The 260,289-nt window shown below is 37.0% G+C and overlaps 5 protein-coding genes and 3 long non-coding RNA genes across 44 annotated transcripts in view; 2 read left to right on the top strand and 6 right to left on the bottom strand.

Moving 5' to 3' along the window:
- Positions 1-1,705, bottom strand: part of GATAD1 (GATA zinc finger domain containing 1) — a 5,195-nt gene extending 3,490 nt beyond the window's left edge. The window contains exons 1-3 of one of the 2 annotated variants that reach the window (XR_015278108.1): positions 1,341-1,665; positions 1,110-1,235; positions 734-793 (exon numbers count right to left, since the gene is read on the bottom strand). Coding sequence is in view for 1 of the 2 variants with exons in the window: in XM_023920571.2 (XP_023776339.2) it covers positions 734-793; positions 1,110-1,235; positions 1,341-1,565 (411 nt within the window). In the remaining variant the exon portion in view is untranslated. Of the gene's footprint in view, positions 1-733; positions 794-1,109; positions 1,236-1,340 lie in introns of both variants that reach the window. The other variant, XM_023920571.2, reaches the window with a different exon arrangement.
- A 4,305-nt stretch (positions 1,706-6,010) lies between these two features.
- ANKIB1 (ankyrin repeat and IBR domain containing 1) lies at positions 6,011-94,534 on the bottom strand. Of its 19 annotated transcripts, none has more exons than XM_086857632.1 (21): positions 94,118-94,395; positions 77,510-77,691; positions 60,992-61,257; positions 48,842-49,142; positions 42,532-42,714; positions 35,978-36,095; positions 32,355-32,563; positions 30,057-30,145; positions 28,210-28,354; positions 26,750-26,916; positions 22,504-22,592; positions 21,366-21,496; positions 17,228-17,362; positions 16,587-16,673; positions 16,426-16,492; positions 15,917-16,062; positions 15,153-15,331; positions 14,548-14,599; positions 11,284-11,395; positions 9,626-9,669; positions 6,011-9,190 (listed from the first exon to the last, which is right to left on the bottom strand). In XM_086857632.1, exons 3-21 carry the CDS (start codon positions 61,177-61,179, stop codon positions 8,438-8,440), a joined length of 3,195 nt encoding a protein of 1,064 aa, XP_086713758.1. In that variant the 5' UTR covers positions 61,180-61,257; positions 77,510-77,691; positions 94,118-94,395; the 3' UTR covers positions 6,011-8,437. The 19 variants fall into 19 exon arrangements, with proteins under 19 accessions (XP_086713758.1, XP_086713809.1, XP_086713768.1 ...); XM_086857683.1 differs by having other exon boundaries at positions 11,284-11,377; positions 77,543-77,691; positions 94,118-94,387; XM_086857642.1 differs by having other exon boundaries at positions 77,543-77,691; positions 94,118-94,379.
- On the top strand, positions 93,898-115,813 carry KRIT1 (KRIT1 ankyrin repeat containing). 9 transcript variants are annotated; one of them, XM_086857712.1, is made up of 18 exons: positions 93,898-94,222; positions 95,750-96,074; positions 96,744-96,865; positions 97,144-97,303; positions 98,383-98,475; positions 99,414-99,543; positions 101,612-101,855; positions 102,143-102,258; positions 102,687-102,830; positions 103,921-104,077; positions 104,340-104,447; positions 106,107-106,263; positions 108,360-108,511; positions 109,145-109,311; positions 111,205-111,292; positions 112,970-113,176; positions 113,483-113,599; positions 114,070-115,813. In XM_086857712.1, the coding sequence occupies exons 3-18, from the start codon at positions 96,764-96,766 to the stop codon at positions 114,136-114,138; spliced, it is 2,211 nt and encodes a 736-aa protein (XP_086713838.1). In that variant the 5' UTR covers positions 93,898-94,222; positions 95,750-96,074; positions 96,744-96,763; the 3' UTR covers positions 114,139-115,813. The 9 variants fall into 9 exon arrangements, with proteins under 9 accessions (XP_086713838.1, XP_086713821.1, XP_086713841.1 ...); XM_086857695.1 differs by lacking the exon at positions 93,898-94,222 and adding an exon at positions 94,588-94,705; XM_086857715.1 differs by lacking the exon at positions 93,898-94,222 and adding an exon at positions 94,588-94,705 and having other exon boundaries at positions 95,750-95,822.
- LOC147655900 (uncharacterized) lies at positions 97,825-100,666 on the bottom strand. The gene is made up of 3 exons (XR_015278117.1): positions 100,489-100,666; positions 100,214-100,355; positions 97,825-97,968 (listed from the first exon to the last, which is right to left on the bottom strand). It is a non-coding gene; the product is annotated as an uncharacterized LOC147655900 (long non-coding RNA).
- On the bottom strand, positions 102,272-108,493 carry LOC147655901 (uncharacterized). The gene is made up of 2 exons (XR_015278114.1): positions 108,346-108,493; positions 102,272-105,455 (listed from the first exon to the last, which is right to left on the bottom strand). It is a non-coding gene; the product is annotated as an uncharacterized LOC147655901 (long non-coding RNA).
- LOC147655902 (uncharacterized) lies at positions 113,725-118,111 on the bottom strand. Its single transcript, XR_015278113.1, has 2 exons — positions 117,846-118,111; positions 113,725-116,675 (listed from the first exon to the last, which is right to left on the bottom strand). It is a non-coding gene; the product is annotated as an uncharacterized LOC147655902 (long non-coding RNA).
- Positions 118,053-129,487, top strand: CYP51A1 (cytochrome P450 family 51 subfamily A member 1). Its single transcript, XM_086857752.1, has 10 exons — positions 118,053-118,462; positions 119,328-119,426; positions 120,411-120,587; positions 123,981-124,107; positions 124,917-125,091; positions 125,269-125,388; positions 125,859-126,054; positions 126,646-126,741; positions 127,602-127,770; positions 128,426-129,487. Exons 1-10 carry the CDS (start codon positions 118,289-118,291, stop codon positions 128,602-128,604), a joined length of 1,512 nt encoding a protein of 503 aa, XP_086713878.1. The 5' UTR covers positions 118,053-118,288; the 3' UTR covers positions 128,605-129,487.
- A 390-nt stretch (positions 129,488-129,877) lies between these two features.
- AKAP9 (A-kinase anchoring protein 9) lies at positions 129,878-234,618 on the bottom strand. Of its 10 annotated transcripts, none has more exons than XM_086857457.1 (51): positions 234,327-234,585; positions 210,103-210,357; positions 201,925-201,969; positions 195,570-195,623; positions 194,981-195,151; positions 192,408-192,563; positions 191,294-191,491; positions 188,185-190,614; positions 186,751-186,964; positions 185,916-185,995; positions 184,127-184,262; positions 183,559-183,680; positions 182,934-183,039; positions 182,387-182,585; positions 181,753-181,849; positions 180,801-180,893; positions 179,060-179,428; positions 178,256-178,480; positions 176,550-176,690; positions 175,898-176,001; positions 174,971-175,176; positions 168,120-168,334; positions 163,616-163,778; positions 160,833-161,045; positions 159,585-159,623; positions 158,155-158,387; positions 157,422-157,541; positions 154,213-154,389; positions 153,999-154,103; positions 153,434-153,586; positions 152,994-153,173; positions 148,991-150,079; positions 147,865-148,005; positions 146,984-147,466; positions 146,502-146,565; positions 145,675-145,793; positions 144,714-144,905; positions 143,713-143,901; positions 142,925-143,069; positions 141,955-142,174; positions 140,825-140,975; positions 139,289-139,957; positions 137,371-137,570; positions 136,388-136,496; positions 135,325-135,510; positions 134,564-134,761; positions 133,938-134,170; positions 132,958-133,043; positions 132,193-132,268; positions 131,188-131,327; positions 129,878-130,501 (listed from the first exon to the last, which is right to left on the bottom strand). In XM_086857457.1, exons 1-51 carry the CDS (start codon positions 234,372-234,374, stop codon positions 130,458-130,460), a joined length of 11,781 nt encoding a protein of 3,926 aa, XP_086713583.1. In that variant the 5' UTR covers positions 234,375-234,585; the 3' UTR covers positions 129,878-130,457. The 10 variants fall into 10 exon arrangements, 8 of the variants coding, with proteins under 8 accessions (XP_086713583.1, XP_086713579.1, XP_086713591.1 ...); XM_086857453.1 differs by having other exon boundaries at positions 132,148-132,268; XM_086857465.1 differs by lacking the exon at positions 195,570-195,623 and having other exon boundaries at positions 132,148-132,268; positions 234,327-234,618.
- Positions 234,619-260,289: the final 25,671 nt, after the last annotated feature.

Raw genomic sequence — 260,289 nt, forward strand, 5'->3', positions numbered from 1 at the left:
ATCAAGAAATTCATCTGGAATGCCAGGCATGAAGCATCCCTGGAGCGTACATGGAATCTCAGGCCACCACTGGCTGTGCAGTCTCCCACTGCCTTATCCTGACTTTTCTGGGGAGGAAAAAGGGGAAAAAACATTCTCTTTGGCTTGTACTGCTGGGAAACAAAAGCTAATTCAGAACTTTAGAACACCAACACCTTGGCATGCTGGTAAAGCTGCTTTCAAGCATGAATGTGAGAAAGTTCCCTCCCGCTTCACTGCAGGTGCCAACAGATCTCCCAGGATGTTTGAGACTGCTTGCACCAGCTCTCAAATGGGAGCCAGCTGACATGCTGGGGCATTGCAACCCCCCCCCTTCTATGGGAAATATGTTCTACACCTAAGGTAGGAAATATCACACAAATCTAAACAATCATCTGCAGTCACTTGACCTCTGAACAGTGCAAGTTAAGTTTAAAAATGCTGACAGCAATAACTACAACAACAAAAAAAAAAGTATTTTTTCCTGGAAGAGAGAAACCTGGGACAATGATAACTATTTAAACTACTCAGGTAAACTACCTGGCAAGACTTAATAGCAATAACTATGGCAAACCAAAATCCTACACAATTGTTAGGCAAGGAAGAACAGTTTCTGTGACTATATCCCTACTGCTTTCACTGTCCATGATAATTATTGAAACTGGAAACAGAAACAGGATAATCATTTTTACAAATAGATTTGTATAAGCCATACCTTATAAAAGATTGATTCTGCTGTAATTATAGTGGATACGGACTCAGGAGCCTTGATGGGCTAAGAAAAGAGCACAGAAATAGAAAATCAAGAGCATTAAAACAAACCAACCATAAAGTTCCAGAAATTGTTTTTTTCATTTTAGACAACATAGAGATACATTATCTTCTAAGAAAACTAGCAAACATTATTACTTTAAAGCTCAAAGCTACACAGCTAACATTTTCATCTCCAGGATTTTATGTGGAGAAGCGAGTGCAGAACTCCCATGACCGGTTTCTCTTTCCACTCCTCCCGCGGGCTCCGTGCCCGCCCCAGCCCGGCACAGGCTCCGGACCCACCCGCGGCCCCGGCGCTCTGCCACGCACCGCCTTACGTTTTTGAGCTTGAAGATGTGCCTCCTGCCCTTGCCCTTCGTGGAAACCTTCTTCTCCGCGGCGGGTGCAGACTTGTACTTGGTGTTCCTGAGCCGCGCGGAGCGGCGGTGGATCTCCTGCTTGCTCTGTGGGGAACAGCGGGATGAATACAAGGGGGACGGACCGAACACCCCGACCCCAGCCCCGCCCGGTCCCGGCGGCTCCATCACCCTCGCCCTCGGCCTCCTCACCTGCTTCCCCCCTCCGCCGCCGCCGCCTCCGCCACCGCCGCCGCCGCTGCTGCCGCCGTTGCTGTGCTGGGCGGCGGCCGAGGTGGTGGCAAAGGCGGCGGGGGGCGGCGGCGCCGAGCGGGCCGTGCAGTTGTTGCACAGGATCTCGCCCTGCCCGCCCTTCTTCCACATGGAAGAGGACGTGCTGCGGCACACGCTGCATGTGGGCTTCAGCCCCAGCGGCATCGTGAGCGGGGCGCGGGGCCCGCGGGCCCGACAGCGAGCGGCGGGAGCGCGGCGCCCACAGCGGCCCCGCTGCAGGCCCCTTCCCGGCGGCGGCGGATATGGCTGCGGCGGGCCGGGAGCAGCGGAGCCGGGCCTGCCCTCTGCTGGCGGCGGCCGTGCCCCGGAGCCAAAGGGGCCCCGGAGCCAAAGGGGCCCCGGAGCCAAAGGGGCCCCGGAGCCAAAGGGGCCCCGGAGCCAAAGGGGCCCCGGAGCCAAAGGGGCCCCGGAGCCAAAGGGGCCCCGGCCCTCCCAGGGGCTGCTGTCGCCTCGGCCGGAGCCGTGGCGCAGAGAGCGGTGTCCCGTCAGTGCCGGCGAGGGACGGAACCGGGCAGGGGGAAGGCCCGGTGGGTGCAGTTATGGCTGGTCAGCCTGAAGAAGGTCGTGGGGAGACCTCGCAGCACCTTCCAGTTATCTGAAGGGGCCTACAGGGAACCCAGAGAGGGACTCTTCATCAGGAACTGCAGTGAGACAACTGGGGGGAATGGGTACAAATTGAAAGACGGAGTATTTAGATTAGATATTAGGAAGAAATTCTCTACTGTTAATGTGGTGAGATACTGAAACAGGTTGCCCAGGGAGGCCGTTGATGCCCCAGCCCTGGCAGTGTTCAAAACCGTGCTGGATAAGGCTTTGAGCAACCTGGTCTAGTGGGAGGTGTCCCTGCTCATGGCAGGGGGTTGGGACTAATGATCTTTAACCTTAACATTCTGTGATTCTGTGAAGCAGAAACCATCTCTGGTTCCGTTCCTGTTTGCAGGGTGTGCCAGATGCTGTCATTCAAGGGTTTATGGCTGTCATTCCTGCGGCTCAACAGAAAATCAGGGGACAGGAGATGGACTGCAATGATTGTCCTGATTCAGGATAAAGTGTTGGTGGATCTTAACATATGCCAGTTTTTGACTTCATTTAGATTAAATATTTGGAAAAAATCCTCTGCTTTGAAGGTGATGAGGCACTGGAACAGGCTGTCCAGAGAAACTGTGGATGCCCCATCCTTGGAAGTGTTCAAGGTCAGGTTGTGTGGCGCTCTGAACAATCTGGTCTAATGTAAGGTGATCCTGCTTGTGGCATGGGTGGTTAGAACTAGATGATCTTCAAGGTCCCCTACAAACACAAACCACTCTATGATTCTATGCCACTCTTGCATGGAACCTCAGTCACGTATCACGGCCAGGGAATGAACATGTGCCTTTGTGAAGCTTTGAGAGCCAAATGTAGGAGAACCAGCCTAACAGTGGTTCCTCACCTGCTGCCACTCACATGGCCCCTGGCCATCTCACGCAGATGTTTTTCTAGTCAGATGTTCCAAAAGAAATGCGCCGTCATGCATGAGGTTTTGTAGTCTCTTAGTTCTCATACTCAGTTTCCATCCTTAGGGTTTATTTAAAGCTTCTTTGGTGCGAATGAAATTGATTTTTGTCTTGTCCTCAGTGGACACAAATAGCCATAATTTGCAGGGATCTGTTAACAGATGCTCCCCTCATGCAGCGTGCAGTGGATGCAGGGTCTGCCTGGGTTGGTACCGGCTCATGGACAGTTATATTTAACCTCTTGCATGCCTCTTTCACACCAACTTTGACTTCCTTGTCTCAGGTGCCGAATTTATTTCTCAATTTTGATTTAAATCCTGATTTACCTTCTTTTCAAGGTGTTTATACTTATCAGGTGCAGATTTTTTGTTTTCTGTTTCTTTAATGCATCTCTCTGTAGTTGTATTTTGGAGATCAGTGATCTGTCAGAGCCCTTAAGCTCTTCCCACCAGTTTTTTTTTTTGTAGCTTCTGCCTGCTTTTGTTCCCAACCACCCACCTCAGCAATCCTCCACTGCTGGGCCCCTCTCACTGCCATCACATTGACATAGCTTCAGTAGTCTGTGTGACATGAATGACAATGTCCATTTCTGTCCAGATAAATATCTAATACTTTGTGAAGGTTTTTATCTAGTGAATTTTTATAAGATTTATTGCTAATGGATAGCAAATAAAAATGGCAGTAGTTGTTTTTTTTCAACTCCAGTTCTGCAATCTTCCTGGCTTCTAATCCCTTGGTCTTTCTGAAACCATGTGCAGGGTCTTTTTTGTCACAAATGCAGAATGTGTGTGGTTTACATATATATGTATACTCTTAATTAAATATTCTACTGCGTATGTTTAATGACTTCATTCACCGTGATTATTCTTTCTGTTTTTAAGTAATAACTTGAATTTAAAAAACCCCAAATCAATAAAGCTCAAGCTTTAAGAAACCTAATCTGAAGTGATAGTTTAAGATAATTCAAAAATGGTTTAAAGAACCGTTTCTTTGTTGTCAAAAAGTTTTAAATCAGTATTTCTTGAAAAATGTGGTTGTCATTTCAATGGAACCACAGTAAAACAACATTCTGAGATTTCAGTGTTCTTGGTAATATTACTCTGTTGGCCTTGTGTCAGACCAGAGAGGCAGGGATTGCTGTCAGTGGTGTCTGATCATCCCTACCTCACCTGGAAAGTGACACAAACAGTGGTTATGATGTTTTGTCAGAAATTATACCCAGCGTGTCTTTTATCTTAGGCAATAGCTGAAATGTTCTGAGAGTTGCTGACTAGCTGGTAGTTAGGGGTAGGAGAGGTGGGGCTCTGGACTTCCTAAAATACCCCTCTCTCCACAGGATCCCAAGCCTTAAAATGATCCCAAATTTTGAGCATCCTCTTCAGTTTCCTGATTGTCTTTAACTAGCTTCTCTTTGGGGCTAGAGTGGGTTGCCTCAGTCTGAGGCCTGGCTGGAAGTGGTTGATGCAGCTGAGGCATTTTGCGCTGTGTAAGCTCAGCTAAAGTTGCAGAGTAAATGTTTTCTTCCAATTAAAGTGTATTTTCAGTTTATTTTTACCGCAGTAAGAGAAAGGGCTGCCCTTTGAAGTCATCAGAGCCCATCCCTGCTCAGTGAAACTTCCAATGCAGTCTCCATAAAGAAGTGGAGGAAATAAAATGTTGGCTCCACCTGTGGAGGGGAACTATGTTAGAGACACACTGGCTGTCAGTACAGAACTGTTTCTTCTTGGGAGCTCTTGGTGAGAGTGGTTTTTATTAAAAGTGATGCACATCCCCACACACTGCTCATTTCCTGCTTCAGTAGATGAATTGTTCTGCAATGGATTTAATTGCATTGCTTCCTCCTAGCTTCTTGCTGCTATCCTACAGTCAGCTGGCTCACAGCTGAAGAATCCTTTATTCTTATTATGTGTGTGTCACTGTTCCACAGTCAGCTGCAGAGGATGCACAGAGTGCATCTCCAGAAATACTTGTATTGTAAATGCATGAAATTTGGTATAAAGCTCATGGACTGGTGCACTCTGCATTTCCATATGGTTCTCTTCTAAGGTTCTGTACCTAATAGCTCTCTTGTGAGAAAAGCAGCTTGTATTCCCTTAATTCCCAGAGCCACAACTGATGCTATTTTTGAGATGTGTTGCACAGTTATTACTTGCATAAGTAATACGCATCTGTCTTTGCAGCTTTTGGCTCTTACTCTTAATCATTCAAACTTGTAGTAGAGCCAAGAATTCACCCTGGTTTTTGTGAGGCCTTTGGGTTTTGGCCCTCTTGAGGGACATGGGTAGGTAAAGTAATGGCACAGATGACATAAACTGACCACGAGTACTTGGTTCTTTCAAGGCATGTTAAAGCTGTCTCTTGAGCCAGACAATTGCTTGTAAAGAAACTGACTATCATTGTGTCCATGTTTTGGTTTCCATTCTCACCAGCCTCCCTGAGGATTACAGTAGCATGCCTTCTGTGAGGGTGCCGAGGCACTGGAACAGATTGCCCAGAGAAGTTGGGAATGCTCCATCACTGGAAGTGTTCAAGGCTGGGTGGGATGGAGCTCTGAGCATCTTGGTCTAGTGAAAGGTGTCCCTGTGCATGGAAGGGGGATTGGAAGAACATGGTCGTTAGGTCCCTTCCAACCCAAACCAGTCTGTGATTCCATGATCTTGGCATGCTTGGTGGAGGAAGTTGATATTACTGTAACAATGAACAAAATAGTTTAATGCTATTAATGTAACAAAGACACTCTGGAATTTCCTGGTAACAATGAAGAGTGGATATTAAGTGGCACCTAAGTAACACTAATTAACAGAATCATTCTCAAAAATTAGTCCCTCCTCTTTAGCACCACTATTTGTAGTGATAAGGCATTACTCTACAAAGAACCCGTGCACAGTATGGCTGTAACAATTAAGACAAATTCTATTTTAGATTTTTTTCAAAGCTTAATGATGGTACCTTATATTTACAAATGAAAACATTCAGCTTACTACATGGTGTCCAACTAATCTGGCACAGTACCGAACATACCCTGAAAATGTCCATCAGCAGTCTCAAGGATCTGCTACAGAAACCCTAAGATGTAATGAGACAGAACGGAATTAGTTTAAGTAATAAATGTTTAATCAAAGAATTTTACATATTATTAACAGCATTCATTTGGCCAAACATCTACATGGTTGTAGTATCCTACTTGTATATAAAGTGGGAATGTATCAAGTATAGACTATGAAAGTGCAAATAACAATTCAAGGTTAGAGTAATTTTTTTTACATTATAAAATTAACAGGTTTACAAAATAGTCTTGCCAAACTTTTATTTTTGAATTGTAAAGTCAATGACTATGGTGTTAAAATAAGTACCAAGAAAATACAAATTTAATAGTCTAATTTCATGCTCATAAGAGTAACACGGAAACAATGGATATACTGCACAACCTAACCAAATTACATAAAACCAGAACCCACAAACTTCACTATCTTCACAGAGAGCACTCTTACATATCTTACTGCAACTTTGCAAGACATCTCAATGCAATACACAATCTTTTTGTGAGAATCTTTCTATTCAGAAATTACCATTCAAGGAAGCTATGTGAGTTAAACAACTTTCAGACCAGTTCATGATGACAGTTCATGAAGGACCGTTTTAGTTGAAGGACTTTATACCTATAGATATTTTTCAAAGGCTCAATATTTTGTCAGGAGTAGGGTGGCTAGAGGAAAAGTTGGAAAATTATTTAGACTATTCTAATTTAGTCTCTCTAAAGATGCTTGAAAACGGACAAGGTTTTTATGGGGTGAGGGTAAAATATTCTTATTTCATTTTTTACTAATATGAACCTTGTAACTGCAAGGTTCCAAAGCTGGATTTGCATGAATTAGTTACCAAAACATTCACTTAAACTCACAGTAATCAATACATAAACTTTGCTATCATGACACTTGCCTATACACACTCAGTAGTAATAAACTTTTATATCATATCAACAAATCTCTGGTAACAGTTAAGCAAAACTTAAAATGGAGTGTATGTAATTTGCTCATGTTATGAAAAGTTTTGATTATATGTAATTAAAACAGCCATTTGAACAACTTATTCTAGTTGTAATTACATACTGTACCATTGTATCTCACTAACTGTAGATCGATGCTTTTAAGCAAATCTAAAACCAGTATTTTTGTTTTTCACGGTACAACAACTAGGAAAAGGTTTTTTTGTGGTTTGTTTTTTTTTTCTTTTTAAATTTTTTTTCTTACACTAAACAGTAATCACACAGCAAATGAATATTGTGCAATTGAACAAATACCTAGTAGTGTTTTGTATATGCAAAAACACTGACTGAACGTTTAGTTATTTACTGTAAAGGCAAGGCCATGGGTGGTTTTATGGAGGTCTTTGCAATTAATAGCATAGTTACTCCAGAACAAACACTGAATTTGAATTACTTGTTTAACTGTGGCAACTATCCAGTTGGGTTAGGCAAAGGCACCGTAACATGTTGAGCAGGATGTGTTATCTGAACTTTTAAGTGTGGGACTGGCTAATATATGAAAATTCTGTATTCCTATATTTTTATAAAATGTTATCATTAAAAGTAATTGCACTATTAGTGCATAAAATGCTTCGTAGAATTATGAAAACAAAGAACTATGATTGCACTTCCATTAAAGTGTCTCAAAATACAGCATAGCTGTTGCTAACTCACTGTATTTTAATATTTAAAATAACTGTTTAACAGCAGCATTAGGTTTTATTAACTTAAGATACAGGCTACATTTAATTAAATGCAGTCACCATGGCAACATACGCCAGTTAAATTTAGAGAAGCAATGCTACCCAGTGGTTTCTTTCACTGCTAAGAATTGTGGGATTAGTTGGATAGAGTAACACTGCACTGTTTCATTAGGCTACTGCCAGTTAACTTTTCACAGTTTGGCACATTTGGACTGTAAATAGACATGAAAAAATCTTTGATTTTAAAGGGAAAGAATATCCCCTAAAACTTGTTCCTGGAGCAGTACTACAGAGAAGCATTAAATACCTCCGTTCACACTGCTAACAAAAATGAAACGAGTAAGGAAAAGTTGTGGAAAACAAAACCAAAATGCAAATGAGCTGCTAGATGTTATTTTGGTGAAATTATGAGTTCTAAAAAATGGAATAAACTATTTCTTAGGAAAACCAACCAAAATAATCAGTGTAAGCCTTTAATCCATACTTTCAAGTTAAGGATCATCAACCTAAGGCTAAACAGATGCTGCATTGTATTAGGAATGTGGAATACAACCTACTTATTCCTTTCTCTTGAGAGCAAAAAGGCAAATACTACCTAATCAAATGCAAAGGATATTCCTTGAAAGGTTCACATTATTATGAAGAACTACAATTCAAGAGAACTCCTAAATATCCGTTGGTATGTCAGTGGTTACAACTGAGTTGCAATTATGTGGATCAAAGCCTCCATAATGCTTACTCCACATACTGTACCATCTGTCACCACCATTCTTTTACTCCAGATTTACTTTGTATTCATACCAAATGCACATGTTCAGTCCATTCACTTGAGGTTTGAGGAGTCTGACTTGAACTATCTCCTGAAGCATCTAGGGTGCCTGTTACCTCCCTGTTATTATCACCAATTTGTGATACTGTTTCACTTGGAATAATGTTTTCTTCAGAAGTGCTTTCCTCTGTTTGGGTTCCTCTGCCTTCATTTTTGAGTGCATCCTCAAACAGTGCATGCTCTTCCTGAGGCTCCAGCCCTGTGTCTGTAAGATTTGGTTGCCCTGCTGACCCATCTTCAGTACTGGGATGCTGTGACTCCTCATCTGTTTCTGTACTTGTTGAGGGGATCAGAGCAATACTCTGTGGGTTCATGTCATGAAACCAGGCCATAATATTTCCAAGCAGATTTTCATTGGTATTGGGATCTTGACTGCTGGATTCAGCATCGCTTGATGTCGAGTATAATCCACTTCTTGTCTCGCTGCAGGGGTGGGAATGAAGACGATCAGCTGAGAAGGGATCATTGCCTGTACCCAGTCTCATCAGACTGTCACCAAGTTCTAGCAGCTCAGAGCTGCTCAAAGCACCCCTTGGGTTGTCTATACTTATGGGAGCAGAGTCCAGTCTTGTAGGCAAAGAGGTACCTATTGCTCCTAAAGATGCCTCATTACTTAGAAAGTCTCTAGTTTCTTCATCTATGGCCAAGCCAGATTCTTGTAATGAGAGCTGAATAGCTAGCAGGATGTTTGGGTCATCTTCATCCAGAGAACTCAGAGCCTGTAGAAATACATAAGGTTGCTCTCAGAATAAAACTTGCATCTTGTTACACATTTTGGATGAAAAGTTATTTTGGCTCAAATCTGAAATTCATTCATTATTCCTACATGTCCTTTGTCAGAATCACTTTTCACCAACAGAGCTAACAACATGATTGAAAAAGTAACTCTTGTAATGTCAGTGATTGTTTAGCAATTCTTACCATTGCGAATGTGTAATTTGTTGTCCTAGATTCTCCCTTTCTCCTTGAAGAATTAAGAAAATTTGCAGAGACAAAATGACACAGAAAGGCAGAGCAGAGAGCAAGCAAAGCAGAGAGAATGGAAAAGAGATTAGGGGAGATACCTGAAGAGAATCCTGGTTTTCAGAGCGACTGACAGGGGTATAGTCATGAAGCGAAGAGCTGTGCAGAATACCCATAGAAGCTGAACTCACCATGGAGGTGCCATGTCTTCTACTGCTGCCACCTTCCTGAGTGTCTGTTTGGGCAATCAAAACAAAAGCGGTTGAAGAACCAGCAAGAAAGCCTCCTCCATTGTGATTTACTGACAGAATCTCTTCCTTCCTTTTGGATTCTAGTTGTGTAATTTTACTCCTTTATTCACTCTGAATAAAAGAATCCAAACCACTCCTTCCACATCAGCTCTCACACAGTGGTGAAACATCAATCCCACTGTTTTAGGAATGACTGCCTGGCTCATTTGTCCGTCCTGCCCTCAATACCCTTCTCTGTGGAAACATGGCTATGCCATTGGGAGCACGGGCAGAAGGGGCAAAGTGATTCTAAGGCACATACATGATTTATGGAAAGCCCTGAAAATGACTGCATGTGGACAAAAATACAGGATGCATTTACAGGTGGATTACAAATCAAGTTTGCCCATTTCTCTGTTCTTTCAAAGACAAAAACTCTGCTGTAATGTTAACATTATAATAGCTTTTACTGTAACATTGCAGCACAATTAAGAGTAGAGTTGTTAGTGAATACTTCAGCAATTACTGACATTGCTGTTTTCTTAAAAACAACAAAAAAACAGAAGTAAGATGCGGTTTCCAGAAAAAACTGCTCTGCAATAAAAATAAATGTAAATCTTTTGACTTTGGAAAATGGAATTTTCCACTCCAAAACTCAAAATGTGAGACTGAAATAAAATAATGTTCACTTGCATGCTTTAACACTGTGCACTTGGCCATCGCTACTATATCCAAGCATTCAGTCAAAATCTAGTCCTTGAACTAACATTCAAGTTTTGCATTTTATTTAATTAAAATTAATTTTAAAATTAAAATTAATTAATGGGGAAGAACCAAAGTTCACCAAAATTTTGATTACTTTTTCTAAAATAAAAGATGCACATGATCCTTTCTCCTCAATAAAAGATCCCTCCTTTTGGTTTTAAAGAACAAGCTATATATTAAGTTCCTGAGACACAGGAGTGAGAGTTTGTGCAGCCTGGCTAAGAGACTGAGCACACAGACTGGCAGCTCTGCAGAAACAGTATCACAGCATGATTTGGATTCAAGCTATTTCTGTACCTTTGCTAAAGTTCTAGCAGAACTGAGCCAGCCCAGACAGCCAAGCCACAGAGAGACCTTCAGGGACTGTACTACCAGCCCTCAGAAGAGCAGCTGGAAGTCACAGCTCAGGCCAAATTCTTTCCTGGCTGCCTTTGCTAATACAGCTTCTGAGGAGAGTTTTGGAATACAGCCTTAGGATACTCTTCCACAGGCCTGTAGCCTCTACATTCTATGCACAACTGGTTCTTTTCATTGGTGTAAAAGACCTGGTGTATGCACGAGTGATCTTCAAAATTTCTTCAGAAAAGCAAACCTGTGCTGGACAACTGAGGAGTTTTTAGTGGGATGATCAATGCATTTCTCTTTCAGAGCAGCAGCAGCCACAGTGAAGTCAACAACACTTCCAAAATCACATTAAAAAACCTGCAGAGACAAGCCTTTATTTGTATCCTGGAAAATACAGCCATGTATCTGAAACTTCCTTAAAGTGTATGCACAGAAGAACAAACACTGTGGTCTCTACAAGCGACTCCTGAAGCAGGAAGAGAAAGAACCAGCCCCAGAGAGCTCCGTACCTAATGTACTCTCACTGGGGTCATCAGGGTCTGGAGTATTACTCAGCAGACTGTGCATGTCTCCACGTCGACGCTGTCTGTGCCTCCTCCGATACTGAAATTCAGCATATTCCTGCATAAACCAAAGGTTACAAAACACAGGGCAGCATGCAATACTATTTTTCTGAGTAACAAGCACCACATTTTTATAAAAAATGTGTGATTTTATATGTTTATTATAAAATCATCTGCTTTCAGAAAAATGAATTGCAAATTGTATCATGCGATGCTTAACATAAATAACAAAAAAATCCAAGGTAATCCTAAATCTATAAAACAATGAATTAGCAAAAAAAAATAATTAACTAGATGTACTACCAACATTTTAATACTTGCAATCTCCTTTTTTAACAATTCCAAGAACACATTCCTTGTTTAAAATCTTTGACGCCAAACTTTATGTATGCACACATCGACACACTTTTTAATAAATGCATACCCATTGATTTTAGAACATAAAAATAATTGATGTGAATTAAACCAATAGATTATCTCAGAATCTCTGGTGCCAGCAATTGGCAGTAGAAAATAACCTCAAAAAGACTACAGAAAGCTGGTAGACATACAGTGGGACTTGATGCACTTTTCCCAGACTCCAGGACACTATGGCTCCAGAACTTCTTAAGCTGTATCTGAGACTCTTCTACTGGACAGTCTATGACAGATTTGTATTCCATGAATTACAAATCTCCTCTACTTTTGCTGAATTTGAGCTGCTAGTGAGCCATACCATATTGATTTGAACTCCTGCAGCCTGTATTTTCTCATATTGTGTGTGCTTGGATAGTTTATATACATAAGGAAAAGACTCTTGACCACATCAAGCTAATATCCCAATGGTTAATTATCTTTATACTTGGATCGATTTGGATATCTTTCCTAACATGAAGAAACTAGTTTTATGCTTGAAGGGAAGTTTCCAGGTATCCTTTCTGGTACGTCCAGCTGACACTGAACCTCTCTAGGTAGCACCTTGTGTAATTTCAGTTATTCATACACAATAAAACTATGCACAGTGGTGCTCGCTCTTCTCTTCAGAAAAGAATACTGTTTTTATTTCTGTGAGCTCCAAGTTGGAAATCTGTAATCCAAAGGATTCATTTGGCCAAATGAATTGGGAAAGGTACACAGTACCATTAGTTTTCCTTTCCTATATTAACTCTTCATCATCAACATCTAAAGGACCTAAAACTGAAATCCAGAAGTGTTATTTCACTTACACGATGACCTTATTAATGTAGATGGTATTATGAGAGTATTTTCCATGAACTTTCTCAGACCAAGTTCTTACTCATAATGACATATGCAAGACAAAAGGAATAGTCACAAAACCATCTGTGTGGGCAGTTTTTTCCCCATGGAAATGGTAAGAATATCAAAAAGTAGCTTTATTGGACCAGACAAAAGGTCCATTTAGCCAAATATTCTGTCTTCAACAGCAGTTAGTAGCATATGCTTGTTAGTCTCTGGAACACCATAAAGAAACAAGGCAAACATGAAGTGATTCTTCTCTAAAATATTCTTCCAGCTTTTAGGGATCTCAGGGATTTTCTAAATGCAAGGTGGAGCCTTAAACAACATAAAATTAAACCTTGATATAGAACAATATAGCTGAATTATTTAAAAAATATATAATTATATCACTGAATCAGAAAAGGAATCATGGGAAATGGCCACTGAACACTAAGATTTATTCATCATACCAGATCTTAGCTCTCATTTGTTTTCAATAAAATAATAGATTTTACTAACAGACACTTAATTTTTGGTTGGTTATTAACCTTTAGAAAAAGATCTTAATTACTACTTATGAAACCTTATTTCTTACTACATAGAACAGTTTTCTACATGTGAGCAAAAGAAATTCTAATTTTGTTGGGCAGAAACATCTTGGCTTCACACAGTGTTCTACAACAACCAGCATTCCTTGCCAAAACCAGTAAGATTTTGTTTTCTATAATAATCTGCTATACACAGTCATTCTACTACCTGTCAGTAAAAGTACAGCTCTACGTAAAATACTTTGCAGTGAAATTCACTGAAATAAACAAAGATGACCATTACTAATTCTATAAAATTCCTTTAGCATAGGTGGTTGCAAGTATTCGTGATAGCTACATAGCAAAGAAACCAACTTGCATCACACAGTGCTACATTTAGGCAAATCATAAAAACTCATAAGCAGATCATCTAAGCACAGCTGCAATTGCACCTCCTGCTAAACAGCTTTTCAACACATTTCTTATCAGCTTCTTCTCATAGCCACTTCCACTGATAATATAGTAATATCACAATGAGTTTGATGTTGGCAGATGTGGGATTATTTCACAAAAGGACTAAAGGAACTGGACAGGAGAAGCAGCTGATTTTTCGTAGAGAAGCGAGCCATGTTCTCACCAGCATGATGCTCACCAACAATAGCAAAGGAAATATATGGAAAAAGTACATGGAGTTTTCTAGGATGTTTAAAAATGACTAGCTAGAAAGAAAACAGCAAACAAGGAAATGTTGAAATGAAGTTTCCTTCCTGACTGAATGCTTTAATCTAATGTTCTTAAAACATTAAATAAAAATTAAGATGATAAAGAAAAGCTTTAGAGGAAGCTTCTCATTTTTCAGAGCAGAGTCTCAAAAACTACTTCACTCTTTCCCATATACAGATCATAAAAGATTTATTTAACAATGATGATTTTTGTTCTTGGTAAAGTAGCAAAAATTATTGTCATTTGAGTTTGCAGTTTCCATCCTGCTTCAGTACATAACAATAAAAATAAATATTTGAAATATTTAACAATATTTAGGAGTATGCTTGCATGTTTTTGTTGGGATGGGAATTTTTTAGACTTTTTTGAAATTCTGCTGAACTGATATTGCATTCAAAAGTAATCTACAGAATTTCATACATTTATTACTTTAAGTTCTCCAGCACACAGACAACAGTTTCTATTAAATTTTAAAACTGGTTATGTACTTGGAAAATGAATGTGCAATAGCTTGTCTAATGCCACCTTACATAACTTCATCCATGTTAGAGGCATTGTTTAGTCATTGCATAATTACCCATGAATATATTTCCTTCTATTGTGAAATAAATGAAATGGAAAGCTTAACCAACTTGAAATGCTTCGACTCAAGATAAGGAAGCTCTTCATGCAGATTGTGATCATACCTGTGTTTCTAGCATATGCAGAACTAAGTTAAAAAAATTAAAAAGAAATAGTTTACCTCAGGGGACGCAAATCCTAAATATTCCCAATCCCATGTTCCACCAGCAAAGCTATAAAATGGAAAGATACACCATCAAATTTAGAAGTAGGACAAATATGAACAACCTCTAGAGCTTCAAAACTTATTGAAATCTGAAAAGTAGTGCAAAAATTGTAGCTCTTAACAAGCCTTCCCCTTTAATTCTTGACTCAAAATTTATTTTGAAAACCCTACAGTTAAATTGTTGACTATTCCAGAGATGGCTCATATGTTTAGCAAATACATAAGGGGTTTTTGAAGTGTTTTTGAAGGTATTTAGTGACAATCTTGATGGAAAAAAGTGAAATGGAAGCCATGACATTCAATCATTAATATACTACAAATGGGGAAGCAATTTAGGTTACAACACACAGAGCAGTGATCCTCCTAAAGAAAAATATGTTTTTCCCCAAAGGCTGTAATTCCACAAGGATGAAATGTTCAGGAAAATGTAACTTTCACAGTGATTTACAACCACCACACTTAGCATCCTCCTCATAGTCAGAGAACAGCAATGGACTCACCCACTTGGGCAGCTGTCAAAAGAACAATTTCTGACTTGTGCAGTGTTTTGGGTGGATTACCTGCGCCTGGGTGCTTCTGGAGAGTCTGCAGGAGCAACTCCACGGGCCACAGAGGCCAGGAACTCCTGTCGCTTCTGCTGCACAAGACAAGCTGCTCGGATGATTTTATGGCGAGGTGTCCGAAGGTAAGGCCTGTTCACTTTCTGTGCAAGGTCTTCAGTGACCATTTCTAGGTCTGTCTGCAAGAGTTAATAATACAGAAAAAACAGTTTTACAGGGAAATGCAAATCAGGAAGAGTTCTCCATAAATACTGAGTGGAATGATATCAATTTTCCTGAAAATACCTTTGAAATACCAAAATACCCCAAAATATCTGCCCCATAGCCTACTCTTTTACTGACCTACATTCTGTCCTCCAGCTTGGAGCAGGATTTCCCTTCACTCTGAAATACTGAACATTTTCAGGGTACCTAAGAGACAGGAAAGGAGGCAGCAGTCCCAAGTACTCCCCCAGTTTTGCCTCCTCCCAGTTGTCAAACACATCGGAAGGGAAAGAAAGGAAAGAGAAGCTAGAGAAGGAGATGAAGACTGAAGCTAAAATGTTACCCTCAGAAAGCAGATTAACAGGAAATTTTCTTACTTTCCCCCTCCATCTGTCCTTATCCTTTTCCTTTGCAAAGTGATATAAAAAATGTGCTACTTTTTCAAACTTGGTTACAAATACAAAACAGGTTTTATACTACAAAACTGTCAGAAAGACACTGATAATGAATATAAAAAATATAAAGTGCCATTAGGAAAGTAAAATATATCCATTTATTACCTGCATAAGTTCAAATATTTCTTTCTTTGTGCTTTTAGGCTCCAAAAAGAATCCATATGGATAAGAACACTTAAGAATGCGGCGAGTTTTTAGAAGCTCTTGCACTGCATCTTCAATGAATGTGGTATCAGGACAGCCTCCCTCAGCTGCAATACAAAACAAACATTGGGAAAGTACTTTCCTGCTGATGTCAGCATTACGTCTGTGCATATCAGTTAAATATTTTGCAAGTAAAGAGCAGCAAGTTCTCAATGACTGCACAGTGTTCTTACTAAAAGATAAGCACAGAACATTAGCTTCTACCATACTAATGCTACTTCCTCCTTGAAGCTTTGGAATAGGTAAGATTTACTGTACATTTAACTTTCATCCAATATTTACAAATTCTAGTACTGGAGGGATGACATCACACAGCAGGCTTGATGTGAGCACTGTTCAAAAAAGAACAGTTTAGCCACAACTGTGTTGATCTGATTTCAAATCAAAGGCAGATCACAGCAAATACTTACTTCCACTTAGAGCTCTACTCAACTGCTCCATCTTTTCTTTGGCTGTTTTTAGAAGGCGTTGTTCTAACTAGAAAAAGAAAGTAAGTAAAATACAATAATATAATTATTTTTGGATTAATAAAACAGAAACAAACATCAGTAAAAAATGGCTTGACCCACACCTGGTAGCTAAGTTCATGGTTCTTAAATCTTGTATAATAGTGCATAAACCTATCAAGCTCTTGGAATCTTCTATGCTTCTTTTCAGCCTGGAAAATAATGGAGAAGCAAAAGAAACCAAAATAAGTCTTATCATTTGATACAACAATCACCATTAGATATAATTAAATAATGAACTGTTTCTATTCAGACTATATTTAAAGTATTGTACACAGTGCTGAGTGCCACGTAAGTAAAGAGACAAAATTAATTTTTGAAATTCACAAAGCTGCAAATATTGCAGCCAAAGAATTGCTACACTGTCATGCCTGCTATATAAAGGAGCTTTCCAAAAGCCAAAATTAAGGCATGTCTTCTGTAGTGCACAGCAGCTAATTACAGGACCAGCATGCTCATTTCACAAAAGGAAACCATGTCACAGAGCAGTAAAATGACTTAAGTCACCAGTGGTTGTTAGCAAAGTCAAAAGCAGAAATCTTATGCATCCACAAGTAAGTAATACTTTCTTTCTTTTTCTCTGATACATTTAAGGTTGTATTTTTCCGTTTGGAACTGTGGTTTGGAAGAATTTTGATTAAACTTTTCCTGAATGGAGAATTGCAACCTTGCTGCTATTTTTCAAATACACACATTCATTTGTTACCTCTACTGTCATCTCCTTGGACTGTTCCTCTACATGCTGAATAACTTCATAGCGAGTGCATCTGTAGTAGCCTCCAGTGGAAGAGCTGTGCTTCTTCCACTCTTCTAAGCATATCCAGCAAAAGTCATATTTGCACTTCAGAAAAAAACAGGAAAAAAAAATAAAAATTGAAATGTCTTAGGTTTGGCATCATTATTCCTTTATGGACAACTTAATTAACAGCATTCTGAGTGTAAAAATTTTTTGAGGATCCTCCTTCCTAGTTTACTTACTCAGGAGATCTGTTTATGAAACTATATCAAACCATGTCAGTCATCATTTTTGTGCCTTGGATCATTAGACTGTGTTGGATCTACCTGTTAAGTTGTAAGTGAAGGAAATAAACCAAATGGTAAATACAGCTGATCAGGCCTGGTTTTTTTGTTATTGTTAAAAAAAAGTCCCATTTCTTTAAATAACAAACTATTTATTAATAAATATTTATTAACAAAATAAGAAACTATTCATGAGAAAGACTGAATTTTTTTTTCCTAATATTACTTAAAAAACCATGATTATTGGTGCTTTTGTCATGTGGTGTTCCTGATACAAAATATTGATAACAACTTCTAAAGCAAGAGAGAAGTCTGAACATAAACTCTGATGAGTGACTACTTCCAGGTGAGCCTTTTCTGCACTGAGTAAAGTGCTTTCAAAATGGGTAAAACCTTACAAGGAGGTGTAAGGTGACTTATTCAGGCTTCTCTGCATCAGAGAAGATCAAACTGTGTTAAATATTCTCAATTCAGCAGTGAGTTCTCAGCTAGTTAATTTCAAAATAACTGGAAGCTATTTATAGACAGATAGGCAAAAGACTTCACAATTTGGTGAATCATGTTTATCTGTCTTATAGAGGAGCAAAGAAAATTTACATTAATCAATATTAAGCCTGGTGTATTATGAGTGGCATTTGACAAATTAAATTTCATTTCTTCTCTCTTTGATAAGTTTAACCTTTCCAGGAATACCTACTCCATACCAGATGTGTTTGTCTGTAGTTACTTTATACTATCACTTAGATGTATTACAGGAAGGAATGAAATCTAATTCTTGCATTGTACATTTGCTAATTTTGTCTCAAAAGTCTGTAGTGCTGATTTTCTTCTAAAAAAACAATGAAGACTAAAATATTTCTTCTTCTTGTGCTGTTCCTTCTTGTTTTCAAACATTTTTTAAAGCTGCTGGTTTATAAAAAAGGATGACAAGTGCTGAGAATAAAGTACAAGAACAACTGTGTAAGTGTTGAGTATCATTGCATCATTTGCCTACCATTCAAACCCATTCATATTCATTATAAGAGAAAGAAATCATTACAAAATATTCAAAAGAACAATATATGAAACAATATATGAAACAATATATGAAACAAGGTGTTTCACAGGTAACTGAACTAATAAAGCTCGACTTCCTATTAATTTATGCATATATGCTCCTACTGCAACAATCTCAACTCTCCCAAATTATCTGCCATCTGACCACTTCATTATATTTATCTTTCAATCTCTCATACCTCCAAAAGCCTCCTCAAATCCAAGATTCACATAGTGTTCCCAGACCCTCCTCCCAGTATCTCAGTCTCATTAGACATTCAAAACCACATCAGCTGTTTCTACACACTTTCAAAACCCGAAATCATTTTCAAGAAGGGCAAGAAGGACAGCCCTGGAAACTACAGCCTGTCAGGCTCACTTCAGTGCATGGTAAAATCATGGAAAAGATTACTCTGGGAGGTACTGAAAAATACCTGGAGGACAATGCAGTCATTGGTCACAGCCAGCACAGCTTTATGAGAGGTGGTCTCGCCTATCAAACCCAATTCCCTTCTGTGACAGGGTAGCCCACCCAGCTGATCAAGAGAAGCCAGGTGATGTAACCTTTTTGGACTTCAGCAGAGCTTATGATGATCTCTCACAGCCTCCTTCTGGACAAAACATCCAGCACAGTGCTGGAGAACCGTGTTACGAATGGCTTCACTTGGACACAGGACTTGAAAGAATACTGGGTTTGCCAATTACACTAAATGGGGAGGAGTGGTCCACTCTCTTGAAGGCAGGAAAAGGCTCTTCACCAGAGGGTGGCTGGGCACTGAAACAGGGAAGTGTTCACAGCACCAAGCCTGACAGAGTTTAAGAAGTGTCTGGACAAGCTCTCAGGCACATGGTGTGACTCCTGGGGTGTCCTGCACAGGGCCAGGAGCTGGACTTCTAATCCTGGTAGATCCTCTCCAACTCAGCATATTCTATGATTAACTCCTGAGCTCTGTTTTATGTGTCTTTATGATCACTGAGCCTTGTATCATCGCCACCTGAGCTTAACAAATCCCATCTGCTGCCTTGCCATGGTCTGAGCCAAGCATGATAGGTAATTGCTGAGCCCATAACAACTGGGTAGGTATTTCAGCCTCTCCCTTGGTGGCAGTACACATGAAGTCTCTGCATCATACAGCTACCAAGTTTCATGAAACTTGCAGCAATTTATTATCTATGAACAACCTCTTCTTCCTTGAAATCAAAGTACTCATAAGGCTAAAAAAACAAATATAGATGGTGGAGTGAGAAAACAGGACTGAGTAAGCCTTGCTTTGTTAGAAGCTGCACTCATGAAACAGCGAGAAAATGCCTGCTTAAGTACAGAAAACAGGGTTTTATGAGTAAGGAGTATCCCCCTCTACACCAAGGTACATACTAGATGCTAAGAAGCAGCCACAGCCCATCATGTAGTAGGCCTGAGCAGACCTCCCTGCAAAAAAAGGCAGAACCTCCATCAGGGATTGTTACTTCAGCAGAGGAAGAGACAAGGGAGATGACCACTATTCCTTGTGTCTGAACTCTGCAATTACCTTCCTCACCAGGCTGAGGGGAGGCAGCTTCTGCCTGCTGAGATTTCTCCGTGACAAAAAGAATCTGAATGTTTTAAGGACACTTCAAGCTGCCTATAAGCATCAAAAAAAGAGAAGAGACCTCTGATTGTCAGCTATTGCCTTAGAAAGGTAAATTATCTACATTCATCAGTGTTTAATGACCAAAGTCTTCTCCAGCCTGAAGCTGCTTTGTTCAACTGAGCTCCCTAGCAGCAGCTGCAACAAACATACGTTAATAGAGTTTTAGAAGTACGGAACTTAAGAGCTCTTTTTAAAATCATTTAAGACAAAAAACTCCAAACCAGCAAACTTGGCATAAATCAAAGTGTAGGAGAATGTTCTCTGCTGCCAATGATACCAAAAAAAGCCCTGATCTTCAATTCATATCACAGAGAGAATATGTAACAATATAAAGAAAATGGGATCTGCATAGCAATAGAGACCTTCACATTTTCAGAAAAATAAAGAGAATTACTTTCTAAATCTGTTAGCCTTTTATTGTAGGCCAACTATGTCAAGTGTTCACTACGTTCCTATTTTTAATGATGCTCCTCAAAGAGGTAATAGTTGTAGTTATGTCAGATATTTCTGACATAATGAAACAGTTTTCTAAATATGCTGCTTTTAACTAACTTGAGCGAAAAAGCATTTTCAAATCATACTGAACTCATGGCAAAAATATTCCTTCTATTTTGGTAGCACAGTGCAAACTTGTGACTAATTTTCTGGCTGCTGTCATCAATAAATTTCCTTTGGAATCACTCTTTGCTGTCTTTTCATTCCTACTGATTAATTCCTGTTTACAGTTTTCCACCTAAATTTCTCTTGCTTTGTTGCTATATTAGAGAAATAATGAGAAAGAAAAATATGGTAAGGCAAGACTTTTATTAGAGCTAAGCCTTCCTTAAAATCTTACATCTGCCAATTAAAACTGTTCTTCTACATTATTAATGACTATTAAACCATCAATTATTTCTGCTTCATACTATATTGGTAATTATTCTTAGGTGTTTATGAAATTTCAATCATTATAATGTGCACTTGTCAACCAAACAGATTTCAGTCAATATTGAACATTTTCTAAATACATGTAACCTGCTAATTATCTAATTCTTTCAACAGGTTCCACTGGCTATCAGGCATGACCCTTCAGAGCTTTTGGACCTCTGTGATCCTAAAATAGATACAGGACATACAAAGCTGAATTCCTCAAGGAATCCCATGATGGGTCCTTCTTACCTTAGCACACTGCATATGGTTGCAGCCCTCATTCTTCTGGATTGGAGACTTGCAGTTGGCGCAAGGTTTGGAGTTGGTCAGTAACCACAGGCAGTTGGCAGCGTCCTCATAGGCCTCACTCACTCCCACAACTTTTTGAGGGTGACAGGAGGATGTGGAGCATGCAAAAATAGAGAGGTTGAAATTGTGCTTGTGTAATCTTGTGTGAGAATCAGATTAAGAATGATGCAAGTTTCCCTATTTCTTGACAAAATATTCAAGTTTTTTGTTATATATTTCTCACATATATTTTATTATTACATTTTCTAATTTATACATATATAATATTAATACACTTATTATTTCAATGTATTTCCACACATCTATTTTAATATAAATTTATATACAGTATATGTGACAATTACAATATATTAAAGGGACAAATACATGTATGAAAAAAGCAGGTAGTTATTTTGCCTCTTTGTAAAATTTTCTATGCTTTCCAAAATATTTATAACATATTATGGAAAGGCTCTGAACTGTGGTAACCAAGTTAGTATATATTCAAATTTCTGTCATCTTTTCTTTTTTTGTTAACATCAACTAAGAAAATATCTGTCCTGTATAAACCCAACCTTTATTATTTTTATTTTTTTTTCAGTAAATATTACATATCATTAAGCCATTTCCTACAACTCCCTTGCAGTTCGCCCTCAACTTTACCATTATTGTCACCTATTGGCTTGAATTAGTTTTAAAGCAATAAAAATCTTCATGGAACACTACTCAATCATGGGAGTAGACTGAGCTAAAAATCAAAATTGGGCAGGGTAAATGAAGTTATATGCAGGAATGAATTGACTAATTAATGAAACAAAGCTTTAAAAGGAAGGAGTTTTGCATACCCTGACTGAACAACACGTGCATTTTATGGGGAGGAATGTTCTACCAAGAACAGTTTACCATAGTGCTGCAGTTAAAGTGTAAGCAGCCCCTCATTCAGGAGTATCATTTTCTTCCCCTTTTACCCTATTTTTCAATCAATGTTGAAACCAGTTTTTACTTAATGCAACTAAAAAAAAAAATCTGTCTAAAACCAAAAGATCAAAATGGCAGCAAAACACCCGTGCCCTCCCTGTCAGCCCTGCATGGCTCTTACGTTCTTCTGGTTTCATTTCAGATATTTTCTGTAGCCAATCCTTCCAGGTCTGGCAGTCACAGGGTTCGTGTGCTTCACCAAGACATTCCCTGAAAAAGAAGGTGTATACACAATTACTTACAACTCAGAGATTTAGAACTAAAGTTGAAACTGGTTCAAGGAAAAAAAAAACCCAAAAACAAAAAACGACATGCTCAGAATTTAATTGTCAGGAAAAAAAAAAGCCAGCTAAATAACATTGTTTTAAAATACACTTAGACTACGTGCTCAAAAGCATGGATGACCATTATTAATAAAGAATTTAAATGAGACAGGAAAGGAAAGAAGCTTCTTAAAGTTACAATCTGAAATAAATCAGTTGGCTTGCAATTTGTTCTTATACCTGGGTATTATTTTAGTGCCAAAAAAGTGCTCATATAGTTTCTGTGATAAAAGTAAACCAGACTAGAGAGTTTATCCAAAAGCAGGTAGTTTGCTATAGCAGAAATGTATTTTTGTAGAATTACTTGCATCTGTTCAGTTGCAATAATAAACCTTTAACTAGATTCAAGCTTTTAATCTAGAACAAGATTGAAGCCCTTCAGCACCAGCACCAAGTATTTATGGATATTTACTCCTACCACCAGAGTGTCTTAAATGCGGGCTTGAACTTATTTACATGGACACAGTGGAGTAATGAGTCTCTTGAGCTTCTCCTGAAGTTCCTACTAGGATTAAGGATGGCAATCACTACTACACAGTGGCAGCAGATATATGGCTTCCAGATGGTGCTTCAGTGTGGATGTGTCAATATGCACTCCGGATTTGTAATAGCTCCTTTTTTTATACTAGGATGGCAGCAAATAGCCTCAGACATCTGCCATATCAAAGTAAATAATTTCAGATGGGCAGCAGCTGAATCAGAGCATACACAAGTTTGCTGCAGGTCCAGTGGTGGATGAACTGCTCTCTTGCAGCGCGGGTTCAGAAGCTACATCAATACTCTTCTGATTGCCTCTGTCCACATTTTAAACAGGAATTCAGAAACAAAGAAAAGGTTATGGGAACAGTTTTGAACTTTTTTCCCCTTTGGTAGTCTGCTAACAAAAAAGCTTAAATTCAGTACATATGCATCTCTGGTTTAGACTTAAGATCTTAGCTGGGAAAGATTGTACTAGAATGAATAACTGGTCTGTAATAAGGTGATTTCAGCCTTGGTTGAAAGTTAACACCTTTCACATCTGTGGGACAGTAGGACACTTAAATCATTGACTTCAAGAGTGCCAACTCACAGTATTTTTTGCCAAAAAGGACTGAAACTAGCAAAGATTTAACACTGACCAGCTCAGTTTTAAGTTAAAAGCTGATTGATTAGCCAATCTTTTATGGGGGAGTGGGAGGAGGGTCACATGTCTTTGATACTTTCAAATTTGTAAATCTGTGGATTTTTAATGAAGTTCAGTCATATCTATTTCTAAACCTTTATATCTATAGCTATCTATATATGACAGTTACAACGGTTGTTCAAAAACAACTTCTCATGGAAGAAGCTCTTTCCTCAGCCCACCCCAAAACAAGCATTTTTTATGCTGGGATGTCATTTTACTAGAGTAAGAGCATTGAGCCTCCTGTTTGTGAAAGTTTTCATGAAAGTTGTATTTTGGATAGACTTCCTGACAGCAGTGAATGAAAGGAACTGAGCAGCTGTGCCAATTAACAGCATGAGCCTCCCCAGACGCCTTGCTCAATACTCAGCAGGATGATTTATTTGAAGGCGCAGCACATACTTATTAAAATTGTAGCAAGTTTCAACACATCAAGTTAAAATTCATGGAAGGCCTAAAAACATCACCAAAGAAGAATGTAGTTCTCATTTTTTTTCCCTCTCATGATAATATATTTTGAACCAAAACAGGAAAACACTGTTGCAACTTAAAACTGGCGTCCCAAGTGCACCTGAGGAGTTGTCGCTCCTGCAGAATGAGACTCTGCCCCTTGCCCATATCTAGGATGAAAGGAGTGAGGACTGATGGTACAAAACTAAGTTTGCACTGCCTGCTAAGACTGTTTTCCACAAGTGTCTGCTTGTTACAATTTCTTGTGCTTCTGAAACTGGTTGAAAGGGGTTCCAACATGTTGAATGGTTCTGAAAATAAACTGATGTAGGATTTGTGCACAGTTTTAATGTATACTGCATTTAAATAATTCACAATGCTTTTTCTGAAAGGGAATAGGATTTTGTATTTGCCACAACTGATTACATTTTGTTGAAGATGCTGTTAGTGGTGTGTAATAAAAACTCAGTAAATTCTAGGGAACTCTCCATTGAAGAGGAACATTCCTACTCTGACATTAAAAAGAAAAAAAAAAGAAATTGCTCAATGGACTCAGAGAATTTTCCTGCTTTTATGAGCATGAAGACAATAGATATAAAAAAACGTAAATTATTATCTAGGGGTTGGTTTTTTAATACATAAATTCTAAAGAATCTCTTACTAAATGCAGCATCAATTGCTATTACAGTGTCTAAGCTGTAGATTACTGGGATAAAACCTGCAGAACTGAAAGAAATATGGGATTTTGGGATGTGCTGGTGAAAACTTAAAGAGACAAAGCAAGCTCCCTTTAAACACACAGTGATGATGAAACTCTTGAACTGAGAATGGACTTTTTCTTCAGAGGAATTTATTCATACATAGAGTTTTTGTACAGTAAGACTAGTGGGGTGTCCTTAGCAAATGGTTCTAATTTGAGGTACTGCAGGATGCTTTCATTGCTAACAGAACTTTCTTGCCATTGCTGAAACTCTCCATTCACTTTTGTGGGAATGAAAAAAGAGGCTTTGGAAAGGTCTTCTTGGACATTTTCTTGCTAACATGAGATATTTTTCAAGACCTTAACTGTGCAGTATTTCAAAGCATTAATTAAAAGCAAAATATACAGAAATATTATCAGGAAACATAAAACCCCCATTTCTCTTAAAAATTAGTCACTCAGAGAACATTTTCAGCCTCAGAGAACATTCTGGGGAACTCTCTCCTTCATTTAATGTAAAGGAAGCACAAGCTATCATTGTCTGAAGGTTCATGTCAATATGACACTGAAGTGATCTCAGGCTCCTTCAGGTTAATGTAAAAATTGTTTGTCATCAGAAGCAAGGATGAGAGGATGGGACCTTCTGGTGGAATAGTACTAAGTTTTATTGTATGTTCATTGGTAAAAAACATTTTCTGGTTTGTTTCCATGGGATTTGTTTCTTTTTGAGTTCTCCATCCATAGTAAATAACCTCTTTCGAAGTTCTGTTACCTGGCTTCTGTCGTTATTTCATTAGGTCTTTTTTTTTTTTCTCCTCTTTCTCCTTTCATATGGGGAAAGAACTAAAATCAGAAGCATCTTTCATTAAAAATTATGATATTTGGAATCAAGCAGATGATTTAGGATGTCCTTGTATCATGGTTTCAACTGAAGAATTGCTGAACCTGTCTAAATGTCTGTACTTTGGTTGACCCTTTTTCATTTCCCAAGAACATAAAGAAGTCCTGCTAAAATAGTCATAAATTGTCAGTCTGATAATGTCAAGGAAAAATATGTCAATTCTTTTTTACTTTTGTTGATGCTGTTATGTCCTTTTCTAGGAAGTGCTGAAGATTGGCAGTCTGAGAATTGTTTTACAAAATATCTGGCTTTTTACTCCTTCTTGAGCTTGTACTCATCTTAAAACTCAGTAGAAGATAACAGAAAGAAAAAGTGCTGAACCTGAAGTGAAACAAAGATTGGAGTGATCCAGCAAACAGAATAGCTATGTGTGAAGGAAATGGCTCTTCATGGCCCCATTTAAACTCCAGCTTCTTTGATGTGATTCTAGCAAAATTCAGAAAAATCTAAACATTGCTGGTTCTTTTACACTACAATTGAGAATGTGCCGTGTTTCGATTATACAACTATCCAGACACAAAAATCCCTGTTCCAATATCCCATTTCTCCTCTGTCCCCTCAGAACAGAACATCACAACACTCCATGCTGTTGTTTTGCACCTAACAGAGCCAATAATGACTGTTGGATTATAAATTTTTGCAGTGCCCCAAAACGCTACACTATTTGTGCACATGAGGTTATTTAGTGCATGGATAGAGGACAGTACTGTCATACAACATTCCATACCAATTTCTGTCACACTCTTGGTGCCACGTGGGACTCTTGAATTAGTCCCTGGAATAGCAGTGTCTGTGAGGTTATGTAGATGCAGGTAAGTTTCCAGTACTAACCAGCAGAAAAGATGTCCTTTTCCACAATCTACTGCAGGGGCTTTTAGCATAGGGAAGCTAAGTGTATCTGATCCTGTTGAATTTGACCCTTGTCTTGTTAACCTTACTGCTCTTTCACAGCCAGGTATAGGACACCATTTAATAGCAGGATTATTTTCAACAAAGGCCTGTGGGGAAAAAAAGAAAAAAAGCAAAAGATTGTACCACGTAAGATCAGATTTCATTCTTGATTTAAAACAATCTGTATTCATAATCTTCCTTTGAAGGAACAAAGCCAAAAACTGTAACATCAGTCTTGTATCTACAAGGACAGACATTTAAATGTAGTTCTAGAAAGGAAATAATTGAATTTCCACCTTTTTTTTGTAACAACAGTACTTCAAACTTTCACTAAGAATGAAATTATTTACATTCCAAACAAAATGTTCAACCACTGTGAGTTAAATCCTTTATGATGTGGCTTACAGTAAACTTCTGCTATATACACACTGGCAATACCTTTATTCACAGAACTGATTCTTTCAGTTGAAAGAATGAAAACTTACTGATTAAACAAAAATACCACAATAAACCAGAAATCAGAACTAGACTAACTCAATAATTTATTTCCCATATTTTTTGGCTAATGTATCAGGCCTTCTTTTGTAAAAAGAGTATATAATAAATGAGGAGAAAAAAGAAACTTCCACTTCTTTGCTTCAAACCTATTCTGATAATCAGTCACTTGAAATAAAATATGCAAAAGATGAGTCAGATCTGGTAATTTAATTTGCATCTTACTGTGTATTAAAGAGACTTGTTGCAGAGAAAGTACTGTACTGTAAATGAAAAAATATTTCTGTACCTCTGCCCTGCCACTAGCGAAAAAGCAGCACATTTCTCCATTTATGTTCATTACTACACTAGTATAAAAGAAGAAAGTTAATTAAAATATTACTTTTAAAAACAAATTGCAATGATGAAAACAGATACATTAAAAAACCCAGGAAAACCAAATCAAGCTTTTCCTACTCTACCCACATACAGCAAGCATGTCAAGTATTGTACTAGGAAGTTTTTTAAAAGGAAACAGGTACTATTTCTGAATGCAGTAAAAATAATCTGAAAGCTTTTAAAATTCCAGATTGCAAACACAAACAGCTCTGACTATTTAAAACCTTCATATCACCTGTTAAAAAAATGAGTTTGATCAAATTATTTTATTAATACTGCATTAGGCAACATACTATGGAAATGGCATTTCTACTTAAGGAATATATGAAGTGTTTCTTTTTTTCTCCATGGTACAGCAAATATTGATATTATGCTACATAAGAGCCAATACATATTTGTACATATTTGTTTACGAATTTCTACTTGGAAAGTTACAGATACATTGGAGCATTTCATACAGAAGCTTTAAGTCACTTTTTATAAAATGGAATAGAGCTCAAGAGTACAAGAACAGTTTGATAATTTACCTTAATGTCAAATTGAAGGTATCTCTTGTCCATCTCCTTGGAAACCACACTTTCTATGATGTCTACAGGCACAAGCTGGAAACAATCATATGCTGGGCAAAAAATGTTGTGAGCTTCACCTTCCTGAATTTTCAGATTCAGAAATCTGCCAGAATTTTTCCAGTCATTATTTGTGAATAAAAGTAAAAGGCTGTTGAGTACTTTACACTATGTTCACATGTATTTACAATGATTACTTTTTAAACAGAGAATAAGAACTGTCCCTTTCTGCTCAAAAGAGCTACAAATTTGATGAACAACATAATTAAAAAAAAATAACACTGTCGTGGTTCAAATATGAGCATCATCAGCAATATTTAGCCCTATGTTTGTGGTTTCCATCTTTGCATTTATCCGACAGCTCTGCAATGTTTAATTAAACTGAGCATTACTTCTACTTTAAATCAGAAACAGAATATCTAAGTGTAATTAATCTAGGAAATAATTAATTGAATATGCAATTAATTCCTACAACTCTGCTAATAAAACTTGGTCTGTTTTTGGACATGAATGTCTAAATGGTGACCTTATTAGTCCCTGACCACCAGAACACAAGCCAGAACAAGCTCAAAAATCTGCTGAATGCTGGACTTTAACAGTTGTTTAGTTTCAAAGCTGTAACAGGCTTATTAATCTGACATCAAGGATGATACCATTCTAACTTTAATCATTTAAAGGACAGGCAGTTATTCTAAGGTAGTCACCTGAGATCCTTTAATAGTTAAGGTAAAGATACATCTTTACCTTCAATTCATCCCATCTTAGATCTGTATCTTAGAATTGGGTAACTCAGTCCTGGCTATGCTCCAAGTGACTTAGGAATGACTGCCTCAGAAAGATGAATTCCACCCTTGATGTGCCACCACAAACACTTGCCATTGAGCTGTGGCTCTGAGCCTGTGGCTCTGAGCTGGACCCTGCATCCTGTACAAAGGACACACAGTTCAGTAGCCAAATTAGAAGCTCCACATCAAACCAGTGATCTCTTGGTAACTCCTACATCCTGCCCAGGGATTTGCTAGGCAAGAGAAGCACAACTAACAATTTTCTTGCCACTGAAAAGAACTGCCTTTGGAAAGCTCATATGGAAAAGAAAGTGCTCTTCCTTAGCACCAGGCCAACGGGTTCATAGAAATGGAGCTGATCTGCAGTAGGAGTAGCTGTGCTGAAGTGGTGCTGTAACAAGACACTACAGGGGTAGAGATCAAGTAGTACAATCTCCTGAATGGGGACACAGATGAATACAAAGCACTGCATAGAGATATAATTATTCCTGGGAATATGATTAATATTTATACTACCATCTGAGTTTTTCACTAGCATGACTACTCTGACCTATGCAGTAACAAGAGCATTAGATTAATAGAATTTCTAAGTAAAAGCTACCCCTCAGTTATTAACCTCAACATAAAGAAAGAATTTTAATAGCTTTTCTGATTGGAAATGGATTCACAATGCCTACGTTTAGTGTTCTAAACTCAGAGATGGAATTAAGCATGCGCTTAATTTAGAAACTGTAAACCCCAATGCTGCACACACACACTGAACAAATCAAGAGTAGGCTTATCTATTTACACACAAGATTAAAACATTTGATTAAGAATTTTGCTTAGTCAGTACCAAAACAAGCATTACATAAGCCTAAAACAGTTGGTAACAGATGTTTGAGCGACAACTAAAATATTTGTTAGGTTCAAACCAGCAACTCTTTGAAACCCAAACAGTACTTTAACATTAGCTGTTTATGGTCTCTGTTCTTTCCTGCAGTATGAAAGTTTCCCAAATGATAGAGAAGTACATATACTCACGCCTCCCAGCAAGCTCTGCAGAAGTCATGTCCACAAGGCATATCCACTGGGTCTTCAAACACAGAAATATTACACATGCAAATGTCACACTGTAAATGACAAAAATGCTTCTGATTAAGAAATACCCTAAAGCTTTTTGTATTGTTAGCAGAATGAATTATGTTGGAAAATCTCAGCAAAAATTTAAAGAAGTGCTCAGTAGGGGAAATAAATCTAACTATTCAGACAAAAAAAAAGGTTATTTAAACTATAGGAATGTGAAAGATTTAGTATCTCTGTTTCCATAACTCCCTATCCAGAGAACATATTTTGGGCTGCTTTTTGAGCTCAGGAAGTGCTTCACCCTGGAGAGTGCTGGAATCTCAGAGTTAGAGTTCTAGGTGCAAAAGAGAGCTGTGTTTTTCATCAGCTTCCCAAACAGCCAGAAATGAGTTTGGAGATGATAGAAGTCACAGGAAATGTTTAGTATCTCACACAGTCAGGTCTAAATCAAAGTTTAATCAAGGAGCAGTTTGAGTGTGCAGCAGCAGCAAATACTTTAAGTAATAACTTAAAGTATTACTTTAAGTAAATTTATTACTTTAAGAAATAACATACATATATATTCTTTTTTTTTAAAAAGAGTTTGAGGTTTTTGATCAAAATGAAGAGTAAGTTACACTACAAATACTCCAACAGAAGAAATAATTGCTAAATTTTACAGAAGTAGCTAGTAAATTAAAAATAACACTGAATAAATAACACTGAGACCCTTACTCTGAAATAGTTAAAGAGTAAGGATGAAAATACTCAATGCTTATGGTTATATGTAGAAATAAATATTAATGTTCTTAAAGAAATACAAAAGGATTTTTCTTTTCATTGAAAGAAAGACACCATGAAATGTATTTCAACTTTCAATGCATAAGGTATTATATACACATAGAACATTTTCAGAAAGTTAGCCTGTGGTATGCTACTTTAAAAGCACTTACATTACAGCCAAAACAAAATCAAACAAAAAAAAATGGCCTTTAGAGTGTAAAATTCAGTGAATTATATGTATTGTTCCTTCAGTCATTTAGCCTTATTGTCTTGTCAAAATTAAGTATTTTAAAAGTTGACAATGCATTACAAATAATTTTGTTTTAAATGTATCTTTAAAGTAAGGAATTTAATGAAGTCCTGAGCTCAAAACATCAAAAAAACCCCATTCACTATAACTGTTTATAAAATAGGATGCAAAGGAGCTTTACACCTTGTGGCTTTATTTAATCCCTTCCTTTCAGTTTTCATTTTGCTGGCAAAATGGGATTTGATGGTTCAGAAAAGATTCTTAAACAACCATGAACACTAAATGTGTATCTCTGGACTTGGATTGAGACACACTAGATCTATAATGGCAATCATTGTCCAAACCTGCATTCCTGGCTTATGGACCATCAATGAAAAACAGAACATAAAATGTAAAACTGAAGACATATAATCTGTTCAACATTTTAATTGGGAATTATTCACAGACAATATTTAACTGCCAATAAATAAAGAAATAAATGTACAATAACAATATACATTCTATATAGCTTCTTTTACAGTATTTTACAATTAAATATTTCTCTGCAGGAATGCAAGATCTTAATTTTAATATGAGATTTAGGGATGATCCATTTGAAAGACTGAATGTAATATTCTAAAAAAAATGCTTAGATCATGGAGCAATAGTTTTATAATGCTGCAGCTGTGGACTATTAAAAAGAGAACTCTGTCTTCCAAAAGAGCCACACAGATTTTAATGAAAGGCGCTTTCATATTTCAAATTTGCAATAGCTTTGTAAACTGCTTGAAGCAGCCCACACATAGTAAAAGTAATTATAAGCTTACAGTACACTAGTGGGCTGACATTTCAAAATGCAGACAAAGACAATTTTGTTTTCTAAAGAAAAAATTTTCAAAAGGCAGGGTTCACAGAACTGCATACATTCAGGGAAATGGATACAATGGAAGTGAACATCTTGATAGGGATGAGATGAGAAGTTCAAAAGAGCCAAACGCACTGATGCGACTCGAGCTGTCTAAAATGAGAGTTTGTGAGTGACAGCCAAGGTAAAAACACAATGGTTTGTATTTGCCAGATGCTCAACTGCTTTATCATATAGAATGTTTAAGGTGTCAACTTCTCCGATCACCACTTTTGGAAAGAGAAACACTTTATACTTTCACAAAAGTATTTCTGTATAAGCTCCCCTGTCTACACAGGTACATTGTGTTTAGAAGTCAGCTGTTTTGCCCTGCTGGTTTGAGACGTATCTATAAATTTACCACAGCTGTGTCCATGTCTCCTGGTGAGGGGCTGTTTTCATCAGGGGAAGTGACAGAGGAGCGAGTAGTGCGTGGAGTTCGCGGGGAAGGGAGCGTGTCCCACGCGTTGTATCCGCTCGGAGGGGGAGTTGGCATCTGAACCCCTGAACGCTGGCAGCAATTCTCTGGGTTACACATCCAGGCTTCAAGCAACTTCTCCCTGTCCCAGTCTTCCAGAAATATAGAGATACAGGAAATTATGCACCTGACAAAGTTCAAAACATATTTTGCACCCTCAAAAGAATATATAAATATTAAACAAAAACAAAATAAAATTAACTATAAAAAAGTGTGATAGAATGGAACTTCAGACATTATATTTCAGAGAACACATTCCAAGATAATATGTAATGCATTACATTTTTGTAAATAACTGCATCACAAGCATCTCCTTTCCCTGTAATATGTCTTAACATTATTTTTGTTATTTATTTACAGCAACTGTAGTAGCTAGAAGACTCAATTTAAAACCAGAACTGTACTGATTTTCACAGACAGATGAAAACATACCAGCCCTCACACTACTGAATTTTCATTTTTTTTCTTTTTATGAAAAAAAGTAATTGTTTAATATGGATTCAACTTTATCTGTTGTGTGTTTGTTTTTTTTTAATGAAGCAGGAAATACAGGAAGAAGACTAACATCTAACTGGATTACAAGAAGGTTTGTGACTTAATGAGTTTCCAGTCTTTATATATATGCACATAAATTATGTGTTTCTGGGGGGGGGGGAGGAATCTACCTGAGTGTAAAGAAAATTTTATATATTCTCACTACATTTTATTCTAAGTGTTAGTGAATGTTTTACTTTTATTCATAATTAACACTGCCCATTATATACAAAGAACAACTAGTGAAACAAAATATCTTAACACTAAATCAGATCTTTCTTCACAATTGTTTGAAATGTATTCTGTTTCTGATTCCTATGATTAACACTAAAGGTATCTTCAGAACAGCAGGTTTTTCTACCAAAAATACTTAGAAGTTCTCATTTAAATATTAATCTATCAAATTCCTATGCAGATTTGAATCTAAATTCATCAATACTACATGCAGAACAGACAAACTTGAATTTCATAAATTATAAGAAATTTCCCAGTTTTTCCTACCACTTTAAATAAATATGTTAAAGTTTGGGGATTTTTTTAAGTGCTGGGTACTCCCAAAGAAACACCAATGTTATGAACTAAAAAATGTTTTCTTTTTATAAGGAAAAGATAGTTTTCCCATACTGTATTAGTGCTGGGAAAAAAAGATACGTGTTCTAAGCACTGAACTTAGTAAAGGTAGTGCCCCTGTTAAAAAAAATTCTTTGAGCTGCAGATGATTTATTGATAAGGTCCTTACTTATCTATGCTAAAACATATCACAGGTTAAATGTTTAAAGATATGGATCCTGAACACATTTACACTTCAAAATTTATAAATTTTATCAGCATTTTTCATGCTACCCTGAATTTATAACCTTTCAGAGAGAGGCTGACTGATGTTAAGGTACAGATAAAATTTGCTAGAAATTTTCTTGAGCTTCTTTGTTGCACTGTATCTTTAAAATTAGCAAGGGTTAAGACACTAAATGGATCCACTGTGCTCTCTTTACTAACTTATGAATTTTAGTAAAACACAAGGTAGTTATATTTGTTGAACTGCATATTTTTTATCCTGAAATCCATTGCTGTATAATGAACTAGAAGAGAAATAATGTTGAAAAAACACTTCCAGAAAAACTGTAAAGTTATCTACTTTTGTGACTGCCACAAAAACATTTTTTTTCATCTTGGCTTTAATTCTACATGCTGCTGTCTCTCGATTAAAAGGAAAAAAAGGAAAACACACTCTTAATGTCTGTGTTGATAAATTAATATATTTGTACAATAAAAAAAGCAAAGGCTGGTGGATTAAATATTATATGCCTGTAAACTATTAAACTTAGTATATAAGCATGATCTCTCCAAGAATTTAAAACATGCTTTTCATACCTTGTGTGAATTAAACCAAGATTTCATATAATCTTTTTGTGAATTTCAAGATTTAATGCCAAAAATTACGATTTGTCGTTTGATGTCGATTCTCTAAACTTCTGCAAATACCTGAGTTATTTCCTAAGCTGAATCAATACAGCTACAGGCAAAACAGTTGACTTTCTCATGACTTGCTAATTGTCCGTGCTTCTTTCTGTGCACTGGCCAATTGCATTAAGTTACCAGAACATCACTAAGGCAACATCAGTAGAATGACCTTTCCAACACAGACTGATTTCTTCTCAATTTTCAGTTCCTGTTTGCTAGATGCTGGCAGACATTTCTCCACAATTTACATCAACCTCACTGATTTTAAACTAATTGCAGACTGAGCTGAGAGTTTTAACAGTATCGCCACAATTTTCCTCTTCAAAATATCTGCACAAGTTGTGGAGGCTACTCAGTCAAGTATTTATAATTTTTAGCCTTACTGAGAATTTTCTGAGAATACAATACACCATTCAAATATTGCATATATTATAAGCACAATATAAGAATTAAAGAATCAACATAAAAATATATATGTAAGGACTGTCCCTTAAATATCATACTACTGGCACAAGTTCATGTTTACTTAATTCAATGTTAAAAGGAACACAAATACCAGCTATGGAAAAGAATGTAAAAGAGATCAGTTTCAGGTACCACAACTCCTCATGAAAGTGTACCAAAAGCCGTGGGTTTAAAATAATGTCTTTCTATTTCACTTTTCCCTCTCCTGCTGACTTTAACAAGGAGCTCACAAAAATAAAAGGGTATGAAAGCTTAATCCAGCAACACAGTGATGAGCACGCAAACCATTAACTGCCTGAGTAGTTCCTTTGGCATAAAGTAACAATGCAGATGCTTCAGTAAGCGTAAGTTTTGAATCATTGAATCAAAGTTTCAGAGATACAGAGATACTTTTGTCTGGAGAAAACACACTGAACTCAGTATATCCCCTTTCTGACAACCCCAGTTTAACTTGAACAAGAGTACAGACTTACTTTGGTGAAAATAAACTGGTTAGATATGCACGTGGAAAAGCATACCCTGGATTAAAAGTCTAACTACAAAAAATCCTCCAAAGGACATACACTCATATAATTTAAACCCCAAGGCAATTTCCAACCACTTATTACAGTGGTCAGACTGCTTTTATTGCAAGGAAAAGAAATTTAAAAAATGTTGATCCAGTTTTATACACAAATACATAGTGGCAGAAAACCAATGGTCTGACAAAACCAGGTTTGATGAATTTGACTTTTTTGACATATAAGACCACGTAAGTTTTACTCCCATGTCTCTCACCAAAATAGGGCAGTTCTGTTTTTCCACACTGCTTAAGGTAAACTGTCTTCCATTATAATTCCTAGTTTGAATCACTTTTCTGTTGGCTTCCCTGTCTGCCTCAATGTTTTTTGACATACTGCAGCTGTACTTCTTTCTGAAGCACTGTGTGGTCTGTTTCCTGCTATTAACCATTACTTCTCTTTTACTTGGAAATAAAGTGCAAACATAAAACTGTGGTTTTGAGTTTGCTGAAAGCAGTTTCTTTAGACTTAAAGGTTTGGGATTACCATGTGCCCGAAGTAGAGCTTCTGCAGTAAAGAGAGGGGCTTGAAGCATGTCAGCAGATTCCACAATCAGCATATCCTTAAGCCTTCGCAGATCTTGAAGTCGTAGCCCCTCATATGGCTTTAAGAAGAAGAAGAAAGATAATTTATGTATAATATTTTCAAGTTGGTCTCTAATATAATATTAGAAAGAAAGCATTCAAAGCTCTGTTACTGATCACCATCTCAACTGTGAGGCAGTACGGGACAAAATTTATCCATTGTGCACACCAATGACCATGCAAAGCTATATGGAAACACTCCATATGGAAGAACTCTCTAAAGTTCATGATGATAACAGGAAGCCATCAATGATAAGCTAGCCTAACACTGGCTCTCTCTCCCCAAAAAAGATTTTGTGAAAATCTAGTTTTTAATCTAGATGAACTTTGATTCATTGATTAGGCCTCAGGTATTGCTGAATAGGTATGAGAATGCATGACAAGATTTGAACTAAGGATTTAGAGAAGAGCCAGATAAGGGACAGGTTGTCATATACTGCATATAGATTCTCTGACACTATACATTAATAGGGACCCCATTAACTCTGAATTGATCTGGAGGAGGATACACTGAAACATTAGACAGTGAGAAGTTTGTGAGCAGAATCCAGTATTGGATCTTCTGAGGCAATATCACCCTTTCAGGAGCAAATTCAGTCCTGCATAGGACAGATGAGACATGCAAATTAGATGTTCACAGAAACACTATGAGGGTTGAGGTTGGAAGGGACCTTCAAATGTCATTTGTTTCAACCTTCTTCCTCAATCAGGGTCACTTAGAGCCAGCTGCCCAAGACCATGTTCAGATGGCTTTTGGGTATCTCCAAGGCTGGGGATATATTGTACGTGGAGATACCAAAACTCTTTTTGAGAAACAATGGCCAACTGTCATAGCCCTACAGAGAGCAGATCATCCAGCTGCCTTCCCGGTTTGGAGATCCATTCCCTTATAACAGCATTGAAAAAGGTCAAATCAGAAAGACAAAAAGAAATAATTTTAGGATTCTGAATTTAGCTCCAACCAGGTGAGCAGAGATACACACATATGTTTGCAGACTGCTTTTTAAAACTAAGAAAGGAAGACTATGACACAAATAATGTATTTGTTAGGGCTGCACTAGTGTTGCCCTATAGGTAGGAAAAGAAAAAAAAAGTGGGAGGGTCTATAAAGGGAATGGATACTGAAAGGATGTGTAAAAACCACTATTCTTACATGCACTGATTTTATTTATTTATTTATTTAAAGGGTAAGCTAACAGTAAGTTAACAATATATTTAAAGCATTTGATATAAAGTGTTACATGCTCAGAACTAATCAGGAACACGGCCACCAAATGACAGTTGTCTCCAGCAATTTGGAGATGGAAGGACACAGCAGCAGTGGTGACAGATAATGACAGTCAAGGCTATGTGTCATTATTTACTATCTATATTTTGGTTTTATGTAGACCACAGTCCAGGACTCTCCTGTGCTAGATTACAAGGACACAAATGTATGCATAAATGCGTAGACAGAAAGCAAAAGACTGGTTGTATCCTTGAGAGGTTACAATCTAAATAAAAGTCTGCTCTCTAAGGATAACAAGCAAAAGGCAGAAGTGATGGGGAGAATGGATACCCTGGATTTCTAAATGATTTTGTTCTTTTGAGATACCTACTCTAAAAATGTAACTTGCTTCCTGTATTCCAGACATCATAATTAACTCCACAATACATCTAAAACCATAGCTGACTCACACAAGGACATCTCCTGTTAGCTAATCAGTGAAATAAACAGGTGTTTCTCCATACGAGAAACTTGTCATTAGCAAGAGTAATGCTCCACAGATCTGCACTGGGTCTTTGTTCTTTTTGAGAAAGCAAGCAAAGCAGAAGAGAAGTGACCTGTGAGTGTCCTGACCTGTATTGTGATTGCTCAAGTTCAGGCAGTTTCTTTATGTCCTTCCAGTGCTGATCATGCATGACTCAAAAAAGGACAATCTGAACGTTAATGGCTTGCACTGAAATAAATCTGGGCCACTTGGATTAATAGCAGTCTGGAATTTAACTGACCTTCTTAACTTATTTTAGAAGAGATAATTTTTAAAAAACATTTCAGAGAGAGAGGGATAGAAACAACTGTGTGCCAGAATGGTTATCATTGTGCTGTATATACAGCAAAAAAATAGAAGCAAAATGGTCATGACTGAATCTGAACTCCATTTTGAATTGCAATTGTAAAGCAATCAGCTGTGTCAGCATAACATTACTCAATTCTTTAAGACCATACACATCATAAGAAAAAATACCTTTTCTGTTAAACTTGCAACATATAAGCATATTTTAGGACCTGGTATTTTATCCTGAAGTGCAGATATGTTCAGAATTATATTTAACTGATTGGTTCTAGGTCAAACGCTGGCAACTATCTCCCCTTGAGTAACAGACTATTATATTATCTCAGCTGGAGCACGCCACACGACCCAGCAGGGAGTTTTGGATCATCAGTTTTTAAGAATCCTAATTTTATCTTTTTAAGTAATGAGGGAAATGTTCCCTAAGAATGTGTTTGAAACATCAGACATTTGTTTCATAAAATAACATATGAGCCCAATAAGAAGCTGAAAGAAAAGAAATTTTAGACTGGCACTATTAAGGAGGCTAATCTGGAAATTCCAGAGTGAAGACTTTATACAATGGGAACCTTAAAAATGTTAATGTCTACAAGGCAATCTTGTAGAGATTTGTCAAGATACAGTCTTTAGCTATGAGGATGTAACATACATCTAGTATGTAATATCAAAGAGGTTTGTTTTTAACTACCTCAAACACTGATGACTTATCTGCAATGTCACGTGCTGTAAAGGATTTTGATTACAGTTTACGATGCTTGAAGACCTCCTTTAATGGTCATTTATGGAGGAACTCTTTATTGATATTTGCTGTGAAAAATACATTGTTCAATATTGGCATCATTTAACTATATAATGATTTCGAAATAGAGTTACTACTTTAATGCATTGCTGAGCTTCTTACTACAGATTCCAACACTTCTGTATTCTCAAGAGCCCCTCTTTGAAACTATTTTCTTCTCCATTTTTTACTACTAACATTTAGATATAATAAATTATACTATTTTTTTTCTCCTGAAAGTATTTTAGTTAGGTAAGTTCATTACTTTAACCGTTAATTTCAAACTATTATTACTTTCTTCTATTTTAAAGCACCATTAAAATAGACAGGGAAAAGTAACTCTTTGCTAAAGTGATGATTATATAATTAAATGGTGCCAAAACACTTCATGTAAACATCCTTCTTTATGGGTGGATGGAGTTCTACAGTTAATGGAATAATATATTAAAAAATTATTTATACTCCATTTAACTCATTCAAATAAAATTATATGCACTATATATATATATTGAGACTACATATATCTTAAGTAAATGTAGTCCCCCTCTCTCACCTCATAAACCATCCTCTACCTGTAGAAATAAAATAAATTTGAATAATTTAAGATAACTCTTTGCACTTATGGTATTTATATTACTTATATATTTATATGACATTAATTCAGGAACTGAAAAAAATCACTCCAGTTATTATACACTCAGTAAATCTGATACAAATCTGTGATACACTCACTAGCAGCATATTTCTACAGTATTCCATGGCACATATGTAAAAGGAATAAAGAAATTATATATTTTGCTATTGCATAAGGTATTTCACTGTGTCTGGCTGACAACCAAAATGGTTCTGGACGATCTGCTCTGAGGTACTGCTCATTCCCAGGTGTTATGTAAATTTAAAATATTACATGATTTGATTGAAAGGAAGGACCCTTTCAGTCTGAGGACTCCCAGGGATACATTACCAAGACAAATATGCTCTCATGCTACAACAAACAGCAATGTAAAAGACTGTGCAAAAGAACAACCAAAATCTGTAAAAGCAGCTTAAGAACAGTCACTTACTGTCATATTATTTAGCGTATCTTCAATTAGATTTAAAAGATAGATTTAATGTAACAAAGGTTTTTCTTTTTGAGATTATTCATCAAAGTAAGAGCAAAGCATCAAGAAAAAAAGGATTGTGTCCTCCTGTAAACATAGCAGGCTTGGAAGGGGAAGTATTGGGTACTATCATCCCAGATATTACTGTGCAGATCTTAAACACTGGAGCTAAGCCCATTTAGCTGTTTTGTCTGGGAAGAAACTCTATTTGTGGTTTTCAAATGTTTTATCTTTTCCTGTAACCTTCATTCAAAAGATGCAGTTCCTTTGAAAATGCATTTCTTAGTGTTCAAAGTTTTTTAATTATTCATGAATGAATATTTTCTGTTTTGGAAGAATGTTGAATGGCAACAATTACAAGCTGAATACTGTGCTAAACAAGCATTTTGTACGCTCCGTCCCTCAGTGTTTAATAATATATAAAAATGAAACTGAGAGAAAAAAAGCAGAGGATCATCCTTGAGAGGCATTTCTGGTGAAGCATCTGTGCTCTGGGGTTTTTGACAGAGGCGTCACCACAGCCAGTGAGTGGTAAGTGCAGCTGTCACTGCCCATCCCAGACATTTGTATACCAACCTGGAGGATGAGGACATGCAGTCATTTGGAGCACAGCTCAGTGCAACTCTTTCTAAGGCTGTTTTTTCAACTGCTTTTGGCACTCTGGGGGCTAGAATTGAAAGATTAACTTCTCCTGGCTACATGCTCTTGGCATCTCCCTTGTGCCAGCATTTGTTCTCTTAGAGATAAACAAGATGTTCGAGAAATTATCCCACTGGAAAGTCATAAAGAAAGGGGGGAAAAACCAGCAGGGAGCACATGAAGACAGAATTGTTCTGTGTAAATCCCCAAGGTCATCAATTGATGTACCAAATTCCAAGCTGACATTTTTTGGCTTGTGAACACTTAGAACACACGGGAAAGCTGCCCTGGTATGTGAGATGGACAACTGTACAGTCCCTTGTAACTATCAAGTCTTTAAGCTGGTTTTGCTCAGCATCTACCTTAAACAGGCATGAGACAACATCTTCTCTTGCAGAAAAGCCTATTCAAGTGGCTCTTGATTTGTTCCCCCCATATCTGTAAGTTCCTTGTCTTCTCACCTGTGCTGGTGCATATGCCAGCAAACCCCTGGTTTATGATGATAACAACTATTCAACTTAAATAATACAGTTACATATTACCACTCTTTAAAACTTTTTCTTCTTTTAAGCCAGAACATTGCTATGATCCAGCTGAAAACATAACCTTCTGAATAGCTCTACTTGCATAACCAAAGGAGTGGTAAACTGCAACTGCAGCTAGAAATGGCTGCAGCCTTTTAAAGTGTTTCTGCCAAGAGAGAAAATACAATTTCAAACTATCTTCCTACAATTTGGATGCCTCTACATGGAAATATTCAGAGAAATTAAAGTGAGTTAATTTGCTATTTCAACATACTAAATATATTAAACCTCATCTCTGAATGTCTTATCTAGGAATAAACTATCTAATTAAGGCTGTTTATATTTGAATTTATCCGAGAAAAATGGTCAAAAAATTAAATGGACTTTCTCACTTGCAAATAAAAGTGATCATGAGTTGCATTTTTGAGGGGAACAGTTAATGTGATCTAAGCCTACAAACGTATTTTCTTTTAAATATCATTAGGTCATAAATGGGCCCAGCTAGTAAAAGGCTAAGCCATGCTATTTCTGAAGGGAGTAACCATACAGAAATCTATTGTCCTTTAATTTAAACAGAATTAATCTGTAATATTTACTGAATCATATAATTTATCTATGTGTTCTTATTTAGAATTTTAGTTAACTAAAATCTGATCATGAAAGGGGAGGGAACTTGTATTCAGATCTTTTTGGTCAAATTATCTTTATGGAATCACAGTAAGGCATAACAGAATTCAAGACAATTTTTGGTCAGTGAACTGTCCCTCTCTTTCAAAAATTTACTTGGAAGTAACACCACTTGTTAATATCTGTTTTTCATACAAATTCTGGTATGCAGTAGCTTCAGGCATCAGCATAAAACAAGAAAGTAAATCACTATGTTGAAGTCCTGCACTAGTCAGTGTTGAGTGTTTTTTATAACATTCAACCCAGTCTCAGTCCAGGAAGGTCCACTGGAAATGTTTCCCTGCTCTATTCCACAGATTTTCTCATTTTCAGAATTTCTTTTCTCCTAATTTTTGAGACAAAAAGGCATCTAAAGAAATAAAAAAAATTAAATAAATAATGTTTGGTTTAAAGAAACTGTTTCTGAGCTTACTGGCCTTACTGTATCTCCTCCAGCCTCACAGCCTGCAAGACAGTCCACTTAATTAAAATATGAATAAAATTTCTGTTTACTTTTGACAATGTATTTGCTATGTTCTCAGAGCTTAACTTGAAAATTACAAAGAGCTTCGCTAAAATTGTTTACAAATACAAAGTACAATACCTACTGAAATACTTGCAGACTTGTGTCACAATGTAACTGCTACTAATATAAATGTGTAAAATACTTCAGATTTAAAGTATCCTCTGACCTCTTTTTTGTCTAAAGCAGCATACTCAGCTTCAATGCTTTCAGCTTCAGGATCACGTGAAAATACCATTCGAGATTCCAGGTTAAGAGCCAGCTCTTTGTGGTGCTGTTTCTCTGCACAGTCACATGGGGTATCTTTATTTTCATTTTCTGCAAACAAATCTCCACCATGTTTTACTAGAAGCTGAAAAGTAAAATGGCAAAGTAAGCAGTTATTAATTAGCAATTCTAATAATACCCTAAAAAAAAGGCATGTGAGCTAAGAAGAAAAAAAAATATCAAGAAAAACAGAACAATTATTACAATAATATTAATAATAATAATAATAATAATGGTTTTTAGAAACAAGGATTATTATTGTTATTAAATAAATTACTGCTTGTTTTCATGCATAATTATACCTATATCCACAGTAATTCCACAGAACCACAAAATCTAAGAAATACATTACAAGGTAATGCTGCACAATATGTTAGTTAGGTTTAAAAGACTAAAATTCTGCTTTACACATATGGTCAGTGCCCCATAGAAAAGGAGGAATCTGAAGCCCTCAAGCATGTGTCAAGATGGAGCTAAAAACACCTTTAAATATCCTTTCTACGCAGGTACAACTTCACCATTTGTTCACTTGTGCTGACAGAAAATAGGAGATTCCTTGGGTAGGAGAGACAAGAAGATACTGATTCACAGGGAGCACAAAATACTGCTGGCAGCTCTACTTTGTTTTTGAGGACGTGAAAAAAGTGAAATGAAATAATGCAAATTCTAGCAATTCCAATATGGTCCAGTATTGTGCCATTTCACCAACCTTGTCTCTTGCCAGTAACCCTCCCAAAATGCAGTCTCTAATTATTAAAACCCTTGTGCTGCTCTCCTTAACTTGCTAACTTGGTCTCCTGCTATAAACTGACCCGATATAAGCAAGGACAGCATATGCCACAGATTTTAAAGGCCCAGATGAACCATTCTGCTGATTTATCATGACACCTTTATAGCATTACTAAAATGATTCATCTTGTTTCTAAATAAAGTTGATAAACATTATCTTGCCTTCAGATCATGATGTCTGTAACAACACTATCAAGAGTATTTCAAAACTCAGGTTCTAATTTTTATACTTCTAAAAAACTCCAAATTTCCCTAAAATTATCTGTTCTTCATATAAGCCTTTTAGATCATGATCAATCACTCCTTAATTTTTTCTTCAGTAGAAAATTTCCCTTGTCACTGCAGAATACAGAATGTCTTTTACCAACATGGATTCATTCTTGTAGATTGGGAAACTTTTCCCACATTCTCCAAAACAAAAAAAAAAAAAAAAGCAAACCCAAAAATACCACAAACCAGTACAATGCCAAGATTTGGTTGAGACAATACTGATGTCATTGAGTATTTGATCTTCATAGCAGAGTATCAGGCAGAAATACAGATGAAACTGGGACAAATACCAAGATACATAGCCAACCTTAGTTCTGTCTAAACTTCTTAACATTCCCAAAACTTTCTTAACCTGAATATCATATTCTGTCTGTTCATTTTAACCTCTAAGAGAAAAGTAACTGAGGCAACTAAGACACTTTCTGAGGAAAAGGAATAATAAATATATTTGAAAGAACATTCCATAGACTTATGCAGCTCAAAATCTAATCTGCATGATGAGGAATATGCAAAGCAACAAGTTTTTAATAATGATACCATATTTCTCTAGAAGCACTGTTAAAAACCCTCATGTTGCTTGATTAATTGAGATTAATAATCTAAACAACCATATTAGCAATTTAAACAATTGTAAAAGTACCATTTAATATGCCAAATATACTGTGATAGTGTGGAATGTACCTGCATAAAATCAAATCTTTTCAGCATGAAAGCTATTATTGTCTATCCAGTAGTTTGAGGTAAGCACATAATTTTACCCAGACTACCTTTAGCAATGGGCTCCACACAGCTTTTCTGCCGGGAGGAAAAATCTAACAGATATGAATGGAGCAGTATCAAGACTGCACATTTGACTACCAACTCTGAACAAGTCAGCTAGTAGGTACTTCACCCAAAAGGATCTATATTTGGGGTTTCCTTTTCTTACTTGGGTGTGGTGGGGATCAGCAAAGGTACAGAACTGGGGTTTCCTGAAACGTGGTGGAAAGTGAAGGAGACAATAAAGAGGAATGTCACTCTGAAGTGAGAGTAAAAAAAGGACAAAAAAGGCACTCCCGGGATTCTAAGAGACCTTCAGTTTTCTGGAGAGAGGGAGGACAATTTGAGGATTAAGATCAGGTTTTTTTATCTCCTTTTTGTTAAAAATTTTAATCCTCAAATACTTCTAGGACCAAAGAGATAATTGTTAAATTCCTTCACCAATCTCTCAGTTTCAAGCTTGGTGAAGGCACATAGTGCTCCTGTTCATAAACCTGCTCCTGTTGAAGTAGTTAGAAGGACTACAGAACACAGACTGGAGGATTTAGGATATCTCATATCCAAGGTCCTGGGTCCCATGGTAGGGCACATAAAGAAGTTTCAACTTGGGTGTACACTATGTTTCTAATGCAGAAACCATGACTAATTAGGACTACATAACTCTGGCAAATTGCAATCCATGTGAATCAGACTAAATTCTTCTTCAAAGGCAAACTGAAAGCAAATGAGAGTCAGAAATGGTTTCCACAATTACAGTATCTATTGGCAAGATAATATAACCCAGTTTATATAATTAAATGGGGAACTAGCAGTCTAGTAACTGGATTTATCTAATGAATCACATTACAGACACTGAGAAATAGAACAATCATTTGTAAAAAAGTACAAACCGTGATCTTTTATGATGAGCTTAAAACAAATTGACTTTAGTCTGCAGTTAAAAGCTGCAGCCCAGGTCCAGAACCACAATTCACTCTGCAGCAGCTGTGATTCTTTCTGACATTACAGCCTGCTTGGATCCTACTGCATGAGCCCATTTGCTTCATGCTCTTGCTACTTTTTAAACTGTTGTGTCTGTCTCTAATACCACTGTATAGCCCCATGTAGGGACATGAAGGTAGAAACAGGCAGAAGACTCCTTGCTCAAATTCCTTGTAAATCTGAAGTCTAAGTTTGTAAATACCAGACACTGAAATATGTTGGAAACTTGTTACTGAGTTTTCTTCTGTTTACTATTTCTCTACCAGAAACAACCTTTTTTACATCAAATCATTTTATGTGCATGGTTTTCACCAACTTTTTTCAGAGGTCATTCATTGTGAATTGCTATCTCCCATTTTCTCATATGACATGCACATTTGTCCTCTGTTTTATAATAAGGTAAATAAAAAAATGTTTAAAAGCAGATGTCTCATCTTGAAGAAGGATAGATAGAACACCTGCGACTGAAATGCCTGTAGGCCGAATTTATCAGGAAACGTTGGATCAAATAAGTGGCACTAAAGTGAGAGAACAAGAGCAACCTTTTTATAGTTCTTTGCAACTAGTTTCTTTATCAAATTCGAAAGAATAAAAACTTGACAATCAAAATAAAAGCAGTAGTAACACAGACTAGGAGACAGCCTGATACTTATTTACAAATAAATCACATCACAAGAGGCTCTAACTCAATCTTATAACCATGAGTTATTTTGGATGAAAGAAAGAGCCAGACAACACCTATATGTCATTCAGTAACCAGGTACATAGTTAGCTGGGTCTGAGTATACTTCAGCTAGCAAAGACTGCATGGTCACTTGCCTCCCTGGTGAAAATCATTAAGTATGTAAGTAATTTCTAAGCCCATGGTGCAGACAAACTGCCGGTATGCAGCTTGAGAAGCTGCAACAATATGGGGGAGAGGGAAGAAAAGGTGAGATTCAGGCTGTGTTACTGGAGGTGAAGTACCAGCAACATTTTCTTAACTCCTCTCACTACTGAGCAGGGAACCAGAGAGGCAGAAACTTAAATAATAGCATAGAAAATGGCATCAGGAAGATGAGTTTTTATTCATTAGAAGCTCAAAAAAACTAAGGATGATATGTATAACTACCAGAATGAAAGAAGGGTTGGATATTGGAAATAAAAAGACACTGTCTCAACTTTTATAAAAAGGACTAATGAAAAACCACACGGTAAAGAAGAATATTCAGTTCAAGAGGCTGCATAGCTGAGGCTGGGAAATTCAAATTACAAACTTCACATGAGAATTCTCAGACAATATCTGGAAACTTGGTGGAACACAACCAGCAAACATAACGTGATAATCATAGAGAAGGTGATACTATATACCTTTTTAAAAATAAACCCAAAAAACCCCTGATAAATAAATAAACAAACTAACTCTATCAAGAAATACCAGTGGAATATAATTCTGTAATTTAGTCAAAAAAAAAAAGCTTTGGTGAATGACCTGACTGAAACTATAACAATAAATGGAACATGGCTACTAAGAATAAAAGTGCTGCAAGGAAGAAAACACAAAAATAAAGGAAACTTTTGTCACTGCATCTCCCAAGTATATTTAGAAAATATATAAGCTAATAAATGACTCTTAAATTAAAATTTCAGACTACATAGGTGGGTGACTGGATAACAGACAAAACAGTCAGCAAACACATGAGAGGAGAAGCAACTCCTGACATTGTCCAGAGTAGTCTGCAAGACCTAATTCAAAATGTTACTATCAAAGAACCACTCATTAACAATTCTCATAGATTCATTAAACTTGCAGAAGCAGTAAAAAGACAAGAAATCCACTGCCCACTTTCAAAAAGCGGTACTAAGTAAGTGTGGAAAAAAACTCCTGGAACATCAGAAGAATCTGTGAAGAGAGACAAACAGGACAGAACTGTATGTAAAAAAGAAGCTGAAGTTGTCTCCAGATGAAGCATATGAAAAGAACAAAGTCTGGGAAAGGTAAATGCAAAATGACAATAAAGAAGACTGACAAATTTTGGAGCTGTATACCATGAGCATAAAACTCAGAATAAATAATTTTAAAACATTACACAGTTAATCTTTCAACGTTTTTGTTAAGTTGGTTGCTGGACAAAGTGCAGAAGCAATCTTATATAACATATAGCAGAAAAGTGGTATGAACTGTTGGATTATCTGTGTATGTGTAAAGTACCACACATACTTTATGAAGAACACAAAAGAAAGTCTTTCAAATTGAGATCTCAGCACAAGAGGTTCTAGAAAAATCAATAAAACAAATACTAATATAAATACCCAGAATCATATAGTATTTATATTCATGAGTCCTAATGAAACTCAAATATGAAACTTTGGCATTATTTATTATAATATGCAGCTTACTGCATCTGTCACAGTACAAAATTTACAAGATAGTAAAAGTAACACCAATACTAAAAACAGCTCCAGAGAACATCAGGAAAAGATCATCATGTTGTTACTGCAGAGGGAGATCACCAGTGAAGTCCCAGAGAGTCTGGGACCCGACTGTTTAAGATATGAAGTTGTTATCTAGAAGAGAAGGTGAAAAAGGAGGTGATAAACTTTGTGGATGACTAACTAAGTAACCGAGCATAGTTTGAATAAACATGAAATTATGAACAGAAGGAAAAGAAAAGTAAATTTCACATACAAATGCTGAACTGTGAAGTAATTGTTGCCATTGAAAATACAAGTCTTGGTGTTAAAATAGACAGACTTATGACGATGTTAGCTGTTTTTGAAAATGTGAGATGCCTGCTCATGTTCTTTATATTAAATTACCAGCACAATTAACTACTACTTCTCATTACTAGAGCTGTTTTGAAAATAAATCTGAGGCAAGAATTTCAAAAGTCATTCTGAATTACTCATTACTATCCACTACTTTCACAAACATTAAAAAAGCTAGACACTGTAAATTAAAGACATCAAATCTGTTCTTGAAACATGGACACCATTTCCAGTCTCAGCTGCACTGCAAAATAAAAAGAGCTTTAATTTTCTCTCAGGTTGTTATTTAATGTCTCTTTACACATATAGGATGTCTTTCCATACCTTTACAGCTTTTTCTCTACTGTTACAGTCTTGTAATTAATTCCTATTTTTATATGTCTACATGAGTCTTCTTCATGGATAACTTCAAATAACTTGAGGAGTTATTTTCATGAAGTTAATGTATATGCAATCCATTTCTTTCATTTTTCTCTACAGTGTATGTTTTGGGCTGTTTATCTTTCCAATTTTTCCAATTAATGAGAAATAGAATTAAAAAGTCAATTTAATATAACATATCAGATTCCCTCACCAATGAAAAAAAGCTTTGTGAAACACTGTGCATGTCAGTTACTCATAACATATATATATATATAAGCTTATAATTGCATATGAACTTTTACCTCAACACAGGTTTTCATCCCTGAGGCAGCAGCATAGTGCAAAGGTGTATTTTTTTTGTTATCAACAGCATCAATGGCTGCTCTTTCATATTGTCCTTCATCCAGCTTTGCTCCCTTCCACTTCAGGATCATTTGCAGACAATCAGCTCTTCTGCAGTCGTCTTCTGAGGGTCGTGTCAGGCGGGGATGAAGAGCTCCCTCTGAGATCATGATCTGAGGTCCCATACACAGTAAGTGCATAGATGTCTCATTGTGCACATTCCTTTTATTTGGGTTCCCATCTCGAACAAAAAGGAAAGTCCTGCAACAGGGGAAAAAAACAGAAGAAAGCTAATTAGCCCACAATTCCATTCATTTCCTTGAAGTGGGAATGGTGGGTTATGACACCTCTCCTTCTTGCAAAGATTTTGATTACCCATGATAATGAGAAATGCTCTTTAACAGAGAATTACTACTGGACAGCTCTCCTCTATTTCTCTTAGGAGTCGAGAGGAGAGCTGAGATCTGGATGAATTATTGAAATATCACTAAATACCATACACAATTACTTTGTCAGTGTATGAGAAAGTTTATTCTACAATTCTGTATTGCATTGTGATAAATGTTATTAAGGCACAAGATAGATGAAACAGGTACTTTATTTCTTCTGCTCTATCCTGAATAGTAGTGCACTTGGTAGTTTGCAAATAGATAATGACAGAGCAATTTGTTAAAAATTCATTCTCCTTTGCCATATCTTTAGTCAGATGTAGATGCAGCACTTACTACTTCTTAAAATATTATAAATACTATTCCTGCCAGCACTGCACGCATTGAGGAATGACTATTGACATTTTCAGTATGGAAGTGTAACATAATGCAAACCCTCCCCTATCTAGGAGACAGAAGCTGGCAAGAATTTAAGTGTTGAATGCTTTAGAGGCAGCTCAAAATGGACAATATTACCAGCAAGAAGAATCACCTTAGGAATGAAAGGGGAACAACAGGCTGATTCTTAGAATCACAGCTCTGAATCCTAACAATGCCTGAGACAACACAGCTCCCTTGCTGCTTCTTGCCAGCAAGGATTATAGAAGTTACAATCCAGATGTGAAATGGAAGAACCAGGACAAATCATACAAGCCCCACGCATCTGAACATGCTTTAGCCTTTTGAGGTATACTAAAACATCTTTTTCTTAGGGGAGTCTAAATGGTAGGCAATGGCAGAGAAGAAAGATTACCTCTTTGAAGGACTGGGGTCAGAGAGACAGCAATGATAAAAGAACTCCATGTGAAAGGAGGATGAGCAGGTATTGTTCCCTCAGGTTCCCAAAAAGGCTAAATCTGAAGCATGGCACATGTGTTCCAGAAGTCACTGCAAAATGCCTGCACTGCTCCCATAAACCCTCTCACACATAAAGCCTGCACAAGCCACTGTCTCCTCTCCAGACTGTTCCCTGACTCCAAACAGTTTGCAAATATGAAAAAAATCCCAGTTATTCTGGAACCCCATTAGGTTAGTGCAGGGGACCCGACCCTTAAGAATAATGAGAAACAGTTTCAATCACTTTGAGGTAGCTCAGTCACCTGAAAGCAGGTGCTGCCTGTGTACAGAACCAGACAATATTGCTCTTGGTGAACAGTGGCGAGAATTATTTACTTCAGTTATTGCCTTATGCTGTAGTTCCAAGTCTAGATGCCATCTCCTCTTTCTGTTGTCCCTGAATACATACCACCTTTCTCTCTCTCAGAGTTCACTCATGCTTTGTTCAGGGCAAAGGATAATCCTGAAACTATTTTATTAATAAAGGAAGAGGCTGTACAGGGTAGATGGGAATTTCCTTTCAGATATTATTGAAAATAGTCTGGACAAGTATTTCAGTAAAAAATAACGAGGCACAGATGATCTGGTCCTGCAATGGAAGAATGCCTTGACAGCTGTTGAATTTTTGTCCTTTTGTCCTCCTGAAAATCTCTGAGTGGTTTGGATTTAAAATAAAATTTATTATTAAAATACCACTCTTTTAAATATGTGGAAACAAAGTATTCAGAGGAAACACAAAACAATCTCCTCTATGTTGCCCTATATTCCTTAGAGAAATCTCTCCTTCATTCCATGATAGCTGACATGATAGATGCTTTTGTTAGGAAATAGGAATATGCCAAACTTGAGATTAAAGATCTTGTCAAAAAAAGTAACAGCAGATTTTGTTTGCTCAAGGTATTTTGTTTGTTTTCAGAGGGAAGGGATTTAGCTACACAGGCAAAATGCTTCAGAGCCAATTACATGAAATGGTAAGACTAACCAGCATGCAACACTATTCAAAGTGAATTTGCTTGTTTGAATTAGCTTTATTTAGTACAAAAGTAGAGACAGAAAGAAAGGTGGGGAAGGAAGGTGGAAAGTCAGAGACAGAAAGAGAAAAATGGGCAGGAGACAGAGAAGATGGTGACAAGAAGATAGATTCTATAAAGGCACTTGGATATGATCAGCTCTTCAGCATAAATCAAGCCAATCCTGAAAAGTCCAGCCAAACCCATGACTTAAACTTCAGACATGACAAGCATTCAAAAATGGGAAAATTAATACATTTTACATCCAGAAATTCATTACTCAACGAGGCTCCGTTTTTAACAGTGGTATTTGGTGCATAAGACTTTCACAGAGCAGTGCTGTAGATCCCTGCAATTTGGATCACAACTTCATAAGAAGCTAAATTTTGCCTGGAAATGTACTGATAGAGTGAAAATATGCATTGCCTATGGGAAATATCACTTAACCACAAGGCAGACAGACTTTACTCTAGTTGCAGTTTCCAGATTTTGCTTCAATCTGTAGCACTGTGCAGAATCCAAACTTGAGGTGACAAAAGCATCATAAAAGTGTGAAAAAGTGACAAAAAGGAAAGGGTGTAACATTCACACCTACTACTAACTGTATTTGCAAGAAAGCAGCAAGAAACTCAAGATCACAAGGCTGGGTGACTTGAATAATAAACAACTGGGACATGTCCTTACTTTGGAAAACTAACACCACAGCTATATCTTGAGGTTTTAATAAAATCTTTAATGTTTGGGGCATGAAAACCACCATATTTACAGTTTCTTTCTCTCTCTAAATAAATGCTATATATAGACACACATTGCTGGAACTAGATGATCTTTAAGGTCTCTTCCAGTCCAGCCATTCTGTGATTCTGTGCTCTATTTGTATGCATTAAAAAAAACCCGAAAAAAAACCATACAAAAATGTACCCATGTGTGGAAAAATAAAACAAAAATTTAAAACTGGCGTGAAGTAAAATGATAAAACTAGTTTTGACAGCTGGAGGCTAGAGCATGTCTGAATATGCTCAAAGAGAGTGAAAACAACAATTTTTGAAAGCAAATCCATTACGTATACTGTATAAAGTGCACACAAAATTGCACTGTTGCTTTAAACAAGACAAATAAGGCACTAGAAAAAGATGAGCTGCAGCAACAGGGGAAACTGCATAGGATTCCCTTTCACAACATCCCATCTACTCTTGGCTTAGACAGCCCTTGTAAGTACAGCTTGCTAAAGAAAGTTACACTGCAAACTCCAGTGCAGGCATGAACCTAAAGCTCAGAGCTTTATGAGAAGTATGAGTATTAATAGAAGAATTTTGAGAGCATTCAGAGAAGTATGGGTAAGCCATGAGTTACAACAACATACAGAGAAGCCAAGTCATGTTACCCAGTAATTTAAAACTCATTTCAATGAATTAATTCATACAATTACTGAATCATTCAGCTTGCAACACAGTAGGCCAGTACTGATGCATTCAACCTTGAATAACAATGAAAAGTACTTCTCACTGAAAGTACTTTTCTCCCAAATATACTACAAGAAAACAACCACAGCATTAATAGTAACCACTTGAAGAAATCTTTTTAGTTGTTACTGCTTTAAATAATTTTGTGAAGACTATTGTTTATTGCCTGATGTTGAAAGCCACATCTAGTAAATATTATTGGTATATTTATTCATAATACAGTGCTAGAAAGCTATTTATTAGTACTTGAAAGTTTCTTCTCTGTTTCACTAAGATTCTTAAGCATTTATTTTTATATTACATTAATTTTCCTACATTAGTTACATTAAATATTAAAAGTATTAATTAATCCTTACATTTGTTATACCATGGGACAAAGAAAAATTATGTTTTATTTATGGTTCCTACGAATGTTAGGAGGAATAGCAGCACCAAAACAGAGATGAAACAATTCCTAATACAAAAATGTATCAATCACATCTATAAGTTTCTTGTAACCAGAACACTATTGCTTTTATTTATGATTTTCTTAAGTCTGGCATTCCATTGGACAGTCAGGAATACTGTTTCCAAGATCCCATGCCTCTTCTGGCTTTTATTTCAATATTCTGAGTGGGATTTCAAAAGAAATAGAGCTGAATGCCAAATCAGAAGTGGCTCCCACTGAAGCTGGCTGCTTGCCAGCAGCTTTTGTGAGTCTTCTGTAAAGCAAAATCTGTGTGATTTGCATCTCTGTCTCTGGCCCTTTCTTATATACATCTTTTGATGGTTAGAACCAATTCTCAAACATAGATGCCACCCTTCCAGCCTTGTCCCAAATCCTTCCTTTGAACACAGATTTTTTCTGAGACCATTCATGCTGAATTCTCTTCTCACATAACTGTTGACTATTATTTCTAGATTGGTCTCAAACAAATGTGAGATGAAATAATAAACATGAAACTACCAACAAGTGTGTTCATTGTCACCTTTCAAACACATAGATTTGTATTTCTGCATCTTTATATCACTTTGTAAATGACCTGGCAATGTATGATATCTAGTGTTGATATTATTTATATAGCAATAATGACAAAATTACACAGTGAATACTATCAAGCTTTGCATAATTTCTATTTCTTAAAAACCATAAATGTATTACAGAAACTGCCTCATCTTTATCTCTCCTTCCATAAAAATGTTTTCAATTTGTATGTTGCTTTATCTTTAATGATTTTTAATCATAAAAGTGTTCAATGATGTAACTTTTGAAAGTTACATTGAATTGGAAAAAAAAAAGTGTGACTTTAAAAAAAATCAGACCATTCACCCCTTGGCCAAAAGGAGAACTAGGTGTATATACAATGTCACAGAATATTTTGCTTGGATTTCGCATTTAGATATAAAAATTAATGAGTTATTTCTGAAAAATTCCAGTGAACAGATTTCTCTGGTAAGGAAGCCACCTGTGTCTCTAACCCCAGGGTGAAGTGAGGCCATTTGACACAATGATTCAGTATTTACCAATCAACTCCACAGAGTTACAAACTCTACCTGGCAACAAAATTAGTTGAAATAAAGATATGGTCATTCTGGCTGGCAAGGACCAAAGCTGTACTCCTCTATAACTTAAATAAAATTTTACTTTCCCTGTGGTAAAATGTTCACGGCGGCTCTACTAAGGAGAACAGACAACACAGAATAAGAAACCTTTCATAGTGTACTGCATTAATAGATCTCGTTTCACCAATCACTAACAAAGCAGTCTTACTCTGCAATGTGTGATTTCCACCAAGGAAAGTAAAATTAGAACAATTTCCTCTGGGTGCAAAAAAACCTAGTAGCAAGAAGAAGCAATAACACACTCAAGGATGGCAGCTGTAACTGGAGAGCAAAGGCTGTGCTGTGAGCAACAAACTCATAATCATCATGTATCTTTAACCCACTGAGGTTAAAAAAATCAGAAGTCAGATAGAAAAAAAGTCAGCTTTAAGACCTGAAAACACAACAGCTGACTGGCTTTTGATCTTTGCTTGTAGGCCAGACTGTAATTAGGATAAAAGTCTACCTCTTGTTTTGCATTTTGTGAGGAAATCATGAGGAGCACCAGGGAAGATACCTTGGGAGGCCACACATACTCTGTTCAGTGAGAACTGCTTTTAAATGAGATTTTGAGCTTTAGGGAAAGAAATACAAGGAAATCAGCCAGATAAAGTTTTTCAGTGCCCAACTGGGTGGCAGCCTTTGAGGAACACAGCAAATGCTACTGCTGCAACTTGACTGTCTCCTAAGTGTCTCCTCTGTTTTCTTCTGTCTTTGGCAGTTTTCTCCAGGATTTAGTCACAGTAAAAACTTGATCACTTTTAAAGGCTTCCTATTTTCACTGTTTGTCCATCATCTTGACTGCTTTTTAGACTGACTATAACAAAAATGACCTTATAAATTACTAGTTTCTACCACCCAGTCAGATGCTCTGCTACTGAAATCAGGGGCACTTCAATTCACTCAGTCCTCTTGCGTCTTTATAAACATGGCAACAAAGCCCTGTGAGATCATATTCCTCATTTATTATTCTCCTTCATCTAATCAAGAGCTCCCTTCAGTATTTCATATTCCAAGGAATTTGAAAGGTGACCAAGACTCACAACCACACAAAATAACTAATCTAAAAAGGACCTTACAGAACCAATTCATCAGCTGAGTGCAATGACAACAAAGCATTTGGATAAACACCAATGCTCCCACTTGGACGTATCCAATCACTGCACAGTTCATTCACAACACACCATGAAAGGCAAACATTTAACACTATACCACAAGCAGTGTTTCCCACAAGTAGCATTCATGTCTCATATTGTAAAACTGTTGAAGTGTTCCATTTACAAGTTTGCAGGTGCTTACTATTCAATTTTACATATTTAGTATAATGTAGGATGAGATTCATCTTCTCAGCTCTGGTGACCTACAGTGAAGACAACTACAGCTGATCCAGTTCTCTTAGATTCCCTTTAAATCAATGGGAAGGAACAGGCACTTCTGGCAGATACTTAATTTAAAATACTTTATGGTCACCTTCATAATACATGACTTGTGCTTTTTCCTTCACTAATTATTCTGACTAGATTTGAATAGATGTTCAGAAATTTAATAAAGAAAAAATATGATTTTTAGCACCTTTCTGAAGATTTCAGCATGAATCATTTAGGTCTACTTGGATCTCAAATTTTAAGTATTTAAAGAACTTCTGTCTGACAAAACTGTGAAGTAGCCTCTTTTTGATTTTCATCTCCAGAAAAAACAATATCAAAAACTCAGAGCCTCTTCAACCTTACCAGAAAACAACCAACTACAGCACTTCTCTAAATCCAGATGACCTGCAAAGAACAGGGTTTTTGTCAATACTTTTCCTTAACATATATTTTGGTATAAAACCAAAGTAACCCAAAAATCCTCTAATCTTGTTCTGAAAAGCAGTCTACACACGTGTCCCTCAAAATAATCCAAAACTAATTTTCAACATGACTGCAAGTGGATGAAAAGCCAACAAAACCTGGCATGGGAAGAGACATTCCTGAATGTGCTGTGATGAATGCGACATTCCCTCTGGGGTCAACAAGTTTTCTGGCAAATTCACCCTCTGTAACATACTGGTAATGTCAACATACTTTTTTTTGATTGCATTACAATTGCTTGGACCAGTCCTTATTGAAGCCTCTTAAACAGCCAGAAGAGAAGGGGACTATAGCTGAAATTCCAAGAGATGCATATTTAGGAACGGAATGGTGCGTATTTAGGTTGGAGGAAATCACCACTGTTTTGATGTTCTGTCATTCTTCTGAAGTGAAATATACTTCCCAAATTACAGCAATGAAACAAGAGATATTTCCTATGAATAAATCCCAGGCACCAGTGTTTCTCTCTGACAGGCTTAGCTATGCCTTCATTGCCAGAGCTGCTTTACCACTATCACTGAATGGCAGACATCAAGAATGTTAAAAGAAGTGGGTTTGGGTTTGATTTTCTTTTTCTGTAGTTTCGGCAATCACCTCAACTTCCAGAATCTCTGTAACAAGAAAGTCTTGTTTTTCTTGTTCTAGGAAAAAATCAGCTTCATAAACTCTTCCTGTCTCCCCACAGTTCCATGTTTCTGTCATCTCCTCCTCCCCTCTCTTCAGGCCAGGACCAGCAGCAACTGCTACAACAATCCACTTTTGGCTTGAATACTCACAAAGTGCTCAGATATAGCAGTATGAAACACACAATGAGGAAAATCTGTCACTGATCCAAAAAGCTTCCCAGCAAAGCTGCAAAACTGAAAGTCACACCACATATATTGCAAAATGACAGTTTATCTAAGGGTTTTTTTCCTTTCAACGTCAAGCAAGTCCTCGTGATTTCCAGTCACTCCATCTCAACCAGCCTCTGGAAAGTCTGTTCTCTTGTCATAGCTCAGGAGTGGTTCACCAACAGCCAGACTCTAGTGAGTAACTTTCCACATTGATAGCAATTCTTTCACACTAGGCAGTCAGATGGTCTAAAATGTACCTTAGGCAAAAAAAAAAAAAAAAAAAGAAAAAGCCTGAGGGCATTGGATATGCTTGATCATCTGAAGGCTGCATTTTCTAAAGAAAACATGTTTCCAGCGTGCTTTGTCTGTAATATTTTTATACACATTTAGGGAGTGAAATTCAAACTATCTTCTTGAATATGAATCTTCCATCAAGATCTTAATTCATAGGGAAACATGAGAAATGTCTGTAATGCATGTAATGCAATGAAACCAGTGTGGATGTTGTATCAAGCTCTCAAAATCCTTATGTGGGGTGCTTCATGAACTGCTCCAGTTCATCCTGAGGGTACAGTCCTCCAGAAACACACAGCTGCAGTGTGGGTCCCCCATGGGGTCACAGCTCCTGCCAGAAATCCTGCTTCTGTGCGGGCTCCTCTCCACAGGCTGTGCAGCTCCTGCCAGGAGCCTGATCTGGCATGGCTCTCCATGGGCTGCAGGCTCCTTCAGGGCACTTCCACCTGCTCCACTCTGGGGTCCTCCAGGGGCTGTGGGTGGATTTGTGCTCCATGTGGCTGTCCAGGGGCCGTGGGAGGACATCCTGCCTCACCACAGCCTGCACCACAGGCTGCAGGGGAATTTCAGCTCCAGCACCTGGAGCACCTCTTCCCCCTCCTTCTCTGGCCTGGTGTCTCTGCAGGGCTGTTTCCCTCACACATTTTTTTCACTCCCTTCTCACAGATGCGTGCAGCATTTTTCATCCTTTCCTACGTATGTAATCACAGAGCTGCCACGAGCATCACCGGTAGTCTCAGGCCAGTGGTTGGGCTGGTTTGGAGCTGACAGAAGCCAGTTGTGCCTGGTGTGGGACACACTGATCTCTTCTCACATATGCCACCCCTGCTACCAAAACCTTGTCCCACGAACCCAGTACAATGCCCTTCTGTCAGCTCCTGCTGACAGGTGTCACAGCTGGGGGCTGAGGGTTATCCTGTGACAGCCTTGGAGCAGGGGCTCCTCTCTCCTGATGAGCTTACTGGCCTGAGATCAAGTTCGAAAATTAGCTCATTCTTGCTTGAGCTAATTAGCTGTGGTCAGCAACTTTTGGTTTTTAAACATTAAATGCCACGTTAAAACAAACTGGTGTGTCAGGTAAACATTATTCAGGGCTGCAGACCAAGTTATACATTAATGGAATGTCAGCTATGTTCTGTTTTTTATTTCAACATTCCTAGTATACTAAAGTTTCCTATGATACTCATTAAAATGATCAAGAAACAATCCTAGCATTTTAACAAATTCTTGCTGAATCTTGTGAAAAGAAATTAACATCAAATTTTCAAATTTTTACATCTTGATCCTGTTTCTGGGCTTTAAATGTTGGGTGAAAAGTGCAGCAGCCAGATGACTCAGATACTTGCTGCATAATAACTGTGCAGCTCAAAATCATTGAGAAATTTTTGTTGGCTTAAGTTTCTGCCAGTAGACTTCATACAGGATTAAACCAAGTTCATCCAGGTTGGGAGTTCTGCTTTGTGACCCTTTCACCTCTTCTCCAGTTTTGTTTCTTTCCTTTTGAGATCACTGCAGCAGGATGTCCACAACTCCCTCTCACTGCAAACTCGGTGCCTGTGCTTTCACCGTGCCTTTGGCCACTCACACCACCCATACATGTGCCAACAGGGAACTGGTCCCTTTGCCTCAGCATTGCCAGATAGGATATTTCTAAACATCCCAGAATATCTCTCTCAATGCATTCTGAAACGCAAAAAGTGTACCAATAACAGCATCACACTATTTTGAGAAAATCTCACACAGTAAACAGTAAACACGTCAGTTCATATCCACCTACAATACAAATCTCAGCTTATAAAGAAAAACTGAATTATATGGTATGCATGGAAGTAAATGCCAGAGCTTGTACTTAGTGTTGCTACAGATTCCCCAATAGTTAAAATGTTCTATGAAGAGATAAACATAAAATCTTATACTACTAGGGACATCTCATAATTGTAAATTTCTCTCAAAATACAAAGAGATTAAAATTAATTGAATTTTAGGTATTGTACTTTATCAGTAAATCAAAGCATTCCTTTTAATAATCAGCTCATTTAACCCCTGCTATATCCAGGACTTTCTGCATCGAAAAGAAGCGGCTTAACCCCAAAGTACTTGAGCCCTTTCTGCTATCAACTTAGAACACAGACACTCTGTAAGCCTTGTATTTATTCACTTTTACTACTTTGTTTAGATACAAAAGCTACATTTATGTGCAGCACATCCTAAAAAGAAGCCCTTAGAAAGACATCAGAAAAGTTAATAGTAAAAAAACTTCAGTAGATTACTCCTCACAAGTGCTACAATTCTAACAGTCTGGGTTTTCAGAACCAGACCCCAGCAGATACAGGCACTTACCCTATGTTTAGGGATAAAAAATATTTTACAAACCCTTGCCTCAAACAAAGAATGATTCTTCTGATCATTAGTTTGCAATGTGTTGAAAAAAAAAGTTGTCCCGTTAGACTTAGATGTTGAAGGTCCTATGTAGCTAGTAGCAAAATAGCATATCTAAATGACTTTTGTTTAAAAAATACAAAGCAGTTATTTGAAATCCCATCATAATGATGCAATATGAATAAACTAGAACACTGCTTAAGAGTTAGTAATTATGACTATTTCTTTTCATATGTGCAATTTCATGTGTCCTTGTTGTCTCAATGAGGTTATAATTTCTGAAAAGCAAGAGAAATAACCTGAAAATCTCAGAGGAAAAAAAAATTACATGAAAAGTGCAAGTAAAAACTAGACGCTATTTTAAATTCATTTTAATTAACTCTTCTCTATAATTCTAGAATAAGAAATGGAGGGAAAATAAACAAAAAGTGTCAGTGATGAAATGAAAACATGAAATTAGAAATACAGAATACATAGGGAAGAAGAGAAAAATATTTAGTCAAAATTGAGGTAAATGAAAAGCTATAAAGTAAAAAAACAGTTAAATGAATCTAAAACACTGAGAAAAAATTTACGGTGAGAGTCCAAAAGCTAGTAAAGTTACAGCATATGAGTTACAAAACAAACCTTATGAATACTACAGGCCCATTTAAACATAAACACAAAGATGAAAATAATATTAGAAATAACACAGTTTAGTGTTTATTTCTGCTCTGTTTCCTAATATGAAAAAGAGGATATTTATGAAATTCTCTCTAACAGTGCTTACTGAAGAAGAGGTTTAGCAATGTCTGCCGAGTACTACCTTCACAAAATACTAGATGAGAACAGCTTTTGTCTGCAATGTCTGGACATGGATGAGATGTTAATCTTTAACTGATCTTAGAGCACTGACAAAAATACAAAAGAATGTAAATAGCTAATATTAGAGATTGCTGTTCATGTTGACTGCAGCAATAATAAACTTACTTATTATCAAAATATTAATGTTCACTGTTATTATCCAATAGAAAAAAACAAAAGCTGCCTGAATAACACAAGAATAAATACATATTGTACTATCTAGAAGTAGTTACAATCAGTGTAGTATCCACACAGCTTTGCAAACAGATTATTTAAAGACAGGAAAACACATCAAGAATGGTGAAAGCCACTATTTTCAAAGAACCATAGTAGAGGAGTCTTCAGGAAGCAAGCTAAAACTGCCCAAGATTAAAGTTACAAGAAAAGAACAGATACTGAAATAAAATTAAAGGCTGTTATATCAGCCCGTGATTACAGACTAATTTGTATGTTTTCTATTACTACTTGAACTTGTTACAAATTCTGTCTGTGCAACATACACGTGCAAATGTATGTGTACATCTGTGCACACACACATCCAGCTGACACTCTTGCATTTGCTAGATGCCGAATTTCAAATGCTGCTTACCCCAGGATACGATTCATTCCATGCCTAGCAGCATAATGGAGCGGAGTATTGTGCTGGTACGTTTCTCCATAAGAAGTATTTGGGTCAAGAGTTTCTTTTAGTTGAGGGTTGCTCTCATAGATTTGGCAGGCCAAGTTTTCATCTCCATTTATAAGAGCTTTGCGGAATTTGGTGGTTGTATTTCCCATGTTGCTATCCTAGCTATCAATGGCACTTCTTCCTTTCCCCTTCATCCACTTGTATGGTTCTGTAACATGCTTCACAGCCTAAAAAAGACAAACAATATTCCAGTTATTCTGTAAAATACTTTTTCCTAGATGAAAAGAAAAAATGCAGAGCTACAGCACTGTAAATAGACAGGTGAAGAAGAAGTACATAGGGCCTATAAACTCCCCTCATGAATTGCTGAAATCTTGCTAGATAAATGCACACAAATTCCCAATGATATTCAAAAACCATTTCCCTGACAAATTATGGATCTCCCTCCTTCTGCAAATATCTTCACTACCTTTACTCTTTAAACATATGGAAAATAAATGGCTAATATTGACCTGTATTAGAAGATTGCCATGAACACTGAATTTTCATGAATGAGAAATTAATTTAAAATTAGATGTTACCTCAAGAACAGAATAGACCTATAGCAAAATTCTTACACAAGGAAGAAAAATTCTTCAAAAATATGCAATAAATCAGACATAATTTTAACTTTTAATTAAAGAAAATCATATTAAAATAAGTGCCTGACCTTGTGCAGGTGGGTGTACACAGCACCCTTCTGTGCCAGTAAGATGAATGCCCATGAACACAGGAATTACCATGGCCCCATCTTAACAGCTCTGCTAAGCAGACTCTTTTAAATTACACTCAGGTCTACAGTGAATGGGTCCATACAACTCCTGGTATTTGTACTGGCACAAACCAACAGCACTTTAGAGTACTTCAAAGTACTTTCCAGCTGCTGTGCTCCCCAGCATCTCACCTTTACCTGATGGAAGCAACCAGCAGATTGAGCTGCACTGTGACAGGGCAGACAGAGCATCTCTGCTCATGACACGGGACAGCAGGAGTTATCCAGATGTGCAGATGGAAAGAGCACATGTTGGTTTGTGTCAGGGGACAGGCAGGGGAGTCAGCACCGGCTGTGCCTGGTAGCACAGTGAACCTTCTAGGTGATCTCTTTTGAGCATGAGTCATCCCATCCACACTGCTCCATGCCAGACCTTTCACCCCACAAAGCACACACAGGGATCCAAATATGCCAGGCACAGCATATTGATTGAGACTATGTTGTGCACATAAAATCAGACAGGGCAGGAGCTGCCCAGTACATTATATTCAACTTGTTGGGACTATCTCAAAGCTATTTCTACATTGGCTTTCCAACACAGTTACTGATGCCCCTCCAGCCTTGCAGACAGATGAAACAAAGGAATCCAAGGGGTCTAGAGCTGTAGAGAATCCAAGGGAATCAGGGTGTGAATAAAATTCACACTAAAAGCAGTTGGGGAAACCCGCTGAACAGCTGCAGTGACACACTTTTGTTTCCCCAGAGCTGTTGTCACCAGTTGTCTCACCAGCTAATCTCATCAGTGTGGTCAGTCTGCTCAAGAAGGAGGGAGGTGGCTTTGGTGGCCTTAATTTTAATCCTTTTTCCTACAAAAGTGTGGTAAGACAACTCTTATTTTGAGCTTTTGTGAGGTGACAATGACAGTGCTGAATCAGCTGCCTTCATGTACTAAACATGTTGTCTGAGACCAGTTACCTAAAGAAGAACGAAGCAGGCACTCATCCAAAATGAAATGGACATCCCTCATATATCTAGTTATATACACAAACCAAAACTTAGATTATTCAATCACACTACAGATCCTGCAGCATTTTGTATCTTTCAGTCATTGATATATTTTAAAATATAAACATGCAGATATAATATTTATATTCTTCAAGAAAGTCACTACATGTTCACATTACTACCTCTCAGCTCTCAGTGCCATAAATGAACGTGTTTTCAGATGCAAAACTAGTTGCATTACTCTAAACGCTGGGTGGTTTCAGGCTTTAGTCTACGAACCCTTTAGTGTACAAAGAAAAGTTCTACACTCTTTTCAGTCAATCAGCAGCTCATATTATGTTCAGCAGACAGGATCTCAAAAATAACTTGAAAAAATGATTTTCACTTAAGTTTAACAAGATTAGTTTGTGGTATTGTATTATCTGTCAATCCCTATCTACCACCAGTAGCTCTCAAGACTATAAAATAAATTAAATGAGAACAAATGCCTAAAAGATATCAGAATCATCATGGAAATCAATAATGAAGATCTCACTAAAGCCTATAACACTAAGAAAAGCACAAATCATTTGAAATTAGAACATAACAGCACCAATTTCCATGCATTTATTTCTGGAAATTAGCACACAGATAACTTGTATCAGCTGCAGAACATGCTGCTTCTTACCCGAACTGGAACATTAAACAAACCTGGGTAGGGATGAATGAGAACACTGAGAGTGGAAGGAGATAATATGGTGCCCCCAGGCACCTGAGAGAAATCTGGGACGGGGCGGTTCTGTTGAGATGTTGAAGATGAGATCTGAATGGATGTAGGGAGGGGTATGGAAATGCATGGGAGAAGTGAGGGTCTCTGTGGGGTGAGCTAAAAAACTCAATTTTTGTGCAGAAAAGGCAAAAATCATTAATTCTTTTGTATAACAAATAACCTTTATTTACTTTTGATGCAGTATGGATATACTAGAATGTTGTACTGTCATCAGCAATTACTAATGTAAAAGATTTAGGCACATTGCTTGAACTATTATGTACATTATCATATAAACTGGAATATTTAGGGATATGCAGACTGCACCATGTAAGTCACTGAAAAAAGCACTGACATCTGCTTTCTTTAAAAAAGCTTACAGCCTATGTCCAATAAAGTGCTAAATACGACACAGACATGATACAAGGTGAATGAAATAAAAAGAGTAAAAAACTTGTTTGTAAAAGGATAAGACTCCAAAGGAAATGAATCTCAGTCAAAGGAAAGGGAGAATTTTAAGAAGGATTATGAGACAGCTATGATATGGCTTTGAAAAGACACAACTGAACTCCACACAAAACCATGAATGAATGCAGAGGTATTGAAAATTTAGTAAAGGCTAATGTAAATATAGCCATCACATTATCAAAATAAAATGAAAGATGATAGAATGGGGATAGTCAGTGAAGGCCCTTCAGGTGACGGCAAACAGCTTATATTTGATGTGATAGCAAGAAACTGATCTCTGGAAGAATGCAGGGAGAGAAGTGACAGGGTCAAAATTAACCCAGAAAACAATTCTCTACTTAAAACACATGCCATGATAAAATATATTAATGTCTGTCACTTTCATGCAGTAGCCACAAGGTCTTTCATCTTTAGCACTAGAACAGCCTTTTGTGCTTTGGAAATTTGGTGGGCCACACGGTTGTATTTTTTGTTTTCTGAATTTCAATTAAACAGATCAGCAGAAACACAGAGAGACAGGGGAGAAGCTGTCTCTGTACTCTGGCTCTAACAGTTGGTTCTCAGCATGTTTGGAAGTCCAGAAGAAACAAAGATGTGACAGCTGCTCCCTCTCTCAAGCTGCTGTAGTTGATGAGTGCCCTTCTGAAAAATATTCAAGATCTGCCCATTTGCAGTCATCAGTTCATGTTTCAGCAAACAGCCCCACTGCATCTGCCACCAAAGCAGCCTCTACCTCAACTGATGGAGGAAAAGGACAAAATATCAGCTGATGCAACTGAATTCTGACCTGAGAACAGCTGAAAGGGGCCCAGTCTGATGTCTTTTAGTGTAGTTATCTTTCCATGAAGAGCTTTCAACCTGTTACATTCTCAGAGAACAGAAAGTTAACGAGCAAAGCTGGAATCAGGCATTCAGGGAAAGGAAACTTAGTTCACTCCTTCATCCTGCCATTTTGTGTTTTTAGAGGTGAACGGCATGTAATACATACACTTCCTCTGACACAGGTGGCAGGGAAGTGGTCTGGAAGGTTATCAGCCAGTCAGCCTCAGAGACCTGGACAGCTCCTGGGAGCTGAACTCAGGTGTTGCTAAAGCAGTTTCAGCAGCTCTTGGGCTCTCATGGGTAGTGCGAGGTGTCAGTGTCACTGCTCTTGATTCCCTCTTTCTATAAACCCAGCATATAAAATCCTTAGGCTATTTTTTAATGCTCACATCACAATGGGGAAAAAAAATTGACCACACAAACATGATAATATTCAAGTATTTTATCTAAATAAAATGAGATGTGAATAGAATTTTACAGGACTTTTTTTTTTTTTTTTGGTAGGCATACCTATTCACTGAATCTTCAAGCTCTGTGCTAACAAAAAGACTGTATTATAGCCTTTAGCATAACCTTATAACATTTATCATAACCACAAATATCATTTTACACCAAAGAACACAGGAAAAACTAAATGTAATGTTTGCCCAATATGTCTCATATTATTTCTGAATTCCAAACATCAACCATCTAATTCAAATTTTGAGAGTATATTTATTACTGTACTGCCAAATAAAAGTTACAGCCTAACAAAACCCAAAACCACCCTACAGTTTAAGGAAAGACTCTTATAAACTCCATCAGGGCCATCACACTTCTCTGCTTTAGCAACAAACATTAATTTCTATGGTTTATTAGCAATACTTTGGTATCACAGCTCTACAAAAAATTAACAAAGAGACAGCCACTCTCATGGAGCTTGAAGATTGAGTACAAGAAGAAAAAAGAATGGATAAAGAAAGACATGGGTAGAGCAAGGAAGCGAGGAGATTCTGAGAGCAGTTGCACCAGCTGCCCAATTACTGCTGATTTTTCCATGGCCATCATCATAGAAGTGAGTCTGAAGAAAAACAGCAATGACTTCTTAGGATTTTAGGAGTTCCTCCTTTCTAGGTGCTTGCTATAAATTTGTAAAAAATGGTAAAATACTGTACAATGGGGAAACATCATACGTCACTCACTCATTTAGGAACCACATATTGAGCACACAAGCCTTTCAGGAGACTGCATACCTTTCTCAATTTACATTTTATTGTTTTAATACTGAAGCAGAATTTTTTACTGAATGTAAGACTAGTATGTGTTGATACAGCATCTGTTATAAACCTTGGGGAATGAAAAAAAGAGAGGCAGACTGTACTACATCACATTGCTTAGAAAATCTATCAAAATCAGCAACAAAATACTCAGGTTTAACTATGAGAAGAAAATGCTATATATTTCTTGCACAAAAAACTGCTACTACTTATATAACGAGCAAAGATCAGGATTGAGCAAATTACAATTTGCAACCTTTTATTTACAATATGACATTTAGTAATTAAGTAATTTACTTAAACTTAAAAAGTTTAAGTAAAATTGCAGTTTAAAAACCTTAAAAACTATTTTCTTAAGTAGCTTGTCATGTAAACTATAAAAACATTCTTGTGGAAAAGCAAGTGAGCCAAGATCAAAGAAATACATAGCTCCTCATACTTAAATCTTAATATTATTAAAATAAAATACATTAAATAAAATTAGTGTACATTACATGGCTTCTAAACCCTTCAAAAGACAAGTGATAAAAAACTAGTCACACAGAAAGGATAAAAAGATATCAAAAATACTTGTTTTTCAAAATCTTCTGGCTTTTGATGAATGTATGAAATACTTGGAAATTGCATTCTGAAAGCATCTTCTGTTTCAAGCACAGTTAGCTCAAAAGGTAGCTATTTTGTTTGCTTTGGATACTGCAGTTAAACAGCTCATTTTTAAAAGCTGAGTTTCTAAAATGTTTACTGCAGAGTCTGTCCTACATTATAAATCTTACTTTTTGCAGAAGGGAAACACGAACAACTTCATGGTTTAGGGAGAAAGCTCTCGTGACCTGTATGCTTAGGATGAGCGTCATATTGTGATGTTGGCAATTTCAATTTTCACTTCTAAGACAGACTAACAAAATGAAACAAGTCAAAATATGTTCAAGAACTCTCATAATACCAGGCTGTCTCCCAGAAACAGCAGAAGAAGTCCTGGTTAGTGCTCTTCTTTCTCCCTTTCCCCTCCCCTCTACACAAAGTATAAAAAAAAGCTCACTTTACCAAGAGGACAAAATTAAGAATGAAGCATGTACATGCCTATTTTATGTATGGATGGCACAGATGTCTGTAATTAAGATGCAGCAGAAAAAGTTAGGCCAAATCTAATTTTTACATGTTTATAGTAAATATTTAAGATTTGTCAAATTTTAATTAATTGAAACTTGTTCCCTTCTGGATTCATATATCTGAGAGAACATTTCTGCAAAGTTTCAAGTAACAAATGCACTTGTAAAGCTTGAGAATTAGTTATAGAAAAGAGTGGTGGTATTTAGGGCTTTTTTCACACACTGAAATATGCTAAGGTTTGTGCCAAAAGTTCTAAGTCATCAACAGGAAATAATGAAAGTGTCTCTGCCACTTTAAAACTCTGTGAATAGGACTTAACATTATCAAACTCTTGTTACATTTTACACATCAAAATACAGAACAACAAAAAAAAATTGCTATGCCAACATCTTATCCTTCATACAATGATCACCAAAATAACATTCTCTGTGCTTTAAATACCAAGGTTGAAAAGTGGCAATAATGTTGAGAGTTGACTTGAATAAAACATAGCGTGGGCTAGTGAGAGAATTAATTATTTCCTCATTTATATGCTTGTGGGATAGAGAGTCTAGCAACTTAGGTTACAATCTTTTTATGCTGGCATATGTACCCACAAGTTGAAGGTTAAAGTTATTGCTCAATTTAGTAATTCGAGACTTTGGCTTACTGACTTAGCCATAAAGACTTTTATCCAGGTGGAATATTTTCTTTTAGACACATTTCTTTGACAATTGTAGTTTGTGGAAAAAAAAGGATTTTAAGAATGGCTTTGGCTTTCTTTGCACTGTTGCATTTAAAGGGATGCAACTGGGGCAGCTGCAGCATAGTCTAGAAGCAGTTTAAGAAAAAAATTCTGCACAGATGTAGCTACAGTAATTACTACATTAATTTTAATTGTGCTGTCTACAATACTTGCATTCATCATTTAAATGAAATGTGGTAAATCCACTGTGAGGTAAATACAAACACACAAGGCAGGAGAGACAAGATACTGTGCAGCCAAATCAAAGGTAAATTGTGATACCTGGACAAAGACTGCATTCCTGCAGGTAGTCAGGGGGAAAAATATCCAGCAGCACAAGTTAAAAGGAGCAATCTGTTGTGGTGTATCCTTTTATTTTTTTTTTTTTCCCCCCTTTAGTGAACAGGAATTTAGTAGGCTGGAACAAAAGAATCATCATTCTATAATTATGCTCTGGAATATCCATTAGTCTCAACTGTAATTGCAAATTCATTTCAAAATTCATTCCAGGGCCTCATGTCTGTAGAAAATTTTTTTTAAAATAACAACAAAACCCTCAAAGTTCTGCGAAATTCAGATAACACTTTGGAATTGTTCCCAATGCAACTGTCTGTCAAGGCCTAAATAATCTTAGGAATGTAATTTGCTGTACTTTAGTCAGTGATACAAGAGAAATCACAGAATCATAGAATATCTTGAGTTGGAAAGGACCCACAAGGATCATCAAAGTCCAACTCCCAGCCCTGCACAGGACAACCTCAAGAATCATACCATGTACCTGAGAGTGTTGTCCAAAAGTTTCTTAAACTCTGTCAGGCTATGTGACAATTCCCTAGGGAGTCTGTTCCAGTGCCCAAGTACCCTCCAGGTGAAGATACTCTTCTTAATGGTATTTTTAGGTTCCTAGCATAAAATACAGCAGAACATTTTAGGGCTAGCTCTTCAATCTGCAGGTTATGTAGTCTACTCAGATCTAAAATCTAAAAGATTTGTACCTAGTCTACCAACACTAGCACCCTAAGACCTTCTCTATCTAGGTCAGAAGGGGAAGAAGCACAAAAATAAATCTTTGACGTTTTATTAGGTTAAGCCAAGCTACAGACAGACGTAGTTCTGGCATTTTAATCCCAAGCACACTGTTTTAGTATGAAAAGCTCACTATAGGCTGTTCACTGACTAAAGTAACAGTACACTTTAGGTACAGTGCATAAATCATTGTCAGTTTATTAAAGATCTATAAGAGTGACTTCTGTCTCACAGGCCAAAGCTGAGGGCACCACCTTTTTCATCATGAAGAAGTGAACAAGTGTCACCCAGCACCTGTATAAAAAGAGGTAGCAGCAGCCGATGACTCACAGGATGCTAAGCATCAGTGACAAACTAGAGAATATGAACCACAGATTGGTAATGTTCTTAACTAGTGCAACACCTCCCATGTTGGCAATGTGAACACAGTTCAGTCACTGTGTTGCTCCTCTGGTTTCTCCCTACCCTCACCACACATTGTGCCCAGAGGATGGGAGTCTCTCTGCAAAAAGCATCCAAACACACTTTGCTTAGCTGTGAGATTAACTGGACTGAGCTGGGTTGTTGCTTAAGACAAATGAGTGTCCTCTCTGAAATAAGATTCAATAAACAAAAAACTACAGAGAAACCACCACCAAGAGTTACAAGGCAACAGTTCAGAGAGTAAGGGACAGACGGGACTCACAGACTGATGATGTATGGGGCAGAAAGTCTGAAGAAATTTGTGTATTTCTGTCAACTGACCTGCCTAGAAAAAGTAAGAGTAAAGACAACCAGTACTGGTACAGAGCACTGCTAGAACATGAAAAGAGGAATGAAGATGGCAACGTAAAGAGCCATAGAAAACCTCATGAGGACCTTGTCTTACCAATCTCTATAGGGTGTAATGTGCCTGGACCCTGACCTTGACTGAATCCAGGATGTATTTTTCAAGTATGTTTGCTCAGCTCAACACAGGTAAACAAGTTTGAAACTGCATGAGTGCCCAAAGCCAACCTGCTGGAGAACCACCGGTAGAATCTGGCTAGCCAAAAGCTTTAACGCCAACTTCATTTTCAGTAGTATTAAACAGACAGAATAGGAAATAAAACTTACTGTCTGCTAAGGGACATCCACAGAAGGTGAAACAACAGGATGGCAACATAGGGATGTTCACAAGGACACTCCACAGTAAAATCTGAAAAACCCTTATATATTTAGAAACCTTAGTATCTTCCTGAAGCAGAAGTTTCTCATTTTGAGGAAGCTTTTTCATATGCAAGAGTATCAGTTCATAGGGTCTCTTACTAGATCTTGTAAATGTGAAAGAGGCCTATAAAGTAAATCTTCAAATGTAAGGATAGCTACACAAGGTCAGGCACCTGCAATAAGATGGCACACAATAAGCATTGTTCCTTTCTAAAAGCATAGTCTCATTTGGAAATAACAAATATCTAAAGCCAGTACATTTCAACATAGAACATACTGGTTTTATAATAAGCAATGTATTTCAACTAAAGTAAAAAGGTGAGGAAAACAAATCTAGATTTTTCAATGTCCAATCTTACAAAATATGCTGTATCTGAGAATGTCAGAGGAAAGCAACAATCACAGTATACCACCCCGACTCTTGGCTCATAACAACACTACTGAGAGGGACCAGTGCTCTATCTGGTGATAGTTCCGCAGGTTGCATGTTCTGAATAAAATAACCAACACCTACTGCAATTTCTCTTTTATTACCCAAATAACTTAAAGTGCTGAAAAGAACACCGCACACCATTTCAAGGAATATGCAATTTTTTGAGAGTTCCCTACTTACACTTAAGCAAGCTACACTTTGAAGACTAGACTGAACCCCTACTTTGTGCAGTATATCAATAGCATAAATATCTATGGATTAAATTTCGTAAAATATACCTTGATTACATGAAAGGACTATCTGTTTCCATGTTTTCAAGTGGGAGGTGAAGAAAGCACATTCAGCTGTCTGAGACAGTTGACGAGCATTGTTCACAAATGTAACGGACCAGAAAGAAACACGCACATACTTTTATTGTTTCCTGGAGGCATTCTTACGTGCTGGTTTTGTTCCGTGTAAAGCTAAAAGACAATGTGACCCTGCTGATCTTTCAAAGAGATCTTGATTTTTTTCAGATGAATGAACAAATCAATTTCCTTTTAACAAAGAGGTAATTTAACTAGTCAGCATTCCTTCAAAGCAACACATTCATTTAAGGTCTAAACAGAGAATCTGGGAGATCATTGTGTACCTAAAATGAGATGGATTCTTGTAACAAAGTATGTTTTTTTTCTCCATAGTATTTAAGAAGCATTTTACAACATTTCTGAGAGATATCTTCAGAAACTTATAACTCTTTTCAATCCAAGCACCCTGCTTATCATGGTGCTGACTCCCCACAATCTCAAGAGTTATCATTGCTAACTAAGAATGAGCCATTCAGGTAACTACAGTGACAAGGATCATCACCTGCATCTTATGTACACCAGAAAACTAGGAGAACTGCAACTGCTGAACTTCTGATAAAACGTTTAATATACCCACCAGCAAAATTCTGATTTTGGCAGGGAAATGGTGAAAGATATAATGGATCTAATCTAAAATGAATTTAAATAAACATAAAACTTGAAGAAGTATTTTTAACTTTTGCCAGAACACCTCTGCTGAAATATTTGGCTGTTTTTTTCACTGCATACAAACAGTTTAACAATTTACATAAAGGCCATGGATAACAAAATTTAATTATAGTATGTCATATACAGTCTGTAGTTAGGAAGACTATTCTTGACACCGGTGTAATTACAACGAAACACAACCTTGTTGTATAACGATTTTTGGCTTCAAGATGAGTATCAAGCCAAATAAACCAGAAAGAGAATAAAGATTTTAAAGAAATACAGTATAACCTGAGCTTGAATCACAGAAGGGTTTGTACTGGAAAGGATCTTTAAAGATCAAAATAACCTTTCTGTCATACACAGGGACATCTTTCAGTAGAGCAGGCTGCTCAAAGTCCTGTCCAGCCTGAGTTTGAACACTTCCAATCACGGGGCATCCTCAACTTTGGAGAACCTGTTTCAGTGCCTTGCCACCCTCATCATAAAATATTTCTTCCTTATAGCCAATCCACAACTATTTCTTTCTGTTTAAAGTCAATGCCTCTTGCCTTACCAAAACTGGCCTTGGTAAAAAGCCTCTAGCTTTTTCACAGAACCCCCTTTAATGATTGAAATGCTGCAACAAGGTGTCCCCAAGTTTCCCCAGAGCCTTCTCTACTCTGGGCTGAACAATTCCCACCCTTTTAACATAAGAGAAGTATTTCAGTCCTCTGACCATTTTTGTGAAAGTCCTCTGGACTCACTCCAACATGGTAATTTTTGTACTGGGGACCTCAGAGTGGGACACAGTGCTCCAAGTGACAACTCACAAGAGCAGAGTTGAGAAGAATGACCTGCTGGTCATGCAGTTCTATTACTTCTTTTATCAGTTCTCCTACTAACATAACCAGCATACCTAGGGACTGATGCAGACACTATTACAATACAAATGACTGCTGTTCTTTGTAAAACTGACTGTTACTGACCTTTCCCATGTAAGGCAAGGAAAGGAAGAAGGAGAAATGCAAGGTACCAGAGACACATATTCTGCAAAATCTGACCCATTTGGCATCAGAATTACATGAAACAGAACATTACACAGGCTTAATATTAGAAAAATTTTCAAGAACCAGTTTGAAAAAAAAAATATCTAGTTTTACCCAAGTAGTAAAATCTTTATCATTTTAATACAGTTGTTCAACTATTTCCATAAAGCTTTCACCAGAAGTAACAGTGCAAATGCTGGGATCATAAGTAACTGTACAGACACGGTGTCTGATGGTGAGCAGAACTTCCCCTGTGATCATATCCAGGGGTCATGTTGAAGCCAGACAGAGAAGACAGCAACAGCACTCATGCCATTTCTCCTATGCTCTCACTAATCCTGCTGGCAACCAGATAAGACAGTAGAAAAAGAGCAGCAGAAGTAGAAAGCATGGCTGAACTGCCAGGAGCAAGAAAAATGCAGGAAACAAGGGAAAACAGTTAGCAGTAGGTTGAAAGCAGAAAGGACTCTACACAGCCTTCCCCATCCATGGGACATTATCATGAGAGACAAATAAGGCAAAACTGGTAGGTTTTTATTTTAACTAAAGGACATATTAATAATGGGCCTACACAAGCAGGTGAATTGTGATTATCCTGGCCAAACATTCCTTATTCTGGCATTTTTTTATTTCTAGGAAATGGCTGAGGCTGCATAAGTCCCTTATGATTATTTTTTTCCTGCTGAATCTTTCTAAATCAGTATGTACCTAAGCAGCTTATCAATAAAATGCTCCCTCTAGTCAGGACAATGAAGTTTCCTTCAGAAACAAAGAGAAATATAAACTAACAATTAATATTACTACCCATCCTGACATCCGTGCTTAAGGAAATACAAATGTTATAATGTGCTTTAAAATAAGTACTTTTTTTAAAAAATCTAAGCCATAAGTGAAGAAAGCATATGTTCTATGACAGAAATAAAAGAATTTTAAATTTTACTTTTTCTCTGTTCTTTTCACATGTAATATTGTTGTGAAGTTTGGGAGCATCAGCTGGGGAGTTTTCTGCTCACTTCTGCCTGGCATAAACTTCAGCTCACATGCCCAAAGAATACTGCAAAATCACAGACATATATATATATATTTTTAATCATTCTTTTAGACATCTTGTTACATTTGTCTCTTACAGTCTTTCTTAAATAGCAAAACTTTGATATAAACCCCATTCTTTATATTCTGAACCATGACATCCAGGTCACCAGATTCTTAGATCTTGTGTCTGCTGGAACATTTCACTATTGCATCCACTGTTTCAATTTCTGATTATGCCTGAAAACAAAAAACTCTCTGTTCATGCAGAAATGTGTCATAACAATAAAAGAGCATCTGTGCTCTAACAAATCCAGTGGCATTTGTACTGACTAAGACTAACCAGTTTGCATCTTAAATTATTGCAATACAGTTGTAGAAACCTAGGAATAGTTTTGTTTGCTGGTTTAGCACACAAACTACATCATGCCTCACCTGATCAGCCTATATAATCAAATTATTTATCTTTCAAAGTATTTTAGCAATTTTCAACTTTAACAGCAATTTTCATAAGAGTGGATTAATCTCTTTGGACACTGTCCTGTGGTTATGCTAAAAGCCAAAGGCAGGCAGACCAAAAGGCTGTTCAAAGGTATCTGAGGCAAGATATAATCTCTGCCAAACCTGATGATCCAAAACTATTATGTCAAAGCCAATGTTTGACCTAGGTAAATGGCTACTTGATACAGCAAAAGACGTTATCCAGCACATTCTAGATAAAAACTAGTGCCCAGATTTGTGAAATGGTCTATGATTTTCCAGAGAAGAAACTGAGCAACTTTTTAGGTACAGAGAAATAAAGAATCCTTAGTGGCAGTAAGGGCTCCTATCCCTGCACTTAAGAAAATGAAGATTTAATTGATTTGAAAGGATCAGGATGGTGCTGAATTTCTGGCAGAATCTCAGATATCCTCTTCAGAGAAATTCTGTGGAAACAATAAAATGAGTTTACAATATGTTAAAAGACCTGCAGGAGTTGCATTTGTGTTTTATTTAGCTTCTTCTGCATGTCACAAAATGTTTTCCTCGACTGCAAACTTAGAAGTTGATAGAATCCATTATTTTCCCAACAGCAGACAGTCCTACTTACTACAAAAAGAGCTGTAAAAAGCTTAACCATACAATGAATAATCTGCTAAGGGAAGAAATTTCTTTAGTCCAGCAACTTAGTGATTGATCTTGTCCTGAAATCAGAATTCTTCATTCAACACTTATATTTACTCATGAGTCTTCTTGTTTGCACCCACATGTCCAATACTTAAAAAGTTGTAATAGATTCTTGGAGCCAATGTGTTCTTGAGATTCTGGTTTCAATTGATTTTCAGTCTGGGAATATGAAAAATTACCTGGCTTCTAAAACAGCCTACGAAAGAAAAACTTTTAACCTTTTATAGCTCCATCACACAACTTAAAAGAGAGAAATTACAAAAATATGGAACAAACCTTTACAAAATGAAAAAAGCAAAACCTACGGGTTTTTTTCAGCTCTGTAGATTTGGAAGGGTTGTAGCATAAATTAAAAATTAGGTCTGACAAAGACTGGTAAGAATCCTCTGCTATTTCGGAAGTTATTTCAGACTGACTTGTAAAAAAAAAGTGTTAATCCTCAAAAATAAATCTGAATTTTGCTTAGGAATAAATATCTAAGACTCCAAATTGGGAAAAAACTAGTTTATTCCTACTTTGAAAGAATTTGATCCCTAACAGCAATTCTGTTTCAAGACATTAGCTAAGGCAAGCTGAAAATTATTTTCATTATATATATACTTAAATGTATCAATGATCATCAGATAATCTAATTATGTCATTTACCACTTCTACTGTTTATATGTCAACATTGCAGGCTTTCATGGAACAATTTCATATCTGGTTTGCAGACAAATTTATATTTGTTTTAGACTTCACAAATAAAAAATCAGACAATATATAACTCCAGTTCTTTTAAAAGTTCATTGCTACCAATATATGCATTTTTATTTCCCATTTTGTTTTATAAACATAATAATGTGTAATGTAAGTATTATAAACATAATAATGGCTATACTGGATCAGATAATTCTTTGTCTTCTCATCTCATACCTTGTCAAGAGTTAATAGCAAAGTGTACCAATGAAAAGTACAAAAACTGGGCAAGAAGAGATGGATACTTCTACACAACACTCTCCCAGTCTCCAGCCATTTGCCACTTGATGAATTTTTGAGGTAGATATGCTAATTTTATATTAATAAACTGTACTGCATTTTTCTTCCACTATGTTGTTCAAAACCTCCCCAAATCTATGGGAAGTTTTAACAGACAGAGAATCCTGAAATCTCACAGCTTAATTATTCATTGTGAAGAAATATCTGGTTTTAACTGGCAATTTGTTAAATTTCATTTTAACTGTCTACAAGAACTGAGAGGCAGACAGCAAAGAAACTTTTCATATTTGCTCTCTCCATTCCACTTGTGATTTCAGAGATTTCTATCACATCACCTTCTATAAGTGATCACCCTTATGTCATACCAATCTTCTGCTCTTTTACAGATAGCCCTAATTCTGAAGAAGTGCTGTTTTTAGGATTATTTCTGCTTTTTCTGATCTATTTCCAATGCCACTAACACCTTTTTAATTTAGAACATGCAAAATGAACGGATCCACGTCATGGCCTCTATTTTGACACTTCATTTACTTTTTGGAGTGGTGCTAAGGACTAAGCTAATTTTCTTTAGAGTTTTTAATGTAACTTTGAGATCTTGTTTATTAACTGCAATAATTAAGAGAATAATATTCTATATAAATATAGGACACTTTTTTCCCTCCAAGCATGTCAATCTTTCAGCTTTAGCTATATTGAATTTTATATCCACCACTGTGTCTCGTAAAATCCTTTTGCAGTGGGCACTGTTTGTGATATCACTAATTACCATCTTTTCTGTATTATTTATCCTCACATTCAAGAGCAGAAGTCCTAGCACTCATCTATCTGACTCTATCAGTAACCTTCAACCACTGTGGAAACTGTCTCTATTTCCATCCATATCCATAACCATCTTTAAACCAGTGACTTCTGCATGCAATGGACCCTCGCTCTTTCCCAAAGCTGTTTGGATTCTTTAGGACTTCTAAGTAAGGGACCATGGGATACGCCATTTGAAAATTCAACCAGATTATAACAAATGTATTTTGCCAACTTCTGCAAGGAATTTAAGTAAGTTTGTGAGATCAGACTTTTCATTATGGTATTCCATTGACTGATCCTCAGGACATCACTAATTATTACATCGTATTACATAATTTATACTAATATTCCAGGAACAGCATCTTGCTTAAGGCATCTACTCTTCAACAACTCTGTCTTGGAATGTTTTAAAAATTGTGTCATCTTAACTCACCTCCAGTAATCAGTCAAAAAGTTAGTTCTTAAGAGAGAGGTTAAATCTGACAAAATACAGGGAGGTTGCACAGTTTTAATTAACAGAGTTCTAAAGAAAATCATATTTGCACTGAAAAAATAACCCGAAACAGAATTTTCACAGCTTCTCCACAAGATTGAACACAGATTGTCAGTTCTGAGATTAGACCTACAAAATCAGACCCTGGCTTTCATCACCAGTACTTTGGCAAACGATACTTCATAAAGGGATGGTGCCTGCTAATCTCCTTTTAAAATGGTAGATTCAGCCAGAATGCAGGAAACCTGTAAAGGACATCCAAAATATTTTGTACATTGAGATAGAATAGTGATATTCCGTCATTTAAGAATGTTGAACAATTTTAGACTTCCCTCCCCATTTTCTTATGAAAGACCTCTTTCTCTGAGAAATGCTGAATTAATTATCAAGGAAAGACTACAGATAGATGCTATGAAGGAGAGAGGAGAGCATAAGCAGTCTTATGAGCCTTTTCTCTTACTCTGGCAATGTTCAAAGTATCACATATGCAGACCTTGCTTCTTTTTACTCCTCTACTTCGTTGCAACAACAAATAAAAGGAAACTTCCTCCCAGAATTGCCTCTCTTCCACCAATTTTCTTGTTCCCATGTTCTCCTGTAGTCTGTAAAGCTTGTCACTCTCTTTACTGCTCTTCGTGTTTCCTGGGAAAGAACAAGGAGATACCTCACAGAAAACCCTTGCATAGTTGAAGCATACCTGAAAAATTTTACCAGCCTTCCCAATATGAAGAAAATTTCTCTATTCAGAAACAGATTTAAGCATTCAACACTATTTATACAGTCAGAAAATATTTTACTTTTTATACTTTGAACCAGAACACTGCAGTCTAAAAAAAGGGAATCATTATAAAAAGATTTAGATTGTAATTGACAGTTGTGCTGGACTGTAACAGAACCAGATCACCTGTGGTACCAGATTGAAGCCTGTTCAATCTCAGATTGCTAATAATCATATGGTAATGCTCCCCTCCTGAGCACAAGCCTTTGGCTTGGTACCCAGTACACAAGATCCTCTGATGCCTTGTTCATGCACTGACCCTTGTATATTGCTCAGATTTCAGTAGGATGTTTCTGTTGAGGTTTTTTTTATGGAAAACTGCTGCCTTCCCTTTTTCTACAGATGGTTACTGTGCCAGCAAGCAAGCATCTGAAAAGCAGCATTTATTGGACTTACATTCCTTTTGTTTCTAATGCTGCTTGCTCACACCACCATCTACTATCAACATACATAATGTTGAGTCCACACGGTTTATGCTCATTACTGCCTCTGTTCCTTCCACATCTGCTTCATTGTTCCCAGTTGTAAGAAAAGAATGACTGACAGGTCATTCAGGTAGCTGAAGCACAGCTACCTCACCCGTCAGTCTGGTACTTCTGGTTAGGTAAGGTGACTTTTAGGACCTCTGTGTCCCTTATTTGCTGCTACATGAGACAGGGAGGTCCTGCAGAACAGAAAGATCCAGGTCACCCTCCTGGCGCGGGAGGTGTCAATGACACTGCACAGGAGGTTCTCAGCCAGTGCTATTTCCGAATGCCGCTCACAAAGTCACAGAGGACATCTGCACATGGGCTTCCCCTGCTATGGTGGTGCTGCTGGGACTGGGACATGTGTTCACTTCCTGCTGCCTCCACAGCTAGGCATGCCTCCTCACATAAGGAAAGACTTTGAAGTTTAACAAACCTCACTAACCTCACTAACAAAACCACTGCAAGGCAGTGACAGCAGATATCCAGCCCAAGATGGTGCATGGCCACTTGAGACTATGGAATCCAGCCTGCTGATGTAGAAGAGCGGGTTTACTGCTGTCTGTCACCATGTCTCTCTTTCAGCTTGACAAGTCCATTCAGTCTCCTCTACCGTGACTCATAAAGCAGTTCTTGTGCAGCCTGTCCTATGCCTAGGAAAAGTTCAATCATCAATCCAGCATTTACTAGGTACTAACAAACTTATATTTGGCTGTCTCAAAATGAGACAGAAATACACTGGGGTAAGGTCCAAGGATACAGAGTTTGTTAAAAGAAAAATCCCACTGCCAGTTGCAGAGATTTGCGGGAGCAAAGACAAGCAGTGCCAGACGAGATGAAAGCTGGGGGAACCAGCTGTATTAGCCTCAGCAGCTTGCACAGTTGTGATGCTCAGGAATCCCTTGGTGACCACCTTATGAAAAACCTGCTCCAGTGCCAATGTAACACGCAGGCACTTATTTAAGAATAGTTCTTCCTGCTTGTAAAGTAAAAGGCACAAGAGAACATTCCCTACCCCCATTCTCTGCCAGAAAAAAAACACAAAAAAGTGCATTTCTTTTCCCGCTACACTTCTTATTCTTTTCTTGGGTTGTTCTCCTCCCTAGGGCCCACTTCCCTGAGCAGATGAGTGTGAGATCTCTATCAGACTTCCCTGAAAGCTTCAGAATTTATAAAGTAATTTTTATAGTTACTATGAAGCATGAACTTCGCAAGCTGGAAATCTGCCTCCAGTACCCTTTTATGACACTAATGTTGCCTGAGAAACTTACACTGTAGTTTCTAAAGTGGTTTAAATTGCCACCAGAGCTGATACGGCCCTTTTTGCTTCTGATACACCCCTTCTGTTTATCCATATTTCCACAATTTCCCTTCTTGGCTTATTTTGGTGACTGTACAGAGAAGCAGAATAGATCTAACTCAGATCAATTCCCTCTTCTGGGTTTTCTTCCTGGATGCTGATGATCCAAACATCCAGAGCATGGCAGCAGTGATAGGGGGGCAGGAGTATCTGTACCAGAGCATACTGTATGGAGTGGAAATACTTACAAAACAGTGTTTATTCACACTGAAGTGCAGACAGACACAGAAACATCACTAATGTGCAAACTGTGCAAAGCTCACGGTTGCGTGCTAGACACAAGGCAGTACCACTGTTATTAGCTAAAGTCAAAAGAGTTTTCATGAATTTTCTTTTGTAGTCCAGCATTATTTTAGCAGCCATTACTCTGACAGTGGCCATATACTCAGAAAGGGACAGTGGATGGAGCATGGACTAGAAGATGTTACTGGGTGGAGTGGGAGACTGCAGACACAGAGCAGTTACCACGGTATCAAAGGTAGCACTGGCTGCTGCAAACTGCATCTAAGCTTGAAATAACCCACACTGCACAGTGTAAAAAGGAGTATCAAACCTTATCAGGATGCAAACTCACAACAAATAACTGATATAGCGGCTTCACCTCAACCCTTTACAAAAATATCAACAAAACAGGTACCCCTGTCTGAGTCCAGTTTTAATTTCACTAAGTAACACCCTACATGATTGTTAATAGCAGCAGCTGATGCTATTCAGGTGTCTGACACTAGGCAAGTAAGATCTGTGTGGAAACACAAAATCCCTCTCAAATGAGCAGTGAAAGGACAAAGGTGAGCTTGCATTTACTAGAGGGTAAAATCCAAGCTCTCATACCCTGACAGTCAAAAAGCAAGTATTGGTGAAAAAGATTTAGTGTAGCTGCAGGGGCACAGCAGGACTCCAGTGAGAACACCTACTAAACTGGCACAAAGCTTTTTGAACAAACACAGTCTTGAAGTGGGTGAGAAATATATCTAACGTAGTCCTCTCCACCTGCACTTTGAATATCTAAATGGAGATGTTTAACAATAACATGTTCCTTTCCCTCTATAACACTAAATCTGCTGCACCATACTTCATAATAGACTTAAAACTTAATGGAGAACAATCTGTGGACCTGATTTTCAATTGATATGAAGAAACAATACTTTATCAGTAGGGTTGAGATACTCATTAGAGGATTTAAGTTTTAAGGTCTTCTGAAAATTTCAACAGGGATGAACAGCTTTAAAAATCTACTCTGGTAATACTCTGTACTCATACAACATCCTGCACAGCAAGAAGTATGTTCCAATTGCACTAAACTACTCTCTAGAAAATATAGAAGGCAAAAAAGCAACTGACAAGAAGTGAGAGAAATGGAAGAGTATTTGTTATAAAGTAAGAAGTATCTCTGAAGCAAACATCTAATAGCTTAAAAACCAGCCATAACTAACAATATAGAGTAATCAAAATATACCTCTATAAAGAGAGAAAATAAATACAAGAGACTCCCTTTTCAAACCGTGGTGTGTGTGAAAACCTATTGTGTTGCAACAGAAAGGCATGAGGCTGGAATGTTCCAGGAAACAGGGATGATAGAACCACCTACTCTAAAAGGCATATAATCCACCTATGCAAAAGCTTGCTCATTTTTGCAGGATGTAATCAAGTGTCTGAGTGACATGGAAATCTTATTTCTTAATCAATTAGAATGGCAAACTGTATTTTAAAAAGCCCAAAACTTTGCATTTTGCAGCCTCATATTTCATTGAATTCATTTTGAAAACTGAATACTGCTCTCATATCTTCAACTCTGCATGGATAGATTTTAAAGCCACTTTCATTTCATAGAATGTAGCACATTTAAATAAAAATGATTTGTTATCCCTCAGCTGTAGGGAATTTGGGCCACAACATACAATTATTGCATCAGAACATTTCTTGTGTGCCCTCAGCTGTTTGGATACAGCAGCTGGGTGGGCAGTTTAGAAAGAGAACAGGAATCATCAGTTACAGTAATCAGGCTCAGGCAGTACTGGGGAAAATAAAGTATACAATAACTAAAGGCATGATTAGGATGGACTGTCTGACTTTAAGGAATGTGAAAGGATTTAGTTTCACAGTAAGCCACGGGTAGACTGTTTCAAGAATATTTTTCTGTTCAAAGTTCATACTGAGGTTTTATGTTTCAAAAACACTTTTTTGAACACCTCCATTTAGCACTAACCCAGTCTGCTTTGATCTGAATGTCATCATTCCTTTGAAGAAGATACAACATGCTGAAGACTCTCAGAAAATACTGTTTGGTTTTCTTAGAAATTGTATTATTCATACAGAAGTTATTCCCAAAAAACACGTGATTTTGGGTTTAGGATTTCTTCCCTTGCGCTCATGAGTAGATTCTAAATGTGAGAACCTTTCTATATTTCCAAAATAACAAGGGACATAATTATCAGTAGCTCTTCATGGCTACCTTAATACCACAACCTAACAAAACTGAAATTAATTCAGTATACCTTTCAGGCTTGTGACTAATTAAAGAGAAATGTGACTCATTATCTTCACCATCTATTCGTATAGTAGAAAACTATACTAACAGCTAAAAGAAAAGGGGTAGGGATAAAAAAAATTACCAATCATCTTCTTGAGGACTTATTTTAAAACTCTGGTTCTCAATACTGATTTCCTATTCCTATATACATGAAGCAAAATACATACAGCAAAAAATCAACAAGGTTTCTGAATGAACTTAAGAAGTATTTCCATGAAATAAAGACCAAATGAGGCAACTTACATCACATTTACAGTAAAATTATGTGACTGTTTTATTAGGTTTGCACACTTTACATTGCAAATACATCCAGAGTAACAAAGACTAAATCCTCCAAATTATCTTTTTAATTAAAGATTACAACAAAGTATTTTATACTAGAACATACTGCCTAACTCCTATTCCAAACAAGTGAAATTAACTTTTTATTCCTTTATTAAGTAAGTAATTATAAACTTCAGGCAGCTTGCTTATTGAGAAAGTCTGAATTTATGAATTGTGGGGTGAAAAAATCCCAAACAAACCAACCACACAAAAAATACCCAACCTCAAAAACAAATAAAAACTAGAATAAGCCAGTATTCAAATTACAATTATTAATTTATTTCATTGCCTGAAAGAATGCACAAGCAATTGGTCTACTTCTTCTAACAGTAAGCCATATTACAGAAAAAAAAACCTTAACATGCAACATTCTGGAAAAAAAACTCATTAAAGATTAGTCTATTTCATGACAGATGTGAAAATTCAAAGCATTAAACTGATCACTTCTAAACTTTGACTATGCAGAAGTCATTAAAAACCAGGATTTGAGCCATATAATACAGTTTATTTAAGATATTTTTCTGTTCTACAGAACTCCAGAGCCCTCTGAGCCAAACACATCAGCTGGGTCAGAACCAGTTTTATGCAGAGGAGAGAGAAAACAGTTGTGCAACCATATCATGAGCTATGGAGCAAGCACTTATTCACATTAGAAGGAAGCTCTGGAGGTCAACAGCTTCTATCCTTTACTCAAGGCAGTCTTCAAAGCTTTAAAGACTGCTCAGTGCCATTCTCAACTAAGATCAGAGTATCTCCAAGTATGGAGATCCCACAGCCTCTTCAGACTACTTATCCCAATATCTGACCATCCTAATGATGATAATTATTCCTAATGTCTAATTGAAATATCCCTTGCTTGAACTTTTTCTGTTGTCTCTAGCCCTGTCACTCAGCTCCTCCAAGAAGAGTCTGGTTCTGTCTTTTCTGTACGCTCCTATTAACTGCAAACAAGATCCACCACCCTAGTCTTCTTTGTACAGAGGACACCCAGCTCTTCCAGTTCCCCTTTTACATTATGTGCTTCTGTACCCTAATTATCCTGACAGTCTTCCTCTAGGCCTGCTTCAGAACATCAGCTCCTCTCCTACACTAAGAAGCACAAAACTAGACACTGTTCTAGATGCCATCACACAAACATCAAGCTGACAGAAATACTCACTTCTCTCAGCGACTGGCTTCAGTTTTGCTCAAAGGTACCTCGCTGACTCACATTCAACTCAGTGTCCACCAGTGAAGTGACATTGTTTGCTGTGGTGTTGCTCTCCAGCCTACACTACTGTGCAGTTATTCTGTTACTACGTTCAGATTCTGCTGAACACCAACCATGAGGTTCTCGTCAGCCAATTTCTCCAGCCTGTCGAGGTCTCTCAGAGGAGCAGCCCTGCCCTCCAGCCCACACAACCTGGTGTCATCAACAAGCTTGCTGACGGTGCATTCCATCACCTCATCAGGTACTTAATTAAGATTATAAATGCAAAGCTGCACCATTTAATTTTACTGAATACTAATTATCATGCCCTGAAAAGGATAAAGGACTTCCATGCAGTTTAATTTTAACTAATTAACAGGTTGGTAAATGGGATGTTACAAAGAACTTGTACTTCAACACACAAGTAAGTCACCAAATAAAGCCTCTTCGGTATTTTTTTTAATGGGCAGTTTGCACTTGGTGACTCACTGAAATAGCTCCAATGAAAGATTTCTCTCCAACACATCCCTCTAAATACGGAGAACTAAATACACAAAGTATCTGTGTCAGTGACTCCCAAGAAGTCTGGAAAAAGGGCCTAAATTAAGAGCCATTGTATACTTACATTGCAATAAGCTACAGAGCTATTAGTAATGTCTCAGTACTGCAGGCTGAGTACTTGCATATACAAACCTTCAGAGAATGCGAGTACCAGGAATTCTTTCATAGAGAACAAATACTTTGTCTTAGAATATTTAACTCACAATGCTTCATAGACCTGGGTCTCTAGACTATTTGCTAGTACAATTTTGCATTATATCTATTTCAACAGAATAAATGTGCCAAATCATTGCTGAAGAATTGTGTCCCGCTATCATGAAGTTTGCCATACAGCTGCGTTTCAAGATTTGAGGTTTAAAATATCAAAATCTCCAACCTATGGGTATATAGATAACTTTATCAGTCAATGAAGCTCTTACAATGCTAAAAAGTATAACCTGCATTATTAATACAGCTGAAACTTTGGTCTTCATAGTTTAGAAGGTACACATTTCTGCAGTTTCTTCACATTGATGAAATTCACCATTTTTCATTCAAGAAATTAACAGGAGATTTTCTGGGATCTACTCTGCCACATTTCTACATGTCTATCTGTAGACTTACAACATAGCAGAGATAAACGGAGATGAATGTATTTGCTTGTCCCTCAGCTGCTTAAGAGATCTAAAACACAACAGAGCCACCTGGATTAAAAAATAAAAAATGTTAAAAAAATGACAATTCTGCAAGTAATTTACAGAGGCAAGAAATAAAAAAATAATGTTATGGGGAAAATTCTATTGCAACAGCATTTCAGAATGCTATTGTCAAAAATTAGTCCTGATGTGTGCATCCAGCCTTGCACATCTTGCACACATAGTAATTGATAGAAATAGAAAGAAAAACACCCAACTGCATATCACAGCAGAACCATAACAGTCAAACCCTTAGTAGAGAGATGAGTTCATTAATAAACTACAACTGTCCTGAAATTCCTATTCTTAAGCCCACAATAAATTTTAATAGAACCAGTATTTGATGTATTTTATTTGCAAAAATATTGACGAGTATGTATCGTGACCTTTTCTCATAATTTGTCAGATATTTCTCCAAAGGCTGTTTCATAATAGGAAATATTGCAGTTATCATCATCAGGGCTTTATCTGAGAATCCTAAAGAATTGGTTTTTTAATACAGTCAGTTTTGAGTTTCTACACAACATTTTTGATACAAATATATAATTTGTAACTTTGTCATCAAAAATTCCTCTTAGAAATCCATTTAAAATAAAAAGGCAGGGGACATTGTTTATTGCAACTAACATCTATGGAACTTCCCTGAAGCAGAAATCTTAAGTGGACTCAAACTAATAAATATATCAAATAGAATTTCCTCCTCTAAGTTATTTCATTTGTAGCAATTTAGAGTCAGGGTCAAAACCAGGACACAAACAGGACACAATGTTCCTACCATCTCTTAAAATACCTGCTGTAAGAACAAGCAGGGCTTGTTTAAAAAGCAGAATTATAAACTAGAAAAATCTAATTATTTTCTATGATAAATTCCAAGAAAAGTGATCATCAGGTGAAGTACTTGAGGCAGAGAATCAGTTTCCAACTTATTTAATCACAATTGATCAGAGACTCTATAAACAAGTCAACAAGTATGCCATTAGGACATACATAATTAACATTATACATGTTACATTTGTTTTCCCTGAAAAAGCTTTGAAACCACCAGAACGATATCTTTCCTCAAGGAAGGTGGGGATGGGAGAGGGGAAGTGAGAGATTACTAAAATCCCTATAGGACATTTTACAAAAGTAATTATTTTAATTAAGACAATTACCACAAAATTAAACTGTAAGAATTTTCACAATTAGGCACAACCATTTTTATCACTTTTCCACTAAGTTATATCACAGGCTACCCCTAGCTGACATCACGTTGACCAAAACGCCAGGTTCTTTTCCAGCAGGCAGCTTTCCAGCCACTCACCCCAAGCCTGTAGTGCTCCATAGGGCTCTGGTAACCCAAGGGCAGGATCCAGCCCTTGGCCTTGTTGCATCTCATACCACTGGCCTCAGCCCATCAATCCAGCCTGTCCAGATCCTGCTGCAGAGCCTTCTGACCCTCCAGCAGATCAACACTCCCACACAGCTTGGTGTCATCAGAGGGTGCACTGGATCCCCCCTTCCAGACCATCAATGAACATATTCAGTAGGACAGAGTGCAATACTGAGCCTTAGGGAAGTGGCCAGCCACCAACCGCCTGTAACTCTATTCACCATCGCTCTATGAGCCCGGACATCCAACACTTTTTTTTTGCCCAAGAGTATGCCAGTGGAAATAGTTTCTCCAAGAGAATGCTGTGGGAAATGGTGTCAAAGGCTGACATCTTTTACCTTTACTGACGTCTAGGTAGGGAACTTCTGCAACCTTTTAGTCATTCACTAAGCAGGTCACTCTGTCCTAGAAGATCAGCTTGGTCTTGCAGGACCTGGCTTTCACAAACCCATGCTGGCTGGGTCAAATCCTCTGGCTGTCATGTATGTGCCATGTGATAGCTCTCAAGACGATCTGCTCCATGACACTACCTGGCCCTGAGGTCAGACTGACAGGTGTGTAGTTCCTCAGATCCTCCTTCCAACCCTTCATGTACATGAGTGTCACATTTGCTAACCTCTAGTCACCTGGGACTGCCACCATTAACCAGGATTGCTGGAAAATGACAGAAAGTGGTTCAGTGAGCACTTCTGCTAGTGCCATCAGTACCCTCGGGTGGATCCCACCCAGCCTCATAGACTTATAAGTGTGTCAGTGGTGTAGAAGGTTTCTGACCCTCTCCCTTTAGATTACAGGGTTGTCTATTCCAGCTCAGGGGGCTGGGTCCCCAAAGAACAGCTGGTCATATTATTAAAAACTGAGGAAAAGAAGGCATTAAGTATCTCAGCCTTTTTCCTCATCTTTTGTCACTTTGTTTGCCCTCTCATCCAATAAAGGATAAGGATACTTCTAGGCCTTATTTTTGTTACTGGTATATTAATAGAAACACTTTTTATCAACTTTTACAGCAGTAGCCAGATTAAGTTCTAATTGGCTCTTCTAATTTTCTCCCTGGATAATCTCACAATATCCTTGCAGTGCTCCTGAGTTACTGGCCCCTTCTTCCAGAGGCCACAGACTCTGGTATTTTTCCTGATTTCAAATCAAAGCACTGTTCAGTGAGGCTGCTCTTCTTCCCCAACATCTCTTCTCTAGGCACATGGGGACAGCCCGCTTCTGCACTTGCAGGATTTCCTTCTTCAAAAATGTCTATCCTTCCTGAACTTCTCCCCTTTTTAGGAATGCCTCCCAAAAGTTTTTCAACCAGTCTTCTCAATATGCTGGTCTGGCCTTCAGAAGTTCAAGGTAACAGCTCTGCTGACTCCCTCCTTACTTCTCCAAGAACTGAAAACTCTCTAATTTCTCAATTACTGTGCCCAAGACAGCCTCCAGACATCGCATCACCCACAAGTGCTTCTCTGTTTGTGAATGCTAAGTCCACCAAGGCACCTTTTCTAGCTGTGCCAGGAAGCTCTCTTCCAGACACTCCGGGAACTGTTTCCTCTAGATGTTTCCCCTCCGCTGCATCGTATTTCCAGCAGACATCTGGTGAGCTGAAGCTCCACAGGAGAACAAAAGGCTAGTGATTGTAAAACTTCTCACAGGTGCTCAGAGAATATTTTGTCTGCCTCTGCAAGCTGGCTAGATGTAAGAGACCCACAACCAGGATATCTGCACTGTTGGCCTTTACCCCTGACTCTCACCCATAAACAACCCTATTGGCCATAATTAAGCTCTAGACAATCCAAGCACTCCCTAAAACACAGTGCTACTCCACTGCCTCTCCTTCCTTGCCTATCCCTTCTGGAGAGTTTACAGCCATCCGCTGCAGCCCTCCAGTTGTGAGTCATCACACAATGACCATGTTCCCGTAATGGCAATTATATCATAATTTTCCTGCTGCACAATGGCTTCCAGCTCCTCCTGCTGCCTGTGCTGCATGCACTGGAGCAGAAGCACTTCAGTCAGGCTATTTATACCTCCACCTCTTTTGGGGAAGAAGTCCTAATTCCTGTATGCCCAATCTCAGATGCTTCTGTTGTTTCTAACACATGGATGACCACCTGTCTTTGCTTCCACATGGATCTTCATCCCCTATCTTCACTGAAATGGAAGATCAAAGGACATCACTAGCACACCATCCCTCACACAGGGTGTGCTGCCCCCAGGCTTATCTCTAGCGAGCCTGGTTTTATCAGTTTCCCTCTTCAAGTTTAAAGCTTTTCTAATGAGCTCTTCTAACTCCTGTGCAAAGATCTTTCTCTCCCTTTGAGATAGGTGTACACTGTCTGTCGCCAGAAGGCTGGTGCCATGTAAACCAAACCATTATTTTACCCCCCAAAATTCTGCCAGTCACACTAGGCTTGGAGCCAGGAATTGATTATTCCCTCATCATTCCCTGAAACTGGAAGGATAGTGAAGCAAACTACTTATGCTCCTGATTCTTAACCAAAGCCCTAAAATTTCTTTTCATTGCCCTCATACTTCTTGTTGCAACTTCACTGCTGCCTACCTGAAAACAAAAAAAAGAAATCAATAATGGATATTAATCTGAGGGCTATACCAGGATAGGAAACTTTCCACATCTTTAACCCAGGCCTAGGGGAAGCAAGAATTTCCCCAAGAAGATCCTTCTCTTTGAGCCTTCTGTTCCCTTCAGAAGGGAGTCTCCTGCGACAATGGTCCATCCTTTTTGCTTTATGGGAACAGATTTGATGCAGGGTATAGGTCAACTTAACCTTGGCAGCACCAAGCTAGATGAACCATCATCCTTGTTACTATTTGGTTTCATGTGCAGAGGCTCCTAAGTATTATGTAAGGGCATTTGGGAAGGTAAGGCAGCCACAGAAGAGATACACCTCTGCTGCATTGGTCAGGGACTTATCATCATCCCTTATCTCTTAAAGTCACTGCATTCAGCCAGGCAGAGAGAGCATAGAGAGTCCTCCATATCATGTCTACTGCAAGTTCTTCAGGTGTGTCAAAATGGTAATCACAAGCCACTGGGTAACTCCTTTAAGTAGGAAAATTTCCCAAGAAATTTAAATTTTTCACCAACACAGAAGCCTGCACAGAAAAACTACTTTATACAGAATTAATAGTATAGTGCCTCAGTTGTCACTATGTAATATACACTAAACTACACTAAGTTATTGTCAAAGAATAATGCTACTATACTGAAGGTTGTTCACAAACACTGATTTCCAGATGTAAGTTTACGCACAATTATAAACCTTGCTTTTAGAGAATTAATTTTGTCCCTTTGTCTCCCTTGTCAGTACGGAATAGAAAAGTTACAAGAGTAACTTTTCTTTGCAACACTGTAACACAACTGCTCCATTAAAGCCACCTGGGCTAGGAAGGATCCCAAACATTCAGCAAAGAGACCCTCCTATTTCTCTCCAGTAATCCATTTACAGTGTCTTCCCATATTTTAGCTGCAATTATCCTACAACAGAGTTCAGAATTTACCTAGTTTAAAATACAAATCTAAGGAAACCACTAAATGAAAATCTCTCTTGAGGAACTTCAACAAAACTCCTTAAATTAAATTCAAGAATATTAGCAGTACCACAAATAAGCTTTAGCTCAAAAGAAGTATTTGCCTTATCTGAAACAGTTACAAACTCTTGTTCCTTATGCTATAAAAACAGGTCCAGTAAAAAGTCTTTCTTGTGGGCTCCCTTTATATACCAACATGTTGCAACAGCATCTCCTTGGAGCCTTCTCTTCTCCAGATGGAGCAACCCCAACTCTTTTGGCCTTTTTCCTGTTTTAGGACAAATTTGGGAAGAAATCTCTGAATGCAGTCCCTCTAGAAAGCAGATTCAAGTGGCCCCTCCCCAAGCTGGTTTGGGAAAAGATTTCCAGGGAGAAAAGTGGGAAAAACTGCTTATTTAACAAGCAAAGCATTCACAAGAATAAAAAAAATAAGTAATATCAAACAATTAAACCTCTCGCAGTTCTGAAGAGACGGCAAATTCAGAAAGTCCTTGTTGTAGGGTGTAGCTTGGCTCACTCAGTCTCTTATCAGTCCCTCCAGCTTAAAAACGCAGCATCCCAGGCCCTCATGGGCTACAGGTGAGAGCTCCCAGTGTTTTTCTGGGTCTTCAGTCCACAACAGTTCGAAGAAAAACAACAACCACACGGGAGGTTACAGGGAACTTCTCTGCTTCAGCTAGCTAACAACTAACTAAAAAACAAAGGAAAGCTCTCTCCCACTGTCTGTCCGTGCTGCAGACAACATAGTCCAGGAGAAGGATGCAGGGGAGCAAGTGCAGTTTCTGGTAACAAACTCTGTGCTTCTTTTCTCCCCCTTCACTCTTGGAACCAGTCTTAAGCTGCAAAACTCAATATCCAGCATAAACAGAACAGATGATTTGGGATACAAGCATCACAAAGTCACCTCAGGACACCTTTCTTCACAGGACAGCTGCTCCATTGTGTCTCTCCTCCAGACCCTGTCCAACAGGTTCATGTTTTGCTGTTTGAGGGGTCCCAGAGCTGGATGCATCATCCCAGGTGGGGTCTCTCTCACCAGGGCAGGGCAGAGGGGCAGAATCCTCTCCCTCACCCTGCTGGCCATGCTGCTTTTGATACAGCCCAGGAAATAATTTGCTTTCTGGGCTGCAAATGCAGACTGCCAGCTTATGTCCAGTTTTTAATCCAAAAGTACTCTCAAGTCCTCCTCAGCAGGGCTGCTCTCAATCCCTTCACCCCCCAGCCTGGCATCAGTACCAGGAGTTGCCCTGACCCAGGTGGGGACCTTGCACTTGGCCTTCTACTGTCACAAAGACTAACTTGTCAGCTTCCAATAACACTGGAAGACATTTAGCAGTTATGAAGGAAAACAGCAGTTGTTAAACGTTAGGTAGACATCTCTGGCTTGAACTTTCAATGTAAAATGTAATATAATCTTGCATGAAATAATCTTTCCCCCTAAAATTTACACCTAAGCATGATTTCTATAATGCTCCATGGAAAACTATGTGGTATGTATTTTGGGAGGAGGAAGCAAAAGCAGTAAAAGTCTTGCCTGATGATAATGATGTTGAAAACAATTTTCCATGCCATTTTGAACATTTCAGAATTTCCACAGGGCTGCTCCTCAAGCAAAACAGATCTCTCTTTGCTATGTGTCATTAGCAATTATGCAAACACAGTAATATGATTAGAAACGTAACTGGTTCAGCACACGTATCGGTAACCTCCAGCTTCTCAATTTTCCTTCTTACTGGCATGAGTCACCTTAGCAAAGCTGACAAAACTTCAACAGTGACAACTGCAGACAGCAAAGTCTAGTTATCAGATTCCAAGGAGAAGTTGCTGAACTGCTCAGGTAACGGTACCTACATAACATCTGAACAGCAAAAATAAATCCAACAAACAAAACCCCTCAAAAACAAACAACCACCCCAAAGAAACAAAAAAAAATCCCACAACAAAAAAAAATCCCTCCAATACACAAAACAAAACAAGAAAAAATCTTAAAAAAACCAAAACAAACAAAAATCCGAAACATCACAAAACTTGCTGGCCAAACTAGTTAATGATTAATAAACAAAGCTCTACTACTGCAACAAAAAGAAACACAGTGATAAGCAATCACAGCAGAGATATCACAGACCAGAAGTGATGAACTGCTCAGGACAGAAAAAAATCAACCGTAGCATTAACAAGGTTTTATATAGTGAACAAAGACATAATGACATTTTCTAAAACTATTTTTATAGTTGTTCCATTAAATAAAAGCTGTCAGCTTTAGAAAGCAATCCTTTTCATATTTACATAGTTTTCTTTAATTTTCTGAAATTTGTAGGCCAGGTAGGAATACATAAGAGATACATGTAAACTCACATGCAATATGTAACTACATCCAGGAAACTCCATGGTTTGTGCAATAAGCCTAATCATGTACTTAGATATGTACATACCTAGTACTATCTAGATGTGAATGGTACAAGTGAAAATAAAAGAGACTGCATGAAACTTACTTACCTAACTTTTGGGTTTTGGCTATTGATATTATTATTATAGTGCTACCATTGCAATTTTTTGTCTTTCTTTTAAAATTAATTTTCATTCATAATACTCTGCTGATGCATATACACATAAACACAGGACACACCAACATTGTTCAGCTTTTTAGTAGACTCATAGTAATACTGTAATTCAGGAATAATAGATTACATTATTAAAATATATTATTCTTTTGATTAAGGACTGAAGTAAAGTTTTGTTGAAGAAGGAATTGACTGAGTACAGGAACACAGAAAAGCCTGGAAGTTTGCAGAAGCCTCTTCTGCAATTTGTAAATACAACCATATACTCTTTCCACATCCACAAAAAAGAAAAAGAAGTTGCTATAAATTCTACCAATTTACTTCTGTGTAGACATCTTAATGAGACAAGTCACATGTTCTAAGTAGTTGAAAAATGCTGTTGCTTTCCTTATGACTAAAGCCTTTTTTCCCCCACCAAGGAAGAAAAGTAATACTCCTCTGTATGCAGAAAGAGATTAAAGATTAATTTATCTACCACACTTCATATTGAAAAATCAAAAAGATGAAAGTAAGGATAAAACAGCCATATATGTCAGGAAGACACAGTCTCTCCTCATTGTGAACCTCTACAGTCAAAATCCTCTTGAAAGCCCTCTCTCTCTTTAATGAATGTACTTAAATCACAGCACATTATTGATGTTATGTCTACAACTAAAATTCCATTTCTGGAACTGGTAAGTACAAAAATGCACTCAAAGAAGGTACAGTCAAGGACGGTTAGTCATAATGGACTGATCCATGCAAACAATTTAGTCTGTAGTATTAGTGCTTTACTCTGCCGAGAATGTTTTCGTGACTCTGTATATCCTCCGCATACTATTTGAACTGTAAATAAGAGGTAGACTGACTAGTCATGAATTATTAACATTAACTTTTAAAAGTTGCCCAATTTCCAGTATGTGCTTAGACATGCCTGGGAGAGGGTTACTGCTACTTACATAAAACTGCTACGGTAACAAGACTAATTTTTTTCCATTGAGGTAAAAAAAAAAAAAAAAAGAAAAAAGAAAAAAACCCCTGGAAAATAAAAAGGAATAAAAAAAAAATACCCACACCCCCGAGATCGCGAGCGTTTAAATTCATTCAAAGGCTGCTCTGACGGCGTTACCGAGCCAGGAAGCCAGGTCACTCTGTCACAGCTCGCCCCGCAGCACATGCTCCGGCCGCTCACACTTTTTCCCTTCTGCCTCCCAGGCAGGATTTCCCGGCTACGAACAAGACGAACATGAGCCCGGCGGCGGGACCTGGCTGAAGCCAGGCCATCGGGCAGCTCCAAACTTTACGACGGTCCCGGCCGCCCCGGGGCAGCTGCCACCGATCCCCTCACACCCGGCCAGTTCCCGGGCGAGCCCCCCGTCCTCCGAGAGCCCGGGCCGGAGGCGGCCTCTTTCCCCCCTTATCCTCCGGCCCGGCGGCCCCCGGCTCCCGCCATCCCCTTTCCCCACAGCCCCCTGCCGCACTAACCTCCGTAACCTGCCGCTTGTTCACCTCCGCACTCCGGCTGCTCCCGCCTCCCCCTCTCCGCTCCCCTCGCCTGCCGACGGCACCGAGGCGCCCCCGGAGCCGCCTCCCGGCCCGGCCCCCCCCGCGATGCGCGGCGCTGCCGACGCCCCGATGTGCGGAGCCTGCAGGCTTCACCCGCGGCCGAGCTCCGCTCGTCGTGCCCTCCCGCAGCCCCCGCTCGGACCTCGCCCAGCGCCCCGGGCACTCACCGGCTCCTCACAGGAGCTCTCCCCGGCCCTTCCCGGAGCCTCCGCGCCCGCCACTGAGAGCTTCCATGTGCCCAGCGGCCGCTCCTCTCTCCCGCTCCACTCCGGGTACGGCGCCCTCTGGAGTGCCCGCTCTAGTGGGAGCCTCGCGGGCAGCCGGGGCTGTCACTCAGCCCGCCGAGGCCCCCGGCGCGGGCACGGCGCTGCGGCTGCCGCCGGCTCGCTCCCCCTTTGTTCGGCGGCGGCGCTGACAGCTGCTGCCGGCGGCGCTCCGCGGGCCCGGGCGGCCGCTCCGCCTCGGCGCCTCCCCACCCACCAGCCGCGCCTCCTGTTCCCGGCCCGCAAGCCCCGGCTCACTCCCTCCTTCTCCGCCCGCGGTCAACAACCGGCGGTAGCAGCACAAGTTCAGGCCGCCGACCCGGAAACTCATCGGCAGCCGAGGCCCGCGGGGCTCCGACGGGAAGCGGATCCACCGCGCCGGGGGAGGGAGCGGGGCGGGGACGGGGCGGAGCAGGCCGGGACGCGGGGCCTGGGCGGCAGGCGCGGCGGGAGGATGCGGCGGGCAGGCGGCGGCAGGCGCCACCGAGGAAGGCAAGGCACGGGGGGAGGGAGCGGGGCCAGGGCGACCTCCCTCAGCCCGGCTCCGGGCGCGGTCCTGAGGGCGGGGGAGCCGCTCCCGCCCCGCGGGGATCAGCGGGAGCACCCCTCGGCGATCGGTACCCGGCGGCTCCTGGGCGCGGCCGGGGAAGTTCGGGGCGTTTCCCGGCCGGGCGGGCGGTGAGGGGCGGGAGGTGCTGGGGTGCGGGGCCGCCCGTCGCTCTCCGGCCGTGCCGAGGCGAGGCAGCGCCGCGGGGCTCGCGATGCCCCCGGCCTCCCGCCTCCCAGGCGGGGGTGGTGCGGCCGGGAGTCCCGGCAGGAGCCGCCCTCCGCCTCGTCCCGGCGTGTCCTGCGGGAGGCGGGAAGGGTTGGCGGCGCTGGGAGAAGCCTGGGCGAGGCGTGTGCCTTAGACCGGCAGCCTTTGGAATGGGGCCGCGTTGTTAGCACCTGGGTTTGGTCAGAATCAGTTCGTGGTGATATCTTCTGAAGCTGGTTGTGTTTATTGTCACATCCTTCAGCTTTAGCCGTCTTCATTCTCACTTTTTGTTTTCTGGAGTTACTTTGCAAGTCTCAGCGCTGTCAGTTTCCCAGATATGCTCGTTCTGCACTGGATTTAGTGCAGAGCAGTGATAGGGGGAGTTCACCCGCTGCTTATTCACCTGGCCCACCACCTGTCATCCAGGTGACCCGGCCGTACCAGTGCAGGCTCCCTCCACACAAGCCTACCACCCAAACCTTGCGTATCCAAGCACGTGTAAAACCCAAGGACTAGGTGTTTCCTAGCTGTGCATAAGGGATGGTTGTTTCTTTTTACTTTTCAAATTCTTAAGACCCTTAAGTATGAGTTCTTGTGAGTCAGCATGTTGCTTATTTAATGTTTTTAGATGTTACTGTAATGCAAATCATTAGCTGTTTCTCTTCGGATATTATACTGTTCATGTACCATGATTAAATCCTCTAACTAATGTATTTATCTTAACTGATGGTGAAAACATCCATGTTGTTATTTATGTTGAGGTTTTTTCAATATCTTTTCAGGTAGTCTTGCTCCCAGGAAACATACTGGACTAAGGCCATAGGAATCTGAAGACCTCTGTTTCTCCTAGAAGAGGTGGAGAAGCTAGAAACACTAACATTTAAAATATGTAGAGGAGTTAATTTGCAAAAAGCATGCGCGTACTGATGCTATGGAATGAAAGCGTGTTCATTTGCAGATGAAGAAAATGATCAGCTGGAAGGTGGAAATGGTCAGACATAACCTTCTTTCTGGAAGCTGATATGTGATTTAGCTTTAGGACGTTTTCCATATAATTTCCATACAATTTTGTGATTTTAGGAATTGTCACCTTGGTTTAACAGAAGGGTAAGCAAAGCTTTTTCTTAAATCTAGATGCTTCTATTCACTTTTTTCAGAAACTAAAAATATATTCTTTTCAGAAGCTCTATTTGAATGAATTGTGCACCACTTTGAAGCTCCACTGAAATAAAACTAAGTAAATTAATCCATATTATAGTTTATTTTTATCAGCTTTGTTACTTGACTGTAGGCAAGACTGTGTTCTACTTTGTGGGGGGGAGATGAAAACCAGGTATTTTCTTGAAATCCATGTGGAACTCAGAGAAGTGGAGTACTTGTTACACCACAATTTATAAATTACAGTGCTTGTCACTTAAAAATGGCTTTCTTCTTAAAATTCATATCTTTTCCAGAGCTCAAAATTTCTTTGGCCTTTTGTCTGGTTTGCAAAATAAGGAAGATAGTTACAAAGTGGGGAAAAGAAATACATTGCTTTTATTTTAAAGATGGTTTAGAGAACAAGCTTATTTGTATCAAATCTACATGACATCCTATTTTCCCCTTTCATGAAAAGGAAGCAGAATTCTATCAGCCACTGGCATTTCTCCAGCTAAAGAACAATAAATGAATAACGCAAAGCATCAGTGGATATGAGCACTGCATCCTGAAGTTTAGTGTGCTGTTGGATGTTTTTTTCAGCTGAACCTTTTCTTCCTGTTTATTCATTATTTCCAGTGATAAAGTAAGAAGGAGAGATGGGAAACCCAGAAAACATTGGAGATGCATATGTTGCTGTGATTCGTCCAAAAAATACTGCTAGCCTCAATTCTCGGGAGTATCGAGCTAAATCCTATGAAGTAAAATTATTTATTTTCTTTATGTATTAATTGTTTGGCTTTTTAAATAGTATAGTAAATATCTAATAATAGAAGAGAATGTAGTCTTTTACTCAGTAGTCTGATGCAGAGGTCATTCTGACTTCACCATTCTGCTCCTCAACATTTTGTACTTGAATTTTGTTGCTACTTTTACTGTGGCATAATAAATAATAATAATAATAATAATAATATATTTTAAAGTTCTGTGCTTCCTTCAGCTGTGCTTAAACTTCTTTGGTTTCATTATTGTTTGAAAGATTTTGCTACTTGAAGTTCCCATTGAAGGCCAAAAGAAAAAAAGAAAGAAAGTTTTGCTGGAAACTAAACTTCAAGGAGGCACTGAGATAACCCAGAGCATCTTGGATTATGTATTAGAAGCCACCAAACCAATTTCACCAGCCAATCAGGGTATTAAAGGTAAAGCCATTTTAATCTACTATACTATTGATAACACCATAAAAATGTTTTTTAAATTGTCATGGCAAGGTTGTACAAAAGCATGAAATTAGTATAAAGAAGGAAGATACGTTTTGAGGTTCATCAAAAAAAACTAAGCCAACAGTACAGCTAAAACCTTTTGTTTAGCTTTGTTTCTCTTTACCTTCCCATTCTATAAAATGCTTACTAAAAGATTTTTAATAAATTAATCTTTCTCTATGTTGCTTCTTCACCTCAAGTTTAGATTTATAGCTAAACTTCCAGTAAACCAGATCAAAGTGGCTTTTTTATCCATAACTTCAGCTAAAACTTTACTTGGACTAGGGAACTGATAGATTATAAAGTCAGTTGTTCAGAAGACAGTATCTATATGAAAATATTTCTAGCATAACTGTATCGCTCACAGATGGAATTTGATGAGTACATTTTTTTTTTCCTTGTTGTTACATAGCTGACCTAGCAAAGAACCTCACACTTGTGCTGACAAATTTGTTTCTAACCAGCTTATTGCATTTCCAGGTTGGTATCAAGTATAATGACTAAAAGACTTCTGGTCTTTGCTGTGGACTTCATCTTTGTTGTTTACATGGTAAAAAGTTGCAGGTGGCAATAACTGCAGCTAAGTGGATGTAACAGAGCTCGTTCTGCAGCAAACACAGAATAACAGAATTAATACACATAGAGAAATGTCCTCTAAAAGCAAAATCTCCATTCCTTGTCTAGTTTGGAGAGTTTTAATTTGACTCACTTAGATGGCCCAAGCATTAATTATGCCCTGCTAAAATATGCAGCTGAGGTTGGAAAAGTTGAAAAGGGCTACAGTCATATAATTTTTTCATGTTAATGGGTATATACATATTTATGTTCTTTAGTTTTTCATATGTATTTAGATTTTCTTTGCTTTCTTTAGATTATAGCTCATAGTCATAATTTTTTCTTCCTAGAAAGTAGGATGATTGAGTCTGGTAAGCTTTCAGATAGCAAACTCTAGATTTTTCAGTTTGTTTTGATGATTGTTTTGTGTATTGTCTGTCTTCTGTTTTTAAATAATGTGCTAGGAAAGCGTGTGGTGTTAATGAAGAAGTTTCCTCTAGATGGAGAGAAAGCAGGCCAGGAGGCATCTCTCTACATTGTTCCAACTGTTGTGAAAGGTAACACTGAGCATGATTTGTGAAGCTGCACCCATTTTAGCAGAAATTCACTTGAGAGTTTATTTTTTGATATTATATATTCAAGTTGTATATATCTATATCATTGATATATGATTGTATGTATAATTATATATATAATATATGGCATATTGATATAATATATTTTAATATGATATATGGCTTTTTCTGTATTTAAACATTAAAAGCTGCAGGCAGGTGCAAAACTCCCTGAATGTTTTGAACTTTGAAGAAATTACTTAAAATCAAGGAAGAAACCTTTGGTTTAATGTACTGCCTTTGTTTTTGTAACAATTGTTACTGTTACAAAAAGTGCAGTATTTGTGCACTTGGTTATGTTTCAAAACACAGGCCTTAACTTGTGTAGAATTTGCTGAATGCAACTCTAAGACATCCTACTCAGTTCAGTGTCCTCTAGTCAGAGAAGAATGCTTAGTAAGTCTAAACAGTAAATAAATTCTATAGAAAGCCAAGTAAATTACTTGTCAGGAAAGTACTTTTAGAAACATTGAAGTAAAATGTCTGTGTGCTTTTGGGCAAACTTCTTCATTTTTGCCATACTTATAAGACTTGATAAAACCTATCAAATAGGTACCATTATGGTGTTACCAGTACCAGTACTCTCCTAGTCCTGAGTCATCTTCCTTTTTTTTTTTCTGGTAACAGGATGCATTTAACATTTATTCCTCAAACAAACCTAATCACAGTGATGGAATAGTGACAGAATATGTAGGGGTTTTAAGGGTAAGCTGTTGGGTTCTGAATTGCTGTATGTAATTGCTATCAATTATTATTTGGAGAAAATGAAGTCACTCTAGTCTAAAGTTAGGATATAGTCTTACTTTGGGATGTGTGACTACAAAAGATGCAGAAGGGAAAATAAGATTGTTCTCACTGATCAGAGTCTGTTTCTTTTTTAGATAATACAAAATATACATACAGTCCTGGATGCCCTGTGTTCTACTGTTTACAAGACATCATGAGAGTCTGCAGTGAATCCAGCACACACTTTGCTACACTAACTGCAAAAATGTTAATTGCCTTGGATAAGTAAGAGACACAATCAGTAAAAATACATTAAAATGAAAAGTTTGATATTTTATATCAAAATATAAATATATATGAAAAAGATAATTTGTCAATGTAACACATAGTTTTTATAGCATATATAGGTGAAGAAGGAAATCATCGTATTTTCTTCATGTTTATCAGAAATGGAAACTTTGACAAGATATTTCTAAAAGTCTTTTTGCAAACTCAAAATGGTGTGTTTATCTAAATCAAGCAGCTTTTTGGAAGTTCATGCTCACAGTGAATGTTTTCTAAAATCATAATGTTTAATCTTCTGTAAATGCTATAATTGTCATATGAGTAAGAGCACTTGCCAGATTGTAGTAAAAATATCCTGTAATTGTATACCATTAAGATTTGCATTTAAATTAAATCTCCCTGTAGAAAGGGAGTGCATCTAACCCAGACACACTCATTTATTTGCAGTAGGGAATTGACTTTCAGAAAGGTGATTAGTTGCTTAGCTAGATTTGTAGTAGTTTGAAATTTGAGTACATGAACAGGTTTGGGTTTTTTTGTTTTTTTGTTTGTTTTTTAATGTACCCTTAACCAAGAAATACCAGACACACTTGCATATGAACTTACTTGCAGTAGTAAAGTTAGCTAAAAGCTCTGGCTAATGTAAAAAAATCATGCTACAGGCTATTACCTAAAAGGTTCTGTGTAGGGTTTTCACAATTTACTAGTAGAGTTGTAGCATTTCCATGTATACCATCGTACCAGTTAAATTTATTTGCTGCTTGCTGAATGCCTTCAGGCTCTAAGTTCTGCTTAGAAGCCTCACAAGAAGCCTTGGAAATACAATAGAAAATAGTTTAAATTTTTTATTCTCTATGTACATAACCTGAAACAATACTTCTCAAAGATTCAAACTGCCATAACTAATTTATCTACCAAATATTTAGAAAAAATGTCTGAAAATACCTTAGAGGGTGTTTGTAGCACAATGACTACAATTTTAATGTTCTTTCTGCCAGGACCATGAGTAAGTGAAGGGAATGCTGCTTTTGCAGGACATTATAGCTTGGATCTAGGACTTAAACATAGGCCTGAGCATATGCACTGAACTGCAGGTTACCTTCTGCCATCCTTACATATGATTCTGGGACAGACAAGATCTAAGTGGTCAGTCAGTGGATGTCCAAAGCATGTACTTCTATTTCTTCTATATTTCCAGGCTCAATCACTAAACAGAATTTATTGTACTCCAGCAAGGCACATTTTTATCTCAAGCTTGTGAGAAGGCATGTGCAGAAGCCTAAATACAAACCTGGCTTTAGACCTTTAATGCACTACTTAGTATAACAATTTAACAATTTTAACAATTTAAGAGTTCTGTAGAAAGTATATTTATCCAAAACTTGAGATGAATAACTTGTCCTGAGCCCTGTGTTGTACTGCATATGTGGCAGGAAAAATGCAGCAGGTCTACAGTAGCACAGAATAAGAGAGCTCTAAAGGTCTTCAATGCTGTCAGTAGGAGTGCACTCACAGCACAGCTTTAGAGAAAGGCAGGTGGTAGCCTGTGTGAAAGAGACTTGGCAATTTGGAAACTGACCCTTTTGGTTTATTGCCTTTTCCTGTCTTTTCCTAATTTCCTGCTGTTTCTTCTTTCCCTAATTAAACACATGAGTTGAAAAGCTTAAGTCAGTACAGATATTGAAACTCACCCTTTAAAAAACTCAACAAAATTTGTTCAGAGTAGTAATATTACTAAACTGAAAGTAAATGAAATGGTGAAATGTTGATGTGGTTAAGTTTTGCAGTTCTAACCAGTGTTAGTGCATAATTTCCTTCTCTTTGAGAGTTTGCATCCACACAAAATTGAGCAAATACAACCGTTTAACTGAGTGTAGTTAACAAATTTCACATTCAGGGAGTAATTTAGCCTTAGAAAATCGGCTGTGCACATTATAATTATTTTTTTTTAAATTCAAATGTGTGATTATCATATATGCAGTCCTTAATCAAACAGAATAATGGACAGCATGACCAAAATTATCCTTTTCTACCTGAAAATTAATTACTTGCCCATTCTCTCCTGCAGGTGGTTGGATGAACGGCACACCCAGTCTCACTCCATCCCAGCTTTATTCCGACCATCTCCTCTTGAGAGAATTAAAACAAATGTAATAAATCCTGCCTATGCTATAGAACCTGGTCAAACAGAGAGCTCATTGCACATGGGTTATACTGCCCTGGAAATAAAGAGTAAAATGCTGGCATTGGAGAAAGCAGATATGTGTATCTATAATCCTTTGTTTGGATCTGACCTTCAGTATACCAATAGGGTAAGAACTATATTATCATTTTGTATTTGTGAAACATACATTTTCATTTTAGAGTTCATTCATTTATTTGACATGAGTGTATGCTCACATCAGAGTTGTTTATTTAGCAGTAAGTGTGCACTAGTTTTTCAAATCCTTATATTTGATCATAATTCTCTTTCATTATAAAATGTTACTGTCATAACTTCATAACATAAATTCAAGAGAATACCTGACCGGAATGGGGGATTGTGTAGCCAAATCTCAGTAAGTTTTTTTTCAGTTGTGTTTAAATTATGTCTTCACAGGTTGACAAGGTGGTAATAAATCCATACTTCGGCCTTGGAGCCCCAGACTATTCAAAGATTCAGATTCCTAAAAGAGAAAAGTGGCAACGTAGCATGAGCAGTGTCACAGAGGACAAGTATTATGTTACATTTCTTTTTGATTAATGGATAATTTTGGGTTTTTTATTACAGTAGCACTTGGTAGACTTAGAATGAGATTCCTATTACTTTAAGTTCACTGTATAAATACATATTTTAAATGAAATTCTATTTGAAATCTCTAAGTATTGAAACACAACAGTTGAGGGATGAATGAAGACAGGTGTAAATTATAAACTTTAGAGAAGCATTTCTTACTTCAAAAAATACAACTGTGGCTTGATTTCTGCATGACAAAAAACCTGTTTGCATGAATACTGGCACATTTTAGTTGCATGAACTTCTCTTTTATTCTTCAGGTGGATCTGTGGTTAGTGCTATGCTAGTGATTTTGAAAAAGTTGATGTTCTCAACAATTGTAGTATTTCTGAACTGTCTTTTTCCTGTTTCCCCTCTTAATTCATAGGGAACACCAGTGGGTAGATGATTTCCCTCTTCACCGCAGTGCTTGTGAAGGTGACTCTGATTTACTAAGCCACCTTCTGGATAAAAAGTTTTCTGTTAATCAGCTGGACAGTGACCACTGGGCACCAATCCATTATGCATGCTGGTGAGTCAAGGATAGTTTTACCATTCAAGTGCATTCTAGCTGTCATGATTCTTTAGTGCTATCATTTATGTAATTTATCAGCCTCCATATGAAGAAATAAAAAGAACCTCTAGACTTTTTATGCTTTGATTTTAATATATGTTAGTGTTAACCTTCTGAAGAAAAGCATTGCTTCAGGTTTTGAGATCATTTTCATTTGAATGATTTTTCGGGAGACCAGTTGTGGAGATCATGTCATCACTTACTTGCCTCTAGTGTCTCTCCTGACTATTCTAATTCCTGCTGGAGGTACTGGGTCTATTTTAGCATGGTAACTTTCACAGTCTGTGTTGGCTTAAGCTTATGAGCAGTTTTACAGCACAGCAGTAGCTGAGCTGAACATGTTTTGGTGCTGGTCATGCTTTGAGTGGGAAGCTGGACTAGGTGATTTACAGAGGTCAGCGTGTCTGACTGTAACTCTGTGATTTAATCTGTAAGTGCTTGAAAGCTTTCCTCAGTCATAAAAATGTTTTTGTTTTATCTTTATGGAAGGTAGTCATTCGTTTATAATGTGGTCAGTATGTCTGATGATAGGAATAATGTGAAAATCAAACTTGGTTATAAAAAGCCCACAATTTTAGTTGCTTTTTAGAGTTTGTCAGGAAGTTTGTAAATACTTTGTACATCAAGTACACATTAGAGTTACTTATAACGTTACGTTATAAGCATGGGGGTTAAGAATCCTCAGGATCCATCTGCATGACCATCAGAAGCTGAACTCTTATTCTCACACTGATTATTTTTTTCCAGACAAACCTGAACTCTGTTCTGCCATGACTGAATTGCTGAAATTACCCAAACGTAGCTGGCTTAAAGCAAGGTTCAGTTTGTCTGTAATGAATCCAATCAATGGTTACTAGACCAGTGATTACCAAAGAAGTGTAGAACTGATATTAATTTCTACAAACTTAATTATGTTCCATTTTATCTGGCATAATTTGAAAGCTAAAAACTCTTCAGTGTGGAAAAAAACACTTTTTCATCATTAGGACAATTTGAAAAAAATTATTATATGTTTGCTCTATCTGTTCTGATTTAAACATGTCTACAGGTATGGAAAAGTTGAAGCCACTCGAATGCTGTTGGAGAAAGGGAAATGCAATCCAAATCTTTTGAATGGTCAACTTAGCTCTCCTCTTCATTTTGCTGCTGGAGGTGGGCATGCTGAAATAGTACAAATTCTGCTAAATCATCCAGAAATTGACAGAGTAAGTTCTGTTTGTGTATAGAAATAGCAGTTTTAGCAACAGTTTCTAGATTGTGTATGAGAAATATTTTAGTGTCCAGATCACAGTGTATAAACACAATGATCTTGTTAAGTGATTACTAAAAAATGGTTAAATATTTTTCATTACCTCTACTTTTCTCATTATGTGTCAATAAAATGTTTGAACTCTGGTATCAAGGTTTTAATTATCTCGAAACGTGTAAATGTAGAAATCAATGTAGAATCTGTGTTTCTGTTTGTAGCACATTACTGATCAACAAGGAAGATCTCCGCTGAATGTCTGTGAAGAGAACAAACAAAATGAGTGGGAAGAAGCTGCAAAACTACTGAAGGAAGCCGTGAATAAACCTGTATGAGTTTATTTCCTAAATAGCTTAAAGTTTATATTTAATTTACATTTTTAGAAGAGCTAGAATCACTTCTGGCTGTTACTGGAAATGTGCAGCACATTGAAATTGTTAGTGTAAATACCGGCAAACTGACATTCTGTCTCTTTAAATATTTGTTTGTTTCATGGCTCAAGAAATACAGGTAGAACATGTGAACATGATGCTCCAATTTATTTGTAGGAGCATCACATCAGCTACTGATTTTATGTCTATTTTTGATCATGCAACCATCAGCTTTCTTTATGCATTCTTATATGTTGATAAACAGGACCATTCAGCTGGCTAAATGTAGGCTTCTATGATATAGGCTTTTTGTCAGTTAGTTTAGGCTTCCTTGGGAGCCAGTGGGGATTTAGCCTTTAGGATGGGAAACAAAATTTACAATGCAATTCCTCTTATCCTGAAGTAGATTTAAAATTAGCCAAATTATATAAACCCACTTGTTTCTTTTCTTTGACTTGAGATGCAACCTATATCCCTGTAAGTAGGTGGTACTAAACCTGTCAGTTTTTCAAGATGTTTTAAATTATCTTCATTTCACTCTGCATGAATGATCTTCCGAAACAGTTGAGGAAGGAACTGACCTTTATTTTACTTTGACCTTTACTATTAGGCAGTAGATCATGTGAATGTGTGTGTGTCTAATGACTCTAAAAGCTAATGGACACATTTTAAGTAGACTTCAGAGTATAATCCAAGATGTTATGTTGTTACTTATTACTATTTAATTAATACAATATATAAACTCCCCTTATAAACTACTACTGTAGGAATGACAGTGACTACTGCAGCAAAAACAGACTGGTGCTTTCCATTCCAACCTTGTTTTCAGTAAGTTGTCATTTTCCAAGCCATCCATCTTTTTTTTTCCAGAAGTTCTAAGGAATTCAGTTCTTGATGACTTAGATTTGAGGAAGGGAAATAACAAGTTCCTGAAAAGATTTTATTCAAGCAGCTGAAACATCTAACCTGTTACAGAAATGAAAACAAGACATTTCATTGATTTATGACTTTTGTATATATGCTTTAAGCACCTGATTTATGTTTATGTATGTCTTTCAGGAGACATGATATGGGCTCACATGCAATTCAGTGAAAACTATGGGAGCTCTGAAGGGGAAAATTATTTCTTTTTTATTAGATTTATTTAGATTATATTATAGGAGCACTATAAGATTTACTGAGATTGTGTTCTTGTAGCAGGTTCTGAGAAAGGGTGGTGCTTCCCTCTAAAAATAAGTCTTTATAGTGTAGGGGGGTAAAATTCATAACATGCCAGTAATAGCAAAGTGAACGTTTTAGGATATGCATAGGCAGTTGAGCCTAGATCCCTGAGGGAACTTTTAAATACCTACTTGCCTTTGAATTCAACAGAAGTCTTCAAAATACCAGCAAGATCTTTCTTGGAGTTACTGTTTTAAAAAGCACAGTATAAGAACTTGCCCAGGACATGAAACAAGCAATTTGGGTAAATAGTAAATGTGTAGGAGTTGTGCAGTGTTCTTAATCCCAACATTATAGATATTGTTGATATATGGTAAAACTACTTTCCTCTCCAGAAACACCAACAGAAAGGATTTTAACAAATTGTCTGTTGAATGTGTTGCCATTTTTATGCAGTATGAAAAGGCTCGAATTTATCGTATGGATGGGTCGTATCGCTCTGTCGAGCTGAAACATGGAAACAACACAACTGTCCAGCAAATAATGGAGGGCATGCGCCTGTCTCAAGAAACTCAGCAGTACTTCACTATCTGGATCTGTTCTGAGAACCTCAGTAAGTAAAAAAGGCAATGGTTATACTTGAGGATTTATCATTGTTTATTTCTGCTAGCCTTTAGGAAAAACTCGTACTGTCTTAGGAGAGTAGGAAACATGCTCTCTGACAGGCTTTACAGCCTGATGTCTCCAAACTGCTTTCACAGCTTTGGAGAGCTTCTCTATGTTAGCTTTTACTTTGGGTACCCTCAATAGGTCTGACTGTATCACTCTGGCACCTATCATGTATTTCATCCAGGAAGATGAGGCTGTTCCAGGCTGCATTTCTGTTACAGGGCACCTTGGCTGTCATAGGCTTTACTCATAGCTTACCCTGTTTTTACCTGTATTTTTCTTCCCAGAGTATCTGAATTTGAATGCATGTAGTTGTTTTTGCCAATGTTTAGTCTTTTTAAAACCACTAGTTAAAGTAAGATGATTAATGTTTTTTCATTAGTTCCTTTAATCATATGAATTTTCCTGTGTTTTGCACCAAAATAATTTTTGATAAACAAGCTTTCAAATATATTTGATGGGATAGAATTCTGATGTAAAATGCCATGTTTATAGTTGCGGTATTTTTTGGTATTTCTGATTTAAATAAAAAAGATATTATAGTTTTTGAGATATATGTAACAAAAGATAAACAGAAGCCCAAGAGAGTCAATGAGTGTGATTGGGTATTTTCAGATAATGTGGTCAACAGTACTGCTGCAACATGATAGCTGTGGGACACCTTGTGGATTACAAAGCTCAGTTCAGGTCTGGTAGGATGCTGTGTTGACAGTGCCATTAACACAGAAGCCTTGCATTTAAAATTTTATTTGCTGTTGCAAATTCTCCACTATAGTGGTATTGTTACTTTTTTTTTTTTTAAAAGTAGTTCTCATTATTGCAGAAAATATTTTCTTTATTTTTTTTTTAGTCTTTTTCTTCCAGTATCATTCCATTGGCCTTTTTACTTTGCTGTATGCCACATGACCACTGTAACCCTCAGCTAAACATAGATGTTAATGTGAAGAAAAGGAAGTGTTTGACAGTTAAAGTGTTGCTGCTTTTACCTTTTCTAAATATCTATGTAACGTTTTCATAGAATCATTGAGGTGTTACCCTTGTGCTGGGGCGGGAGAGCTCACTGATACATTGTGTAAAAGCAAGTAATTCTCTAGATATTTAGCCTAGATTTGAAAATGAGCTCCTGATTTATGGTTTTAAACAACTAATGGATAAGCTCCATTATAAAGCATGTTACAGTTTGTGTACAAGTGCAAAACACTGTAGGTTTCTTGCTTGTAGGACAGATGATGCTTTTCTGTGTTTGAATGTAAGATGGATAAATTAAATGAACAGATTGATCTAAGTGAAAGATGTTGTGCTTTAAGTTTTCTATAGAATGTGAAATGCCACAATTTGAAAGCCATTGCAGTGAGGATAAGGCAGATACAGCCTCCTAGAACCTCACTCCTAGAAAAAGCCAAGGGATATTCCAAGGACAGGCAGGGTGATAAAGCCAAAGGTACAGACTCTACTACATAGTAGGCTGTAGTTAAAAGCTCTGTATTAATTTCTCAGCTTTCATATACACAGGAGAACATGAAACATTGATTGTCTTTAGCCTGTTAAGAATCAATACATCTTACAGATTAAAAAGAAGAATGTCTGTTCTGAAAAGTTTATGATTTTTATATATATACAAAAAGGGCAAATACATTTATAAGATAAATTATATCTGTATTTTTCTGTCAGAAATAAGATTACTGGACTTTGTATTTCTACCATAATAATAGAGACAATAGTCTCTCATGTTTTATTATTGTGTTTTTAAGGTCAGTCTTGGTACTCCATTAAATTTTTAAATAGCCCTTCACTGCTGAGAAACTGAAAATAATGAAGTTTCAACACCATTGCATTTAGCAAATTGATGCCAAGAGTTTCATCAATAAATCCATATTTTCTAAACCTTTTCTATATAGCAGATTCGAAAACATAGGTAAAATGTTTGTTAATGTGTCATCAATTTCAGATACTCTGGGTTTGGTGCAACATTTAATCATATGTGTGTATGTGCTGGGTTACTCTGTTTGTTTATTTAGAAACAAACCTGTTATTTTTCAGGTCTCCAGCTGAAGCCATATCACAAGCCTTTGCAACATATTCGAGACTGGCCTGAAATATTCACTGAACTGACAAACTTGGATCCTCAAAGGGAAACCTCACAGCTTTTCCTGAGAAGGGATGTGAGACTTCCACTGGAAATAGAAAAAAAGGTCAGCACTTGGAAGTGAATGAAGTTATGGTCAGACTCAGAACACTTTGACAGTCAACACTCAGTGTGTATAGTGACTAGTAATTTCTAAACTTACTTAAACCTGACATATCCTTTTCTGTAATGGTTTGAGTCTTCGCATTCTTCCCTCCCTCTCTCTTGCCTTCCTGCCATCTCTTTGTTCTCTTACTTTTTCTCACCCTCTCACTTGAGTTAATCCAGTGTCTCCATGTGTCAGTCTCTGTCTGTCATACAGCTAAAAACAACCTGCCTAATTTTCTTCCTTGTGCTCTTGTTTTTCAGTTATTTAATTGGTCTATTTCAATGGGATTATTCAATCATATTACCAAAAATGAATTAATGGGGGAAAAAATCCACAGATACCAGTATTTCTGTGAATTTTTTGATTGGGCATGGTGTGCTAGTTGTCTTTATTGGTGTGTTAGATGAGTGAAGTGTTGAAGTAAGTCAATGAAAAGCAATGCTTCTATTACAAAGCAGCACTAAAATGTACACTTCAGTCAGGATCACACCTTTGTCTTCTGTCTCTGAGTCACTGAGAAACGGTATTTATAGTTTCTAAGCTTATTTTCCTTTTAACAAAGAAATCATATTATTTAAATCTTTTTAACAGATTGAGGATCCATTGGCTATTCTTATACTTTTTGATGAGGCCAGATATAATTTACTGAAAGGTTTTTATACATCACCCGATGCAAAGCTGATTACACTGGCAAGTCTTCTTCTACAAATAGTCTATGGAAATTATGAGAGCAAGAAACATAAACAGGGCTTTCTAAAGTAAGTATGTGTTTAAAACTTCAAATTATGTGTCAGATTAAGTATTTTTAGATAGCATTTACTATGGAACCCTCAAACTTTAGGTATGATACATTTGTTGGTTTTCTTCATCACTGTGCTATAGTTCAGAGTTATCACATAACCCTTGTAGCATTAATAGAAGTTGGACATTGTGTGTGAAAATGTATTAATCTTAATTATTGCAGTCCTAGACAGAGGGGTGGAGGTTCTATAGTGTGTAAAATCTGTCCTGAGATACAGTAATATCAAAATAAACAACAATATTCATTTGAAGGGTTCTGACAGGACTGAGGCTTTGAGAGCAATGTTGAAGAAACATCTTACTATGGCAGTTAGACCAATATCTGGGATTGACTTTCCTCTTTAGACAGACCATGCAGTGATATTGTTTCTCTTCCGACATTTGTAGGAGAAATGCAGTACTAAATTCTTCAAACACATAGCACCAGTAGGGCTCAGCCAGATGGTATTTTTCTCTCCCCTTCCCTCTGCATGCCAGCACAACAGTAGCTGAGCTATTTTGGGATGGCTTGTTCTTCCCACATACATTTCTATAGGAGTATCTGAGTCCGTGAAGATTCCAGTTCTCTACTGTGTGCACCTTTACCCCTGCCATCTCCACCTCACTTCATTCATGGAACAGCAGCTGTGCTGCTCTGGAATGCTGCTATGCTTATCTTCTCTTATTCACAGCATCAGCTGAGCTGCCTTGGCCTGGTGGGTTTTTGCATGTGTTGTTCTGCAGTTGCACAGCCGGTCGATGGAATGTAAGGAGAATGGTGTTTAAGTGGGACTGCCCTCCTGTATGAGTGTGCAGTTCAGTGCAGCTGAGTTTTGTATGAAATTACTCCCTACTGACTCTCAGCAGCTGCAGGGATATATATATATATACTTCTCTTCACAGAAGTGTATCAGTATTGTGGTTCCAAGTTCATCCTGCCCAGTGGAAATGTTGGGCTCTACAGACAGAACTACCTGCAAAGATAGTTTGGGGTAGATAAAAAGCCATTTGGACATGCTTTCCATCCATATTCACCTGGCTCTTCTGCGTATAGAAGAGGAGTTTCATAATCTGTTTTTCTTTTTGTAGTTGTCATAGATATTCATTAAAAGACATGGTAATTCCAAAAATATATCCAGGCTGTTGTTTGTATGACAGTGTCCTTGACCTTAAAGATCTGATTGCACTGTCCTGTGCAGGGTTTTTGCTTGGCAGATCATATATACTGCCAAATACAGTTTAAATAGGTTACATCTAAATAGATTACATCACTAGGTCTTGATACTGTCTTAATTGTACATAAAAGCAAACTAGTAAAGACTTTCATTCTTTTACTGTTTTTTGTTTCCTGCATTTTGGGTTTTTTAAAAAAGGCAGTTGATCTAAGTAGCTTCACTTTCATGTCATGTAATATATAACTTTAATATGGAAATTAACTGGGCTGAGTCCTTGGTAGTCCTGACTACAGGAGTGGAAGGAAGAATATCTACAGTCTGTCATATTTTCTGAGTATGTGATATGCTGTTGTAAATGGCATTTTGTATATAATTTTGGATTCCAACCTGGAATTCACCAAACAGCTCCCTAACCTAACCAAGTATGAGTCCTGTGTTCTGCTGGCATTTCCTCTCCATGCCACGTCCATGATGTGTGACATAGAGTGTATATATATACACTCTATATAATGCTGGATCTTCATTAACTAAGAATTGCACTGTATCTTAGGAAACAATCCCATCTGATGAGACAAGATAGAGTAGGATCTGACTGTCTAGCTCAGTATGTGACTTGAAGGTACATTGTGGCAGATGTTCTTTTTTCTTGCTTTGTTTAGTGAAGAAAAACTTTGTTCCTCTTTGTTTCTCTCCTAGTGAAGAAAATCTTAAATCTATCGTACCAATAACTAAACTGAAAAGCAAAGCTCCTCATTGGACAAACAGGATACTTCATGAATACAAGGTAAAATAAATAAGCAGGTAGTAGAAAATTCTGTTCTTAAACATTTGTGACAGTTTGGTTGGCTATTAATGAACTGAAATACTCGTATAAAAAGCTAAAAATGTTCTGAATTTTTGGGATGGGTTGTTGGAGTATATTTCTTGTACAGTTACAGATCTCTTTGTTAAAAGTAAATATGTTTGTTATCTGTTCATTTTCCTTGTTCATACTCCTTGTGTATTGGGCACACTTCCAATTTAGGCATAGGTGTGAAAAAATCTACTCTGAATTAAATTTCTATGTCTTCTTGTAGCAACAGATCCCCAAAGTCCTTTTTGTCAGTGTAGCTTGTATCTTAGGGATCTGGTAGTGCTGCTGACGTGCATGTGCACGCACACAAACACACATAAACACCTTTGATTAGAGCACTTAATTGAGCAAAAATTTAGAATTTTTTGGACTTGGGCTGCTTATGTAAAAATGCATCTAACTGAGGACTGTGGTTCCCAAATGAGGTCACATTAAATTTTTGGTCTTCACAAGTAATTATGGATAAAGTGAGGTGTGTCAGAAAAAGAACTGTACCACCTGATGCACATCACTAAAGGTAGCTGCCAGGAAATGCTGCAGAGACACTTAGGGAATGTTTTCAAACCTTGCCCCTCTTTATGAATGAGATTACTTAGTCATAAAATTTCTTTTGGTGCCCACACCCTTTTTGTCAGAAATTAGCAGATCATTCCTATTCTTTCTAGTAGAGATGAAGGAGGGAGTGATGGTGGTCTGAGACTATAGTGTAGCAAAGTCGTCTCTACTCTGTCATCAAATTATATGTAAGAACGAGCACAGCTTTCTTGACTTCTGCTTTTGGGACATTATTTTGGGGTGTGGGGCATGGAGGGAAATGGAAAACAGTTGTAATCTTCTGTTCTGAAGATTTTACATTTTAGAAATAGCTGTGTAGAATTCAGGTAAGCTGTAAGGCAGGGTGTGGATCCAGAGAGACTGATCCTGTCTACCACACCCACAGTCAAGGCCCCCTAACTGTTGAAGATTTGTGTTCTCCCTCATGTCTGTGCCTTCTGATCTTGTCCACGGCCCAACCAATTTTTTATTTGTTAGAGTGGTTGTTATCATTCTGGTTTGAGGAGCACTCCAGCGATAGTTTGTTCTGACTGCTGCACTCTACTGAAGAGGAAGGAACAGAAGCCTGTCTCATTCTGAATGAAGGCTCCACTAAAGAAAAGAGATCTGCACCTCTCTTTTGCTTAGAAAAGAAAAAAACAGTCCATGTTTTTGGAAGGAGGTACTTGCTCATCTTGATTGGACCCCTTAAAGGAGGAAGAATACTTAGTTTAAGGATTGTGATGCATTTTGTATCAGATGGGTGCATAGCTGCTGATCCCAAGTTCCAGTTATTGCTGAGAGAGGCAAAGCTGTGGGGCCCTTCAGAGGCTGCGTCTGTGCCCAGATTTCCAAGGCTCATATCGATATTGGGGTTTTGCCTCAGTCTCTTCCAGCACTTGAGCCTTTCCATGGCTCTAAAGTTTAATTTAGCTTAGATTTAGGAAGATGGTTGATGGGAAGGCACTTTGGAAATACACATTTAGTAGGGATTGCACTGAACAGCGAATTTTCTTCAAACAATCACAACTGTTTGGAAGGACTTGTTGATTGCTATTGTTTCTTTATTTTTAGAATCTCAGCACCAGTGAAGGTGTCAGTAAGGAGATGCATCACCTTCAGCGCATGTTCTTGCAGAATTGCTGGGAAATCCCTACTTATGGAGCAGCTTTTTTCACAGGACAGATATTCACCAAAGCAAGTTCAAGTAGCCATAAAGTCATCAAAGTGTATGTAGGAGTAAATGTAAAAGGGCTGCACCTCCTCAACATGGAAACAAAGGTCAGCTTAAGTGAACTGCCAGTGATAACTATAAAACTTAATTATCTTCTCTTAAAATCTTTGTACTGGAAATAATTTTACATCCAACTGTTTAGTTAAACTTGACTGAAAATTTCCAAGATTTTAAGGTCTTTATAAGTCACTAACAAAGCCTTGTATTTTTTTACTGTACTACGTTATGAACTACAACTGCATTGTGGAATGTAGTGGTTTAAGTCTGAATCCTGTCTTTGTGAATGAAAGGAAGTTCAGTTTGCAAGTATGGAGGATGTTTTCTGAGTGACAGTTTCCTACATTTGATCATAGGCTTTACTCCTCAGCCTAAAGTACGGTTGCTTTATGTGGCAGTTGGGAGATGGAGATACGTGTTTTCAAATCCACAGTCTGGAAAACAAAATGAGCTTTATTGTGCATACCAAACAGGTAAGCACTATCATTTTGCATACTTTATGTTCTTTTTCCTAAATTAGATACACAAGCCTCATTTCTCTTGAGATTGACCACCCTTGCACAGTATAAAAGAAGCCTAAGCCAAACCCCCACAAAAGTTATTTTAAAAGTTTATTATTAATATTTCAGAATATTTCCTTGTTATCTTGGCATGTGAAACCTTCAGAATTCAAAATACATAAAATGCATCTACAATCATTAGGATAAACCTTTTGTTTAATTCTGTTAAAGTAAGTTCTGGAACTGTTTCTTGCATATGCCAAATCCCTCATTCTCTTAGATTAATTCCAAATATAATGAGATTCAGAGAGCTGGAGCCAGTAACTTTGTGACCGAAAGTAATGGAGTTTGAGATTGGATAAAGCTGAGAATTGCTTTTGTTATGTACTTGATTGTCATAGTTCTGAAATGCTGATAGAATTCAATTGCATCCCTTTACATAGGCAGGACTCGTTGTAAAACTCCTGATGAAATTAAATGGCCAGCTCATGCCAACTGAAAGAAACGAGTGATGGAAATGAACAGTAGTTACAAGACGGCATCTGATGGCTGAGCAAAAAACAACTTTTTCCTCCTCGTAACAGAACTTCCATGTACATTTATTTTACACAATAGAAAAGTCAATTTGTACAGTTTTTTAACTTTGTACAGAAGCTGCATGGTTTATTTTTTTAAAAAAACTATACAACATATCTATTATTTTTATAAATATTTTTGTGTTTCGTATATTAACTATTGTAGGGCTGAGCTTAACCAATAAAGCTGATGAAATCTGAATGGTTTACCTAGTTTGATGAGCATGAATCCAGTAAAGCTGTTGTTCCCAGAGAAATATGGGACTACCAGTGCCATTAAGGAAGTCTCAGTTAACCTATTTACCCTTCATGTCATTGTGTGGAACACCAAGGAGGTGGTATATGTTGCAGTATTTTGTAGACACCCTGTATTTTTAAGATACCATTGATAAATATGCCTAAAAGACCAGTTAGACCAGTTAGGCCTTTGAGCAACTACTTTTGATAAACTGTTGTTGTTTATTTGGGTCAAATGGGCAAACATTTTAGCTTGCTTTATTTTTACTCTTAACTTTCTCATACTTTGTATTCATATTTATTCTAAAATACTGCATGAGGATGCCAAAAGGGAAATACTTTAAATCATTCAGAAGCCATATTGAATGTTTAGCATGCTTGTTTTGTAAAATGGATTTTTACTTTTTGCTGTGCAATATAAAATATATGTATGGAGGAGAGGGAGACAGGGATTTACAGATGAACCTTACTCAGAGGACTTCAGAAAGTTTTATAAATCCTACCCTGGATTGCAACACATATGCAGTAACAAAAGCTCATACGGGAGGTACTAAGTTATTTCTCTTAAATTAATTTTCCTACTGATTAATTCAGTTTCTTCAGGCTAAAAGCAGTGCAGGATGCAAGAATGAAGATAACAAGGAAGTCAGAGATTGTAAGCATTCTGCCTGCTCTTTGTAGAGTCAGGGTTGGGGCTCAACAAGTTGGGTCCCAAGTGTAGGGTGGGATCCTATGCAGTCTGAAACATATTCTTGTACATTAAAATAGTATCTGTAACAAAAATCTTTGAAGTTTCTGGTTGTATTTCAGGGTTTTAAGTGCACTTGACTATTTCTTCCGTGTAAACTGCATGCTAAAACAGTGTGCAATATTTTGTAAAAGAAAAGCTTTTATAAAAAAATAAAAATTAGCACTTGCCTCTATGTTTTCAAATAAAAGCTAAAATGAATGTGAAGCACTGTGCTATTGTATAGTAACTTTACTCATACCTTACTAGTAACTGCAGTTTAAGAAATTAAAGTAGTAAGCCGTTAAAAACGTGAACGGGAGAATATTTTGTATTCTTCTTAGCAAGCTGTACTTTTCTACTTAAACTTCACAGGCCTAAATAAAAGTAAATTTTCATGAATTGCTATGCTTTATTTAAGGTAAATAATGCAAGTCAGGTCCTTCATCATGCATCCCTGCTATCACTTGGCGCTGGTATCAGAAATACATTTCTTTACATAGCACTTTCTTAGAAAATTAGAGGAAAATGTTAGGAAGGTGTGTCAGTTGCCTATATAACTATACTATCAATATGCCTTACTGCTGTATAGTCCTTTCTGCTAAATTCTTATTTATTGCTACCTAATAAATTGTTTGCAACAAGTCATATTTGGTGTTTCTATTTTTTTAGCCAGCCTGAAGGTGCCATTAAATGTTACACCAAGCAGGTGTTATTACCAAAGAGCAGTAGTTTGTAACAGGCTCGTCTTTGTAAGGTGTGTAAGAAGAGGATCAGAGAGGACCGGAGGGAGAGTCCTATGTACTCTAAATTAAGGCAATGCACCTAGGATACTGCTCAGGAATTTACCAGGTAAACAGGAAGCTGTTCCTTGTGGCAAGCCAGAAGTTTGCAGGTGTTGCACATCAGTGCAGCCACAGAGCAGCAAGAGCCCATCTCTACAGTCCCAGAGGTTTCTGGCACCTGGGTATGTAGGAGCTCATGCTGCCCTGCTTGGGGCAAGGTAAATGTGTGCTCTCCTTTCATCTGAAAGCGCAGAAATGAAAAATGGAACAGAGAGAAATCCAACACAGCTGAGACAGACCACTAGTAGCAACTCTCACATCAGTACCAAACAAAAAAACAATGAAAATGAGCTGCAAGATGGGAAAAGCTGACACTTGTGCCTTTGTAAACATGAGATGCCCAGCTTACCACCTGTAGTCCATCTAACAAGCACTTTCTTAAAAAGCAAGAATCTGTACAGCTGCAAAAGCAAAGATTTGAGTAGAACACTCAACCAGGCCCTGTAAGGCAAAAGAGTAACAGAATTTTAAACTGAAAAACAGGCGTGATTTTACCAAGTGGAATAACTGACCCCAGTGAGCAGCTTGTTCAAGAGCGAAACCTTGGTCCTGGCACAATGTCCTGCTGCTGCTGCTTGGTGCAGGGAACAACTGATCCAGAGAGGTGGGGGCTTCCCAACCATTGTCAGCTTACAGCTGGATGCAGTTTAAAGCTGGGCTGTTGACTGGAAAAAGAAATACAGGTTCAACAGAAACAACATACTTGGTTTGCAAAAGCTCTTCTTAATTGTTATTACTATAGGGTAAAGATATAAAAATAATGTACTAAATTACTATTCTATATAAATTTAAATATAATTAGTAATTACATAAAAATGAAATAAAACCATTCATGTATAGGTAATTAATCTGGAAATCCTCTCCCTTGGAAGAAATAGACTGACGCTATTCTTCCAAAAGTGTCCTTACTTCATAAATTGACAGAGCAGAACGTCAATAACATCCAGTGATAGCTTTCATGTCTCCCAGCAGATTGTCAAGGCTTGCATGAAGGAACCCTTTCTCAATCACTATATATATATATATATATATATATATATAAAAAGCACTTATTTATCACTGATAAATTTCCTTTGGCACTGGAAAGTGTTGAAACTTCAGAGCTTGCAGGCAACAAATTGAAAACTTTACTAGATCCCATTGATGACATGAAGAGTTTGAAGGTATTCAGCATTGATTCCTTGCACGTTTCAGCACTCACAAGCATTCTCTGCTACTATCTCATCCACTAATCTAGTAATCTAGCACATGTGAGACCTTGATACAGGGGTAACCAGAGGATATTACACATTTTTAAAAAATACAAGAATATTCATTCACTAACAGGCTTATTCTTTTGCCTGTGCACCTTTTCCAGTTGACAAAACTGAAAGTACTCAGAACTGATGAGAACAAATAGTTTATTTTGGATGAAGTGGGGAATTTATGAGAATGTAGGTTTCTGAACTTTGCAAAAATTTATTTAAAAGCGTTACAAATAATCTTTGCAACTGTACCCTGTTGAAATGTCTTACTGTATGTAAGGATCAACCTGGCTTCCTCCTTGTATTCCCAGATTTACACATTTAAACTTTAGAAACTGACTGGACTCACTGGATGAACAAATACTGCTTTTAAAAGGTCTACCCAAAGTAGAATTTTCCAGAGATCCATTAAGATCTATTCCTGTTGAATTAAAAAATTGTATGTGGACAACAAGCTGACCTCGGCTGTGATGAGCTCTCTGTTTCCAAATTCAGTTTTGTGCATTATTTGACCTTAAACCCTTAGATATTAGTGGGAACTCATTCAAAAAAACAGTACCCTGATTTTCTGACATTAAATATTTAGAACACCTGGAATTAAACACAAATAAGCTGTCCTCGCTCTCCGCGTGTTGTGCAGCCTTACAAACCAGCGCCCCGGGCTGTCAGCGGGTGCGCCGGCAGCGATGCCCGAGAGCCGGCTCTCGGTCATAAGCCGCATTTCCCGGCGAACCGCGTCGTCCGGCTGCTCGAGCACACCCAGCCTTTCAAACAGGCAGGGGCCGAGCGCCGCGGGGCCGCCGCCGAGGCCGAGCCCTGAGGCGGCCGGGCCCGGCCCCCGCGCGGCGCGGGCCAATGGCGCGGGCCGCAGCCCGGCCGATGCCGTCACCCCGCGCAGCGCGGCCGCGGGTTGGCTCCGGCGCCGGCAATCGTCACATGGGCAGAGATCAGCCCAGCGCCGGGACCCGTCCCACGGGCTCGGATCAGCCCTGCCCAGCCGCTCCGCCCCGCCCTGCCCCGCGGAGCCACGGCGGATGGCGGCGGGCGCCGAGAAGATGCTGAATTTCATGGAGGTCGGCGGGTCCCTGCTGGAGCGGGTGGCCATCGGCAACCCCCTCTCCCTGGTGCTGGCCGCCTCCGCCTTCGCGCTCAGCCTCGGCTACCTGTTCCAGCTGGGGTACCGGCGACACCTCGGCTCCGACCAGAAGGTGAGCGCTGCGGGCGGGCAGGGGCCCGGCGGGCACCGCCGCTGTGCCGTGTGGGGACGGTGCCCGAGGGCGGGCTGGCGGCGGGGCGCGGGCGCGGAGAGCGCCTCGGACACAGCCCTCAGGGGAGCCGCGCTGGAACCCGGCCGTGGGGAGCGGGCTCCGGCGGGCGAGCGGCGTTTCCAGCAGCCTTCGTGGGCAGCTTCTGGGGCAGCTGGCCGGGTTCGCCCTCAGCCGGCTGGTTGGTACCGCGGGAGACAGAGGCGCTCGGGACTTGCGGAGCCCAAGGGCGTTCCCGGTGCTGTTTCGTCGACGGAGCTTGAGAGAAGGTGCCCGCTAATGTGAAGCACGGTGCTAACCTGAAGTTGCTTTTGAGGGGCTGTTTAACAAACCCTCCAGCACTGTTTCTCACTGCTGTCTTTTCAGTTGCAGTATCTTTGTGCTTCACATTCAGAGGCAGCGTAGGAAGACTCTTAATCGTATTCACTTTATTTTAACCTTTGCTGCTTTTAAATGTAGTTCTCCCTGAGCAACTGAATATGTTTCTCAAGTTGACTTTTTCACAAAAGAGTTAAAACATATTTAAAACTTCCACTGTGGTTAGTTTTACGTAAATGGACATGATTTTATTACTTTTGGGCACTGGCGAATGCCAGGAAAGTGGTCAGAGCACCAAGCCTGGCAGAGTTCAAGAAGCATGTGGACAACTCAGGGACATGGTGTCACCCTTGGGGATGGGCCTGTGCTGGGCCAGGAGTTGGACTTCGATCCTTGTGGGTCCCGTCCAGCTCAGGGTATTCTGTTAGTTCACGATTCTGTGATAATGTCTGAAGAAAATTCAGTAATTATCTTTCTATTTCTTCTACAGAACTACCCACCTTTTATTTCATCAGGCATCCCTTTTCTTGGTCATGCAATTGCATTTGGAAAAAGTCCCATTGAATTTTTGGAAAATGCTTATGACAAGGTATGTTTTCCCACGTGACTGGCTGAGCATATAAAAAATATTTTTGTCCATTTATTAAGCTCTCTCTCTGGGACCTGTTTAAAATCAGTTCATTCTCACCACCTTGAATATGGACTGGAGGTGTATGCAGTAGGCTCTGTGATCTTCAGATCTCTTCATCTAGCAGTAGTGTTTTCTGAGCTCTCGTGATTCACGTCACCAAATACGCTTGTACATTTGGGTAATAGTCATAGCTGAATCACAAGTTAATTAAAAAGCCATTTTCATGAATTTTTTTTCTTTCTGTAATTGGTAACTTTTAATCACATTTTTCACCAACCTATGACCAGGTTGGAATGTAGCTGATCACCTCTGTGGGCAACTTGATGAATTTTAAGGCTTCTCTGATGTTAAGAGAGCTGGTGTATAAAACCTCAGTAGTTTTTATACAGTAACAGCCTAGAAGAAATTGACTAGATCACTAGAGCCTTAATTCAAATTAAATTAGATTTATCAAGCTGTTTCACATTGTCTAAAACTAGATTTACAAGCTTAAATCCTAGCATGTTTAGCTTAGAGAAAGCTAAATCTGGTCCATGAAGGTCTGCTGGAGATGACTTTTAAACTTTGAAATCTTATTTACTTTTAATTATCTATGCATAACTCCAAATCCAGAATTTTTCAAGACAGTATTTATAGATTACTGGAGTCAATATGTGCTGCAATCTCTCTGCTAGTTTTTTAGTGTGACTGATCTTTTATTTATGTTATCTAAAATAAATGGTTTTAAAATGTTCACATGTGTTCATTATAACATTAGATAACACTAGTATGTACATTGAGAACAAATTTAAATGTGATTTAAAATATATTTGTCTTTATTAAATGTCTGGATACTTCGTAGGAGAAAAAGTAACTTATGAAAGACTGTACAGAGAGATAGGGATGTAATGATTTTTGTTCTTCTTTCAAACAAATTTGTTTTCTGTTTATTCTTTCTCTTAGTATGGACCCGTGTTCAGTTTCACTATGGTTGGCAAGACATTCACATACTTAGTGGGTAGTGATGCTGCTGCTCTACTCTTCAACAGTAAAAACGAAGATTTGAATGCAGAGGATGTGTACTCTCGGTTAACTACGCCTGTCTTTGGCAGGGGAGTTGCCTATGACGTCCCCAATGCGGTTTGTATTTGAAATATCGGATGAGTAGAAAAGCAGTGCAGTTTGAATGCTGAGTAGGCAGCCCTGAGCGCTCGGCTCTGTGTGATGGGGTTGTGTTCAAAGGAACAGTGGCATACTGCAGTAGGTAAATAGTCTCACTGGATAATCAAGACTGAGCATGTTCAGGTTCCTTTCTTTACCACCTGGCCATTTGTCACTTTGGATGTTATCTTTTGTTCTTGAAACCATCTAATCTCACCATAGAGGAAAAACTAGTGTGTCACTTTTTTCTTCCCTTGAAGCGTGCCACAGACTGCAGCTCACTTTTCCCTTCCAAGCAACTTCAGGTCTTTCTTCTGAGAAAGCCCTAAGAGTGGTAACCATATTTATGCCATGCCAAATCTAGACATGGGAGTAATAATTTAACAGTTTGAACCACAAGGTTTGTTTTGCTTAGACAGAAGTCATTCTGTGTATGTTTGCAGGATACAGTCTGCATGGGAGCACAGGGGTTGTGTCATGTAGCATTGTATCTGAACTAAACATTGGCTGCTTTCTTGTTTGTGAGGGTGGCCTGTCATGTCAGACTCTTAACCTGCAAAAGCCAATTTTTCTGTGGCCATACTTGCTCCACTGGCACTCTGTGCTCAGTACATGTTGTGTAGCAGAGTAGTTGGGTGGAAGAAACAGCACTGTGATATACTTTATTTCTGGATTTTCAGTTTTGGCCTTGTTTTGTTTGTATAAATGCCAGTCATTTGTCTAGTTTCTGTGACCATCAATTTATTTTCCTCCTTAGCATGCCTCCTCATTCATCCCTGCCTACATGCTGTGATTGTTGCCCTGTTGTTTGATTGTGGCTTAATCACTAGGGCAGTAATCACTCCTGTCTTTGCCTCTATGCTGGCATTTTGCCATGATCCACAGAGTAAGGATGTTGTTCTTACCCTGTTCTGTTGGAAATCTCATAGACAACTAACTACCTACAATTTTCTACTTTCTAAGTAGGTAAAGGAGAATTTTTTTGTCTCCTCCTTTGTCAGGAAGTACTAAATTGTGGATAGCAGTTTGGGGGAAGGATTGGTTGGTTGGGTGGTAGGTTCTTCACCACTTGATAGATTTGCATAGCTCCTCATCCCTGTGAGAACCAGCAGGACTGCAGCCTGGATAACAAGTAGGAGATCATTTCTTGTGTCCTAGGAGATCTTTCCCATGAGTAGGGTCATTCTAACAGACTGGTTGCTATAGTTTGAATAGTCAGAGGTCTTTCTCAAAAAGTCAGGGATGGAGTTGTGAATCACTTTTGCAGCTGCTGGAGTGTGGAGGATGCATGCTTGCATGCATCTCATCATGTTCTTCTCTGGTATATACTTGTTTCAGAAGAGTGTCTGTGAATCAGACTGCTAAACTAGCCAGATTTTCACTGTGTTGTGCTTGTTTTGTGGATTCTGATTGTCATGGGATGTCTGCTTGAAACTTAAAGGCCATGGTTTGTCCTTAATTCTGTGAAAGTTTGTCCCCTTGTTACAGATGGTTTGACTTCTGCTTTCATGCTCTTCAGTTTGTGGCGGATTTGAATGTCTGTCTTCATGCAAGAGCTAGCTTTTTGATGTGGTCTAATCTCATCCCTCAGTTTTATATAATTTTCTGTAAGCTCCTTGGAAATGGGCGTGTCTTAGTACATGGCTTACCTCATTGGCCCACCATATACAGCTTTTTTTCCTTTTTTTTGAAATGAGGTCTTTTTCTAGAGTTACTCTAGGTTTTCTTTTTCCCTAGAGTGCAGTTGAGTTCTGCTTTAGTCAAGAGATGAATTGTATTACTAACTAAACCTTGGGTGTCTGTGGATATATCTACTTAATTCATACCCTTGATACCAGAAGGACTTCTTTCTTATTATCTCTGCAGATTTAGGTTCCTCAGAAAATTCCATTTTTTCCACAAAAATTACTCTTTTTCCACAGTGAGGAGGTGCAGGGAGTTTGCTATTGACATTTAAATTATGTCTACACTGATTATCTCTAGTTTCCCTCTGAAGCTAGAGAGGCAGCATAGCCAGTTGTGGCCAGAATGCATTCTGCTAGAGGTAAGCTGGTTCTTTTGCATAGTGTCACCACTACAATTTCATTTCAGACATCTAATGGGAAGGCATTTAGAGAGCCGTGGAAAATTTTGTTGGCATTCTACAATGGATGGGTCATCCTGAAGTTTCTTTCCAGACTCCCTTTTCTCTGCTTAAGCTGCTAACTATCTGTTCATTCTGTGACTTTCAGTCATGTGTTTGGAAGAACCACCCCTTATTCTTCAAAATGAGTAACTTGCTTATTTACCAGTAATTCTGGTAATTTTTAATATCCATAGTCAATGTATCAATTAATATTGATATACTCTCCTCCCTCCAAGCCTCTTTCAAGATTGTTTTTTGTTGGGAGGAGCTGAAATTGCAGAGAATGTGTTCACTCTGATGTGCCACTCCTGTCTCCATCAAGCTGGAGACTGGCTAACATGCTGCAAGGGAAAATGTGCTTCTCTCTTTGCTCTGTGTCATGTGTGCCCTCTGACAGACTGCTGGGGTCCTCACTGCATTCTCAAATAGAAGCTTTTGGGACGTAGCTTTTCTTTTACTGCCTTCTGTTCTATATTGTACATGCAGAGCCCTTGGTGGGAAGACGGTTTCTGGTTTATTACTCATGGTACAGTGCAGAACTAGAGGGCAGATGCCTCATTCATAATTAGGGCTTAAAAAACAAATAATTTATTTTCTGAGTCAATGCCTGTCAATGCATTAAATGGTTCTCATCTAATGAAGGGCTTTTCACCAGTAGGTTTGTTAGCTATGAATTTATACATAGAAAAAGAGGAAGAGGTGAGAAGGGTGTGAAACTCACCATTTTCCTAGAAAGCAGCTTGCCTCCTGCTTCTCTGTCTGACTTCCTGGGCAGTGAGATCTGAGGGCTGTGTAAAAAAAAAGGTCGTCTCTAGTCCAGGGTCCTTCTGCCTGAGAGAACACAGGAGAGGGAGAGAAAGTGAGGAGGCTGCATATCAGGGGACACAGGCTAAATCCAGACTTTGCAAAGATGGGGCTGGTTATGTTTGTGATTATATATCTAAAGGGCATTCCATAGTTCAATTTTTATATGCATCTTGTATCTTCAGGAATAAAGCTTAACAAAGATACTAAAAACCTTTTTTGTTTGGCGCTACATGGGAGAGAACTTCAGCTCCTTTGAGCTATTATTTTACTTCAATATTTCTGAACTATTGCTTGAAAGAAGGGGAAAAACAGAGTATTACCTATTAGTTAAAACTTAGTATCTGCTGTACCCTGCAGTCCTAACCATAATCCCTATTTACTTCTGGATGTTCTTATGATGATCCTTGTACTGATTGCTTTTTCTGTCTTGGTTCTTTTAGATATTTTTGGAACAGAAGAAGATGCTCAAAACTGGGCTAAACATTGCCCAGTTTAGACAGCATGTAGCTGTGATTGAAGAAGAAACAAAGGAGTATTTCAAAGCATGGGGAGAACATGGAGAGAAAAGTAAGAAGGATCGTATGCATTTTCCCTCCAGTTTTCTGGGAAGTACTTAAGGCCAATGCAGTATATTTTGTAAAAGATGTACTGCAATGTAAAAGAAATTAAAAAATTTCAAAAATCAAATATGAGGCTATTGGAGAATAAAGCTGCTCAGAAAATCATTGAAAGGAATGAAGAATTATCTTAGTTTTGCTTTCTCTGTCAGTTCATAGTGCATGTGCTGTTTGTTTTGGATGGTATCAGTCAGCTCAGTGTAACCAGTTCCTAGCTCTTGGGAAAAGCTGCTGCTCTGACTTCATAGAGAGTCTGTGCTGAAGATCTTGGCTCTGGGAGTTTCTACAGTGAAAAACTGCATCTTTGAACCAATATGGTTACATTCATGACCAAAGTGAAATTGTTATTTTCCCTCATTCCCAACTTACCCATCATCGTTGTTGCAATCTCACAGTTGCATATTATTTAAACATACATACTTATATTTAAATGCATAAAAATGATAAAATACATGTAACATTTTAATATATTGAATTGAAGTGTCTAAGTACTACTATATAAAAATAATTCAGTGAGCAGCAAAAATAACTGGTTTCCCATGGGTTTGGATTTCAGGGTTAAATCTTTGTATGACTTCACTTACGTTTATTAAGGATTGAGGTTGTGATGGATGGCTTGCTTTAGAAGAATTACTAACTGCTAGAAAAATTTCTAGAAAGAAATACCTTAGAAAAAAGGTCTCAGTGATCTATTTAAGAAGTTATTCCAAGACATCTGATAAGACACATTTCAGTAATGTTTTTCCCATCTTTCCTCAGACCTGTTCGAAGCCCTTTCAGAACTGATCATTTTGACAGCAAGTCATTGCTTACATGGGAAGGAAATCCGAGGCTTGCTGGATGAGAAGGTGGCTCAGCTGTACGCAGACCTGGATGGGGGTTTCACTCACGCTGCCTGGCTGCTGCCAGGCTGGCTGCCTCTGCCGAGTTTCAGGTACCAGCAGTAACAGAGGAAGTAACTTAAGCATTTTATCTAAATATCATTGTTGTTTGGATTGTCCCCCCATCCCCACCACTTCTTTGTAAGCTGTTCTAGACATCCCAATAAATCCTCATAAGCATTTTGTGTTATGTTGTATAAAATTGCTAATTGAAGTGTTTTGAATTGCAGACGACGAGATAGGGCACACAGAGAAATAAAGAATATTTTCTACAAGGTTATCCAGAAACGTCGAAAGTCTGAGGAGAAGGAGGATGACATGCTCCAAACGCTACTTGATGCTTCATACAAGTAAGCCAAGAGTTTAAAGACTTGTTTGAAGATTTACTTTAGCTTTGAGCTCTTTAATTAGAACTATCTATGAAAACCCAAGAAACACTCCCTCATGTTCTGAATTGGTTTTGTTGCATGCAATTTGTCCCAGTTGTATTCTTAAAAACAGGTTTAAAACTTCACTTATCAATGGTTATTCAGATTTCTCAGATTTTCATTGGTGGTCACGAGGTGGCTGAGGTTGCCTCCTTTCTCTTTGCTGGCTGTTGAGGAATGATTTTCTTTACGGTTCCTAAAGAGTCTTTCTCCCTCTCTTCTCCCTTCTTCCTACCCTTAGATCTTTTGCCTCTGTATTTAGGGTAGGCAATAAAAGAGTAGGAGTAAGGAGTACATTATTAGATGTTGTAAATGTTATTGTATAAATAGCAACATAGCTAAACAATGAAACGTGACCAAATGAAGCTCCAGCTTTGTTCCCTTGCATGCAGGGATGGCCGCGCGCTGACGGACGATGAAATTGCGGGAATGCTGATCGGGCTGCTGCTGGCAGGGCAGCACACGTCCTCCACCACCAGTGCCTGGCTCGGCTTCTTCCTCGCCAGGGACAAAGCCATACAGGAACAGTGCTATGCAGAACAGAAAGCAGTGTGTGGGGATGACTTGCCACCCTTAACTTATGACCAGGTTTGTACATTACATTAGTCCTGAGGGGTATTTTTATTCTTTTAGATGCTTACTTAAAAAAAAAAAAAAAGCTCATTGAACATGAAATACAGTCACATGCTTTTGTGTTGAAATAATAATTGGCACAGTCATTCTGTGATAATGCTGTTTGCCAGTACATTTCCTCTTCTCTTCCTGTCCAAGTAAATTTTCAGTTTGATACTGGTTTTTTTAATCGGTGTTCATTAGGGAAATTGCAGTTCCTATATTTATTCAATAAATGATCGTTCTGTAGCAGAGGAAGATCCTCATATTTCCACTGGGGAAGGCAATGCAGTGTGACCTTATTCTTTAATTAGGCAACAGAAAATACTTAAAAGACACATCAGTAAGACACTAGTTGTATTTGATTGAACTGGTCAGTGATTTTTCCCTTCTTAATTGAATCAATTTGAAAAGAAATAATCAGTGTAGCTAATAAAGTACATGTAAATATAAGCTGCTTACCCTTTGATTTTTTTTCATTTGTTTTTAAATGGTATAAAATACCATTTTGTTTGTGTTGAATAAACTTGGCTATATTTTGATACATCATTTTCTCTGTATTTTCAGCTCAAGGATCTCAGTTTGCTGGACCGCTGTCTAAAAGAAACTTTAAGGCTTAGACCTCCTATAATGACCATGATGAGAATGGCCAGAACTCCTCAGGTGAGGACACTTTTTGGAGCTAATTTCACTGCAGCAGCACAGGCCAGGTCAGAGTATCTTGTCTGGCAGAAGGAAATACAAGCAAGCCATGTTTGCTGGCAGGGAGGAAAGCTGATGGCAGTCTGGGGTTCTGTCTGTGGTAGCACAGCCAGCTGTTGAGTTAGGAAAGCAGTTACCTTCATGTGGAGTTGTGTCCAGTTTCAGACCCCTGCAACCCCCTGCAAGCGAGAGACTGATGAAATGAAACAAGCAGAGGGCCACCCGGCTGGGAGAGGGGCTGCAGTACTGGTGGTGGGACGCTGAGGGAACAGGGATTGTTCCACCTGGAGAAGAGCAGCTCTGGGGCCTAGGAAAAGCCATGCACAGTTTTCTTCAGCAAAACTGACCCTTTCTTGTAGATACCAGTATTATTTGAGCTTAGTTTGGTGCCACCATTTTTTGTTTGCCAGGAACTTTTAATTGCTGTCACAGAAAAATCTGGCATGCATTTAATACAAGCTAGGTAGAAAGAAAACTTGCTGTTTGTACAAATACAGTACCATGTCAAAAAATGCAATTTTTTTAACTATGTCCCTGCAATGTCAAAGGCTTTAAATAAATTTTAAATTCATTCTTTCTTTTTTTTTAAAACCTCCTTCTGTAGAATTGCCAGCCTTACTAAAACAGCTGGAAGGTTCCTGCAACTACTTGAGCACTGTGTCCTGTACAAGTAAGAGAGGAAGTGTAAGGTTGCATTAACTTTAAATGCACTTGGCCAAAATCTCTTGAAATTTAAGCCTCATGACACAACATTTCAGGTAACACTTTTAAAATAAAAATGGGGACATTTTGTCATGTGTGGGGTTTTGTCTCTTTTGTAGACTGTTGCTGGATACAGTATTCCCCCTGGCCATCAAGTGTGTGTGTCTCCCACTGTTAACCACAGACTCAGAGACTCCTGGAATGATGCTCTGGACTTCAAGCCTGACAGATACCTCCAAGATAACCCAGCAGCTGGAGAGAAGTTTGCATACATTCCATTTGGGGCTGGTGAGTAAGAGAATGTAGCACCTTGTGTGAGGTGGTGCTGAGGTGGCTCACACCAGCCATCTCCTACAGCACCTCTCCACACTGCCACATCTGAGGATAGATGTGGGGTTTTTTTCTGTTACTGACTGAAAGTTTTCTTACTGTGAATGTGCTGTTAAAATAATTAAGTTAATACTTCTGCATTAGTCATAGCTGTATATATCTCTCACAGCAGTTATCAAAACACCTTTAGGTTAGTGTGAGGGATGCTTGACTCACATCTTTTTAAGTCCAGGAGTTCAGTTGAAGTCAGAGCAAAAGTCCCATTAGACTGCAGAGTCCCATCTTCAGAACAGTTTACAAATATTGCCATAATGGAGTTAGAGCTGATCTCACTTCTCAGTGCTGTAAATGCTTCTTTCCTGATACATAAATTAATGCTTTCTAGTGGGGACAAAACAGCACAATCTCATTTCAATTACTCATATGTTTTATGCAGTGACAACTTGGAAAAATAAGACTTGGATGGAATTATAGAATGGGATATGTGAAACATCAGAGCCTCTGATTGTTGAGAAAGGGGCAACTACTGTCTGCATAAAACTTCTAAAATTAGCTGATTGCCAAAGGGGATCCAGTAAAATATTCTAACTGCATTTTATGGCTTTCCTTCTAGGCCGTCATCGCTGCATTGGAGAAAACTTTGCTTATGTTCAAATTAAGACTATTTGGTCTACTTTGCTTCGTTTGTATGAATTTGATCTCATCAATGACTATTTTCCAACTATAAATTATACAACAATGATACACACACCTAACAACCCTGTTATCAGATACAAGAGGCGGGCACTGTAAAGTTTGGCACTAAAACCTTGTGTAAACTAACAGACTTGAATAAAATTGTGACAGAATAAGTGGCAGATGGAAGCTGATGCATCTACTGTTAGGCTGCAACAGTAGAATACCAAATACAAAAGTTTTGCATCCATTTTGTTTGCCTACATTATTTGATGCTGCTGTGTATGATTGCTTGTTCTACAGTTTTCTCACTGCATTTTTAAAGCAAAAGTGTCTTTTCTATTGATGTAACTTTTAAGGTGCATGCCCCATCTTTGATGAAGAAAGAAGTGATTTCTACAAGTGGAACTCCTTCCTTTTGAAAAATAATTGAAGATTACTTTCTACAAAGAACCAAGGGGCAAGGCTGCCTACCTTGCCTCTCTGTACCCAATTTCAGCACACCCATCTGGAAACAGGCACCACAGGGGACTGTACTTGGTGGTGCCCTTCCTTTGGCATTTATGATTCTGTTCCAAGTGAATGATGATCTTCTTCAGGTCTTGGCTGACTTAAGAAAATGTTACTGTACAGCTAAGTGGTAGGCACAGTTCAAAATGTTCACAGGTAAGTCATTTCAAGAATGAGCCATTTAACTGTCTAACTTGAAGTAGATGTAAAATGCTTATGTTCAGAAAGCAACAAGTAATTCTCTAAAAAAATTTGAAAATGGTGATCTCTGGAAGCTTGATGTAAAGTGTAAGAGTAACAATATGATGATACCAACAACATGAATTTTGTAAATAACATGTTTGTGTGTAAGGAGGTGAAATAGCTGAATGTTGTCTGGGGTTGTACTGACTCATGTGGGATTGTTAAATGGTGTTTGGTTCAAGAGTGCTGATGATAAATGGTAATGAGCTCTGGCTCACAGGAATTTTGAATTAAATTTGTAAACAAACCTCTTGGAGAAGTTTTTCATGCTCAACCCTGTCACTTCTTTCTGAAACCATTTCATCAGAAAACTCTTTTCTTGGAGTGGGCTGTGTCCCCTTCAGCAGTGCTCCGTGTAACCAAGGTTTTGTGTTGTCCTTCCTGGTCTAAATTCAGTGTAACTGTTCTAAAGCCTTGTGTTTGTATCAGTCATGGCAGGTGAGGGAGCCCAGGCTCTTCCCTCCCAGCCCTGTCAGATGCGACCAGGCTCTGCAGAATCCAGGCTTGTCCCTGGCCCTCTCACTGATAGCAGTGCTTTGGAATCTGTAAAAAGTCAAGCTGCAGTCACTACAAGTAGGAGGAACTCAGGCAGGAGCAACCTGTTTCATGTGAATAAGGGAGTGGTTCTTGAACACAGTTAGAAGCATGAAGTCATGTTTATTTCAGTACTTTGACAAAATACCCATAAAATTCAAAACTTCTACCATTACAAAAATAGGTCTCTACAAGTGATATTCTGTCTGCACTGCCAGTAGCAAATATTACGAGAGTCAATGTAACTTCAGTAGCCTTGCCAGAAAAAGTGCAAGTAAACTTTGCTGAATGTAGCTCAATTTAATTAATACACAAGTTTCATCTTCGCACCCTTTTGATAAATACACACTTCATAAGTTAATCATTTAAATTAGCATTCCACAAATATACATGTACTTTAAGGGTGGGGGAGTTTGTTTTGGGTTTGGGAGGATTTTTTGGGGGGGTTGTTTGGGATTTTTTTGTTCAGATTTTGTTTTGCTTTTTTTCATAAACACAAAGTGCCTACGTCCATAAATCCCAATCTCTGTGGGTGTGCCAGGATGGAACTGTATACAATCGTATAGCTGTGTTCATATTGGTCCCACAATATACACATTATACAAAAGCACAGAAAGAGCACAGATTTACAGAAGGCAATCTGTTAGCATCACTGCCAGTGATGGAGATGTTGAAGGATATTATTATCTTCTTATACCCATGTGCAACTGAGTGTATGAAGTCGAACCTGTAAGATGGAGAAAAAATGTCACCAGAATTACCCCGAACAAGTACGTACATGCACCTGAGCAAGCATGAAAAATTTTACATGGGAAATCATAGAACAGGGACTTCTAAACATTAAATGTTTTAAGAACAAGACTTTCTCAAATGATGGGGAAGACAAACACAATAACTTCAAAACTCAAGTTTGATAAATTTCATCCCATTGTTCTGACAATTTTCTTGACGTATTCCTCTTTCAGCACAAAAATTGTCATAATCTATGGGACAAATTGACTGTAACTTCTGTAATTGAAGTGGTAGAAGAAAAAATTCCTCTTCCATATGTCAATCTTCTGGGTACGTTTTTCTCTATATAACTTAAACTCTTAGCAAGATGCCAACTGAATCCTTGCTGTGCATTTATTAGAGATCAGGGAAGCAAATATTATATTGCTAATGTTACCAATCTCAAAATCTATAATGAAAGTGTGCTTGTATCTCTTCAAAGAATTCTACAATCTTCTTTTAAGTGAGCTTTTTGCTACTGCTCAGAAAGAGCAGTAAGAAGAGTTTCAAGAGGAAACTCTTGTTTAAAGCTGAAAACTGATCAAATGGAAGTCGTTTGCTGTGTATCTCAGAGAAGCAGCAGCTGTGTGGCAGTGGGCCCTGTGCTGCCCAGAGGTGCTGGGGAGGGTGCCTGAGCCCTACCTGACTGCACGCTGCCGAGCCGCTTCTGCAGTGCCTCCAGACGATTGATGTAATCTGTCAGAGCCCTTTCGGGATCGTAGTTCTGCAGCTGAGGACAGGTGAAGGAGACTGGGTTTAAATCAGCAGGCAGCCCGTGGAGCCTAGGGAACACACACAATTCAAAAAGGGAAATTATGAGTAAAAATATCAGCAACACAGCAAAATACTGTAGGCAGGGATACCTTATAGCTGCATCACCCTTAGCTTATGCATGTGGTAGCCAGCACATCAAGCCCATTTAGCCTCCCTGCCACTTACTGCCCAAGGCAGAGAAACCACTCTTTCCCCCTTGCCTTTCATTTCTACTGCACAGGATTTGTTGCTGCATTTTTTTTGAAACAAGGACTGACCAGCAAATTCCTAGTGAGATTGCAGCAGAATCCATGGTAGATTGAAATTTGGTTTTCTATTAAGAAGCTTGTGTCAACAAGGACCCTGCCATCTTTACAGGATTCTGCTTCTTGTCATTACTCTTTGTAAGTGAAAGTCAATAGTGGCTAAAATAGATTAAAGGTTTTTACTATGTAAAATATGGTCATATGGTCATGACACACAAAGACAATACAAATATGGAAGTGGTTTACATGAAAATGAAATCCAAAAATGGCTAGAATTTGATATTCAGTGAAGACCTGAAGTTGCAACTTCATATAAGCTCATTGAAGTATGATGGCACTCATAAAAATACTGCCCTTGATGAAAAATAACTGGTGTCACTGGCAGGGGTGTGCGAGCTTTGGCCTCAATCATGTGATGAGTAATCATACACTGAATGCCTGAGACATAATTTTTAACATATTCTTACAAAAAAGTTGAATCTCACAGCATCAAAGGTTACAAACCTTAGCAGTAAACACTGAAGCTTTCAGTTATTTAAAAACTGCCTGAAAGAGAATAGTAATAAAAGAACTCCAAACGTACTTATGTTGAAAGTTTATAGGTGATCTAGGAGACTCCATGCCTGACCTGGATCTATGGGAATGCCTCTGTTCTCCATAAAGATCCATGCCACCAGAGAATGAATCAGGCCGTAATTCATTACCTAGAAATACAAAATATACAGAATATTAGAAATACAAAAAGCAGTGTCTTGAAAACCAAAAAAAGTAAGGACTTTTGCACTTTTCTGGCAATCTCAGATACGAGTTTTCTGTTTGCATTTCACAAAAATGGCATTTAACAAGTGTAGACCACTTTAAGACACAGGGAAAAGCAGAGGTGAAATCCTGGCCTCACTGATGTCAATGAGGAAACTCTCACAGACCGAGCAAAGGTTTTAGTGCAGACCTAAATAGCCAGTAAATAATAATGAGGCTTCTGATTCTCCTTAGACTCCTACAAAACAGCAAACAGAAAACTTATTTCCCAGACTTCAAGCTGTAACAAAAGAATGACAAGCTTTTGTTCTAAGAAAAAGCCCTTGATTGAGATCACCTACAGAAACTCCAATGACACAGCTAAAAGTGCTTTCATGAACACGCTCCATAGGGAAGCCTTCCATATTTTTTTAAATCCCACCCACAATGAAGCAAAAAAGCCCTGAAAACAAATAGGTTAGTGTCTGTGCTGAGCAAGAAAACTGAGGTTAATCCAAACAATTATAGCAAAAGCAAGAGAGAACAGCCCCCATTCATTCCAAATAAGGATAATACAAATTAAAACCCATCTCCATTAAGCAGCAGTGTGACTTGTGGATACCATTTTTTCAGTCATTACTGGACTATGACTTACCTGTGTTCTGGCTAAAGATATCCCTATTGATAGTCAGAATACCAGAACCTGTAACTCTGTGCCATCGACGAACCAGGAACTTCATTCTGCATTTCAAATTAAAAAAAAAAGAAACAAAAACAAAAACCAAACAGCTTCAGGAAAAATGAAATAGTCTGATAACATACAACCTTTTACATACCCCTAAGGAAGATCATCTTCTGTCCAAACCTGCATTTAGCTTCATCTGTGCAATTCCAGGTGCTGTATAGGTCCAAGTGGACAGTAAATGGCTCAAGCACCTAAGCTACAGTACACCAGCATTTTAAAATCAAACTAAATATATTTTTTTGCTCTGTTGCAACCCCAAAACTGCAACTGCAGAGCACTATGAGTAAAATTCTCACAACAGGTATTGAATATTTCCTTGAATTTATATGATACACAAGGCTCAGAATAAGCAAGCAGAAGTGTTTGGGGGTTCAAACCTTTGTTTGAAGAAGGTTTGTTAGCAACATGGCAGTACTATGCAGTAACAAACTTTACTTTTTTCTTTCTCACCAATTCCTGCTCATCCTTAGTCTTGTGAAATTCTAAGGATTACCTAGATAAAGAAAATTCCTAAATCTATATTATACTTACATGTAAGATTTTAATCTTTAAAGGAAATTAAGTTGCAGAAAAAAACATTTGTAAATAAGTGCAATACTTAGAATTGCTCATAATGTTTCTTAATAATATGACTTTACTCAGTGCACTCTATCTGTGATTGTCAGATAATGAGCCCTTTTCAACTACCATCAGACTGCTTATTCCTATTACAGAATTTACCTACACTATGCTCACCTTGTCATCCTACAAGTATCTAATATATTCATGACTACCAAAAATATACCATGTAAACAGGATGGAATATGACAATGTCTAGATTTCACTAGAGAGCTAGAAAAGTATATATTAAACAGCACAGTCTATTTGAAATGTAACTTCCTCCGGGTTACCTTGAAATTGCAATGGACACTCTGACTGCAGAGCGAAATCGTGTAAAACCCTTTGAATGATGTGTGATGATTTCAAGGTCTGTGTAGGAAGGCTGTCCCCCCATCCGTGCAATGAGGGCCAGCGTGGCTTCTTCACACTCCTGGAATCCTCCTAGTAACAGCAGCAAATATTTTTTCTGATATATGAGAGCCTTCCGAAAGCTCTCTGCTCGTAGGTATTTGCCATAAACTCTCTGCAACAAGAGAAAAAGACAAAAAGCCCCGTAAGCTCCAAGAATCACAACAGACTTTTGACATTGTTACTTCTATAGCATTTCTGTGATTATTCATTTCTCAGTACCATGAAGAAGACTGTGCTGCTGCTCACACTTGTTGAGTAAAATTTAATATATTGAGGATCACCTAAACAGCAAAAAATAGGGCACACACAAAAGGACAACATAGGTGTTTACAATGTCATTCTTCAAGAGAAAAAAAATAGTCAGGTACCTGAGGATGAGAATTTTAAAACTGAATTAATCTCTTTTTACTCAGAATAAAGCAGAGTGAACACAATGAAAAATAAGCCCAAATCAAAATTTTAAAAGCAGCTGTACTTAGCATGTGGGGAAAAAAAATCTTCTTACCCTTAAAACAGCATTTTCAGTATCTGATCCCAGTTCTCTGAGGAAAGCCTCGCTCCTGAGCTCTGCTCTCAGCTTGGAGAGTTCTGCATTGGCTTGTTTCAAAGATTTCTGTAGTGACAGCCTTTCTCTGTTCCAGATTTCCTTCTCAGATGCAACAAGAGTATCAATATTAACTCCATCTGATGAGTGCCTAGAAGACTGAAGACAAAGGAAACTGAATTTGAATGACATAATTTGGAAAAGCTTAGGCCATGTCATTCTAGTCACTGGTTTGGGGGAGAGCTCATAAAATTAATGAGAAAAACTATTCAGTGGTTGGGTCTGAGGCCGCCCTTGTGCTCTGACACCTCAAAACCAGTCATTTTAGGAGCCAAATCAATGTTCCAGAAAAATAAAAAAAAAAAAAAGAAAAAAAAAAAAGTCTCCCCCCCACCCCCAGATCATATTAGCATCATGATCTTGAAGGCTATCTGGATCTGCTTCTCATGGTGATGAGATAGAGATAAAATGAAAGGCACAAAGCATTTAAAATGAAAGAGCAGTTAACAAAAAGAAGCTGGGTAAAATCATGAAGTTTGACACTTAATAGGATGAGTTGAGACATAGTGACCACTGAACAAGAATAACCCACACCCATTTACTCTGTAGAGGGAAGCTAAGAAAAACAGACAGCTTGATCACTCTCAACTGGGTGATTAAGACAAGAAATTATGCTTTTATGTCTTTGTTTATAACTCGTTAGATCAGCACCAAGGACATACATAGTCTGCAGAAGGTTGTCTGTGCTGGTATCTTCTCAGCTCTTCCTCCAGTTTCATAACAGCATTCCTCAAATTATTCTTCTCTTCACTCAGTCTGCTGACAAAGCCTGTCAGCTCAGCATTTTGCCTCAGCAGCCTCTCAGTGAGTGAGCTGGAAGGAGTCCCTGGAGGCAGCACCAGCTTCAGCTATGAGGAAGAAAGAAAACCAAACTCAACTTCTATTAGATCCAAGCAGCCAATTTGAAAATAACTGGTTTACAGTGAAAAACTTTCATAGATAATGACAATAGCTTTGTATCAGCTTGTACAAAAAAAACAACTTTAGTGTACATGTAAACTACAGATTATTGTGACTTTCTTATATATACTGACCCTGTACATTACAACAAAGTATTTTCATACAAGCTCAATTGTATCAGCTATAACAATTTGCAGTTTTCTACTATGTTTATGTTTATCTAACTTAGAGGAAAAGAAAAGCCTCGAAGTTTTTTTAAACTTACATTGAAAGTCCTTTCTTAAAATACAGGTAAGGGCTAAATCAAGCTCACTTAAATCAAATATTGCGGAATTCTTTGCAACCTCAGATTACCTCACTTCATCTTTTTTTTTACACAGGTGCACACTACTCAATCTTCAGTGCCCTTTCCTTTGGTAAATACAGGGCAGTTTAAGTAAATGTGTTGTGTCAACACTATACAGTAAATACTAAATGTTGATTTTAGTATCAGGTAATACTGAGAAAAGTTTCCTCAGTTACAGGATTACTGCTGAAAGGAAAATATATTTTCTTAAAGAAAAAGCCACAAGATGCAGAAATTTAAAATGAAACTGGAAAAGTTTCGATTTGAAAGTTGAAAAATCACTTTTAAAGTATTAAAAATTAAAAAAAAAAAAAGTAAAAGGAAAAGGGTTTTTATACTTTACAAACTCCAGTCAGAACACTCACTGGAACTTTCCTCTACAAAGACCTGAATAAGTACAGGCTTACAAACTCCTTCCAGTTTCTGCTCACATCTCTTCATCCTAAGTCTGCCATCAAAGTTACAGCATTGACTCTCACCTCTTCCAGACTGGAAAATCCAGGCAGTATTTTCAGTTCTGAGATAACTTCTTCAATAGCATTTTGTACTGCAATGAAGTCCTGATCATCTGCTGTTTCAAACTGCAGTCTGAAATAGAAGGGACCATTTCAACATCAGCTCAACTCTGACACCACGAGCTAGATGAACAGGACTTTCCATGGATTCCTGTGCACTGGATCTACAGCAAGTCACTTCAGCAGTTACTGGAGACAGGACAACATTTTCAAGACTGCTAACTGACTCTAAACAAAATTGTCTTAATTTAAAAAAAAAGTGTACAGAACAGTTTCCACTCATTTGTAGACAGGTATATTTTACATGAAGCACATTTAAAATAGTGGTTCTGCTTCCCACAAATCTGTTGAATCTGTGTGATCAAAATCCTAGGGTATTTCCCAGATACACTGCATTCTGCTTTGCCCAAATGTTTAAGAAAGAATGTTTAATATTAAATGACCATCACAGCAAAATAAAAAAGATTCAAACCTCCCATGGACCAAGTACCAAGATACTTTTTAATCTTATGGAGATAGTAACTTTCTGAAAATAAGAATCAAGATCAGTTTCACTTGACCATAATTTTTTCCCCCAAGGAGGATGGTTTGGAACAATAATCCCTATATTCATCCCCTTATACATGAAACATATTTTTTAATTACTATTTAAAATTCATCTACCTACACCATACCCAGATAAACCTTATCACTTTTCAGAGAAAAAAAAATACAAATTTGCTCTTCCTTAAAAAGGAGCCAATTAAAATATACAGGATTTACAGCAGCACTTGATACTCTGTGATCCTGTCTTCCATCAGTATATTTCAAGTAACAGCATACACAATAAAACTAACAATCCCAAACTCAATTAAATCCTGCAGTCTGTGAATTATGATTCAAACCAAGTAATATATTAGCTTGCTGGCTGCTATTTACAAAGCCATATGGCTGAAGACTGGTCTAACCTGCTAGCAGCTTTGCGAGCCAACTGCTTCAGCTTTGGAGATGCACTTTGCAGCTTTTGTCTGACTTTCTCCAGGATTTCAGTAGCAGCAGAGAGATCTCCTGTCAGTGTGCGGTAAGTCAACTCACTTGTCTCAGCTCCCTCCATTTTTTGCTGGAGAACCCAATTTCTTGTCCTGTCATTGGGTGTATCCCAAGTAGTCTGGAAAGAAAAATGTATTTTTTTTTATATATATATATATATATATCTACAGAATGTATGTGATCCAATGGTGTAAAATGAAAACATATGATTCTGAAACATACTCAGAAACTGAAGAACAGATTATTCTGACAGAGAAAGAAGTTTAGCATGACTACAACAGTGCTGTAATGTAGCATTAAACTACCATTCATGAAAGGTCTAGTGTCTTTCTGGACTAGAGATATAGCAATCATGGAGCTACAGTGTGAATCCAGTCAAAAAAAAACCAGCAGGATGTCACCAAGCCTTTCTGTTTCTTCCATCAGCAGCTCTTTTACCAGTTGTGCAAGGAATTTGGGCAACTGGGCCTATGTGTTTGGTAACCAATTTAGTCAAGAGAACAGGGGCAGAAAGAGACCACCATGGTCATGGAGATCAGTCCAGACACAGGCAATCACACCACTGATGCTACCACAAGCAAAACAATGCACTGAAGGGGTGTTCCTAGGTAACACCTCCCAACACTGCCATGGAAGAACTACTATCCCTCACAAAGAACATGAGTCCATGGCTCTGCCTTTGGCTGTTTGCCTACAGTGTGGTACCAAAGAAAAAAGTCAGAGTGTTGCAAATGTCACAGGAGACAGCAAGACATTCATTATTTGAATTTCCAGGTAGATCCTGGAAAGCACATCAAGACTATCTGCTGATGAGGAAGGGAAAAAACCCCAACAGCTGCTGCCAACCTGATCCAAGGGAAGACTCTTTGCTGACCACAGTGCTGGCAGTTCCCTCTGTGCAGAAGAACGAGGTGCACAAACTGAGCATGGCAGGAACTCTGCTGCTGTCACAGAATCAATACACTCAACATCCTGCCTCTGGCTGGGGGTAGTTTCAATGCTTCAGAAGATAAAAACCAGTAGCCAAATTAGATGAAAAGAAAATTTCCTTCCTGGCTCCACATACAAATAACTGGTAAAAAGAATGATGTCAGGATGGGCAAAAACAAGGTCAGCAAAGAGGCAAGCAAGTCTCCCGTCAATCCTCTATGCGACTATCCACAAATCACTCAGCCAGCAACACTTACCTTTTACAGACAAGTTTCTAAAAAAGTTCTAAAAGCAATTTAAAAAATAACTTAAAAATTTTCCTGAACTTTTCTGACAGTGAAAAACTTAGAGGCAACATTTTCTTTCATCTAAAAATTAGGATAATTCTTAAATTGATTTTTTTACCTTGATTTCATTCTTCTATTTTGTTTGCTAACATATACATATTCATGCATATGCTTGTTTGATTGCTTACTCATTTATTTACTGAAGCTGTTGGAAGATCACTTATAATGTTTCAAAGACCTGTTGCAGTTTATGAACTAAAGATTAAGGGCATTCCTGAGTAGGAATATCTCATCCCTGCAACTGGTCGCAAGGAATGATCTTCTCCTATACCGAGATGCCAAGTGTGTGTATGTACCCAGATGCACTTCTCCAGCTTGTGCTCCTCCTTATACACTTCTGTGCTCCTCACATACTTCTATAACTTCACTCTCAGGAGGAAGCATGTGAATAGTTTTAGGAAGCAGACTGGAATGCTTTCCCTTTTCCATTCTCTGTTGTTCATGTTCTGTAATCTGCAGGCTATTTTATAGATTGAGTCAAGGCACAGTGACAAATAATTGAGCAAAAGAATTAAACTGCATATTTCAATATTACACATTACTTTCAGTGCTACTGTACCTCATTGGGATTGTGGCTTGGTGTCCTTTCAGCTTCCTTTTTTCCTTCATCCTCCTGCTCTTTTTTCTGTAGATCTTGGATTATTTCCTGCAACTTCTTTGTTTCATTCCCTAATTTATGAACTTCTTGCTTCTTTTCTCCAAGTTGCCACTGAAGGTCTTCTACTTTGGACTCCAGTTCATGGAGTTTCTTCTGTACTATTATGTTAGCATCTTGTTCTACTTGTAATGCTTGCCTCTGGATCTGCCTTTCTTTTTCCATTTGCTGTCTCACTTGCACAGATTCCAGTTTATACTTCTCCATCTCACTTACTAACTCCACTATACGGTCATGCTTTTCATCCATTTGCTTCTGTAGCTCTTTAAGTAATTCCTCAGACGGATTATGTGCTCCAGCTTGCCCCTTATCTTCAGCACTTTGAAGCTGAGCACATAGCTCTTTTTCCCTTTCTAGGGCACTGCTTATTTCAAGAGCTCGAACCTTCTCTGATTCAAGAAGCACCTGCAACTCAGAATTACGGCCTCGCTCACGTGACAGCTGGGCAGCACTGAGTGCTTCCTGGGATTCAATTTTCTGTTGCAGATCACTTGACAGCTGCTTCTCTTGTTCCAGAAGTTTACTTAACTCTAGGTTCTTTAGTTTTTGATCTTCAAGAGAAAATTTTAAGTCCTTTCAAAAGAAAACATAAGAGCTGATCAAAGCCATTTGTGCATACTTTCCATTATCTTCTGCAAACTGCAAATATGCTACACATGCTGCTTTTAACAAGTTTTGCTGTTCACAAGTAATGTCACAATACTGTGAATACTGCAGTTATATCTGATACTAAAATACATGACAGATGTTTTTATTTTAAAATCAGATTATTTCATAAGAGAATCTTTTTAACACATTCTTTATAGTGAGATACAAACAACTGTAGTTCTGAAGTTGAAGATAGCCAGCTGCTTTTACTTTCTAATACTGTGGAAATGATTTTTCAACTTTGGATTTCAAGATATAGATAAATCTATGCTGTTGAAGTTATTGTTTTTTTGTCTTTTGTCTTGTACCAGGATACATGCTCTCAACTTCACTGTAGCAAATACTGCAGAGGTACCAGGGAACATATTAATGAAACATTTTCTCCTAAAGTAAACTCTCTAATTTGATTTTCATGAGGTGAAACTGCAGACTTTTTAAATGGAGACAAATACAGTATTTTATGAGTTAGGCTGTGGTGGGGGCTGGGTGTAGCCGTATCAGCAGTGTCCTGTCCCCTTGAATAACTGAGAGCCATTACAGAATCTTTTAATCTTGGGTGTGAAAAACACAGTAAAATTCCTATTGATTTAAATGCAATGTGCACCCGGCCTTTTTAATACTTTGCCACACAGCTTCTATACATTTTTCTTCAGCTCTAGATGATCTAATACTACAGCTGAAAACAGAACATGAAGCATTTACTGGACAAAAATGTAAGCTGAGATGAAATGTTAATCAAAAGAATATTTTCATGCCCCTTGATGTTCCAGGCTATTTGGGATTATGGAATACCTCAAGCTCTTCTCTTCCTCTTTCTTCACTGCGTTCCATTTTAGCTTTTTCTTTTTCCAAAGCCCATTGTAGCTCTCTTGATTTTTTCTGTTCATTGGCCATTGTATCCTTAAGAATATCTAGCTCAGCTGCTTTTTCTTTAACTTCAGTCCTAAAAGAGAAATAGGCAAACTTCACATTAGGCAATGGGTCTAATTCTATCATGGTACAATCAGTTACTTGGTATTTATTCCATCCTGTGCACTGAAAACACTGCTAGTCTAGTAGAGTAACAGCGAAAAGCATGTTTAGAAAGACAAGACTAACTCAAACCCCTAAGAATTGCATAGCTCAAGAACTACAAAAAAGTGTGTTCCTGCACATGGGTAACATCCTGCTACCTTTGTAGCGGCCACTTGTGGGGGCTCAGAGGCAGTTAGTGTTCAACCTAATCCAGTCACGGGCCAAAATCTTAAGGAATGCCATGGAAGTGCATCTTGCTGCCATGTTTGTCAAGGGAAAAAACTATACTGGGGGAAAAGGAAAAATCTATGACCTGAATTTTCATTTTTTTGCAAATAAATTTTGCATGTTTGCAAAAGAAACTTGCTTCTGATGGTCTGTAAAGGGTATAAAGTAATCTTTAAAATAATCCCTATTTCAACTCCAGTTTAATTTGTTATCTCTGAGCAGAACATTAAGATACTGCTCATGGGTGCATCCCTCTGGTTCAGGCATAAATAATAATGGCTTTCCCAAGTGCCAAATCTGTGGCTTCTACTACCAACCATGTCAAAGCAACATTTAAGAATATTTCATATGGATGTACTTGCAAAGTCATCTTAACTTTGTAATTTTTTTCTCCATACTCCTGGAATTAAAAACCTTTAATAAATTTTGTCTATTTATTAGCTTGTATATAGTAGTCTAATGTGACAAAGTTTAAAAGGAACTTGATAATTAATAAAGTATTAAATCAAATTATGACTTGCAACCTATTTTTTGTCAAACGTAAAAGTCTATTTTTGTCATAAATACGGAGAAGCAATTACACTACATGAGATCAAGTCTCTTAATAAAATCAGTATTATGATTTGAGATTAGGAAAGATAATCTTCACAGTCAACACAGCTTGGAACTGAAAGCCACACCTGATGGTTTCTAGGTCCTTGAAGTGCTTGTGCTGTGCTTTAAGGGTTGCTTCAAGCTCTAGTTTGGCTTGTGCAAGCTCATTCTTCAACTCTGCACCCATCATCCTCTCTGAATTCAGCTGCTCCTGAAGCTCTGCTGCTCGGTCCTTCACACTCCGGAGCTCCACTTGCATCTCCAGAATTTGCAACTGCTTCTGCTGCATATTATACTCCAGCATTTCTAATGAGAGCACCATTAATATGGAAATTACTTCATAAGAAAACATTGTGTTTGGTTAAAGCTCCTCCTAGCCAGAGCATGACCACAAGGCTATTATTAAGAGTGATATTTTAAAATTATATATTCTTTCAGTAGCACAATAAAAGCAAACTCATGACTTCTATACTTTCATACTTTCAAGAAATCAACTTCTTTATTTCTTAAAGGCTATAAGATGTGCTATAGTATAGCTATAACTATATCAGTATGCATCATCTAGATAATGACTAACTCAAGTAAGTTATTTTACATATGCATACTTGTGACCTAATTTTTGCAACTAAACACTGACAGTGAGCTTGACTTAATTTTAAAGTATACCTGTTCTCTGAACCTTTTGTTCTTCATTCTAATTGCTTCTTAGTTTCTGCATTATGACTGACTATCCAACTTAGATAATTTCAAAGCTGCTGAACCTAAACAGTGAAGCATATACATGGAAAACAGCCTTAAAATTCAAGCTTGATTTTTATAGAAATTGAACATAACTTTGCATCACTCTCAGTCTGACGCAAGTCATAAACACAGGGATTATATCTTAATTTTTGCAGAAGCAGTCAAATAAGACTGAAAAAGATGAAATATATGCATGTTTAGAACACACATATCAAAATCAGAGACCCAAGAAAGTCACCATTTTTGTCACTTACAACATTATAAGCACTGCCTTGAAAGCATTTGGAAACAGACATATATTACCACTGAAGTCACCTTGGTTTTTTGAATCAGTCTCTTGTTCTCTCTTTGGGTTACTTCTCTTACTGTTCATCTGAGCACGTAATACTTGAATCTCCATCAGCAAACTTCTTCTGTCTGCATTCTGAAGACAGTCCATTGCTGCTCTCTGGTTAGTAGCCTATTGGCATTAAAAACATTTCAAAGTAAAATTCCAGATTTTATGAGACTATCTGCAGTGCTGACATCACATTTATCTATGTATTCATAGAGCATATACAGTCAAAAAGTTTTCAATTAAGTCAGTATTACAATATTTGGCAGAAATGCTTGCTATTTTTTTATTTCTCTACTAGGTATCAGAATCACAGACTAAAAAGAGCTATCACTTTTCTGGCAAACTGCAATTTTCTCACTAAACCTTCCATGTTCCAGAGGAGATAACTGACTTCTGTCTGTCCCATAGCAACCTTATCACTTTCTCTTCCTGCAAATTATTTTGTATAAACAAGCTACCTTTTTTCTTAAACAGTGTAACATAATTCTAATTAACTTAATGACATCAAGCTCAGGACAATTGTGTTTAATTCAAATTGATCTCTGAAGGCCGTATATATTCTAAAACTTGTGCAGCCAAAAGTTTCTTTCCCATGCCACATAATTCTGTCTTTTAAAAGACACCAGTTCTTTCTGCAAGTCTGACTTTGTTTTCATCCTTAGACTGTCAAAAGTACTATTAATACATATACTTGTAATAGATTTATAATTAAAAAATTGGAATCTATTGTAGACAAACACTTTGACTACAATATGGTTTATATTACCTGCTCTTGTAGTCTGCGCTCTAACTGATTCATCAACATCACTGCATCTCTTGTGCCCATTTCTGCAAGTTCAGTTTGAAATGCAGCAAGGAGAACATTTTGTTCCCTCACAAAAAGCTGTTGAATGGCATGCAGAAGTTCTCCTCGCCAGTCTGAGACACCTTCAGCAGATTCAGTACTTGCACAGATCTGCAGTGGTATAAAAACAATTTAAAGTGCCATATTGAAAGATTACATCATTATAATTCTATGTAGTGTGTCTTCAGTGGAATATTTAGCTTTTCTTAATAACTGTGTAAATTTCATCTATCCAAACGGATGCATTTACTGCACACATTACAAATTACTGTACACATTACAAATTCTTCTGCATCCGCAAATGCTCAACTTTTAGCTTTGTTTTAGATGGAGGCAATTTAGCTTTTTGTAACTGAAAACTTACACTGTGTAGTTACTAGTGAGGTTACTATATCACACTATTCTTTTAATTTTTCATATATTACATGTCTCTCCCTAGGCTCTCACAGAGCTATGTGGTAGTGTGCAGATATTGTGTATGAAAAACATTTAATTTTAAATGACACAGAGTTCATGTGCCCACTTTGCATGCTAAAGGAAATGCTGAAGGAATAGAAACTACCTGCAAAAATATTAGACCAAGAGTCTAACTGGGGTAATTTGACAAGCAAAAGTTTAAAAAAGATTACTGATAAATAAGCCAATAAATAACAGCATTAAATTCCATTTAAACTGCTACTGGAACATGATTCAAAATAGAATTCTTCTTAAAAGGTGGACCTATACAGTCAGAAGTTATCAATGCACAGAACAAATACAAGCTGTAATAACATGAAGTGCAATATGGAGTTTTATAGCAGGCTTTAAAATATTTTGCCTTGTACCAGAATATTTAAGCACTTAAACCTGAACAGTGAATGTGTCTTAGAAGGTCATAATAAATTATTTTTTATTCAGATAGAATCTTACAATATTATTTATACCTCAGCCTCTCTATGAACTTGCATTTTTGCAATTAGGTCTTTCAAAGATGAGATGGTGCTTAGGAAAGCTTTTCTTTCTTCTAGCCAAGATTCTGGCTCTTGCTTATGCAGCGACAGATCTTTTTCACTATATGGAAATTCAGTGAGAGACAGCACCTGTATGCCTTCATGATGCACTGCTCTCAGCAAACCCTACAATAAAAATGAAAAGAAATCAGTAATGCCAGCAATAACAACATATAATAATAACAACAATAATAATTGCAATCTTATTTCATATTCATTGGAAAACTGGAACTTCGAATTTGATCAGGATAAGGAAACTATGCTTCCTCATATCAAGGAGAGAAGTGTCACCCTTTATAAGTGTCAGACAGAAACTTATTAAATAGTTGTATTTTTCCTCAGTTTCAAATAAAATTTTCCATTGTACATCTGTCAAATAAATTTTTTATTTTTAAAATAGCTACTAATAGAAACTGACATTTTAAAAATGGTCCTGGGAAGCTTCCAGGTGAGCTTTGCCATTCACTTTCTGAAATTATTATGAAGCTAAGGCTTTGTCACAAAATAGTTTTTTTAAAAATGTAATTAAAGCATGATACTCTTACTGCTTGTAATAAACACATTTGTTTTCATAACATAGCTATAAAAACAAAATCTATAAAATTGTGTAATATATGATCATGACATTATTGTTAATACAACAAAATTGCAATAAATTATAACAGTAGTTTTATTTATCATAATCATAACTGAGAACAAGCCTACAGATATCAAATTCATATTTAGCCTAATTTAAAATGCAAAAATGCACATTGCTGTTAGAAAATGTATTAAAATAGTCAATACTAAAACTTATTGAAATGGCTCTGCTATCAATGATCAAGCGGAAGCTAATCTCAACTTTTGGTAGTATCACTCTTGCTACTTAAAAAAAAAAACATTGAGTCTATTTTACCTTAATTTTTTTTGGAAGTAAATCTGTTGAAGTTTCACCTTCATCTATTCCTTCAGATATCGTGTCAGATCCCTGGGTCTGAGCAAGATATGTTCCTTGACTCCAGTCTGAACCAGAGTCTAAAATAAAAGGAGAGAAAAACATGAAAGTAGGATTACTGTGAAGCTTTGAAGAACAGGCATCAAAAAAGTATTTTTTGTCTGTTGTTTTAACAGGTAGTTGCATGTCACTAAGGGTTCATTTTAAGCCTGGAGACTGTTTCATAGTTTTTCAGTTTCAAAGAAGTGACAGCAAAACAAAACTGAAAAATAAAACAACCAAACTTAAAAAAATCCTAGTTTAGTTTTACAAGACAAACAACTACTTGCATAAACCCTTCTGCCAAATGACCCTCTCTTAATATGCTTAGCCTTGCCTATGAAAAGGATCACCCTAATTATTTTATTACATTTGGGGAAGTCAATACCTGTCATCATCTCCCACTGCTAGGGAGCTGTAGTTTGAAATACTATCAGGAGATGATGAAGCTACGTTGAAGAGATAATGTAATAGCTAAGAAGGATATAGAATCTCTAATTGAAAGAAAAATAATTAGCTGCTGATGCCTCAACTAAAACCCATCTCTGCTACAGACATTTTCCTTTTGTACCAAATTAAGAGACATGGCATGCCCAGAACCTTTTGCTGGTGCAACAGGCTTCTGCTTCAATCTGGGCAGTAGCTGCTTTGACTTCTTCAAACACAAAATATTTAATGGTAAACTTAGTATCAAAAAAGCAGATTTAATTTACAACACTGTTTGAAATCTGTAAGAAGAAATTTCTTACCACTAGAACCTCCATCTCTAGCTTGACATGGTGGAGAACGTGCTATTCCAGAAACTGGGATTCTCTGTATTTAGAAAAGAAAACAATCAAGTCTTTAACCCCTCACCCACTCTCAGTAAGGGAGAAATTTTTAAAGAGCAGGAAATAATGTGAACCTCTTTGTTCCACCTCCCCTGCAACCAAAGTAATAAAACTGAATATGAGAGAGATGTCATTCAACAGGATGACCTACATTTCACAGAACAGGGCAGGTTCAAGGCAGAAGCACAAGGAGATACCTGATAGTTGAGCATACCTGCAAACTTAAATGCTGAGAAAGGGGTTCACAATCTCTTCCAGGGCCATAAAAACATTAGAGCACTTAAAAGTTTTTTACTGAGCATGTGCTGGTCCACACTTTACAGATTTTAAATGGGAATTTCTGTAGCAAGAGCAAAAGCTTTAATCAAAGTATTTCAGTAATTATAAAATAAAATACATACATCTTTGGTTTGTAGAGCTTCTATGACTTCCTTTAAAGCATTACATTCTTCAGTCAATACTTGTACTGCAACAAACTTCTCTCTCTTTAATGCTTCAGATTCAGAGATATGCCTTGTCTCCATGTCCATGATTTCAGCAGCATGGAGTTCCTGCATTTGGTCAATTTTTTCAGTAAATTCTCTTACAATCTCTGCAATCTCTTCTGAAGAGCATCCATTTTGCAAATCAGTTTGAATTTCTGCATTTTTAACAAGAACTGGTGAGATTTCCACAGTCTTGTCTGTTTGCAATGAGATGTTTCCAGTTACAGTAGACTCACTAGCTGACAAATCACATGATATTTCTACATCCTTCTTGCTTTCAGTTTTCACCATTTCTTTGTCCTTTCTCAGGTAACTTGCAAGCCTCTCTTCTGCTTGAACCAGGTTCTCTTTGACTTTGCACAGGTCTTCCTGAAGATGTATAAGACTTGCCTCTTTTACCTGTAAATATGGAGAATCTCAACTGCAATCCTTCCAAATACTTAAAATAGCTAAAATCCAAGCAACCCTCTAAACCATTACAGATCAGTTTAGTTCTATTTTAAAGCAGTTATGACACATGATAGCAAATATTATCTCCTAAGAAATTCAGCTCTAGATCCACTGTTGCACTGCAGTAAAACTAAGTACTTTGGCAATTTTATGTAAGGTGTCAGCTCAGTTCCACTCACAGTAGGCAACGAGTGGCTGTTTTTCTTGGTAGCATTCTCAGTAAAAGATTAAAAAAATCCCAAACTATATCCAAACTATAATAATCCAAACTATGGCATGCATATTTGAACAGTAAGTCCTGAAGAACTATTTGATTTAAATACAATATGGAACACTCTGGTTCTTACTGCTAGTTCTTGCTTAAGTTTTTCTGCCTGTTCTCTGTAACAGCTCAGTTCTTCCTTAGCAGCGGCTGCCTCTTCTTTCACTTGTTCAAGTTCAGTAATAAGCACTTTTTCTTTTTGACTTCCCATGAGCAGTGCTTCCACCTATATGGCAACACAAAAAATGGGAAAATGGTAAGGAATCAAGTTTTAACAGCACTGATCACTTTCACACCAACTTACAAAGTGAAAAGACCAAAGAGGAAAACAAATTTATGTTATTTGCGTTAACACAGCTTCAAAGGGAAAAAACTAAGACCATGGAAGAAAAGACTATCTTACAGTTTACTGAACTGCAAGCATAAATTGGATACACCACACAGAAAGCACAGGGAGGAAGGTCAACAGAGAGTAGGAAATGAGGTATTTAACTTATATGACATTCATGACATTCATCAAATTTCTATTTGGATGAAAGATCTTAGAACCTTTTCTTGTCCAGTACTGGGTTCTGTGATTGCCAAAATTCCCACATTCAGACACATCAAGTCCATTTTTGGACTAACAAACATAGTCAATTTTGACTGACGGTTCTAAATTAGAGGCAATAAACCACTAGTGCATGGAAATCTGGACAAATGAATACTGGAAAAGCTACTGACGGGAAATAGCTTTGGAATTGAGATGGGAAAACAAGAAAACATAAATTAAGAACAAACCATATATAAATAAACAACCTCCATCCCAAAAACACCTGTATAGACAAACTGGTGTCACTTCCCTTACCATTCTAAATCCTCTCTTAGACAATTTTTATCATTTTAATACCTCCACCTCTACATCCACACCATGCAGAAGTGTACTACATTCCATTCTATGTCAAGTCAAATTAAGAATAAGAAATTTTATGTCCAAAATCCAAAACCACCTTACAATCATGAAAATGCATAATGGAAACTGATAGTGGGGTTCCCCTAAAATAATATCCTTCTGCTCTTTGTAATTGTAGGAATAATATAGAAATGAAAGTGCTACATAGAGAAGAACATTCCTATAGTTATTCTCATTAAGAACTATTTTATTCATTATACTTTACATAATATAACAGGTTTTAGCGAAAACAAGACAAAAGAAAATTGTGTCTATTTACCTGATATGTCTGCACTTCTTCTTGCTTGATGTATTTCTGAATCTCTCCTTTATGTTTCTCCTTAACCTCTTCTAGCAATTGCTGAAGCTCTAAGAACCTCTCTTCTTTCACTGTAGCTTCCTTTTGTGCAACTTTCACATTTTCTTTTTCTAGCTCCAAGCTACGATTTACCATTGCCAGTTGGGTTTCCATCTCATTAAGTCTCTGTGTTAAGAGTGATAATTTTGATTCTGCCTCATTTTCAGTCCTATCACTCAAACCCTCTGTTTGGGCATTCTTTCTTGCTTCATCCACGCACTTTGAAGCTTCCTGAATTTCCTGCATGAATCTTCTCTGCTCTTGAACTGCATTTAGCTGAACCTGACTCACAAGAGCAGCAGCAACTTTCTCCATTAGTGTTTTTTCCAGTTCTAATATCCTCTTTTTAAGTGTTTCTTTTTCAACTTTGCTTTCCTCTTTAATGTCTTTTATTTCAGTGTAGCACTGGCACAGTTCTGAATCTTTTTGCTTAATGCATGCCTGAAGTTGCTGCAGTTCTATCTCCATCTTGCTAATGGTGACTCTTTCATTCTCATCTGAAGTCCTGAGCTGGGACTGATCTGGCAAGTCTACCTCTTGACATAAGCCTCCTTCCATTTGTTCAGTTTTTCCATTGCTCCTGTCTTCTGGTTTTGACTTATCACCTTGGACCAGTGCACACTTATATTTCTCTGTTATTTTTTCATGCTCTTTTTTTAACATACTTATTTCTTGCTTTAACTGGCTCATTTTTAACTTTGTTTCCTCAAGCTCATTCTTTGTTTGAGACGCCTCTGCATTTATGTTTTCTACTTGCTTTTCCAAAGATGCTTTTTCTGCCAGAACTGCTTCAAGTATGTGTTTTGGACTGTCAGCATCTTCTTGAAAACCAGCAACGTCTGTTGGTATCTTTTGTTCAATAATTGCCAGCTCCTGCTGAAGCTTATCAATTACATCATTCAACTGCTCTATTTCCTCATCATTTTTTTTCTTCATACATTCTTGATCACTTTTCAGACATTCTATCTGGGCTTCAAGCTCCCGTATATGTTCATTTTGCTCTTCAATAACCTGGGGGAAAAAAGCCAAACAAAGCCACCAAAGTCATGTTTGTCCTGAACTTCACAGAAACAGTTTAATCGAACATTGAAAGATCTTATAAAAGGAAGTTCTCAATGAATTTCTTAATGTGATGTCTCTTCTATGGCTTTAATGAGAATTTAGACATCTTCAAACAGGACTGAGAAAGTAGCCCATAACTTTAAAGAGCTGAAAAATAGGTATTAAAACATCAGATGAAATGAAAGCATTTGTAACATCCACAGAGCTAGGGAACACTGAACTTTAAGTTGTCATGATACTTGCTTATATAAGACACACTCAATTTAGATGAATATGTATTTTAAATACAAATAGGCCTTTTATTTTGTTGAATAAATGAAAATAGGCCTTTTCATTGTGTTGAAAAATACAAATATAACATGCATTTTAATCTGAGACCATAGAAAACACCTATCAGTTGACTGTGAAATTTTCTATCACAATTTGAAATATGTGTTGTTTATGTGTGCATGCACACGTGTATGCAGATGTGCACACAAACACGCAGGGCAAGTAGTACACACAGACTCAGAGCACAATCATTTCTTATTCAAAGTAAAAAGAGACAAAGTTACAGAAGTATTTATTTTATAATGCATATGACTATCCAAACAAAAATCAGAGACTCATGAAAATGTGAGGAAAGTAAGAATAATATTTTCCTAGATTACTTCTACAGACACTTTAAATTAGAGCCGTGTAAGGGGATTAAAGTTCCAAGAAATTTATAAAATTATGTAACTGATCAAATATGAAGGTGATGACTTTATGATGTAGAAAAGAGAAGACAACTTATATTGGCTTCTAATAAATGTGTAGAAACAAAAAATGGAATGCCTGGTGTTGATGAATTCCAAATTCAATAAATAAAAAAGTTTCAGCAAAAGGAATAAAAATTTGTAAAAAAACTTGTTAAATTGCAGTGGAAGCAAATTTCAATTGAGTATACAAGAATGACAAACGATTTGTCTTTGCAAAAAAGATAAAATAAAGACAGACAAGATTATAAGCAATAAGGCTAAGAAACAACGGATTTTTTTTTTAAGTGAACAGTGCTTCTATGGTGGAAATGCAGAAGGCAGAAAAATACATGTCAAAAATATTCAGAAAAAACATATAATAAAGTAAAATCAGTTATGGTATCTGAAATAGGTAAGAACCCTAATAAGTCTTCTTGAATACGAAAAAAACATGCAGAAAAGATGAAAGATGACTAAATTCATTACACAAATAGCCATGTTTTTTCCTTTATCACTTAATACTTCACAATGCTTAGTTAGTTAAGTAGAATAGTAAGATGACTTTGTAGTAAGTATAATATGTACACAAATAAATGTGACTGTATAAATTAGAAAGGCTGGTTTGCTAACCAAGAACTTAATTTTAAAAATCCACAGACTAGAGGAAGCTCAAAAATACTAAATGAAATCTAAACAAGTCATAAAATCATAAAATGATTTGGGTTGGAAGGGACCTTGAAGATCATATAATTTCAACCTCACTGCCACAGGCAGAAGAAAGCACAGTGATCCTGGTGATTGCTATCAGCTCAGCATAAGAGTTTCTGGAATAAAGGCTCACAAAATGCAAATACAGTAATTAAAAGAAAAGTACTTAGTGGGATGAAGATGTCTAAGGGACTCAGAAAAGGGATTAACCTAAGATTAATATATTAAGATATAATAATGCTCCATAATGAAGCAGAGTAATTATTTAATGTTATGGAAAATAAAACCAGATAAGTCAGAGGATGAAATTAAGAAAATTAAGAAAATTAACCTTCATGTAACAGGAGAAGAACCAATTCATTAAAATTAATTATAACTGAATCCTAGGTATTTTTCTCAAGACAAGAACTCTAACTCTATTTCTGGTGTCATTGTATAGAGCAAAAATGTTCCGGATTCTTGAAGTATGTTATTTCCTAAATCCAGTTTCCTAAATCCAATTCTAAGTTTCGTCATTATTCATTGAGTTTCCCTATAACTGAATTTTGAACATAAAGACTTAGTGAAATTATCCAGCTCAGTCAGTTTTTTAATGGATTCAATATGTCCTAGTAGAATGTTAGCCTAAATGTTCAGTCAACTACCAAGGCATAACAGAAATCCTGCTCTTAATTTGCTTTTGAGTGAAAGCTTATGACTAATAAATGACATTTAAAATAGTCAGAATGCAAAATTCAGCTGCTGAAAATATCAGTGTCTTTTATCTGTATAAAATGAAAGTAAGCCAAAAGAAGATGATGCTGATAACCAAAAAAAACACATAACTGAAAAAGAACAGAAATCTACAGGTGTTAAAGCTCAGTAAGTAAAAGATAAATCTGCTTCTTTCTTCCTCTTTACTTCTAATAAAACACAGCATTTTGTTTGCACCTCCATGCTTGAAATTGGATAAAAGATGTTGCCAACACTGGTAGGAGAACAAAGCATTCACACAAACTCATGGAGCTCAAAAGTTCAACTGCTAAAAATGCATTAAAACCTAACATGATCCAGCAGATGTCGCTGGAGCACAACACTGCATGTAAGTCATGTGAGGGAAGATGCTAAAATGAATGTGGAGATTGAATCCAGCCACCTAAATACTATTAAACATTCAGAAGCATTAGAAGAGCAAGGAATAAAGAAGAATTTAAGACAAAAACTCAAGCAGAAGTAAGAGAGAATAATTAAAAAGAAAAGCAAGCAAAAAAGCATCTGTCATAAGACTAAAAAGGAAAAAAAGGTTAGGTTTAAAGCATTGCTTGAAACCGAAGCATTTGCATTTTAAAATTAAGGCAGCAATAGAAGATAAGGCAACTGGTGGGGGACAGAGGGTTTTTTTCCTTCAAACTAGCAGCAGAAAGTAGGACTCTGAGAAGGATTAAAGAAGTATGTACCTTGTTGTCAGTCGTGACTTCAAGTTGCTGTTGCAGTTTTGCTATTTGTTCATGAAGATGATATATTTCCTGATCCTTTTCTTGCATGATGTGAGCGAGCCTCCCAGCCACTAAATGATGGTCCTTTACGGCAGCGTCTTCAGATTTCTGGAGAGCTAGTCCTAGTATTTCCATTTCATCCTGCCAAAAAACCCCCCAAAAGCATGTTACAGTTGTACTTAGCATTTTCTGCATATTCTTGTGTGAGTACTTCAAGTGTAGGAATTAAAATGCACAAATTTCATGGAATGATAAGTAATCAGGAGCTTTTTAATATTTTGGCAAGTTGAACAGTGGAATGCTTGAGAAGGAGAAAGAATTTGGTGTCTTGGCATTTTCAAAGAACTTATTTCTGTGGAGGGAGGAGACTAAATCTTTGGGCTTCTCTGTTACACAGTTACCTTAAATAATTTGTTCTCTTGCTCAAGTTCCTGCAGGTGTGTAGTGGACTCCTTCCGCTGAATTTCTAGCTGCATGTGCAATTGCTGAACTTCTTCATTTTTATTTTCTAGCTCCTCTCGAAACTGCTCCAATTGTTCCTCAAGATTCGTGACCTATGTTTCCAATAAAAGGAGCAGGAAAAAGAGTGGTAGGAAGCCATACTAAAAATTAAATGCTATAAATTTCCAGTACAATGCCTACCGTAAACGGGTTTGCTATACACAAACAAAAGAATGTGTATTTGGTGACATTTAGAGTCCTTAAACGGAATGGAATTTTAAACACCACTAAAAAAATCAGTTTTTCTTAATTGTTTCTGAATTTTTATTTCAGAAACACTCTTGCAAATCATAAATGTTAACACAGAACAACAACTCTCAAGGATCATGGGAGAATTTCAAAAGGATTTGGACTGCTGTCTAACTGTAAAAAATTAATCTGTATAGTTCACTAAGCTCAACAAAAAGCAAAAACTAACAAACCAAAATATAAGTAGAAAGATGGAAATTTTCACAGGCATTTTACCTCCTTTTCCTTTCTGTCCACAGCTTCTCGCTCAGCTTGTAGTTGTACTTCAAGAGGTAACTCTCCTTTTACTATGATTGTACCAAACTGTTTCCTTTCCTCCACCTATAAGCAGAAATAATGCTAATAGTTATCAGATTAAAAGAATACACTATTTTGGTCTCAAGAAAATAAGAAAGCAGTAAATCCTTGATAAATTTCAACTAAGCAATACCTTTTGCAAGTGGTCTGCACTGATGATTAAGGCTTGTTCCAGTTCTCTTATCCTGCATTCTAGCTTCTCAATTTCTTCATTTCGTTCTTGTATATCTCTCTGAAGCTGCTCCTTAGAGAGCAAAAGCTCACTGCATTTGTCTGTTTTTTCTTTGAGATGATTTGTTAACTGTTCAACCTGATGACAAAATGGTAAGATTATTATATTGTACTGCAGTGGAAGGGTTCGCTAGCAACAGCAATACCATGCATTTTTGACAGGAAGAAAATATTCCTCTTTTTCTCCCATAACGAAACTCCTACTCTTTAGGTGAAACAGAATGTGCAGTCAGAATACTGTGGTACTACATCCAAGAAATACAAACAGCATAATTCCAGAAGTGCTATGTTCTGTGCCGTATCGCCTACTCTCTAGATCTGATCTTGTCCTTCTGAAGCCTTCAGACTCTGTAGTCAGTTAAAAGGAAGCAGCACAGTATCCCTATGCAGCTCACTGAAATGATGCTTTTAACACCTACGGATGGAATGTCTTGACTGTATGGTCAAGATGCTATTTGCCTCAGAGGAAAATCACAGTTCTAAAAATCCGTGACAAAATTATTCAAAAGAAGGAGCTGATTAGTGACATACAGGAATATCTTAAAATTCACTGAATCTTTAACATTGAAGAGAATAGCTATACTTAAATCACAAAGGACAGGAAGCTTTGCTTTCTTTCTGTGTTCCTTAAATGGGACCAAACAGATGTCATGGATGTAACAAATTCACTTTCTATAGGGGACAAAACATCCAAATCAAACAGTCTGAATCTCAATAGGTCAGATGCATGTGTCTCAGAAACAACATTTTAAAAGATTAATTAAAGTAGCAGAAATAGTAGTATCTATCCATTTCTAGCTGTAATTCAGAAACTATTAATTGAAATTACAGATAAGAAAGATGCATAACAAATCCATAGTATGATGTACAGAGATAAGACCTGAGTAAAGAGACAGGGAAAGTAATCTTTGTCCCACTCAAGAAACTGATTTCAGTATTTACAATTAGGAAGTTACGATGTAGCCAAAAGGTAGAAGATTCAAAGCATTTCAAGAGACAGGAGAGAAGAGGACCAGAACATAAAGCTGACAGGATGGTATTACTGACGTTATCCATCCATGAGTTACATCACAGTCTGAAGTGACCTCAAAAAAGTCCTGAGAGAGAAATGGAAAAATAAAAATCAAGTCTAGAGCAGACTTTATGACAACCCTCCCTGGAATAAGTTGACAAAGCTGAAACAACAGTAAGAAACAAATTTAGTCATCAACCGAAAATGCTCATGGCATTCACTCAAAGCAGAAGAGGATTTTAAAAAATGTCCAACTACAAAAAATAGAACTACTCTCTCAAAAGCATGATAAATAATGAAAATATATATATTTACAAAATATTTCAAGGAACACTGTGACATCAAAATGTACTATATAGTAAGAATATGTACTGCATTGGATAAGATAAATGTAAATCTTTACTGAAAATCCTGTCTATAATTTCTAGCATATCACATTTAACATCACCTATATTTAAACCATCTCCTACACCTGTGGTGCTTGCAGATGTTATCTTACTGTCTACCTACTAAAAAATTCTAATTTTAAAACATCAAGTACACATCTCAAAATTTTAATCACAGTTAAAGCTGTCTTTCATTTTACAGCATGCTTTAAATTTCCATTGTACTATGTCTGCCATCTTAAGAGTGTACCCATATGAGTATATGTACATATAAATCAGAATGATTTTTACATAGAGGTTCCAAACAAACAGGACAATTTTTTTATGCTATCAAACTTTTCTTGGGAGAATTTTTTTTTTAATGTGAGAATTTTAACCAGGAATTCATATGCTATCCATACCACAAATAATAAGCAGACATGTAACAAAACAAACAGAAAATGAACATCCTGGATTCAGGAAAATTAATTGTGCTAGAGCCTTCCTCCATCTGTGCAAAATATCAGCAGGAGAGGAATGTGCACACACTCTTGGCAACAGATGTAGAAGGAAATAGATGTAGAACTGCTCTGTAATGTTTTAACACATACCTAGCTAATTCTAGAAAATTAATTGTTCACAGAGGCTTATGACAACCAATCCCATAGTACTGATGGGTACTGAAATATGAACAATGTCATATTTCATACAAACCTTTGTACTAAAATCTGTTTAGAAACCAAATAAAGCACAGTTCTAAACCTGTAAATTTCAAATAAGTAAGTACTTTGACATGCTCATCTCACATATAGCAATTTATGTCCTATTACTGTCTGTGGTCCTAAAATATATCCTAGAATCATAAAATGGTTTAGGTTAGAAGGGATCCTAAAGGCCACCTAGTTCAAACATACCTTCCACTATTTCATATAATAAAAAATACTAAATATTGCTCATATTTAAGAATTGAATTACAGCAACTGAACTACTCCAGTAAGACCTTTGATTTGAAAATGACAGTCTAACACAATAGAGGGTATTTTAACACTGAAAATCAAGCAAGAAGATCATGCAAAAGTATCAGCCCTGATCAAAAAGCAGCCAACAAGAAAACCCACAAAAAGTAAAACGTAATTTAATTGACTAACAGTTCATCAAACAAAACTTGCAAAACCATTGCAATAGATAGTATTTGCACTGCTGCCACTTTTTGATTTTACTGAGTCTAAGAGTTTTCTGTGATTCCCTTGAGCTACAGTCACTACATTTGTTTCAGTGCCAACAGACTTTCACTGGGAAAGTTCAGGTGTACACACAGAGTGCTACAACATCTCAGGTGTTAAACCTCAGTAACTCGATTCCCTCAGTGCTGTACCTGTGCTATAAAAAGGATGTCAAAAAACAATGTAAGAACATGTAAAACTGCTAAAATAGTCTTGAATGTTTCCAGGAACTTTTGAGAACAGTGGATTTTCTAAGACAAATTATAGGACAGAGCCTTATTGAAAGTCAAGAAGTTTATGCATGTCTGCTACCAAAACCAAACAGCCTAACAAAACCCCTAAAACACAGTTCCACCACTTTCCTGCAAAACATTCAATCTCAGGGCATTTGCTTTCCTGGCTTGCATATGGATGCTGAGTAGGTACACCATAAAATAGTTTCATTATAATATCTTAACAGCGGTCAACCTGTCATTTATATTCACTGAGTACAAGTAATAAACTGTGTTACCTCTCTGGTTTGATGTTCATTGACAGGCTGACTCCTTTGTGGAACCTTAAGCTGTTGTTCCAGCTTCTGTATCTCTTGCTGGAATACATCTCTCTCATGCTCTCGATCAATTGCTTGCTCCTGAAAGTTAAGAAATTATCTGGATGCACCATTTGATTTAAAAACTATCCAGGTTAAGTGCCACCACTTCTAACTTGCATTAATATGAGGCTGGTAACAGTAATGTCAGTATTTATAAGGTAGCAGAACCTACTGCAGATACCATTAACATCTTTATCATTTGAGGCAATAGAAATCAAAAAATCAGCACAGCAGAGACATGTCAAGTAATTCTTTACAAAATGACACGTTTGTTTCTTCTGTTCCAGGTATACCACACAAATGACAGTAAGCAAATATTTTATCATTTCTTCCCTACTTTTTATCTTTGATAAATGTAGAATAAATAGGAACTCAAAATAGAAATTAACTCTGGGTAAATATTACGAAAACCCATCAGAAAAAAAGAACTATATATTGCTTGAAATACAGAGCCAGCATTTTCAATTAATTTTCAACTTTTAAAATTTTATTAAATTCTTGGAATATTAAACTGGAACCAACAACACTGCCTTTGTTTGCTACCATCTGCCTATGTTTGCTCAAAATCTGAAAAAATCAGCATTTGTCCCTGAGCCAAACTTCAGCAGCAGTACTCCCCACCTTCAGGATATCTGCCTTTTACCATACTTACATCTAGAAATTTTCTTGTTTTCTCCAGCTGCTTCTCCAAGGCCTGGTTTTGCTGCCTTAAGTCCATTAGTTCTGCATTTTTTTCTTGTTCTAGCTCTATGAAACGATTGACCTGCTCTTCCAAGTCAATTTCCAAGACTTTAACTTGCTTCTGAAGGTCATCATACTCTTTTTCAGCTTGCCGTTGTACTTCAATTTTTTCCTTCATTAGCTTTTCTGTTTCCTCCAGTAATTCTGAGTATAATAAAAGCATCACTCCTTTTAGATGTGAATAGTAGGCAATGTTATGAAGCAAAACCACTCCCCAAGGCATCCATGCTGTAATCTGCAGAAGGATGTGAACTGGCTTGGGTTTTTACTATTTTTCTTTTTTTGAAAATATATTTTCTTCTGAGAAATAATCATGATAGTGACTGAAGCAAATTTGTATTAAAATTACTATCCTTTAGGTAGTCTTCAAAGGACTGTTACTGAAGTTGTATCAGATCATTTCCCTGCTTAAGTTTCGTATCAATTAAAAGGCCTTTGTACAATTGAAAAGAAAAGAAAATGCATGGGGTCAAACCACAGCTAGAGTCAGCACAGGAGTTAACAGTGATGCACAGAAAACCCAACCCTCTTCTCATCCCCATAGCCAGTAAAATCAATCCACTCCCAAACTTCATTATTTAATGTGATATGTATAAATTGAGGGAAATAACTGAAAGACTCAGCGAAGTTGCTGGGCAGGCAGAGAGGAAAATTACTGACCTGCAACTGGAGCTTGCAAAATCAGTGACTGCATGAATGCCCAATTTTGAGTCATCATGAAAAAGCCAGCAAGCACATACACAGGAAAGCCCCAAACCACTCTAAGACTCTTAAGCCACAGCCCACTGAAATGCCTATTAAATAACCGTATGAACCCCTTGAGATAAAACCCAAGCGACAAAGTGCACTTACTTTTGGAGAATCTTAAAAACAGGATTGATATTTATAGACAGAAACAATAAAATTTACTTTCACTAGAGAAGAAAGATCCTTCAGGCACCATCATCTTACATCGTATTTAACCAATTCTCATTTCTAGGTAACCATTATATACCAATATAATAAGATGTTTGATTATCACAGTGTATCACTCAGCTGTATTTAGAAATAAAAAGAAATAAAAGACTACAAAAATATCTCTCAAATACCATCTAAGTAACTGTAATTCATAGGTGAATAAGATGATGGTTATTGATGAATTTGCTCATTATGTTTAGAAATTATAAGAAATGTTGTTAGCAAAATGTAGAACTGAGTATGAAAAACAACATCAAAGCTGCAGGCCAGTAAGAATTACAAGTAACGTCAGTAAGCCAAAAGCCCAATAATCCTGATTAACAATGTCAGTACGTTTAAGTCTTCCACCCAGTTACAGATTGGCCATGCAACATACAAACACACCTGCTTGGGAAGCTGCATCGATTGCAGCATCTACTAGGCCTAGGAGAATAGAGAGAGAGAAAACAAAAAAAAGAAGCAAAGTAATTCACATGCCAGCTATAGTTTTCTTGTGGTGCAACAATGTAAGAGAAAATGAAGCCAAAGATAGATGTGGCATTTAATGACAAAGTTGTTGAGATAACTTAGGGAATGTGACAAGTTATTCTGGTATGCATGATATAAGTACCTACACATATTTATAGAATTGCTTATCCTTACAGCTCTTAAACCTGAAAATAACTTTTAATATATTTAGAAGCCTGAACCATACAAAAATTAACTAAAGTAGCATCATAGACAAGGATCTTCTTTATTACAGTGTAGGAAGAAGCAGATTGTTCTTAAAACTTTGTTGTTACAGAAAATTGCAGGAAATTGCAGATACACAAGATGTGCAATCTCTAAAAATGGCAACATTATAAACTGGAATAAATGTCTAGAAATTAAATAAAATGATAACTTTATCCTGCTATTTACAGTGTAAGCACAGCAATCCTTGAAAGATCAGTATTTCTTAAAACACTAATGTTCTAATTTTCTTCCCCTCTCAAACATGAAATATTAATTTCAGTTACTGGTTTAAGGAAGAATTAAAAGACACATTTACTTCATGAGGGTAAATGCTTTTTTTTGAGTAAGCAGTTAGTTAGATTACATTGACACGGTATATATCTGAAATTTTCACCATGAGGGCTGAAAGTTTTCATTATTGGTAGATAAAATACTTCCTTATCATGCAACTGTTGTGCTATTCTTCCCTGAAAGAGGAATTTATTAGAAAAGTTTATCTTCTGTGATTTAAATAAATACAGTCATCACATGTAATACAGTCATGTTCTGGTAGGTATGCTTCCTAGTCTGTCTTTAAATCTGTTTGGAAAGCATTTAGACAGTATTTTTACCCATTGTTGCTATTCTATCTCCAGTGTTATCTATATAAAAGAAGATTTTTGCAGATAAAGCTTTTTCTGGCTTAAAGAACAACTGTAACTTCTCAATACTTATAAAAATTCAGTCACCTCCTGTTTAAAAATCAAGGAAAGTTCTCATGCTAACATTAGGCAATAGGTGTGAAAATATCACAGGTGGCCCTATCACATTTTTATTAACAATCACAAAGGCAATGGGGAGAAACCTTTGCCAAGACTACTTATTATTTTATTTGGAAGTATAAGCAAATCTCATAGAAAGATTGTGATGAATACATACGCTGCTCTACTGGCCCCGCCTCTGCTCTCATGGCGTCCTTCTGTCTGGAGAGTAATTCCTTTTCTTCCTGGACCTGCTGCTGTTCAGCCTCTAACTCCTGCAATTTGTTACCTGTACACAGCAGCTCTTGCTCTAGATGGTCAATTACATCTATTTTTTCCTGGAGTTGCTTTTCCAGAAACGCTTTCTCATCTGCATAACCATCAATGAGGCCTGTAAAACATCAGTTTGGAGGCAGATTTAATAGACAATCAAAACCATTTTTTTTCTTGTTGAAGTCACTATTGTATTCTGACAGGCATGCACATGTATGTTAGATGCTCAACACCTGACAATTTCTATTCCTGTCCTTGTTATCCTTTCATGATGGACAAATTACAGGCAAGATACCAGAACACCAAATATATCTCTCAAGTTTTACTCAGCACAAGACCTCTGGAGCAAACAGGAACTCCAAAGCTAAGGAAAAATATGTATGTAATAAACACAGGAGAAATACGAAATATAAATAAATTCAGTATAAATCACTACAAGTCCAGTCTTGAGTCAGTATTAAAATGGATTTTACCCTACCCTGAGAATGTAGAATAAAGGTACTTTCATTTGTTAACCATGTAGACCCATCTTTTTTTCCCACATTTGAATTCACAGAGAACACACACATATAGGACTGGATATTGAAATAGAAAATACTGAATGAGTAACATAATTTGTAACATTTCAAAACTTTGAAACAATACAAACTCCAGTGGTTATTCCCACCATATCAGATGCTGTTCACAATGAATACTTAACAGATTTGAAGTTGAGAGGGCATTCCCAGGTTAAATGGAATGCACACTCCCATATAAAAGTTACGAAGTCTGCTAAAATCACACATTGTGGTATTTACCTCTCCCAGGTTTTTTTTTTTTTGAGATGTAATGAAAATTGTCAGAGTTCAGTGAACAAATTTGCATTAGCTTTTCTATCACATCAGATAAGTCATATCTGGCACCAGTAAAACACAAGAGGTTTGAAAATGTCTCAGCTGCAGCAGTTTTTGTGATAAGAAAGAAATGATCACAAATGACACATTTAATCTCAAGAGAAGACAGAGTACCATCAGATGTATAATGAACTAAGACATTGTTCTGCATATCTACTTAAGGAATTCAATAAAAGAATGTAGTTTTCAGAGTATGCTCACAACTTGGTTCAATGGGCAGAAATCAAATAGAGACTTCTACGACATCTTTGTTTTGTTATACCAACATCAACAAAAAAGGTGCCAGACATTTAAAAATGCATTCATTTCAAATGCACCAACTTACAACTGTGCAATATATTTGTCAAGGGCTAAAACTAACATCTAATTCTGTCTCTTATATTCTAGAACTGTTCACGAACAAAATCAACACAGCTATTTTGTCCTAATATATGGAATTTTTACATTATTATTGAAGATTTGTGAATAAAATTTTTATCAAGACAAAATATATTCCTCCAAAGAAAGCAGCAACATATAGCTGCCTACATTCTGAAATTCTTCAATAATAAAATTTTGTAACTCCATCTGTGTCAGAATATAAATTCTTAGGTCATTCATATCTTGTGGCAGAGTTCTTCATATTTTTGCATGTTAAGATGTGTTCCAAACAATCTTTTTTCACTCTTAATTTAATCTTTAAAAAAAAAGAAACAAAAAGTAGTAATGCCTATTTCAGATTTTAATCTATTCCCTCTGAAATAAATTTTCATCCTTTCTGGTTTTGCTAAAGCTACTGAAATGTTGCAGCCAGTACTGCTGTTGCTGACACACAACATTTATGCTGTATGAACTGACAGGCCACCAACTGTCCCTCACACATTTTAGACACATGGCTTAGAAACCTGCACTGCTTTACAGCTTATGTGTGCCCCAGCTATTAATAGCAGGTGGAATCACGATGGATTATCTGTATGTGTAAAAAGAAGAGGAAGCCTGGCAGAGTAGCATTCTCCAGGAGTAATATTTGACTATCAAACCTCACTCTGTGCTCCCTCTTTAAAACAATGATGTGTGCTGAGCTTCAAAACTATAAAAAATATCTCTCTGCTTACTACTACAGCGATCCTATCTATAGAGTAGGTGTTTTTTGCATCATTGTGTCTGTCTGATTTGAACATGTTTTCCTGATACCAGAATAGTTTATTAGATTTCCCCTGCTGTAAGACCCTACAAGATTCTGTGTCAAGGTCAAGAGGCAGCAGGCACAAACTGAAATGTGGGAAACTGCACTTCAACATATGAAAGCAAGTTTGTTTTTTTTTTCCTTTCCTCTCACTGATGCTGGTCACTGGAACAGCCACTCAGAGAGGCTGTGGACATTCAAAACTTGACTGAATACGGTCCTAGGCAAGCTGCTCTACCTGATCTTGCTTGAGCAAGGGACAGGAATACATTGATCTCCAGAGGTGCCTTCCAGCCTCAACTATTTATGATTTTAAGTTGTTAACATTTAAGTTGCACAAACAAATGTTATGATGAAATAAATTAATTTTGAGGATCCAAACACATACACAACCTATTATTTTTAATATTGTCATGTATATTTTCCAACAATCCGAGTCAAACTTGGGAAACAGAATAACAGTGTGGTTGATGTTGGTAGAGACCTCCAGAGGTCATCATGTCCATACCTATACAGAAGACTGATAACATTCTAAAATTTGCAAAGAAATTAATCAAATTTGCAATTTCTTTACACAATTAATAAGCAAGTAGGTGCAAAGTCCAACAATTCATCAAAAATACTACTCACCTTCAGCTTTGCTAAGCTCCAAAGCCAACTGCTCTCTGGCTTTGGTTTCCTCATTGAGACGTTCTTGTAGCTCTTCCTGATACCTGATAAATTCTGTGGCCTCTTGTTGCTTCTTGAAGGACTCTCGCATGAGTTCTGTCTGAGTAATTTTAGCATGTTCAAGCTGTCACAGGAAAAAAATTACAGAAATTAGATGAACACCTATTCTATCATTCCTACTTAATTCACTTGCTTTATAGTGTGATGGGAAGCCTCACATAACTTCACTAGACACTTAATAAAATTTCTTCTGATCACTCATTTGCAGAGTACAAGATGAAGACTAACTTGTAAAAGTCTAAGCAAACAGGATTTGTCAGTAGAGTGAACTTCATGAGCCACCTGGCTAAATCCGTGTCTTTGTTCCGGTAACTCCTGATTTATGAGTTTACACTAGATTCACCTTTGTTTACACTTGAGTTTTGCACTAAATACCAGTAAGCTACCACCCACCATACACTTAGAATTGCTAAAGAAACATTGTACAAAACTCACAGAAGTCTTATTAAGAATGGACTGAAATGGTGCTTCACCTCTTTTTCTCCTTAACACAAAGATTGATGAGAATACCAAGAAAACGTGAATTTTACGAGTTTTGCACATTTCAACCAACAAGGCAATAAAGCAGTGCTTCTTCCAACAGTGTCAACCTAGCAGGGCTACTAAGGATTTTTTTTATTCTCCTCCACTTGTCTGGTGGGTTAATATTTAACATGTACTGACACACATGCACAGTTTCACTGTGCTACTGTCCTGAAGTACTAGAAAACCATGTCACATTAAATTGCATATTTACAGTTTAGATGTATCTAAAATGATAATTTCAAAACTAATTAAAATTAGAATTTAAAAAGTAAAATAATGCATAAAGATTAAGCATTGTTTATAAGTTTAGATTACACAAAACGTCCATCTAAGATAACTTCAAACTGAAATAAATTATCAAAATCTTTACTTCTCAACTATTAACATTTATAGTCTACAGTCACCTCTGAGGGACACAAACACAAATTGTTAGACCTGAAGTCTGCATGAATTTTTTGTGTGGCTTGTATTCAAAATAAGACAATTTAGTCTGAGTAAGAACAATAGATGTCAGAAAATGAAATAACATGGTTTCTGCACCTTTGGTTTTGTTTGTTTTTTTTTTTTTTTTACTTTTTAATATTCTGGCTACTGGCAGATATTTAAAAGGTATCTGTAACATCTACAGTTACCATAAATTATTCTGTCTCTCCATTTCTTAAAAAATAAAAGCTTTCTCACTAAGTCTCGCTAAGATCATAAATATGAGGAGTTTGCTTTAAAAGCTCAGAAAAATGTGTTAAGGAACATTAAATAGAACAGTGCACACAAAATTATCCACTTACATTTTGAAAAGAAAATCTAAGACTAATAAATACATTCTCTTTTATAATACACTGAATTTAAATACTCCATTTCTTTTATTTTTCTTTTTTCTTTTTCTTCTTTTCTTTTTTCTTTTTCTACAGCATTCCTTTCAGATGGGCATCATTAACACATTCATGTTAATTATTTATTCTGACAGGGGTTAAAGAAAGGTCTAAATACTGAAACTATCTGCACTGGTTTGAGATATTTTTAAAAATCACAGAGCACCCTTACTTTATGCTTTTATTTGCAAGTGCTTAATGAAAAACCAGCCTCAGATAAAAGGGAAACATATGATAGATTTACTGTACATAGATAACTGTAAATGTGGCTTCCCGAAATGCATTAAATATTCCAGTTAAAACTCAGAATAAAAACTATTCTCCATCTTTTTGCAGTAATAACAACTCAAACTATTACTAAAAATATCACAGGGTAAAACCAAAAAGAAGTACAAACACAAACATGATTTTTTAAGATCAACAATTCCTCCACAAGATCACTTCAAGCAAGCTGCCAGCTTGTGCTGGTTACTGTTACTAGTCAGCACACCAAAGCTAAAAGGGAACACCTTTGACTGCAATCTCTCCCCCACTGTGAATTATTCTCAGTGAGAAAAATGAAATGCAATTAGTAATACTGAAGTGCTTTAAAAGGAGATCTCAAATATCTGGAATTTAACATTTTTCTGTGTCTGATAAATTTCTTATGTTAGAAATGACCAGAGAATTGTATAATTAAGGTTTTTTCAGCGCCCACTGAAAACTGATTAGGAAAAGGGCCTGCCAGCAGTAAACTTGAAACAATAGAGACAAGTTTATATAATTTTTCATGGCATTTTCTTCTGTTTAAGCTTAATTTATTTAAAAAACTTGTATACTTACTGAATAGGGAGGTGTAGGCAACGAGATTTTAGAGACAACTTTTAAAATGTGCCCATTTTTTTTGTGGCTGAAGTGAAAAATTGAAGTATTTACAACAACAGAATTATTCTCATCCAAGTGTTCAGTGAAAGGAAAAGGGTATGGTAAAGGCACACGAGATTCAACCTCATATATATCCTCTTCTTGGCCTTCAGTCCACAAACCACTAAACAGATTAGATGCCCAGTAGGTACGGTAAGAATCCATTCCAAAAAATATTGCTCTTGCTGTCTTCTCAACTGTCTTGTGGGTATTTTCCACTAGCTAGGCTGGCTTTAGAAATTTCTGACAGGAATTTGTAGCAGAACACGTGCATTTAACAGTCTGAAGACACATGTCAGCACAGTCGGTGACAAACCTACTCAGGATCTGTAGGAAGCCTCAGATCACTTTTCAAGCTGTGTAATTCAGAGCTGCATTAATCCCAAACAAAGATGTACAGGAAAACTTCATACGGTCCCTCCTAAAAATCCTTCTTAGAGAAGTTTCAATTGAAAAAGCAACAGAAATCTTCCAATAGCAACTGGCAAGTAATTTCCAAGGCAAGGAAGTAGAATTTTCTTCTACCTGCACAGGAACGCTGCAGCAGGCAAACAAGCTAACAAAACTGAAACTAAAAATTTTCCAACTCCACTATGGCAAATGAAAGAAAAATACAGGTACATCATTATTTGCATTCATCCTTGTTGCTGGAGTTAACAGGAAGAGCTTTCTGAAACTCTGCTGGTTTAAAGGCTTCCTGCTTGTATCTCCCAACTGAAAGAGTTCAGGGGAGTGGCCCAGTTTATTTACCTATACATAACACCAGCAGGTGGAATTTGAATTAATACACCCACTGTATGCCTTGCCTCAAGTTCCAAACTGCACTTCAGGTCTGAAAGTGTGTGTTCAGACAGGTCTCATACAGTTACTTTGAAGATTTTGCCAGGTTTTCTCTGACTCTTTCAAGTTTATTTGAAGAAATAGGTGCATGTCTGTACACAAAACACAACTGATTAGAGGAAAGGTTATAATTTTTTCTGCCCATAACCAGTTTTAGATTATAAAAATATCACTGACTAGAAAAGAATAAAGGATTCAGTTTCTAAATATTTAAAAATAATTTTCAAGTCACCTATGTATCTGTGGTATATACAAGAACTGTATATAATCCAGGAAGCAGACATTGCAAAGCAGACAAGCTTGAATGCTTGCAAAGACCCTCTACAGAAGAGCCAGAGAGGTAAATATTTATATTATTTATTATGTTTATATAACAGAACAATTTTTAATTAACTTAAGAAAAAAAAGCCAAACATATATGATCATTAGGGATAAATCCACCTTTGTACAATAGATACTAATGCAGAAAATGTGTCTGTACATGCTTGAATCGTAACTCTGTCGCTGATATTGGCAAAGTCTCAGCTACAAAGCTATCAAGGAAAATACTTTGACACCTTCAAATTGTAATGTGGACAATCTGAAAGTAAAGCCCATGATAAAAGCAGTGTGATTTGAACTGACCTTGGTATATAGTTCCTATTCCAGTTAACAAGGAAGCACTCCAGACAGCAACTAACATCCCACCATACAAAGTACTCCAATAGCAAACTGCCTCCTTTCTGGATACTATTTCTGAATCACATAACTCACATAAATGCTGGAGCGTAGACTCCTTTTCTGAAAGCAAGGTGGATATGTTCTTAACTGGCCCTGTTTAAATCATACTTGGAAGACACAGCAGGAAAGCTCCACCTTTTTGGCCAGTCAATTGACTAAAATGTTTTTCAAGAGAGCTAGACACAGTTCCCCTTAATTCCCATTTTCACAAGCTCTATGTGCTCTGACAGCTCAGACACTTTCTGATCTCAGTTGCAGAAGAATGCTCTAAGATCCATAAGAGCAATGATAGACTGCCCTAGATTGGTAAGAATGTCCAAATTCAGGCTTCCTCTACAGATCAAAGCAGATTTCTAGTAGGAAAGTAAATTTATCAATAAAATCACCCTGGAGCAGTCTTTTTTTGGGTGGAGGCACCTGAAGCATTGTTACAGCTGTCAAAATGAACCTATGGGTTTTAGACTTATGAAAACACAGTTGTAAGAAAAATGAAGAAAAACCCAATTGAGACACAAAGTTTAATGTGCTTCTCTATTAAATCACCTCACCTGATCTGAAGTTTCATTGATAGCTTCCAGAAGCTTTTCAACAGCCGCCTGCAGTCGAGAACTAATATTCAGAATGAGCTCTTCATTTTCAGGATCTATTTCCATCCCACTTTCTGCAAGATGTTGGCTCAGCAATCCTTCACCTGCTGCTCCTGACCACATGTTAATATCATCATCATCTCCCATACTACTACCATGATATAAGGAACAGGACTCTGAGGAAAAAAAAAAATAGTTACCTTTTCACACGTACTCTTAGCAACTGCAAACATGAAAAACCGTACAACTGAGTTACAATGTGAAAGACAAGTCCAAAAATGATTAAAATACTCATCTTAGTCACAAAAACAGAAAGGGAAATACCGCATACTAAAACTCACACAGGACAAACAATGTGTTAATTAAAAAGAAGCTGAAGTGAAAGAGAAAAGGAGATATTAACAGGCAATATTTTAGACATACTTTCAGTATGCTTAGGGGCTCTGATGCTCATCTTCAAACCTTTGTTACAATCAATAAACCTTACTACTTAGAATAACTTGCAATAATACTTGCCAGATTGTCTTTAAAATACAAATCAGTTAGAAAACCCCAAACAAAACCAAAACCAGACTGTCAGTCCCTGTTTCACCAACACCCAATTATGTTACTACACATTAACACAAAACTGTTCAAGTCAGTGAATCAAACTCAAGTGAGTAAAAGGAAAGGCATGCATGCAATTCAGACAGCTTCTTAGGACAAACAGACTGGAATACAGAACAACAATATTCAGCATGGTTATTAGTGAACTGAAAATTTACAAAAATGGAGTAGCCGAACAAAGTACAGTGCAGCAGGACTGCAACTGTTTGTGCTGCTGGGCCACCTGGCACCTGCCTACTTCTCAATCTTCCTGAGGTCTGATTCCATTTAAAGACATTATCCATTATTTCTGAAAAGCCAGTGAAAACACTAGGTTTGCCTATGGTATTAGGCAGATAGCAATTCATCTAGAAAACAGAAAATTTGCCATATTTAGAATTCAAAGCTGTATTTAAGCAATGCAACTGAAAGCAAAGTCTTGAGATATTTTAAAATCACACTTTTGGTATGAAAGAACAATACAGTATGTATATCGTGACAGTAGAAACTATTATTGATAAAGTCTTTCAAAAACAAATAAGTGCTATGTCCTTAGACTGACAGATCTGAAATGTCAGAACTAAATGCTACTGCAAAGGTTTTTTTAAAATTACTTTTATTTTTTAAATGAAGCACCTTTCTGGAACATATTTAAAATAAATATGTTGGTATGATGCATTTTTTTTACCCCTTAGATGTTTTTGCTAAGGATTTTCTTAAAAACATCTTATTTTTCAGGAACAGCAGCATGTTCCTTAAATGAATTAAAAATAGTCAATGCCTGTTAAGCAATGAAGTTGCAATACTGGGTTATCTTTGAATTCAAGTTCCTGGTTACTCCACGAATTGTGACTGCTGAACTAGAACAGTTTGTTTAGCAACAGAAATGGAATTGAAATTACAACAGGTCAATCTCACAAATTGCCTTTAAAAACATAGTTAAGTCTTGTTGTTTTTGCCTCCTAACCAGGCAGGCAAATAATATTGGCAGTCGTATAACAATATGAGTATTCTTGTTGATGCTGCTTGAACCTATCAAGCAAGTCAGATTCTAGTTTTGAGGTTTGTTTTTAGCTTTTTTGTAACAAGCTGCAACATGATTAACCACCTGGTGTACTTAAGCTACATTCCTACCTGCAAGTATTCTGACAATAATAATATTTGCAGCCATATATATGACCCATGCACAACAAACTAATCTATAATGATTTTAATTAAGGAAGGTTTCACTTGGTTTTCTTTTCTCTTAAAATTGCCAAGATTTTTCAAATGCAGATACATTTACTAACTTTTTTCTTCTAGCTGTATTATTACTGTTTCATATCTCCTTTTAGATATGTGGGGTATAATGTTGCAAACTGTTTTCACACTCCAAAGGGAAAAAACAGAAGCACACTATATGCATGAATAGAACGAATAACCAGATGGATACAAGATACATTCACATGGCACCTTTCATCTACACAGGATTTCAAAGCACTTTTGAGAACTGCACTTTGGAACATCAGTCATAAACTCCTGTTTATGTGGAATCACCCTACCAGTGGCTAGCAGTCATTTTCTGCCAGCACACTAAATGGGTTTATAGACCATAAAAGCTTTCCCACAACACCCTAATATTCCATCCCCCTGCAGTATAAGGAAGGCTGCAAAATTAACAATTCTGCTTTTTTTATTTGTTAGCATTTTGACGCCTTACCACCCAAATTTGGACTGAGTTTGGGTGTTTTAAAACATCAATAGTGATGCAGAAGCTTTAATATCCTCAGAGTAGAAAGGACCTTCATTTGAGATGGACATCAAGCAGCATAAGTATTTCCAAATGCTGTGCCAAAGTATTGGTTAAAGACTGAGTTGAAGGAAAATATATTCCCTACTGAGTCACCAACACACTTACTGCAGCACCTGATGCTCTTTGGAGGGCACACATCTTAAGAACTGACCAGGTAAGACCCTGCTTAGCGTCAGAGATCTCACAAAATAAAAGCCCACAGTACAGTAGCACAGCTATAAGCAAGATAAAACAATGACATATTAGTTATTGCACAATCTAATCTTTCCTGATGGAGTACAAATCATCTAGGTAACGTTCTGGTTTTCCTTCTCGGGTTTCACCCATAATTCACATCCTGTCACCCTTCTATTTCAGTAAATTATTTGCTTGAGAGGTACATCTGAATTGTGCAATGATGATTGTGTGTAAAATACAAAAATAAAGACTATACAAAATGACTGCAGAAATGTGCAGTTGGTTGCAAAATCATCTGAACTGGCTGTCTAGAAACTTCTGAAAAAAACCTTAAAAACACTGATGGCAGCTCAGAATGTAATTTTTAAAAGCCAGGTTCAGAATATGTCTTTTACATTAATAATCTCATTAATATTATTATTTCTTCTTGCCAGTGACCAAAACAATACCAACAGGCCTCCATGAACTCATAAAAAGAGTTAAAATTCCTGTTTTGTTTATGACAATTCTTTTGTAATTTGCTTCCATTTCTTTTTGACAAACAGAAAATAAATCAACATTAAAACATCATTTTGTTATATGAAATATCTCAAAATGAAACATCATAATTTGCCCGAAACATAAATATAAAAAATGAGGAAAGAAAAAGTGAGTTGTAACCAAATGTATAATTTGGCACACAGAAACTCTAGTAGTCTCAAAGGTAACAAAACTGCCAAAAAGTATCAAATGCAAAAACAACTTGTAATAATTCTGTTTATACAATGTGGTTGGAAACCCAAATAATAAATGTACACAACCATATTACGATTTCTACAAAGCAGAACTTAATAACACAAATTCACCTTAAATGTTTTCCTAACTGCACAGTAAAAAATTAAAAATTCCCCTCAAAATGGTCTTAGTCCACAGCAGCTTAATACAGCATCTTTCCACATGATTTTCAGTGGTGGAAACAAATAGAAACATTGTCCAGTCTCATTAATCACCCCTGGCAGCTTAATGTCTAATCCCCATTTTGTTTATCCTTATATGGGTGTTCAGTCTCTCACCCTAAGAGAACTAAATCAAATTCTTCTGTTCTGAAATGTTTTCAGTCAATACAAAATAATAAATAGAATATAACTGACTTAAATAAAACTATCATCTCTGTGTAAACTCTCTCCTCATAATGAAAAAAAACCAATCAACCAAAGAAACAAAGGTTTCTATTCTTTTCTTTGCCATGGAGCATGCAGTTCAGCACATCAGATGTCACGGCCCACTGAATCTTTAGGAAAGTGCTTAATTATACAGTGCTTGCTCAGAAGTTTCAGATACAGAAGTTGTTTATGAGCTGCCAGCTGACATTTATGAAGCAATACCTATTTTGCATCATGTAGAACCAGTATCCCAGTTTACTCCTGTGATTCCAATTAGGAATTAAGCTTAGGGGCTACAAATTGAAAACAAAAAATCAGTCTTGTGGCAGTGCAGTGTTTGGTTTTTTTTATTATTTACTACCTTTTTTCCTGGTACACTGCTCAGAAATAAGGAGCTCAGAAGGCAGGCAAGTGGGTTTAATATTCAAGGAATGCCATAACCTTGCAGGCTTCTCCAGATCAACCTGCATTACTGCAGTCCTGCAACCCAAGAAAACTCACCAGATTACTGTGCACAAATGGCCATTCATTTCCAATGACATGTTTTATGACTGAAACTTGAACTTTACTCACTCTTCTAGAAATTAAATCTAGTGCTTGCAGATAACCTAGTCAATGTCCCTCTATAAACCTCATAAATCAGGTGTGGTTATATGACCTTAATGATTCACCTTTTAAAAATGTTGAAACTCAGCAAAAGTAGTAAACTGAGTTTTGCTTGTCAATACATACGGATTATGTTCAGAAGGTCAGAGAGAATTCACTTCAATAAACGCATTATTTTACTACTGTATTATTAGATTTTTATCAGTATAAATTTATTCTTGCAGACTTCCTAAGTAATTAAAAAGGAAGACCTGTTTGGGTGGGTACTAGAAAATACAGTAACAAGCACAGTTTAAAAAAACAAACAAAAACTGTCTATATATTTCTTACTTCCATAAAATAACAGGGAAAAATTTTAAAATTTGTCCTCTCAAGCCATTTAGCGTTAGTATAGAAAATGAATAACAGGAGTCCCATTGCTGAAAACACTAACAGAATTGGCTATCTAATTCCATCTGAAGAAATATCAAATACTTTAGCTGATAAAACAGTACAACTATTACTATGCATGACCCCAGTGACAGAAAGGATGCTGCAATATCATTTTGAGAGCAAAACAGGAGAACTGTGAATATAGCTCCAGAAATACATTACAAACAATCCATTCAGCCATTTTAGCTACTGTAAGCTTAACTCTTCTTTCATTTTCAATTTTTACTTTGGTTGCTCCTTCCTTCATTGTTATTTCTGAATGTAAAGAGACATGCAAAAAGGATAGTGAATAAACAAATGGTAGGTGTGCAGCTCTAATGCTGCTCTGTACCAAGGAGAGGCATTACAAGAACAGATACGTGCTTTCTTACAGGACAGTGAAACTTTACATACCTCTTCAAAATACACTAATAGCAAACTCAAGTTGAAACAGTCAAATCTCATCACTAGCAGAATGGAATAGAGTTTTTTTCTACCTGAAGACAGTCCTCTTTCATCAGAAAGAAGACTTCACAAGAAATTAGCAAATCATTCCAATTATAGGACATGTTGTGTCTTTAGACAGTAGCATTATGAAAGCCAGGGATAAGTCAAAATGACAAATAAAAGTACTTTTTTAACTGTGTTTTGCTACATATCTGTAATGCAAGTAATCTATATTAAGAATTGTTAATGACAATAATTAGTGACGCATACAAGTATACACACCGATGAGCGGGAGCTGGCAAAAAAAGTGAATTCATCAAAAAGTAAGTTCAGAAGTTTAGTTATCCAATTTGCTGTGTGAGGATAAAAGCAAAGCCTCAAAAGTCTGAAGTTTCAAATTATAATTTTTCTCACAACTATATACAGTGAAATGTGTTGAAAACACAAGTTACTTTTTTAATGAAACAGCAGTAAAAAAGTACTGTTAACTTGAAAACTTCAGAAATTTTTAGACGACAACTTTACACATTTTACTGCAGATAACCTTTTGAGTGATCAGCTGAAGATGTCTCTGTGCTGCAAATTCATACAACCTTTCTCAACTTGCCCCAAGGCATAATGTGACCTATATTTAAAACCAATCTGGGGATTTCAATAATATGCAATAATCGACATTTTGAAAGAAAGAGGTAAAGTTCATTTACCAGCTGTATTATTATCATCCTGTAATAGACACTTTCTTAATACTGAAATGTAGCATTTGACTTACAGTTCCTTTCCTCATTCTCATTCCTAGTAGTTAAAATTCTAGCCAAGATCCAGGATGCATGTGCACAACCTTAGTGGTACCTAAATGGCAATACAATCAAGCACCTATTCTTGCCCAAATGAGAAATGGGCAGACACTATGCTGGTGCAGTCACAAGAAAATAAACAGAGCCCAGCAGAGTTCTTTGACCCTGGTATGCAACTAGCTATAACATCAAAATATTCCCTTAGTCTTGTGTCAACTAGCACTCCTGGAAAGAGCTGATGGGGAAGTGTTGGCAGTTGAGAAGTTCTTGGAACTGTGTCCAAATGAGATTTGCCTGCAAACACTTCTTTAGGAAGCTAATGAAGTCCAGAAGCACACATATACAGCCTTGTCCCCTGCCAGCTGCCCTCAGTGACCAGCAACATACCTCTGGACCTCAAGTGCACTGCTGGAGATACAGCCCTTGACACTAGCTCCTGTTCCCATACATACACCGGAGAGTGTAAGTGGTACAAGATGCCATGAAGCTATGTTTCATTCTCTTTGCCTCCATCAACAGAAACTTATTTTTTCTTGACATCTCAATCACTTTCCCATTCTGTTGCAACCTTTGCAACAGGACCCTAGATGTGAGTTGTAATGGGTGTGGGGCATGACCCAGACAACTCCTGCAATGTTGCTCAAGATATCTGAAAGAAACCCTCCTGAAATGTCTGTTTAAGATGATATACATCACCTTAAGCAGAGATGTTATATGCATTAAAATGAAAAATAGGTTGTGGGGGGGTTTTCCTTAGAAAAAGTTTAATTTAAAATATGAAAATTAAGAGTATTTAAATATATCATTAAAACATGAAAATGATACTTCTTATGAAATATAAACCCATACAATCAATACCTTTTTCATACCCCACACGGATGCAGGGTTTTATTGGCTCTTCTGTCTCAGTGTCCCATCCAGCTTGTTTGGAAACCTGGACTTTCCCAGAACGATCCAGTAACCCAAGAACATGCTGACCAATTGTCTCCTCCATTGCTGCAGTTGTCTTCACAACTTCTAAAAGAATCTTCATGAGTTTTTCATTAGCCTTCTGAAAAACATGCCTGCAGGATAGAAACTAATCAATCCTCTGATCTTTCCCTGATTTCCAAGTGGATATTATCCTTTATACACCCTTGCAACCAAAGATGATTTTCAACTGAAATAACAAAATTAAGATTTTTTTTTTTTAAGGCTAAACCCTACATCATATAAATACTAAATACACATTTGCATTAAAAGTCAGTTCTTTTCATAAAGTATGTAAAAAGTCAAAGTATTTATCACGATTTCTACTTTTATCTTGGCATTTTACTAGTTATTCTTTTAAAGTGGAGATCTGCTTTTGCCCAGTATTCATTATAAAATTAATCCTTTCTCAAAATGACAGCTTAGAAAGTTGTTCCTCTACACAGAACAAAAAAGGTATAGAACAGTCAAATGGGATTATAAAATAAAACAATCATACTAATATAAACTTAATTCACATATGTACATACAATATGTATATAAATATAAATATATATATAAATTATGTTTATGATTCAATGTGTGTAATACAAAATATATAGTAAAATAGGCTAAGATTTGTCTCATCCTCTATGCCATTACATTGTTAGGCTTTATAAAAAATAAGATACTATTTAACCTAAAGTACATAAACTTAGAAATAGTTTTTTTTAGAACAAAAGACACACATTATCATCAATCAGAATAAAGCTTGTAAATATTATTAACAGCAAGAACATGATTTAAGAAATATATTTTCTTAACAGTTCTAAGCACCTTTCTTTAGAAAGAAGAGCCGAAGGTGTTTCATCAGGCTTTCTTCCCCCATCTTCATGCTCAAAGATCTGCTCTCTTGCATCATTTTGGTTTTCATTTTCATTCTGAGTAAGTTTTGGCAGAGGGAGAGAAAACAAAAAGGACAAGAATCCTGTCATGTCAGAATCAACATATTCTTCTTATATATGGTAGAACATGAAATTTAAAACCTAAATTAGTTGTCATTTCCTTTTTAATACTTCTGCACCAAATTATAAATCCAGTAATACTCTTACTATGGGGAAAAAAAATATTAACAAAAAGAAACCAGGAAATCCAAGGCAGGGCCAATTAGAAAGAACTTTGTTACACTGATTAAACAGTTGTTGTGTTTTCTGTTTGTGTTGCTATAGCAATATGAAGAAGTGAGTTTACTTAAGGAAATAGCTCTAGTAATAATCCCTGCCTTCAAGCTGTTCAAGCAGCTTCTGCTTACCTGAAGTAAAAAAGCTACATTTACCACTACCACCTCTTGAATCTTACATCTGCTCTGTTCCAGCAATACCCAACATCTTTTAGAAAAATATATTACACAGAAAGAATAACAGTGAACAGGAATCTTTCACTGGTTTTACATGCCACAGTTGCCCAGAAAGTCAAAGTCCATATTTACCTCTGTCTGTGTGCTGTTGTTTTGTAACTCACAAGACAGCCTCTCTTTTCCTGGTCCGGAATGTTGTTTTAATGATTCCAGTTCTTCTAAAAGCATTCTCTCTCTCTCTGCAACCAGGCTGTCATTCTCCATTGAGACACGCTAAGAAAGAAGTGTTATAGAGGCTCACACAGTTTTTTAAGCTTCTGAGTAAAGCGAGTCCTGTCACTTCTAATTCTTTACAGACCTTGAACAATGAAATTTCAGTCCATCTCCTTAAATCATTACAAAAACACTGAAAGCTTTCTAGAATGGAATACAGCTAAAAAATACTTAAACCTTCTGTAAGATTTTCATACCATTTTTATGCTCTTTAGAAAATACAAATGCAAACTGGAGGGAATTTCTGAATGTTATATACTATAATGTGTTTTGCACAAGAAAAAATATGAGAATAAATTATTTTTATAAAACCCCTACATTCTCTTTTAGAAGAGCTAGAAGTGCTCATGGCTTAAACACAATGCATGCATTTCTATGTAGTTCTTATGAACATACATATTTGGCATTAAAAACCTGAAAAAACCCAGCAGTGTAAGTTATACTTAATGATTTTTATCAGTTACAGGAATTTGCAACCCTGACAAATATGCAAACTGAAAGAAGAGGTATAAGGAGAAAGTATGCATATATTAATGGGAAAGATTATCAAGATAAATGATTCTAGGACACCTTAAAAGCAGCTAGGAGACAGCTGATGTTGCTGGAAAGGATTCCTAAGGTAATAATGACTGGCTTTCTAGATTACAGAACTCCTTGAGCCCAAACTTAAAACAGAGATGAAACAGGTTTGGAAAAGGTCTGAAGCTCCACTCTACAGTGAAAGCAAAGAATTTTAGAATTCACTAATTACTAGCTTTGAGCGCAATTTGGTAATGTTACACTGTTGAAATTAAATCAGAACAAGCCATACTTCTGGATTCTGTTTACTTTGTCTTTCAGTGGAAGGAATCCTTGAAAAACATGTCTATAAATGACATTATTTTTGAAGTATTATTGAGATTAAACTAATGAGTTTCATTAGCACACCTACTGTAGGCTTTGAATAGATACAGAGTGACAGCGAGATAAGTTTGAAAAGGCAAAGAAACACAGATGTTTCCCACCATACCCTCACATATATTGTTTCATTCTAAAAGTTGGTAAGGACTTAACTCCAGAACTGGGGAAAAAAACCCCAAAATGCCAAAACACATTGTTTGTTGCAGGAAGCCACTGATACTGTCCAAGTCAGAATGATGAAAAATGAAGAATTTTATAGTATTTCTACCCATGGCTGGTGGCTTCATTGATGTAAATGGCTGCTAGCCTACATCCTACACAGTACCATGTATCTGGGAGGTGGCACAACTGGCACTGCATCCTCACTCTCTTTTGGCTGCTGTGCAGCACTGCAGGTTTGCTCCACGTTGACAGAAGTATAAATCAACACATCACTGTGTGAACTTTGATTAAAGAAATAGGTCTTCTATAAATATGTGGGTTTGTATGTACACACACACACAGAGAAATACAAGTGTGTGTGCACATAAGTGCATATGCACGCACATGGAAAATACGTGCACCCCTCTCTCTCCCTCTAAATAGATATAAATGCAAAAGTATGAATCTGCTGTTGATGTTCCACTGTTAACCCATATAAACTCACTGGTTGAATTCTGTATTACCTCAGCTAATTGCACTTTCAGACTCTCCAGCTCTGCTAGGAGTTGATCTTGATTTTCTTTCTGGCGCTCCATTTGCTGCATGTGCCCCTGTCTCAATAATTCCGTTGCCTGCTGATGCTCCTGGTACTGCCGCACGAGCTCCTGCCGCATGTCCTCCAAGCGCTCCTCGTACAACAACAGCTGGCTGGATGTTCCTGTGTCTGCGGCCGCCGCCCCACCGGAGTGCTGGAACAGTGCAACTCTTTTAGCTTTTTATGTTCAACAACTGGTCTTAGGAAATATTTAAATAAATTTCAGAAAATGCTTTCATAAATGGAAAGTAGCTGGCATGAAAGCATTATCATGTTGCCTACTTCTTGGACAGCCCAGGCTTAGAATTATTCTCCATTTAAAAAGATAATCTTTTCCAATAACTCTCAACAATATTAACTTCCATGCTTTTTACGACTCCTTTTCATCTTATTCACTTCATGTTTGTGAAATGCTAACTATATATTCTACATCACTTTAATAATTTTTATGTTCAGCTGATATCCTTTGTCACAAGAGACTGAAACTGTTTAGCACTATTTTTAATCTGGTCTTTGTATAAACACTAAAATATAACCTAGCTTACAAAAAGTCTTTTAACAATTTATTGTCTGCAATACAGCTGGCATCATATTCCCTTCCTGAGGCATAGCACACAGGAAAGAAGGGTAGATAATTTAAGTATGAAACTGTCAACCCCTGGAAAGGGAACAGGAAATATTTAAATGGAATTTTCATTTCAATTTTTTCTTTGCTGCTTTTTTTAACACTTACTGGTGTTTCTTCTACTTTAAGACCTCTGCCATGGGAAAAAAGTTCTTCAGAAATCACTGACTTATGTGTGGTCTGTCCTAATATGCCATCAGGGTTGCTATTAGAATGAAGCTGTCCTCCAAGCGAGTTGATCTCTCCAGACTCTTCACTGAGTTCCTTGGAAAGTGATTTCAATCCTTCTTCATTCTTACTGCCTTTTCCAGTTGCTTTTCTAAGAAGGCTGTCAACCTCTTCCTCACTATACTGCTTGTTAATTCCAAAATGTATTCTCTCTGGATGTACATTCTGCACTGGTGCTTCTTCCTTCTGCCTAGCAATTCCTGACAATTCAGTCTGTTTGGCAAATGCTACACTCATTGACACAATAACCTGAAAAAACAAGAGAAGTCTGTATTAGTTTATGCTTCACAGCACCTCCTTTTACTGAAGAAATCTCATAGATGACCATCAACAATAAAAATATAAATACCAAAAGCTCCCAGCGGAAAACAGAAAGATAAAAGAACAAAGACATCTTGTCAATCTTTAAAATGGTCACATCTTAAAATACAGACATGCCGTATTTAAGGTAGTTCAATGAAATGCAATGCTACCTTCAGTTACAACAGATTATTTAGCATGGAAATATAATTTCCATATATTTTTTTTCCATATATTTTTTTTAAAAGATCCTATTAGATGATTTCAAAAAGTGTTGGCACATGAACTTAAGAGCAACGGTGCTAAGCTTTCTCTGTCTAGGCAAGTATCCAAAGCAAAAGTTTAATAGATATGGAATTCTGGGCTGTATAAAGAATGCAGTGCCATGCACTTGATACTTTGCCCAGGAATTTTACTTGACCAGAAAGAAACTGTTGGCACTAACTAGGTGCAGTTACAGTTACAACAGGCTGATAACTTTTGTGTCGTTAATACAAATAAACTCCTTTTCCAATCATGTGAGCAAGCCTATTCTAGAGTTAGAATACAGTGATTTATAGCATAAACTACAAAAATGTCAAAAAATAGTATAATACAGAAGTGTTACACTTGAAAACACCAAACTCTTCCTTCCCAGAAAAGATGAATTTGTCTTTTGAATTTAAACTGATCTTAACCAATGCAATATTTGTTTCCTCATAAAGAAGGGTTTTCTTGGCAGCAGATAAGAGAGTATTTTTTTTATTCTACAAAGAAGTGGAAACATTTTTGCAAATCAGAAAGTAAGTAAATTCACAAACAAATATACTCTACCTATAAAATCTTACTTTAACTTTTCATATTTTAGTCACGAGATCCAAAGAAAAACTATGCATTTTACACAACATATAAAAATGCACAATAATAAATGATCAGAAAATAGTATTAAACTGTTAAGTGCAAAACTTTTTTGAATTGACCCACTGTTAAGCCTATGGTATCAAGAAATACACTCTTAAGTCTCTGGATTTTTAAAATAAATTCAAGTGTAGAATATGGTAGCATGTTGTCTTTTTCCTCTGAAGTTTTAAAAGCCACCACTACAACCCATATGAATAGAAATGATGAATTAGGAATAGGATAGATACCTAAGAAAGCCCAAAATGTTCTAGAATTTTTTTAGGACTTTCCCATTCAAAAGCCAAATGAAACAATTTCTTTGTAAATAAATCATACAAAAGTTAGCATATGCTACAGTAACTGCCTAAATAGTTGAAAATGGCAAACAAAAATGACAGATTTTTTTAAAACATATTTTAAAGTAACAAAATAAAAGTAATACCTTTGCTACTTCTTCTTCTAATCTTTCTTGGAACTGCTTTTGGAGCAATTGAACAACATCCAGATCATTCTGCATTTCCATCTCCCTACCAAGCTGTAGGAAAAACATGAAATCTCAGATCATGTATTTCTGATTTTATTTCATTAGTTTTAAGTTTCAATCCAGCAGGAGATTTTTTCCCATCAATTACGTTTTCTTCCTATCATGCAAATCGCAATTTTGTACCACAACACAGAACCAGGTAAAAGACTTTGCCTTGTTTCTGCTTCAAAATGAATTTTACAAGTTGAGTTTGCAACAACTCTCCTTCCAGAGCTATTTGAGATGTCAAATGAAATGAAATCAGATCAGGAAGCACAGAATCACAGTACAAAACTACATTACTATTTTGCAAAATGCAGAATTTTTGAACCAGGTTTCCAGTGCCCCTAGGGGAGGAATGCATTGGGTCTTTCCCATTTGCGCTTAGTCTCTGAAAATCTTTGGGGTTACTTTTCCAAAATTTGTCCTAAACTGTGCAGCGTGTATTACAAATGTCCTGAGATTTCACTTAAATTTCTCCTTTCATAATTAGTGTTTAAAGAAAAGACACAATATTTTAAAAATTCCTAATGAAATCCAAAATCTGATCACTAATTCTCTCCCACTTAAGTAAGAAAGAGCCAGAGATAAAAAAAAAAAAGAAAAAAAAATTACAGCATCAATAAAGCAAGTTTTCTTGATCGTAATTCCCAGATGTTTTCCAGCAAAATTTAAATATTTTTGCCCTAACATGGACTGTCTAATAGTATAGTACAGTACTAAGACAATAACTACCTTAACCTACCAAGTATTAGCCCATATTTCAATTTTCTTTCAATTGAATTTCAATTCAATTTCTTTCATCTAAGAAGCCAAAGCATCTGAATTATGCCACTCGTATATATTAGCTATCAACTGAGTTACATCATACCTCTAATGCTTTATCTGTTTTTTTCTGATGAAGATTTTCTGTGCACTTTACTTTCCTGAAGACTTCTTTTAATTTTCTTTCTGAATCTGTGGATACACTAAAAAGATACAAAAAGCAGAGAGGAGAAATAATAATTTAAAAAAAAATTAGCATTTCATTGACAATGACTTGGTGAAAACCAGAATGTGTTAAGTGGACCTGAACTTTACCACAAAGTTTATTACTACCTATCATTCTATAATATAATTAATTTCAGGCAACTACATCTACACAAGATGTCTTTAGATATAAAGGATAGTGCCTGGAATTTTGAGGATTAAATGTGGTCCACTGAGTTGAAGTTTTGAAATTGCTGCTATAAAGCTCATATATACAAAATTACTTTTATACATTATTCCATTTATCAAATCTTCCTCTATTAACTATAAATGCTGTACTACTTAATTTGTAATGTTTATATAATTTCTTTGTAAGACTTAACATCTCTTGAAGGACCAAAACTACAGAAGAGCAGTATGTCTATAAAGAATTTCTCCAATTCTGAAGTAGAACACAGAGCTTTACATAAATGGTTATTTGGAACACTTCCTGACTGAGCATGAACTCATTCAAGCATTGAAAAACTGATTAATACCTTGTGTGGTCAGAGGATACTCCAGCAATCTGAAGTTTATCCTGCAGATGGACAAGCTCTGTAGTGTACCTCTCTTGACTTTCTTTCAGCTGCTGCTGGAAATAGGAGCGGAGGTGTTCCAGTTCTTGAGCATGCTGCTCCTCAAGTTGTTTTTTGAGGTTCCCTATCTCCTTCAAACAGTATTCTTGAATTGTAGGATCTGTATACAGGTTATGTGAAGCAGTGTTAAAAAAAACTTCTGGCATCCTGTCAACTACTTTTCCATAACAAAGAATGATAACCTACTCTTCCATTTTGCAAAATAATATTTGATATGGGTAACAAATTCTAACTGTGGAAAACTGAAAAATACTAAACCAAAAATTTATCACAGAATGTAATTCTGAAAAAAAAAATACAGAATTGAGAAAATCAGAGTATTGTATTGCAAAATAGGAAAAAATCTCTTATGTTCAAGATGTAGTAAGATATAAATCAGTTAAAAGCCATTGTCTTTTCTTTCTCTCTGAATATACATATATTAAAAACAGCATATAGATCTTTTTACCCATTAGATTTTGTGAAGGAGCCTGCAGACTCTCCCTTCCTATTTCCATATGGGCAGGTTCTTCTTCTTTCCTGCTTTCTGAAGAAGATACCCTTGGTTCCTTGACCTAAATAATAATCAAGTAAATTCAGTTAACAACAATTTGTCTAGAAGTAGCACAAAAATAATATATTCACCGCTGGACTCCCAGTATGAAAGAGAAATGGAAATACTGGCTTGTGTCCAGCAGAGAGTTACAAAGGAGATGGGAGGCTTGGAGCATTTGTTGTACTAGGAGAGGTTGGAAGAGCTGGGCATGTATAACCTGAAGAAAGTACAGCTGCCCACTGGGCTTGTAAAGTATCAAAATTCAGCTGGACACAGTCCTTGGCAACCTTTCCTTACTGACACTGCTTTGGGCAAGGGGCTGGATTAGATGAACTCCAGAGGCATCTCCTAACCTCAACCAGACAGAGCAGAATTCTGTGACATGGACAGCAGCTTTCTCCATTTGCTCAAATCACTGCCTTGCTCTGCCACTCAAGCAGGATACACACGTTTTCAAACACTTCCTCAGTCATTCAGAAGGAATTCATGCAACAGAGAAAATTCAAATGCTCGTATACTCTATGCTGTATAAGTTTACCTGTTTACACTCTGCCATCAGCTGTGTTTGAAGGGCTTTCAGCCTGCTATATTCTTCCATTATCTTGTGGAGAAGTGCATCCATACGTTCTTGCACAGTTAAATTACACAAAGAACCAGGGACTTAAAAAAAAAGAAAATTAACATTTCACCATAAATTTTAATACAAGTGATTTGTTCACAAGTTCTGCCCCAAAGAATTGTCTGATTAACATTACAAAATACTGAAACAAGTGAAGCCCTTACAGAATTACATATTATACATTATACATATATATTTTTATATGTATTGACACATATGCATTTTTTTGCTAGGACTGCTAGCTTCTTCTACAAAAGGAGGAAGAGGAAGAGAAAAACCCCAAACACTTTCCCACCAATATCTGAGAAAATGAAAACAGCGTAAGAAAATATCTATAATAAAAATAAAATGTTCAAAATAATGAGGAAATCTCTAAAACAGTTATTTAAGCACATGAGTAAGTACCTGAAAAAGTAATGGCATAATTTCCAGTCTGAAATGCTTTAAATATGTACTTTTAACCAGCATGATAGTAGAAAGTCATTACCTTGAGCTTGACCTGCATGAGCCGATAATTCTACACTCAGTTTTTCTTTCACAACAGGCTTACAGAAAATTTCCTGTTCCCTATCACCAGCTTCTACAGCAGATGAAGAATATTCATTCTGACTGCCACACAAAACCTGTATAACATATCAAACAAAATGAAAAGTAAGCAATTTCTTATTATTTTATCAATCATAATTCACAAAGAAAACCAGAAAAATAGGAAGAAACTAGTATTTTGTGAGCACTAACTTCTGTAAAAATGATGGCATAAATGTTTTGTTGAATCCTAAGAACCCAGACAATCTTTAAAACTCCTGATAAAAGAAATAGATATGAAAAAAAATTCAGCTAAAGCATAAATACATGTTTTCAAATCAGTATTTAATTTGGAACTGCCAAGTACTAAAATCTTGTAGAGAAAGGCCTCCTTTATTAATGCGGAAAGCAAACTTACATTTTAAAAGTCTCATTCTCATGAGCTGCAATTTTACTTGGAAGAGGAATTCCCTACAGCAGAAATCTGCATGATTTTAGGGATTACAGCTCATCTTGAAGTGCTGAACAAATCAGATAAAAGGGTATGGCATAAAAAAAGCAAGTAATGAACAGAATACCCTATATTTGTTGGTGCAAACTGTATGGAGAGCAGAACACTGCCACATTCACAATGGGCAGGCAAACAGAAGATTTATCCATACCATTTCTGAAGATAAATTATACTTGAAAAGAAATCATTTGCTCAAAGCAAAGTGGGATTATTTATTTAAAGATTTTGTACTCAACAAAAAGCAAACTCAACTTATAAAAGTAAAACCATAATTTGTCTGACAGCTCAACAAAGGGATCATACAAATAACAGCATTCTTCACACTGTGAAATAAATCATGCCAAGCACTCTAATTTAGCTGTGACTTTCTGTGAGCTATCATAGAGTCCTGCTTAATCTCTCCTATGCTGGATCTCAAGTTAAAATTCAGCTATTCACTTTCCCAAAAAGGTGTTGAAAAAAGCCCAGCAAAGAAGAAGAAAACAAAATAACCACAAACCCCATCCATTTGAAGTATTTTAGACTTGAAAACCATGGCTTACAATGAGTGACAAAAGCAGCTTAATTTATCTAGAAATAAGTCTAATAAGTAACTCAACTGATGGTCAAAAAGTACCTGTAATAGCCTTCAATTACGATTACTCTAGAAAAAACATATGCCAAAATATTATTATAGGTGGCTGATATTAGAATGAAGACTAAATATAAGCTTCAATTTTTGACTATAATATTTATTTACTAAAAACAATACAGATAGTAATTTATTTAGATTGTTCAACACTTTTAAGTTTTTGAAAGATAAGCTGCAGCTAAGAAAGAAATTACTATCTTATTGCAGATATGAGAGGGGAGATCCTGTGCATTATACTGTGCATCAGACATGTGTGCGACATCAGACTCTCGAATCAAAAACACATCTCCAGAAACAAATACAAAGGAAGAAAGTACTTCCAAACTAGTAGAGATGAGATCAACATTAGGTAGAAGATTAAGACTATGTGTAAGACAAAAGACTTGTCTGGACAAGGGCATAAACCAGTTTAGGAGAAAAAAAGTACAAAAACATTTGCAATGCTATTTTGGAATCTCAGGTTTAGCAGTCTCTATTTTGAGATCAATGCGAAGAGAAAAGCTGCAAAGAAAATCTGCAAAAACAATGTAGAAAATATGATGACTCACTAACCATCATTTCTTGTTTTCCAAATTTTCACTTTGAAAAAGGCTTTTTGTTAAGTCCTACCTGAACCAGCCTGGAACATTCCTCAGTGACAGCTTCATTCAGTTTTTCTATAAGTCTTTGTGTAGATTTCCCTTCATCATCTATGAGCACAAATTATTTATATTATTTTTAAGCATTAGATGCACAAAAACTTTTCAAAGGCCTTATTTCCTGCCTCAGTGAGGCTGCCTCTTCAGCTTGAGGAAGGGCACTTTTTTTGTTACAACACACTGGACAGTTTAAAATATGACAGCTGAGCTGCACATTCTAGAGGAGCTAGAGATAAGAGTTGGCTTTGCGTATTAGTGACCTCCAGAAAGGTAAAAGTGTACAGATACCTAGTGGAGGGAGAAGAACTTAAGCAAAAAAAATTAAACCAGGGCAAAACATGATATAACAGAAAAAGCTGGGATAGAAAACCATCATGATAACATAGAAGCTCACTAAGGCAAAAAGTAGTACCAAAGTTGACTTAAAGTACCCATCAATACAAAGAAAAAAGAAGAAGTCCAAAAATCCTTTGCTGGTGAATTTGCTTATTATTTTACCTTATTGGTGAATCTACTTTATTGCTCTTTACAATTAATTGAACTAATATAAACAGCAAACAATGAGTTGCAATACTTTCGATTCCTTATTTTTTTACGTATTTTTTTTTTTAAGTTATCTCAGTAGTAGGCTGCAGGTACTGGGTAAATAATTTGTTGAAAAAATACTTCAAAATATTCTATAAAAACAGTTTATTGTACAAATAGATGAATAAACTCTTGTGCTTGTTTGGCTGGGTTTTTTTAAGACCCCAGGTTTTTTATGTTTTTCATATAGAGCTTCATTCTCATAATTTTGGTCAAGTTACCTGCTTGTTGAAATTTCAGAGTCTGGAGCTCCAGCTGATGCATTCTTTTAAGATCAGTCATCTCTTGTATATGATTATGAACAAGTTCCTCTTTCAGACTGCAAAGTGCACTCTCTTTTTCTGCCTTCAAGGACTCACAAACCTGGTCTACATGAGCTGAATAAACCAGGGATAGGCAAATCCGCTGTGCCTCCATTTGTAGCTGTAAATCAGTCTTTGAATATAAAGGCACAATTTAAAAGAGTGAGAAACAAGAAAATACAAAGACCCATCTTTAGAAATTTCTGACATTTATAATGTGTTGAATGGCATGATGCATATATGGTATGCATAAGCTAAATTTAAATATACGTAGTTTGGAAAAATGAGTTTTAACAAAAATAGTACTTCTTCAACTTAGAGTAAAAATCAAATTAAAATCAACAAAACTCAATATGCTTCAATTCCTATTTTGCAGCAATAAAATCCCAATGAATTTTAGCCCAGTGAAAAAGGAGAAATATCATTACTAACGGAGTAGTTAACAGAGTGTACTCTAAACACAGACGAAAGATTGTATTATTAGCAGACCTTAAAAACTCAATTTCCAAGGCTTGTAGTTCCAGTCTGCACTTTGGGGATGTTATTCTAAAGAAAAAAGATGTTTGGGATATGCCAACAGGGACCTACTTAGAGCTGAAGTTTGAAAATGTTTATAGACACCTCTGGACCACAATGATTTTCACAATGGCAGGAAATTGTAAGACCCTTATCACAGCCTTATACAAAACAAGCCAACCAGTCAAACAAACAAACAAACCTACAATCAATTTACAATATCAAGAAATACAAGCAAAAATTGTGTCAGCAAAACTTAAGAGAATAGTTAGAATCACATGATATGTGTTCTCATTATCACATCCAGATACATTTCTTAAAAAGTGATAACCACTTAACAAAAAAATTGATAAGATAATTGATTTAGTATTTCACAAGTTTGATATTTGATATTTCATAAGTTTGGTCAAAGAAGACTGATGAAGTTTCATTATTTTTTATACTGTTTGAATAAGTACTTAGAGAACTGAAAAACTAATCACAGAATAAAAAAATATGTCCTAAACAAATTTTCCCCTTAAGTAAGTGAAATGCTGCATTAAAATATGAAGTGCGCTGGTAGCTTTCTTACCTTTTTGTGGTAGCTGTTGATTTAATAAATGCAAGGGAAGAGTATTTTTTCATTCAAAAAGTATCCTCATACACACTGAATAAGCTTATAATTCTGGTCATTCATGTAACACCTTTCAACCACTGGCCACCAACCTTTCAACCACTGACACACACACCTATACTTCAAAGCAGCCAATTGGAAAAAGCATGCTGCAAATTTTCAAGTGTAAGCTCCTACAAATTTTCATAGTTAAAGTATTTTCTATACTGTTTTATGTCACATACCTGTTCTGATTTTAAGGCATCCACTTGCTGCTGAAGGTTATTTTCCCTCTGTGTAATGGCTGTTAGTGATGTTTCCTCTGTCAGCCTGTCTGGCATCCCATGCACATGTTCCACAATGGACTGCTGTTCTGGTTTCAGCATTTGCTGGACCTCCTTCCTTTTTGTTACCTCATGGCTGCAGTCTTTACCAGAACTTAGATTACCTCTTGAATTTATTCCTTCATCAGATTTCTTCCTTGAACCAGAGGATTTATTCCTACTTTCAGATGCTAGAGTAGCAGTCTTTAGAGATTTTCCTTTAGAGCCTTTTTTCTTAGAGTCCTTACTACTACTATTTGTTCTCTGAACATTACTAACTGTGACTTCTAGTTCTTTACATTTTATTAGAATTTTCTCTTTCTCATCTCTTAAGGATTTTACTTTTTCATTTAAATGACAGATTTCACTATCCTTTGATTTTAACTGTTCAGAGAGATCAGAAAGTCTCAGGGATAATTCCACTTTTTCACGCTGAGTAACTTGAAGCTTTTCCATAAGTTCTGTTGCATCTTTCTCAACAACTTCTCCAGCCTCAAATATGTCTTGTCTGGACACCTTCTTTTCTTTACTCCCTTCAAAACCAGAGGGTTTAGGTCTATTGCTTTGTAAGTGGCAGATTTTTTCATTCATAGCTTTGAGTTTGCTTTTATATTCAGCTTCCTGCTTTTTCTTGTTCTCTTCCAACTCAGTTTTTGCCTTCAGAAGACTTGCACATTCTTTCTGTAGTTCTTCACAACTAGCTTCAAGTTTTTTTTCAGTCAAAGAAAAGGCACTCTTCTGCCTTTCAGTATCCTCTTGGAGGATACTGTTTCGGTTTTTAAGTTGCTCATTTTCAGTGATCAGATTTTCTATTCGTTTCTGCAAGTCCAAAATCTCTGTCTTAGAGCTAACACTACTGCTACAAAGTATGTTTTCTTCAGAGCAAACCAACATATTTTTTAATTTCTCTTCCAGAGTTTCATTTTCCCCCTTAAGAATATTATTTTGTGTTTCTAGTTCTGAACATTTTTTTTGAAGAGTATCTTCTCTCTCCCTCATTTGTTCCTGCATCAACTCAGTTTTAAGCTGCAGCTCTTGTATTTCTTGTTCAAGGGTACCCTTCTCTTTTTCCTCTTGCCTAAGCATTTCAATCTCCTTCTCCAGTTCATGGATTTGAAGTGTCATTTCTTCAGATTTAGAATTTACAATAGACTGCTGTAAATCTTTCAGGTTCGTAATCTCTAAAATCAACTGATTTTGCTTTGTGATTAAGTTGTCCTTTTCATATTGCATGGCTTCTATCTTTTGACTCATTTCATTTTGTACTTCATCTAACTCCTGTTTATGGTGCATATTCAAGTTGTGTTTAAGGCTTTCCATGTTCACCATGTGCTCTTTTTCTAAGTCTTCTTTAAGCCTGGAAAGTTCCTCTTCATGACTAAACAGAAGATTTGTCCGCAGTCTCTCTAATTCTGCTTCTTGAGATTCCGCCATCCTGTCCAAAACTGCATCCTTCTCCCTTTCTAGCATTTCAAGTTTTATTTTGTAATTTGTGATTTCTGCCTCATGTTTTAATTCCAAATCTTTCCTAAGTTCAGAGGCAGAAGCCAGCTGAATTTTTAAATCTTCAATCACAAACTGGTATTTTTCAGCTTCATTTAATCTACATTCCATATCTACTATAGTTTGCTTGGCTCTTTGAACCTGCTCTCTTGAAAAATTCAATTCTTGAAGAAGATCTTCAATTCTAGTTTGTTGAAGAGATTTCTCTGTTGCAATAACTTCCATCTGTTGTGACAATTCTTGCTTTATTTTTTCCCTTTCCTTTTCAGCATCCTGCAATTTCACATTCAACTCATTAATTCTAATATTCATTAAATGCATTTGATCGTCATTAACATTCTCATTAAAACAGAGGCTTGAAGTTTGCTCCAATTCTACTTTTTGTTGCAAAAGACGCTGTTCTACTTCCACTGCATGCTGCTTAATTAATTCTTGCTTCATCTGTACAATCTGCTGGCCGTGCATTTCATCTAATTCAGCCTGAAGTTGTGCCAGTCTCCTTTGTGTTTCTAACTCCATTCTTTGCACAATGTCAGCTTCAGACTGGCTGTCTTTAAAACATCGTTTCTGCAGTTCTTCCACAGTTCCCATTAATTGTTTTATTTCATCAGAACATTGTCTTTCTTTCTGTTTGTAGGTGGTAAGTTCAACTTTCATATTACTTATCTGCTGGTTCCTCAGTGAAATCTCTTCTTTCAACTCTTCAAGTGATTGGCTGACATCTGATAGCTTTTCCTTTAGCTGAAATGAATTTTTTTCCTCCTCTCCAAGTTTTGCTTCCAGCTCTTCAACCAAAGCTTCTTTTTCTTGTAATTTACTCAAATCTTCTTCCTCCTTTTTCTGTTTTTCCTTAAAAAAAAGAGGAAAACCATGTTCTTATTTTTAGCTAATTATGTGAACATGGAAGAACTTTTACACACTTTGCTATTTAGTCTTTTTTAGAAGGTTAGAGAGGCAATGTTAGTTATAAAACATAAACATAAATTATTTGTTGACTTTATTTGGAGGTTTCCTGTACCCTTGGAATAACTGAGAACTCCTACCCCACCCATCATGCCCTTCCCCTATTCTTTCCAACCCCCAGTTTCTTTATCAGTTTCAATAATATTTGATTTTTTAGATGGTTTTAAAATGTTTTCCACAAAGAAAAATAATGAAGTACACAAAGTAAAAAATTCAGTCTTTGCTTAATGCAGAGAAGAATGTTCAAGCAGCTAATTCTATTTTTTTTCCTAAAATCATGTCATTCATTAGAAGGTGTTTTAACATATGAAATATAGTTTCATAATTTACTCTAAATATTTCTACAACTTTTTAAAAAATAATACATAATACTGACATAAAATTTAGAGGTTTAAATTATATACATATTATATGTTAGTTAACAGAAACAGTATCAAAACTTAAAACACTGTATGCATTCTATGCAGCACACTCATTATCTGTGCTTTGTCTTTTTTTATTTCAAAGGAATTACAAAATCCTAAAAAGTGTTTAGGAAAAGAGATCTTTACAGTAAGAAACATACCATTTCATATGTCACAATTTTGTCTTGAAGATGTGCAATCTGCTCTTCAAATTCTTCATTCTTTTTTTGATAATTCTTAAGTAGACATTCTTGTTCTTCTAGCTGTTGCTGATGCGAAAGTATCTGTTGCTTGGCTTGCAATAAATCAGCAGCTGTGCAACTGTGGCTGCTGTTCCTTAGGGCTTCACTTGCCTGCAACTTGAATTTTAAAGAAATAAAACCTAAAATATATCAGGTTTTTCAGAAACAGCTTGTACTACATACAGAAATAGTGATCTTTATTTCTTCCACATCAAGGCAAAAGATTTCTAAGTTCTTTTGGAGGAAGTCAAACATCCTCATTTATTTGGGATGGACAACCAATAAAAAGATATTTCATATTAATTAAATATTCATGGTGAGCTAACATAGGACCATAGTGTCTCAAATACATCAGTATGTAGTAAAACCAACTAGGTGCAGTTGTGGAGCCCATAATCAAATTTTTAATAATAAAATCTCAGGCTTCAGAATATAATCCACTTGAAGCCCAAAATAAGCTATATAATGTACTTAAACAGCATGAAATACTACAATATTCAAATGCAACACTGTAAGGTGTAGTCTCTGTGCCTGTGGCACCTCAGTCACCATGATTTTTAGAAGAAATGTCTTTCTGAAGCCTCACTTTGTTACTTAAATGATCTCTTAATAACACCACAGAGGAAGCTTTTATCCAAAAATATAAGGACTGGAATGTGAAGCTGTGGCACATGGAAGCTGATGGCTGGATATTTTGATTTCAAAGGTAACATTTCTGCCCTAAGCTCTGAGAACTAACTCCCCAAATGATTTTCCCCAGTGTAACCGACATAATTCCGTATTTATCAGAAGCTATCACCACATAATGGGAAAAAACCAGACTAATACTTATCATTTTATTGTTAATCCTTATAATAAAACAGGTACAATAACAACAACTGTAGGACCAGGAAAATGACTGCTGATCTATGCTAAGAGGCTGATTCTTGAAAAATGCACAAAAAAATTTTCTGCAGGAAGTAGCTGTTTATAAAGCCTCCAAAGTGACATCTATTGTCAAACCCAAGTAAGTGTTGGTAGCTGTATAACTTACATGCTGAAACTGAATTTGCAGTTTTTGACTTTGCTCAGTAAGCTCCAAGAACTCCCTCATGGTTTCATCCTTTTCTTTCCGTGCCTGCTGTAGGTTAGTAGTGAGCTGAGTGATAATGTCATCTCTTTTTTTGATAGCAGCTTCAAATTCTTGCAGCTGTAAAAGATAAAATTTAAACTAGTAATGCATATGAAAACCACAGTCAAAAAATACTAGCTAATTTTAGTTAAGTAGGAATAAGTCATCCCTAGCCTCTCTGTTTAAAAGGTGTCTCACTAGTAGAGCTTTTATATTTTCACAAACTCTATTTGTAAAAATTTCAGAAACAGAGATTTTTCCCCCTCATTGAGCAATACATGATCTCTCCATAAAATACAGTTAACAAATTACAAAATCTGAACTTTTAAGAATGTTAATTAGTTAAATATATAACTTGCTTTTAAGATAAAAAGTGTGGCCACATAAACAAACCATCATAAAGGACACCAGAATATCTACTAATAGAGTTTCAGCAGTTTCATGCAACTACTCATGTTCACACACTTTTCCCCACAATAAATGCAAGTTATATCATCTCTCACTTGAAATAGCATTCATTGTACTAAAGCATAATAGATACTGTGCAGTATCCTACACTGTGAACCCAGGGAAATCATTCATAACTTCATGAGAAAGCCATTTCAAGTTGCAAAATGGATACAGCATATTTAACAGATGAATCTTTTGTAATTTGTAATGATAAAGAAATCATAAGAGTACAAAAAAATTCTTTGCCAACTGTTTGAATTTTTTCTAGGATTACATTCAAGCAGTCAGAAATTCTACAATATTGATTGGCAATATTTTGTGTGCATTTATATAATCATGTATCAGTAAGGTTTCTTTCTCAGTTTGAACTCATTTAAGGCTAGTGGAAGCCTCATCTCTACATATCACAGATTTCTTAAACCATTAGTAGTATTCTGTAACTGTTTTGTTTACAATGTTCCCCAAAAAAAGCTTCACCGAGTTATATGCTGAATCTTGGCTAACGCTAACGTGGTAATGCTTCCAGATAAAGTTATTTTTGGAACACAGGAGTCAACACCTACTTTAAAAGTACAGACCTAATGGAAATACTAAATGTTTGTTATAGTGGAGAAAATTAGGAACAGATCAGGAACTTAAGTTAAGAACCTTTGGTTTTGCATCTATTCAATGAAATTGAGTAAGTAAATATGTCAGTTCCAAAGCACATCATGGTATGTGATTTCCAACTTTTTAAATTCCATCTCTGTTCTTGACAAACAGGCAGAACTAAAGCGCACAACTATCTTCCCCACTCCCCTTTTACAATTCTTTTTTTTCTTCTGAAAAATAAACTATACTAATTTCTCAACTGAGATACTATGCACTGTACCACTATCACACAAAAATACACTGCAACTATTAAAATATTATTGCACCACAGCCCCAAATCCGAACACACTCAATTTTGTTTTAATATATTTTTATTTTAAAAATTGTAATTATAGCCATTTAAAAAAATCAAACATTTTCACTTTCTACCCTTTCAGGAAAAAATTAACAGTAGTTGCAATCATTAGAAATGCTAACTTTCTTTATTATGCTATAATTATGACTCTTATGTTTAGCACAACAGATACAAGACACAGTAATTAAAGCTCAACATCAGACAAATAATAAACCACCTCTTCTGGGGCAACCACTTAACTGGAACTATGGTGGACAAAATTACATCTATTATCACAGATAAAATAGTAGTAGTAGTAATAAATAATAATAATAATAATAATAATAATAATAATAATAATGATAATAATAATAGTAATAATAATAATAATATACTGCTGCAATGGCAAAAATAACGGAGTATTAGAGCTTTTTAAAAATTTTATAGTACTTTGCAAAAAGAAAAAGAATAGAAAAATACAGTGACATAATTTGAATCCAAATTAGGAGACAGACAAGACATAAAGCACAACAAAGCACTGACTTGAGTGCACTGCACCACTGGTTTAAACTGGAAGACTATTCTTTACTTTAAAACTTAAGTTTATATTCCAATGGTATTTTTAAAGTAAGAAATGCTTTCCTGTAAACCCAAATTATTAGGTGTTTTAAATTAGAACATTCTGACACTGTTGTTTTTCCATTTCCCACTGTGAAGTCTGAATACAAATATATTTTCATTCAGCTGTATTAGTCCTTAGGGAGTAAAACCTGAGGTTTTTTGATGTTGGAGGAACAGGAAGACATTAAAGTCTTTGCATATTTGGAGAAGGATTAGGGTTTTTCTTGAAGAAATTTGTCCTTCCATTCCTAATTTGAAGAAACTCACTGCAAAGACAATTTGAATTTTAGTCACAAAATACAGAGAAAAAGGACACACAATGGAAATGCTGTTCAAAGTAATAGAACACATGGCCTAGGATTAAAAGAAATTATGTGTAATTAATTTGATATCACACACTAAGTGCATTCTGAACAGTTACCATTAATGTGAACTCTTCCCGGTGAGGCTCTGCATTTTTGCATGTAACCAAATAGCAAGCAACATAAGGTAATTATACCTGTTGCAATCCTTCTGTACCATAGGCTGCCCTCATTTCTTCTATCTCTCTGCTTAGTTCTTCAATCTCTTGTTGTTTCCCAGCCAATTGATTCTCCATCACTTCTAGCTGTGTGTGTGAGTGCTGCATTCCATGCTCTGAATGAATTTCTCCAACTCCAAATTCTTCTTCCTAAATCAATCCAAGTTCCTTTACATGCCAATTTTTATGTTTTATCACAGTAAATTATCAAGTAAAGTATCAAGCATCAAATTCTGTACCAAATGCCTCCTTAGAACATTAACATACAATACAGCATCATACAATAAAGATCTTATTGCCATGGTAACCTCCTTTGTTAGCGTAATTCACACCTCAAAAGCACTGACACAAAAGGTTTCTGCGAGTTGTGCTCTACAACCTTAATAGATGGACTAAACTGGTTTGCATTTCAAGTTTAATGATACACTATATTAATATAGCAAACAATGCAGATGCAGAGCACAGCATGCAAAATAAAGTATTAGTCAGCCACACAGTTTTTATTCAAAACAAATTGAGGTGTTTAGTATTCTCCATTAGTATTCTGGTTCAATTTGCAATACTGTACCCTGATTAAGTCTGCAGGTATAGCTGTTCTTGTCACAAAACTGCAACCATTTACCTGTATAAAGACAATTTCTAAATACATTACATGAAATAATGCTTGATTCTTATTTCCCACTTACTTGAATCTTATGTGGCAATTTCTGCAGACCCACAAGAATTGTTATGCTACAAAAATTTATTTAATCTAAAATACAAAATAGCTTTCTATATAGTAAATTGCAACAAAGTAAGTATAGATAATAGCTAAACCACCCCAAATTGTAAAAATAATTACTATTGTCTAAAACCAAAAATCTTATTACCAATCAACATCTAGAAAAAACAAAGGAATTCAGATTTAAAGGTCAATGCAAAGCTTTATCTTTTAAATCATTAAAACACAGCACTACTGCATTTTAAATTATATGTTCCATATTTTTAAATATTACTAAACATAGCTATGCTTTCTGAAAGATTCTTATACACCACAAGATTTAGTCTTTTTGGAAGCCACCTATCTCTTCACAGCGGATGAAAGGCAGTATCATAGACTTTAATTTCCAATTTGAAGGAATTTTTTGAAATTGAAAAAGAGCAGAAATTATACATTTGACATAAGACATTTGAAAATAAATCCTCTTTCACTCACCTAACACTGCAAGCCCTTTCAGCTTCTCTGAGAATTTTGGTTCTACTGACTGTACAAACCAAAACCAGCAAATCTCCAAAAGGCAAGCGCAAGCCAAAGTAGCAGTTATAGGTAAAAAAAATATAAATCCAAATGAAAAGAAGATGCTGTGTACACATGAGTAATGATCAAACAGACAGGCAGGCTTTCAAAACAGCAGACCCATGTTCAAAAATGAGAAAGCAAGAACAGCTGCATTTCTCAGAGCTCGTTATTACATCAGAGCCTGAAACAAAAATAATGGTACTAGAAATGGAAAGGCATCACAGTATTTCAGACCCAAATACTATGCTTAAATCAAAAAAAGAAGCTGTATTGCTCAGATGTCTGCCATAGCCTAGATCAGGGCTTACTTACAATAGCTATCATGCCTGAGCAAATCAATAAGTGCACTGTTATAAATGGGATCAATACAGTCACTGAATTTGTATTAGGCGAATGAATACATCTGCATTAGAGAATTTGCAAAGAGGACACAGTGCCCTTTCAACTTCTGATTTTCTCACTAAAAAGAAGACACCACAGAGTTTAGAAGGAATAAAGAAAATTGCAGCAAACAGCAGCCCAGGCAACTCACAGAGGGACTGTGTTTCACTTGTGTATTGCCAGATGTTTGCTCTATGTTCAGACACACAAATGTCTACACAGCGCCTGGCACCAACATCTTTATTCAGATTTTGGTGCATGTCCCAGATTAATAACACTAGTAGTTCAATAGAAACTACTATAGAATCTTTCCTTTCCCCTTTGTAACTCTCATTTTACATAGGCTTAATTGATGAAGATGCAGCATACAATCATTGTAATCTACCACAGTGGATACACTTCTCCTTCCATGAATCATGGCTATGAGCGACTATCAAAGACACTTTATAACAAGAGCTAATAGGAAAGGCACAGAAGTCTTATCTCATCAGCTGTTTCGGACTGCTCAGCAGAAAATTCTACAAAAGACCTTTAACTTATAAAAGGGACTTTGCTACACACATTCTAATCAACTGTCTGGAACATCAGAAACTCTGCTCCATTTCATGGGAGTGTAACTCTTCGACACACAAGTGATGCATACAGCAACATGCTAGTCCATGCTAGTCCATCTGATACCTTCTTCTTTCAAATGACTTATGTCCTCTGGCAAAGTGCAAGTGGAAACATGACAAGGCAACAAATTGCACTGCAATCTGTGAAAAAAAACCCAGTCAGACAGCTGGAGCATGGTGATGTGTTGATGGAAAACTTGGGAACAGCCTGGCAACCCCTGGCATGACAAATTCTGCTGTGTAAGAGTAGACAGACAATTGGTAATAAGTTATTAGTGTTAAAATATCTTAATTTAAAATTATATTTTCCACTCATCTGAAATACATTAATTCAGTAGTTCAGATGCCAACTTGAGTGTTAGTAAATGGCTAAACAAGGCTGCAGGACTCCTGTGTTTTGACTTACAGTCCCACCTATTTACCCATTTAGAGATCTTCTCCAAGTCTATAAATGTTCTTAATGTAGATTCTTATTATTTCTTATTTGAAAGCTTTGCAGTTCACCTTTAAAACTGAAATATTCTTATGTTTTAATTACTTATGATGTGTTTAGTTACACATACCCCATGAAACAATTAAACATTGAAAGAATCAAACCACACAGCATTTTAACATAATGGAACCAAGAAGTAACAAGAGCTCTGGAAAAAATTGCATGAGCAAATAATCACAAAATAATAATAGATTAAATTTCATAATACATTACTCAGCAGTCACAGTTTTGGTGAACAAACAATATGAAACAAGTGAAGGTTATGGAAGTCTCTCAAAGAACATTCTGTCTGACTGTTCCTTTCTTGCATTATTAAAAATAATTCATAGAAATATTACTTAGTATTATAAGGTAAAATCTAATCCGTAGTCTATTGGCTAAAAATAAAAAGTTCATTTCTACTGCATCAGTTAATATATTAATATTATCTGATATTATCAGTTAATATATCTTAATACTTAAGATAATATGCTTAAGGAAAATGAAAGGAATCTTGTTCCTGAGAAAAACAAGGAAAACCAACTTCCACCACTGAATTAAGGCAGTGATTCATGAGAAATGCCACCAGAGGTCAGGATTACATTTATGAAATCACCCTACCTAATGATCCTAAGACCTTGGAAGATCTGAAATTATGTCTCAAACATAGCAGTATTAATATATAATGTATAACTACTTACAACATTAATACCATTACTGCAGAGATTTCCCTCTATAAATAATAAATTAATACTCAACATAAATCAATACATACTATTCTCCTTAAAAGACTTGTATGATTTGGTAGTAGAAACATACAAAAGTTTATGGAACAGATTAACAATTTTACCTCATGTTTTCCTTCCCCCTCTACCCTTTCTTGTACATTTTGGACACCTGATTCCTTTGTAAAAATTAATATTTAGACACTGAACACTGCCTGTCAATGTTCTTAGCCTCTCCTCAATTTTCTAGTTATGTCACGACTGACTGTATGGAACTCAGCTACAATTAGCAATTAAGTCAACTTGGGAAAATTAATTTCAGCATATTTTGGGGGTTTTGTGGGAGAGGATTTCTACTCCACAAACAAAAGCCATTTTCAGTGTGTGGTGAAAATAAATAGTTACAATCCTGTAACTAAGGTTAGTAACTTCTGAAGGAGAACCATTAATGACTCTTTAAAATATCATGGCTAAATATATTTTTCTATATCATAACAGATCAGCAATGGGTGTCTTTATGCATTAGCTGACTTGAGGTAATAGAATTTCCTTAAAAATTATAAAAACAAACAACTTTCTAGACTCTGTATTAACCATCTTTTCAGAGATATACTTTGCAAATTGGAAAGAGAGTCAAGAAGAGAAAAAAAAAATCAGGTAGAACAGATTTTCAGTTATACCATAAAACTGAGGCATATGGAAAATACATGGGGGCAGCTTTACCTTAGTTATAAAATCCCCCAAAATCCAACTGCTGGAAAAAGCCTAACTTCCCTTAGTTCTGAGCTCAAAGCATAACCTTAAATAGCTAACCAGCACTATAATTTAAGACTATGCAGGTAGGCATCATTGTTGCTCACATTGAAGAATTTGTTCCAAAAGACAAGTTGGTCGTATGAAGGATTTACCAGTCTATTCTGGTAGAGTCAGCTACTACCTTGATAGTATAGTATTAGAATAGTATTATAGTATAATTCTATTATACTATAGTATAATAGATATTATATCTATTATCTATTATATCTATTATCGATTATCTATTATCTATTATAATAGATATAATATCTATTATAATATAATAGATATTATATCTATAATCTATTATAGTATTATTCTATTAGAATAGTATTAGAAAGGTGGCTAAGCAAAACTGAAAAAAAATTATATTTACAATAAATTTCCTTCAATACAAGAATTCTTATATAAAGATACCTTCAGTTTTGCTTAGATAACTGTATTGCCTTACAATTTTGTGTCTGGTAAGTCTCCTAAAGAGGGATCTCCTAATCACTTCATTTTATCAATGCCTCAAGAGAAGGGGCTGAAGAATTAACACCACGTGATTTAATTTATCAACGACAACATAACAAACTACTTAGAACCTATCTGAATTTGAAGCATAACCACAATTCAACTGAATTTCTTGGCAAAACCACTAAAAATTATACAGACGTTCTAATCTATAAGGAAAAAGATGGATCAACAGGCCTATGTCTCTTCAAATATGGGTTTTCAGTATTTTATCTCCATAATTATGTTGCTACAGACAATATTTAATTTATTCTACTCTTCAACAGAAAAGACTTCAGATAATTTTACTTATAGTATGTCCATGACTGGAAGCAGAGCTTTAATAAATGCAACATTACAGTGATATGAAACATATTGAAAAATCAGCTCCTAAAATATCTGCATTCCTAAATATGATGTCTCCCGATTTCAGGTACCAACTAATTTCAACAAAACGGAATTAAGAAGAATTTATTAGTAAAGGTGGCAAATCTGACCACTTGAGCTCATTCTTCATCAGAGCCAGTATCATGCTACTATTCATGAGTTTTGTGTCTTTTTTTATTTTTATTTTATTTATGTCTTAGAAAATAACTCTCAGCAAGGTAAAAAGTCTTCTTGCAGGAATAAGAACTGCCTAGTAATGCATCTCATTGCATATTTTAGGAAATTTGTAATTTTTTTAAAGGAATATTTAGACTGCAATTCTATTCTATGTCTTCATTATCTGAAAAATTGCTCCCTAATATACTTTGCAGGTTATCTATGGAAATCTTTAAGGAATTAAGTGTTTAGATGCAAAACTTCATGTTAAAATGATAGTTTTAAATTCAACTGAAACTGAAGGCCAAAACACAAAAATCAGAACACATCCACAATTACCATGAGGCATTACACAAAATGTTTTCGGTATCCTGTTGCCCTGTGCAAAAACATGTTTTCTTCAGCTTTTGCAATCAGTCTCCAGCACTGCTTCCTACCACCTCAGAAGTGATCAGAATTTCATCCATATCTCATTATATATGTAATACATCTCACTTGCCAAAATACATGAATATCAATGACACTGTCAACTGTTTTCAAGGGTTCATTCTTCACATACTGCAAATTCCATTTAAAAGTAATCACATACCGTGGTGATGCATATTCTAAAAAGGTGCACTACAGTCAAGGCAGTTCTTCAAAAGTATGTCTACTACACTCCTGATGGCAAACAGCAATGAGATTCATTTGATATACTTCATCCTCTCTTACTTGTTGCCAAGCTTAAGATTCTGGGTGTGTTTTTTATAAAGTGTTTAGCACAGCGAACTGCAAAATAAAACCCAGACTGTCCCTACACAAAGCGATTGTTTGAGACATGAAAAATTAGATTTTCAAACTAAAACAAATTCTCACTGTGTTCAGGTATTCCATGGCTATTTTTTTGCTGGCATGTTCTTGACCGACATTTATGCATGAAGTGGTTTACTCCTTACAAACATAACTTTTTTATCTGACAGAACCCAAGTTCCACACACACAACTACCCTTCAATGTGACAGAGATGAGCTGTAGATGCCAATGTGTGGGCTGTCTCTGGCTAGCAGCTAAGCCCCCACTCCAGTCAGTCACTCCCCCACCAGCAGGGTGGAGGAGAGAACTGGAAGGGCAAAAGCGACTCAAATTCATGGGCTGAGATACAGTCAGCTTAATAAGTGAAAGAAAATAAACCAGCCAAACAACAAGTGATGCACAGGCAATCACTCATCATCTTCCACCAGCAGACTGACACTCAGCCAGTCACTGAGGCTGCTTTGAAACTCATTAAAATGTAATCAACTTATTAAATGGTCTCCCACAGAAAATTAGTAGAGATTATGCACAGCCACTACTCCCACAGCAATACAAAGCATTATTACGACCTCGAGGATGACATTGCTACAACAGTTTATGTATATACTGCATTATTTATTACAGTAGCCAGCCCATTATGGAGTTGACATAATGCTTACTTTAATGGTACATTGATCATACCAGAAATAACATGCAACAGATTTGTCAATAATACCACATCTCCTCTTTCTTTCCTTCTCTTTTTGAAAAACTATGCATAGCATTGCAACAAATATGTAACAGAAAAGGGTGAAAGAAAAGCTAGGAAAAGCATTACTTCAGTCTTACCTCAGAACTGTAATCTTCTACTGTGGTGGAAATTTCACTTTCTGGCTAAAATAAAATATTAAAATATTTACAATGATGGCACTCTAAAAACACTAAACAAGACATTTTCCATTTTACAGTATTTGAAAACACCGAGGTGTACATGAATTTGGCAAGAGTATATGTACAGCAATGGTTGCCTTCACTTGCTTGAAATCCCAGATTTAATAAAGTCATTTTGCTATTGAACTATGGTCACAGAAACACTATAATGACATGATAAAATCTTCAAACAACTACAGGTGCAGAAGAATATTCTGAAAATTTAACTTAATTTTCTGGGATTTATTTTTCTTTTTTAAAAAGAACTAAGAAGTACCATGAAAATAACTTCGCTCTATCAATTTTACCTGATTAGGAACTTCGCCGGCTTAAGAACACAATCTTGTAAAGAACAACATTTTCATACATGCAATACTCTTGATGTTGACTAGTATTTTAAAACAAACACTCATCCTTCATCTTCCATGGAAACCAAGGCATGATAAATGGTCAGTCTCGAATCTTGTGATCGAATGAAGCAGAGGAATTAAAGGAACAATGCCTTAACAAACTGAGCATAAATGTGCCATGGTAGACACCTGAATGAAATGCAGTGTGTCTTGATGAACTACATAAACCGTATCAAGTTTGAGAATCAAAACCTTTGTGGGAAAGATGCAAATTATGTCTATAAGGTGCATTACCATGGAATAAGGGTACATGAAAGAAAAACTTGAAAACTTGAAAAGTGTGAGTTAGAACTACTTTGGCAAAAATGATGTGCCCATAATAAGAGCTTGTCCAAAATTCACTTAACATGTTAACCAGCCTCACATTAAATCTGTCTCAATTTTATATTGAGTTCTGTCAGGCTTAAATTCAAAGGAACATGGTATGTTTTGATGTAGATGTTTTTTTGATGTTGATGTTTTCATGTAGACATAGGTAAAGTTTGGAATGTCAACTGTGTTTTGTTTAGTTTTTTTTCAAAGTAATCTTCCACTCAGACCTCCTGAAGTTCTGCAGTTTTTACAATCCTAACAACATTGATTCTACATATTTTGAATCCGAGATGCAGTTCCAGAATGTAATTAACCTAAACAAAGGTATTGTTTTATGTACAGAGTGCACAACATTACTTTAAAATGTTTATTTGGAAGTTAAAATTCATACAGTACATATAATTTTAAAAAATAAAAAGAGGTCCACATCAAAAATAAGACACAAATTGAAAGAGAAATCAAAATTATGTTTCAAAACTCTAGGGTGACCAAAGTGTTTCTGCTATGGAATACAGAATTAATATTTAAAAATATTTCATTTTCACACAAATCTATTTTATTCATATTATTTATATGAGTATTTGTGTATATATACATTTATACAAAAAATTACATCTTGTTTGTAGTCTATGTCCTTAGACTAGGACAAAATCCTCCAGAAGAAATAAAATCAGAGAAAACCACATTATTTTTTTCATAACACAGATAACAAATATATGGTTGTTATCTCACAATTTTTCATGGTTTGTTCCAATTCAGGAGTCTTCACAAAGAATTATTAGAAGCATTCCTACAGAAGCTCAGAGTTACTATGAATGTGTATGTATTTAGCTAGATCTAAGAACTCTTCAAATCTTTATATACAGCATGAAATATAGGCACTTCTCCGACATGTAAAAAACACAAACAAGTAATCAGACTTCTTCAATAGTTTTGCCTTGTAATGTTTTTGAATTATAAAAACAGTCTCTTAAGATGAAAAATGAATTTTTACATCCTCAGATAAATTCTACATAGATAAACATAGTAGAAAATTATAGAAAAAGGCAAAGAATTTGTAGGTTGCAGCTTAGGCCAGAGTGAGAAAATATGAATTCTCAAAGGAAGCTCATTACTGAAAAAAAATTCTCTAATTTTGTTATGGCAATTTGACCAGATTTGATATTTTTAAAAGAAGTTAATATATTGCTGGCCCTTTCTGAATACCAATATAAAATAAAATAAAATTTAAAAAGTCTAAAATATATTTTACAAAATTTTCAAAACCACATAGTACTCCATAAGTTTAAGTATACAATATCTGTAAGCAGCATAAATAATCTTTCTAAAATGCCAGCTTCAGTCCTGGATCTAGATAGTTGTTTGCATATTAAAACCAAGTATTTTTGCCAAGGGATTCTATGATTTTAAGGACAGAAAGATGGCCAAATGAACCCCAGTTAAATGCATCATCTCCTATGCTAAGGGGATCATCCAAACCCTGCTAAAAACCAGCTAAAGAGAATTCAATCCCATGAGCTGACACATTAGACTCCAGACTGTAAGACTTCATGTTATTCTTTCACTATCAGAGCAACATTGCAAGTAGCAAACATTTTTAGGCAGTCATCTTGCCCACCAAGCAGCTATGTTACTTCCTAAGACCTGATCAACTTTATTTCAAAATCCAGTTTCTTCCACTCTCAAGCCACCTGTTCTGTATACTTCAATTCTTCTTTGGTCAACAAAAGTAATTAGGTTTTACATAGCTCATTTGAGCACAGGGGTCCAGCTTGAAAGAAATAATTTCAAAAAATTCTTACTACACACTCTTAGCAACACAAAATCTTTTGACAGGATAATGCCAAGGCTATTTATCAGTTCTCTCAATGCTTCATGGCATTTGAACAGGTATTTGTTACACCCTCACAGTTGTTTTGCATGTATTCTATTAACTATGTCCCACAGCATTTTCTTGCTGCAGACAGTTACTCTCTCCTGGCAAATTATTTTAACACCTTATTTAGTATTTTCTTCTGTGACAATGTAGTTGATTGTTAAAATACATTGAAGAGACATCTCAAAGACTCTTTATAGGCAACTATCTCCTTTAATTCTGCAGATGGTAACTTTAATGATAACAGTATTCAGAAAATTTTAAAAAGTTCCACCTATATACTTCAGAGGAAATACTGCAGGTTGATACAAAAAAAAAAGGAGTATCAGCCTGTGGAATATGACAGGCCCATTTTACAGTAATTTGTTTCTCTATGCAGCTAAGCACTGCTGAAAAGTCATGTTCTTGGACACTGGACACCCAACAATATGCTGGGATTCACAAAACAAAACTGAAAAACTGAGAAGTGATTTTCATATTTCTTTGGAAAACTTCCTTAGGTGACAATAAAACATTACACAAGAACCAACATCCAGTACTAAATTACTCGAATCACAATGGAAAAAGGTATAGATGGAATATTCATGGAACAGAATTCTACCTGAAGGAAACTAGTGACTTTTTTATGACCTCAGTGAAAACTGTCACAAAAATGTAACTACAAAAGGCTGGATTAATTCTTGACCAACTTATTTTGACTTGGAATTTTCTGATGGGTTTCTAGCAATTAACAGAGTATCAAAAGTGAGTTAATTAGGGAGACTGTGACTAGAAGTGAGACAAAGAGAATGTAAAGAGAATACCCCAGACATAAAATCCTCTCTAGGTCATCCTGAGCCTTATGGGCTTTTAACACTTCTAGAACATTCTGAATATGAAGGGCTATTCTTTTATATTGCCTTATCATGTCTTCCTTAGTTCCTAATATCAAAACCATTCAATTAAAATTCCCAGGTAATTTATGACCCAAATCAATTTACTATAATCTAATTTAGACCGAGGGCATTTTAATGGAGATAAACCGCTGCCAACCTGAATATAACCTGCAGCAAGGTAGTGAACTCTGCAGTGCGTAAACTTCTGATAGGATCAGAAAACACCATCAAACACGGTTACACCCACAATTAGGTTTCTATTCTTTGGTAACATGGCTTTATAAATGTTTAATCTAAAGTGAAATACCCTGTATTTGCAGAGACCATATTCCAATACAGCTAATTTCTGTGCCAGTAAATCTATTATATATCAGTATTTACAGAGATAAAGGAAGTCATAATACCAGAGGTTGTCTTATGAATTGAAGAAAATTGGCAAGTTATCCTGGCAATTTTCTGGCCAGATGGTAGATGGAAAGAATAACTAGCTTCAGTCAGAACCATATGCTGCTGAGAATTTACCACCTTCTCTTGTAGCACTGACTTTACTATTGAACAGACTATTTCCAAACATTTGCTTTTCTTCATTCTTCAATTTCAAAACATGTTTCAATGGATGCTATACTATCTGAAGTGACTGGGCTAATTTTTACTACATTTTAGTTATCCGTATCTTTTTTTCAATTCCTCCACTTTACTGTACATCCCAGAATAGCTCTTTTCTAGTCAAATACATTAGTTGCTCTTTTTATTCATGCTTCCATCACAGGAATGTCTTACCACATTCACCACTCACACCTTTTCTCACTGAGGTGAGAAAAAATCTCTCTATTTTTCCATACTGCTTACATACTTCCATATTTTTCTCAATTTTCTTCATCAGTTCTCAAAAATCCTACCCAGTGTCTCCTTCTTAATCACTTGCTAATCCTTTATGTCAAAATATCAAAAACTAACAACTGGAACACCTTATAGAAGTAAAACAATGAACATGGAGCTATAAACTTTATCACCTACTTCAGTTAACAGTTAAGCTATTCTAAAACTATTACCAAAAGGATTTGTCCTTTAAAAAACGAAAGACAAGTTACTAATCCAACCTTAGTCAATTAGCAGGTATTCTTCATCACAGAACTTTGAACTTTTCTTTTCTAAGAAGCTTTGTATAATAGCTTTTACTAGCCAGGTGACTCAAGGACAATTTTACTGTGACACAGATTAATTTCTTTTGCTTTCCTGCCATCAGGACATTCTTGCAAAGCAGTGTGCTCCAATCCATCGTTTCAAGACTTCCCAGAAAAGGTGATCTCAGCAATTATTTACCTTAGATGCGGCTTTTGCTCTCTTCCATTTTCAGTTGTAGAAGTCACAAAAAGAAGCAATCCTAAACCCAAGATTTTAATTGATTCCAGTTCATTTTATAATGTGGTCTAGGTTATTTTTACTTCTATATGGAAAAGGACACTACGGATGTCAACACCTAAAGATATCAGGGTGCAACAGAATAAAGACAAAAAATATTCTCTTTGTGAAAACAAGACAAAAAGCATTCAATATTAAACAAGAGACTTTCACCAATAAATACCATCTGGCCTTTCTCTAAGAACTCTAGTAAATTGTTCTTCCAATAATGGATGGAAAAACTTAGAGATCACAAATGAGTTCAGACGGAAGGCAGAATGTAATGGCTAAATAATGATAGCTCTTCCAAATAGTTTCTGCAACTGGAGGGAGTACAGGGGGATAAAAACCCACCCTTAGGAACACAGAAGGGAAAAAAAAAAGGAAATGGATAACTGCAAAAAACTTCTTTGTACTCTAAACACTTTTGTCCTCCCTGAGAAGAAACCATTGTGCTTTCGCAATGGAAATAAGCTCCCAGAAGAGTATCTCTATTTCACTTTCTGATATTCATATTGAGTAAGAGACCCCTTTTTTACTTGTTTTTGGACATGCTAATTCCACTGGGGACTTAAAATCGTACCAGAAGAACTGCAAGGAGATAAACTTCTACCCACAAAACTACCACAGAGGAGCCCAGCCGAGATTTTTACATAGACAGGCAGTCTAGTCAGATGTTCTGAGTCTGTATTTTGTGGTACAGAAAGAACAATTCTAAAAATCAGTTCCAGTAAAAGGTAAAATAAATAACTAGAATCAAAGTTTAGCTAGAAGATGATCCTGCATAATGCTTCCAGTAATCCTGTCTCACTCTTCTGACACAGCAACCTAAAACGACTTAATGTTGGGTGAAAAAGCAAACAGCTCAAAGCTGTAATTCTCCCCTTGCAGAGATTAGTCTGAAACTGCCTATTACATTGGCTGCCATTTCAACTCAGCAAGCTCCAATCCAATTACTGTAATACAGACTCTCTGTCCAAATCATTGCACTTTTAAACTAAAACCAGTAAATTATGCGATTCACTGAAAGAGTTTTTCCTCTTCTATTAATACTGCAATTAATACTGCAAAAGCTTTAGCAATCATCTTCCAGCTACAAATTGCTGATTATTTATTTAAGTAATGTGAGTAAGGAGACTATAGACCACATTTAACAAAGAAAAATGCTCTCCCAACTGGGAGTGGGGTGGGTTTTTTTTGTGGAAGTGAATACTGGTTCAAAAGTCACTAAGTAACTCAACAGAGTCAAATCACAAACCTACATGATTCCCAGGCTTATTCTTTTAAAACTACATTTTAAAGAAGAAACAAACAAACAAACCACCTTCCCCTCAAAAAACAGAAACCCCAGTGCATCTCCATATATTTATTTAAACAAAAGGTAAGTTGCTTTGGGAGTAAGACAGACCTCAGAAAAATCATACACCATCTTAATAATGTATGTATGTGTACAATCTTTAGCAACTGCAGTGCAGATAATTCTTCCATTTCTAAAATCATCTATGCCTTGTACTGTATGCATTTAGAGGCCAACACAGGCCACTAGGACCAACCTGATCTAATTAGACCCGCTTTGAGCACAGGATTGGACTAGATGACCTCAAAGGTCCCTTTTAACCAAAGTTATTCCATGACTCTGTACTTTACCCTGTTTCTCCAGCTGTAGTAGATTTATCCTAACAAAGGACACACATTAGCAGAGTCCATCCGCAAGTTCAAAATATATTTGATCAAGGCAATTACTTCATACAGTTGTCATATTTTTGTAGACAGTTGTCATATTTTTGTAGACTATTGAATTACTAAAACAAGAGTTTAAGTTGTTTAACAGTTTAAGTTGTTGTTAAGTTGTTTAATTAACAGTTAATTCTCTCTAAACACCTCTCTTCCCTAAGCAGTCCTCTCTCATTAGCTGTAGATAAACTGATTAATTTAATAAAGTACATCTTTCTCTTTTCCTAGAAGGCAAAAAAGTCACATCTTCATCTATGAAAATACTTATTGTTATCAAATTTCTTACCTCCTCCAGGAAAATCTGAGTTGAGCAGTTTTATTGAGTTACACCAAAAAGTTTTGAAGCCCTAACACGAACTTTCTAAGAATTCATATCAAAAGCACATACCTACAAGGTTCAAAACATCTAGTGTATTGATATATTGATATATATATATAATATATATATATATATAATCAATATATGCAATCTAGTGTATGTATTATAGGCTTAAAACTGTAAAATAAATGGATCAATTACTTTACAAGTTTCCATTTGCATGTATGATTTAGTCTGTCTGCCCCTCCACCATGTTTTTGGGGTTTTTTTCAACAAAAATGCAAAAAACACTTCAAAAAGTACAATTTCTCAGTCCTCAGTTGCTGGAAATTCAATAATGGAGGCAAAATAGTTACAAATGGTCTATCCCAGCACAGTACTGGCAAGTCAAAATGCAGAGCATTCATCTGTACCACATCTCTCAAAAATTACTGTATTCATCTGCACAGAGGTGGGAATCTGCATTGAGATGCTTCCTCAGAATGCCACTCATGTCATTTCAGGAGCACTGGTTTCATGAATGGAGTAAGTTATTCAGTAAATAATATCAGACTTTCTTGTCCCTTCTGTCTGTAATGACATTATATGAATTCAAGTCCACTCAGAACTAAACTGGACTGCCAGTTTATGTTACACAGCATCTCCCAAACTTCCCAGAGCATGTACTTTCAGCCAATAGCAATTAGGCTTATATTTCATTAAGCAGTAAAAGTAGAGTAACTGTTCATCAATCTCTTAAGCCACCCAGTCCTAGAAATCACCAGTAGTGATTTCTAAACTGATCCCTTCTCCTCATTAACCAGAGTGACTCAAATTACATCATGAACACAAGAAAGATGTTTAGATTTGCATTTTGGTGTAGCCATAAGTGCAGAGATCAAAAATCCACTTCGGTTTGCAACTTCTAATAAAACAAAATTAATTTATGCACTTTTAAGGAGTATAGCAGTACAAACACCCTTTCCATACTCTACAGGGAACTGGCTACAATAAAAAAAATGATGCCAACAGGCAGGTAGAAAGTGTCTTCTCTGGACATACTAAGACAGAAGAAAGGAAATAGTGTGCAAAATCTCATTCAAATCCTTTATTCCCACTCTCAAAATGAATGGATTATTTTATACCCACTCACCCCCAAAAGTGACTATTTATAGTCTGAGACAAACTTACCTCAATGGTGTAAGCTTGAGTGTGTTTGATAATTTCTCCACTATGCAAAGTCCTGATAATAGCAAAGTCAGCAGTAGCAGCTGCTCCCCTTCGACTGCTGCATGTGGATATTTCATCACTTCGAGATCGATCAGTTTCAATCCCATCTTGCATTGATTCTTCATCTTTGATGTTTGCTGTTTTCTTCTTCTTTTTCTGCTTCTTTGATCCATTTTGACCATCAGTTTGCGCCTTCCGCTGCCTAAATTGGGCAAGCTGTATAGAAGACAAAATCTTGTTAAAGGTGAAAGTTTTTCTCTTTATTACCAATGACATCCTCTATAAAGGCTTACCCACTACTCTACATAAAGCTTCAAACTAATCACTACAGAAAATAAGCTGAAAGTTAATGTTACATATGTGAGACAAACCCAGGTTATTTTTCCATTTACATACTTTGCTATAACAAAATCTTAAATGTAAACCAATTCTCAGTTAATTAATTCCTTTTCAGTTTCATACTTGCAAGTTACTGTTCCACAGACTGATATCTAAAAATCAAAACATTCAAAAGTAAAGGTACAAATGTCATTATAAAAGACAAATGCAACAAAATAACATGATGTCATTTTTCAATTTCATAGAAACCTTAAAATAATTTACAGAAATTCCTTTTAATTTTTATTTCAGAGACAGAAGAAAGCAATTTTTCTTCCAGCAAGTATCATATGAAGCTTTTAAAAAAGTTTGCTATAACACAAAAAACTGATCAAATTATTGAAAACACAAAGAAATAGCTAAGTAGTAAAATACGTTTTAAGGGAATACTCTAAAACAAAAAAGTGAGCAGATTACAAGACACACTACCTTGTAGCAAAACATGCTGATGAATAAAAAGTCACAGGTGAGCCAGGCACACAGTTTAAAAACCAATTAGAATGTAAGCTATTCAAATACGGTAAGACACTGCCTTTTGTGGAGCTTATCACTTTTAATCACTTTACAGTGGTTTACACAAGAAAATCCATTTAAATAATTTTTTTCTTAACAAGAACAGAATTTTTGTTCAAATATGAACAACAAGAACATTGGGGTTTACCAATTAAAATTCAAAACTAAAAAGATCTTATCAATAAAATCTGAAAACAAGAATCATTACTTTCCAATTGAAGCATCCAACAATAAGTGCTACAATACATTTCATAAATGTAGCTCCAAGGTAAAGCATACAAATAAAGACCCTAAAGTTTTAAAATATCAACTCAAATATCATGGTTTTTAAAATAAATATGCTGCAACTGTAAGAAAACAAATACAGAAAAGACAGATTATTTGCTTATGATATTCACCAGTCGGGAAAGCCAGGCTTCCATCCAACTTCTTCAGGAACACCCAAACCGAACAGGACACACGGATCCCCTTTCCCAGTCACTGTTTGGTTACAGTTCAAGATGTCACCCGAAGGACTTTCTAGTTCTCATCCGGCCCCAAGAGAGCTGAGAAGCCCCAGTCTAAATAAAAGCATCACTGAGAGATCAGCTCTGACTTGTGGCTGGTTTATGCTTTTGTCCTATCATGTGTATTTCTTTGTGGGTTTCTTCAGCCTCCTCTCGTTTCTTAGGACGATGGAATGCTTGGCATATGGCTCCTGCTCTGTTTACAGGAGGAGGACCTGAACATTTGCTGAGCCAAATATGCTCACCTAAGTACTTAATACGTACCTCCTCCCTACTACTTTTCTAATTAGTCCAACTTTGTGGGTTTTTTCTATTTTTAAAACATGTAACTTCTGTTATTTCACAAAAAATCCATTGAATTCAAAAATTCTAAACAGGAAAAGAAAGAACAGTCTTCTTCTACTTAAAAGTTTAAGAGAAAAAAACCTCAAAAGAACCAAGCAACCACCCCTAAACCAAACTAAAGAGAGACTTAGTTTCTCAAAAACGGGAAGGGTAAAGGTTCCAGTTGTTCCCTTAGGATATTACCACGTTTTTCTAAAACTAAGTTTATCTCAATGAAATATTTTCAGTTTATCCAAAGGAAAAGCAGAATTTGTTCAACGACAGAAAGCAAACAACCTGTAGTAGTGTAACTACTGAGAGATTCTGGATTTTTTAATGTTTTATTTCTAAGTAATAAACAACACGTAGTGCCACTGGTCAAGAACTCTCTTCCCCAACTTGATTGAAACCTTCGGTAATGGAAAGTTAAGTTGGCTTTTTTAAAGCAGCTTTACAGTCTTTATTTGTCTACAAAATTAGACATGTAGCTCAAGGACAAATTAATTACTCCTTGTCTCTCCTCATGTATTTTGCATATTTTAACTGAAGCATCTGGGCATGCCAGATTTCCCTCCTTTCAAAATTAAGTTGTTGACTTTCACTTCTTTAGAATTAACAGATTAAAATCAACCATGGCAGTTATAAGCAGATCCTATTTTTTTTTTCTGTCTAAACACTGATGAAGATGAGCACATATGAAAGCTAAACACATGTAAAAATGAAAATGTTACATTTTTGTATTACACAAGTTCTCAACTGACAAATTCCGTGTGAGGATCTAGAACTTTGGAAATAACTGCACTAGTAGTGATGGATGCATGCACAAATCATAGCACTTTTAACCCCAAACATTCAGGTACACACAGAACTGTCTGGCTACTAATGCAACATAACTTTAAATTCATATTTTTAATAAAATTTTAAAAGCTAGGAATAAGAGAAGTGGCACAGCAAAAAGCTACTGCTGACCAAACACTTTCTGTGATGCTCACATCAAAACAGGGGAGTCTCAGATACCAAATTCTTTCTTATGAACTACAGTCGAGGAACTATCGTTGTTCCAATGACAAGCAGGGAAAAGTCCACCAGCAGTCATGGGAGCCAAAGAAAACAAATTCTTTAGAATTAAAATTTTCAGTTAAAAAGAAAAATACTTCCAGATTTTGTATTTCTAAAAAATAGATTTTTCTGGTGTGAACAAAACATGAAAGAAATACACACTGATACAATGTCTTATCCTGTCTTCCAGGCACACTAGCATAATTATGCCACAATTAAGCCTGTGGAGAACTCAATGCTGCTTCCATCAGTTCTGAATCTGCAGTTTTGAAGTAATTCAATGTCAAGTCTCTGCTGAGTTATAAACATTGCAAGCAAGAGACAAGTATGTAAGTACAGGAGGTACTCATGGAAGAGCAAGGATGCAAAGAAACTGAAGCTGAAGGACACTCAGAACAGGCTCTCTGCACTGATATGCCTCTGAGAACCAACAGAGAATGAGTACCTTACCCTGGGTAAGCATTGGGAACACAGTCAGTCATAATCTACTTATCAACGCTTTTAGGCACATATGAAAACCAATCCAGAGCATTTTTATCACTATTTCTCTATCTGTCAAGACATTGCCTCCAGCTTCTGCCATCAAGCTGATAAGACCTTGCTTGGATCCTGCAAGGAGTACTGAATCCCATTAAAAACTGCATCTGTATTTTTCAGTAGTGAAGAACAATAGATATCGCTCCTTGACTCTCAGCATTTGCAACTGAATAAACTAACAACCTGCAATTCCCAAATCACAGGTTTTTTCAAGTCCTGCTTCTGGGCAAAATAACAATACTCTTGGAAACAGGCATGTTCACTTCATAGCATTTAGAAAAAATAAATTGTTCTCTGAAACATTTCTATCAAATATCCAGTGTGCAATGAAATGAGAATGAAAATACATTTATTTCTTTTTAACACATAAAAAGAGACAATAAAATTTTGCAGGAAGAATTACTTGTTTATTTCCAGATTTTCAGAAATACCATTTACAACAGCTACTCAGCTTTACATCAGTTTGAAAAATGGGAAACGGATATTAGCACTAAATTCTGTCACAAGATGTTGTCTCTTATAAACAGAAATACACTGAGAGTCACCAGACTACAACAGAGCAGCATGCAAACTGATAATGGGTATGCTTTCCAAAATCATTTCCCACAGTAAAAGAACAATTTAATAGAAGAACTTAGGTATTTAGATGATATATGCATTTATCTAGTTCTAGCTGTAACTTCCTACCCATGAATCCCAAATCAACATATCAGCACTAATTCCCATAACACAGACTGCACCAAAATTACCAATCCCCTGGTACAACATTATTTTCACTTTTAAATGCCAGTATCCTCCAACTGGCAGAAAGTCAGAAATGTGGAGGAGAATCAATCGCTATTAGGAACAAAATACTCTTGAGACAGAAGGCAACTAACTTGCAGAGTGGAGGGGATTACTTGTGTAAATCATGTCAGCTGCATTATTTACTTATTCAGCTGCCTTCAGCAGATTCTGACCTTTGGCACTTGTGCCAGCAATCTGGACTGTTGGGTTACACTGTCCATTGATTAGTTTCAAATATGGTCTGACTGAACTATTTCTAGAGTAAAAGTCTAAAGTAAAATAAAATTTGGCTCCAACAGAATGCAAAACTTAATCTCTTAAGCACTTAAAAAGAAGTCTGAACAAAAGCTGCAACATTTAATCACTGCCTATATACCAGCAGAAGACAATACTGAAAAAAATCCCTGAAAATCAATGAAGCTACATTTGTAAAGCATCAATAGCTGTATTTTTAGTTCACATGCTTAAAAGACTTTTTAGAACAGAAACACATTAAGCACTACTGAAAACTGGATGCTGCTTTACAAATGCTTGTTATTCCTCCTTAACATTCTCATATAATGTAGCAGATCTGGATACCCTCATTTTCAGAGGTATTACAATTAACAGAAACAGAACAGTGCTTCCAAAGAAGGATGTCAGGAAATACTATAAAACATATTTGCTGTAGTTATGGTTTAAAAAAAACCCTTTAAATTGTGAAGAAATTAATAGGTATAGCACATCCTGTGTAAGTACAGTTGTACAGTCACACTTCATGTACCTGCACACAAAAATTATTAGAGTCAAACTTCAACTTTCTAAAGCCAAACTCATCTCCAGTTCAGTGCTATGCAGGCACTTCTTACAGAAAGAGCAGGGTTCATTCATCTCTCATAGCTTCTCGAGTATAAAACCCCTATTTATTTTTCTATATTCATTTAAGGAAGAAGTATAAAAGGATGAGTCAGAAAATTACAGACTGTCAACAAAAAGGAAACTCAGACAAGCTGCTACAAGCAAGTAATTTCACATTTTTGTTTTTACACAGTACAAAAAGAGCATGAATGGAAATCAACATCATGATTTTGTATTTCTCAACTACTATAACTTCAAAAGATGTTCCAGACACTGCTTAAGCTTCAGATTAACATGTCCTCACATGCAAAGACTTATTCTTTGTCAGAAGTTCTCGAACAGTGTGGTGTCCAGTGAGAAATGTTCTGTGGTGGAACTGGTCACACATATCACTCATCCAAAGTACAAAGACAAGGACTTCTGAATCTTTGGGTGTCTAGCTAAAAACAGGAGTTAGTGGCTGAAAGACAAATTGACAGCCCTGTAATATTCTTCATAAATAATTTGGATAGTAAAATTTAATACATCTTAAGCAAGTTCACAACACACTGGTGGAAAGCCAAATACAGCAGAAGGAAGAATGACCATATAGTGAGACCTCAACGTGTTGGAAGCCTAAGCTAACAAGAACTGCATCTAAGTTAATAAAAATAAACATTGTGCCCTGTAGCCAGGAAGGAATTATCCCATTTACATCGCAGTAACAGCTGGGGATTGATGGGGGTGATGTGTAGCTCTGCTGAAGAGGACCAGAGTTAACCTGGCAAGCTACACCAGTGAGCAGCAGGCCCTGGCAGCAATGAAGAGAAACCAATAAACTTTGAAATTACTCTCAATGCCTACCACAGTAAATGACTAAAACATCAGTTTGGTGGTTAAATACTTATGGTATGACTGAAAAGACCCCATGCAATCCTGTTTTGTAGAACAGAATTTGATAACAATAATACCATTTGTTATTTGAGACTGCTTCACAATAGAGAAAAAGCCCAATAAGCCCAACAAACAAATCCTGGCTCCAGTGCTTCAATGCAAATGTTTTATTTAAGTGTAGAAAGCATATTTTAAACTTTTGATTTAGCAGACTGAAAATCTCCACAGGAGCAGTTGCTGCAACTGAGCATAATGAGGGTACGAAAAAGTGAAACAGAATTTTTTGTTAGGTGTTGCTTGAAACTTTCTACCAACATAATAGGCACAGATTTGCCTCAGAAAGTTGTATTTATTCTGCATATACAACAAATGCTACAAAATCCACTTTAAGCTGCACTTGAATATATAACATGCATTGTGGCAAACTGTATTGTGTAAGTGGTAACTACGATATATCCCAGGCTCAGACAGACTCTGTCTGCAAGTATATAATAACACTTGGATGTATCATGAAACTCATGATAGATCATAACCAGTCCAGTGATAGAAAGGCTCAGGCTTTTCTAATTAAATTGCTCCTAATCTCCCATCTCTGAGTGATAGTAAATTATGAATTCTGAAAGATTACGGAGAATGAAAGTGAAACCAAAATATGTAGACTGAGATAGACTGCCATCTTATCTTAAAAGGTAAAGGACTAATTAAAGAATCACCTGCCCTAGTAACAACAGGTCAGTGACCACAGGTAAGAAATTATTCCTATAGAAGCTTTCATTAACACAAAAAGAACAAAAAGCAGAGCCTTGGGGTGGGATTTGTTTTGATCATTTATTAAGCACATATATGTCCCAAGAATTCCTGACTGGGGTGTCCTGAAAACCAATAGTGACAAACTAAAAAGGTCAACCTGAATTCAAAATCTTGACATGGTTTAGAGTTGGGTATTTGCTGTGATTCATAGTTATCCATCTCACCTTACCCTGAATAACTGAAAAAACACCTGCCATAATCTCTCACCCACTACCTAGTTCTGTGGTTCCAACATGCAGTAATATTTTTATGTTTCATAGCAGCAGATAAGAGGCCCTCAAAGGGGATAAGGAAGAGAGTCTAGGAGACAGCAACACTGAGATTTAGGTAGTAAATCTCACCTGAGCTATTTAAAACTCATCTGCTGTTAGGCTATCAAGTTTTGTTAAAGCTAGTCTGTCCCCTAAAGAAATGCTGAACAGTTAACTGGTAATAGAGAAGAAAGTGGCACTTTGTCATTTTCGTCATATTCTCAGAAGGTCTAAGCACCGAGGGTTGTCTTGGCAAAGCACTAACTCCTGAAGTGTAGTTAAGTTTATAATGCCTGCTTCTTCTGGGTTCCTGATGTCTATACTAAGCAAAGGATAACAAAGTAAGATGAATGAAAAATTGCCAACACAGAGAATAAACACAGGTATCTTCCCAGTGAAATCTACTGATTCTATTCTGCTAATCAACAAATTAGAGAGTATCACAACTCTTTTCAAATCCTGAGATAAAAACGCACAAAAGGAAGATAAATGAGCAAGCAACCTGCAAATACTTTAAACATATTATGTCACATAGCTGAAAATCCAAACTGTAAGTAAAGAATTAATGTTCTTTGCAAGTTTCAATCTGCTTATCTGTTGAGCCAAACAGAGCTTTAGGTTATTTGTTCCATTCAACAGATGCAGAATTTACTAAATAGGAAACATTAGGCTGAATGAACAAGAAATAACCACCCAGGAATGAAGTATTTCCAATCTACTGATTTTTATGTTGCACTCATAGCCAGATTTTTCCGAAATCACTTGAACAAGACCTTAGAATGTCTCCCCTTACAGAAACTTGCTCATGAGTATTAGTTGGTGACAATAAGAATATAAAAATTTCCAAAGAAGAAATCCTATAGTCTCTTCCTAAATTAAAACCTGAGAGTCTTTCAGCTTCAGAGACAGCCATTCCTTTGGAGTCCTCTGAAGAAAACCAATGGGATCACCAGAATTTACAATTATAGCTATGGTATCTTGAAGGACAACACAGGATCATGAGAGGAACAGCACCTCAGGCGATTCTTTTTAGCCAGTCTTTATCAAGTTAAGAGTACTGCTGGCAGTGCTAATTACCAAGGGCGCTGAACTGGAATGAACCCCGCCAGATGGCACTGTGAGCTGGAAAGCCTCAGAATTAGTGTGGTTCTGATCTGGTCTGCTCTTCCCTGTCCCAAGAGTTTAAATAGGAACAGATCTAGGACCAGCTAAGTTCATTACAGCTGAGTTATTTTCTGGACACAGAATGGAAGTTAAGTATAGGAAAATTCACTCTCAGTCAGGTTACAATGACTGACACAAGTACACCAAGCATATTTCATGCTGGACTGTCTCATGAAAAGCAATGCCTCAAACTTCTAAAAAAATTGCTCAAGCAGTCTTTAACTGAACTGTTTCTACCTAAATGATTTATATACTGATCCTACCTTTTTTTAAATTTTACTCTTCTCATATTGAACGCTGCCTCTGTGCTGATATTAAGGGTGAAATAATCATCTGATCCACATTGGTACTAAATGCCCCCAAAGCAAAGAGGAAATAAATGGATTGGGACAAGCCGTTAGTGACAAAAATGAGAGGGCAACAGAAGCTTGTTTCATGCTGCTTTCTAAAAAAAACCACAGATCTTGACAAATAAATTTTAATAATGGTGATACAAATGTTACAATTAATTTTAACTTTCATAAAAGAACGAGTGAAAAAAGGTTTTACTACTTTGCTAAACTGAGAGTTTTTAGTAAGTTATGATGTTTTCTACTGATTCTTGAACTACAAAACTTCACTGCTTTGCCATGTCATCCTTCACATCTCACAAAAGTCTTTTGAATATCTGCACCCAGAAAATGAGTTTGTATATTAACTCATTCTTAAAACCTTATCCTAATATTAGATTTAGATACCCTGAAAGCATTAGTTGTTTTCCATACAGCTACAGTACTGTTCATTGGACTGTATGAAAATGTTATCCCACCATCCCTTAGAAACAAAAGTATCAATATTTATCTTCAGGCACTTTCCTGGGTTGTTTTGGTACCCACATAAGGCTGTGGGTAACTTCAGCTGTGGCATCCATTTAAGAACAGTAAGCTCATGGAAGTGCAGGACCCTAAACAAGATGTAAATGTAGATGAGATTCTATTAATTGAAACAGCTGCTGTCTTAAGGATGTAAGTAATCTACACTATGATTTTAGTATCAGTTTCCTTTGAATGAAAGCACAGGATGAGATACGTTTTGCTGACACAAACAAAAGACAGGCTTTAGGAAGTGCATAGACAATTTGATCTCTGGTGTTTTAAGTCAAGCTATCAAATCATCATAGCTTAGTAAAACTTAACAGCTGAACAGTAAGTGGTAGAGGCTATAACAGACAGAATGATAAATAAAATTTCTGACCTCTAAAAAGAGACACAACCTTACCTATCACGGTCTTGATGTATAACAACATGATACCTCTTCATCTTAATGAAAAATTGCCAAAATTCAAAGTTGTCTGTTATTGTGTTAAAACTTATGAATAACTAATAAAACTAAGCCACTGGTGGCACGTAGTAGACTAAATTAGGTAGGGTACACATGATAGAAGACACAACGAAATGGAAGGTAGATTGCTGTGTATTTCTACTGGCCTAAGGCATACACATCAATCGAGACAAAGCTTGTGCTCAATAAATCTGATTAGATGAAGATACAGGTAAAACAAAAGCAAACAACTAACAAACAATCAAAAATGCCTGAAACTTGCAAATGGTATCACACCTTACAGCCTCTAGGACAGATTAAATAATTGCCTACAAAACACAATTGACAGAAAAATCATTAGACAGAAGCCATAATTACTACAATATTTCATAAAGGTGAACTCCTTAGCAAATTTCTGCACTGACATTTTTTGAAGGATTGTACAATTACAAATATGTTTAAGATTTTAAGTACTTTTCTCCCACTCAATTCTTGATTAATTCAGCCTCGTGAAACAAGTTATCTTCTGAAAGTAAAAGGTAGATACCGCCCTCCTAAACAGAAGACAAAAAGCATTTAAGCATTAAAACTATGTACTAGGTTGCAATTTTATATCTGCTTTTTCCTTCAATATTGTGTTTGATTCAATAAAATTGTATGGTTAGGCTTTACATTTACTGCAGTTGCTTCCTACAGACCCAGTGAAGTCCAATGAGTTACAAATAGGATTGATTTTTCTCATTCTTACCTGCAGAACCATACTTCATGAACTGCTCACATCACCATAAAGATGAATATGCCACAGACCACAAGAAATACAAAAAGAAGTAATGGACTTTCACAGATAGCGAGATTTGGCCAGGCTTATAAAAAAATATCCCAAACATTTATTTTAGAGCATAGTAGCAACCTAGAGGCTAAATATAAGCATTAAAACATTCATCTATTCACAATTTCAATTTCTGTAAAGCAGCAGAGTCATCATATATCAATCTTGATTTGTATCACCAAAATAAATTTACTAACAATCTGAGCATTGCTTACATAGTAACATCAATTTATTTCTTCTTAAAGCAACTGGTTTAACACCTGTTCTTTAACAAGTATATAGTTGTATGGGCTGTTTGACTAAGTATAGTTAAATCAACAGCTGGAGACGCCTTTAATTAATCCCTTGGAGTTCTTACAGGATAACTATTTTAAGAAAACAACTGCAATACAGTAACATGGTTAAGCAGTAAGCATGTTAATTCCACTATATTTAGGTCTATCTTTTTTTTTAAAAAGAAATGTCTTCCAGAATACGTGCAGCCTAAAAATCAATTCAACTATGTCATTACATACAAGAAGCAGTCAGGTGGTTAGCAAATTTCTGCCTTGTTCTGTAATTTTCTTCACATGCTGCCCTTCTTCCCCAAGAAATAACCCTAGGAAAATGTTCCTGATGAGCCCAAAGCAAGGCTAAATTTCAATCTAAATTTTGCTAATAATAGATAGAAAGAGGCAAGTCCGGTTCTGGTAAAAGAGAAATTATTTTCATGTCTCCTATGTGGATAACTTTTCTCCTCAATTATTATTTTCTTTGTATTAAACACATAACTGCAATTTATCACATCCTAGAATACAGACTTCAGCCCTCCTTTTTAACAGGAATCTGAGAGAGGAAAAATGTAATATACCACACTGAACTTCATAGATGGGTAGAACAAGCCTATTATTTCAAACAAGTTCAGAGGGTTTCTCTAAAAGCATTTTAAACTCTAGGTAAGAGCAGTCCTAATACTTTATGACCTTTTGACTTTAATACCACTGAAACAGCTTACTCTAACTTTGTGGTAGAGCATTCTTTATTATCAGCAAGATAAAGGTGTCAAATCTGAATAACTTTTTTCAAGAAAACTTTAAACTAACTTCTACTACCACAAAATAACATTGACTGCTTAATGAGAAGAAATGTTCCTCTTACTAGTTCTAAAAATCCCACACTCTAGCTTCCCAATTAACATCAAAACCCATATAGAGTAATTAACACAAGAGATTGAGACAATGAAATTTAAAATATCATATAAATGTTTTATTTAATTCAGAAACACATAAAAATCATAACCTATGGCCATCTGCGCCTGCCAGTTAGATGGCAACTCTAAAAATACCAAAGTATGCTGAAGCAACAGTTGCCAGTAACTCCACAAAGCGCTTGTCAATCAAATTACTGGCAACCTGCAAGTTTATATGTAACATAGACATTTTATTCCACTTTTTAATTATCTTAACTTTTGAAAAATTAAGGTTGACATTTTTCATTTTTATGAAGATTGAACTACTGACATTAAAACTGTGAAATGAGAAAATAAAGAGCTTCAAGAAGAAAAGCAATAATTCTCATGTTTCTAATAATGGTATTGTAAATACAAATTACTTACACTATATTTGATTTTGAGCATTACCAGAGTAATTTATTTTTTTGCTTACATGCATTTATGTAAGAAATAACTATAAGCAAAGCCTGTATGTTTTCAGCTGAAGAAAAATCTCCAGAATAAATTCACTTTCACTTGTTTTATAACATTCTGTATATTACTTCAAGTGGGCTCCTAGTAAACACTTGAAATCCATTTTCCTCACACAACTAGTTACATGGACATTATGGTCCTAATTAAAGAGGTGTTCTTCCCCAACCTAAATTAATGAAGATAACACCTAAAAATACAGGCTTATTTTAGGGAGCATGGAAAGAATGAAACAGTATCATAAATTATCTTAATTGCTAGTTACAGCATTACATCACAAAAATGCAGTCTTTATATAATCCTTTAGTTGCACAGATTAACCCAGCTCCTCAGGATATAATATAGTACTGAGCTATTGAGTATACACCTATTTATTTGTTGTTTTTTTTTTTTTAAATTAGCTTTATATTGTGTCTAATCTGGCACTGTGAAATCAAGTATTTGAATGTGATTCTCCCAACAAAAAGGATTATCTTATTGCAGTTGCTTCTGAAGAATAAACTTGTATCTACTATTTCCTCCATTCTCCCACCACCCCAGTATATACTGCAATGAAACAATTACATGAGGAGGAACAGGAGAGAGGTAAAACAGAGCTCTGTTGGCTTCTAGCTCCCCTTAATTTCTCAATCAGTATTTGACCCCACCAGCCCATTATCGTCCAGGATAACAGCTATGATGCTATCAAATAACATAATTCTGTTTCTCAAGTTACTCTTCCCTTGTTTCAGATAAAGCCCAAGAATATTACCTACCCAAGTTGACAACATTAGAAAAGCACAATTTGACTTAAAGAAGTTACGAGAATAAAAAATATTCCGAAATTGAGATTGTAGGCAGAAATCAATTTTGGGGATCATCCTCCTGTTTCAGGATATGAACACAACAGTGCTGGCCACTATTGAGAAATGCAGGATCCCTTCCTGACTTCAAGGTGGATCACACAATATCACCTCTTTCTTTCAGTCACAAGAACATTCTTTAGGCTACTTTTACAGCCCCGTAATGAAATGGAAATTAAAAATTCCTCCTTTCTGCCAATGGGAAAGTGTGTGAACTTTGCTCTACCATCTTTCATGCTTCTAAGACTTCATGTGTTTTTTGCCAGCCTGTTCATTCAGACTGTCAAAGTATCTCTGACAAGAAGCCCTATGCCACAATTCATTAACCTCTCCCTAAGGCAGTATCATCCATGAGCATGCAGAAGGCACACTCCCTCCAATTCTGCAGGTCATTTACAAAATATCCAACTGTACACCTGAAGAACACTGCTCAGCACCAACTGGATGTTTCTTCAGCAATCTGAGCAGAGCAGCCCAGCTAATTTTCTGCCCATCTTACAGACCACCTATCCAAGCCACCTATCTCTAGTTTGTACAAACAGCCTCTAAGAGATCACATCAATGTCTTCCTAAAGTCAAGGTAAACAACATCCACCATTCTCTCCCCATCTACTGAGGCATTTGGTTCAACAGACCGGACAATTAACTTGCCCTTGATCAATTCTGATCACACTGTTGGCCTTCCTGTGCCTGAACATGGGTTTCAGGATCATCTGTTCCATCATCTTCTCAGACACCACAGCCAGGCTGACCTGCCTATAGATCCCGGTACTCCTCACACTCCTTGAATATGGAGCTGATGTTTGCTTTTTCCCACCTGCTTCATTTGACATCTCTGAAGGCAATGACCTTTCAAAGATGAGCAAGTAAATAGCCTTGTAAAGATAGCACCCAGCTTCTGCAGGATGCTGGGATGCACTGTACTCAGTCCCATAAATGTTCATACATCAAAATTGTTTAAGTGGTCCCCAGTTTCACCTGTACAGTGGACAATACTTCAGCCTGCCAATTACGCCATTGAACTCAGGAACCTGGAAAGCCCAAAGTCCTCACCGCAAAGAGGCAAAAAAAGCCTCGAGTGTTGCTTCCATGCCCTTCTGCACCAGATTATTTTGAAGTCTAATCCTCTTCACCATGTTTGCCACCCACTTCAGTTTAGTACAGTCTACATATAACCACACATTCTTTCCACTGCTAATAATGTAAATACTGAGTGACACAGGCTTTGTGGAAGACTGAATGACCACCTACTTTGAGAGTAAGCGATTAAAACAAATAATGTCAAGTCAAATTTTCTATTCATTTGTAACATGAAATGATGACTGTACCTTAACCAAGTCTTTAGTTTGCTTATAAGATGATGTCATACAGTGTCAAAAATCTTCAGAACTTTTAGCACATTCTGTTAGCTCAGCCCTAGTTAGCTAAAGGGGGTCTCCTACTAACAGCTGTGCAGATCCCCAAAGACCTTAATGTTGTCAATTCATTCAGAGAATTCTGTTTCTTTTAAAGAGCAGTCTTTGCCAGTCTTTTGAGACTCCCTAATGAGTATATGCAGAGTCTTACTGATAACTGCAGGATAACTGCAGGCATGGTTACAGTGTATTATTGAACGTCAATGTGGCTTCCAGGGGGCCAAGGCTGGGAATAATCAACTCTTTCTCAAAAATCATTGATAAGAATCCTACAACAAAAAATCCTGACACATCTACAGAAAATTGTAGTCAGGCAACTACTACATCCTGTGGAATCCTAATCAATATTCCCATAGTTCCTCCTTCCACAACACACTGCAAATAGTCAGCTGCAAATTCTGATCAGTTAGCTTTAAAAAAACAACCATTTCTAGTGCTCAGGGCTTTCAAGATTCAATGACACTGCAATAGCTAATGAATTTCATGGACAGAATCTGTATCTGAAGAGGCTTTGTCCAGACTTCTCTAGGTAGCTAATGCAAGAAAACTGAATCACAAAAGCATTTGTCATTTGTGCTGATGCTTCAAGAAAGCGGCTGCAGTTATTCCTGATTAGCAGAACTCCTGCACTGCCCAACAATGCATATTTTTCCTTCCTCCTGCATTGTAACATTTAGTCATTACACTAAATGAGGAAGAAGGGTTTATTAGATATTGGCTGAGAAGGGCTGACGTAAGTATTTTTGGATTGTTAGAAAAAGCATAAACTATTGACTTAATTTAAGTCTCTATGTACCGTTTACATTATCCTGATTCATGTAAATGTTACTTTTTCATCCTAAGAGGAAACAATTTAGTTCCATTTATGTCGAACACATATAATTTTTTCCTCTCCATAGTGGCCTCTTTAGTAAAAATGTAGCTACAACAGAGATACTTAAAGATCAAAAATTGAGAGAAATAAAATCCAACAGGAAGAGAGAACATGTAAAGGCATAGCAGGATCTCAAGAGTTGTGTTTGCATCTAATTTCTCATTAACCAAGAAGTCTGAAAGAAAGAGACATCTTTAGAATAAACATACTACGTCTAAATAAGACTTGATTAATAACCAACACAAGATCATAAATTTTTTCAACTTGACAAGCACCAACTGTCACAGAATCTGAAAGGTTACATCTTTGGCAACAAGACAATCAGCTTTTCAGATTCAAATCAATTGTTTAAATTCAGTTCATGCTAAGCAAGAACTGATAGCCATTCCTTGTTAATAAACACAGGTGATGTGATGACTTCCATCCAGTTGTCAACACAATCTTCTCAGGAACACTGCTTTGAGTTTTCAAAAGAAAAAATTCTGGAGAATTTCTGTGAATTTTTAAGTGATTATTCATATGCATTGTGCCCACCCCTGGGCTTCAACTCCATATAGAAACCAAAAATTTTCATTTTAATAAATGTTTGTGGTTTTAATTATTTTCTTTTTTAGTAAATTGCAAGTATTTTAGAACAAGTCAAAGTCACTTGTTCTTCACTATTTTCCCACCTTGTTTATATCACTTTTACATTAATTCCCACCATGTAGAATGTCTCGCACTGAATGGACAGAGTGAGAATAAAGCCCACAAACTGCAACTTGTGAGAGAGAGACACCTCTGCGAGGAGCAGAGCAGACATAAGGGAAGAACCAACTGCAAGAATTTCATGCTCAGTGTGCAAGGCTTGACAGGCTTGTACTATTTTGACAGGCTTTTATCACATTTTACATGCTGCTGAATCATGAGAAAAGCAAGCTCACAAAGACATTGATATTGCTCACAAAATTGCACTTGTCTGTGGAGTCTTGGGTATTGTTTGGGGTTTTTTGTTTGTTGTTGCTGTTTGTTGCTTTTTTTTAAAGAAAGCTCAATTTAATTCCTGGAATATATTCCAAACAATTAAGAAAATCTAACATATCCATCTTTAAGGAATCTTGTATCAGGACATCCCTTATTTCTCTTAACGCAGCAAATTAGGCTAGCTAACACAGCATACAACTGAAGAGACCAAGACAAGGTTTTCTTATCATTGTTATTGAGTATTACCTATTATAGTAAGACATTTCTCCTATATGCCTTTTAATTGAAAATACAAATTTGCAATATTTATTTGAATAAATGTACATGCAAATATATGGGTTTGGGTTATATAAGGGTTACCTCCCTTAGACAATCTAAATGGACTTAGAAATACTTAAATATTTCCCCCTTGTTTTGTGGCTGGATACTGGAGGTTTCTTCACAGAGAAGTATTTAATGACAAGTAAAAAGGTGAGCAAACAAAGCCAGGATTAAGGGATAACCTCTTCTATCAAATCACAGCCTACCACTGAACTCAGATTTGAATAAACTGTTATGCAACTTACTCTGCTTATTCTCTGGACACCTATTTTATCAATATTTACACAGAAACATGTTCAGTCCCAGAATCCCATCTACTCCATCTCTTCAACTCCACCAATCTTCTTGGGTCTTGCTTGCTATCGTAGTTTTAGAGATAGGCTGTAATTTTGCCACAGCAGTAGTTTTCATCAAATCTAGACTTTCCTCTAAAAATATTGCAAAAATGGAATATATTCTCTTTGTCATTATCTCACATTAGCAAGAATTTTCAAATTTCTTCATGTTTTGAGATTCAGGCACATAGTCCAATAGACAACCTCTTCTTTGTTTTGCCATGATGCTACAACTTGTTACAACTGGATTTGCTCACTCCCTCACTACGTACAACTTAGTGTTTGGTATCTAGAATCTCACATTTCTTTGCCCAGATGATAACTGCTGAATTTGTTCCATCTGGAAACTTCGGGGTTCCTTTTTAGAAGAGGAGAGAAGCAGAAGAACTCATTCCATACTTCCAAGAAACGAAGAATTCTGAGAAATCTGAACATTTTTATTAATTGTTTGGTCTTTTCTCCACTGGTTGTAGGAAAGATAATTATAAAATATTCTCAAGAAATCACAGGAAAACAAAGATTAAGGCTTCCTTCAATAAAAAGGAACACCAGAACCATCAATACAATATGGTGTGCCAACTCTTTGCAATCAACAGACAAGCATCTCAACATAAATTTCAGGCACTATTTATTTATGTTTCAGCATAGCAGTTAAAAGACAATAATTATCAGTTGTGTTTTGTTGAACTGTGGTACATTTATCATTCCAAATTCAAAGTGACATGCTAGCTTTTATCAGTAACAAAATTATTTTGAAACGAATACATAGAAATACCTTGAAATCTCTCTCTGTGGGGCAGATACTTAAGACAGAGCTTTCAGACCCTAAATTAGAATTCCCAACAATTGTGTTACTAGTATATAATCTTATGTTGCAATATACAGTAGCTCAACAAAGTTGGACCTGCTTCAGCAACCTTATTTTCTTTTATCCTCATTTTCATCCAATTTTTCACTATTCCACACTCTAAGATGCTAAAGTAACCATATATGATTCTACAGTTAATACCTTTGTACATCAATATTTAAAAGCACCCAGCTAGTTATTTCCTGTCAGGTAAAAAAATACAGGATTTTCTGGTAACACCTACATATGCCAGAAAGTCCAATTTCCTTGGAGTATCAGATACACTTTACTGAAAATCCTTTAGAATGAATTTGTGGTGGTGATCAAGCTTATTTCCAAATAAGTACCAACAAACAAACTTTTCTAGATTCTAGTTATAACAGGGAAATGAATGTTGCAGTCATCTGTTTTGCTATTGCAACATGCATACTAAGAAAATAAGTAGTTGGAAAGAAGACTGCAGAAATGAGGGAGAGACTAGTGCTAAAATTAAGAAAGTATTGAAAATAAGCAAAGAGCAACTTTTTGCTTTCTTTTCTGTAGTTCTTTCTCCTTACACAAGGAACAAGAAAACATTTTAAATTGCATTTTTACAATGCCATTTCTTGTTTTCACGGTGCTACCAACAATACTGTGTTGACTTCTTTCTCTATTTTTGTGAAACTCACAGCATTTTGGATTAAAGAACAATTCTCTCTAAACTAACAAAAGAGTAAAGGTCACTTTGAAGTGATATTTCTCTGCACTCACAGAAGAAAACAAGTATAAATTACAGCTCATTCTAACTTGCACCACTATTGGAAAGTATAGAGCTACTTTAAAGACTTGAACAAAAGGGCACATTGACAATAACATCTACAACCAATAATCAAGTCCTGCATGAAAAGCAAGAACAGATCTCTGGAAAGAGGGAAATGGAGATCAAAACAACAATACGAAAAACCCCACACTCAGAAACGGGAAGCCTTCTAGTAGTTTTAATTTAAAAGAGAGTTGAAATCCAGATTTCAATTCAAGTACCTTTTTTTTTTAGCAAGTACCCAATAGAGTCCACAAAAAATTTGAACACATGAGAAAAAAAAATAAACTTTTTTATTTTTTCAAAGGGAAAAAAAGGAACCTTGAGCAAATTGTAACGAGCTGGTAGTCCTATTATTGTCAAAAGAATAATAAAATAATAAATAAATAAATTGCACCAATTTTTCTGCTATTAGGCATAGTGTGTCTTGAAAATGGTCTCACAGATTTCCATTTGATCTCTCATCCAAGCTTATCACCACCCCAGTAGCAACCACTTGTCTAGACAGAGTATATTTACATCTCAAATGTATATAAAATCTTTTTTCTACAACACAACACAGATATCCACTGCTTTGAACAAAAATAAATGCATGCACAACAAGCTGAACACCTCACACTTTGTTTCTTTCTCACCTCTACTCAATTTCTGTCCTATCTTCTTTTACTCAAAAGTTTTAAAACCACACGTATTCTCTCCAGCACAATGTTCAGTCCTTATATCTGATTTTCTCTACCACACAAAGTAAGCTTTTAAGCTTACTCATGTTCATAATCATGTTCATAATATAAGCACACTCATGTTCAAAATATACATATGCAATTCCACATACCATCTATTATTTGCATTTAAAATTGACAGAGATGCAAAGGAGGGAGCAGATTGAAGCCTGTAAATGAAAAGTCAAACTCCACAAGTTCAGAAGGGCCTAGAAAAAGAAACAGCTTTGCAATACACTAAAGGAATGCCTATGAACCAGATACAGATTTAATATAGATTTCTGAGGATCTTCATGTGCAAAAAGAAGGGTTCCTTCAAGTAAACTGTTCATTATAGTACTTTTTCACAGTTTTCACTGTACTCTCAAGCCAAAGCTTTTCCACAGAAAACTTCCAGAAAACTCTTAAAAGATCAAGTTGCTTCCTGTCTTGTCCATTAATATGCACCAGCATCTTCAGATATAGAGAATGCACCACTGCCATGACAATGACCCTTAAGTTAGCTCACTTGGTTAGAGCATGGTGCTGATGGCACCAAGGCTGTGGGTCAATCCCTGTAAGAAACTGTCTGAAGTCACTTAAGAGTTGAACTTGCTGATCCTTGTAGGTCCCTTTCAACCCAGAATATTCTGTGATCTGTGACTTCATCAATGGAAAACTCTCTAATAACCACTGAGATACTGCTTTTTTTCCTCTTCAGGTAAATTACAGGGAGTTTAAAAGGACTGTGTTTTACACACAATCTATACTTTGAGGTCTTCTGGGGGATTTAAATTAGAGCTTTAATCACCGAGTCACATAACTATTCCATGTTTGCTTGACTGTTTTATTTTAAAAAAGCCCCAATGTATCAACACCTTTCCTTGAGACTTCCAAAACATCTCAGTCCAAAGAGGCTAGAGATGAGTGAGGAAAATATTTTTCTCCCATCAAAAAAGAAAGACATAACAATGCAAACAGCAAACATTCCCAGACTCTTAGACAGCGCTATTTTAATAATACATATAATTTTAATCTTCATACATCTGAAATATTTGCATGCATGACCAGATGACAAAATATACAATTATTTCTTTTGACTATTCAACTTGTGAAGATAACTTGTTAAATTAGTTATACAACCTGTAATACTTGTCCACTGAGAGCCATTAGAGCTTCCCCAACCAACATCACTGTTCCATCTGTTCAGTTATTTTCTGGTACAGATCAAAAGCAGCAACAGTCCTTATTCTGTTCTCAAGTGTTTAAACTAAATCAACTCATTAATTTCTTCAGGTTCTCCAATAGTTACATAGTTTCTTAGAACACTGCAACAATATATTTCAAACTTTCATAAAAGCTCTGAAAAACAAAACACTAAAGTATGTACTTCTAGCATTAGACCTGAAATCCTACACCAACCCAAAAGAAATTTACAAAGTATATTAGTATATTTCTCTTGTTCACCCCTCCCATGGAAAAACAAGCATACCGCTAAGGCGTGCCCTTTCCTCACTACAAATTTAAACATTTGTTTAAATACTTTGCTAATTAAATTTCAGTCTTGTAAAATGGATCATTCCATAAAATTTGCTTCATCTCAGTTTTGCCAGTTACAATAGCTGTGCCCTTTCATATGTGTCTGTGTGCCTAGAAATTAAAATATTTTTATAAATTTCAGAAGTGTTACACTAAAATACCCTCAGCCACTTTCTGACAAGGGAATCCAGTCACTGGTGTTTTTATTCTGAAGCTAGCAAACTAGCTCTGTAGTTCTGAAAGTTGATCAAGACAGTGCCACATCTGAATAAGAAAAGCCAGCTACTAAGCCACTAAATAAATACATTAAATTAAAATACTCAACCCAACTACCATAAATGGTACCCTCTTCAATATAAGATGAGCTTTCCAAGCAAACTGATGCACAGGGGAATCCACACATAGCATGTCATATCAAGATCTTCAACCACCATCCTCCGTAGTATTTTTTTAAGACCAGATATTCACTATCTCAGGCCATCAACAATATTCCAGTAAGCTTCTCAGCAAGACACAAAACACATCTGATGGATTTATAATGTCACTGTGTTTTAGGGCATTGATCAACCTAATAGCATGCATCTGTATTTCTGCTGCTGGCACACATCATCTCCCTTCCACTTTATGTCCCAGTCAACCCTGTTTTCTTTAACTGGCCTTTCTAAAAAACACTCTTCTTGCTTCTCCATAATGACATCACAAGCTAAGATAAAGAAATGGACCATTTGGGGGAGAGGGGAGTTCTATGGAGGAACTGAGAGATCATTTCAATGGAAAGGAGACAGACATTTACAGAGACTGGGTTAATATTCAGCAGATTTACCTCACGGCAAAAGAAAATGAATGACTACAGGTCTGGAAAAAGGAGCATGTAATTTACTGGGTTTAACTCTGTGCCTCCCTTGCCTTTGCAGGCTTGTAACAGACAGAACAACAACATATGGTGTAAACTGCTTCATAATGCAGACTTGGTGTAGTCTCCAAAAATCAGCAGGTACACACGAATACTGGTGAGCCTCCATCAAGACTTTTTATTCCAATTTTCAAATTATGTACTGGCAAAGGCTGTGTGTTCACACTGAGACCTATTCTTCCAGGCTTGAGTACACTTAGCGCCATTCATTCAAGGTAAGATTCACAATGCAGCTTCTCAATTCCAGTAACAATAAAGGAGGACTCAGAAGAAAATTAATTTGCAGAAAATCCACTTTTAACACACTTCTCTGTAAAAGATGTATTCAAGAAAATGTTCCATTGTAGATAAACTATATGCTACATATGCTACATTTGCCTACTTGATATCAGAAAAAAAACAAACAGTTGCTTTACAACAAGGTTCATATGGTTTCATATGCAGACACTGAGATTTAGCAGTGCCTACTTTAAAAGAGAAAAACCAAGTCAAACCAAAAAAGAATCCAGGTCACAACTGTGAATAACTGCACTCTTAGCAATGTACCAACCACCTTCATGGCATCTACTAGGCTCTTTCACCAGACTATCAATTACCTACCTTCATCCTGCAGTTTACGCAACATCTTATTGAAAGTTTCTAACTTCAGGTGGATGGTTTAAGGTGTGAGCAGTATAGCAATACCTGCACTTTTTGGCACAGTAACAACGTAAATACATTTTCTCAGCTGTTTTATTTAAATAACTTTCAAGTGATAAAGATCAAAAGTTTTCTGGATGCTTGTTGCTGTGATTTGCAGAAAATATCCATTGGAGCCAAGCAATTTTAGGATATGCTCTGATTACACTACTGTGAAAGTGTTTGACAAAGAGAAAAGTACCTGCAGGAGCAACTCCCGCTTCCATTCTCTACTAACAGAATTTCTTCTTTTCTGCTTTTATCAGTGACATTTGTCACTGAAAGACTGTGACTTAATCTCTGCGACACAACACATTTTTACATTCACATGTAAAAAAGGGGAAAATGCAACAGAGAGCACAAATAAAAAAATCTGACAAACTCACGCTACTTTTATAGTCCCTTTTCACATAAACCATGTGTACCTTTAAAGAGTGACAATGATTTAAATCACAAAGGATGTTTAAAAGCATGGAATACTAAAGTCTTCAGGCAAATACTTAAATGGACAGCATTGGGTTTTAGACAGAAAAGACTAGAACAATAGTGAAAGTTATGCAGTACTCTTAAAACACAGACTAAATTAGTAAAGTGTACATGTCTTTTCTCAAAGTTTGAGGGAAGCCACTGAATTTCTGCTAGAGTCCTGGTTTTTGGTTCAATTTTCAGTAATTGTCATTAATTTTCTGTGTTAATCCCAGGCTAACGAGGGCAGAAAAATCCAAATTCTTCATTGTGATTTATAATACTGGCAAATCTCCTCCATTTGCTCTGTGAACTACTTTCTAATTTTCTGCAAAAGAATTAGCCAATCTGTGACAGAATGTACTGCCACTAGGATCTAATTTTTTCCAGTGCCCAGTGCACTACAAAATGTTTTGCAAACACCACTCTTGCCCTAAGTATTTAAGGAAGGGGTTTTTCTATATAAGCATACAACTCCATCTAGGAGCTGCTCCCAACAGACATTTTGAACCCAAACAGAAATACACTAAGTTAAGAGTGTTTTACTAATACAGCATAAAACCTATTCAATACTTGGCTGATGAACGATATTTTTTCCATAGTCCGCATAAATAAGACAATGATGTTTCATAGTTTCATCTTCCGCTTGTCTTTGTTTTGCCTGTACTATGATAGTACTTAGCTCCTGCCAAGTTACATGCATATCTTTAGCATGAATGACCAACTTCTGAACTCTTATCATTTAGCTATGACTACAGGAAGGAAATAGATGATACCTAACGCCAAAACACTAATTTTATCTAGAATGCTATTAATTAGCTTATCTGATTGACCACACCAAAGCTTTCTTTGAAGTTAAAAACAGGTCCTCCTGAAGTGCAGTCTGGTCTGGTGCCCAGAAGGCGAAATGCTGTGTAGCCGGTGCGTACTGAGCCATGCTCAGAGTAAAAAGATAAGCTCCCCGATTAACCCTTGGGTTAGTCCGCAGAGCAGCGTCTGAGCCGCCTGACAGCCCCGTGGCGGTGACGGCTGCGCGCAGCTCTGCGGGCACCGGCGGAGCCGGCGCACACGGCGGGGTCCCGCGGGTGACTCACGGCACAGGCACCGCGCCGTACCACTGGAGGCACCGCTAATCCTCTGCCTCCTAAGGCCCTCTCACGGCATTAGCTCCACACCGAGGAACAGCTGGCGGTTTCATAAACTTCCTTAAAGGTTCACAGGGTTTCCCAGGCTTACGAGGCAAACGGGGTTCGCGCCTCGGCTGCGAAGGGTAATGAGGTTAACGTTCCTTCTCTTCCTCCTTGGCTACTCCTCCGCCCGGCGCCGCAGCGGCCGCTGTCCGGGCTGTCACCGTCCGGCCCCGTGACGGGCACCTGTGGCGTGCCAGGTGTCGGGGGCCGGCGTCGCCGGGCACCGGCACCCACCGCCCGCCCGGGAGCGCAGCCCGGCCCCGCGGCGGGCGGGGGAGAGCGGGGCGGGCGGCACAAAGCGCCTCCTCCGCCCGCGGCTTTGTTCGCGGCGGGGCCCCGCGCCAAGCCCCTGCCGCAGCCCCGCTCCGCCGTCGCCGCACCACGCGGCTCGGCCCGGCCCCGCTGACAAGCACCCTCACCTCGCTGTTCCCCCGCCACGCCACCGCCTCCTCCTCCTACCTTGGCTTTCCCAGCCTCCAGCTTCTTCAACCGCTCCTCGTCCTCCATGGCGTCTGTGCGGGAGAGCAGGCTGTTACCGGCAGCAGGAGGAGGAGCTCGCCACGCACCCTCCCCTTCGGGCGGTCACGCTCGCTGTCCGGTCCGGTCCGCTCCCGTCCCGCCTCACAGCGACGACAGCTGCCGCGGCGGGGCCACCGGCGCCGCCATCTTCAGCTCCACGTAAACACGCGGCCGGGGAAAGTGACGTGTGGCCGCCCGCTCCTCCTCCCGCCGCCGCCAGCCCCTCCTCCCCGAGCTCCGGCCGCTCCCGGCGCCTCTGTCCACCGGCGACCCCCGCCCGCCCGGCTGCCGCCGAGTCCCGCCGGAACCGGCCCCGCAGGAGCGGGTTTGACCCCTGCAGGGGAGCGGCGGCGCCGGGGACAGCGGGCGCGGACAGGAGCGGTGGGCACACCCCCCTCCACACCCCGTCCACACCCCCGCGCCCTGCGGGCAGAGGCGGGGGGTTCTCGCTGCCCACAAAAGAACGGCACCGCCGAGGCGCCCGGCGCTCGCTGGGCTGCGACTCGGGGCTGTCTCCGAACTAGCAGCGCCCGAGTTCTGCTGCCCCGCCAATCCCGTGTCTCTGGGCTAGAGGGCTAATTCTGACAGTTCTGATTTTCCAGGTGTTGTCCTGCACCTGCGCGCGGCTCACACAATTGCAGGGATCCTACAGCTCGATCTAAGGCTTGGCAATACAACGAGCTTCCCGAGCGTGTGCCGCAGACTGTGTAAGGATGATAACAAAGGATGTGTAGCCCCCCCCCTCCCCGTTAAAATTACCATGCACTCGTCGTGCCAGACGGGCTGGAAGAAGTATGTTAAAAGCACAATGGGGAATATGGCACGTGGCAATTAAATGCTCATACAATTTCTATACCTCAGCAAATACAAAGCAATATTCTGAGATAATTTAATAGTCTACTTAATGTGTGCCTTGAAAAGCTAGTAGCAATTTGTATCACGTGGTCCTATTGTGCTTTTTCTTTCGGTTCCCCCTGAGGTGGGTTCCGTTTGTGATGGTGCATTGGATGGCACAAGCCTACACACAAAGGAAGAAAGGCTTCCCCGGAACGTGTACCAGCTGCAAGGTGAACGGATTCCTTATTCTGCTTTTGGAATCATGCTGTTTTACTAAATGCAAAATTCAAAATTACTCTGAATTAACTTAGATCTCAGCTTTGCTGATCTTTTGAATGTGGTTCCTTTAGTATATATTCTTTCCTTGCTTGGATTTTCCAGCAAAAACGGCATATGCCCAAACAAACACAAAAAAAAAATACTAAAGAAAATATTATTTGCACAGTATTACTGACCAGGAACAGGTTTAAAAAAAGAGTCAGTCAGGTGTCCTAGCAACAAAATGCCACACCCATATTACTGCCAAAGTAAACTAAACCTACAATATGACACTTTAAAGAATTCTTCTTTCCTCCTCCACTACTTTTCATGGAAAAGTCTGAAGTAATTTGTTAATCGGTACAGGTAATGTGCATTCCTGTGTTTACAAAACCATGTTCACAACCTTTAATTAAAAAGGAATGTATACCATTTATGTATAAAGAAAACACCATCTATCATAGGGAATGAAAAATGTCTGCATCATGTGTTGTTTCATATTTGAAGCAGGCCATATATTTTAGTTAAAGTTCTCAGACTTTGCCATTTCACTACAGAAAAATCATGTTATAGAGGAAAGCAGCAAATGAAAATGAGAAGAATTAATTAAAGAGGGAAGATTTTTATAGGAACATAGATTTGAGTTTATTTCTTAAACATATGTTCCTAAGTAAGTAAAATTAAGTGTCTCCTCAAAGTGTGTACAAATAGAATTTTTTTCCCAGCAACTGCAAAAGCCCAGAGACCCCTGAGGGAAAAATAAATCATCTTTTCCATGTCAGTGACATTCCTCTTGACAGTTAGAGACCCTTGCTGTAGAACTAACTATCAGATGTCAGTAAAATTTTACACACATCTGACACTTTGATAAAATTTATTAGTAAATGTCCCATTTAAAAGATAATTACAAATTTCTCAAATCCTGTAATTAAATGGATTATTGAGTTAATGCTAAGAATTGGTGTGCCTCATTTTCCTTTTACTTACAGACCTATATCCATGTAATTCTACTGGATTTTATCTTAACACCTAATAATGACTATGAAAGTCATGAAAACCATACTAACAAACTATAATAGGATACTGTGGAAATTACTACTAGATAGAATATCTGAAGGAATTATATTTCCATATCCTATCAACATTGAAAGAGCAGGACTTTCTCTCCTAGGGAAGAAAGCCCCAGATGCATACAGTAGGTGTTCCTACTTCAGCTATTTTAATTCCTATTTTATCATTCATGTAGGGCAAGACGTCTGGAATTCACGACTTGGTTAGCCAGTTAAACTTTCAGTTACAGAAAGGCATTCATCATGTTTACATAATTCTCAGAATTGACTAATTATGTTTACTTGCCCAAGAATGTAAGAAAGTGCCAAATAACTCTAACACATTGAATTCACAGAGGTTAAACATGTAAACTGCTTTCTATAGCAAATGCGAAGTGAAACATTAACACGGTAAGAAATACAGATCAGACATTCTCTGAAACCAGAAGAACTGCTGTTTTGGCCTAGTATTATTTTTATTTAGAATTAAATTTATTACTGAAAAATGTTCATGTACAAAATGTCACTGAACAAGTTTTGAATATCAAACCTAGTTTTTAGTTTTGTTTGTCTGTGGACAAGGACAAATGCTTCTTCACCTACAGCATTTTCTCTAACAATGAAACTCCACATTCTTCCTACCTCTTCTGTTTCCTTTATTCACTGCCAAGAGAATGTATGCCTGGTGACTTTCATTGTGGCGCTTTAGTGGTCTGTGAAGCCAAAAGATGAAGCCTAAAGACCACGTGTGATAATCACAAACTAGGAGATTCAAATTCTGTCACAGTCCACTGAAGCCGGAATCAGAAGCTCAGTCACAATCATGTCGTGATCACAATCATGTCAGATCACAACATGCTGCTGGTAAATCACATATGCAAATAATATGCAAAAATTTAAAAATTATCACAGGCATAAGATGATGATACAGCCTCTTCCAACAGGTAAGGAGCACTGATATTGTGTATTCTCAGGTGTCATAACTTCAGCAATACCTCTTAATAACAGTACTATCTAACTCTAATTTATTTTCTTCAACAAAAATACATATTAGAATGAAAGAGTCCTATATGGATCACATAAGATTCCCTGATCCTTCTTGTAAGAAAAAAATAATGTGACAGCAGTTAGATATTTTCCTAGCACCAATACAATGACCATGCCACTTTCTAGTTTTTTGGTTGTTTTTTGTTTTTTTTTTTTTTAAGTTTTAAATGTCTGTATTTAGTCAATATAATTCATAAAGGAGTAATCCTCCTGTTAATGGACATGACATTATATGTGTAGCAGAGTGATAGAAGACTCTTGGTCAGGCACAAGAAATATGACACTGATTATGTGGATTATCATTAGATTTGTTGCTAATACAGCATCTAAAGGTTGTCAGTGCAGTATATAATGTAAACAGGTATGACAGTTTATAATATAAGCAGGTTTGGCTACAAATGAACAGGTTTACAGTGTTTGGCCTTGCAGAATTCAGAATTACAAAGCACTCATGTAGCTACTTTAGAATTTTATCTTTGTGTTTTACCAGCTCTTAACACCTTTACTAACCTACCCAAAAGGCAGTGTTCCCTGTTTTAGGGTTGGATCTGCAGGTTACCCTGCAGGTGTCCCTGTGGGGCTGGGGATTCACCAGACAGCTGCCTTCAACCTCACAATACCATTTTACTCAGCTGGCCCGGTCTCCAGAAGAATTTTATAGATTTTGTAGGCTGATGCATATCAAAGTCAATAGCAATCACCACAACTTCCCCATCTCTGGAATGGATTGATTATGTGAGCATCCAAATCATTCCTCCTGCAATTCCCACCTCGTGTTCTCACCTTAAGACAAATCATATTGCCCGTCAGCAGCAATGGCAAGGGAGAGGAGGTGTTTGCTAAGACCTGACTGTCTTTCATCACCATCACAGTATGTCCAATAGTTCTGCTGTGGCTCTTGACTGTACGAAACCTACCTGGTGGGATAATACTTTCTATTATAGTGAACATTAATGGGATCAAGTGTGAAAATAAGGGACACCTCTATCTGAGAGATGACCATGGTGAAGGTTTTATTTGACCAGGACATGCACGTGCTTCCACTGAACTTACTGGGAGCTCTTTGGCAGACGGTACTGCCAGTACAGAAATGCCTTAGTGCAGACCTGTCACAGTGCATAGTGACCAGAGAGATCTACCTCCACCTCCATGTGAGCTGGCATGAAGAATATGAAGTTGACTTAATGACTAGCTTACCTGTGCCTTTGTCACCGTCTGTTGTGCCAGATCTGTCCCTTGCTCTTCAGCTGCACTGAGCCTTGCCACTGGAGTCTCTCAGAGTACTGCTTGGTTGGCTTGCTTGAAGCAGGCAGGTGATTCAGGTAAAATATGTAAAGTCCCTGATTTCACAGACCCATTGTAGTACTGCTGAGGGAGGATTACCTATTTATGTTAAATGTCTGTTAGCAAGTAGAAGTCAACTCAAATTTCAGGTAGAACTGGGTCTACTGTATTCAGCTAGTGTGACTGCATGTTATAAAAACTTTTGCCTCAGGGACATTTAGGTGTGTTATTTATGTTAGGACCAGCTTGTATTTTGGAAAGAGACAAACATTCTCTCTTTCAAAGCAGAGCAGAACAGATGCCATTACAGAGCAAACAGTGAGGCACTGTGGTTAAAAAGTAGGTGAGCCAGAGATGCGAGGAAGACATGTTTTAAAAGCATGGGTGTTTTTGTTGTTGTTTTTTTTCTGTTTCTTTGCATCCGTTTTCTTTTGGAATTCACTGGTGAGGCATAGCAGTATGAAAAATTACTAAATGAGGCAACTGATGGATATTTTAGAATCAAGTTCCTATGTATCAGTTAAAATTTCTATTCTCTTATATGCATTTCTAAATAAAAGTACCAAAGCCTATAAAAAAACAGGCACTGAGGATGGCACATAAGAAGAAACAATTAGAAAAAATGTAATTTTTAACCCCTATCTGCAGTAGATACTGTGAAGTTAGATGAATCTATATTAACCATTGCAACCAGTGTCCCACCAAATGTCTGTACAGCAAGCATTTTTTTTTCTAAAGGAAAGTAAATTTTGTTATAAAAGGTGACAAAAGAAATCAGGCACTATAGCTTTCCATGTGTATGATCCAGGCATTCACTTAATACTTGAATAATTGTGGGCTTGTTAGCATGCTTCAATCAGACACAATCAAGTTGATCACACAAGTATTTTTCTTGTTTCCAAAACCAAACATTTTTCACCTTGCTGAAAATACAGTAAAATAACTCATATAGAAGTGTTAAAAACAGACCTCTTGTGCTATTACAGTAACACATACCTCCTGAAGATGTGTGTCTTTCTTTTCTGAATGCTGGAATTGTACAGCTTTTAGTTTGACTAATTGTAGTAAGCTCCACATATCTTTTTGGATGCATATTTGAATCTATTCATTATAATTTAATTAATTAAGAGAAATACTCTGTGTGTTTGTTGCTTTGATGAAAATACTGTAACTAGGAAGAGGCAAGACTCTAGCTAAGAAGTTTTGTGAGATTAATAATTTATTCTTCAGGCATAATATTTCAAGGAAGGTAATTTAAGATTGCAGCTAATATAGCTAATTAGTTAAGTGACCCTGAAGCTTCAAATTGGCACTTGATATATGAGGTACCAACAAAGATTAATTTCTAGCAAAAATCAGTTATTTGTATGTGATATATGTAGAACTATTATAGTATTATAGTACATATTTCTTTATAATTAGTCGCAATTGTCCAAGTTTATATGAAGGTTCAGAGTAAAAATTTCTTCAGCGTATTGCATATAAGGGTATAAAAGCTAGTTATTTTCCTACTATTCTGCTAATTTATATGGTCAAGTGTAATTAATGAAGTCCCATTTAGAACATGGAAGAAATGAATAATTTTATAGAATGTCCACATTTCAGCACAGTACCAAACACCAGTGAGTATATCAGTTTCTCTTCAAATTTGTCCAGACTGTTCACCTGACAGATCAGTATTCCCAGTGTATTCTCAGAAATTCCAGAACTTCTGACTGTATCTGAGATAAAGTGCTCCAGGCACCAATTACAAAATCTGAAAAAGCCATAGTTTCCTAGAACTTTAACTATCTTTATATATTTTTGTACTAAAATAGAAAATACTGGGTTTTTTTTTAATATTTCAGCAAGTCTCAAAATACATTAAAAATGTCATTACTTAATAAGGATTACTTCTAAATCATTGTACCACACTGGGACTCATGCTTTTTTGAGTATTATTTATGGGGAAAAAAGAGCTGGCATGTCAGGTCAGGTAATCCCATAAGTACTGGTAAGAACAAAGAATTTCCTAGACTTAACTTTAGTACTCACAGGAAAATCTTCTGCCACCTCAAATAAAGGGTTTTGCACACACAGCAGAGCTGGGAGAAGTACTTAGGACTTCCAAAGACCTCACTAACACCCTGGCAGAAGGATTTATTTCAGCCTGGAGAAGAAAAGGCTTTGGGATGACCTTACTGCAGCTTTGCAGTACCTGAAGGGAGCCTACAAGAGAGATGGAAAGGGACTTTTCACAAGAGCATGTAGTGACAGGACAAGGAGGCATACCCTCAAACTGAAAGACAGCAGGATTAGATTAGATATTAGGGAAAAATTCTTTACTGTGAGAGTGGTGAGGCACTGGAACAGGTTGCCCACAGAAGTTGTGGATGCCCCATCCATGGAAGTATTCAAGGCCAGGTTGGATGGGGCTCTGAGCAACCTGCCCATGGTGGTGGGGTTGGAAATAGCTGATCTTTGAGGTCCCTTCCAGCTCAGGCTATTGCATGATTCTGTGATTCTATGATGCCTGAACTGCTGTGAAAATGTGCTGTGAGCACTGCAAATCCAGCTAGACCCAACCCACTGGGGTGTGCATCAGGAGCTGGGAATATTGTGGCTTTCCCAGGGAGACACATGCTGCTCCTGCTTTATCCACAAAATATTGTGCATCACCGCCTGCTTGGGCGCTGCAGATGCAACCGTGAGGACTTTAGAGCAGTTTGCCTGTTGGGAGAGATGTAATGTTTTTCTTGTCAGCCCTTCTGTGAAGACTGGGCTGACTGCTGCCAGGTCCCAGGCCAGCAGATGCTCAAGGCCAGGGCGGATGGGGCTTTGAGCAGCCTGTTCCAGTGGAAGGTGTCCCTGCCCGTGGTGGAGGGGTTGGAAGTGGATGGCGTTTAAAAGGTCCCTTCCAGCCCAAACAATTCGGTGATTTCAAAGCCCCACGCCCTGGAGCTAGCTAGCCTGCGTTCCTTGCTCCGGCTCCCTTGGCATGACGCCAGCTTTTGTTGTCGCCAAACTTGAGAATTCTTTAAAGAACAAATTGTTTTCTACCTGCTGCTATAAACCTGACGGTTTAAAAACTACGTGAGCTGAGCACAAGCGGTTTATAGCCCACCGCTTGCTGCAGTGAACCGAACGAAGCCTTGCTGTCAAAGGCTTTCGTGGGGGACACATCTTTGCGGACAATAGCTGGGACCAAAATTCAGGGATATTTTATCGTCTGCTGCCATCTTCAGGCGACTGGCTCAGTTACAGAGGAAGCGGCGGGTGGAACGGCTCTGGAAATGCAGTGCCGGGAACAAAGGCGGCCGCGCCTGCCGGCGGGGCCCGCCTGAGGCGGCCCGAGGGGCGGGCAGGGCCTGTTGTTGCCGTCCGCCCCAGCGCCGCCGCTGTCGGACACCCGCGGCTGAGGCGGAATCACAGGCTCTAAAGATCCCCGCGATTTGTGGTCAGTGCCCGTGGCTCGTAGTCCTTGAGGCGAAAACAGATCCAACATGGGGTTTGATGGGCTCGTGTAAAGGTGTGGGCTGCTTCAGCAGGACAGTCTAACCGGGCAAAGGGGTGCCCCACGGGGCTCGTCTTCTGTGCCGGCGTGAGGGAAGGGGACAAACCAGAGAAGCCCTCTGCAAGAGGGACGGCGACGAGCCCAAGTGCCTTTCCACTGCCTGTCTGCAGCTGCAGCACATCGGGGAATTGTTACAAGAATTCCCTTCCCTAACAATTGTATGCCAGTCTTTCTAGAGTAAAATTTAGTTAATATATCTGTTAGTTCATGTGTACATTATATACTGCAATGCAATGGAATAGAAGCATTTTTCTGGACACTCTAGTATTGTTCATGTTTCAGTAAAACAAACTGAAGCTCTATCTGGCCCTGGAAGTAAATGCTTTTGCTTCTTGGAAGCTTAGAGCTGTCTGTGAAGGATAAAGGATATGCCTGGACAACCAAGATAACCACTAGCATCCCAGCCTCTCTGACAAGTCTTTGAAACTCTCTCAGTGTCATCTTGTATCATAGGTAACTAGCAAGATTGTCTCCAGAGACATCTGGATAAGCAGACAAGCAGCAAGAATCCTGTAAAAATACAGCTGCTTTGCAAAGTTTTACTATGATTGCTAATCAGCAGCATGGGTGTCAGTGATTAGTCAAATTGTGTTGTACCTGAATGTATGAAGGCTAAAAGAACTTGTGTAAAGCCACATTCATGGTGCCCCATGTTGGCTGGTACACCTCATGTGCATGAATAAATATTTACCCTCGCAATTCTATACTTTGTGTCCTAATTTCTCTCCTCCACTGACATGGGCCACTCTTGTGTATTTTTATGACAGGGGTGAGGAGAATTGTGACACAGATGCTGTAACCCCCATATGTCTGAGCAGCACTGGAAATGGCAGATCCATGATTTTCCAGGGCCAATCTGTACTGTTTATCTATGTGTTATAGCTCAGTGCAAACAAAATAAAACACTTACTGGACCATTTGCACAGGTAAATTTAATGCCTGGGACATTTGATTTAGGAGAGGAAAAAAACAGCTAATCGTTTGGGAAACTGCTTCTTTCACTGGCCCCAGTGAAGGGACCTTGGGCAATTTTCCACCCACTGTACTTGTCCTTTGGAACTGTAAGTTGCAACAGTTCTGTAGAAGCGTGGCTGATATGTAACTGGATTGTCAAGAACGGGAGATGTACCTCTGTTGCCAAGACAGAAAAAAAGAGTTCCTGATGTAGAGAAATAAGCAATACTGCTCAACTAGTAAATTTCTATGTAAGACACTAGAGCTGAAGGGAGAGAACAAAACAGTGCCAGAAATTGATTTATATTTGCTGAAGGAGTAGACTCAATCATATTGTCCCAGAATATCGCATGACCTCATGTTCACTTTATGTTCCAAGAAATGGCAGTATCTTAGTTCTGAAGTGGTTCTTCACAAGCTCTTCAACTGCTGTGGAGCTGGAAGTGATGGAAGTACTTCATGTTCCTGTAATGCCGTAAGGTTAGCTCTGTAAAGACTGACATTGTGTTGCTGAAAGAAGCTGAGCATTTACAAACGTGATGAGACCTCACAACACTGTTGATTAAAAAATTGTGGCGATTTTCATCATTTATCTATTCTATGTGCTCTGGGTATTGTGAGTTAAGCTTTTTATGCCCCAGCAGGTGAAAGACAAAGATTGATGGATATATATATGCTACTTCAAGAAAATTAACAGGTTGATTCTATGCTCTTGAGGAGTTATCACTGGGCTTTTTATGCTTTTTTAGTCTAAATTCACTGACCTGGCTTAACAGCATGAGAATTCAGTGTCATGAGTATTATTTATAACTTGGCTTCATGCCATTTGGGGAAACAAAAAAAAGAAACAAAAAAACCCAAAACCAACAAAACAAAACAAAACAAGAAAAGACTTGTGGAAAAAATGTAAGAAGCAGAAGATACAGGTGGTATCAGGTACTGCTTTGGTGGGACTGTAGCTTAAGGCCTCTTCTCATGTCATACATGAGCTGCAAAATGGTGAACAGAGACTGGAAAGTGAATCAGCTTACCCTAAAGTAAATATATACTGGATAGTCATCTGGATTGGAATTTAATTTTGATCTCCATTAACTATATTCATATATAAATAACCATATTTAGATTATTGTACTGGGGTGTTTTGATGTTTGGCTAGAATGTTTCCTAACTTGTTGTTAAGACACTTGGGGAAAGAAGTGGCTTCTCTTTGTTCCTTTTGGTGTTACTGCAGTGCCTGTTTTCTGTTCTGAGTCTGCATGTTTGTTGGCAAAGAAAGAGATCATATTGTGAATATGTTGTTTTTTATTAAAGTAAAAATTGATTGCTATTTAAAACTCAGGAACATTGCCAGAAGTTAAACCTGAAAGGCCTGCATCTGATTCAGAAATGTATTTTTTGTCACTTTTGAGGTTTTTAACTTTTGGAACTTTCTTCATGAACATATTCAACAGGTAGATTTTGTAGAGTTCTTGAAAAAGTCATGAAAATCCAAGTTTCACTGAATAGGACAAAGGTTTCATTCACTTCAGCAGGCTGCTTGCGTCACTGGCTGAGAAAGTGCTGAGATTTAGGACTGCCAACCTGATTTTTGGCACTAGAAGAGTGATGTCATTTCCTGAGCTGTGTGTCTATGCTGGAAAATTAAAAAACATGGGCTTCTTGTACAACCAACTTTATTTAAAATCCCAAGAAATGACACATTATGGTGAAACTCAATTGAAATACATCGAAAATTACTTCGCAACAGTAAAGAGGATTTCTGGAAAGGCGTGATTTTCACAATTATGGAATTTTTGAGTTTATTGCCATAATAATTTTTTGTAAAATAGTTAATCTTTACAAAATAAAATGTATTATTTCTTTGTAACCATGGAACAAAGTGACCCAGAATCAAGTGTTGTGATATCCCATTTTTACTGACAAAACCTCCTTTGGAATGATATTGCTCTGGGAAAAAACCTACATACTGTCCTTACAGGACTCCTTGAACTCTTATTTAGAACACTTATTTATAAGGCATAAGTGGGGAGTGTCTGGGGGAAAACATTAATGGAAAATTCTGGATGGCATTTTAGAGGCCATAATTTGTACTGGTTCTCAGGAAGGAGTGCATGAAGCTGAATATTCTGAGTCTGAGGTCATGCAGAAATTTAGCAGAAGATTCAATTCATATTAGCTATTTTCCCTCTGAGAGTGGGAGATTCAGGAGTTTTACATTTCTTTAAAATGATGCTTTGAAACTTTAATGTAACTTAATTTGGCTCCATGGTAAGATCAAACATTCATGTGTTGCACTTTCAAGTTTGAATTACAAATTAACTTTTTAACAGTTTAGACTACTACTAAATTGTAGGATAATTTTTAGCTATTTAAACATAATTGTTTGCCTTTTCCTATTTTTTGGTTTTTTTGGTTTGGTTTTTTTTTTTTTTAATCTGAAGCCAATGTGAAAAAAAAAAAAAAGCCTCAGTAAATTGTTTTTCAGCTTGGTTGCATTGTGTGGTCTTTCTTACCTCCACATGAAGAACCATTAAAGAAGAGTCGTATGAGGGTATATGCAGTTGCTGATCCCCATGGCAGTCAGCTGATCAATACTCATGGAATACACTTTGGTTCTCTAACATGAGTGATTTCTAGCTGTTAGATCTCTGATGATTTCTTGCTATTAGATCTCCTGTGTGGGCTGTATTCAGACTGGTGCCTATTTCATCTCCAGAAAGAAAATAGAGTAGTGGTGGTGCATGAAGAGCATGCATGTACCAGAGGGGATGTCAAAATAGTTAGATAACAGCAATTGTGTGTTCTTAGAAGACTGATCAGAAGCAGACCAGATTTCTCGGACAGATTATGCAATATAAAAAAAAATAAAAATCCATTGTTTTGAAAAAGTTTAAAAATTATTTTTCCCCCCTAAATAAACAACTGTAAGAAAATGTTCTGACATTAGTACTGGACTGCTCTGCAGTGGCCGTGAGAAAGTTTTGGTGCTTGACCTTGTCAAATGTGAAGGTAACTGAGCTCTAGAGATGTGTTGCTGTGCTTCTGCTAGGGATTTCAGTGATGGCACAGACTGTAATGAATGACTGAGGAAGATACAAGAAAAGTGGGTCTGTTATCTGCAGTGTCTTGGGGGCAGTTTCACTAAAGCTACAGAAGCCTTAGTGGCTGATCAGACTACTTTAAGAGGGTTCTTATCGTGAACAAATAAGTAACGTGATGCCCATAAAATATAAAGAAAGGTAATTTTGTTTTTCAGATGCATTTTTTCCTGTTAAATTGTAAGACCTCCAAATACAAGCATACATGAACTTCTGATCATACAACTGATCTTTTTGCTTAGTCTCACTAAAAGCAAGATTTAGTTCCTTTGTTTCCTCCTGCTTTTTAAGCTACTGTTTATAATCTTAAACCATTTATCTTTGGTCAGAAATCTACAAAAAATCTAATCCAGAAATTTTGGAATGCAGGTTTTTCAGTTTACTTTTGTTACTGAATATTTAGTTTATCTACATGTAACTTTAATTTTTAGTTAACAAAAAAACTATTGTTCTTCGTTAGTTTTCTTCCACAGTAGTGTTTTTCACAATTTCTGCTCATTAGGAGTGTCTGGGAAGGGCATGGGTGCCATGAAAGCTTGATACTGAGTCCTGTAAAATCTTGAGACAAGTTGTCTTTTACTAAGAACTTGAGTTTCACTTTTGTCTTAATTGTGATTCAAAAAGTGTTATGATTAGAAGGGTGGTCTTTGCAGCAGAAAATCAGAGTGCAAAAATAGAATTTATTGTCTAGCTGTTACTGTTTAAAGGGAAAAGTGATATAAGAGAGAAATGATGCCCCTACCTCAGGAGTTAATGGAAGTACTTGTTTTTAAAATATCAGGTTTTCTGTATTTGCAGTTGGTGCATAATTAAGATGAGAAGGGCCTTCAGGAGTTCTGAGACTGGTTTTATTTTCTCTTAGTGCTGTTTACCAGCAACCAAAAAGGTGGACATCCTACAGCCCTACAATGACTGTGTGAAGACTTTTTGTCCATTTCAACATTCATTTTTATGCAATGCCATTTTTTTCCTTTATAATGAACACATAAAAATTGCCATGAACTGCACTTTTCAGACAGTGTAAAATAAGAAAGTAAAGTAAGAGCAATAATTCTAATAGCTCCTGTAGATCTGTGCTTGAAAACAGATACTCCAGAATGTCAAGCTTCATATGTATTCCTTGGCTCTGAGAGAGACTGCAGTAAATGCTGCTTTTATAGAGAGTTTCTGTGACTGCCAGCGGAAGAACTGTAACACATTTATAGGGAGTAAAAATTGGAATGAAACATGCCAGACTAGAACAGCAATTGCTTCCCTTTTACTACTGGAAGAGGATTAATATAATAAATCATTAGGACAATAATTGGAGATATATTTGTAAGATGACAGTTATTAGAAGTTATAATTTAACTGCATGATAAATTACAAATAATGATAAATTTCTACACCATTTACCCCATCCCAGAGTTTTTGTTAAGGAATATGTATTTTCTTTCTATTTAAGGAATGCTGAGGGTGAAACAAAAATTCCTAACTTCTTTTTTAATAATGTGTGTGTGAAAGCAGAAATTTTACAAAGGCAAAATACAGCAATAGTAGCTTTTAACTGAAAAAAAGTGAGTGACCATTGGTTACTAGAAAGAGTAACGCTCATTGTATTTGACAGCAGTAAATCAGAGTAAGGAATCCTTTGGAAAGTAATTCATGTGATATTATATTCCAACTATCTGTACATATGTGATGTAAAGTTCAAAATATGTTTCAAAGCAGACATGACCTTTCTTGGTAAGAAAAGACCTATTTGATGCTTTTGATTTTAAAGTCAAAATGCACATCTCTGTCAATGCTCGTGTAGCCTGCCTGATTTTCCTCTGAATGCTGTTCATACCATCTTGATAATGGGACTCTGCTTAGAGATAATCTCCAAATGAAGCTGAGATATTGATAAAATGGAAGTTCATTGTAGGAGCACTGAGACACATTCTGGAAACTGGAGCACCTGGCAAATGTGGAGATGCCAACAGAATTGAATTTGTCCACCTTGGACAAGGAAAGGCAGAACAGTGGGAACCCAACTAGTTTTCTTCTCCCTAAGCAGAAATCACAGGAAAGATGGAGCCTTCCTCTGAGGTACACTGTGAAAAGACAGAAGCCAACATGAGGATTTCTGATTAGATATGAAGAATGAGAATGGCTATGGCAACAGACTGCCCAGAAAATCTGTGGTATAATCACCCTTGCAAATTTTCAGTATCTGACTGTTGCTTGTGTGACCTGATGAAATTTTGTAAGTAGCATGCTGTAAGATGGAGAGAGAATGTGGTGTTTTCTAAAGATTACTCCAAAAAAATTATTCTTTAACTCTAGTGTCTTTTACTTGAATTTTGTAAGATACAGAAAAATATGTGTCTTATCAGTATGATCATTGATGTTAGCCTAATAGGGAATGTAAAAAAACTTTGTAATTGTATATGAAAAGTATGTAAGAAAGATTGGTTTTTTTGTCATTGTGGAGCCTTAAAAAATACTTTCCAGGTAAATGATGTTTCTTAACTTGAAATCTTCAGAAAAGCAGAATTATGTTTTCAGTGTTTCCATTCTTGGTTTTAATCTTTCCCTGAAAAATTGATAGGAATCTTTCTGCTAAGGCTTTTTCATTCTTCTTTCTAGTTAAGTTTTCTTAGCTCTTATCAGAGATTGTAAATAGTGGGTGCTTTATCATTACAGAATTTTTTCAGTGGAAGAAACCTACCTCCTCTGAAGAAGAAAAACCGTTTTCAAAAGCAAACATCTTTCCTTACTCTCCTCTCTGTCTTATATGAGTGCAGATGTCAATATTACTAGTAAGATAGCTATTTTAAAGACTGGGACAAAAAATGACAGAATGTTACTGACAGACCTGAAGAAAAATGCTGTGACAGGGGAGAAATGATGGCAGAGTAGGAACTGTATAGCTGTGAAAGAAGCCACAACGTAAATCATGAGAAGATTCTATACAGGCCTAGATTGTTAAACATACTCTGTCTCAGTATCATGGAGAAGGACTAAAGCCCAATAAAAATCCTGTACTTTTATTGCAGAATAATTAGCCCATATTACAGCCAAGAAGGCCAAAACCAGCCAGCCAAAGCTGGTAACTAACAATGTTTTTCACTGAGAATAAATTTCGGGAGGTAAGTAATTTTCTATCATGGTTTCTGAAGTAAAGGGATTTGAAAAAACATCTGGACTCACTCTGAGATAATTCAGAGCAAAAGCCTGCACATGTACTTTGTGTGGGAAAGTACTATGTTTTATCTATACAGTGTATATTTTTAAAAACAATTCCTTTCTTACACAAAACAGCTTGAAAAGCAAATTGATACACAATAAAATTGTTCGCCACCAGCCTGTCCCTGAGCAGTGACCTGCAGGTCCTTGCTGACTGCCTGTAGTTCATATACTGGGCATGATGTTCTTTGGTATGGAATATCCCTTTAGTCAGTTCAGGTCAGCTGTCCTGGATGTGCCCCTTCCCACCTTCTTGTGCAGCTTCTCTCTGACAGGGTGCTGGAAACCGAAAAGTCCTTGACTTAGGTAGTAAGTTGGTGACACTAATGTTTTCCCTACTTAGCAACAATAAAAATTCTAGTGTGTTACCAAAACTACTCTCACACTAAATCCAAAACATAACATCGTATGAGCTACAAAGAAGAAAATAAACTCAACCCCAAAAAAATATGAACAGCTACATAGTTTCTGGGAAGCAACCTTATGTATAAGGTCCATTTGGTCTAGATCAACCATTGTGTCTTTCACTGAAAATACTTTTGGATCTGGATTTGAGAGAAAGATGAGTAAGCACAGAGCTCCCAAAGTGGTAATTGCATTAGAAACTGTAATTTGTATGAACTAGATTTTCCTTCCAAATAAATTGTTCTCAACAGAAATGAGAATACTTCTTTTTCCTCTGTGATAATTTATAAACATGTTGATAAACTTAGAGGAGAGACTGACCTCAATATCCTACCACAGTTTTATGCATTTTGTGGGAGGCTGCTGATGACAGAAATACTACTTTTAGTTTGGCTGCTTCAGTTAAGTAGGTGTCCTAGCTTTCAGTACACTTTAGACATTGAACTGGACTTGTCTTGAGACTTACTCCTATTTGTCATAATTTCAGTGTTAAGTTTCCTCCATTCCTGATGCTCTGGGAGCTCAGTAACAGAGATAATTAAAAAGACATTCTATCTTTTGACAATGTCAATGGCTTGACTTCATTACACTGCATAGTGGGAGGTCATGTATCTATACATAGGAAATGTGCAGACATGAGCTATAGGGGTGCAAATTCTCTCTGCTACCAGATGGTCTTAGATATAAGTTTAGGAAGATCCAATTTACTGTACTTAAAAGATTCCTTCAGGAGGGAAATGATAATTTAATTTTATTTTTCTTTCTTTTTTTTCTCACATTAGAAAGAGTAATAATAGGATAATAATAGGATATTTTTTTTTTAAAGTGTGGTAGTTTTTGAAAAAATAACATCTCAATTTGCCAAACAATAGGTTTGCTAATGTTGGGAATGATATGTGTGAATGGCACACAGCCTTTGCTGTAAGATGTTGAGAGTAGAATTCTTATAAAAAGCATTATCCTGATTTTCCAGTCAAATAAGTGCACAATCAGCTTTTTCCTGACACAGTCTGAAATCAGAAAATTTAAGAAGAGATCCAAAAATAGCAAGGCGACTGAAAATTTATTACTTGTAAATCAGTCTTAGAAGAGAACAACTAGTTTAAGGTAAGACAGAACTTTCTGTCTGAGATGGGCCCTTGACAATGTAGTTGCAACAGCAAAAGAAATCCATATTTCACTTCCCTTAATGAGCTTGCCTGCAACTTTCTGCCCAGAGGAATGGGTGAAAAAGGTTCTAGATTAGCTGAGGTATTGGGAGCCAAGGCAAAACAAGCAAAAGGATCTGTTCAGTGGCTCCTGCCAGAGATGACTTAAAGTCTGAAGGCAAAAAGAATTCCAAATGTTTCATGTTGATGGAGCAGAAACACTGGCATGCAAATTCTATGTTTATGGTATTTTTAAAAGACGTTTAATGATTAATGCTAGTTTTCTAAGATGAAGGGGAGACAGAAAAAGTGCTGCTAAAATCCTCACAATGGTTCCTTTGTATGCAAAGTCAAAAGGAAATTTTAAAACTTTATTTGGCAGTCAAAAGAAAAATTGCTTTGGGCTTTTGATGCCCTAGACATTTTTTAATATGCCATATGCTCCTATAAAATTATTTGCTTTAAAAATGTTGTTTCACTTGAATTATTTGTTTTAAAAATGTTGTTTCACTTGGAAGAAACATGGAACAGGAGAATTACCACCAGATGAAATTCTGTATCTGTACAAGGAACTACAAACTATTGTTTTACCTTATCCGATCTCATTGCTGACCAATTTGATCAAGTTGTGTGAATCTGCATGACATCCCTGGAAAGGACAGCACCTCTGACTAAGAAGATTGGGTGTGTACTTTGTTAGACTCAAGATGATTCTAATTTTTAATATCCCTTCCTAAAACAGGGTAGCTATTTAACAAACATGAGAACACTATCCCAAAGAATTTGCAGCCAGAGTGGACTCTATATGATTCCTTATATTATGGAAATAAACAAGAGTGAGACAATAGGAGGAGGAACTAATATAGTTATTAATAATAAAAGATGTAGTTCTTGTTGAGTTCTATTTTTCTGCTAAGCTTCTGAAATCCACATTTAAACAAGAGAGTAAAGAGTTGCACTCTTGATTCATTTAGCACAAGGCTTGTAGGAGAAGGAATTTTCAGGGCTGGCTTGAAGCAGAAATCACCAGTGTTGAGAGAGTAGGCTTTTATGAGATCTTCACACATGAGGGGAAATGAGGCAGTTACAGACCCCTGCTTGTTAACAACAGCACAAATTCACTTCCAAGACAGGCTGGAGGGACTCAGCTGACTTTCGTGGCTCAGCATGTGTGAGTAAGACAATGTGGCTCTAGTATTGCAACTACCATTAAGAGCAAAGAAACTGCTAGAAGATTCTAGAAAAAAAATTTAAACTATCAGTTCTTTAGTCTCCTTATGGGTGAAAATTCCCCAAAAGTAACAGCAGTAGCATTTTACTTACTCTCTAGGCTCTATGTGGAAATCATTGCAGTTTGCTGGTTTATAGTCTAATCATTGTCCCTGATTTCCTGCTTCTCTGCTCTCTCTCACTTGTACAGACCACCAGGCTGCACCCATTATCACATTTAAGGGAATTTCTGGAGATGTGATTTCTACAGTTTGTTTCTGCTTTTTCTCACTGTCAGCAAGCTCATTTTTGGCTATGGAGCTTATGAATGGATCCCCTAAACTGAGTTTCCCTTTTTATTGGTTGTTTTCTTGAAAATGCAGTGGGACAATAGGTCCTGTACAACTGCTGGGCCCATCTTAAATTTGAGCCCCTCTTTAATGCACAAGAAAAGATTTTAAAGAAATTTCAATGATTTCTAACCACAGCAACTCATTAAGCTACCTCTTCTTTCACAAAAGGAAGATTTTAAGTACAAAAGAGAACGCTTTTAGTATTAATTGTTATTTAAGAAATTTTTATTTGAAACTATGCATTTACAGTGTATTAACTGAAATTCCATCCCTCTCCACTTACCTCCTGCCTACCTCCCTCACAGTATTTTGTTTCACTGTGAATGATTTCTTCTTTATGCCGTCTCCAAATGACCAATAATGTGCTACAAAAGCACAGGAAGCTCTTACAACCTTTCACTAGGCAGAAGTAAATACATGACTAGTTTGTACAAACACAGTTGTTTTGTACCCTGGCTTCCTGCCAGCGTGCCCATTACTCCTGAGCCCCTTTTACCTGTGAAGTCCTATTCCTGCAGGTGTCCTAACCATGTTCATTCTCAAGTCCTCTGCTGAGCTCTCTGTTCCTTTCTCCTCCACTCTGTTTTAACTACTTCCCTTTGTGTGGCAGTGAGAACAAATGGGACAAGGGAAAGGAAAGGGCAGCTCTGTTAAATTCTTTCGTAGCAAGAAGCATTGTCTGGAAATCAAAGTCTTACTAAAACTTACTCGACGGAGAGTTGGACTTTGATGGTCCTAGTGGGTCCCTTCCAACTCAGAATATTCTGTGATTCTGTAAAACCAGGAGGGGAGAAAAGCAGAGGAACCTTCCCCCCATGTTCCTGGGGGAAAGGTCTGTGTGGTTCTGAAGGAGACTGAGACAGACAGAGGACATGGAGTGCTGCTGTGTAAGCAGATGAGAATTGAGATCATCAAGTTCTGTTGATCTGGTTTTGGTTTGTTTCTCCACAGGGGAAGGTAGTGTTTCAAGCTGATAAAAGTTTGAAACAGTGAATACAATATAAAGAAATTACTTCTGTTTCTAAAGAATTTTAGTTTCTACATTTCTAAACTTCTCAGTGTGCCACTGTGCGCCTTGAAGAATGCTTTTGTGGCACAGATTTTCTGTAAAGTGCAGAAGTGCTGCAACTGTGTTAGTATCATACAATAGAACACACTCTCAGTAGGTTATTGAGCTGACCTATTGAGGGAGTACAACTCAAAATGTCATAAGCTTTATTTCTGTAAAAAGTAACATTCTGCCTTTTAGTTAGATTAGATTTGCACTCCTTTCCATAAGGCTAGTTTTGTCTTTGTTTAGCTGCCCTTCTGGCAGCTTGCAGCTAGGTGGGGTGAGTGCAACACTAAAATTCAGTCCAAACACAAGTGCTGAATTGTGAAATACAGTGAGTAGCTAATTTGAAAGTCTGAGAGTATATTTAATATATGGCTACACAGAAATCTTGTTTAGGTAAAACAGGCTATATTTTGATTTTTGGCAATTCAGTTACAGAGGTACAACTTAGGTTTTGGTTTTATGACTACTAAATGATTTCAAACCTTTACTGCAGTCTTCATATTCATCATGGTTTATACCTACAGTACCAGGTTATGTTCCTTGGCATTGTCTGTGCCTATGTAATTGATTTAGAATGTCATATATGTAATTTAAAGGTGATGGGGAAAAGGGAGTGCTTTTATTTTTTAAAACAAATCAAACAGTTCAGAAAAAACCATAATATTTAAATTTTTTTTTTCCTTAAATATTCACCCTACAAAACTACTTCATGGAAGTAACCACTAGATAACCATCTGACTTTATGGTTTTTATTGTTAAGTTTTTAACTGATTTTTATTTTAATTTTTTTCCAGTCATGGACAGCTGAGCCTTCATTTATCTCCTCTGTCACTTAGTTCATAAAAACCTGGCAATGAAAGCATGGCGAGACTTTGAGAACAAAATGTTTTCTAATCACAAAACATTGGCAGCTAAGGGAAAGAAAAAATTGGATGCTTAAGAAAATGTTAAATAGAAGCAGATGAAATTTTTAAGTTTGCAAAAAGGAACACTTGAATACACATTCTGTCTAGAAGATACAGAGCCATAGATTTTGTAACACTTGTGCCCTGATAGCCATATACAATCTACAATGCTTACTGTAGAATTTTTTCCACCAATTCCTTTGTCAATCCCAGAAGCTTTGCTGGTGAAATTGCTACATAGGAGGAGGAATGGAAAGAAAAATTGACTAGTTCAAGGTCCTACAGGAATATGTGGTAGAGATGGCAGCTGAATCCAGGACTCCTGTATCACAGCTCAGTTTTATACAAAACAACTCATTTTCTCTAGTTAGCACTAAAGCACTGCCTGTTGTCAATGAATAATTTAGCTGCATAAAAAAGGTTGTCAGATCATGGTAAACATCTGTACTAGTTCACTGGGGTCCAGTTCCAGGGTTGCAAAGTGCCACAGAGCAAGTTCATTCATGCTGTCTATCCTGAACTAGTCTGGGCTATGGAAGACTCCTGTGGTACTGCCTCTGTAGAAGATGCCTGTAGCAGTTGAACTCCATGTTTTAGTTCTTGTTGTACATAACTAAGCAGTTAACCATTAACATTTTTTCTGCTTCCTAATAGAGTATCTTATATTTTCAAAGTGTGCTATTAATGCTACACACACCAGTTATGTCAATGAAAAATTGAAGCTGAGAAAGTCTTATGGCATATTGTTTTATTTTGGGGGAGAATGAGACATAAAAAGGTTAAATCACGTGATTGTAGAAACTGCAGCCTCGCAACTTTCACGTGGGTCTGAGTGGCAAGACACCTGTGTTTCAGCCACTGCTCTATCTGCCTCATTATGTGGTATTAATAAGTAATCACTTCCCCTTTGTTTTGTTTTTCCTACCTGCAAAAGACTCGTGGTCCTTTGTGTGATGGTGTGCAAATGCCTTGTCCTGTGATCAATCCAATGCACCAAACTTTTGCATATCTTGTAAGGGAGGTGAGGTTCAAACAAAGGCTACACTACTTTCTCAGTCAAGGTAAGAGGGTTTCTATACTGCACTGCACACACTGTTTTGCCAAGGGCACTACAGAGGAAATGAACCATTTACTGACTTCCAAAATTCTGAATGACTCTGTCCTGGCTTTGGTGGGTTTAGAGCAGCAACTAAAACAATCTGGGTTTGCTGCAGTGAAGAATACTCTGTGTATTCTCTTTTTGACAAATCTGTGGAACAGATAATGATAAAGGGCACTCTAGGCTCAGAGAAAATTTCTGATAGAAGAGTTAGGACTGTTGATTTGACCCTAATTCATACTCTCTTCAGGATAATGCTGTTCACTGATGACTGCATTGATCTCCTCTCCACTCTTTCACACAAAAGCCAAAGGAATTGTGTTCATTGTCCATATCATATTTAAATACAAGGTGTATTCTTTTTTGGTGTTTTCAGACTTTTGGATTGGACATCTGGCTTCAGCAACAAAGGATGGTGCTTTCTCTCTTTTCATGCTCATGAAGCAGGAAACTAGTTTCACTGAAAGCTGGTAAAGACAGCTTTCCTGTCTCAAAAATGGGCTGTTATTGCCTTAGCTTGTCATATACACAGTACTGGAGAGTGCCAGGCAGAAGTCAGTGACTGCTCTCTGCACACTGTTACACAAGCCATGGTATCTTGGTCATGAACAAGGTGTAATAAATTCTACTTCCATTTTGGCATTGAAGGTGTTTTCTCACCTCTCTTGGATCCCATCAGTGAAAGATTAATCAAGCCTCCAATCAACATGAAGTAGCAAAGATTTAACAACTGTTCTTTGAAAAAAAAAGCCTGAATCTGGCACCTACTGTATCCCATTTGCCTGTCAGCAGGCTGGGCAAGCGGCTTCCTAAATTTCAAGAGAAGTGCTTGCAGAGAGGGATGATTGCTCATGCCAGTAGCTCTTTCTGATGAAAAATGGAAAGCAATGATTATCTTCAAAAAGTCCATGAATGTTCAGTTAAGGTAAAATATGAGACATATGATCAAAGGACTGAAAGTACACAAATCCCAAGTGAAGTTCTGGTTCCATGACAAATAACTCTGTTCAGCCTTTACCAAGAGACATAAGGGCACCAGAAAAACCATTCTGGATGATTGAGGATACCTATCCCATAGTTTGCTTCAGGAGGATTAAGAGCACATCTGCTTCCCTTTGTCAAGCCACATATTTCCAAGGCTGTTGATAGATTAGGTTAGCATCAGTGAGACGCAGACTGCCTGACATCATCCTCTTGAAGCCTTTTTCTTTTTTTCAAGAGTGGGAAGAACCCTGAAATGAAAAAAGTTGAATAAAATATTTTTTCCTCAAAAGTTGTATTTGTTTGCTTATTTTAAGAGGATTCAAGAAAGACTCATTATCACTGAGATACAAGCATTTTTTAAAATCTACTTTATATTATTGACAGTGAACTGAAAAGTTGATCATTGCTGAATTTCAGTGACTTTTACCTTCTAATTTGTAGTCCAAGGACCTATACCCTTATCTGGTAGAGAATCTCATTAGAGATTTAGTCTCTAATGAATGAATGAATGAAGCTCTGAAGTCCCTCTGTGTCTGAATGAGGAATAAGGGGTTTCAGACAGAGCTAAGAGTCAGGAAATCTTCAGCTTTCTCTGGTTTTAATTATGCATATTTTTCATTAAGTCCCATGTGCTTCCATGTCAGTAAAATAAAGAAGTTATTTTCTACCATTCTGTTTCTAACCTTTGTTTGAGGACAGCCACAGGGCTGGTCTAAACTAAACTTCTTCCTAATTATCCTTAGAAGACAATTTCACTTGGGTGATGAAGATAATGGATGAACGACAGAGATAAAAGAGTCACTGAAGTTCACTGTGTTTTGACCCTCTACCCTGTCTCCCAGCTCCCATTGTTCCCAGGCCTGACAAAATGGAGACAGAACCTGGCTCTTAACCTTTTTGTAGCCTGGAGCACGTCAAATCTTGAAACTCATTATCTTTTTTTTTTTTTTTCCCTGCTTGTAGGAGATAATCTCAAAGTAGCAGGACTATCTCTGCAAATCAAAAGTAGGACCAGTCTCTGTAACTAGAGACTACTATTGTTAGATAATTTGGTTTAGCTATAAAAGAATATTTTGGTTAGTAATTTAATGAACAATGGAATATCCACTAATCAGGTAGATCTTGCAAAAAATTTCCGAAAGCAGTAATCTTTTTCTTATGCATCATAAGAACTGAAGAAGTTGCTATATATGTTTGTGTAATGTACAGGGATTACCCTTCTCAGAAATTTTTGGTTCTCATTTGCCTCTCATTTTTTGGCCTGGATGTGGCTGCAAGAATAGAAAATAATACACACAGCATTCTTTAGCAGTGTACAGTATTTAGTTTTATTTTCTTTTTAGGAGGAAAATATATTTCACAGAGACTATCCACTGAATTTATAGAGCATTACTATGGTGAACACAATGAAAAATGCAATGGTTATGAACCATGATGTCACACACAAATGTTAAGAAAATGCAAAATTTCTTGCAATGGTTGACACCTTACCTGTCAACCTATGGTTCTGTTTAGAAAATACTTCATTATAATGAGAATCACTGAAGTAATTTCCTTTACATACTTTTGTCACTGAAGTTAAGAAATCAGTTTTGCTTTTACGGGAATTCTGTGCTTTTAGAGAGAACATGGGTCTTGGGCCACGTGGGGAAAGAGACAGTGGAGTGAGGCTGCAGCTGGGAAGCTGCTGCCTACCTGCAGGACTCCCTCCTGCAGGGCAGGATCTTCCTCCAGACCAACCTCTCCCAGCTTTGGAGTGTGCTCCAGCATCCCTCCCTACTCACCCAGGACCCCATCTGCCAAACAGGATTTGTCAGCAATCTAAACTCATGTATCTGATGTTGGATCCCAGAGTTGGGGGGAAGCTGAGGAGCTGTTGTGTGGTGGTCTGAGACAGAAACATCGCACTGAAGAGAGCAGGATGGAGCCAGGGGAATGTCTCATGTGTGAAGTATGAGGCTTGACAAGTCTGGCACCACTCACTCTGATACTGCTTTTGACTGAATTAGCTTTTGATCTGAGTTACACAATGATAAATGTATGTAACTCTACTGAAGTTTACTCAACAAAATTAACTATCAGAGTTTATTTTAGTAGAGTTACTCTGCATTTTACCAGATGCAATTAATCCTATCTGAGTTATATTGTTGTCTTTGATTCCGAACACTTGAAATGTAAACAATACATGCAGTACATTTATGGAGTGATGAAAGGACAAATTCTCTTCGTACTCATATCCATGGAAAATGAATGTTTAGGATTTGACACCGGTTCTGTCAAGGCAGAGTGTAGCCCTGGATGTGTATTTTAGACAAGACTCAAGCTGTGGTTGGGTGAGGCTTTCCTCACTGTAAGCTTAACCAAACCTTTTCCTCTCTTGTAGTAACTACTTTCCTCCTCCTCCTGTTGCCTTCCGCTTCTTTTTCCATATTAATGATTAATTGCTTATGTTCCTGCTCTCTTACTAAAATGCTGAGTCTTTCACCTACTGTTTCCTTTTGGTTTATTCCTTTATAGCTGTTCCAGCTAAGCACCATCTATATGCAAAACATCTAAATGTTTATATGGAACATGTGGTTCTTATTTAGCTTTGCTCCAGACATGACGTGTATGTGCATAGGAAGGAAGATGAAGTAGTTAACAGTGCTAACAGAAATCTAGATATTTTAGAAGAAAACTGCTTGCTTAAGTGAACTAAAAAAATATAATCTCTCCAATTAAAATATTCTTAAATCAAGAAAAAAAAAGGAGATTCTGGATTAGTACTCCAAAAGGAAATATCTTTAGCATTGCAAATTGTTGCTCTACAGTCTGAAACTACAGCAGTATTTCCAAAGTCTGGTTTAAATAAGCAGGATTCTTAAGGAATGCAAAATGTAAAACTTAAATATGGGTTCATTTCTTTGCTTTTTTCCATTTACTTTTTTCTTCTTTTAATTTTTTTTCCCCTTTTCCCCTCTTCTACTGCTTCTACTTTTTAAACTTTTTTATACTTTTGCTACTTCTTTTCATTTTTCTTTTCTGTATCCATTTCTTTATTTTTTTTTTCTTTGTGCACAGACAGCTTTCCAGAATTTTTAAAAAAAATCTTTCTTCAAGATATGGAAGGTTTTGTCTCACTTTGCATATATTCATGAGGCAGTAGTACTTTAAATCTAGTCCTTCTTACTGAGGACTCTAGAACTAGCTGACTCTAGGAAACCTTTTACTGCAATCTATATAGAAAATCAATTACAATGAATATTGGAGCATTGGGAGATTATTAGCTTGACTTTACTATGGTTTACAGTGAGGATTTAGATACCTGAGAACTAGGTATTCAAGACCTTACATGGCTGTTGTGCATCTAGGAGCAGATTTTTCTTCACATTACAGGTTAAATTTCACCTTTCCTGTCATAAGGGACATAATTTAAAGGCAAAGAAAAGCTATGTGTGTGTATATGTGAGTTTA

The sequence above is a fragment of the Cyanistes caeruleus genome, chromosome 1 (assembly GCF_971803275.1).
Source record: "Cyanistes caeruleus chromosome 1, bCyaCae1.hap1.1, whole genome shotgun sequence".
Classification (NCBI taxonomy): domain Eukaryota; kingdom Metazoa; phylum Chordata; class Aves; order Passeriformes; family Paridae; genus Cyanistes; species Cyanistes caeruleus.

What these genes read in the sequence shown, in the direction of transcription:
- ANKIB1 (XM_086857534.1), bottom strand. Translation starts at nt 61,179, where the DNA reads ATGGGAAATACAACCACCAAATTCCGCAAAGCTCTTATAAATGGAGAT. An exon ending in AAAGGACATCTTTTCTGCTG is followed by an intron (nt 22,593 to 26,749) that starts GTTAGTACTGGA and finishes CTTCTTTTTCAG; the next exon opens with GGAATGTCTTGGTGAAGCAC. An exon ending in AAATATTTGAACTTATGCAG is followed by an intron (nt 15,332 to 15,916) that starts GTAATAAATGGA and finishes TAACTCTTGCAG; the next exon opens with ACAGACCTAGAAATGGTCAC.
- KRIT1 (XM_086857712.1), top strand. Translation starts at nt 96,764, where the DNA reads ATGGGAAACCCAGAAAACATTGGAGATGCATATGTTGCTGTGATTCGT. An exon ending in AGCCAATCAGGGTATTAAAG is followed by an intron (nt 97,304 to 98,382) that starts GTAAAGCCATTT and finishes ATAATGTGCTAG; the next exon opens with GAAAGCGTGTGGTGTTAATG. An exon ending in AGGAAGCCGTGAATAAACCT is followed by an intron (nt 104,448 to 106,106) that starts GTATGAGTTTAT and finishes ATTTTTATGCAG; the next exon opens with TATGAAAAGGCTCGAATTTA.
- CYP51A1 (XM_086857752.1), top strand. Translation starts at nt 118,289, where the DNA reads ATGGCGGCGGGCGCCGAGAAGATGCTGAATTTCATGGAGGTCGGCGGG. An exon ending in GAATGGCCAGAACTCCTCAG is followed by an intron (nt 126,742 to 127,601) that starts GTGAGGACACTT and finishes TCTCTTTTGTAG; the next exon opens with ACTGTTGCTGGATACAGTAT. An exon ending in ATACATTCCATTTGGGGCTG is followed by an intron (nt 127,771 to 128,425) that starts GTGAGTAAGAGA and finishes CTTTCCTTCTAG; the next exon opens with GCCGTCATCGCTGCATTGGA.
- AKAP9 (XM_086857453.1), bottom strand. Translation starts at nt 234,374, where the DNA reads ATGGAGGACGAGGAGCGGTTGAAGAAGCTGGAGGCTGGGAAAGCCAAG. An exon ending in GCTCGCAAAGCTGCTAGCAG is followed by an intron (nt 136,497 to 137,370) that starts GTTAGACCAGTC and finishes CTTCTATTTCAG; the next exon opens with ACTGCAGTTTGAAACAGCAG. An exon ending in GATTTTCCAGTCTGGAAGAG is followed by an intron (nt 135,511 to 136,387) that starts GTGAGAGTCAAT and finishes TCTTCCTCATAG; the next exon opens with CTGAAGCTGGTGCTGCCTCC.